At 39.8% G+C, this 288,358-nt stretch overlaps 5 protein-coding genes, 4 long non-coding RNA genes and 2 pseudogenes across 32 annotated transcripts in view; 8 read left to right on the top strand and 3 right to left on the bottom strand.

Annotated features, from left to right (window-relative positions):
* Positions 1-3,454: 3,454 nt before the first annotated feature.
* LOC113642682 lies at positions 3,455-6,484 on the bottom strand. The gene is made up of 3 exons (XR_003440636.2): positions 6,421-6,484; positions 5,156-5,456; positions 3,455-4,754 (listed from the first exon to the last, which is right to left on the bottom strand). It is a non-coding gene; the product is annotated as an uncharacterized LOC113642682 (long non-coding RNA).
* A 6,698-nt stretch (positions 6,485-13,182) lies between these two features.
* Positions 13,183-18,008, bottom strand: LOC113643181. Of its 3 annotated transcripts, XR_007138607.1 has the most exons (8): positions 17,871-18,008; positions 16,781-16,943; positions 16,004-16,171; positions 15,702-15,861; positions 15,355-15,544; positions 14,698-14,804; positions 14,017-14,088; positions 13,183-13,661 (listed from the first exon to the last, which is right to left on the bottom strand). It is a non-coding gene; the product is annotated as an uncharacterized LOC113643181 (long non-coding RNA). The 3 variants fall into 3 exon arrangements; XR_007138605.1 differs by lacking the exon at positions 13,183-13,661 and having other exon boundaries at positions 13,771-14,088; XR_003440722.2 differs by lacking the exon at positions 13,183-13,661 and having other exon boundaries at positions 13,771-14,088; positions 16,004-16,168.
* A 35,796-nt stretch (positions 18,009-53,804) lies between these two features.
* Positions 53,805-55,116, top strand: rabif (RAB interacting factor). The gene is made up of 3 exons (XM_027146332.2): positions 53,805-53,987; positions 54,218-54,392; positions 54,572-55,116. The coding sequence occupies exons 2-3, from the start codon at positions 54,240-54,242 to the stop codon at positions 54,812-54,814; spliced, it is 396 nt and encodes a 131-aa protein (XP_027002133.1). The 5' UTR covers positions 53,805-53,987; positions 54,218-54,239; the 3' UTR covers positions 54,815-55,116.
* Positions 55,117-55,315: 199 nt separating this feature from the next.
* Positions 55,316-86,182, top strand: kdm5ba (lysine (K)-specific demethylase 5Ba). 11 transcript variants are annotated; one of them, XM_027146391.2, is made up of 30 exons: positions 55,905-56,073; positions 56,201-56,362; positions 57,393-57,470; positions 58,148-58,270; positions 58,359-58,529; positions 64,569-64,709; positions 64,912-65,005; positions 65,099-65,160; positions 65,335-65,493; positions 66,448-66,600; positions 72,916-73,035; positions 73,121-73,279; positions 73,689-73,870; positions 74,064-74,226; positions 76,717-76,836; positions 76,967-77,161; positions 77,411-77,592; positions 77,742-77,866; positions 77,969-78,119; positions 78,728-78,842; positions 78,972-79,327; positions 80,997-81,135; positions 81,230-81,409; positions 81,575-81,727; positions 81,913-82,323; positions 82,414-82,501; positions 82,590-82,783; positions 82,889-83,149; positions 83,884-83,908; positions 85,415-85,578. In XM_027146391.2, exons 1-30 carry the CDS (start codon positions 56,029-56,031, stop codon positions 85,432-85,434), a joined length of 4,527 nt encoding a protein of 1,508 aa, XP_027002192.1. In that variant the 5' UTR covers positions 55,905-56,028; the 3' UTR covers positions 85,435-85,578. The 11 variants fall into 11 exon arrangements, with proteins under 11 accessions (XP_027002188.1, XP_027002191.1, XP_027002192.1 ...); XM_027146387.2 differs by lacking the exons at positions 55,905-56,073; positions 83,884-83,908 and adding an exon at positions 55,316-55,473 and having other exon boundaries at positions 56,174-56,362; positions 85,415-86,182; XM_027146390.2 differs by lacking the exons at positions 55,905-56,073; positions 83,884-83,908 and adding an exon at positions 55,324-55,473 and having other exon boundaries at positions 85,415-86,182.
* Positions 86,183-93,636: 7,454 nt separating this feature from the next.
* Positions 93,637-157,844, top strand: ipo9 (importin 9). 9 transcript variants are annotated; one of them, XR_007138910.1, is made up of 25 exons: positions 93,638-94,047; positions 94,135-94,451; positions 96,170-96,231; positions 96,330-96,416; positions 96,501-96,702; positions 100,414-100,502; positions 100,610-100,696; positions 100,796-100,915; positions 100,997-101,097; positions 101,263-101,321; positions 108,120-108,271; positions 108,365-108,463; positions 108,639-108,745; positions 117,604-117,743; positions 117,859-118,021; positions 124,515-124,741; positions 124,841-124,989; positions 125,073-125,201; positions 129,446-129,721; positions 130,059-130,225; positions 130,320-130,457; positions 130,534-130,653; positions 131,924-132,011; positions 135,971-136,075; positions 156,944-156,998. XR_007138910.1 is itself a non-coding variant. In XM_027146227.2 (25 exons), exons 2-25 carry the CDS (start codon positions 94,286-94,288, stop codon positions 157,206-157,208), a joined length of 3,129 nt encoding a protein of 1,042 aa, XP_027002028.1. In that variant the 5' UTR covers positions 93,652-94,040; positions 94,135-94,285; the 3' UTR covers positions 157,209-157,844. The 9 variants fall into 9 exon arrangements, 5 of the variants coding, with proteins under 5 accessions (XP_047661268.1, XP_027002028.1, XP_047661260.1 ...); XM_027146227.2 differs by lacking the exon at positions 131,924-132,011 and adding an exon at positions 157,098-157,844 and having other exon boundaries at positions 93,652-94,040; positions 130,320-130,453; positions 156,944-157,020; XR_007138907.1 differs by lacking the exon at positions 93,638-94,047 and having other exon boundaries at positions 130,320-130,453.
* Positions 157,845-198,710: 40,866 nt separating this feature from the next.
* LOC113643275 lies at positions 198,711-198,857 on the bottom strand (annotated as a pseudogene).
* A 1,919-nt stretch (positions 198,858-200,776) lies between these two features.
* On the top strand, positions 200,777-204,370 carry LOC125140786. Its single transcript, XR_007140052.1, has 3 exons — positions 200,777-200,836; positions 203,095-203,231; positions 204,228-204,370. It is a non-coding gene; the product is annotated as an uncharacterized LOC125140786 (long non-coding RNA).
* A 3,569-nt stretch (positions 204,371-207,939) lies between these two features.
* On the top strand, positions 207,940-212,540 carry lmod1b (leiomodin 1b (smooth muscle)). Of its 2 annotated transcripts, XM_027147307.2 has the most exons (4): positions 207,945-208,095; positions 208,232-208,490; positions 209,719-211,452; positions 211,667-212,540. In XM_027147307.2, the coding sequence occupies exons 2-4, from the start codon at positions 208,323-208,325 to the stop codon at positions 211,691-211,693; spliced, it is 1,929 nt and encodes a 642-aa protein (XP_027003108.1). In that variant the 5' UTR covers positions 207,945-208,095; positions 208,232-208,322; the 3' UTR covers positions 211,694-212,540. The 2 variants fall into 2 exon arrangements, with proteins under 2 accessions (XP_027003107.1, XP_027003108.1); XM_027147306.2 differs by having other exon boundaries at positions 207,940-208,490.
* Positions 212,541-267,567: 55,027 nt separating this feature from the next.
* Positions 267,568-269,775, top strand: LOC113641255 (annotated as a pseudogene).
* Positions 269,776-280,590: 10,815 nt separating this feature from the next.
* Positions 280,591-281,957, top strand: LOC113641234. The gene is made up of 3 exons (XR_003440255.2): positions 280,591-280,748; positions 280,820-280,977; positions 281,055-281,957. It is a non-coding gene; the product is annotated as an uncharacterized LOC113641234 (long non-coding RNA).
* A 4,677-nt stretch (positions 281,958-286,634) lies between these two features.
* Positions 286,635-288,358, top strand: part of cstf1 (cleavage stimulation factor, 3' pre-RNA, subunit 1) — a 7,222-nt gene continuing 5,498 nt past the window's right edge. For 2 of the 3 annotated variants that reach the window (XR_007139995.1, XM_027144023.2), the window contains exon 1: positions 286,635-286,792. The gene's annotated coding sequence lies outside the window, so the exon portion shown is untranslated. The other variant, XM_027144024.2, reaches the window with a different exon arrangement.

Genomic DNA, 288,358 nt, shown 5'->3' with positions numbered 1-288,358 from the left:
AACTCTCTTATCCATTCTCCGGAGTCTTGGGATTTGCGGATCAGTTTGGGAATGGTTCTCTTCCTACCTGGAAGGATGCTCATATCAGGTAACATGGAGGGGAGTGACATCTGCACCATGCAGACTCTCCACTGGTGTCCCACAGGGCTCAGTACTCAGGTCCTCTTCTTTTATCCCTGTATACTCACTCTCTTGGTGAAGTTATTTCCTCACATGCATTCTCTTACCACTGCTATGCTGATGATAAACAACTTATCTTCTCTTTCCCACCCTCAGATACCACAGCTTCTGATCGGATCTCAGCATGTCTGGCAGAAATTTCATCATGGATAACTGCTCATCAGTTAAGCCCTACTCGTATGTATCTCCTCCCCAATTATACTGATACTCTAAGATTCTTATTCTTGTAACCCTGTTGTAATGTGTTTCTTCTTTAAGGCTTGCCTGACTTAAAATTATTTGCTCCTTACTTTCCTGACAATGGTGTATTTTATTCATGTGTCAGAACACAACACTGTATTAACATCAGTTACACTTTGATTACTGATCTGTGTATGTAATGTACCGCTGCCTTTATACCCTCATTCCCTTTCATGTTTAGTATCCAAATGACCACAAAATTATCGGTTACTCATTTTTCAAACAATTGTATAATTTATTTGAGTGTGAAAGGTGCCATACCATCTTAATACACCTTGGATAAAACTTCAAAGTCATCTAAAAGTTTTATAGCTAAACCAAATGTTTAATTTCAGGGCGTAATATTGGCCATCTCCCCAAAGATGGGTGGAGTTTGGGACCTTTAAAATGTCACAAACACCACCAATCCATGGTCAGACTTTCGGAACAGCTTGGAGACGACTCCATCTTCCTTCAAGGAACTTCCAGCAAGCTTCACTTCCAAGAACGACAACTGCTCTGATCTTCAGGAGAACTTGGAAGAACGTCTGACCCCACCCTAAATGACTCTTCAGAGATTTCTCTGTTGCATCCGACTCTTGTGCAGCAAGCCAATGCAAGTAACTGTTTCCTTTACCAACCAATTTAGATGCGTATTTTAAGTATGAACCTTGTATTGAGTCTTAAGGTGAATTTAAGTTTCCCAGTTAGGGTGTGATTAATTTTGAAGTTTAAGCTTGCCATTCCTTTCCGTCCTTTCTCTAATTTCTTCTTTCCAGTCTCTTCCTCCCTTTCCCCAATTTTAATTTCTTTTGTGTATTTTTATTTTCATCTTTGTTTTCTCTACTTCTTTTGTTTGTTTGTGTAGTTAGCTTTATGTTGTGTTTGTCTCATTCATTAAATGCCATATTTTTGTCCCACAAGTGATTGTCTCTGAGTATCACTCACAAATGTAAGGTACCTGCAACATTTGGTCTGAACTACATGCTCTATTAAATTAATTAAATTTATATCACGGTATAAAGTAAAAGGGAAATGCATCTTTCTCGGCTGGGAAGATACCGCCTTCATAGAATTAATAGAGGTTACATGGCCTGTTCACCAGACAAACAGACCAATAAGTGTAACGTTAATTCCATTACCGTTAATTTCAACTTTTTAAAATATTTAGGAGTCACTATAACACGTTATAATTACTTATAAATATTTACCTTGCTTTGCGAGCCAGAATCGCTACAATTGTAAATGTGTATGTATCTTTTGTGGGAAATTGTCTGTTTCTTTGCTGACTATTTTTCGGTGGTCAACGGTGGTCAACAACCAGAAAATTGAACGACTCTGTTTTAGGATGTATTTTTGCATGTGCTCCAACACAGCATGTTCTACACTCTTGAGGACTCTCAGCTTCACATAGTTTTTCTTCCTGAGATTCAAAAAAGCCTTGAGTGTTTTAGGGAGGCCTTTACAACCATGATTTGCATACAGAAAACAATTGATCACCTACTCAAATCTTGACAAAAGGCTTGCCCTAAATACGGCAATGGTCAGTGCTGCACTCGACAATGTTTGGGGAAAATCCCTACAGACCACAAAATTTGGAGGCAGTTTGTGTATCGACACAATATGGAATTGACTCTTTACCCATTACTAATGATGATGGTGATCTCCATGCTTTAATTGAAAGGCAATCTCAAATCAATCTCAGTCAACACCAACAGGATTCAACCTCTCATTTTAGATTTGAAGATAAAGTATCTGACATGCTGTGTGGAAATTTCAAATGCTATCGAAACCTTAAACATAAAATCAAAACTTAATGCATCCACTATCAACAGAGCACAAGAGAGATTTTTTTCTTACTGTATTATAGGTTTATTCATTTGTTTACACTGCAATTAATGAATGTAATGTTCACTTGACAGAGTTTAATTGCGGTCTAAAACAAACCGTGTTTTTACTCTAAAAACTTCTGCCAACTATAGGTGGATTGTTACCTGTAGTAGGGATACATGCATCTGTCAACACGGCAAGTTCTTTACCAGTGTAAAAGTATGTGTGCATACATGTATGGTACAAGGCAATGAACTAAAGTTAGAACTACAATCTTGTCCCAGATGTCCTTTGACAGCTCTTTGGTTTTTCCCATGGTGCTGAGGTTTGAGAGATTATGTTGACAGATGTCTTTTATATACATAGAGTTGTTGTGAGGAGCACTTAAATTATTCTGCGTTCCACATGAGCAGATAACCAGTCTGTGGGATCCAGAATAATTGTTGGTTGATTGGGGATAAAATACTTATTTTACTCCATGAAATTTGTAACAATTTAACACATTTATGTAATTTTTTTTATTGATATTCTATCTCTATCCTATATTCTGTTTCCATCTAATAAATCAATGATTAAAAATGATAGAGGCCTTCATTTCTTTGAAATGGGCAAACTTACAAAAGCTACAGGGGATCAAATAATTATTTTCCACACTGTACACACACACTGCTGAACAGTGTGGAAGAAAGTTGGTCTGAAAAAAAAAAAAGACTGATCCTTAAATGCTTAGAAAAAATACATGGTAAAAATTCAGTTATGTTTAATTTCCACATACACATTGTGATGAGAAAATTTGGGATTAGGATTAAGAAACCCACTTGGTGAGAATCAGGAAAAAACACTTAAATCTGAAGTATAAAAATAGTACTTTGGAGCAATGGAAAAAGGTACGGTGGTGAGTAGAGATCGAGCCTATTCCAGAATTATGGGCACTTCATGTTAAGAAAAGAATGCACCCATTATTGCCACTGTACAATATATAGCCTCTGTATTTAACCCTAAAATCTTCCTTGTAGCAAAACAAAGAAAGAACATTTTTATAAATCGGGGAGTACCCAAAAACTATCAAGTACTATCAGGTAATACAGTCAGATGCATGTTGGCAAAGAAAAACATGACAGTCAAGCAGTGGACTCTTGAATTGAACAAACTTCCAAGTCAAGTCTAAAACAATCCATTTATTCGGTTCTACATAAAATGGTCACACTACAGAGGTGTACCTATTGCAGACATAGTAAAACTCATTCTTTGTGCAAACAATGCAAGTCAGTAAAACTGCAAACGAAATGTTTCTATATTTAGCAATGTGATGAGTTTATTAAAAGAGTAAAATATTTTGCAAAAATAAATAAAATACAAAAAATTAATTTGTTCATTTCTATGGTCACACTCCAGATGTACATAGCAAAATTCTGCAAACATTGTAAAAACTCTAGAAAACATTAATCCATTTAGAACATTTTTAATCACTTTATCTCGAACTTTTCAGGTGACAGTAAACAGTGTGGAACACAAACAACAACGAGTTACAAACAGTGGTGTGGGTAAACGATTACATTTACAGACTGTTCATGGAACTCCAAAACCAGGAGCCTGCATAATTCCCTCCATCATATATTTCTTGAAGGTGTCAAACATTATGTATGGGCAGGCAGAGGATTATGTGGCAGTTTTATGCCTCTGGAAAGATTTTATGTGCTTCAGAAGGAAGTGAATTTGTGGACCATGTGGAAATTACAGGGGAGGCACTACTGATGCTCCAGCTGTAAACTCAAAATACCTTTTCAAGGGTGAATGAGGATCATTCAATCTATCATTTTTAATGGAAAAAGTAAAAATTCTTTGATTTCAGCTTCTTAAATGTTAGTTTTCTGGTTTCTTTACTACTTTCCTTAACTGAATATCTGAGTAGTGGGCAAAATACAGAAGAATGAATATATTGGACTTTGAGAAAAACTGATCAAAAAACTACCACAAATCATTTTATTTATGAAGTAAGTAACATTACTAATGGAATAAATAGTATACCATTTATATCATTTATCATTTAACATTGATATATTTGTCAATTTATTTGACAAATAAAATGTGCTGTGCTAAAGATCAGATCACTTTGACAATGCAGAAACCATAAAATTCCAAACATTTTCAAAAAATACTTTTTCTTGACACTAATTAAAATATTGTAAAGGAGAGATGACAATTGGCTTTGAAAGATACCTTCTGTATATAGATGAACATCGAACAACGTTCTCCACCATGAATAGTACAGGTAAATTAGACAAATAAGTTTGAAAAATGCATCACAGGACATATTATACATTCAACGTGTAACATCTTTAATCTCTCACTTACTTTAACTTTCACTGAAGGTATGGTAAGCTACTTCATCTACCATGGTGGGGGGTTTTGGTAATCCACATATCTGCTGGAAAAGCCTTTCAGAGAAAAAGTATGGCCCAACTCCTCCATGAACGACACAGCGATAAATTTTGCCACAAATGTGTACAGTTTAGTCTGCAAAGCTAAAACAAATAATTCTTACAAAAATGTGTCTTAATGTAGTGATGAGTGTTAGTAGTACAATGACCAACTTTATTGGTATGGCACCTTTCAAAGTATAAGAGAGATCTGTACATTTAAAAACACAAAGCACTGAAGAATCAAAGTAAAACAATGGAGAATAAACAGTTCAAGAGAAAATGGTTAACAAAAGACCATATAAAACAGACAAAAACTAGACAATTACAAAGCAAAATAAAAACCTGCCCAAGAGATTAAAATCATAACAGACAATAAAACAATAAAATCAGACAGGAGAAATAGTTATGGTAAGGTTAGGTTTTTAAAACAAGTCTTCATAAACAAACTTACAAAGGAATGCTGCTAATTGAAAGAAAACAATCAAGAATGTGGGCTTACTTACCGAGTATCAAGACACAACTTCAGTTTTTCTCCTGTCCCTCAAAGATGTTTGACTCATGGATGGCCCTCATCAAAAGCCTTAGGTATACTCTTGTTGGGCCACCTTCATCAGCTGCCCCTTGAGCATTGTCATCTTCATCCACAAACATCCAACATTGCTTCAGGGTTGAAGTGCCTATGTTTGAATGCTTGCCAGCTACACAGGAAAACAATATTCCTGCATACATTTTTGGTTGCTTGTTGGACAGAAGCTTCCATCAACTTTGCTGACAAGTTTTTTCAATATGGTCTGTAGATCAGTCCTGTAACCAAAGACATTGTTTTATTACTGTTACTGTTAACATTTATTATTCAAATGTTCAATATTTCATAGCAATTTTAATCACCTGATTAAAAGTAACAGTATATGAGCATCACACTGTATATACTAACTAAGGTTAGTATATTTAAGTATTTAATGACACTACACAAACAATTTTAAACAAAAAAAAAAACAAAAAACAACTCATACTCGTCCACAGATCTACCATGGTGGGGAGTTTGAGTGAGTGGAAAAATTGTGAAACTGGCTCCCGTTTTCATTAAGAATAACGACTGCCTCCAGGAAATGAAGCAGTGAGTGGTTTTTCATCTTGAGAAATTGTGGTTTCTAGTGGGTGTGTGAGCTGGCTGGAGGGCACAGCCAGTTGTGGCTGAATTGAAGGCCTGATAAACCAGTTTCTTCAGCTCCTGCTGAAAAAAACGGATATAACAGATTTGCTTTTTGCAAGCGCAGGGAAAACACACAAAAAATCTTGGGTACATTACAAAGTAGAATTAAGACATCCAGGATAAATGACTGAGCTGAGCTCAATGAATCCAAAACAAGTGTGTCCAGGCTTAATTGGTTGCACAAAAACCAAGCCAGGATGAGCAGACAAGGATTCATCAAGCCAGATGAAACCAATCCTGGATATGTGCGCGCTCACGGCTCACTCAAACAGACCCGCCACCAATCACAGATTCACCATGGAGCGTCGTACTTTTCCCCTTCGGAGGCACAAATCCTCATGGAGGCATACGAGGAGGTAAAAGACATAATTAAAAAGAAAGGCAACACCGCCACAGTGATAAAGCAAAGAGAAAAAAGCGTGGCAAAGTATTGAAGTATTGCAGACCGCCTGAATGCATAAGTAGTGCACAATTACACACTCACCTCTCCGCTGAAACATCACAATTACAATTCAAATAGTTAAAGGTACCCTTCCACACAAAACCGTTACTTACTTGTATTTTTTGATTTGTGTTGTGTCGGTAATGTGAAAATGAACTGCTACCTCCCCTGTCAGCTCTAGCCACTGAAAAGAAATAAGCGGAGAAATCAGGTTAATTAGAAAAGCTGCTCAGTGTGACGTGGAATTAATCGAGCTCATTACTATTCATGAGCTCTCCCACTTGAGACCACGCCCACAGAATTCGTGTAGCTTAGTGAGTTTCCTATACAGCAAGGATGGCTGAACGTCAACGGGCTTGTGCTCTATGCAGGAATAGAAGTTCAACAATGCACATGCCCAAGAACCCAAAGTTGAGAGTGAAATGGCTTCAGTTCATTTTTGGAACAATGCCACAATAGGATCATTCGAATTTAGTTCTCTGTTCAAAGCATTTTGACCTTCAATGGAATTCTTTTGCAATAATTGAACGGATATCTCGCCGAATGATATGAGCAAAAATTCAAAAAAAGTTTCAGGGTCATATATATTATATATATATATATATATATATACACACACACACACACACACACACATATATATATACATATATACACATGTGTGTATATATATATATATATATATGTAAATATATACACATATATACATACATACATGTATGTATATATACACATGTATGTATATATACATACACGTATATATGTGTGTATATATATATGTAAATATATACACATACATGTATATATACATATATATACACATACATGTATGTATATACACACGTATATATACACATACATGTATGTATATACACACGTATATATACACATACATGTATGTATATACACATATATACATACATGTATGTATATACACATACATGTATGTATATACACATATGTATATACACATATGTATATACACATATACATATGTATATACACATATGTATATACACATACACGTATGTATATACACATACACGTATGTATATACACATACACGTATGTATATACACATACACGTATGTATATACACATATATACGTGTATATATACATACGTGTATATACACATACATGTATATATACATGTATACATATTTCACACACAAATACATATATACACACGCACATATATATATACACATACACACACGTGTGTATATATGTATGTGTGTGTATATATATATATATATATATATATACACATATACACACACACACACGTAATTAGAGCACTGTGGGGTCAGTAGTTCTGCCGGTGTGTTCTGGGGACACCACTTTCCTGAGGTTCTACTCATGTGAAAAAAATCTGGCATGTATAATTTAATTCTGGGAACATAAAGATCACTTGAAATTCTTGATTTAACTGAGTTTCTGTGCTTGTTTTTTTACCACACCTAATGGGGACCTAATTTGCATACACAGAAAATTAACCGATTTTCATGTTATAGTGGGGACATCACTAGATACCCAATTTGCATACACAGAAATTTGGCTGGTTTTTGTGTTGTAGTGGGGACATCACTAAACGTCTCTAATTTGCATACACACACATCAGGTCATTTATAACATCAAGGGGACATGGCTTAATAAAAACAAGTTGAGTATTTAACGCAACTACCTTATGAAAAATTACAAACCAAGGATGTGTAACACTACATGTAAAGAACAGATGACTTGTATTTTCTCTATTTGTCGATTTAAGGACCTCATGAGTTTGAAGAATTATTTACATCAAGGACTGTTAACCAAAACGTCACTAATTGCATACTCAAAATGGCAATTAATCTCTTTTACACAAATATGCATCAACACAATATAGATTACAGACTCTTTTTCTGGAGCTTCCCTTTTTCATTAAATGAAAACCTTTAGATACCAAGGAACCTTTTATGGAAGGAGGTACCATGGCTATTACAGATTTCAAAGCTATAATCTCAAGTCGTCACCCCTTTCCTTCACCAGATATTTTTGAGGAACAGAAAGGACACATGCATGAGGTACTGAACCTTACTGATTTGTCAAAGAATATAAAAATTTTTCCCAGTCATTTTGGCAAGTTACAACTGATAGATGCATCTTCTATTTCAGCTGCTTGAGCTATTTGCATATTGTTCTGTTACTCTTTAGTGAAGTAAAAACAGTCAGTCAAAAAAAAGCCCTGTTTATTTAACATAAGACAACTTGAGTCTTGAGCTTCTTTACTGCCAAAGTCAACAGAAAGTCTCATTAAATTTACTAAAAGCTCACATGTAATATGAATAAACTCTCATATTTAGTGTAATACAAAGCTGTTAAAAGCACAACTCTTATTTACACTTACAACAACATCCAAAAGTAAATGAGTATTCTCTATAACAAGCACTGAACATTCTATAACTGGCTAGGCCTGACTAGCATTTACTTCATAATTAACTAATTACAAATAAATTGCATTCAAGTATTTGGATCAAAAACTTTCAGCAACCAAAATAAAAATTGACCCTTACAATCACCTCAAACCTTGCATACTGCACATTACTTAGTATACACAAATGAAAGGATTTTTTCCAAAACATGAATATGGCCTTAATCTTTATTCATCTACCTAAACTGACTACTCTAAAAAGTGGCAGCTAACAATTTAACAACATTTGCCAAGCTAGCTAGGCTAAACAAATAAATGGGCAGCACATTGGAGCTTTTATTGCCCAAACAAAAGGCAGTGGCAGTAAAATGGAAGGAGGTGGCCAAAAAATTTGATTGGATGCAGTATCAATGTGTAGGTAAGGGTTCTTATAAATATTGAAATACTTGATCTGCTCCTGATTAGTTTATTATGAAATAAATGCTGACTGGCTCATTAAAGTGATAGCCTAGAGATGGAACATAACTTAAAAGAAGAACTAGAAAAAGTACCAAAGTGCCATTATCCATCTTATCTAATCATTCTTGTTTAGATCTCTCTTATAAGCTACAATGTGATTGTAGAAATAGAATTTGACACTTTGCCAGTCTCCATCTTTAAGAGCTAAAGGCTCAGCTGTAATGCAGTTGACAGGCCAACTTCCCTGGGACACGGCATGACATGATGAAAGTCTTCATGTCTCTCCACTGCGGTGACCTCGTTTACTTCCCAAACCTTCCTCTTTTTCAGAGTAGAAGTTTTACCTAAATGAAATAATTAAACATTAGTTACACAGCAAACACACAACCTTATATCTGACGTCAATTGTTGTCTAGCAACTGCTCTCTAATTAGATGGACAGGCGATTCAATACTGTGTTGCATTCTGATTTATTGGCCTTGCATCCTTACACAGTTAGGGCTCTGTTACCTTACTGATGGGTGGCCTTGTACTGGGAGTTTTATGTTGTTTTTTCCAGTTAACTAAAAGTTGACTATGAAATTTTGAGTCTTAAGAATGAAAAATCTTCAGTTCTCATGTTGGGAATTTCTACCAAAAGACAGGATCAATGCATTCATCAGGCGAGAGTCAGGCTACTGGTGGTGAATGTGTAGTGAATCACATTTTCTTGCTGATTTCTTATCACTGTTCCAATGGCCTATACTGTATATCAATCCATGAAGGTTATCAGCCCAACCACTATAATTTTAACTGAAAATAACATGGTTATTGTTTGATCAAATAACATGGTCATGGTCAATGTTATGGTCAAAACATGATATTTGCTGATTATAGCCACCAACCCAGCATCAGCTGTGTAAAATATACAAGATATATACAAAAGAAAAATACATCAGATATATTAAGATAAATCAGATTTATTACCACACTCACCTTTGAAGAGAATTCATCTCCACGGTGTGCACGATTTCAGTGTCCACTGGTGGCACCCTGACATCTGCTTGAGTGTCTGTGGAAAATTTGTGGCAACTCCATGTAAAATTTTAACCATATGTAATTACTTTTTTAAAGCATACTCTCTTTATATTCTATTACAATAAAAAAAAAAAATCAGTGTAACAATAATCATACTATTTATTATTTAAAAAATCCTTACCTTCATGTTCTTCGCATTTCTCACCTTCCTCACTCATTATTTCATCACTGTTTAACACCATTTCCTCTGCAAAAAGTAGAGTGGTACGTTTGTCAGACTTTACACCCCAGCCACTTTGTGTCATGTGTCTCATATTAACGAAATACAGTACTGTGCAAACATTTTAGGCAGGTGTGGGGAAAGTGCTTTCAAAAATAAAACTTAATTGTTTATTTATCAATTAACAAAATTCAAAGTAAATACACAGGAGAGAAATCCAAATCAAGTCAATATTGGGTGTGACTACAGTTTTTGAAGGAACTCAGCAGGTAGGTTGTTCCAAACAAATTGGAGAACTAAACACAGATCTGTGGATGTTGGCTGCCTCAAATCCTTCTGCTTTTTCATGTAATCCCTGACAGACTCGATCAGGGCTCTCTGGAGGCCAAAACCATCACTTCCAGGACTCCTTTTTCTTCACTATTTGGTAGATAGTTCTTAATGACGTTGGCTGTATGTGTGTGGGGTTGTCCTGCTGCAAAATGCATTTGGTCATAATGGTATTGCATGATGGATATCTGCCTGTATTTCTCAGCATTGAGGACACCATTAATCCTGTCCAAATCTCCATTTGCAAAAATGTCTTTTGCTGCTGGCACTGCTGGACGACATCTGATGTCAAACGGAAGTGAGCATGTCTTGTAGTATTTCATCTGCTGCATTAATTTTCCATGGCCAACCACTGCATCTACGGTCCTCAACATAGGCTGTTGGTGCTTCTTCAAAATATCTTGAAACCCCAGTCTGCTTTGGACTATTTGTCTGGGAGAGAACATGCTGATGCTGTAGAACTACCTTGTGTCTTGTTACTGTATGATGTGACATGAGACGGTCTTCCACAGCCTTACCTTAGTAGAAGAGTTTGTCTGTTCCTCACCCACATTTAATCTCCTACACAGCTTTTTTTGTTTCAACCTACATATGAAATTGATGATTAGCACCTGCTTGGTGTTACTGGTTAATCATACACCTGACTCTGATCCTACAAAATCCCTGAATTTGTCCAAGTGCGCTGGTTTGAAGCCAAAGGTTGGTCAAACCAGCTACTGATTTGATTTAGGTTTTTCTTGTTTGCTCACTTAGTACATTCATAAAAATAAATATAATTTTTGAAAGCATCCTTAATTTTAAAGCATTTCTTCACATCTGTCTAAGCCTTTTGTACAGTACTATACTTAAAAATAGAAACCCATGACTGTAGATGAGCAAAATAACAAAAAAAATGTTTATATACTGTACCATTTGGATCAATAGTGATCTCATCCAAATTCTTGCCCTTAAACTGCCCAACTCTTCCTTGTTCTAACACCATAAGCACTTTGCTGACTTTTGCAAGCTGTAGGGTCTTTTCAGGAAGGCGATAGTATTCCCGATGAATTCGGATATCATGTCCAAGAAAGTTTGCTAACTGATCCAAGTCCGTGTCCCTCAGATTTAGGACTGTAGAAAGAGTTGCTGCCTGTTTTCGTAATTTTGTGGATGTAAGTGCATATGGACTATCTGCACCACAATGCTTGGCAAAGTTACGGATGCAGTCCGAGCCTCTAATGCGACATTGCTGTTGGCCGAGCAAAAAGATAAACATTTTCCTTTAGCACACCACAAGTCTCCCTGTTCTTTACGAGCAACTCCAATGCACCCAGCATTTTTGGCGTCAGTAGAACAGGAACTGGACGTCCTCTTTTTCCCCTGATGACAATTCTTGAGAAATGTCTACACAGTTTCTTCTCAACTTCAGACAATGCCCAGTCTACATCAGCATGTGGATCAGGTGTCCCTGGTTAAAAATGCAGATAAAGGCATACTTGATGCCTCTCCCTCTCTGCGGCAGTTGAACAGGATGATTTGGATTAAAATGGTTTTGGCAAGTTCGGACCAGTATTTTGTAGAATACACCGATAACTGCTTGACGCATTCATCTTGTCTTTTGTCAAGGAAGGTGTGAAGCTTTTGCACGTCCTTTGTAAATGGCAACACAGTAGGTGCATTCCACTTTAATTCTATATTTCGTGCAGCTGTTGCAGAGATCAAATCACACCACCGTTCCTTATGCACGTCTTGAAATCCAGTGACTTTCTGTGCCAAGTCAACATCTTTGTTAATCAAAGCTTTAGCTTTTGTAAGCTTACTAAGCTTCATTAGGCTTATTCCAAGTTTTTTTGCAAGTGAAGGTGTTCTGTATGTGTTGGTTTGATAATCATATGCACATGCATGTCTAACAGCTTTAACTGTCTTCATATAGTTCTGTGGATCTAGGAAATCTTCCATTCTTTTCAAAGATGCAACTTTGCTGCCACTGACCAGTAACCTTCCCAGCTCTCGCAACTTCTGTCGGACATATGCCTCATTCTTAGCAGATATTCCACCTTTGTTCAGCAAGCGTCCTCCCACCTGAATGATGCAGCAGTCATTTTTGACAGCAGCTGTGATTTCATCTAGATTCATGTGGCTTACTGTCTTCCATAATGCTTTGCTTATGTTTGAAGATACAGGTTGTGCATATGAACAGAGAGCTTGGACACGATTTTTTCCAGGTCTTGAGATTTTATCTTTAGTGCTCAATTTACAGCTTTTCATATGCCTCCAGAGAACCTTCCGGGTAAACAGCCCTTGGCAATATGCACAATGCATAAATTCAGTGCCTTCTGTTTGATTTTGTGGTTGACTGTACGGAACCAGTTCTCCTTCGCCTGACTTCATTACAGCTGCATTGTGTGCATAGTTGCCTCTGTGTCGAAGATCATTAAAAAACATTTTTCTTTGCATAGAACTCTTTGGAAGCTGGCATCCTTCAGCTACTTCTTTTTCAGTGGAATGCACATATTCCAAATGTCTTGCCATCTTGTTATAAGGTTTGAAGCAAAACAGACAATAGTGTTTCTTATTGTATACCCTACCACCATCATGTTTTCTTTTGACTGAATTTACAACTACTCTTGCATTTTTCTGAACATTTGTTGGACTGATGCAAGCTACATCACTGTCCCTAACTTGAGAATGATCAACTACTTCCATGGTCTCATGACTGCTTTTGTCCATGACATTTGGGGTGGTGCCATCAGGGACAGAACTGCTGGGAAGAACAGGGTCTGTGTCTGACCGACACAAATTTAAAGGTTTAACGATCATGCTACTCTCTGAACTGCTCTCATCACTGTCATCTTTGGAGTTTGGGACATATTCCTCTCCACTGTCTGGAGTAGAATCAAAGAGCTCATCTGAAGTATCAGGAATTAAGTCTTTCATCTAAAAATTAACAACAATTTAGTTAATTATGAAGAATTAGTCCTACACTTTCAATGAGAACAAAGTCAATTCAGTTGAACCTGCACAGTGTTCTACTGCAAACATCTGCCCCTCTATTAATTCCTAAATATTTGCACCTTTCTCAGGTACTTATAATTTTGAAAAGTGTAGCTTTATAATGTCCTAGTCATTACTGACAAATCCTATGCTGTGGAATATTCTGAAACAAGATCTGTTATGAACTACAAAACATGACAACTATAATATATTTAACTATAATTAATATAAATTGATGCAAGTATAATCATTTACATTACAGTATATGATGTGTACCAATTCAACATGAAAACCTTACAAAGACACTTTTGGTCCTCCTTAACCTTGGTATGCACATATCTTATTCATCACCGTCTTCTGATGAAGAATGCTGAAACAAGATTAGAAAATTTAGTGCAACCCAAAAAAGAATTATGTAATATAAAACAAAGTCTGTCCATTGAAAGAAAAAAAATGTTCCATTAACTATAGGAATAAACTTTATTAATTTGGGGTTAGATATAGAACATATCGAAAAACTAATAATTAAGATGTATTTATACACAAATACAAATATACTAGTTGTTTTGTAGTTAATTCTTAAATATGGCAGTAAACAGCTTTAACACATCATGGCCAAATCATACTTTCAGGGGACCTTTAACACAGTTCAGGTTTAAGTGATTTGTGGGGACACTGTACAGACTACAAATATCACTTCCCCCATACCAAGACTATCACACACTAAACACACTAAAACCTGCTTCGTGGGGACTCCGTATGGACGTCACAAATCGACACAATTAAAAATAAGGGGCATGGTTTGGACACTTCAAATGTCACTCAAGTAATAGCTTTCTACACTACGTTTGTCGTCATGTACACCGAAGATGGATTTAAATCATGCTTAGTGTTCCTTGAGACAGTAAGCAGGTGGTAAAGTACAACAAAGAAAGAGAATGCTCTAGCAAACAGTACTACTATGACTGAGATGATGTACCGTTCAGTCACTGATGCACTAGTACCAGTATTATGATCCAGAAGAGATGTAGACTGTGATGGATGTTTTTCTTGGACATTGTTCTCATCAGGGTTGTCTTCCATAACCTGTAAATGTATTGGATATTTGGAAAATTTAGTGCACCCAAAAGAAGACTAGGTTACACAAAACAAAAATGCTGTCCCTTCCCAGAAAAAAAAAATATATATATTTGTTTTTATATAGAAAAATATTTTGGATTATAAATTTAGATAGAGTATTGGGGAAGAGTTACAATTACAATGCATTCAGCTACTCATACACATAGTTCTCTAGTTAATTCTTAAATATGGCAGTAAATTACTTTAACACATCATGGCCAAACCATACTTCCAGGGGACCTTTAACAGTTCAAGATTAAGTGACTTGAGGGGACACAGTTGAAAGGATATGTTTACTTGGAACAATCTCAAGACACTCACACACAACTAACTGAAACCTATTTTGTGGGGACTCTATATAAACTATGAACCAGCAAAATTAAAAATAAAGGACAATATTTGAACACTTCAAAATGTTCATTACAAGAAATGTTAATTATTTCACAATAGGAATTAAGTAATTATGACATCCAGGTTAATATATTGAATATTATGGCAAACTTTGAGAAATAGATACCTTGCTACGCCAAGGCCAGTCTGTTCCTCCATAATCATATGTAATTTCTTGTCCTTGTTTAATGTCTTTTAATGCAAAGAGACAAAGATGTGGCCTCCTATCCACTTCAATCTTCTTCATTCTGCAATTTGGCTGCTTGTGATCATTAACAAGCCTACCAAAAGATCCATCTTCTTTTGCAGCATCAATACTTAATACAGAAGGGTAAAAGAAAAGACAAAATGTTCAGTGCCTGAATTAAGTGGACAGTTGTTGCAGAGGTAATGCACAACTATCGTGTACAACAACAAACATGTAGAGGTAATGTCCAACTATCAACCATAGTACAAATTAAATTATCAGCTTACCACCAAGTTTTTCCCTTCCACTTGAAGTCGAACATAAACACACCACATGCATCATGGTAAATTCTTCTTCTTTGAGACTCGATGAAATCAATCATTTCTCCTCGGTACTCTGCCACAAAATCACCTTTGTCAAATGAAGTTAGAGTGAAGATACCACGCCCTGTTAAAGAAAATACAGCGAACTATTTACTCAGGCAATGTAACAATAGTGATTTTAATACTCATTGGACTGTTTTCATGATTTTGTAAAATCTGTGATTCAGATTTTTTTACACAAAAAAGCATGTTTGTACATATCTTACCTTTCTCTGAACTTATGTACTTCACCTCTAGCTTAGATGTCTTGTCACTCTTGGTAGTGACATAATAAATGGCATCTGTGAGAGGGCTGATCCTTCATGGCATTTTAACTCTACCAGAAAATGTTAGTGTGATTTTTATGAGTTTTTCTTTTCCCAGTGATGTTTCTGCTGATGAAAATATCAAAAACATGTTTGTAAGTGTAATAAAGCACGTTGTTCAGACAGATCAGATCACAGTTACAGCACTGAGTCGCACCACACCAAGATTATTAACAAAACAAATTCATATCTACTAATGAGCTGTGCTTGGCCAGGCTAATAATATATAACTTTTTTTAACAGACCCCATAATTATTTAAATATAGGCCTCTACCAAAGGGTTGCCCAATCAGCTTGTGTTAAATTTTTTAAAAATTGTTAAAGAAATATAATAAGCCAACATGTGGGCTACCAAACGGTTGCACAGAACATCAAAGAATTAAGCTACATTTCTTTGTAAACTTGAAAAATACAAATTAACTATCCGACTGCATGGTGAAGCTAGTTGGATTAAAGTATAAACACCACAAAACATTCCCATTTCAACTATCGGAGTTGTTTTATTATCAGACTTTCTAATGTGCTTGATAGAGAAGCCGTGTGCGAGCTCAGCTGGCAATTAAAGTCCGCTGGCATAACAATCCATTTAACCACTTTACCATTGCTATTAATTAAAAATAACGTGTTGAAACACGCAAATAAAAAGTTACAAACAAAGTACAAAACCAAACAACTTACCTTCGGTTATATTTGGTTTTGAAGAAGTTGGAAAATCTCTCATCAGCGCAATTGGAAACAGCCGTGTAATTAGTTAACCAGTGACCGCGGGGGCAGATGGGTATTGTAGTTCTTATCCTACTTCCGGTGAGGTGTTCACGAACCATTAGCGCAGTCAAAAAAACTACACTCCACCATAACGAGACAGAGATTTCATTTCACCCTTTTAGATTTTAGAAAGCGTAATTTGACACACAGTACGAAAATCGAAAGACTGAAATATGGATTAGTATTAATGACTCATAATGATTTGGAAAAAAATTGTTTTGATTTATAAATATATCTTAACAAGCTAGCTATCTACCAGTTTAATTAGGCTCTCAACATTTTCTGTTTATTTTAACTTACTCAAATAGCCAAATTAATGACAAATTGAACAAAACTTTAAACGTATAGTCTTACCTCTTTGTTTTACAGCTAATACAATGTTTAAGTGGCAGTAAAGCTACTGCGCATGTGCAGATTACGCACGTACCTCTACAAAGTAGGCGGTACCTTAATTTGCATAAATTAGACATGCAGATTGTGTGAAGGTCAGCTAAGCTACACCCCAAAAATCCCGTTTCCAGACTACAGGGGGCGACATAGAGCAAACCGTTCACACACACCTTGTCCAGACCATGACTTATGGGCCAGAACTAAAAAAAACGTGAGGCACCTATTTAAAGCCTCTCTAACATGTTTTAAAGCTTTACCCTTCCGGATACGTGGATGCATACAGCAATATACCTGAAGAAGCCATTCTGCAGCAATTCCAGTTTCCAGCAACTTTGATTGTAAACAAAGTTCCTCTAGCCTAGGCTACTTATTGCACTGGGTGACTGAATAGTCACGCTCTCATATCCTAGCGGTTAGCCAATCGGAGCCAAGCAGCATAGCTCATTGAATATTAATGAGAACTGGCACAAATCGAGCTGAGTCTTCCTGCAGGCTTTCTATACCACACTAGAATGGCTTGAAACAAGGTAACCAAGGCATTTTCCACAAAAAATGTTAGAGTCCATGGTAAACTTCAGACATTGTTAAATCAGTAATTGTGTGCACATCCCACCTTCCGCCAGGTGCAGGACAAAAGAAACTGTTAAAGTAAAAAATTTGTAATGTCTGCAACACTTAAACTCCCATTTTTATCAACTAATTAAAAAAAGCAACGTTTTGACCCTGTTGGGTCTTCTTCAGGCAAATGAAGCACATTTGTCAAAAAAAAAAGGGGGGGGGGGGGGTATATAGGCCTTGCAATGAACTGACCCACCCTGTGATATCAATTAACTTAATTGAGTCTAAACAAGCCTAATAACCACACCCTTTACTCAATTAAAAGAACACGTTCATATAAGAACAATACAATAAAAAACCACTGCAATGGAAGAAGCAGCTCCACACCAGCATACATGCTCAAAAACAACATGAAAACCACCCCACATTTACACAAAAGACCACAGAAAAATAGTCAATAAAAAAATAGACAATTTTTCACAAAAAATGTATACACATTTATATTACATTGTATACATGTGTACAATAGTATGCACATACACCCACCTACACATCTATGCATACATACATACATACACACACATATACACTATATATATATATATATATATATATATATATATATATATATATATATATATATATACACACACATATATATACACACACACATATACATATATATATATATATATATATATATATATATATATATATATATATACACACACATACATACATACATGCATACATATATACACAAACATACATATATACACACAAATACAGTATATACATCCATATCGCCACTCCTTATAAGAATGGCTTTATATCAAACTCTTCATTAAGACCATGGGGAGACATTGTATTTAAATAGTAAATCCAAAATGTTTCACGTTGGAGAAGCCTTTTGTCCTAATCTCCTCCTCTGGACGTTTTATTGACCCGCTCTACCCCAATATATCTAAAGGCGCTGACATTATGCCCTGCTCGTTTAAACTGAGCGGCAACAGGACTACGTTCATCCCCTGTCCTAATAGTATGGAATAAAAACACTGTCAATAATAATCGTACGTAATTCAAAGCATCTGTGTGTAAATTTTAATTTTGCGGAGTTGGATCCCAAAATTTACGGCCACGACAGTTTACAGATACGAGAATTTGTGTGTTTGTTCAAATACAACTCCAAAATGTACGACTATGACAGTTTACACACACAACGCTTGTTTTCAAAACACATCTTTTTCACACATGAAAACTATATATACTATACTATACTATAAACACTATATATAGTGTATATGTGTGTGTATGTATGTATGTATGCATATATGTGTAGGTGGGTGTATGTGCATACTATTGTACACATGTATACAATGTAATATAAATGTGTATACATTTTTTGTGAAAAATTGTCTATTTTTTTATTGACTATTTTTCTGTGGTCTTTTGTGTAAATGTGGGGTGGTTTTCATGTTGTTTTTGAGCATGTATGCTGGTGTGGAGCTGCTTCTTCCATTGCAGTGGTTTTTCATTGTATTGTTCTTATACGAACGTGTTCTTTTAATTGAGTAAAGGGTGGGGTTATTAGGCTTGTTTAGACCCAATTAAGTTAATTGATATCACAGGGTGGGTCAGTTGATTGCAAGGCCTATATATCCCCCCCTTTTGGACAAATGTGCTTCATTTGCCTGAAGAAGACCCAACAGGGTCGAAACGTTGCTTTTTTTTAACTTAATTAATAAAGATGGGAGTTTAAAAGTGTTGCGGACATTACAAATTTTTTAAACTTCAGACATTACCACAAAATATGTGTGGCAGTGCATCTTTAATTCGCATCTCCAAAAACTCAGTTGTACTCTGATTATGAAACAGTTGAATTTTTTAGTTGGTATGTGTGCTTTTAATTTTGGTTAAATATGTCCTGTGGTGGCAGAGGAATTGTGGGTTTTTTGTGTTCAACTTTTTTTTATTATTGATTTGGTCTCTTATGATGTTTGTGCTGTATATTGTGTGTAATTACAAGCAAGCATCAGTTGATGTGTATGGATTTGTCCTGCATTTATTTCAGTGTGCAGACATGTGGGGTGAGTTATATACAGAGCTTTGAATGTGTATTTATCCTTTTGTTGTATAATCTTTGATTCTGTGCTTTCCATCTTGTAGAGTCACTGTGTGACTTCAGTTTTGAAAGGAGCTGATGGTTTACCTGCATTGTTTTATCCTTGTTCAGTAAAGGAACATAATGTTACACTTTGTGTTTTTATATTTATATGGAATGTGTATTTTATACGACAGAGTATTAGGGAAACACTGAGGAAGAAGGAAAAAGTCATAAATATGAGGCTGGTTCTTTCTGCGGAAAAGATGCATATTCTTTTTTACAGTCCCGATACTTATGACGATGCTGATGTGCCAAAAGATTACTGTATGTCCTTGTTTGTGAAACCATACTGAAGAACAATTCCAAGAAATGCCCCACAGCTGTCATTTTAACAACTGTCCTTCTCGAAAACAACGGGTTACGGTATTATGACTTCATTCTCGAAGTCTGTCTTTTTTTTCCTCTGTGGCCCTAATATTCTATCATTTTATATATAGCCTTATAGCCTATGGGAAACTTTAAATTATCTAATGATAGCAACATCTAAAAATCATCATCTATCCAAATTGATTGAAATTAATGATCACAAACGTTTAAATAATGACAGTGGGTCTATTTATGTGATAACAATGTATGGTGGGCAGTGGAATAACTATTGGTTTCCGTTTGTGGTGACTGCTGACTGACATAAGGGATGAGATTAAATAGATGATGGAATTTAGCCTGGTCTGGAGCAGGCTAGCTCCACAGAATAAATCTCCATGGTCATTTATACCATAACATCCTACTGCCCACTATAATCCAGCTTTAGTGCAACCGGATCATGGACAAATTGAGCCAAGGATCACCAAGATATCCCGGCTTAATCCCTTATCCTAGTTTTGTGGAATAAGGCTGAGAAGCACTTGTTTACCAGATCTGAAACTGCATTTTCTTCAGTCACTTTTGAGATCTCATCTTATAAACATTTTTATAAGTCCTTTTATAAATACCAATAGGGGCATTAGCGATCTGCAGAATGCTCACCTTGAACGATTGTTTATTATTGCTGGAGATTTCAATCATGCGAATCTCAAATAAGTGCTACCTAAATACCATCAATATGTTTCAGGACATTGCTACAGGATGGGTGAACACAGTGGATATTGTTTACACAAACATCACCAGGGCATACTGTGTAGTGCCCCATCCCCACCTTGGCTACTCAGCCCACATCTCTGTTGTGCTAATTCCTGCTTACAGACCACACATCAGACACTTCTGATAAAGCAGCTGAAAACCTGGCCAGCAGGAGCCATCTCTGCTCTTCAGGACTATTAAATGCACTTACTGGAACATGTTCAGGGATGCTGCAACAAACTGTGATTTCATCAACTTGGAGGAGTACACAGAATCTGTGACCAGCTCCATCGGCTGGTCACTGATGTAGGACCAGACAACATTTGTGGAAGTGTGCACAGGGAATGTGCAGAACAGTTCTGACATCTTCAAAATCTTCCTGAGCTTCAGTCCAGCATTCAGCGCAATCCCTTTATTCTGATCACTCTAACGACTCACGACTGTGTAGCAATGCACAATGCACTTGAATCACATCAACAAGTTCGCTGATGACATGACTGTGGTGGTCTTATAGGCAAGTCAGCATACAGAGAGGAGGTGCAACAGCAAACTCCCTGGTGTAGAGCCAAAAACCTTTCTCTGAATGTGGATAAAACTGAAGAAATGGTTGTTGACTTCAGGAGAGCACAGAGTAACCATTATTCGCTTAATATCGTCATATTCTCCGTAAAGATTATCAAGTGCACCAAATTCCTTTATGTTTATCTGGAGGAGAACTTCACCGTCACTCAACACCATCCCAACATCCAGAGGTGTCAAGTAATGAAGTACAAATACTCTGTTACTTTACTTAAGTAGCAATTTTGAGTATCTATACTTTAATAGAGTAATTATTTTTTAGCATACTTTTTACTTCTACTCCTTACATTTTCACACAATTATCTGTACTTTCTACTCCTTACATTTAAAAATAGCCTTGTTACTAATATTTCATTTCGGTTTGTCATCATTCAAAAAACCTATCAACATAAATCGCGTCATCCGGATATAGTGAATGTGATTGTGGTTGGATGAGAAGTATAAACATATACCATTCCAACACCCTATTGATTTGTACGCGAACCATCGCACCTGCACATGACACAACTCACGTAACACTTCAGTTACCGTGACGCTGGATATAGCAGACGGAGGCAAGTACGAAGATGTCGTGGCAGAGGCTTAAAACTCAATGTCTCAACAACCAGCACCAGTGAGGAAGTTGGTAGCCAGGAAGACCAACCAACCCCAACCCTTATACATCCCTGGAAACAGAAAACACAGAGTTTCCCTCATTTCAGGGTTAACATCCTCAGAGTTTTCACTTAACCTGCTTTCTGAAACAGGCTCCTGGTAACGTACTAATAATGATAAATTTGCGATGTTTGCTATGGCTGACTTGGGTAGATGCCAATGGTTTGCTTGCTACCAGTAGGCTATGATTCAACATTGTAAACTATTTTGGTGTTAAGATTTGAAATGTTAAGGTGTTAAGACTTGATATGTAACCAAATGTTATCTGAGCTTATATTTTTACTATTTGCAATATTTGTAAGTTAATTGTGCAAAGATATAATCTACAGCTGGTTGATAAGGTATGTACTAAAGATAGTCATGATCCTGTCTCTGTATGAGAGTGCATGCACACACCTGTATGGGGCCCTTTGGGTCCTTGTAAAGAGGCAATAGGCCCAACTATTAGCCAAATGCTGTTTAAAATGATTTTATTGCTAATTGTCAATCATGCCAGCAGCTGCCTGTGGTCCTAAAACAGCTTTAAAGGGATAGTTCACCCAAAAAGAAAAATTCTGTCATCATTTTCTAATCATATTGTTTTAAATCTGTATGAATTTTTTTATTTTAATAAACTTCTTTTCATCTGGGAAGAAGACCAGCCTTCTTGAAACAACCCAGCAGTTGGATGCGTACCTGGGGTGCTCAGGAGACACAGTAGAGGTACTGAAATCCTTCCCAGCTGTGTACCAGCTATCACTTAAGCTTAATACGGCACTCCCTGCCTCAGCAGCCTGTGAAAGACTGTTTAGTGTTGCAGGGCTGATCTTCAGGCCAAGAAGAGTATGCATTGGCTCAAAGAACTTTGAGAACCAGCTGCTTTTGTGGATGAACAAAGCCTATTAGTAACTTTGTCGCATGTTGATTACCCTGTTGTTGGTTAAGTAAAATGCGTTTGTTTCAATAAAGGTTATTGATGACATGCCTCTGAAGTTTGACTTTTTGCACCATTACAATACTTACAATACTTAGAAATAGAAACTAGTCGTATCTTCTGAAACACAGCTCAGTAGTACACATATATGGTTCTTTAATGTATTTGCATTATATTAAAATGCGTTCTTTTTCAATGGGCGGCTGAAACAGGTAGCCTAGTGCAAATTTTTCAACATTATATTAATATAACATTATGGTCTTTAGAAATATGTTTTTGAGGAGGTGGGGTAGTGCACAATAGGCCCCTATGGCACAGCCCAAGCTTTTGTCCTTACTGGCATTTTTTCCTTGCATTACTTTTATACTTTTAAAATTTAAAGTTTTGAAACCAGTACTTTTACACTTTTACTTGAGTAAAAAGCTTGAGTTGATACTTCTACTTTTCCAAGATGGCACCGGTGTGTGTGGCAGGCCGTCTCTTCTCTCTAGCCGTAATCGTGTTTCTGTTGTTTTTACTAACTACTAACTAACTAACTACTAACTACAATGTAGAGACTCTACTTGTGTATGATCGCCAGACTCTTCTGAACATTAGAGTGAATATGGAAAATATGTTAATTTATAATTCTGGTGGCTCAAAAACCTCAACTCACCTGCACGATTTACCTGCATATCTCTGCCGAACACCACTTCAGGAGTATCAGGTAGACGACTGCATCTATATTTCCATGCACTCTTTGGATCCTGTTTACACCTGGCTGGTACCGGTGGTCGACGCCAACGAGGAGTCCGGTGTTCCCCGGTCAGTGTCTCCCCGCTTTCGGAGAGGTGGAGTAAACTCATCGTGCCTACGGGTGTTGGATCGTGAGCCCCGGATAGCAATTAAACCAGCCAGGATTGCTCTGGTAAATGCCAGATCTCTGATAAACAAAACGTTTATCTTAAACGACTTTTATACCTCAAATAACTTGGATCTACTGTGCGTGAATGAAACCTGGATGAATGAGTGTTAAGCCTGTTCTCAGAGGTTTTACTGTTAAACTGTGGCTTTCTCAACTGTCCATGACTTACAGGACGGGGTGGAAGAGTTGCTATTATTTTTAAGGAAAAATTAAACTGCCGGCACGTGATGTGCAACTCGTACTCAAGCTTTGAGCTGATTGCATTTGAACTGAATCAACCTGACCCAGTGCTATGCACTGTGATTTATGAGCAGAGATTTATTGTCCTACCAAATACCATATAGACTTTATAAACGACTTTTCCGATTTTCTGGCAGAAATCATGCCGAAGTATGACAGAGTTTTAATCGTTGGAGATTTTAACATCCATATTTGTTGTCCCTCCAAACCGTTGGTTAAATACTTCCTAAATCTAATTAAATCATTTAATTTAATGCAGTTTGTGGCCAGCGCTGCACATGAGCATGGACAAACACATTAGATCTGGTCTTATCATGTCTTCTACCTGTTAATAATATTAATGTTTGTGATGCTACTTCTTCTGACCACATGCCTGTGTTATTTGAGATTTCTTGTTTCTGTAGTCCTAAACCACGTGCCCCTGCTCATCGCTGTCGCTCATTTAACTCTTTAACTGCAAAACGGTTTACTGATATTTTTAAAAACACAAACATGGCCTTCTCAGTGTCCACTCACCATTATAATACTGATGAGTTAACATCATTATTTTATTCTTCTTGTGAGAATGCACTGGACATTGCTGCCCCTTTCAGGACTATGCGTGCTAAGCCAAAATCTGAACCATGGCTGAATGACACTACCCGTGCTGCAAGGCGTGAGTGCAGGAGAGCTGAATGCCAATGGAAAAAGGATAGGCTACAGGTTGCGTCTGATATCTTGAAAGACAGCTTGTTCAAATATCAAAAAACTGTAAAAACGGAAAAGTCAAGGTATTTCTCTAATGTCATAGCAAAAAATTCTCATAAACCTTGTGTTCTGTTCAACACTATTAATTCTGTTTTACATACATCTCAACAAATAAGTTTGGAATTTTCCAAAGAAAACTTTTTGCAGTTTTTTAACGACAAGATTGTGACTGTGAGCCAATATTGTTCACCCCTCTGCTGATATGTCTTCTTTCCCTGTGTGCTCCTCTGTTTTCAATCAGTTTGAGCCAGTGTCTCTTGCTTGTTTAAAAGACATCATTGATAAAATGAATCCATCTTGTTGTCCCTCAGACATTATTTCCCCAGATTTACTAAAGAAGGTTTTTGAAACCCTTGACCCTAACATACTGACGATTGTAAATAGTAGTCTCACTCATGGAGTTGTGCCCCTACATTTTAAACACGTTATAGTGGAACCACTGATAAAAAAAACTAACTTGGATTCATCCGTTCTTGCTAATTTTAGACCCATTTCAAAACTCCCGTTTCTTTCCAAAATATTGGAAAAAGTTGTTTTTAATCAATTATTAGCCTATCTAGACTTGCATGGCTTGCAAGAGTTGTACCAATCTGGTTTTAAATCACTTCACAGCAAGGAAACAGCCCTGTTAAAAGTTTAGAATGGTTTATTATTGACCACTGACACAGGTAACTATGCTGTTCTTATATTCTGTTAGATCTTACTGCTGCGTTCGACACCATAGGTCACAATATACTAATCTCTTGTCTTGAGCATTGTGTTGGTATAAAGGGTGCCGCGTTACAATGGTTTAAATCTTATCTGGTGAACTTTCTTTGTACGTCTTGGGGAATTTGTGTCTTCTACTGCATCTCTTGTATGTGGAGTCCCTCAGGGATCCATTCTTGGACCGATTTTATTTTCTTTATATATATTACCTTTAGGGTCCATTTTTAGGAAACATGGCATTTCATTTCACTGGCTCGGGAGGTTGAGAGATACCGACTAGAGATAGTTGGGCTCGCCTCCACGCACAGCTTGGGCTCTGGAACCCAACTCCTCGAGAGAGGCTGGACTCTCTACTACTCTGGAGTTGCCCGCGGTGAGAGGCGGCGGGCTGGTGTGGGCTTGCTCATAGCCCCCCAGCTCAGCAGCCATGTGTTGGAGTTCACCTCGGTGAACGAGAGGGTCGTTTCCCTGCGCCTTCGGGTCGGGGAGAGGTCTCTCACTGTTATTTGTGCTTATGGGCCAAATGGCAGTGTAGAGTACCCGACCTTCTTGGCGTCTCTGGAAGGGGTGCTAGAAAGTGCCCCGACTGGGGACTCCGTCGTTCTACTGGGGGACTTCAACGCTCACGTGGGCAGCGACAGTGACACCTGGAGGGGCGTGATTGGGAGGAACGGCCCCCCCGAACTGAACCCGAGTGGTGTTCTGTTATTGGACTTCTGTGCTAGTCACAGTTTATCCATAACAAACACCATGTTCAAGCATAAGGGTGTCCATCAGTACACATGGCACCAGGACACCCTAGGTCGGAAGTCGATGATCGACTTTGTGGTTGTTTCATCTGACCTCCGGCCGTATGTCTTGGACACTCGGGTAAAGAGAGGGGCGGAGCTGTCAACTGATCACCACCTGGTGGTGAGTTGGGTCCGATGGCAGGGGAGGAAGTTGGACAGACTTGGCAGACCCAAACGTACTGTGAGGGTCCGTTGGGAACGTTTGGCAGAGTCTCCTGTCAGAGAGATCTTCAACTCTCACCTCCGGCAGAGCTTCAACCAGATCCCGAGGGAGGTTGGAGACATTGAGTCCGAGTGGACCATGTTCTCCACCTCCATTGTTGATGCAGCCGCACGGAGCTGTGGCCGTAAGGCCTCCGGTGCCTGTCGTGGTGGCAATCCCCGAACCCGGTGGTGGACCCCGGAAGTAAGGGATGCCGTCAAGCTGAAGAAGGAGTCCTATCGAGCCTGGTTGGCTCGGGGGACTCCGGAGGCAGCTGATAGTTACCGGAGGGCCAAGCGAGCTTCAGCCCGGGTGGTTGCAGAGGCAAAAACTCGGGTCTGGGAGGAGTTCGGTGAGGCCATGGAGAAGGACTATCGGTTGGCCTCGAAGAAATTCTGGCAAACCGTCCGGCGTCTCAGGAGGGGGAAGCAGTGCTCTGCTCACACTGTTTACAGTGGGAGTGGGAATCTGCTGACTTCGACTGTTGACATCCTCGGACGGTGGAAGGAGTACTTCGAGGATCTCCTCAACCCCACCAACATGTCTTCCATTGAGGAAGCAGAGGTGGAGGGCTCGGTTGTGGACTCGTCGATCCCCCAAGCTGAGGTCACTGAGGTAGTTGAGAAGCTCCTCAGTGGCAAGGCACCGGGGGTGGATGAGATCCGCCCTGAGTACCTTAAGTCTCTGGATGTTGTGGGGCTGTCTTGGCTGACACGCCTCTGCAACATCGCGTGGCGGTTGGGGACAGTGCCTCTGGACTGGCAGACTGGGGTGGTGGTCCCTCTGTTTAAGAAGGGGGACCGGAGGGTGTGTTCCAACTATAGGGGGATCACACTCCTCAGCCTCCCCGGAAAAGTCTATGCCAGGGTACTGGAGAGGAGAATTCGGCCGATAGTCGAACCTCGGATTCAGGAGGAACAATGCGGGTTTCGTCCTGGTCGTGGAACACTGGACCATCTCTATACTCTCACCAGGTTGCTGGAGGGTTCATGGGAGTTTGCCCAACCAGTCCACATGTGTTTTGTGGATCTGGAGAAGGCATTTGACTGTGTCCCTCGTGATGGCCTGTGGGGGGTGCTCTGGGAGTATGGGGTCCGGGGCCCTCTGTTAAGGGCTGTCCGGTCCCTATATGACCGGAGCAGGAGTTTGGTTCGCATTGCCGGGTGTAAGTCAGACTTGTTCCCGGTGCATGTTGGACTCCGGCAGGGCTGCCCTTTGTCACCGGTCCTGTTCATTATTTATATGGACAGGATTTCTAGGCGCAGTCGGGGGCCGGAGGGAGTCAGGTTTGGGGACCACAGGATTTCGTCTCTGCTTTTTGCAGATGATGTTGTCCTGTTGGCTTCTTCAAATCAGGACCTTCAGCATGCACTGGGACGGTTTGCAGCCGAGTGTGAAGCGGCGGGGATGAGAATCAGCACCTCCAAGTCCGAGGCCATGGTTCTCAGCCGGAAAAGGGTGGCTTGCCCTCTTCAGGTTGGTGGAGAGTTCCTGCCTCAAGTGGAGGAGTTTAAGTATCTTGGGGTCCTGTTCACGAGTGAGGGAAGGATGGAGCGGGAGGTCGACAGGCGGATCGGTGTATCTTCCGCAGTGATGCGGTCGATATACCGATCTGTTGTGGTGAAGAAAGAGCTGAGCCGCAAGGCGAAGCTCTCTATTTACCAGTCGATCTACGTTCCTACCCTCACCTATGGCCATGAGCTTTGGGTCATGACCGAAAGGACAAGATCCCGGATACAGGCGGCCGAAATGAGTTTCCTCCGCAGAGTGGCTGGGCGCACCCTTAGAGATAGGGTGAGGAGCTCAGTCACTCGGGAGGAGCTCAGAGTAGAGCCGCTGCTCCTCCACATTGAGAGGGGTCAGCTGAGGTGGCTCGGGCATCTGTTTCGGATGCCTCCTGGACGCCTCCCTGGGGAGGTGTTCCGGGCATGTCCAACCGGGAGGAGGCCCCGGGGAAGACCTAGGACACGCTGGAGGGACTATGTCTCTCGGCTGGCCTGGGAACGCCTCGGTATTCCCCCGGAAGAGCTGGAGGAAGTGTCTGGGGAGAGGGAAGTCTGGGCATCCCTGCTTAGACTGCTGCCCCCGCGACCCGGCCCCGGATAAGCGGTAGAAAATGGATGGATGGATGGCATTTCATTTCACTGTTATGCAGATGAGTTATTAAAGCCATAGGCTCCATCCAGAGCTCTTAGGTCTGCTGGGCAACTGCTTTTAGTATCCCCCAATGAAAGATTAAAGAGCAGAGGTGAGCGTGACCGTTAGGTGACGGCCCCCAAAGTCTGGAATAATTTGCCTTTGTACATTAGGCAGGCTCCTTCACTTGCTGTTTTTAAATCACATTTAAAAACATATTTGTATGGTGCAGCATACAATGCAGTATGAGAGTTACCTGTTAGGAGTTCTTTTTAGTGTGTGTTACTAATTATTATTGTATTTAATGCATTTTTATTAGTCTTTTATTTTTTATTATTATTATTATTATTATTATTATTATTATTATTATTATTATTATTATATGCTTTTTAGTTCTATTGTTTATTTTATATTGTTTGTACAGCATTTTGGTGAACACTTGCTGTTTTAAAAAGGTGCTCTATAAATAAACTTTGATTTGATTTTGATTTGATTCTACAGACGTATTTTTAAACCCTAGTATCTATAATTCTACCTGAGTAATGAATGTGAATACTTTTGACACCACTGCCAACATCAGTAAGAAAGCCTATGAAGGCTGAGGAAAGCACATCTTCCTCCACCCATCCTGACCATGTTCCACCAAGGGATCATGGAGAGCATGCTGAAGAGCTGCATCACTGTCTGGTTTTGGAACTGCACTGTTTCGGATTGCAAGACTCTGCAGCAGAGTCTGAGGACAGCTGAGATCATCCGAGTCTCTCTTCCCTCTATCCCGGACATTTACACCACACACTGCATCAGCAAAAAGCCAACAGCATTATGGATGACCCCACACACCCCTCACACTTTTCACACTCCTGCCGCCTGGAAAAAGGTACTGAACCAGACTGTGCAACAGTTTCTTTCTGCAAGACAACAGACTCCTCAACAACCATAACTAAACTGGTCTGAGCACACACACACACACACACACACACACATGCAAACACTCACACTAAACTGTGTGAAATGCACAGAGCTGTAAAAAATCAAATCATTCAATCAGTTGCAGTTTTTTACACCATATTGCTGTTTTTTACTTCATCAAACTGCTGATATTATATAAATCTATACAGTGGTGTGAAAAAGTGTTTGTCACACTATAATGTTTCAGATCATCAAACAAATTGAAGTATTAGTCAAAGATAACACAAGTAAACACAACATGCAGTTTTAAAATGAAGGTTTTTATTCTTAATGCAAATCCAAACCTGCATGGCCCTGTGTGAAAAAGTGTTCCCCCCATCATACCAACAGTAAAATATGATGGGAGTAGTGTGATGGCCTGGGGCTGATTTGCTGCTTCAGGACCTGGAAGGCTGTGATAAATGGAACGATGAATTCTGTTGTCTACCAAAAAATCCTGAAGGACAATGTGCGGCCATCTGTTCGTGACCTCAAGCGGAAGTGAACTTGGGTTCTGCAAAAGGACAATGATCCAAAACATACCAGCAAGTCCACCTCTGAATGGCTGAAGAAAAACAAAATGAAGACTGGAGTGGCATAAGCCTCCACAGGGCTGTAACAGACTCATTGCAAGTTATCGCAAATGCTTGATTGCAGTTCTTACTGCTAAGGGTGGCCTAACCAGTTATTAGGTTTAGGGGGCAAGCACACAGGGCCATGTAGGTTTAGATTTTGTTTTCCCTTAATAATAAAATCCTTCATTTAAAAACAGCATGTTGTGTTACCTATGATTAATATTTACATTTGTTTGATGATCTGAAACATTAAAGTGTGAGAAACGTGCCAAAAAATAAAAAATCACACCACTGTGATGCTGACTCTTTGTTTTACCTCTCTGTTAGAATCCTATATTTTTGCACAATGTACTGTATAATATTCACACTGATCAGCCCTTTCTGTATTGTCCTGTAGTGTTTTGTATTGTTTGTTTATTTGTCTGTCTTTTGTCTCACACTGTTTGCACAGATGCACTTTATGTGGCTAGGACAACTTCATTTAAGTCCTTAGCTCTGTGTTGTTTTATGTAGCTTCATGTGTTCACCATGGTCCTGGAGAAATGTCTGGATTAGAACTCAGGTCTCTTGTTGAAGTGCTGAGAGAAGATGGTCCCCACTCCACTCCATCCACTGAGTTCTACTTCCACTCTGTGTTTGGGGCCACTTTACATGAGAAATCTGAAAAGGAGAAAGCCTCAAAGAAAGTGCAGATAGAAGTGAGCAAAGCCTATGAAGTGTATGAACTACTTTACATTGTTGGGAGTGGACCACTGAGCCACCAGCACTACCTTGTCTTGATTCACTGACACTCTATTGGGACTGATCAAATAACCAAGAAAGGAGAAGTGTGCTGGTGAAACTCACTTCCACCCCTTAATATACAGCTAAAGTATGCTGTGATGTTAAGTGAAGGTAGTCACCACCAGCTTGTATGTGCTCATGAGAGAAGACCTGGGGCCTGTTTCAGAAAGTTGGTTAAGTGAGTCTGAGTATGTTAACCCTGAAATCAGGGAAACTCTGGGTTTTCTGTTTCAGAAAGAGAGGTATGTTAAACCAGAGAAAGCAGGTTAAGCCAATTTCTGAAAGAGAGGTAACTTATACTCAGAGTCAGTTACCATAGTAACTTACTCTGTGAACCTAACCTGGTCGGGAGCAGGTTTTCTTCGGTAAACCCAGTTTCTTTTGGTCTCCTCCCCTTTTTAAAGGGGAAGCGATGTTTAAACACCTCATCCATTGCACACATTTCAGTTACGCAGAGAGTATCAAAGGTAATGGTATTAATTCTTAGGGAGTAACATTTACATCGGGACAGGATTTTGAGGCCCAGAGTGGATTTTTTGTCATATCCCTATGCGTTTTTATTTGAGTGGTACCGTTTTTCTTTACAGTCAGTAAGATACATAATCTCATCAGAGGCGCCCCAAGGTGGCCACCCCTAGTATGAATTTGAATTTAAATGCATAATGGAAAGTCACAATAGTTCATGAAGTGAAAAATAAACAAACAAACAAACAAATAAATAAAATGAAGCACACGCTGCAGCCACCAAAAAAGATTGTAGATTGATTGGCTTATTAACCAGAAACAAAACTAAACAAGTGTCCCACACACTACACTGATTTTTATTTTATTTTTTTGGTGCCACCCCAAGATTTGCTGTGGCCTTCTCTGGCCACCCCATTAAAAGTTTCTGGGGACGCCACTGAATCTCATACATCCTTACATATTAGTAAAGCTACTGTTTGCAGAGCAGTCAGGAAAGTGTGCCTCACTCTTAAGCACTTTCTGACAATATTTGTGTTGTTTCCTGATAAAATAAAATACTGTTCTTCCGGTTTCACCTCTGATATTATATCAATTGGGCATTTACTATAAAATAGATCTTAATTACTAACTACAAATTACATCTTCAACAAGTCTAATTAGATTAATGTAATAATTACACTTTTTAAATCCCAAATCAACCTCAACCACTCGAACAAGAAACAAGAGAGACAAGAAACTGCACTTCAAATGCTTTCAAATAAACAATATACAATTGACCAAAGTGTGTAACTAAAGGGAGAAGTTTACATTAAAAATATACCTTTTAAAGGTATATATATATATATATATATATATATATATATATATATATATATATATATATATATATATATATATATATATATAATGTGTGTGTGTGTGTGTGTGTGTGTGTGTGTGTGTGTGTGTGTAATGAAAACAAACAAAAGCAATATATGTACAACAGCTCTCATCGATTTGGAATGTAGGATTTTCTGTAAACAAAGGCACATAAAATATTATTTTTAATGTAGCTGTATATTCTAGTTTAGTTAGCTTCAAGTAAGGTCCTTATGAATAGGTCTTATGACCTAAAGACCTTATGAATAGGTCTTTCTTAACTAACTGGACAGGGGTCTCATTTATAAAGCGTGCGTACGCACAAAACGGGGCTGGAAACGTGCGTACGTCAGTTTTCGCGCAAAGGTTGTGATCTATAAAAAACAAACTTGACGGGAAAATGTGCGCACCTTTAAGCAAACTTTGAGACGTGCGTACGCACATTCTGGAGACAAAGGGAATTGGCGACACAGATGGTGAGGTCGTGAGCTGAAGTTAGATTGTAGAAAATTCATGTGAGAAGAACGATTATAAGAATTAATGACATTAAATTTTCAATCCATTTCATACGTTATATCCACATTATCATGAAGATTAAATCCAACAGTGTGTTATTTGTTCCGATTGTTCTAGTAAAATCCAAACGTAATTCAAAATGTATTAAAAATAAAGTAGTAGTAGTAGTAGTAATAATAATAATAATAATAATAATAATAATAATAATAATAATAATAATAATCAGCGCTACTCTGTCCAGGGTGCATCCTGCCTTGATGCCCAATGACGCCTGATGAAAGGCACAGGCTCCCCGTGACCCGAGTAGTTCGGATAAGCGGTAGAAAATGAATGAATGAATGAATAATCAGCGCTGCCTTACAGTCACATTGTCCACAACGGGAGCGCAGGAGGAGGTGGCGCGACTACATGTGATACAGAATAGCATGAAATACCCTTTTATTAGAGAACTGCAGAACACAGTGTAAAAACAAAATATTTTCCTTAATGTACTTATATCGTAAAATGTCAAAGTCTGCAAATACGGTCATGAAGCACAATCGCTACTCATCATCGGTCATAATCGGTTACAAAACCGTCATGAAGAAGTATGTGTTCACTATAACATTTTCGTCTTAAATTTTTGCCCACAAATTAATTCTGTGATTTTGTCAAGGTGTTAACGATCAGTCTAATTGCTAGAAACATATAAATCCTCCGGTGACCAGGGTATGTAATGCTTCATGATGGCACTGCTGGCACTGTTGGAGGATTATGCAAATGGAAGAATAAGGAGAGAACAAGTTTTCAGGGACCATGATGATTTCCTGGCCCATTATGATGACTGGCTAATAAGCCGATTTAGATTCCCTAGAGCTGTGATCTTAGATATATGTGTTGAATTGGGTCCAGTATTAGAGAGGGCAACACACCGGAACCATGCCATCCCAGTCTAAATAAGTTCTCACTAGGAGGGGTTCTTGGCAACCGGCTGTTTCCAGCGGGAATTGGCAGACAGGTAAATTATTTATATAAAAAAAACTATAAGTAATCCTCAACTTTGTGTCTAAAACCTTTTTGTACATGAAATAATTCTATTGGAATCTATCATCTCACCCTATAGGTCTGGTATATCACAGCCGTCCCTGAGTGCCATAATATCTGTCGTTTTGAATGGTATAATTAATATGGGTAGTCGGTACATCAGGTTCACCTACACTGTGCGAGAACAGGCCGAAATTAAAATGAAATTTTGCAGCAATGTCTGGTTTTCCAAAGGTAATCGGGACAATTGACTGCGCTCATGTCAAGGGCACCATCTGCAAATGAATTTGCTTATGTTAACAGAAAGCATGTGCATTCTATTAATGTGCAAATCATATGTGACTCCAACATGACCCTCACAAACATTGTGGCACGCTGGCCTGGTTCAACACATGATTCCTTTATCTTGACACATAACAGTGTAGGGAACAGACTAAATGCAGGCGCAGCAGCTACGTGATGGCTGGCTTCTTGGTGAGTTTAACAATATTAAAAAGTTGAAAATGTAACAATTTTGTTTTTAATATAATTATAACAATGTTGCTTTTAATATAATTATAACCTGCAGGCGACAGTGGCTACCCCTGAGACGCTGGCTCCTCACCCCATTTTTAAACACAGAGCGCAGAGGAAACTCATTATAACGAGGTCCACTCTCGTGCCCGCGCAGTGATTTGCATTGACTATTTATGGTTAAAAATGGGCGTGTACAGGGCGGGATTTGAGGCTGGTTCACGTACGCACATCTGCGGGTGATCTGTGATTTATAAAGGGAACATTGCTTACAGGTGTGCGTACGCACGGTTTTATAAATCGGAATTTTTTTTTTTTGCGTACGCCATTTTTGGCTTTTGGGCGTAAGTAAACTTTTAGTAGGGATCCTACGCACAGTTTTATAAATGAGACCCCTGGTGTGTGGTTTTCCCTTAACAAATGCGGAGTCAGTGACAAGTAGTCACACAATGCAGTCTGAACTAGGGCAAGCTTCCATTCATTTCTGTGAGTGCCATCATCTTGTAGTATTCACACTGAGTTTTGTTTTTGTTATTTCTGTAATGAGTCTGTCTGTGTTTTCCTTTGTTTCTGTCTGCTGCCTTGCCCTGTTGTTAACCAACCACTTCTTGGTTACCATGGACACTAATTGTACTCAATCTTTCCTCCAGGTGTGTTGTCTTTGTCTCTGATTGTCTCTGCTTTGTTATTGGTTCTTGTTCACTATATCTATTCTGTTTGTTCACTTCCCTGGTGTTAGTCATTGTTTGGTGTAGTATGTTGTCTGTTCCTGTTCCTTGTTCTGCTCAGTGTTCTATCCTGTTTTGCCTGCTTATCTGTTGTTTGTTTCTTGTTTTTGTTATTAAATTTCAAACTGCATTTGGATCCTCATTCGCCTCTGTGACTCATCGTGACAATTTCTGACATTGTTGGAGGTTCAGCAGGTATTTACATTTCCACATTTGCCAGAATTCATTGGCTAGGAAGTGCACTCTCTCCACCTTTTACAATTATAGAGCTCTTCCTAAAAAAGACTTAGGATTTCCTGGTTAGTATGTAATTAGGGGGTTATGGAGGTTCAGCCCCAAATAGCAAAACTCCTGAGGCCCAGATCAGGCTCACACCTGACACTTTCATCTGGCCCACATTACTGCCCAAATGTCAGTCATAAATAAGCCAACTAAACCAGAACTGGCCCAAATCTGGGCTACATTTATTTTAATCCTGGCCTAGATCCGGCTCAGATCCAACACTTTGCTCCGGCCCACATACTGCATGGAATGATGGCATTTGGGTGGTCCGCACCTGTTTGCCAGATTTGGGCCTCAAGTAAGCCTTAGCCTTGTAAGACAACCAAATAAACCAGAACTGGCCCTAGTGTGGGCCACATTTGATCATTATTCTAAACCTGGTTTTACCCACATTCCGCTTGGAAATAAACTATAAATTAACATTATCTGAGCCACACTAAGGCTTAAGTGAGCTATGCATCAACAATATTCAACATATTGTAAAAAGGAATTTAAAAATGGCTTAGTAAATGTTCAAATAAGTTGATCCAGAAACATTTTGAATATGTATTGTAATTTATTATTATTTAGAAAGAAAATTCCAGAACATTCTAACATTTAAAATTTGCAGTTTATGTGAAATTTATGATTACAACCAGGTTGCTCAGAAATTCATCTATCGTTTCCCTCTAATTTTTGGGATAACTTTATTACTTTGTATTTGGACAAGAATTATTTTAATCCAGGAATATGTCCTAAAATTATGCCGATAGAAGTTATATACAAGCTTATTATCTCAGATAAATATTCACAGATACATTCCAAGACCATAAAAATAGTTCTTTCCAAGTTTGCCTTGTTATTAAAGGTTTGTCAGCCAGACATTCTACCTACAGATATAACTGCAATTAAAAGAATGTTTCAGAAAATAAATTGCTGTGTATGTAGCCTTCGTAAGTCCCATATACACAAGTCTGTATCACTTAACTGTGTTTACCAAAAGAAGCCAAATTAATTGAAAGTGGCCCTTATCTGCTTTATGATATATGTCAAATTTGTTTGATGGGCCGATATCAAACCTCCCCATTATTTCCAAGATCCTAGAAAAGGTTGTAGCACAGCAGTTATGCTCTTACCTACATAGGAATAATATTTATGAAATGTATCAGTCAGGATTTAGGCCTCATCATAGCACAGAGGCAGTACTGTGTAGCGTCTGGTTCCGGTCATTTTAGATTTCATGTCCCAGGCACCCTAAATTTCAACATCTACTCCTCAATTAACCGATGACCACTCAGTTTTACGATTTTATTGAGGGCTACACCCACAACTGGCTCCAGAGTGTCTGGAGCCTACACAAAGACCAGATAACCCCATACGGCTCCTCTGATTGAACTCATAGGGGGGCTTCAACACACACACACATGCACAACACAACGAGACATTCCTTTTACTAATAAAACCCGAAGATAAGGTTCTCATTCTTATGACCCTTTTTGTAATGTGTTCTTCTTTTAAGGCTTGCCTGACTTAAAATTATTTGCTCCTTAATTTCCTGACAAGGGTGTACTTTATTCATGTGTCAGAAACAACATTGTATTTAACATCAGTTATACTCTAATTACTGATCATGGCATGTTAACGTATACCTGTTCTAATGCTGTATGCCCCTTTAAGGTCTGAGGTCAGAATGTAAACGAAGCTATCATTTTCTTTTTACTTCCCTAATGAAAGTGCACCTTGTAGCTAAACCACGCCCACAGACACCTGAAACAAAGGGAGTTTTTCCCTCCAAAATCTTGACCGAAGTATTGGTCATCTCCCCAAAGATGGGTGGAGTTCACGACCTTTAAATTGTCACAAACACCACTAATCCGTGGTCAGACTTTCGGAACAGCTTCAAGACGACTCCATCTTCCTTCAAAGAACTTCCAGCAAGCTTCACTTCCAAGAACGACAACTGCTCTGATCTTCAGGAGAACTTGGAAGAACGTCTGACCCCACCCTAACTGACTCTTCAGAGATTTCTCTGTTGCATCCGGACTCTTGTGCAGTAAGCCAATGCAAGTAATCGTTTCCTTTACCAACCAATTTAGAGGTGTAATTTTAAGTAGTAATCTTTCATTGAATCTTAAGGTGAATTTAAGTTTCCGGTGACGATTTCCCAGTTAGGGCGTGATTAATTTTTGAGTCTAAGCTTGCCATTCCTTTCCTTCCTTTCTCTAGTTTCTTCTTTCCAGTCTCTTCCTCCCTTTCCCCAATTTTAATTTCTTTTGTTTTATTTTATTTTCATTTTTGTTTTCCCTATTTCTTTTGTTTGTTTGTGTAGTTAGTTTTATGTTGCGTTTGTCTCATTCATTAAATGTCATAATTTTGAGCCATAGGTGATTTGTCTCTGAGTATTGCTCACAAATTAAGGTACCTGCAACATCGGGTCTGAACTACATGCTCTATTAAGTTAATTAAATTTAAATTACAGTATAAAGTAAAAGGGAAGCAAATCTTTCTTGGCCGGGAAGATACTGCCTTCATAGAATTAATAAAGGTTACACGGCCTGTTCGCCGGACGAACAGACCAAATAAGTGTAACGTTAATTCCATTACCGTTAATTTCAACTTTGGTTAAAATATTTAGAAGTCACTATAACACATTATAGTTACTTATAAATGTTTACCTTGCTTCGCGAGCCAAAATCGCTACAACTGTTTAAAGTTATAAATGACCTGTTACTGGAATCTGATCATGTTTGTCTCTTTTCTGGTGTTGCTTGATCTTAGTGCAGCTTTTAATACCATGCTATTTTAATTGATAGGCTAGAACATTATGTTGGTGTTAAAGGGACAGCCCTCTTCTGGCTCCGGTATTATTTGACGGTTTGTTATCAGTTTGAAGATCTAAATGGTGACTACTCTAAACAAACTAAGGTAATGTTTGGTGTTCCACAAGGTTCTGTTTTAGCCCCATTGCTATTCTACCTATATATGTTACCCCTTGGTGCAAATATTCGTAAACATGCTTCCATTGTTCTGCTGATGACATGCAGCTAAGTCAGATGCGAGTCGGCTTAATAAGATTGTGTGGACATCAGACAGTGGATGCTTATTAACTTCCTCTTGCTTAACTGAACAGAAGTGATTTTACTATGACCACAGGCAGCCAGAAGTAAGGTTTCTAATTACAAAGAAACTCTGGATGGTTTTTCTATTACATCATGTGTGGCAGTAAAAGACCTTTATGTTATTATTGATACCAGTATCAATAATATCACAAAGTTAGCCTTCTTTCTTTTCAGAAATATTGCTAAGATAAGAAATATGATGTCATTATATCATGCAGAAACACTACTTCATGCATTTGTTACCTAGAGTTTGGGTTTTTGTAATGCTTTACTGTCTGGATGTCCAGAACACAGCAGCTAGGGTCCTAACTAGAAGCAGAAGATATGAACACATCACCCCTATCTTACTGAATTGGCCCCCAGTCAAATTTCACATTGATTATGAAATACTAATCCTAAACTATAAAGCACTTAATGGTCTCGCACCACCGTACCTTAATGATCTATTGTTTGATCTGTCACGCCTACTTCAATCAAAAGGTGCAGGCTATTTGGTAGTACCTCAAGTACAAAAGGCTGCTGCAGGGGATCAGAGCTTTTTCTTACAGAGCCCCACAGTTATAGAACAGGCTTCCCATTAATTCGGGACTCAGACACAGTCTCGGTGTTTAAGCCTATGCCAAAAAATAGGAAAATAAAATAAGGGAAAACACAATCCAAACCTACATGGCTCTGTTTGAAAAAGTGCTTACAGCACTGTGGTGGAATTTTGGTCCACTCATCTTTGCAGAATTGTTGTAATTCAATACTTTTTCTCCAGTACCATGGTGCTACAAAAAATACATAAAGCTACATAAAACGAAACATTTAACTGTTAACATGTTATTCCTCCCCTACTCTGTTCATTACAGCATAAGCTGCTTCTATTCTGTTAAATACGGTATGGTGTGCTGGAGGTTTTAGCGCGTGGGCAGCGCGGGTTGTTCAGTGTGTGAAGGACGGTGATGCCTGACACTGGAATAAAGTTGTGTAGACAATAAACGTTGTGTTTATTTCAAGTAACATGGTAGCAGAGGATGGTTAAAGGATGGCAGCAAGTTATAAAGTTCCGCCGAAGTTTGATGAAGCCAGGCCATACGAGTGTTGGAAAAATGAGCCCTTGCTGTCGCTTTGGGGTTTGAAGGAACGGCATGTGAGACGGCAATGGAAATACCTGCGGAAGATTTGGACCGCGATAACGGCATGGCAACGTTGATGGCATGCTGGATGGCGTGTTCCTTAAAGAGGAAAAAGATCGCGCGTATGAAGCCTATTCATACTTTGATGGCATAACAAAGAATAATTCCGTTTCCATGGAGGTCTACATAATTGACTTTGAACAGCAATACAACCGGATGAAAAAGTATAATATGATGCTTCCTGATGCTGTACTGGCTTTTAATCTTTTAGACACGTCCTGTCTCGATGATAAAAGCAGACAGCTGGCACTGATGGCCAGCATCGAGCTGATGTTCTCCTCTATGAAATCGGCTCTAAAAAGGATTTTCGGAAGGAAAATGACAGGCTCATCAAACGGAATACAAGTGAACCAGGACGTGGTGTTTTTCACAGAACAAAGACGACAAGGCAGAAGAAAACGGATCACAACATTTCAAAGTGGACAACTAAAGCAGCCATTGGTGGGGACTAATCCACTGGATAAGTTCGGTAAGAGATCCAAATGTGCTATTTCCCAGTATACATTTCATTGGGCTAAAGACTGTCCCCACAAGAAAACTGAACAAGCAAGATTAACTGCAGAGGTAGAGGAATGTAACGTCACATTGTTTACAAAGGCCACCATCTCAGATGCAGAGATATTTATGACTGAATCATTGGGATCAGCAATTATTGACACTGCTTGTACTCGTACTGTATGTGGGGAGAAATGGCTGAAAAGCTATATTGATTACCTTACCCAAGATCAAGTAAACCAGTTGATGCAAACAGACCATTTCAATTCGCAGATGGGAATTTGTTATATTCCACAAAAAAATTTAAACTACCAGCTAAAATAGGACTGACAAAATGCCAAATTGAAACTGAAGTTGTCAAGGCTGACATTCCACTTCTGCTTAGTAAAACATCACTGAAGAAAGCAGGGACCATTTTGCACATAGAAAATGATAGTGCAGTGATATTCAAACAATGCATTCCTCTTGAATTTACTAGTCTTGGACATTACTGTGTCAATATCAGAGACAAAGAAACTAAAAAAGTTCAAATTGAAGAAAAAGTCCTAACAGTGACAGAAAATATGTCTCCAGATGAGAAACGCAAAGTCCTTCTGAAGCTCCACAAACATTTTGGTCACACTGTCCACAGTTTGGACAGGCTACAGAGACTCATTCACAGTTCAGGAAACAATGATAAAGAATGCTTTACTATTTTACAACAAATAGTATCTGACTGTGAAATCTGCCAGAAGTACAAAAAGACAAAGCCAAGGCCTGCTGTGGGGCTGCCCTTAGCTTCGGAATATAACGAGACTGTGGCAGTGGATCTACACAAGCTGGAGCCAGGTGTGTGGTATCTTCATATTATCAACCACTTTACACGTTTCAGCACTGGAAACATTGTTAAAACTAAGAAGTCATCTGAAATTGTAAACTCCTTCATTCACACTTGGATAAGTGTCCAGTGCAGTGTCCAGTACAGTGACAATGGTGGAGAATTCAACAATGAAGGAGATCAGAGACATGGCTGAAAACTTTAACATTGAGACAAAAACAACGTGTTTCATCCTATGACACAAAACTGAAACAGATCACAATGTTAGTGATAACCCTGTCTCTTCTGCTGGTGTGAAGTTAAGAGCAGGACAGACTGTGACATTTATGAAACAGGATGGTGATGGGCTACAGAGAGCTAAGGTTTTAGGCAGAGCAGGTAAAGCCTCTGGAAAATACAAACACTGGCTTAATTTGCAACATATTGAACCTGACGGCAGTGATGGACAAAAGGAGCCAGTGGATATATCATGTGTTGATAATCTTAACATTGAATCAACTGAAAGGGAGAATGATGTACTCATTACAAAAGACATTTCATTTGATGCAGCCAAGCAGGATGAAATTATGAATTGGAACAAAAACAATGTTTTTGAGGATGCAGGTCAAAAGTGTGTTTCTACCCGATGGGTCTGTAGCCTCAAAGAAACTCCCAGTGGCACTATCCCCAAAGCATGACTTGTAGACAGAGGTTTTGAAGAGCTTAACATTCACAAGCTGCAGAAAGACTCCCCAACATGTGCTTCCGACTCTCTGAGGCTATTAATAGCAGTAATCTGTCAAAATATGTGGCAAGTTCATTCTATGCACATCAAATCTGCTTTCTTACAGGGCATGCAGTTGTCCAGAGAAATCTATGTCCGGCCCCCTCCTGAAGCAGAAAAGAAAGACATTCTATGGAAACTAAAAAAATGTGTTTATGGCTTTGCAGATGCATCACTGTATTGGTACAACAAGGTGAAAGACATCATGCTGAGTACAGGTGGGAGAATGTCTCAAGTAGATCCGGCAGTGTTCTATTGGTTGGATGAACAGTCTAAGGTTACTGGAGTACTCGCATGTCATGTTGATGATTTTTTTTTTGGGCAGGCTCAGACAACTTGTTGTGATAAAAAAAGATGTGATACCCATACTAAAGTCTGTATTCCATGTTGGACGTGAAGAACATGACAATTTCTGCTATGTCGGAATGGACTTTGTCACTATTAATGGTGTAGTTCATGTACATCAACATACTTGCATTGAAAACCTACAGCCTATTCACCTGCAAGCAGCACGTGCAGTGCAGAGAGATGCCTCTCTTAATGAGACTGAAAAAGAGCAGCTTAGGTCAAAAATAGGACAAAAGATGCCACAGTCCAGTCTATCCATGAGACGAATAAGATAAGAAAGATTAAATCGGAAGAGGTGACTCTCAAGTTTCAGCATTTGGGAAACAATGATGCTCTGAATTTATTGTTTTCAGTGATGCTTCCCTTGGAAATCTCCCTGATGGGGGCACACAAGGGGGGACATTGATTGGTCTCATGGGAGAAGGAGGGAAGTTTTCTCCTCTAAGCTGGCAATCTAAGAGAATTCGATGTGTGGTGAGGAACACTCTGGCAGGGGAAACTTTGGCCCTGTCAGATGGAATAGATAATGCTGTGTTTCTGGCTACCCTATTTTCTGAGCTAACCACTGGAAATGCTGAGATGAATGCTCCTCCCTTGATCTGTGTTACGGACAGTCACTCTCTGTTTGATGTGCTTAAGTCAACGAAACAGGTCTCTGAGAAAATACCTCGACTGGACATCAGCAGAATAAAGGAGCTCATACAGAGCAAAAGGATAAAGAAAATACTCTGGTCCGATACAAAAACTCAACTCGCTGACTGTCTTTCAAAAAACGGAGCATCTGCTCTGGTGTTATTGAAAGCACTCAGTGAAGGACTATTGTGCTATGGAAAGCACTCAGCTTAAGACTGTAGATATTAAGCTTAAAAAGGGTAAATTTGAAAAGATTGAACACTTCCAATTGTGTGTGTAACAACTGTTCTGTTTACGGTAATTTTCGACTTTGTTATACAAGTTTATTTTATTTATAACTTGAAAAAAAAAAGTTTTTATTTATTTAAGTAAAGGGAGATTGTTAACATGTTATTCCTCCCCTACTCTGTTCATTACAGCATAAGGTGCTTCTATTCTGTGAAATACGGTTCGGTGTGCCGAAGGTTTTAGCGCATGGGCAGCGCAGGTTGTTCAGTGTGTGAAGGACGGTGATGCCTGACACAGGAATAAAGTTGTGTTGACAAACGTTGTGTTTATTAGAAGTAACATTAACAACACAGAGTTAAGGACAAGTCCTAGCCATATAAAGTGCAACATGTGCAACAGTGTAAGATAGGCAGTGCAAATAAAATACAAAACACACCAAGACAAAATACACAAAGTACACAAAACTAGCACTGACCAGTGTGCATACTGTATTATAAAGTACATTGTGCAACATTTGTAAACAATACAAACTTATGTAGTAGCAGCATGAGGTATTGAAATGTGGTGTGCAAAACAGCAATAGGGTAAGTGATTGATTTGTGTAATCCAGTGTAGTTCACACAGTTGGATGTGAGTATTTTTGATTGGTATATTTCAGTTCTGTTTCTTGAGAAGCCTTGAGAAACTATTGCATAGTCTGGTTGTGAGCTTTGTGTTGGCTTTGCAGATGCAGCATGTGTTATGAATGTCCATGATGGAGGGAAGAGAGATTCCAATGGTATACTTAGCTGTCCTCACTATACGCTGCAGGGTCTTGCGATCTGAGATGGTGCACTTCCCAAACCAGAGAGTGATGCAGTAGAGTAGAGTCACTACTGGTCTTTCTTACTGTTGGAGCTGGTGTTGAGTGACTAGGTGAGTTTCTCAGCCCTATGAACACCAAGAAATTTAGTGCAGGTGGGTGATGGCCAGATTAAGAGTCGTGGCAATGTAATCGTCCATTGAGCAGTTTGGATGATAAGCAAACTGCAGGAGGTCCATTGAGGGTGGTAGCTGAGTCTTAATGTGCCTCTTGACGAGCCTCTGGTTTTCACATTCTTCAAAACCGGTTTAGAGCATCTGATAAGTGGGCTGTATGCTGGAATTACCATAAAAAAGATGTGCAAAAAAGACTGAGCAGCCATTTTGGGGGCTGGGCTCCTCATGATACAGGCTGGGAATGTTTGTGTATACAAGATCCAGCGTGTTTTCCCCTCTCGTTGCAAAGTCCACATGCTGATGGAATTTAGGGACCACTTATGAGAGATCCCAGCAACGTTAGCGCAGCAGCGGCAAACAGAAACACAACATCAACAGTGGAGGATGTTTTCTTTACTGTTAATGCTCATGGCTTTGCAAACCTACATTGGCATCCAAACGTGGCGAATCCAACGTGTACGTGCAGCTCCATGTAATTTGTAGAGTAATCAAAAGTACATAAAAATTTTTTTATCATTAACAGAGAAAAAATGTAGCCATAGCATGTAGCTACCTACTATCATGTGTGTCGATAATTGATCATATTGCGGTAAAGTAAAAGTGTATTAGACCAGCAACATTTTGGTACTACTTAAGAACCACTTTTCCTGGTTCAGAGCTTTGGGTGCCAAAAAAGAGAGAACTGGTTCTAAATTAGGCTCTGGCTCCAAACTAGCATTCAAACTGCCTTGGTGGAAAAGGGACAATAGTGCCTCCTTAGCATTAGCTCCCAGTGTTCCTAGCTTGATCGTCTCTTCTTATGGAGCAACTTCGTCAATCCTGATTGGAGTCACCCTGTCAGGGATTGATTTGCATGTTCAGCCAGTGTTTCATGGGATTGTTGTGGATGGAGCCACCCGGAGACTTCTTTGACGTGCCTTCTTTGAACCTATAATTTGTCAGTCAGCTGTATGGTCTGGTCAGATCAGCAATCAGGTCTGTGCAGAACTCAGGAGTTTGCGATGACCCATCGGTTACACAGAGAGCTCCTGTTGTAACTGTTGTAGAAAGGGGAGTGGTAGCTAAGTGGTTAAGGTGTTGGGCTACTGATCGGAAGGTCATGGGTTCAAACCCCAGGTCCACCAAACTGCCACTGCTGGGCCCCTGAGCAAGGCCCTTAACCCTCAGTAAGTCACTCTGGATAAGGGTGTCTGGTAAATGTAGAAAGGACATTATTTACTGTAAAGGGTACAAATGAGGATGGGTTCCCTTCTGAGTCTGGTTTCTCTCATGGGTTCTTCCTCATATCATCTCAGAGTTTTTCTTACCGCCATTGCTGGCATTTCATATGTGTATATATATATATATATATATATATAAAATTGTATATATTGTTACGTTCAATTACGTAATGTATAGGTTTTGGGATGTTGTGTTGTGTAACTATAGTAAGTAAGATTAGCTCTCATAGTAAGGTTACATTAGGTGCTTAAAGAATACAGCTGTTTAGGAGGTCATCACTGCAGTCTGTAGCGTGATGAGATAGGCCTACATAAAAGACACACACACACACACACACACACACACACACACACACACCTCACACCTAGCCATTTCCTGCTGCACTGACTGCCCATTTGACTTGGACCTTCTTTCTTGTGATGACTGTTCACTGATATTGGACTGGTTCCCCATTTTCTGATGTCCAACACTTAAGGTGTTGGTCAACATCGACACCAGATTCTGGGCTGAGTGCAAGATGTCACCTAATGGAACCTGATAAACAATAAAATTTGACTTTAAAACTTAAACAGTGAACACATATTGCATGATCTGTGTATTCCAGTGCATGTACACAGCTGTTAGTAAGTTAACACTTAAAATTGGTAATTCTTTTATGTAGGCCTATCTCATCACGCTACAGACTGCAGTGATGACCTCCTAAACAGCTGTATTCTTTAAGCACCTAATGTAACCTTACTCTTGAGAGCTAATCTTACTTACTATAGTTAACCTATATCTGTAATATTACTCCTCTCTGTTATTAGTGATAACTAACCCTTAAACATGTCCGAATTTGGAAGGAAAAACCAACTTACGTGAGACGATGAGCAGTGTTGTAATGTAACGGAGTAAAAATTCTTTGTTACTGTACTTAAGTAGAAATGTCACGTATCTACTTTACTTCGCTATTTAAATTTATGTCAACTTTCACTTTTACTCCACTACATTTCCTAGGTAAAATGTATACTTTTACTCCGTTATATTTCCACTAAGCATCTTCGTTACTACAAAATAAAATCAGAAGAAATGTGTGTGACTGTAATAAGGGAGGTTTGGTGAATCACTGCTCCTAGATTGCATTACCCTCCGCACGCTGTACGGAGAAGCACAGGTACGCGCAGCGTGCACGCGCAGTCAGCGCTGGAGACGTTAATCGGAAAGCTGCAAATACAGCAACCAAAAGCAGTGAAATTTCACTATTCTTATTACCAGAGTTGTAGCACAAACAAAATATTAATGCAAACAATCCATACAATACTAAATAAAAATAATATTTATTGATTTTTTCTTTGTGAATATTAGTTTATTAATGACTGCATTGGACACACTGTTTGCAGAGAATGCACACACACATGAACTGATCTGATTCAAGACTGGCATCATTACATCATGCATAAAGTTTTGGTGTCCACTTTTGCCATTTAATAATACCATAACTTTTGGCTTACTATGTAGTCATATAATATATAATATAAAACTCTTCTTGTTTTAAATTCTCACTGAGGGCTAAAACCTCTAAAGATGAAACTCTATAACTGCCCCTGCTCTTATGCCTACCGAAAATCACTGAAATTTTACTTTACTTCAAATACTTAAGTACATTAAATATCAGAAAATGAATTTTGATACTTAAGTACAGTAAATATCAGATACTTTAAGACTTTTACTTGAGTAGTATTCTAAAAGATGACTTTCACTTCTACCAAAGTCTTTTTCTAGTATGATACTTGTACTTTTACTCAAGTAATGCTTTCTACTACTTTATACAACACTGAGACGATGAGTGAGCGCTTGGCTGCTGTTCCATAATTTCGGCGCCAGTGGTTTAAAAGAGGGCGGGGCGCATGCGCACTTTGTGGAATCGATTCATCTTCCCTCGGATAGTAATGCCTGTGAACGTGATGACGTATTTTTGACAGTTGTTTCGCAGACCGTTTTCGTGTGTAAAAAAAGAGGTGTTGTGAAAACAAGCGTTGTGTGTGTAAACTGTCATAGTCGTACATTTTGGAGTTGTATTTGAACAAACACACAAAATCTCGTATCTGTAAACTGTCGTGGCCGAAAATTTTGGGATCCAACTCCGCAAAATGAAAATTTACACACAAATGCTTTGAACTACGTACGATTATTATTAGTGTTTTTATTCCATACAGCGTGGCTTACCGGCTATACGGCGTGCTGGGGGAGAGAGAGGAGAGAGACTTTCCTTATCCGCTATCCCAGCACCGTGGCTGTTGTGTCTGCTATTAAGCAATTGGTCATATGTAAACAAAGTGTTGATGTGTGAGTCCGCCTTTGTCAACCTGTGTAGGGAGTTGGGCGCCGATTTATTTGGGTTTACATACCCCTTCTATATTTTTCACCTGTTTTTCGTTAGTCAGGGAGAGAGGTAAGAATATTGTCTTTAATTTTATTTTATTTTGGGCAGGGAAGTTAGTTGGTTAACATGTAAGTTTCTCTTTTGTTTGTTGTTTTCGGCACTTGCTCTCTCCTGACATTTTGGGTTGTTTAGGCTTATTTATAGTTTGTATTCATTGGCTTTTGTTAAGCCCTGGACAATAAGCAAAAAATATAATATTTTTGGTGCGGTGTTCTTTCCAAGTATGGTGTTAAATAGAGCGAACCTCTGAGTAGTATGAATTCAAAGAGTGAGACGGGCTGGGATAAAGGAAAAGGAAAGTTCTCATTTAATTATTTTACTTGTTTACGTTCTCAATAACCCCTAGACAATGAGTTCATAACAATATTCATTTATAAATTTTATCCTTTTTTTCTTATGTATTTCTTTTCTCTCTCTCTTTCTCTCTCTGTTTCCATACTTCTATAAAGCTGCTTTGAGACAATGGGAATTGTTTAAAGTGATGCAGCGATTTTGGCTCGCGAAGAAAGGTAAATATTTATAAGTAATTATAACGTGTTATAGTGACTCAAATATTTTAACCTAAGTTGAAATTAATGGTAATGGAATTAACGTTACACTTATTTGGTCTGTTTGTCCGGTGAACAGGCCATGTAACCTCTATTAATTCTATGAAGGCGGTATCTTCCTAGCCGAGAAAGACGCATTTCCCTTTTACTTTATACCGTAATATGAATTAAATTAACTTAATAGTGCATGTAGTTCAGACCAGATGTTGCAGGTACCTTACGCTTGTGAGCAATACTCAGAGGCAATCACTTGTGGAACAAAAATATGGCGTTTAATGAATGAGACAAACACAACATAAAGCTAACTACACAATCAAACAAAAGAAGTAGAGAAAACAAAGATGAAAATAAAAATACACAAAAGAAATTAAAATTGGGGAAAGGGAGGAAGAGACTGGAAAGAAGAAATTAAAGAAAGGAAGGAAAGGAATTGCAAGCTTAAACTTCAAAATTAATCACACCCTAACTGGGAAATCGTCACTGGAAACTTAAATTCACCTTAAAACTCAATACAAGGTTCATACTTAAAATACGCATCTAAATTTGTTGGTAAAGGAAACAGTTACTTGCATTGGCTTGCTGCACAAGAGTCCGGATGCAACAGAGAAATCTCTGAAGAGTCATTTAGGGTGGGGTCAGACGTTCTTCCAAGTTCTCCTGAAGATCAGAGCAGTTGTCGTTCTTGGAAGTGAAGCTTGCTGGAAGTTCCTTGAAGGAAGATTGAGTCGTCTCTAAGCTGTTCCGAAAGTCTGACCACGGATTGGTGGTGTTTGTGACATTTTAAAGGTCCCGAACTCCACCCATCTTTGGGGAGATGGCGAATACTAAGGCCTGAGATTTCGGCGGGAAAACCTCCCTTTGTTTCAGGTGTCTATGGGTGTGGTTTAGCTATAAAACTTTTAGATGACTTTGAAGTTTTATCCAAGGTGTATTAAGACGGTATGGCGCCTTTCGTGCTCAAATAAAATACACCATTGTTTGAAAAATGAGTAACTGATAATTTTGTGGTCATTTGGATACTAAACATGAAGGGTAATAACGGTATAAAGGCAGCGGTACATTACATAGCTCAAGGAAAAAATTCATTCAAAAAGTCAAAAGCAATCAAATGAAAAAAACCCAAGCAAGCATCCCCCTGCAACCCAAAAAGTTTGAATAGAAAAAAGCAAGCCCTCTCCAAAGGAAATCTCCTCAATATATACCCTGGCACCTCTAGGTGCCTTCTATACCTTCAGGTAATTCCTCCCTTCTAAATTCCCCTTGCTTTGCAAAATATACAATATATATATATATAATATTAATTTTATCCTTATTTTGTTTTCTTATTATTATATATTTATTTCTTTTCTTCTCTCTCTCTCTCTCTCTCTCTCTCTCTCTCTCTCTCCTGTTTCCATACTTCTGTAAGGCTGCTTTGAGACAATGGGAATTATTATTTGTGCTATACAAATAAATTCAATTTGAATTTAGATAAAATGGCTTGCAACTTTTAACAAGAAACAAGCACACACCAAAACTACACACAGAGCTGTTAGAAATAATCAATTATGGTATTTTATGTTCAATATTTTCAGACATCCCAATGGCAAAAACAGCAGCAGAAAGGCAGAGACAGTACAGAGCAAGAAGAGATGCAGACGCAGAGAGAAGGGAAACACATCTCAGGAGTGAGCGTGAAAGGTGGAAAAGAGACACAGGCAGGGAAAAAGAAAAAAATAAGCGATCTGGGTGACATAAGCGAAAGATGTGGAGGGATGCTAAAAAAAAGACAGAAGAAGAGGGAAGCTTTGAGGAATAGCGACACCCCTCCACAGAGTCCGGATAATCAAAATCCAGGGCAACCTAGATCTGGGTCCATACAAATACAATTTTACTGAATGTGATGTCATTAATTTTACAGGTAAGAAATCCATGCTATATTGAAATAATGATCATCACTTCAACCCTGTTAAAATTTTCAACCCTGTTATGCTGAGTTCAACCCTGTTATTTGATAGTTTTTTATTAATATTTTTCTGATAAGAAGACAAATTAGTTAAATGTTTGTTTTGCTGTGTGCAAAATTTACAGGACAGTCTGATTAAATTCTAATGTTAATGCATATTTTGTGATAAAATATGAAGACTAATGTTAAAGTTTTCATGACTTGATTTGGTATTCAAATGGTGAGTATTTAAAAATAAAATTATACATGCAATAAATGATATCAAACAAGGGACATCTCATCGAAAAGTTTCTACAAGAATTTACTTGAAAATCTTTTTAAATCATATTTAAACAGGGTCCAAGTGGTCTGTGACGGGGTTGAACTCCAAAACAACTTTTAGTAAGAAAAAATATCGATTAGAATTTCATGCCTGAGGTGGGAAAATGCATTTTCTTAAAAGTTTGACTAATCCACTATCACATGAAATGACCAGAAATATAACTATTTAAGGTACTATTAAAAAATAGTAAAACTATTTTAAAAAAAAAGGTATGACTCAAAAGGCACCCATCTCAGAGAATGACTCGCCTCTCATAAGCATATGGCTTAAAAATCTTAATTTCAATTTGTAATAAAGGCCAGTAGGAAGTATGCAAGGAAATTATAGCTTGACAATCAGGATGACTCCCTCTACAACAACACAGATGGTATATAATAATTTGTAATTATATATATATTTATATATATATACACACACACACATATATACAATGGAATGAAAGTGTTTGCCTACTTCCTGATTTTTTTGCACTTCAAACTTCAAAGATCATCACTCTCACTAATTTTTTTTACCACTTATCCGAACTACCTTGGGTCATGGGGAGCCTGTGCCTATCTCAGGTGTCATCAGGCATCAAGGCTGGACACACTCTGGAAGGAGTGCCAACCCATCGCAGGGCACACACACACTCATTCACACACTATGGATAATTATCCAGATATGCCAAGCAACCTACTACGCATGTCTTTGGACCTGGGAAGGAAACCGGAGTACCCGGAGGAAACCCCCGAGGCACGGGGAGAACATGCAAACTCCACACACACAGGCGGAGGCGGGAAGCGAACCCCAACCCTGGAGGTGTGAGGCGAACGTGCTAACCACTAAGCCACCGTGCCCCCCTCAAAGATCATCAAACAAATTTAAATATTAGTTAAAGATAACAAGTAAGCATGCAGTTTTTAAATGAAGGTTATTATTATTAATGGAAAACAAAATCCAAACCCACATGGCCCTGTGTGAAAAAGTGTTAGCCCACCTGTTAAAACATGACTTAACTGTCATTTATCACACGAGTTCAATTCCTCTAGTCACACCCAGGCCTGATTACTGCCAACACCTGTTTACAATCAAGAAATCACATGAATAAGACCTGACTGAAAGTGAAGTAGACCAAAAGATCTTCAAAAGCTACACATCATGCCGAGATCCAAAGAAATTTAGGAACAAATGAGAAAGAAAGTAATTGAGATCTATTGGTCTGGAAAAGGTTATAAAGCCATTTCTGAAGTTTTGGGACCCCAGTGAACCACAGTGAGAGCTATTATCCACAAGTGGCAAACAGTGGTGAACTTTCCCAGGAGAGGCTGGCCAACCAAAATTACCCCAAGAGCTCACCGACAACTCATCCAAGATGTCACGAAAGACCCCAAAACAACATCCAAAGAACTGAAGGCCTCACTGTTCATGACTCCACCATAAGAAAGAGACTGGGCAAAAATGGCCTGCATGGCAGAGTTCCAAGACAAAAACTGCTGCTGAGCAAAAAGAACATAAAGGCTCGTCTCAGATTTGCCAGATACTGTAACATCTTGATGATCCACAAGACTTTTGGGAAAATTCTCTGTGGACTGATGAGACAAAAGTTGAACTTTTTGGAAGGTGTGTCCCCCATTACATCTAGCATACAGGTAAAGCAGCATTTCATAACAAAATCATATCAGCAGTACAATATGGTGGTGGTCCTGTGATGGTCTGGGGCTGTTTTGCTGCTTCAGGACCTGGAGGACTTGCTGTGATAAATGGAACCACAAACTTGGGTTCTGCAGCAGGACAATGATACCAAACACAGCAGCAAGTCCACCTCTGAATGGCTGAAGAAAAACAAAATGAAGACATTGGAGCGGCCGTGTCAAAGACCTGACCTGAATTCTATTGAGATGCTGTGGCATGACCTTAAAAATCATGCTAGAAAACCCTCCAATGTGGCTGAATTACAACAATTCTGCAAAGATGAGTGGACCAAAACTCATCCATGGTGCTGTAACAGACTCATTGCATGTCCTCACAAACAGTTGATTGCTGTTCTTGCTGCTAAGGGTGGCCCAACCAGATATTAGGTTCACACAAAGTTATTACTTTTTCACACAAAGGGCCATGTAGGTTTGGATTTTGTTTTCCCTAAACAATAAAAAAAACTTCATTTAAAAACTGCATGTGTGTTATCTTTGACTAATATTTGAATTTGTTTGATTAACTTAAACATTAAAGTGTGACAAGCATGCGTGTGTTTGTGTGTGTATGTATGTATGTATGTATAAATAAATTGGAAAAAACTGTATAAAATACATTAAAGGCAAAATGGCACTTAGTTCTGTTATTACATTTCAGTTTACATTTACCTCATTGTCCGCTTGTTTATAAAATGAGTTCTTGGAACATTTGAAAATCTCTAGTTAGTGCATTTTAATGTCCTATACCTTTGCTTTTGTGTTTTGTTTTCCAGATGATATTATGGAGGTGACTGCTTGTGAGCAGTGACTTACATTGAAAATCATTGTGCAAACAGTCCAGTGTCAGGAAAAACAAAGAAGATATCATGGCAAACATGGCTATACAAAGATCAAACACCAGAGATTAATAATCATAAATAAAGGCTTGATAATGATATTGATAGAAAATGATAATGATAGAAAACTAAGAAATTACTTACAGGAAGAGGTTTATATAGATACACAGTGAGTGTGAGAACAGGTAAGTGTAGAAGCCTGTAAAGGTGGAAATGTACGTGTGCTATGTGAAGTGCAGTCTAGGGTGGCCATGTTTCTTTGTAGACCACTGTGTGCTGGGAAAAAGGGGTTCTGGGTTGTTCTGACCTGACATAAGATATAAAATTTAAACTTAGATTTATCTATTTAAATTAATAAAAATATACTAAAATGGTATAATGCTATGTATAATGTAATACAATGTACTTAAATACTTAAAATCGTAAGATTATTTTTTCATTTCTTTTTTAGTTATTTATTTTAGAAGCTTTAGTGACTACATCTTTTAGTCGCCATATTAATATGTGGAAGCGCTTATTTTTCTTGTTGTCTCGCCTACTGGTATCTGTTTTTTATGTATTAACAAGCTGTGCAAAAGCATTATTTTTATTAATAAGGGACATTAAACCCGGAGCATAGTGAGCAGTCAAGAATAATTTTCTTGCTGCTGCAAACTCCAGCACAGTTAGTGGCGGTATTGCACAATCACGACGGACGTCTAACCTTTGTTAAGTTGCAGAAGAAGCAGTAGGACCTTTGCTTTTGTGTTTTGTTTTCCAGCCGATATTATTTACTGACGGACAGGCAGTTACTTTATCAAAGAAAATAAAATCCAAAGCAAACAAAAAAATGAAATTTTTATGCTGGTTTTAGGAATTTGCCATATTTAAGTCTTGTGTACGGTACGTATGACGGGATAAACAATGTATTCCTTTTACAAATACTTATATTTTTTTATTGCATGAAAAAGCCGGAAATTGCACTTTCAAGCTAAGTGTTATATATGGTTTGATAGATGTACCCACTATAAACGATAGCTTAGTTATAATATCGCTCTATACTGAGATCAGTTTACTGAGTGGTCGAATATGTTGTGGTATTTCTATATTAATTAAATTTTCTTATCTTGTAGCCTAGTTCGGGCTTTTTTAATAATGGAGAAGATTCATCAGAACTTTTGCAGTAAGGGATGCAGTGAACCATCCAACCTTGTTTCAGAAGATGGCAAAAATACGAAATCAGTCGTGTGCCAGCTTTGTGGATCAAAAGTGCTCTGCCCGGGCATGGCTGTGTTTGCCGAAAAGCGGGTAAGAGTTTAATTCACCATATCAAAGGATACTCAAATTAAAACTTGGACAGAATGTAATATTAATGTGTGTGACTTACATTTTTGTTGTTTTTTCTAGTTGTGCCTTTCATTTCAGTCTTTCTAATATAATGCTTCTGTGCTCTCTTTTTGCTTAATACACATCCCCACGACGATCAGGTATTTCTGCCTTCATTGAAAAAGAACATTAATCAGTCCGATGGAACACTCGACGGAGATACTTTAACAGCTCACTGGCTGGTGGATGATATGTATACCTTCGAGAATGTTGGCTTCACCAAAGATGTAGGCAAAATAAAATATCTTATTTGTGCGGATTGTGAGATTGGACCCATTGGATGGCATAACCTTGATGACAAGAAATGTTTCTACATAGCACTGGATCGAGTTAAACATGTGTAATATGCTTAAGCATGTTTTGTACCAGATCATATTATACAACTTGCTTTCTTTTGGAACACTTTTTTGGCGTGGTTTTAAACATGCCCCTTAATTAGTACACTGGGAGTAGTGTTTGATACTGTCAAATGTTTTGTTTTGCAATATTTAGATGCATTTAGTTTTCATATTTAATAGTGTTTATTCACTTAAGTTTGCCTGATTAACACCCTGTTTTTAAGTCATTAAGGACTCGTATTTCTAATGCTGATGTACATAAATTCAGTATTTTTAACAGCCATGTTATTAAAGGCTTTCGAACAGTGTTTCAGATTAAAGGTGTTTTTTTCACTTTCATATTAATTTCTACACAATTATATGCACACACACACATATAATCGTAATTAATTATATTCCATTTTAATTTCTACATAATTACATGCACACACACACACACATACATATATATATATATATAAATTTCATTTTAGTATCTTGGTAAGTTTTTGCTCTGGTCAGTACTATCTGCGGTTTGGGCGGCTCTGCTTCCGTGTTGACTGACGCGTGAGCTACGTGCAAACGGATGCGGTGTAAATGGAAAGAAGTGTGATGGCCGTTTCATCGCTAGAAAGGCATTTAAGCGAAGTACTTCTTGTTTAGAGCCGAACTGGTGCGATACATCGGTAAGCTATCACTGATATCCCTCATTAATTTTCGTCTTATATGTTTTCAAAATCCCATGCGATTGACGTTGCAAATACTAGCTTTATTCGGACCAGGCCTATAAATCTAATTATTCTTAAAAAAAAATCACACAGTGTTCTCCTTAAACGCTCTGTCACCACGGTGTATATTTGTCAAATGTGTAATATGTAGGTTAAGTGAAATAGATTAAATTGATACAGGGGATGGCGGTAAACAACAGCTTCGGAAGGTCTAACTTCAAAGAATCCATTTAAAGAAGTAGATCCGGTCGGCATGCGGTTCTCAGCTGTTGTGCTTTTATTCGCGCAAGTTGCCTGTTAATTCTGTACAGTACTAATCTTCATGTTTATTAAAACAGTTCATTTTAACATTTTAATTTTAAACAAATTAAGTAAACACTTAATACTTTTGTTGGACATTAAAGCAACAAAGGTTTCAAAAATTAGGGTAATGCATGTTATTTACCATGAGAAACCTTGGCGTCAATGTAACAGCTTACAACAATTTCCAAAGACTACTTTTTCAAGCGGAACATGATACGATACTCAAAGGTTCACAGTTCGTTTGCACGTTCCAAAGTGGGTGAGATTGTTAATTCTCGAACTTTGTGTAGTGGTTATTTTCTGCAGTAGTTACGACAATGCGTGATAAAATATTACTTTAAACTGTGTATTACAGTTTCTACATGTCTTCACTTGGATGTAGTTGCCCAGGATGACCCAATCTCGACCCAACGAGTTTATTCCACCGCCTGAATGTCCTGTGTTTGAGCCTAGTTGGGAAGAATTCGACGACCCGTTTGCTTTTATCAGCAAAATACGTCCCATTGCAGAAAGGACTGGTGTTTGTAAGATCAGACCGCCGCAGGTAAGTTTTCCGTCAGTGAAATAAGAAATCGAGATATCGTTGAGTTGCCCTTTTATCATTGATTGTTCTTACTGTTAAGCCCAAAACACTTTTGAAAGCAGGTTTTCAACATGGCGGATTGCGGCTCTGGTGTAACGAAACAGTGAAAATGACTTAACTAATAGTTCATTGTGGCTTAAAAAAAGAAAATCAAAGCACGTTTGTTTCAAATTGGGTCGTCTTTTGCTTATCACTTGGACATGTTGGTCTGCGGGTAGTGTTGGTTTTTGTATAAGAGCACCACTGCTTATACCGGGCTTCCACCCATACAGGAAAACGAAAAGCACTGAAACATTTAAAACTGAAGGCAATTTATTATATATTGCTATGCAAAATGTATTTGGACACATTTTAATAATTATAATTTCTTATATCGCTGTCCTTATCCTGCTTATTTATTAATACACCCTTTTTTGCTTTTGTGGCTAGAATTCTTGCCATGGCGTATCTTTTAATAACATTTTGTACGCATGTAGGTTTCCCGTTGCATTGTTGGTAAATGAAAATCGTCTATTATATCTATTTCTCTTAGCAGAAAAGGGGGCCATTTTAGGCCCGACCGTTGGCAGTGTATAAAAGGTGTTCACCCTGTTATAGTTTTGTTTGAGGTCATTTCGCTACCAGAAATTGAAACCGGAAAATAGGAAATGTGAAATTCGCATTTTATGGTACAGCACTATTAATTTCTACAAATTAATTTCTATTGGCATCGCCAATATGGTAATGCATTTTACTTTCAGAGTTCGTTATCATTAGGGTTTCTTGCTTTATGCCGTTGGTGTCTAAGTGTGTAGTATTTTATAATATACAATTTGTAGTATAATAATGCATTTTGAATGTAAATCAATTGTTTCATTTTTAACTGTAGGCTTATAGAATGTGGCAAAATGTAAATTTAATAATGGTTGAATAAATTGTGAAAGCCAGAAGTGTTGATATTCTGGCTGCTTATGGCAAATTAGGCTGACCATGGCTTGGTATAATTCTCTAGGGGTGGCAGCCACCATTTGCCTGTGATGTGGACCAATTACATTTCACCCCACGCATACAGAGGCTCAATGAATTGGAGGTAAGCATCAGTCCAATGTTTGTATTTTGGTTTAAATAAAATGTTTGTCTTGATAGCATAAATGGACTTTACAATGAGCCTTCTAGATTCTGGTGAGTCTTGTTATAAAGAAAAGTTGGTTATCCATTTATGTTTGGGTTTCTCAAATATTCCCCAGTATTAAACAAAGAAATCACACCTGGCTTATTCAGAGTTTTACAGAGATATCTGAAGTGCATAAAATTATACTTAATACCAGTGGAGCATCATTTGAATTTTGCAGCCTGTCTGAGTGTATTAATGTCCACAATTGTGCATAAATCCAACATGATAAAGAAGCACAAAGTATCCCAAATTTGTTGCATAAATATGGCATTATACAGTGCTTGCCATGGTCAACTGATGTGAATGCAGTAGAACACTACTGGAAGTGTGGTAGAACAGGAAATTAATGAATGTGCAGCTAACAAATTTACACTCATTATGCAAGCCATATATGCCAACATGGATGACAATCTCTCAAGAACCACTAACTAACTGTTTAACAACTATTTAGGTAGGCTAGAGCAGAGGGAAAATTTTTAAAAGAAATATTACATGCTAGTACAAGGAAATGTAACTGTAATTGTTTTAAGTAGTAGTTTTAAGTTAATTATTATTACTTTGATGTTTGGTTTTTATCCATCATGTTTTTTCAGGCTCAAACAAGAGTTAAGCTCAACTTTCTGGACCAGATAGCCAAGTTTTGGGAACTACAGGGCTGCTCGTTGAAAATCCCTCATGTGGAGCGTAAATCACTTGACCTGTACCAGCTCTATACGGTATAGTGTTACAACATATTGGGTTCTGCTTTTGTATGGCCATGGCAATTCTGTCCTATAGTTTGAACTGGTTCTGTGCCCTCTGCAGTTGGTGGTGGAGGAGGGAAGCTTTGATGTGGTATGCAGGGAACGGAAATGGACTCAGATAGCTCTGAAGATGGGTTTTGCTCCTGGCAAGGCTGTTGGATCTCACTTACGTGCCCACTATGAGAGGATTCTCTACCCTTATTACCTCTTCAAGATAGGGGCCAACCTTCTGGTGAAGCATTTAAGCCCTCTTTCTTACATACTGTTTGGTTTCTCTTTTCTAATCTACACTGTTCCTGCTATATTTACTGTAACATAATTTGCATATACACAGTGCTTTCTGGGAATTTTTTTATCCGTAGAGTATATAATCTTATGCACCACATTCTTCGGAACTCATGTGCAAAGGGTCATTCCTGAAATGATCTGAATCCTGTGGCAGCAGTACGATGAACATAATCAATCACAAGAAGCCTTGTTGTTCTTTTAATGTTCATATCAAACATCCGAATGGGCAAAACCATGATCTCATTGGACTTGTTAGGGTCAGTTGGGCTGAGAAGCAGCTAATATCTTTCATGCAAAATAGTCCATATGGACAACTGTGCAAAAAGCATACAGTATGTTTTGCAGGTGGAAACACTGTTATTGATGTTTATCAGAGGAAAATGGCCAGATGGGTTTGAGCTGATTGTGGGTTTGAGGGTCGCAGTTACCCAAATAACAACTCTTGGCAACCACAGTGTTGAGAAAAGAATCACAGAATGCCCAATATCAGAATCAGAAGGAGCTTTATTGCCAAGTATGCTTGCACGTGCAAGGAATTTGTGCCACAGTGGTTGTGCTGGTTTCCTCACTCAGGATATATACAGTTCTTGAAGGGTGGGCAGGGGAACACCAATAATCCTTTCAAACAGTCCGAGCCATTCTCTGTATTCTTCTGATGTCTGATTTTGTAGCTAAGTCAACCAGATTTGTTAAAACTGTTCCATTCACATTAGGCCACATAAACGCGTCTTGGCGAATCGGATATATATCCGATCTTTCTACCCCCAACCAAAATGCAAACATATTTTACGTCATTTCCGGGGAATTGAAATGGAACACGCTTTGGTGTATGCGGTTTTCAGAATGCAATCAATAAGAAGACGATAAAATCCAAAAGCGTGTCGTCCATGTTATTTGTTTCTGGCGCGATGCACGACTCGCGAGTCACTTGCGACTGACATACTTCCATTTGGGAGGAGTATAGCGCTGACGTATGTGGCTTGAACAACCACATTCATTTACACTTGTCCAGTTTCATCTGAAATGCGTCCCAGACCACCTCCTGAAGTGGTTTGAGTGATCGGATTTATATCCGTCTCGAAAACGTTTCGGAGGGCATTTACAGCTGGGGTCTCATTTATAAAACTGTGCGTAGAATCCCTACTAAAAGTTTACATACTCCATTTTAATATTCCGATTTATAAAGCCGTGCGTACACACACCTGTAAGTATTGTTCCCGCAGATGTGCATACGTGAACCAGCCTCATACACATCCCTGTACACGCCTATTTTTACACGCCCATTACACGCTCCACAACTGCGGGGGCACGATAGTGGACCTTGTTATAACAAGTTTCCTCTGTGTTCTGCGGGTTTAAAAATGGGGTGAGGAGCCAGCGTCTCAGGGGGTAGCCATTGTCGCCTGCAGGTTATAATCATATTAAAAGCAACATTGTTATTATATAATATTAAAAACAAAATTGTTACAGTTTCTACTTTTTAATATTGTTAAACTCACCAAGAAGCCAGCCATCATGTACTGCGACTGCATTTAGTCTGTTCCCTACACTGCTATGTGTCAAGATAAAGGAATCATGTGTTGAACCAGGCCAGCATGCCACAATGTTTGTGAGGGTCATTTTGGAGTCACATATGATTTGCACATTAATAGAATGCACATGCTTTCTATTAACATAAGCAAATTCATTTTCAGATGGTGCCCTTATAGCAACATGAGTGCAGTCAATTGCACCGATTACATTTGGGGAAACCAGACATTGCTGCAAATTGCATTTTAATTTCGGCTTGTTCTTGCACAGTGTAGGGGAACCTGATGTATCAGGTTCCCCTACCCATATTAAGTATACCATTCAAAACGACAGATATTATGGCACTCAGGGACGGCTGTGATATACCAGACATATACGGTGAGATGATAGATCCCAATAGAATTATTTCATGTACAAAAAGGCCTTAGAGACAAAGTTGAGGATTACTTAGTTTTTTTATATAAATAATTTAACTGTCTGCCAGTTCCCGCTGGAAACAGCCGGTTGGCAAGAACTCCAGAGTGGTGAGGACTTGTATTTGGACTGGGATGGCATGGTTCAGGCGTGTTGCCCTCTCTAATACTGGACCCAATTCAGCACATAGATCCAAGAGCACAGCTCTAGGGAATCTAAATCAGCTTATTAGCCAGTCATCATCATGGTCCCTGAAAACACGTTCTCTCCTTATTCTGCCATTGGCGTAATCCTCAAGCAGTGCCATCATGAAGCATTACATACCTGGGTCAGGATTTATGTTTCTAGCAATTAGATTGATCGTTAAAACCATGACAAAATCACAGAATTAATTTATGGGTGAAAATTTAAGACGAAAATGGTATAGTGAACACATGCTTCTTCATGACGGTTTTGTAATGAACATGGTAATAGTTAGGACCGATGATGAGTAGCGATTGTGCTTCATGACTGTTTTTGAATACATTGTGAATTACGTTTGGATTTCACTAGATGTATTTAGCCTAAAACAATTGGCACATTTAACACTGTTGGATTTAATCTTCATGATAATGTGGATATAACGTATGAAATGGAGTGAAAATTAAATGTCATTAATTCTTATCTGCGATGGGTGTATCCTGCCTTGATGCCCGATGACGCCTGAGATAGGCACAGGCTCCCCGTGACCCAAGAAGTTCGGACAAGCGGTAGAAAATGAATGAATGAATTAATAATTCTTATAATCGTTCTTCTCACACATATTTTCTACTATCTAACTGCGGTTCACGACATCACCATCTGTGTCACCAATTCCCTTTGTCTCCAGAATGTGTATACGCACAGCTCAAAGTTTGCTTATAGGTGCGCACATTCTCCCGTGAAGCTTGTTTTTTATAGATCACAACCTTTGCGTGGAAACTGGCATACGTACGTTTCCAGCCCCGTTTTGTGCGTATGCACGCTTTGTAAATGAGACCCCTGGTCTTTTTAAGATCGGATAGCTATCTGATTACAGAAAATTCATGAATTGACCAGGTGTAAAAAAAAAAAAAAAAAAAAAAACCCTAAAAGATTGTGTTTATGACTATGTATCTGGCTGGTGTTTTTTACACACCTTCTCCTTCAGTGTTTTTTCTTTATTATTCTTAACATGGCACGACGTTCTCTTTTGTCTTGTTGGTCATAGTAACCCCACCCCCAGCCACTGACGTTTTGGTGCTACTTAAGCAAATCTCTCATCAAAGCAAAAAGTAGATTTTGAAGAAGCAATAAATAAAGCATAGACTAGGTTATTCAACAAGTTTTTGTTGATTGATTGATTCCATATTTGTTTTGACAGTTTCAGTATCTTAAATGTTAAAATGTGTTAAATATTAAAAACTATAAAAAAGAAAAACAATTAGTTTTCAAAATTTTGACTGGTAGTGTATATTCTTTTAACATGGAACACAGTGAATGCCCCAGGTTTCCCCTCTGTTCATTTTGCAAAATCTGCCCTTTATGCCAGAACTGAGGTTACCAGAGCATGTGTAAAACAAGTGCAAAATGTGTGCATTTTTGTATTGTTCATGCACAGCTGTATACAATACTTGATAAATTTCATGTTTTTACTGATACACAGTAGTGACCACAACTGGCTGGTCCTTACTCTGCTTGCTTCTTTATAAGGTCTTAGGTCCAATGTGTTGTGGGCCCTGAAATGGTCTCTCAATGGGTGAGCATGGGCCATGCTGGTTCTCTCATTGCTCTCACCTGCCGATCTGCAGGGTAGCCAATGCTCACATTAGAGCCACCATTATATCTCTGGCTGTGCTGGAGCCTCTCAGCCCAAGGGCCTTGTGATGAACCTGTCAATAAACAGAGTGCACTTCTGGTGAGGTGAGGTGCTGTGCCAAACAGAAGCATTTCTTAAAAAAAAAAAAAAAGCTAATGAAACTGGCCTGGACAAAAAAGTACCACTACAAAGTTTGAAAGTTATTTGAACACAGGGACATGTTAATTTAAAGTGTGTCCTGTAATTAGCATCACAGGTGTATTATAATCCATTACTTTGCCTATTTCTAACACCTGGGCATCTCTGGGCTGCTTCATCTATAGATATATTGTCTTCATCTAATATTGTTCAAGAGAATGATGGATTATGACTGAGTTAAGAGGCCCTTCCATAAACAACCCTTCTTTTCCATATGCTTCAATATGTGGTTTGTCATGACTGGTTCATGTTAGTAGAAATGCAGTTTGACTTATACAGTCCCTTCCAAATGTCTCAACAGCATGGTCAATTCTTGTTTTTTGCTATGCCAGTTGTTAAACAACTTGGAATATTGTGCCATTTGTTTAAGCCAACCAATTTTTCAAGCAATCAAAAATATTAGAAAACGTGAATTGCAGGACTTTATTGTTGGCAGCTGTGCCCTGTTAAACTGAATGTGTAAACAGTTAATAACTTTTAACCGATATTCTTTGTTTGAGCAGTTTGTCTTCAGTGTATAGTACAATAATCTTCCAATACTTTCAGAGGAGTACTTTACATTAGGTATGTACCAATACCACTTTTTCTTTTCCAATCCCGATACCGATATCTGTGTTTTCTACCTTTTAAAACTAAAGAATGTATATTACTCGCTTAGTTAAGATTTATTTGTTTCTGGCAAAGAAATACAAAAATGCCCATTACTGAATGAAAAATGAAAACACAAGAAACTTAAAGTATACTTTTACCATACTTTTAAAAGTTAGTGGTATAACAATCTAAACCATATATACTGCAATTATTAAATTAAATTAGGCAATATTTTAAAGTGAATTTTATATTAGAACTCTTGAAACAATGCAAAACAGTAAACCTTGCACCCAAATGAGCGATATGTTTAACGCGCTGAGGTAAATGTAAAGGGTGCCTGCTAAACCTGCCTGTCTGTTGCAGGTGGTTGTGCACCATATTTCCTATAAAATTTATTATACTTATTTACATTAATGTAATTTAATATATAAGTGTATTTTTCTTAAATTCAAGCAGTAGTCTATGATGTTTGCTGTTCATTAATCAACCACCACGGACATAGGCGTCGGAAGTAAATAAAAAGTGGGTGTTTCCTGTCCCCCACACACACAATGGTTCTGACGCCCATGGATTTCAGGAAGCAGGAGCGTGGTCAATGCTGTAGGTAAAATGCGGTATTCTACCTTACCTTAAATTTAATTTATTAGGGCATTCCTCAAGCAGAATGGATTCGACTGGTGGCGCTAAATAATAAAAATAATAGTAATAAAAAAGACTCATGCGCTGAATTGAGACGGTAAAAGTGTGTGGGACCAATATTATTGGTCTTAAAAAGTGGGTGGGTCCTGTCCCACCCACTTATAATGGTTCTGACGCCCATGACCACGGGTATTGGATTTGGATCGGTCACGCACCACCGATCCACTCAAAATGCTTGGATCGGTGCCGATACGGATCCAAAATATCAGATTGGTACATCCCTACTTTACATACTGACATTATCAGTTATTTTGCCCTTATTAAGTTGGTGGATGAATGGAATTTGTTGGTGGAATGACAAAAGACCACTAGTAAATAAATTCTGGAAGTAACTGAGCTTTTATTTGTTGGTCCCACCATCTCTCAGGGTAAGAGGGTAGGTATACCGCAAGACTGTTCTGGCACCGCGGTGGTGGAAAGGAACTTCACCATGATGTCCGAACTATATATACTTGCACTAGCACTTTTTTCCCTTGATTGTGTATGTTTAAAAAAAAAAAAAAGGTTTTAGGTTGATGGTATCCTAAGTCTGTAACCTAGTGAACCAGTGTAAAACTGTTCATCGATTAGAGACTTAAGCACTTTTGTCACTCTGGATAAGGGTGTGTGCAAATTTTTGAGGATTAATTGGTTAAGAAGTGAATCACAAACAATAAAAATGTCCATTCACAACATGGCAAGTCCAAAGTATGTTTAATGTTTGCTTACTTGTCTTTTTTGTATGTGCTTTGTCAGAGCTCACAGAAACCCACTCTTACAAATGATACCAAAGATAAGGTCTATAAATCTCATGACTTGCCCCAACGACAGTCTGTAAAGCCTTCAGAAATCTCCTCCATTGCTCGTAGAGCCAAACGTTCTAAAATCACTTTAAAGGTAAAAATTTTTTATTTTATTTATTTTTTGGGGGTATAAACCTCTTTAAGTACATGTTGTATTTCTTCACCTATCTTCCTTGTTTTTAGTACAAAAAATTTTAATTTCTTTTGGATATTTGTGCTGGGTAATAAAATATTACAACAGTGGTTGAATTCTTAGGCTTATCATTTTCTAAAGAAAGTCTTCCCCCTTAAAACAGGGTCGTTGTTTTAAACACGAACAGGAGGAAGAGTTAAATATCAGACCCAACCTGAGAAGGAGAATGGGCTCTTATGTGGTAAAACTAGAAGCAGGTGATTTACCTATAGAATTTTTAAAACTTTTACATTGCTGTATAATTAAAAAGTTATCATAAACTTGATTTGTTTTGGCAAATTGCTTTTCAGTCAATGTGAAACAGGAGCCTATGGAACAAGCTGAATCACTCCCCAGTGGAGAAAAAACGAAGGTGAAGTTCACATCCAAAGTTGCTGATTAGTCCAAGTGTTGTAGATTAGTTTGAATTGAATAGTTGTTTTTGTTTGTCCAAACTTTACCTTACTCTTCATAATGCATTTTTTTGTATAGCAGTTGTTCTAGTCAGTTTTCATAAGTTCCTTGTATTTTGTGTGCTTTTTTCAAGGTGGAACAGTACATGTGTTTGGTGTGTGGGGGAGGAGGTGATGAGGACAAACTGTTGTTGTGTGATGGCTGTGATGACAGCTACCACATATTCTGTCTTATCCCACCACTCCATGATGTTCCCAAAGGGGACTGGAGGTGTCCCAAGTGTCTGGCACAGGTGGGCAAAGATCTCCCTGCATTTCTTGAAAGAAATTAAAAACAATTCAATTCATTTGTATAGCACTTTTAACGATTCACATTGTCTTTACAGAAGAGAAACAGAAGAGAGAAAATAATAAAATATATATTATAATAAGAATAAAAAGTTAATTTAATGTAAAGGTAAATAATGTAAATGTAAATAATGTCTTCTCCACGTTTTATAATGGTGCAACCGAGAGCTCATGAGGAACTAATGGGTCAGCACAAACTGAGTTCGCCACAGACGCAACAACAATTCCTTCCTGTCAGTCTTCAAAATTTTGCTGATAAAGACCAGTACATACAGATGACTTACAACATTGGTTCAAAGAAGGCATGATCGTCTCCGGGTGGGCCCCATCCAAAACAATCCCATGAGTCACTGGCAGGGTGACCAGGGGTGAAGAGACTCCAACCAGGGTAGAACTTCAAGACTTATAAAGTAGCTCCATAAGAATAGACAATCAGACTAGGAACTATATAAATAATATACAAACACACAGTTGTGTGAAAAAGTGGCCCTCCTTTTTTTGCATGTTTGTCACACTTTAATGTTTCATACAAATATAGTCAAAGATAAAATATTAGTCAAAGATAACACAAGTAAACATGTGGTTTAAAATGAAGATTTTATTATTAAGCGAAAACAAAATCCAAAAAAAAAAAAAACTGCTTGCCTCTAAACCTAATAACTGGTTGGGCCACCTATAGTAGCAAGAATTGCAACCGAGCATTTGTGATAACTTGCAATGAGTCTGTTACAGCGCTGTGGAGGAATCGGTCCACTCATCTTTGCGGAATTGTTGTAAATCAGCCATATTGGAGGGTTTTAGACCATTAACTGCCTTTTTAAGGTCATGCCACAGCATTTCAATAGGATTCAGGTCAAAAAATTGGACTAGGCCGCTCACTTCATTTTGTTTGTCTTCAGCCATTCAGAGTTGGACTTGCTGGTGTGTTTGGGATCATTGTCCTGCTGCAGAACCCAAGTTTGTGGTTTCATTTATCAGAGCAAGTCCTAAAGGTCCTGAAGCAGCAAAACATCCCCAGACCATCACACTGCCACAACCATATTTTACTGTTGGTATGACGTTCTTTTTCTGAAATACAGTGTTACATTTATGCCAGATGTAATGGGACACACATTTCATAATGTTCAACTTTTATCTGGTCAGTCCACAGAGTATTTTCCCAAAAGTCTTGGGGATCCTCAAGATGTTTTTTGGCAAATCTGAGACGAGCCTTTTGTTTTTTTTTGTTTTTTTTCGTCTTGGAACTCTACCATGCAGGCCATTTTTCAAGCCTGTGCGATTATATGACGCAAAATGCTGCGATTTTATGAAATAAATGGGTTGTCGTGTGTGGACATGACAACCCATTCTCTCTGAAAGCTGTTTGCCTATTTCATCCACTACACCGCTATCCGCTACACCGCTATCCGCTAAACTAGTGAGTTTCAGTTTAGGCAGTGGCACGTGTATGGTCATGTGACTTTTTCCGGTGTGCAGTGCGGAACGGGTGAAGCTGGATGGCGAGCAGACGGTCACTGAACTGGTGGGCAGAAAAAATGCTACCTCTGTTATATGTAGTGTTAATTTCGTCAGAAGAGACGAAATATGTTTAACAACCTTTTTTTCATAAGACGAGACGATGACAAGACTGCATCACTGTCCAAAATGCTGACTAAGACTAAATTAACATGGATTATTGTTGACGAAAAAAGACGAGACGAAAATGTTTTTTATAAAATAAAAACTAAGATAAAATCTCTCATTTTTTTTCGTCTACAATTGTCTCTGCTTTTTCATCAGCTGTTACGCCTTTAAAATATTCAGAACGAGTTCACGGCTTCTCGCTGTTGCTCGTTACAGGTCTCATACGCCTGTTTGTATACACCTAATTGTATTGCTTCCGCTAAAGAACATAGTGCACTCCGTCTCTACGGTTAGAACCCTGTGTGTCCATGGCAACGCTCTGTTTTACATTTCAACGGTGTGTTATAGTTAGCAGTGGTCTGTTATCAAGAAATAAAATAGTGTATGCATAGAAAAGATTTGTCCACACGCCGCTCAAAAAAAAAATAAAATCCTGAGCGCAAGTCCACCGTCTAGGCGGCTTTTTGTGTTAAATGATATTTCCTGTCGCTTTTATTGAACATGACAGAAAAAACTCCCCTATCACATCATAATCAAAATTAATAATTGGACTTAAAAGCAAATGTATATGTAAGGGAATCAAGTTTAATAATTACATGTAATATTGCTCCAAATATTATCAATAATGGTGTGTGCAATACCATGTATAACTTGCATTTAAGTTGGTAATTTACTTTGTGTGTGTGTGATATTTTAATTTCTAAACGTTTTGCATTTGTTTGTTGTTGTTGCTAGTTTGAGTTTAGAAATATAAATTTCAGCATTATCAGTAATCTGTGTGTGCATTTTCCTTGAGAACCAAGCAAGTTGACTCATGATACCATTTGTTTATTATAATCGCAATCGCATATCGCAATCGCAATATTGACCTCAATAATCGCAATATGACATTTTCCCCAAATCGTGCAGCCCTAGCCTCAGTTCTTTGTTTGCTGTTGTGGGGTCTTTTTGTGACATGTTGGATGTGTCGTCGGTGTGCTCTTGGGGTAATTTTGGTTGGCCGGCCACTCCTGGGAAGGTTCACCACTGTTCCATGTTTTCGCCATTTGTTGATGACTCTCACTGTGGTTTGCTGGAGTCCCAAAGCTTTAGAAATGGCTTTATTACCTTTTCTAGACTGATTGAGCTCAATTACTTTCTCAATTGTTCCTGAATTTCTTTGGATCTCGGCATGTTGTGTGTGGCTTTTGAGGATCTTCTGGTCAACTTCACTATGTCAGTCAGGTCTTATTTAAGTGATTTCTTGATTGTGAACAGGTGTGGCATTAATCTGGCTTGGGCGTGGCTTGAGAAATTGAACTTGGGTTTGATAAACCACAGCTAAGTTATGGTTTATCAGGGGGGCAAACACTTTCACACAGGGCCATGTGAGTTTAATAAATAACAAAAACCTTAATTTATAAAACTGCATCTTGTGTTTATTTGTTACATTTCACTAATATTTAAATTTGTTTGATCTGAAACATTAAAGTGCGACAAACATGCAAAAAAAAATTCTAAATCAGGATGGGGCCAACACTTTTTCCACACGTGTGTGTGTTTTTATTTTTTTATATATATATATATATATATATATATATATATATATATATATATATATATATATATATATATATATATTCTGACTTAGTTACTGACTTAGTAACCAGCAAGTTTTTTTCTTGATTAGAAATGACACAGGCATCTCCCAGAAGATAAGATGATGTTCAAGAGGCATCATTGTGGAAAAGTGGCATGTCCAAAATTATTCATACCCTTTGCAAACTGTCACAGTCTATGGGAAAATCCAAAGATCTATACCATTACAAACAGTCCAATCTGTTCTAAAGCATCCTAATTACCCTGATTATTTGGGAATAGCTGTTTTAATCAACTCAACAGGTGAAAAACAGAAGCTCTCTGCTGTTGGTTTGTGGACAGTCATGGCTAAGACAAAGGAACTCACTGAGGACCTGCGGCTGTGCATTGTGTCAGGAAAGGGCTATAAGACCTTATCTAAATGTTTTGAAGTTCCAGTGGCTACAGTGCAAAGTATTATTTGAAAAATCTCAGAGGACGTGGTCAGAAGCCAAAAGAGACACCTGTGCTGGCCAGGAGGATAGTGAGGGAGGTGAAAAATCGAAGGATCACCACCAAGGCTGAATCTGGGCTCTGCTGTTGGCAACATCTCAAGGCAGACAGTCCAAAGGACACTGCACACCACTGGGTTCAACGGATGCAAAACAGGGAGGACACCACTTCTCCAGATAAGTCACAAAAAAGCCCGCTGGTCTTCTGTTTTATTCTCAGATGAAACAAAAATTTAATTGTTTGGCCACAATGATGTAGCTTTCATTTTGCATAAAAAAGGAGAAGCCTTCAACCCAAAGAACACCATCCCCACTGTCAAACATGGTGGTGGAAACCTAATGTTTTGGGGGTGTTTTTCAGCTGGTGGGCCAGGGAACCACAGTATCACAATAAACGGCACCATGAAAGAGAAGAAATACATCAAAATTCTCAAGAACATCAGGCAGTCTGCAGAGAAACTTGGCCTTGGGCACCAGTGGACGTTTCAGCACGACAACGACCCAAAACACACAGCAAAAAGTGGTGAAGAATTGGTTAGCAGATAAAAATATTAACGTTTTTCAGTGGCCCAGCCAGAGTCCTGACTTTAATCTGATTGAGAATCTGCGGAGGGAGCTAAAGATCAGGGCGGTGTCAAGGAGACCCTCCAACCTGAAAGATGAATGGGCAAAAATACCCATGGAGTCCATACCAAAAGCTGGTCAGCAATTATAGCAAGCGTTTGATTGCTGTTATAGCCAATAAAGGCTTTTCTATTGAGAAGGGTATGAATAATTTTGGACATGCAACTTTTTGTTCAAATGTGAATGAGTAATATTTTTTCCACAATGATGCCTCTTGTACATCGTCTTAGCTTCTGGGAGACGCCTGTGTCATTTCTAATCAAGAAAAAACTTGCTGGTTGAATAAAAGTAACTTTAAGTCAGAATTTGCCAGGGGTATGAATAATTTCGGGCTGGTCTGTATATAATATATACGAGAGAGAGAGAAAACTTGGGTATGATTGCAAACAGGGACTCCCGCCAGACTAGCTATGAAAGGCTAGAAAGCCAACAGCATCCAGACATCTCAGTTCACCAAGCAATCTATGCCAATGAACTCTCCAGATCTGCTCTTTTACCAAAGAAAATCTATTCATAAAAAGCTAGACTAAACAAATGTGTTTTTAGCCTGGACTTAAACACTGAGACTGTGTCTGAGTCCTGAACATTAATTGGAAGGCTGTTATATAACTGTGGGGTTCTATAAGAAAAATCTCTGCCCCCTGCAGTAGACTTTTTTACTTGAGGTACTACCAAATAGCCTGTGCCTTTTGATCTTAGTAGGCATGACGGAGCCAATTCATAGATCAAAAGATAGGGGTGATGTGTTCATATTTTCTGGTTCTAGTTAGGAGACTAGCTGCTGTGTTTGTGACTAACTGGAACTTCCAGACCGTAAACTATCACAATAATCCAACCTAGAGGAAACAAATGCATGTACTAGTGTTTCTGCATCATGTAATGACCTCATATTTTATATCTTAGCAATATTTCTGAGAAGAAGGAAGGCTGACGTTGTGATATTATTTATGTGAGCTTCCAATGAAAGACACATGATGTAATAGAACAAGGGTTTTAGTAGAAACATGGATTTTTTTTCATACATAATTCCCACTTAGTCAGGGTAATATTTTTCCCAAAAACTAAATCATCATTCAGAGATTGGAAAAGGGTAGGTTTTCCTTTTAAGCTCTAGCATACTGTTTGGGATGCCATTGTTAAGCCACATTTCTGAGAAGACCATAATATTACAGTCAGTTATCAGTCTCTGAGTATGTGTCCTGTTTGTTTACCATTGACCGCACACTGGCCAGAAAATTACTCGGAAGTGCTGTTTGGTTTGGATTTATCACCAGGTTAGCCCATAGCCTGCTGCATTTCCCCTGTCTTTGTTTACGGTCTTTGCATATGCATCGGAACAAAAAGCTCTGGCTGAAGTAATAAAATTAGTTCTGTATATGATAACTTATATAAAGTAGTGAGTGTCCCCATGTTAAATTTTCTATATGCATGACTGAAACAAGCAAGGTGATAAGTAGGTAAATAGTGAATCTGGAGAGATACTGAGCCTTGTGATGTATAGGCACTGCCATTTTAATCAAATTGGTATCACTAATAGAATTACTAATGAAATGATCATTTCATTAAAAGTGTGATTGCTCTTCAAACAATTCACTATCAATTTACCATTCTACAAAAAGAAGGATTATTTACAAATGGATATCCTACCAGGCAATTGCTAAACTTCCCAGGAGTGGTAATCCCACCAATTTCAAGGTATATTTAATGAATAGATATAAAAAAAAACAAACAGTTTGTGACCTACAGGCCTCTGTAAGCACCTTCAATGTTTTGTTGAGAGGGGAAAAAGGCCTTCTCTGCAAAATGAATATGAAAGCATGAATTTGGCCTAAACAGACCACAAATGTTCTTTAGCAATATTCTTTGGCCTGATGAGATTAACCCTAACTATATTTAACGAAGATCCTCAGTTATCATGCACATTGCCATGTTTTTTGATATCCAAAAACAGTACATCACCAAAGAAACTTTTGCATTATATACCAAAATATTCTTGAAACAAAAGGGGGGCCATCTGTCCAGCAACTTAAGATGGGCCAAAATCAGTGCATGCACCAGGACATTGGTCCCAAGCACACCAGCAAATCAACATCACAATGGCTAAAGAAGCTAACAATTTTTCTCTCTCTCTGTCAATCTATATATGCCACTCCCAAGCTCCCTATTTTCCGGGTTCCTAGCCTGATCGTCTCTGCTTACTGAGCTACTTCGTAAATCATGATCTTCTACTCCTAGTTGGAGTCTTGTCGCCCGGTGGCCAGCCTGCCATGGATTGACCTGCATGGTCAGCCAGTGTCTCATGGCATTGTTGTGGATGGAGCCTCTCCGAGACTGTCTTGCCTTCTATGAACCAATGTGTCAGTTAGCTGTATGGTCTGGTCTTTATCAGCAATTAGGTGTGCACTGAACTCAGAGTTTATGATGCCCCATTAGTTCCTCAGGAGCTCTCAGTTCTAGTATATTAATCTTTTGTAGAAAGGACATTATTTAAATTTACATTATTTGCTGTAGAATATCACCCAAATGAGTATGGGTTCCCTTCTGAGCCTGGTTCCTCTCAAGGTTTCTTCATGTCATCTCTGAGCGTTTCCTTACCGCCGTCGCCTATCGTTTGCTCATTAGGGATAGGGATGGATATATAGTATTTTACATTGTAAGTTAATATTATATTATATTTTTAATTAATTCTTATTTATCTATTTCTTTTTTCTCTCTCTTCTGTTTGGACACTTCTGTAAAGTTGCTTTGAGACAATGGGAATTGTTAAATGCGCTATACAAATAAATTGAATTGACTTCAAGAAAAAAATAGTTTGCTCCCATTGTGCACAGCTTTGTCATCTTGCTGAAAAGCATCTTAATAAAATGCCCTCAAACATCAAGCTGAAAAAAATTTACTTATTTATTAGTAGTTATTGTTGTTGTATGTAGTTCTATGTTATTAATTATGACTAAATTAGGGTGAACTATTTTGAATGTTTTTCAGCAAAACTCCAGAATTGTGTGTATACAATACCTAAATTGTCATCTAATTTTCATCTATTTTCTGAAGGAGTGCGGCAAGCCTCAGGTTGCGTTCGGCTTTGAACAGGCTCCCAAAGACTACACACTCCGCTCCTTTGGAGATATGGCAGACTCCTTCAAGTCAGACTATTTCAACATGCCTGTTCATGTATGCTTTATTTAAAGATTCCAATTCAGATATTAGATGTTAAAGTGATCTGCATGGTCAAGAGCCTTACTTTTTTTTTCTGCAGATGGTCCCTACCGAACTGGTTGAGAAGGAATTTTGGCGTTTAGTTAGCACCATTGAGGAAGATGTTACAGTAGAGTATGGGGCAGACATTGCCTCAAAGGACTTTGGCAGTGGCTTCCCTGTCAGAAATGGCACTTATAAAGTCCTGTCAGATGATGAGGTATATTGTATTAAGTCCTAAAATTTCATGTCACCTTTTTTCCCCTTGTGATCTTTCCCTTTTATGATCACTTGTTGTTTCTTGTGACATCAAGATAAAGCCTCGTGTTCTTGAGATCATAACTTATTTTTCCTCTTTTGACATTTATCCTTACATGCTATACAACATGGTGTGCATTAACAGGCAGTTACAGCCTTCAATCTGCAGTCTCTTTATCCATCCATCCATCCATATTTTGGTCAAATTTCAAATTAGTGTCTTACTTGAGGGGAAAACAAAATAATGCATTTTATTATGCCTTTAAACAACATTGCAGGGTCAAGATATAGTACATGATACTAAAAAATTATAAAAAATAATCTAATTTGTAAATAGTGTTTTTCATACCTGCACTCTCTTGTCCCTGCAGCATTACCTCAGCTGTGGCTGGAACCTGAATAACATGCCAGTGCTTGATGCATCTGTGCTGACTCACATCACAGCTGACATATGTGGGATGAAACTGCCTTGGCTCTATGTGGGCATGTGCTTCTCCTCTTTCTGTTGGCATATTGAGGATCATTGGAGTTATTCTATAAACTATTTACATTGGTATGAGTTTTTGTATAAGAACGATATCAAAATGGCATTAAGTGATGATTTTATGTTGTTATTATTATATATTGTATTATTATATCAGGTGTGTTTGAGTGGTGATATTATGCTAAATGTAAATAGCCTGAACTTAATCACCTTCAAATCTTATTGCTTTTGATCGATGGTTGCCTCTGTGTGTTTTTTAAAGGGGAGAGCCAAAGACATGGTATGGGGTTCCTGGCTTTGCAGCAGAGCAGTTGGAAGCAGTGATGAGAAAACTTGCCCCTGAGCTCTTTGAGTCTCAACCAGATTTGCTTCATCAATTGGTCACAATCATGAACCCCAATGTGCTAATGGAGCATGGAGTGCCTGTAAGTAATGTGATAAATAAACACAGTAAGTTGCTAAGTAATGTAGCTTGAAATTAAATAAATGTGTCTGAGTACTTGACTCTATACATGGTGGAAAACAATATTCGACTGATTGATTTGCTATGTGCAAACTCGTGCTTGTACAGTGGATGAAATTATAGTTCGGGTCTGTCCATATTTTATTAATATTTAAATTTTAAGTTGGCCCCAAAGTTAATTAAAAAACAATGAATGAACATATATTTACAATCAAGCAAACTCTGTATCACTGGCTTCCTTTGCTTAGCTGTTGGTTGATAATATTTGGCTTGTATTGGTTTGAGTTTTAAAAATGGGAGGTATACTGGTGGAGTAATATGGGCTTTAAGTAATTACTTGCTAATAGACATGAGACAAAACACTAACAACATATGAGACTAGACGAAATTGGCACAATAGTAATAAAAAGGAAAATGTACATTGTAAGACATTTTAGAAAATAATTGTACATATCAGCAGAACAGTCATTTTGTATGTTCCATTTTGTGCTTCATCTTATGCATATGTTCTAACTCATTTTTAGACATGAATGTAATAAATGTGGCACACAAGCACTGATTTTAACCCTCATTTGAGAGTGCAATCATGTCAGCTGCACTAGGAAAAGGTTTGCATGTATATATGGCAGATTAAGCTATGGATTTTGCAAGATGGCGGCACATGCACAACACGAATCTCACTGTATCTCACATATTTAAATCACCGGTCAAGAGTTATTAGACATTGGTCACAGCTGCGGAGAAGGTAATTTATCCAACTTTCAACTCCTTTGGGAAATCGCCAAAACATTGTGGACCATTACTCCACCATTGGCGTGACCATTAACAATGGTGAGGAAGCGAGGCGGCAGTAGAGCTAGGCTAAAGCTAAACCCTCATCAACCATCGTTCCCAATCATCTATCTTGCTTATGTACTTTGGAGATTAAATTGGATGGACTGTGACTTCAGATTGGGACACAAAAGCAGAACAAGGAATATAACGTCATGCTTTTTTATGGAAACATGGCTTAACAGCAGCATTCCTATCAGTGCCATTGAGCTAGAGGTCCACATTACTTTCCGGGCAGATAGAATGGCAGTGGACAGTGCATGGATGGCGGTCTTTGCATTTTTGCATTTATGTTAAATCATGGTACTCAGACTCTACTGTAATGGAAAGTCATTGCCCAGCTCATCCGTAGTATGTTATGATTAAATGCAGACCCTTTCATCTACCAAGTGAATTCTCAATCAGTATTGTGAATGCAGAATACATCTCTCCAGACACTAATGGAAGAACCGCATTCCCCAGTGGAGAATATTTTGTTGCTGGGGACTTCAACCACTGCAACATAGGAACTGTACCCCCCTAAATTCCATCAAATTGTCTCAGTCACTACCAGAGGGCTATAACACACTGAGCAATGTACATACAAACATTGCTGAGGCATACAAGGCCATTCCCCTACCTGAGTCAGTCTGATCACCTCTCTTTTGTTTATGCTACCCATATACACACCACTCATCAAATGTGTGAAACCTTCAGTGAAGACTGAAAATTTTGTATTTCCACACTACAGCAACAGTCTCATGACACTGACTGGAGCATATTTGCCTCACAGGACAAACCGTCAAACTACAGATGTCACTACAGTCAAACACGTGAAAAACTTTCCTAATCAGAGGTCGGGGATGAACTCTAAAGTACACCTCCTACTGAAATGAGAGATGCTGCTTTTAAATCTGATGATGTAGAGGACTAGAAAAGAGCCATGGAAAACCTGAAAAGGGGCATTAGGAAAGTCACGCATGCACAGATGCATGTGGAGAGGCATCCAGACTATCACTGGTCACAAACCTATGAGCTCAAACAAGTCACACCATGAATGTTGACTATTCCATCGTCCTATATCATTCACCACAACCGAGGTGTGATCGGCACGAAGCAGAGTAGATGCATGCAAGTCAGCTGGACTTGATGGCATGTGCTCAGGCCTTGTGCCTGGCACAAGACTTAACTGACATTTTCATCCCGTCACTGGCCCAGGCCACTATTCCCACATGTCTAAAGACTACAACCATCATACTATTTGCATTTTTCTGGTAGATGCTAAACGGCATTTTGTTGCTATGCAATGTACTATGCAATGACGATAAGGATCTAGCTAGCCTATGGGCTGTTTTTAGTATTTTTTTTTTTCCCCCTAAGTTCACAAGGGCCAAATGAAGCAAAGGTGTGGACATTGAGATTCCACACATTCACACAATGCTTCCTTTTTGGACTATTAAATAAGTATACTTCAAGTCAGTTTGGTTCCCACTCAAAACATTGTGCTCTGTATGTTACTCTCTTTGTTGATGTCACCTACTGTAGTGTGTAAGTAGAGTTAGAGTTCACAGAGTGTTCAAAGCCTGCCATGCTGTGTACTATATGCAGTGGTTTATTATGTTATTTTTTTTTTTTTTAATAGATTTACCGCACAAACCAGTGTGCTGGTGAGTTTGTCATCACCTTCCCCAGAGCATATCACAGCGGGTTCAATCAGGGCTTTAACTTCGCAGAGGCTGTTAACTTCTGCACAGTAGACTGGGTAACAAACTACTTTATGAATAACAATTTTTTAAGCAACACTGCTGCATTTTCAGTATATTTGGTTTATTATGATAATCACATGGTTTTTATATATCCGGATAGTGATTAAAATGTTTGTTTTGTTGCAGATACCACTTGGTCGACAATGTGTAGAGCATTATCGCTCATTAAACAGATACTGTGTTTTCTCCCATGATGAGATGGTCTGTAATGTTGCAGCCAAGGCAGACAGCTTGGAGCTGGAGATGGCCTCTGCCATACAAAGGGATATGAGCGTTATGATTGAGGAGGAGAAAAAGCTGCGAGAAAAAGCTTACAAGCTGGTGAGACAAAGCAATTGTTCATTTTTGGTGGCACAGTTCATTTATTTAACTATTTTGTGACATCTTTGTGTCATTGTTTGTTTCTGTTTGTACATTTTAGAACTTAGATCGCCACCATTGTTAATCCAGTATAGTGCACAATAACATTGGTTATTTATCCATCATAAATCTGTTATGGTTTGCTTACCAATTATACAACTTTATTAGTTTCTTAATAATTGATTCTTTTGCTGTTCATCATTTCCTTAGGGTGTTTGGCACTCCCAGCAGGTGGACTATGAAGAACAGCCAGATGAGGAGAGACAGTGTTCTAAATGCAGAACTACCTGCTACCTATCTGCCATCACCTGTCCCTGCAGCCCTGGCCAGCTGGTGTGTCTACACCACCTCCAGGACCTCTGCTCCTGTAACCCTAACCGTTATACATTGAAGTGGGTCTCTATATGTTTAAATATAATACTGTAATCCATTGCCATGTTAACATGATTATTTGATTTAATTAAGGGTATTTTTTAGTTTATTTAAGAATTGCACTTTTTAATTGTAATTTATACATTAATCTGTTTTAATGGGCTTGCAGTTATAAATACACAGTGGGCATGTTGAACCAAATGTTCAAGACTTTGGCAGCACGTGCTGAGACATACAGTGACTGGGCTTCTAAAGTTAACATGATTTTATATGCTGACCAAGACAATAAAAGTGGTAAGAGTCCTATTTATACATTACAGCAAACAGACTTTACAGTCTTTCCCCTTTGTGTGATAGAGAATATTGTTGAGTTTTAGTCACTTGTTATTCTACCAGACTTGGAGGAACTTCGTACACTGATTGTTGAGGCAGAAAAAATGATGTATCCTGAGATGGATTTGCTACTTCATTTAAGACAGACTGTTCAAGGTGCAGAAAAGAGTGCCTTAATGGCCCAACGGCTACTTAATGGGAAAAGACAGACCAGGTAAAAATGCTGTTAACATTTAAGAAAAGCTGTTTAATATTACCAGTGGTTTAATATTGTGTAGATATTTTGCTAGTTTTCTCATGCCTAAGGTCACTATTCATCCAGAAAAGAACCCCCCCCCACACACACACACACACACACACACACGCGCGCGCAATATCAGCATGTTCAGTATTCAGTATAACAACACTCTTGTTCAAACAGTACTGCTTAAATAGCACGAAATGTAAAAAACTAAAGTGGTCTGAAACCTTAATAATTATGGGTTATTAATTCTTATTCTCACTTCTTATTCTAGGATAATGTGTAATACTTGATGAATGCAGAATAAAAAAGCACTTAAGTTTGCATTCATATCATGTTTTGTGTTTTAAAAAAACATTTGAACTGAGGTGCAATTTGAAAATGCTTCTTACCTGCAGTTTGAGTGATAAGATTGTGACCCTATCAAAAGCATTTTTAAAATATAAGACTATTGCAGTAGTTCTTAATCACCCCATTATATTATTATTTACTTAACCTAGACTATCACACACTATCATTTAGATTTTATTATTATTAATTATTATTGTCAGATTTTGTTTCATTAAAACTTTTTAATGTAGGTATCGCGCAGGTGGCGGGAAATCTCAGAAACATCTCACTGTAGAAGAGTTGAGGTTATTTGTACAGCAGCTATATGACCTGCCCTGTACCATTAGACAGGCTCCCTTTCTCAAGGTACCGAACATGTAACCCTATTTTTTTGATACTCCATATTTATTGAAAAGATTTTGAAAAGAATACTGATACAGAATGAATACTGATAACTTATACCTGATCATTAATTTTTTTTCCTGCGTTCCACAGGCTCTGCTCTGCCGTGTCAGGCAGTTCCAGGATCAGAGCTCACATATCCTGGCCATAGAGATGCCTAGCTCTTCAGCCCTGCAAGCTTTGCTGGATGAGGGCTCTGGGCTGGAGGTAGAGTTGCCAGAGCTTGATGTTCTCAGGCAGCGGCTAGAGCAGGCACACTGGGTTGAAGCAGTACAACAGGCCAGCAAGGAGCCTACCAGCCTCAGCCTAGAACGAATGAGGAAACTGATTGACCAAGGAGTGGGTCTGGAGCCACATACCTGCGTAGAGAAGACTATGGCCAACCTGCAAGAGCTGCTAACTGTGTGTGAACACTGCGAGGAGAAGGCACAAAGCATGCTAATGGCCAGGTTAGGTTCTATATATGCCTGATTTTACAGCCATGGCCAAATTTGACCAGACAAATGGAAGGCAACAAATTGTGATCAATTCCAAACACTGACAATTCTTGAAATCAGTTCTTGCTTTATTGCAAGAGCGAATTTTTTTACTTTGCTTTTACACGCGTGCATCATAGTCTTTCAAAAGTGCGTCAAGAGCTGTCTGATGTATTTGAACGGAGAAGCTCAGGCACATGCAGTCAGAGCTGGAGGCATTTATCTATAACGTTAATCAGCGGAAAGCGCAAAGACGGCAAACAAAAGCAGCGAAATTTCACTATTCTTATTACCATAGTTGTAGCACAAACAAAAAATTTATGCAAACAATCCATTCAATACTGAATAAAAATAACATTTATTGATTTGGTTTTTGTCTTGTGAATATTTTTTTATCCATTGGACACACTGTCCGAAGAGAATGCACACATACATAAACTGATTGATTTGATTCAAGATTGGCATCATTACATTACTATGTACTCTTCTTGTTTTAAATTCTCACTGAGGGCTAAGCCCCCCTAAAGATGAAATCCTAGAACCGCTCCTGGTTTAATGACTATATTGGTAAATACAAATTGTATGCGTAAAACTGTATGCGTAAAAATGCCTATAGTTGTTACAAACTATTCAAAAACAGGCTACCTTTGTTTCAGTTGCTGTAATATGAGGTTTTTTTTTTTTGCTCAGTTAGAATAACCTATTTGGTGAAGGTCAGAGAAGGTTTATTGTCATTCCAGAAATACTGAGCGATAGCAGTCAAAAAAGATAACAGCAACAAAAAAGCATCTTTATTTCCATTGATTGAGCAAGGTTGGATACTCGTCTCCCACACAGGTAGTTTTTTTAGTACGTCATGCACTAACAACAGTATGCAGACAGCCAGAAACCTAGAGCTGAAATGTTTGTTCATATTATTTACTCCCTCCGGTGCATCTGGCCCAATCTTTGCATATATTAATAGCACAATTTGAATTACAAATCAAATGAATTTCTTGGCCACAAGATAAATAGTGCTGGGCATGTATTTGGAATTTAAATTTGTTTCCTGTTAGATTAACAAAAGCAACATATTTTGCTCTCTGGCTATGTGAAATAAACCTTGCAGATCACCTCAGTATAGATATAGTTCATCAAGTCAATTTTACAATTCATATATTACATTATTTAAATGTGTATGATAATATTTTGGCTAGGTTTTGGAATTATTACAATTTATTTACAATTTATATAATTCTATTTTAAAACCTAAAAAGAATATATGATTCTATAATATGAGATGTTGCAACAGTATATAGAAGTTTGATTAGATAAAAGTATAACGCATCTTATTGTTTATTAAAGTTCATCTACTAAGGCTCACATGATGAGATTTATGGGTCTTTTTTCACTAAGGATTCAACCTATTCAATTCCTCTAACCATTCAAACAGGCTAAAATAAAGCTAAAATATTAGGATTCAGTAATAAATTAAATAGCTTTCCACCATTATAGACACTTGTATAAAGACAGTAGTGTAATTTGTGAAATAAGTAACCTTGATACACTTATACATACTTATACCCCATTTACAAGAATAGATATGTTTTCTTTATTTTCTATCTTTTCAACATATTTGTTTTTTCCAATTTGTCCCCACTAGACCTCACCAAAATTTAGAGATGCTGGAGGCACTGCTGCTGGAAGTAAGTAGCATCCAGGCTTACCTGCCCAACTGTCTTCAACTGCAAGACTCAGTAATCAGGGCTAGAGAGTGGATACAGGAGGCAGAAGACCTACAGGTTAATTGCATGTCAACTGATGCAGCATTGAAGTGTCATTAAGCTAGAAAAATTTTGATCATATCCATTTTAATTTGTCTTAATGTGTTTGTAGCTCAGTGGGCGTATCCCTGTTCTCTCCTCTTTGAATGATCTGATCTTGAGAGCTAAAGGCATCCCAGTCCTTCTGTCACCTCTGGCACGGCTGGAAAGCCTTGTGTCAGAGGTGCAGGCCTGGAAGGAGAGTGCCATGAAGGTTTTTTTGTTGAAGTACTCCTCTGTCTCCCTCCTGGAGGTAAGCAAAACATTTTGCAAACTTATGAAATGTTTTCACTTAATATTTTTATATAAAAAAAATTTTACTATAAAAAGGGTTAACAAATATTAAACAATACCTTTGAAAATGCATAGGAGCATGAAAAGTATGTAAAAGGTAATTGCAGTGTTTGTCTCTTTTAAGGTACTCTGCCCTAGGTGTGAGACAAGGTGTCAGAAATCAAAATCAAAAAGAGTGAGAGATGTTCCTCCAGCTAATAAACAAAATGGAATAAAACTGAGCTGTCTTGGTGATGTGGAAAGAGCACTGTCTGAAAGCAAAGAGATGGCTTTAGCAGTAGGTTTTTTGGGTTTTTTTTGCAAAAATTGTTTTCTCCTATCTAAACTATAGATGGTGTGGTCCTAAATATTGAAATGTGCCATATGTAGCAACGGTTCTAACAAGGTCGATTTTTAAAAATGCTTCTTGTTTATTATGATCCGTCTACACAGTCTTGTATAATAACTTGTTTTATCCAACAGATGGCCACTCTGTGTGAGGTGCGTTTGAAGGAGCTGGAATACCTGAATATCCTAAGGACCACAAACAATGCAAAGTTTCTGCCATCTAACAGATTGGCTCCTACAGTGTGCCTATGCCATACAGTGCCAGCAGGGCCCATGCTCCAGTGTGAACTCTGCCATGATGCTTACCACATTGGTTGTGTGCCAGGGTACCAGGATACACAGGCAGGGCAGCCTTGGCTGTGCCCGCTCTGCAGCCGATCTGAGAAACCTCCTCTGGACAAAGTGCTGCCGCTGCTTGCCTCTCTCCAGCGTATTCGAGTACGGCTCCCAGAGGGTGACGCGCTGCGGTTTATGGTTGAGAGGACAGTGCATTGGCAACACAGAGTGCAGCAGATCTCACCTTTGACTCAGCAGTGTAATGAAAAAGTAAGCTTTGTCTGGCTCTTATTGTTTTCATGCATTTTGGTTGCTTTCAGTATATTTTATAATTAATTTATACTATTCCTGTACCTAAAGATGGGAACTTTTTCTGAAAAAACGTCTCCATTCTTGGATGGTAGTACTGGGTGCTTCTACATGCACCATTCATGCATTCCTCTCAGTCGTATGTAGATTTTTTTATTTATTTTATTTATAGACATTGTGAACTATTTTAGAATATTTTAGTTTGATTTGTGTGTCGTGTGTTTCAGTTCTTAGTCCTGAATTAGAGGAGCTGCTTGTGGAAGGACTCCTTCTACAAGTGACTTTGCCTGAGCTGCAGCATCTCTATCAGGGGTTCTTTCCCTCTCAGCATGCCCTTCAGAGCAGCGAGCATGACCACCAATACCACATTGCACAGGACAGTAGAATGATTTACAAAACCCAACCCCAAGGGAAAATCCAGGTTAGACCCCCTCGTGTATTTTCATGCATGCTAACAAAGTTTTATGAAGGATAGACACAAACCATTATGCAGAAATTGAATATATTCTTAATTTATATTTTCTAGGATTTAGAGTTGCAAAATGTCAGTGAGACAATAGAGAAGAACCCCAAGAGGCACTTGGAAAAGGAGAATGCTGATGAGCACTACAGAGGTGCTGTTAAGAAGCCCAAGAATAAAAAGTCTAGGATAAACAGGGAGAGGACACGTGAGAAAATAACCATCTCCTCATCTGGTTTGAGCTTAGACCCATCATTTTCAGAGGAATCTGAAGAGGACTGGTCTATGTGCTCGGCAAAGCAATGTCAACAGCCACAGGGATACGAGGTCAGTTTATGATTTATGCTGTCATATAGCGTAACTTTCCTATGAGTGTACGTTGGTTTGTTTGTCTGCTGCTGTTCCCCATTTTCACCTCCCACTGCTGTGGATATTGTTCCTTAAGTAATTTATTGCATAATTTATACAGTGGTAATTGTTTAACACTGGATTGCCTTGTTTGGGACTTAGTTTTACTTCTGATTCGTATATTTGTACATTTACTGGTTTAACATTAGCCCTCACTCGTATTATCTAGTGAACCACCCTAATGCCTGATGCTACATTTGACTTACCTTGGAGGCTGAAAATCAGAGCTCATTATGCCATTTTTTTGAAAATCACTTTATGAGCACTTCTACTTGGTAGGTCCAAGTTAGTAGATAACTTTCCACTCTCCCCTGGGGTTCCATTGATATTAAGCAAATGCAAATCCTCTCCTGCTTTGTGCTGAAGTCTGTTATCAACTCCTTTGTCTTTTTGACTTTGAGGAGGAGGTAGTTCTCATGGCACTAGTTCTCAAGGCTTTATATCTTATTCAGCTAGGCTTTCTTGCCCTTGTGAGAGACCATGCCTACCACAACAGTGTCAACTTAACAGTAGTGGTAGAGTTCAAATTGGCCACATTGTTTCATTGGTGTACAGTGAGCATGGCAGAGGACTCAGGACACTGTCCTAGGGGGTGCCAATGCTGAGGTTGAGGAGATGTCTAATTAACATACTGCTTGTGGTCTGTCTGTCAGGAAATTGGAGATCTACTGACAATGGGTGAGTACTTAGTGGTGAGTATGGAGAGAATTAGTTACCCTGCAGAGAATTAATTATCTTCAGTGTTGTGGTTGGGATGTTATGCAAATTATAATGGGTCCAGCATGTCAGGAAATGACAAAAAAGGTAATGAAGTCTCTGATCAGCCTATCAAAGCACTTCATCACAACTGTGGTTAGGGCTATTGCACGATTCATTTAGGCAGGTGGACTGATTTTTTGGTGACAGGAACTATAGTGGACCGTTTGAAGAGTGTGGTGATTACAGACTACCAGGAAGAGTTTGCATATCATGGTGAACACCAGTGCTAGCTGGTTTACACAGGCTCTGTGGACCTTACCTGAGATGCTGTCTGGTCCTGTTGAATTCCTGGTGTTCATTAACAAATACGAAAAAGAGAAAAAAAAACATTTCCTCTGACTCTCTGAATGCATGCTGCTTATAGCACATCTTAGTGTTGATAGTGTTGTTAGCTGCAGCTTCAAAGTGACCATAAAGGTGTTTGGATGGTTTGACAAAGAAGTGTCGGCATTCATCATTTTGGAGGATGGTGTTCCACAATCATTTTCAGTCTCTTCCACAGGCTCATAGAGCCACTTTTTTACTGTGATTTTAGTTTCTCCCCAAACAAAGACTTTGTATTGGTGGAAGAGGGAGTGTGGTATCAAGTAAACATAAAGCAGACTTTTTGGGTTTCACTAACCTGCTTCCAGTTTCTTCGTCCTGGGTTTTCAAGACGTGCACAAGAATCCACAAATAGGTGACTCTGCCCACCGTCTACTCCAGCCAATCACGTTCTGATTTACTCGCTCTTCACACTACCCCTGAACCCATTGATGATGCTGAAATCGTTTCCAAAGAAAGCAGAATTGAACTAAACCTTAGTGCTGGCTACAATCCATACAGGGTTACCAGATTGGGCTCGAATCTGCGACAAATGTTTTTTTTTTTGTTTTTTATCGTATTTTGCAGTACATATTACACTGTGATAGTGCGAGTAAATCAGAACGTGATTGGTTTGAGGTAGACCGTGCCACGATTGGTCAGCGCCACGAGACTGTTGTCCGATTGGCTGGAGTAGACGGTGGGCGGAGTCCACCTATTTGTGGATTCTTGTGCACGTCTTGACGTTAGAAATGTTTCAAATCCACAAATGCACAGAACGCGATTCACAAATGAGCAGGAAGCAATTCGCAAATAAATACAATTTATAAATTTTTTTTTATTTGCAAATCCCATTTTATTTATTTGTGAATTTCATTTCTTTTTGTCAAATTTGTAAAAATATTTGTGAAACTCTTTATATTTATTTGTGGATCATAGTCTATTTATTCAGAATAACGAAACAATTCTGACCCCATATTGCAAGGGTGGAGTTCAATGAAAAATGCATGGTATTAACAGTAAAGCATGTGGTGGCAGTGTTCTTATGTGGGTTTGCATGAGTGCTGCAGGTGTCGGGGCATTATAATATTGATTCAGTGCTTTCCATCTGTTTCCTTACAGGTAAACTGGGTTCAGTGTGATGGCAATTGCAACCAGTGGTTCCACCAAATTTGTGCGGGTGTGTCTGCTGAGCAGGCTGAGAACGAAGACTACATTTGCACCAACTGCTCAGTAAAATGATTTGACACCATAAGGACCAAAACTCTTTGGATAAAGAAAAGTTGGATCACCAGATATTTCTCGTAGCCCTCCGATGTCCCAGTCAATCCTCCTTGTCATGTTGGAACTGTAGGATTAAAACAGAGCCCTTAGAAAGTTTTGGCATTTTTCATCAGGACCGGGCACAAAGATGTACCTCAGGTGTTTATATTCCATAAATACATGGTAGAGGGACATTGTTTTCCCCAATGTAAAATTGGATTCGCTTTCCACATTTCCTAAAATACTAATTAATCTGATCACATAGCTCAAGGGCTGATCAAGATGTTATCACCAAATTAGATGAATTGAGCTAAATGGAAAGCTATGAATTTATTTTAAAAAAAAAAAACATATTTAGTACACGTCTCTAGTATGCTTATTTATTTATCCCAGCAATGACTAAGCTGGCTACTTGATTTTCTTCAGCTTCATTTTCTTTGATTGCTTTATTCCATTAACATTGGTTGTAAAGAATCCTGATTTAGGGTGCCCAAGTGATGTAGCAGACAGGAAAAGTGTGAAATATACTTTGTGACCTTTCTTTTCTTTTCTTTTTTTAAAACAAACTATCAGATGTTCGTTGTGAAATAAAATGGTTTGTTCTTGTTTGCAGTTTCAATACCACAACTGATTTTTCAAGTTCATTCTTTCTATTTTCCCCTATTATGGTAAATATGATCACTGATCTAGCCACTGCACACCCGAAAGTAGGACATCACAACCATAATCAACTGCATCACACCAAAATTAATGGTGCTTGCAAAGCAACATTATTGTTATTCTGCATATTTATTATTATTATTAATGGTGCTTGCAAAGCACATTCTTATTCTCTTGCATACTTATTAATGTCCTTGCTAAAGCACATTCTTATTCTCTTGCATACTTATTATTATTATTATTATTATTAATGTGCTTGCAAAGCACATTCTCATTCTCTTGCATACTTATTATTCTTCTGATTATTATTATTCTGCTTCTTCTTCCGGACACTTTTTCGGCGCGTAACTTGTCCCGCAGCTTTTGTCCTAGACCCATAAATGAGGTGTCAAATCGACCGGCTCATCGAGGAGAGGTGTGCTATGGATTTTATAAGCGAACAGAATTCCAGAATTCCCAGTATGGAAGCTCAAAGGGGTGTTTTTTCCCCATAGACTTGAATGGGGAATCTCTCTGTAGATGTGCTAACATCCAAAAGAGGGGGGCAGACACCAGTGAATCTGTGTAAAGGTCTTTAAAGCTTGTTGCTATATTTCACAGTGAGCCTCAGTTTCATTTCATATATATACATATTGTGGGATCGACTCCTATTTTCATGGTTTTCGTTTGAGTCGTTGACAAATCTGACGGCTCAGTGTATTTTTTTAAGCCTCCTAGGACAAGTGAGAGCCGAAAACAAAGGACGGAAGTGCTGTGTGTTTCGGTCAGAAACGCATTTGGGATTAACGCATTTTGGATTAAAAGGCTTAATATTCCTGTTCCTTAGACTCTTGGGGATTTTTTTTTTACAAGCATTTGTTTTGGAAAATATTACCCCAGTGAAGAAAGGTAAGAGCCGGTGACTATCAACTTGGATTAAATTAGTATGATGGCTATAAATCATATTATGCTTTGTGTGTGGGCTTAATAAAATCCCGAGAGTCTAAGCTTTCAAACAATATAACATTCAACCGTGTATTTAGAGGTTTAATGCTTAAAACTAGTGGTGGCGTGCCTTGGACAGCACGGCGGTCACATATGTTGTTGTTTCTGCCATTTGTATCACTTTTTGTTTTCAACTATCAGTGTAGTTTTTATAATTTTTTATTTCACTTTAAACTAATGTCCTTTTAAGAACAGCAACGGCTCTTTTAAGAACCACCCATTAATTAAAATTAAGCGCATTTTTTCTTTGTCTCCTCACGTTACATAATTATTTTTTGACATGATATGACACGTATATCACAAAGAATGATAAGAATGACTAATATAATAAAGCTTGGGTATTGTTAGACGCACCATTCTTCACATTAGTGAATTAATACATAAAACCGCAAAGGCTTCCTCGTGTTCCTGGATGGCTTAGTGGATAGTGAATCCGTTTAGTATGCAGACATTCGGGGTTCGAATCCACCCTTGGACAGGTTTTTTTTTTCTAAAACTTTATAATAAAGGTTCATTAGTTGACATTAGTTACCACATTACTTAACATGAACTAATAATGAACTGCACTTCTACAGCATTTATTCATTTTGTTCATGTTAATTTCAACATTTACTAATACATTATTAACACAGTGTTAACATTTCCCGCAGCTTTTGTCCTAGACCCATAAATGAGGTGTCAAATCAACCGGCTCATTGAGGAGAGGTGTGCTATGGATTTTATAAGCGATCAGAATTCCCAGTATGGAAGCTCAAAGGGGTGTTTTTTCCCCATAGACTTGAATGGGGAATTCTTAAAATCTCTCTGTAGATGTGCTGACATCCAAAAGAGGGCAGCAGACACCAGTGAATCTGTGTAAAGGTCTTTAAAGCTTGTTGCTATATTTCACAGTTCGGACAGAAATGAACTTCTGTTTACATTTGTGAGGCGAGCGTTTTGGATTAAAAGGCTTACATATTCCAAGGGAAGCGCTTGTCCTTTTTAAGAGCAGCAACGGCTCTTTTAAGAGCCACCCATAATATTTGTGAGGCAAGCGTTTTGGATTAAAGCGTTTTGGATTAAAATGCTTACATATTCCAGTTCCTTAGACTCTTGGGGATTTTTTTTTACAAGCATTTGTTTTGGAAAATATTACCCCAGTGAAGAAAGGTAAGCGCTGCCTATTTCCGGGGACTATCAACTTGGATTAAATTAGTATGATGGCTATAAATCATATTATGCTTTGTGTGTGGGCTTAATAAAATCCCGAGAGTCTAAGCTTTCGAACAATATAACATTTTACCGTGTATTTAGAGGATTTAATGATTAGTGGTGGCGTGCCTTGGACAGCACAGCGGTCACCTATGTTGTTTCTGCCATTTGTATAACTTTTTGTTGTTTAAATTAAACATATGACATGTATATCACAAAGAATGATAAGAATGACTTTAATATAATAAAGCTTGGCTATTGTTAGACGCGCCATTCTTCACATTAGTGAATTAATACATAAAACCGCAAAGGCTTTCTCGTGTTCCTGGATGGCCTAGTGGACAGGTTTTTTTTTTCTAAAACTTTATAATAAAGGTTCATTAGTTGACATTAGTTACCACATTACTTAACATGAACTAATAATGAACTGCACTTCTACAGCATTTATTCATTTTGTTCATGTTAATTTCAACATTTACTAATACATTATTAACACCGTGTTAACATTACTTAATATGCTGTGAACTAACATGAACAAAGAATAAACTTTATTTTAACAATGATTACTAAATACAATAATTTATTGCTCATGGTTAGTAAATGTTAGTTAATACATTACATTTGAACTAATGATCCTTATTGTAATGTGATTATATTTTTTCCCAGTAGTTAATATACTGTGAACTAACATGAACAAAGAATAAACTTTATTTGAACAATGATTACTAAATACAATAATTTATTGCTCATGGTTAGTAAATGTTAGTTAATACATTAAATTTGAACTAATGATCCTTATTGTAATGTGATTACATTTTTTTCCCCAGTAAAATCTCTGTGAGAAACTAGTCTGTAAATATAACCTCAAGGATAACCATAGTAACTGTGCAGCCATACCCTAGCAACCATGTAGTGCACCTTACGAACCATATTGCAATATAAAGAAGCCATATCTCAGTTACACAACATAAAACACTCAGCACGATGAGGGGAACTGACGTCACGTGTAGCCCCGCCCCCAAAATTAGCGAAATCAAAAATTTAGCACAACATGGACATGGGACATATCAAAACACTCAGCACGATGAGGGGAACTTGCCACGTGCAAGCACATTCACATTTTCTTTAGGAAATGTACCGTTCTAGTATTATTATTCTTCTTTTTCCGGACAATCATAAATTTTGCACAACATGGATGTGTCATATATCAAAACACTCAGCCCAATGAGGGGAACTGCCTTACGTGTGTTTTGGACACGTCACGTGACGTCACATGTAGCCCCGCCCCCAAAGTAAGCAAAATCAAAAATTTAGCACAACTTAGACATGTCATATATCAAAACACTCAGCCCGATGAGGGGAACTGCCTCACGCATGTTTTGGTCACGTCAGGTGATGTCAGGTGTAGCCCCTCCCCCAAAGTGAGCGAAATCAAAAATTTAGCACAACATAGACATGTCAGATATCAAAACACTCAGCCCGATGAGGGGAACTGCCTCACGCGTGTTTTGGTCACGTCAGGTGACGTCACGTGTAGCCCCGCCCCCAAAATAAGCGAAATCATAGATTTTGCACAACATGGACATGTCATATATCAAAACACTCAGCCAAATGAGGGGAAGTGCCCCACGGGTATTCTGGTCACGTCACGTGTAGCCCCGCCCCCAAAACAAGCGAAATCAAAAATTTGCACAAGATGGACATGTGACATATCAAAACACTCAGCACAATGAGGGGAACTGCCCCACGGGTATTTTGGTGATGTGATGTCACGTGAAAATTTAAAATTTGCACAACATGAACATGTGACGTATCAAAACACTCAGCACAATGAGGGGAACTGCCCCACGGGTAATGTGGTCACGTCATGTGAAAATGAAAAATTTGCACAACATGGACATGTAACATATCAAAACACTCAACACAATGAGGGGAACTACCTCACGGGTATTCGGATCACGTCACATGCTCATGTCCGCTCACCTCCAAAAGTATTGGCACCCTAGCGGTCCAGTAGCTTTCACAATCTTTCTGTCCACTCACCTCCAAAATGCACCGGCCTTTGCGAATACTTGCACCATCAAAGCCAACATCAAAGTTTGTTGCGACGAATTTTACAAATCTAGTTACTATTACAGTACTGTACATGTGAAAGAGTTGACAATAAAGAAAAACTTGAACTATATAAACATTCATTTCCTTTTCTATTTATGTTAGCTTGTTAAAACTTTTCAGTCTCAAAGTTTCCCTTAAATGAACCAAAATAGATGAAATACACCATGCGAGTTGCTCTTAACATGGGAAAAGTAACATATTCTCCAAATTACATCCAAGAAGATTGGAACTGGCCAGTGTACTAAATCCATAAGTGTCAAGACAAATACAGAAACAAGCAAAGAGGCATTGACAGAGAGTCAAGAAATGATGATGAAAATAATAATTATTAATACTTCAGTAAAGTTTATTAAATCTATTCTGTTGTTAATGTGGTCTTTAAACTTATGTACTGGTTGTGGACTAAAGAGATGGTTGTGGACTTCAGGAGAGCACAGAGCAACCACTCTCTGCTGAACATTGACAGATCATCCGTAGAGACCGTCAAGAGCACCAAATTTCTTGGTGTTAATCTAGCGGAGAACCTCATCTGGTCACTCAACACAAGCGCCCATCTCCAAGAAGGCCCAGAAGCGTCTCTACTTCTTACGAAGGCTGAGAAAGGCACATCTCCCTCCCCTCATCCTGACCATGTTCTACAGAGGGACCACTGAGAGCATTCTGAGCAGCTGCATCACTGTCTGGTTTGGGAACTGTACGATCTCGGATTGCAAGACCCTGCAGCGGATAGTGAGGACAGCGGAGAAGATCATTGGGGTCTCTCTTCCCTCTATCATGGACACTTACACCACACACTGCATCCCCAAAGCCAACAGCATTGTAGATGACCCCACACACCCCTCACACACATTCTTCATCCCTCCTGCCGTCTGGAAAAAGGTACCGAAGCATTCTGGCCCTCACGACCAGACTGTGTAATAGATTCTTCCCACAAGCCATCAGACTTCTCAATAACTGAACTGAACTGTACTGAGCACAACATACACACACATCATCTGTATGGACTGCACAGACCCTCATTTGCTGTTTTTTGCACAATTCTATATATTATCCCAATGACCTGCTGCTAAGAAACTGTGTTCATTCTAATGTTGCTGCAAAAAATATTGTTTGAACATTCAGTATTCACATACAGTATTTACACTGGTCAGTCGGCACTGTTTCTGTTTACTGTTTATTGTCTTTTGTGTATTGTATTTTTTGTACTTTTTGTATTGTAACGTTTTGTCTACACTGTCTTTTGTCCTGCACTGTCTTGTTTGTCTTGTCCTGCACTGTTTGCACCAGATTGCACAGTTGCACTTTATGTGGCTAAGACTACTTACAAGTCTTTAGCCTTGTCTTTATTTTATGTAGCACCATGATCCTGGAGAAACGTTGTCTCATTTTGCTATGTACTGCAACAGCTATATACGGCTGAAATGACAATAAAAGCTTCTTGATTTGACTTGACTTGACTTGTATGGACTGACAAAGGTGGTACATGAGGAAGTAACAATGCAGTAAATAATTTATATACATAATAATAATAATAACCTTTATTTTCTATAGCGCCTTTAAAAGAACATCTCAAAGCGCTTTACAAAAGCAAAATAAAAACAAGAAAAATACTGTACAGACATAATATAAAGATTAAAATTATAACAACAAAATAGACTATAAAATAAGCACTATGTAAAATTACAAATTAGTCAAATTAAAAGCTACCCTAAAAAATTAGTTTTAAGTTGAGATTTAAAAGTACCAAGAGATGTTGCTTGCCTTATCTCAGTTGGTAAAGAATTCCAAAGTTTTGGAGCTAGTGAAGAGAAGGCCCTATCTCCCATCGATTTTAAACGAGTTAAAGGTACAGTTAAAAGACCAGTTTCAGAAGAACGAAGGTCGCGAGATGGAATATATGGAATTAAAAGCTCAGTCAGATATTGAGGAACCAACCCATGTAAGGCCTTGTAGGTGAGCATCAGAATCTCAAAATCAACCCTAAACCTAACGGGGAGCCAATGCAAGGACTCCAGAACGGGAATAATGTGATCTTTTAGCTTAGTTCTAGTGAGTATTCTAGCCGCTGAATTTTGCACTACCTGTAATTTGTTTAGGGTAGCTTTAGACATACCAGCCAACATGGCATTGCAATAATCAATACAGGAAAACACGAAAGAGTTGATCAGTCTCTCAGCAACAGAAAATGACAGCATTGGACACCATCTGGCAATATTTCTGAGATGGAAGAATGCAGTTTTAACACACCAGCAGTTTTAAGACACCAGCAGACAAGCTAATCCAACACAAATTAGTGCATAAAAGGTGACCAAAATGAAGTATTTGAACCTCATAATTAAATACAAAAGGAGGAGAAAAACTGCAAAAAGGTCCACTTTTTGAAAAACGAACACCCCTTTTCAATAGGCTTATGCTGTTATATAGTTTATATAGAATTAAGTTAGCTTTAGCAGAGTTGTTTGTTTTGCAGCACTGAGCAGTTATTTTACATTACTTTATCATAAAAAAAAACTGTACAAAAGCATTTCCAGATGACAAATATCTGAAAATGGCTAGTAGTTAATGTTAATTATTGTTTTCTAAGAACAGAATGTCAAGTCAACGACATCCCATATTAAAATGATTTTATTTATATCAATCACAACTCATCAGTCATGTCCAGATATTTGACTGGTGGTGGTGTCAGTATGGATAAATTTAAATAATAAATAAATAAATTTTCTGTTATAGGATGTTATCTAAAGTGTCAGGGTTCAAGTGGGAGCCATCCAAATCAATGATTAAGGCTGCAAAATCAGCCACCAGCACTTACAATAGAGCAAATGTTAATCTGTGAACATGTCAATCACATGTTAATCCTATTTCTGTAAAATGTTTGTGAAAATTAAATGTAATGCAAATCTCCCAAGAAATTCTGTACAGATACCAAATACTTTGACAATCAATATATACTTAATACACTTCTGCTAATGAAGGATTTTGTGTTTGTATTTTCTTTCCACACCAAACCACGCCCCTCCCCCATAACCAAAGCCCCGCCCCCAGAATATCACGCTAAGCTGAACTCAAAAGTTGGCAGTCCTGATTAACAGTTATTTTTTTGCTTCTGGGAAGTCAAGGATATAAAGTTACATTTTACAAAAAGAAAACGTTTCAGCAGAGAAAGGATGGTCCAATAGCTTATCTTTTGCAGAACTTTGTATATACTGAAATTCATGGTAAAATAGCTGTTAATGTGCTGTCTTTTAATAAAGCTGTTTTCCAGTGTGCACGTGAGGGTTCTTTCTGCTGCTTCCTGCTCGGGGTCGCCACAGTGGCTCACCTGCTCCGCATGATTTGATTTGGCACTGGACGTTTCTCCCACTATCCGGGCTTGGGACCGTCACTGAGGGTTAGCTTCAGTGGCTGGCTTAGCTTCAGTGACTGTGTTAAATCCCTACCCGGGAAGGAGATCCTACCTATGTACAGAGGGAGTGATGACAGTATAACAACTGGCTTTATATCAAATACTGTCTTACGTTTACTTTGTGACTTGGTAAAAAGTGCGCCCAATATTATATATACATGATTGTTGAAAGGAATAGAGTGACATTGCCATGATATCTAAGATGATGTATAATATATTCCAGGAGGGGGCGATAACGTCCCTCAGAAGCGAACTACCAGGAACAAGAAGAAGCAGGCGAACAGCGGTATTAACAATCCCCGCCACTAACGTGCATTGGCGCGCGTTGCTCGTGGACGTTTCTCTTCTACGACGTCGGCGAGGCTGCTGGAAATATGGCGGGTATGGGTGCTACAGCTCCCAGCACTAGTTCAGTCGCAAGTCCGGTACAGCAGGGACTTAAGGAGGCATTAATTGAAACGCTGACGGCAATCCTATCACCAGTTCAAGAAGTGCGCGCCTCAGCAGAGGAACAAATTAAAGTTTTGGAGGTGACCGAAGGTAAGCACGTAAAAATATTCATTAATGTAGCCAAGATAGTTTTAGCTAAGTTTCCTGTACTTCACGTTAGCAGGCTTCTGTGCGGCTGCATTAGTGTGGAGAGCAGACGGCCTGCGCAGTGACACCAGGATACCTGCACCGTCTGTTACTTGTACTGACTTCGTCAGTAGATGTGTGTATGAGGACAAGATTTAATGTCGGTTCGGTTAAGCTGCTAACAAGAGCTAGAAATCTCACAGCATTTTAGGTTAGCTCTTGGCTAGCTCTGAGTTAGTCATAGTTTTTTTGGGGGGGGACAAATATGAACAAAAATGTAATATTAACATTAACGAGGTGCTTGTCTCGACTATAACAGTTAGTTAACAGAAATGAGGTGTAATTGATTATGGTCTGTTACATACGGTGTCATCCTCACAATACGGATAAGAATTTGGTATGTTTTTAGGCTAGGAGTCCACGCTAGCGCTGGTGACTTCAAAAGATCACGGGTGTTCATCGGTTGTGATAAAACTACTCGTTTCTCTCCGTTGTTGCATCCCACATTTCTACATTTTTTTATTTATTTTAAGTTTACTACTTGGGAATCTCAAGTAGCTTTGGTGATAAAGTCCAATGTTGAATCCTAAAACATTCCCTCCAAAAATATATATACGTATTTTAAAGTTAGCATTATGTAATACCCACAAAAAGCACTGACAAAACATGCCATATTCTTAAACATAGAATTTATCTTATGCATTTATTATGGCTACATTATATTTTTTGTCACATTTCATTCTAACATATGAAAACTTAGTGTTTATATAAATATTAAAGTATGCCTTATGCATCTAAATTGCAGCGTTTGTCCCAGTTAGTGCAGCTCGTCAAGGCTTAGCAAGATATGCAACCCAGGTCTATTTGTATAACTCTACCTCTTCAGTTTCTCTGGGGGTTATAGAGTAGTGACTTGACAGGATTAAAATAGTTTTCTAGTTTTCTCTAAGTTTTTAATATTATATTATATTATATATCCTGTTTGATGTTACTTTTTGTGCTTCTGCTGCTGTTCTCTCTGAGTGAATTTACGTGCAAGACAAGGTGAGTTTGTTTTAATGGTGGCATGTAACAACAAACTCAAATGTGCCAGTACTTAAAGACAGGTTCTCCGATTTTTGAGAAATGCTTCAGAAAACTGAGTCAGGCTGAATAATAAACAAAAATCAAAACAAAAATCAAAACAAACGTGTAGCCAAAGAGCAGAAAGGGGCGGGTCAACAGTGTTCAGTGCGCATGTGTAACATTAGCAGAAATCGGTTTTAGCATTGACATGGCGGATAAAAAGAAAGAGAGAAAGCGAAGAAAGGCTTACGATAAGGCAAGAAGTTGGACCTGTGTTAATAAAGGATCAGCTTTCCAGCGCTGGAGAAAACTGAAGGAGCAGGAAGTTGGCTGCATATTCACAGATTGGAGGTTCCCGAGTCAATAACTCCTAATCTAAACGCTGTTACTACACAAATAACACCTCTTTTCTATCGTAATAATGTAGAGAGGCAGCTACAACTTTTATTGTAATAGGATTAATACATGCTAATATTTTTTTACATTTTGATACATAATACATCTTAATATTTTTAACAAATTTTCTGTAGGCATTTTTGCAGCATGGTACATGCATGGTGCCTTTTTTTTTTTTTTTTTTTTTTTTTTTTTTGAAAAACTGTTTTTCTTGAATGCAGAGTTTGGAGTTCACCTTGCAGAGCTCACTGTTGATCCGCAAGGGGCACTTGCGATTCGCCAGGTGAGAGAGTTTTTATATTTCAGAGAATCATCTCCATTATATTCTGTTATGCATGGGATTGATGTGATTATTTTAGCATTCCCTTTTGTTCTTTACAGCTTGCCTCTGTAATTCTGAAGCAATATGTTGAAACACATTGGTGTGCCCAGTCAGAGAAGTTCAGGGTGCCAGAAACAACAGAAAGGGTGAAGTGTTGTAATTAGTTGTGGGATATCCTTATTGTAGTTTTTGTTGTTTAATTGTTTTGTTTTTTGTTTTTTGCTGTCCAGGCTAAAGCAGTAATCCGTGAGTTGCTGCCAGGCGGATTGCGGGAGTCAATCAGTAAGGTGCGCTCCAGTGTGGCGTATGCTGTATCAGCCATTGCTCACTGGGACTGGCCAGAGGCCTGGCCACAGCTCTTCGCCTTGCTTATGGAAATGTTAGTCAGTGGTGATGTCAATGCTGTGCATGGTGCCATGAGAGTTCTCACAGGTATAATATCCTCCAAGTTAACTTTTTTAAACCAATACTTGGCAACAGGTACTGTATGTTTCAAAAAGTTAGAATATTTGTTTTGTTACCATGGGACATCTAGTACTTGGATAAAATGGCATTGCTGACTATAACTAAAATATAAATGTTTTTGTCCAGCAAGAGCCACATTTCTTGCAGCCACTCTGTCTATCTTCTCAAAAAATACTGTTTTCAGAAAGGACAATAATTTTTCCAAACAAGTTTCCAAAAATCTAAAATGAAATTTACCCCCAATAACAAACATTTAAACAATGTTATAAAGGCATGCAAGAGCTCATTTAAAATTTTTATTTTTTTTTTAATCACAGCCTAACTGTTTGGAAACTGATTTGTTTGTGTGCATGTTGTAGCAACCAGAAGCTGTGATGAGCCAATACAAACTGAAGAATGGTAATGGGGAAACAAGTGCTCGTTTTTTTTTTTTTTTTTTTTTTTTTTTAAATCTTAAAAAGATCTGTCAAGTTACCCTTGCGTTGGTCTTTTTCACCCTGGCAATTTAAATCTTTGTTTGTGTGATGAGGATGTAGTGGCAGCCTGACCAGGGAGCAGTTCCTTGATCACCCACTTTATGGTCAGGGCTTTTCTGTACACAACAGCATACTACTTCCTGTTTATATACAGAACCGGGTGCTCTTCTTCCTTGAGCATCTTTGAGAACCTGTGAGTGTTCTCATCAGTCTCTGAAGCATTTGCATGGACGGTGAAACACAGGTTGAAGTTTGGATTCCTGACCACTGGGTTGTTGATGAATGCCCTCTTTCAGGCCTGGGATGCCTGCTGTGCTTCAACAGTCTGGTAAGCCTTTCTTGGTGAGATCTGAAAGGAGGAGGCTAAATAGGATATGAGCAATACTAATCTAGCTCAAAAAAGCACAAAACAGGTAATCTCCCTGATAATCTCCCTTCTGAATTAAAGTATGCTCTGCAGGATCTCAAGAGTTACCGGCAAATGATGAGAGCGTTTGGGTAGGCTTGACCTGTTTCTTTTTAAAGAGACTAATTTGTAATATTTGTGTACTCTGCACACATACTGGGGTGTTGTAGATAGTAGTTTACCAGGCATATTACAGTATTTTCCGCACTATAAGGCGCACCTAAAAGCCTTAAATTTTCTCAAAAATTGGCCGTGCGCATAATAATCCGGTGTGCCTTATGTGTGCACCGAGTTCCAAAAATCTGTAAAAATTTTGTGCGACTTTGGTAAGTGCTCCGCTTGATTGACTGTCTGACCATTTCCCGCTGACGCAGGGACGTAATACGTACACTACGTACGCTGGCACCGATAAACCAATCAGAGAACATTACGTAATACGTACAGTATGTACGCTTACCTTCGCCACGCCTCCGGTAGGTATACTACCGGTATGTTGCAAAACATTTGTTTATAACCATTATGCACTCCACACTCCAGTCTAGTAGGTGGCGGTAAATTCACCTTAAGTTGGTTTGCCATCCGCCAATATAAATTGGATGCTTACGAGGCACAGTTCAAACTACAGGCTATCAGTTACGTGGTTGTAAATGGGAATAGAGCAGCTGTGAAAGAATTCAACATCAATGAATCTATGGTTCGGAAGTGGAGGAAGCAAGAAAATGAACTGTGCCAAGTTAAGAAAACACAGTAGATAAGGACTTTGATGGATTTGTGGGAGAAGATTGATAAAAAAATAATGTGTGTGTATTGTTAAATAGTAGTTCAACTAAACTCACTGTTTTGCTTCTGTTACCTTTTTTGTAGACCGCATGTTTTAGCATGTGCCTTATAATACAGTGCACCTTATGTATGGGTTAAGTACAGAAATAGACCCCGTAATTGAGACTGCGCCTTCTATTCCGGTGCGCCTTATGGTGCGGAAAATACTGTATATCAGTAATGTTGATTGAAACCTGGGAAGACTTCAGAAGTGGCACTGGTAGAAGCCGACTCTTTTGAAAAGAATGCTAATGATGAATTTGCAGAGCATTGAAATTGAACCTTGATGTCCATGCTTGGCCAGAGAATAACCCACTTCAGTTTAGCGGCTAATCATAACGTTCCTTAGTGGATGGTGGGCATTAAATCAGCCCTTCCCTGAATATGGTAGCATAGGTTCAAAGCAATTTGAACCCTTAGTGTGCTTTCACACCTGCCTTGTTTAGTTCGGTTGAATCGTACCCGAGTTCGATTGCTTATTTGGTGCGTTCGTTTGGGCAGGTGAGAATGCAGCAATCGAATTCTGGTGCGCACCAAAACCGGACTAAACAAGCGTACCGAGACCTCCTTGAAGAGGTGGTCTCGGAACGCTTTCAAACGAACTCTGGTACTATTCTGGTACTCTGGCATCCGCTCGTCATGAAAATTAAGACTTTGCATAGAATGCTGTATACAAGCGATGTAGTAGATTACAACCACGAACATAATTGCAGCGCGCAGTCGTCTCTCCATGGTGTATGCTGTATTTTCCTCTTTTTGTTTACTTCCGGAGTTTCGTTGGAATTTCCCGCACGTTTATTCTGACCAATCGAGAAGCAGTTTAGGAAATACGCTCAAAGACATGTGGCCAATGAGTGATGTGGATGTTATCACATGACTGCATTTTGGTTCATTTCACTGGTGTGGAACGGAACGATCATTGTGGTGTGAAAAGGAACCAAAACTGCTAAAAGGCTTCAATGTATAATTTTTTTGCTTTTGGTCCGGACCAAATGAACTGAACTATAGATGTGAAAGCACTCTTAGTTCTTATAGTATGCCATCCCTGTGTCCCTGGTGCATATCTGCAGGGGTTCCCTGTTTGGGCTCAGAGGAGGGTGTGAAGCAAGGATGATGAAACTAAATAAAATAAATATTACAAATAAACAAACTTCCAAAACACAATTATTAGAACTGAGATCAGCTGATATAGATGGTGGACGTACTACATCAACTGAAATGTCACAACGACAATCTTCATGAAAGTATGCCGGCTGTTGTCCACAGGGAAAGCCACTTTTCATCCTTACATAGACAATAGGAAAGAGATAATTGACTAGAGAATTACAGGGTATGGATTCCCCGGGTGTTGTACATGTGAAAAGGATTTACAATCAAAAAGGGAGCTCAAATAAAATGACTGGCATGTATATTGTAACTTTCAACAATTCCCGACCACCAGTAATGGATCTTATTTGCATGTCTAACAATCCCTGTGACACAAGATCTAATTAAGCTCTTACATGATTTTTTATGGCAAACTTACTATTTTCCACCCACAGAAATGTCACCCAGCCACTTTTGTTTGTTTGTTTGTTTTTTTATTCCCCCCAGCATTTCCTGAAATACTTAAACCAGCTCAGCTGGTACCAATATCAATGGCATGATCAGAGTCCCGGAGCTCATACCTTTTACTTCTGTCTGATTTCTATTCTTGACCTGCATTTGCATGATTCTTTTTTTTGCACTTTTGTTATGTGATTGGCTGATTAGCAATAACTGCAAAAATGTATAGGTAATTATAAAGGGGACAGTGATTGTACAGGCTTAATTTGTGATTTAAGTAATTAATGATAACATGAAATGTGTGAAGTTGTGAAAAATCTATGTAAACATTTTGGCCTCAACTATAGTTTTATTTTTATTTTATTTACTTGCAAGAGAATGTATCACACATACCCATGTCATGGAAGTTTTAACAATGAATTCTTTCTGTAGAGTTCACCAGAGAAGTCACAGACACACAGATGCCACTGGTAGCACCTGTCATTTTGCCAGAGATGTATAAAATCTTCACCATGGCAGAGGTATTTAATTAACAGTATAGTGATCTCTGTAACTGACAAAATATAATTAAAAATGAAAGACTTGTGTTCTAAAGACACAATCTGTTTTATGTATTTGTTTAATGCAGGTCTATGGCATTCGCACACGTTCCAGGGCAGTTGAAATATTTACAACTTGTGCCAACTTAATCTCTGCTATTGAAGTATTTGAAAAAGTGAGATGATTTTCTTGAGAAAGGATTAAATTATTGGTTTTAATTCCGTTTATTTGTGTATTTATTTATTTTTTAAATTATGTTGATTCTTTCTTTCAGGGTTCTGCCAAAGCCTTATTTTTTCCTGTGGTCGAACAGTTCACTGAGGCACTTGTGCAAGCTGTGCAGATGCCAGATGGACCCACTTCAGACAGTGGTCTTAAGATGGAGGTCTTAAAGGCAAGAGATCTGAAAAAATTTAGACTGCTATTTGTTGCTGGGATAATTCAATGCTTTATTTTACTTTTTTTTTCCCCACAGGCAGTAACTGCTCTTGTGAAGAACTTTCCTAAACGTATGGTGTCTTCCATGCAGCAGATTCTTCCCATTGTGTGGAATACACTGACAGAAAGTGCTTCTTTATATCCTTTCCTTCTTTATATCCATCATTTTAACTTCAGTTTGTAGCATTTCTGTTTTTGGAGCAGTTGTATATGCTCTACTTTAATGCCAAATTTAAAGATATCCACTTTTTAGTTCAACATTGGACATTGATGAAAACATTGATTTCTTAACCAAGTGTTTACTTATGTGAGAACAGAGGTAAATTACACAGAAGAAGTGGATGATCCTGTTGACTCTGATGGTATGTTGCTTGTGTGCAAAAGGATATTATTAATTATTATTATTATTATTATTATTATTATTATTATGTTGGCTTTGTAGAAGCCAACATTCTGATTTCTGTTCTAAGCTTATTATTATTATTATTATTATTGTTATTATTATTATGTTGGCTTTGTAGAAGCCAACATTCTGATTTCCATTATAAGCTTATTATTATTATTATTATTATTATTATTATTATTATTATTATTATTATTATTATTATTATGTTGGCTTTGTAGAAGCCAACATTCTGATTTCCGTTATAAGCTTATTATTATTAGGGGTCAAGCCCCGAAGGGGCGTAGACACCTATTGTTATTGTCCGTTTTCTTCTTCTTCTTATTCTTCCTCTTCTTCCATTGAAGTCAATGGCAGCCCATAGAACCGTACGTAGGAAAGTTATGTAATTTGGCACACATGTAGAGGTCAGTCTTAGAAGTTACTCTAGCAACTTTGGTGTGTCTAGCTTAAGCCCTCTAGCGCCACCAACAGTCCAAACATCCAATTATGTTCATGTTCATAACTGCTGACTCGTAAGGCCTGGAGACACAGTTCTTGCATATTTTGGATCGTTTGCTCATGCCGAATCGAATGCACCACATGACATCGTTTCTTTCATGAATACCTTTCCGCCATTTTGAATTTTCCGTAATACCTACTTTTTCAAACTACTGCAAACGTGAGTCTAAAATCATGAAGGAGGTGTTGTTAGACTACTTGAGGCATGCTGACTCAAATGATACCAAACGGTTTTTGGACGGCCATTTTGTGTGGTGGCAAGCACGCCAAAACAGACGTGAGGATGCATCTTTGCAAAACTTATGCGTGTCGACACGAAACTTGGTATATGTCATTTATAGTCAGGACCTGAGGGTGCATGCAACGTTTCGTGACAGCGCCACCTAGTGGTCATGAGATTTTTAAAACAGCTTTTTTCGCTTATAACTACTGCAAACTTTAGTCTAAAATCATGAAGAAGGTGTTCTTAGACTCCTTGAGGCATGCTGTGTCAAACGATACCAAACCTTCGCAACATACATGGTGGCGAGCACGCCAAAACAGACGTGAGGCTGTATGTTCGCAAAACTTATGCGTGTCGACATGAAACTTGGTAAATGTCATTACAGTCATGACCTGAGGGTGCATGCAACGTTTTGTGACAGCGCCACCTAGTGGCAACGAGATTTTGAAAACAATACCATATCGCTACGAAACTTGGTATGGTTCATCAGCGACATGTTCTTAGTGCCTGTGATCGGCTTGACCCCGGAATGGCTGCTTGCAGCTATATTTAGGGGTCAAGCCCCGAAGGGGCGTAGACACCTATTGTTATTGTCGGTTTTCTTATTATTATTATTATTATTATTATTATTATTATTATTATTCCTCTTCTTCCATTGAAGTCAATGGCAGCCCATAGAACCATATGTAGGAAAGTTATATAATTTGACACACATGTATAGGCCAGTCTTAGAAGTTATTATAGCAACTTTGGTGTGTCTAGCTCAAACCCTTTGCTCATGCCGAATCGAATGTACCACATGACATCATTTCTGTCATGGATACCTTTCCGCCATTTTGAATTTTCCGTAATACCTACTTTGTCGAACTCCTCCTAGACCGTTTGTCCGATTTGCATGTCCTTTGGTATCTAGCATCTAGAGACACCCTAGACAAAAAGTTATCAAAAGTTTTTTGATAGACCAATGCCTTCTTGTATACTGTGGCAACATACATGGTAGCAAGCACGCCAAAACAGACGTGAGGCTGTATCTTCGCAAAACGTTTCGTGTCGACACAAAACTTGGTATATGTCATTATAGTCATGACCTGAGGGTGTATGCAACGTTTCGTGACAGCGCCACCTAGTGGCCACGAGATTTTAAAAACATGTATTTTTGATTATAACTACTGCAAACGTGAGTCTAAAATCATGAAGGATGTGTTGTTAGACTTCTTGAGGCATGTCGTGTCAAACGATACCAAATGGTTTTCGGACGGCCATTTTGTGTGGTGGCGAGCAGGCGAAAACAGACGTGAGGCTGTATCTTCGCAAAACTTATGCGTGTCGACACGAAACTTGGTATATGTCATTATAGTCATGACCTGAGGGTGCATGCAACGTTTAGTGACAGCGCCACCTAGTGGTGACGAGATTTTATAAACAATGCCATATCGCTACGAAACTTGGTATGGTTCATCAGCGACATGTTCTGAGCGCATCTGATCGGCTTGACCCCGGAATGGCTGCTTGCAGCTATATTTATTATTATTATTCTTAGACAAAAATTTATTTAAAAAAATGCAGCCTAGGGCGTTCGAGCCACATGCACCAAATTTGGATATGTCGTAGACCCTGGTCTGAAGTTTGTTGCTTCTATTTTTCTAAGCGATCGGAATTCCGGCATTCCCGGTACGGAAGCTCAAACAGGCCTTTTTTCCCCATAGACTTCCATTATAAACTCTTGAGGTTTATAACTCGGCAAGTTTTCGAGCGATTTACACCGAACTCGGACGGGTTCTTTAGGACCTTACTCCAGACGAAGTTATTATTCCGGAGTTCCGACAGAATTTTCGGTTTTCCCGTAGTCGACGGTCGAACATCCCATAGACTTGAATGGGGAATTCCGAAAAGTCCTCTAAGCTCTCACACACACAATACATCCAACATTAAGAATTGCATGTACTGTTCTATGCAGTAAAATCCCATAATGACTGCAGTAGTGACATGAAATGTCCAAACCCTCAGTAGCCACTTTTTGCCAAAAGTATTGGCACCCCACCGGGTATTCTGGTGACGTCACTCGACACCACATGACTTCACGTGTAGCCCCGCCCCCAAAACAAGTGAAATCAAAAATTTGCACAACATGGACATGTGACATATCAAAACGCTAAGCACATTGAGGGGAACAGCCCCACGGGTATTCTGGTCACGTCATGTGACGTCACATGAAGCCTCACCCCCAAAACAAGCAAAATCAAAAATTTGCACAACATGGACATGTGACATCAAAACACTCAGCACAATGAGGGGAACTGCCCCATGGGTATTTTGGTCACGTCACGTGTAGCCCCGCCCCCAAAACAAGCGAAATCAAAAATTTGCACAACATGGACATGTGACGTATCAAAACACTCAGCACATTGAGGGGTACTGCCCCACGGGTATTATGGTCACGTCACATGCTCATGTCCGCTCACCTCCAAAAGTATTGGCACCCTAGTGGTCCAGCAGCTTTCACAATATTTCTGTCCACTCGCCTCCAAAATGCACCGGCCTTTGCGAATACTTGCACCGTCAAAGCCAACATCAAAGTTTGTCGCGACGAACTTTACAAATCTAGTTATTATGTTGGCTTTGTAGAAGCCAACATTCTGTTTTCCTATTTCAGCGTAGACAAAAATTTATAAAATTTAATGCGGCCTAGAGCTTTCGAGCCACATGCACCAAATTCGGATATGTTGTAGACCCTGGTCTGAAGTTTGTTGCTATTACTTTTCTAAGCGATCGGAGTACCAGTACTTCCGGTACTGGGTCTCAAATTGGCCTTTTTTCCCCATAGACTCCCATTATAAACTTTGGAGGTTTATAGCTCGGCAAGCTTTTGAACTATCTACACCAAACTTGGCCAGCTCCTTTAGGGTGATACTCTGAACAAAGGTTTAAATTGTTGTACCAACTGGCCTTCCGGTTTTGCCGCAGCCCCGCCCTCAAAATATACAAAATCAAAAAACTTTTTACAACATGGACATGTGACATATCAAAACACTCAGAACAATGAGGGAGCTTCCTCAGGAGTATTCGAATGACATCACATTCTCGTCTCCACTTGCCTCCAAATGTTTTGGCACCCTAGCTTTCTGTCTACTTGCCTCCAAAAGTAACACTGACCCTTATGTCCACTCGCCTCCAAAAAGCACCGACCTTTGTGAATACTTGCATCCTCAAAGCCAACATCAAAGTTTGTCACGACGAACTTTACAAATCTAGTTATTATTATGTTGGCTTTGTAGAAGCCAACGTTCTGATTTCCGTTATAAGCTTTATTATTATTATTATTATTATTAGACAAAAATTTATTAAAAAAAATGCGGCCCAGGGCGTTCGAGCCACATGCACCAAATTCCGATATGTCGTAGACCCTGGTCTGAAGTTTGTTGCTTCTATTTTTTGTAAGCGATTGGAATTCCGGCATTCCCGGTACGTAAGCTCAAAGTGGCCTTTTTTCCCCATAGACTTCCATTATAAACTTTTGAGGTTTGTAACTCGGCAAGTTTTCGAGCGATTTAGTTTTTATTTCGGAGTTCCGACGGAATTTTCGGTTTTCCCGTAGTCGACGATCGAACATCCCACAGACTTGAATAGGGAATTCCGAAAAGTCCTCTAAGCTCTCACACACACAATACATCCAACATTAAGAATTGCATGTACTGTTCTATGCAGTATAATAAGTAGAATCCCATAATGACTGCAGTAGTGACATGAAATGTCGAAACTCTCAGTAGCCACTTTTTGCCAAAAGTAATGGCACCCCACCCGGTATTCTGGTGACGTCACTCGACACCACGTGACGTCACGTGTAGCCCCGCCAACAAAACAAGCAAAATCAAAAATTTACACAACATGGACATGTGACCTATCAAAACACTCAGCACATTGAGGGGAACTGCCCCACGGGTATTCTGGTCACATCACATGACATCACGTGATGTCACGCGTAGCACCGCCCCAAAACAAGCGAAATCAAACATTTGCATAACATGGACATTCGACATATCAAAACACTCAGCACATTGAGAAGAACTGCCCCACAGGTATTTTGTACATGTCACATGCTCATGTCCACTCACCTCCAAAAGTATTGGCACCCTAGCAGTCCAGTAGCTTTCACAATCTTTCTGTCCACTCGCCTCCAAAATGCACCGGCCTTTGCGAATACTTGCACCGTCAAAGCCAACATCAAAGTTTGTCGCGACGAACTTTACAAATCTAGTTGTTATTATTATTATTCTTAGACAAAAATTTATTTAAAAGAATGCAGCCTAGGGCGTTCGAGCCACATGCACCAAATTCGGAGATGTCGTAGACCCTGGTCTGAAGTTTGTTGCTCCTATTTTTCTAAGTGATCGGAATTCAGGCATTCCTGGTACGGAAGCTCAAAATGGCTTTTTTCCCCCATAGACTTCCATTATAAATTTTGGAGGTTTATAACTTGGCAATTTTCGAGCGATTTACACCGAACTCTGATAGCTTCTTTAGAACATTCCTCCAGACAATTTTTATTTCCGGGTTCCGACAGAATTTTTGGTTTTCCCGTAGTCGTCGATCGAACATCCCATAGACTTGAATGAGGAATTCCGAAAATTCCTCTAAGCTCTCACACACGCAGCATGCGCAGAGCTCAGACACGGCTTATGTTCTGTGTTCTATACAGTGTAATAATAAGTAGAATCTCATAATGACTGCAATATTCACATGAAATGTCCAAACCCTCAGTAACCCCTTTTCGCCAAAAGTATTGGCACCCCAACGGGTATTCTGGTGACGTCACATGTAGCCCCGCCCCCAAAATAAGAGAAATCAAAAATTAGCAAAACATGGTCATGTCATATATCAAAACACTCAGCCCAATGAGGGGATGTGCCTCACGAGAAAATTAAAAAATTGCACAACATGGACATGTGACATATCAAAACACTCAGCACAATGAGGGGAACTGCCTCACGTGCATTCAGATCATGTCACATGCTCATGTCCGCTCACCTCCAAAAGTATTGGCACCCTAGCGGTCCAGTAGCTTTCAAAATCTTTTTGTCCACTCGCTTCCAAAAAGCACTGGCCTTTGCAAATACCTGCACCATCAATGCCAACATCAAAGTTTGTCACGATGAACTTTACAAATCTAGTTATTATTTTCTTAGCTGGCTTTTTTCCAAAAAAAAAAATGCAGCCTAGGGCTTTCGAGCCACATGCACCAAATTCGGATATGTCGTTGACCCTGGTCTGAAGTTTTTGCTTCTACTTTTCCCAGTATGGAAGCTCAAAGTGGCCTTTTTTCCCCATAGATTTCCATTATAAACTTTGGAGGTTTATAACTCGGCAAGTTTTCGAGCGATTTACACCAAACTCAGACAGGTTCTTTAGGACCTTACTCTGGACAAAAAAAATTATTTCGGGGTTCCGACGGAATTTTCGGTTTTCCCGTAGTCGACGATCGAACATCCCATAGACTTGAATGGGAATTCTGAAAATTCCTCTAAGCTCTCACACATGCAGAGCTCAGGCACGGCTTCTCTCTCTGTGTTCCATGCAGTATAATAATAAGTAGAATCCCATAATGACTGCAGTATTGACATGAAATGTCCAAACCCTCAGTAGCCACTTTTCGCCAAAAGTGTAGCCCCGCCCCCAAAATAAGTGAAATCAAAAATTTACACAACATGGACATGTCATATATCAAAACACTCAACACAATGATGGGAACTGCCCCACGGGTATTTGGATCATGTCACATGCTCATGTTCAATCGCCTCCAAAAGTATTGCCACCCTAGCGGTCCAGTAGCTTTCACAATCTTTGTCTGCTTGCCTCCAAAAGTAACACTGACCTTTATGTCCACTCGCCTGCAAAAAGCACCGGCCTTTGGGAATACTTGCATCGTCAAAGCCAACATCAAAGTTTGTTGCGACAAACTTTACAAATCTAGTTATATTATATAGTATTGTTATAAAATATAGCTTGTTATGGAAGATCTCTGAACCTTCTGTGCAGGAGAAGTCCTCGGCTTTGAGAACCTGGTCTTCAGTATCTTTGAGTTTGTACACACATTGCTGGATAACAATAAGTTTAAGAGTACAGTAAGAAAAGCTCTCCCTGAACTCATCTATTACATTATCCTCTATATGCAGATCACTGAGGATCAGGTATGCTTGGTTTTTTGTCTATGTGCTCCTTCACCGAAATTTGCTACTTGATTGTGTACTATTTATTAGTAACCATGTGGGCTCAAAATACAGATTAAAGTGTGGACAGTCAATCCGCAGCAGTTTGTTGAGGATGAAGATGATGACACCTTCTCATATTCTGTTCGAATATCTGCTCAAGATTTATTGCTGGTAAGAAAAGTGGAGGGGGTTTGCTTAAAAAGGTTAATTAAATGAAAGCTAACAGCTTTGTCTGCAATTTCATTATAGAACACTGATCAATGTTTTGGTTAAGCTATTCATTAAGCCCATGCTTTATCCTGCCACCTCATTTAAATTTTGCTGGGGGCTGGGTCCTATGTTCCAGGTCGTAGCAACAGAGTTCCAGAATGAGAGTGCTGCAGCTTTAGCTGCAGCTGCAACAAGACACCTTCAGGAAGCCGAGCAGGCCAAGAATGCTGGCAGTGAGCACTGGTAGGTTACAAAACATAGACTACTGAAGTTAGTTATTTATCTAAAGCAGGGGTTTTTAATCTGATCCTCAAAGATCTGATCTGACTACAGGCTTTCATTACAGAAATGTATGCATCACATACAGTACTAAAGTTTTAGGCAGTTGTGAAGAAATACTGTAAATTAAGTGATGCTTTAAAAAAATATATTTTTAATTGTTTATCAATTTACAAAATGAGCCTTTTTTTAAAAAATCAAATCAGTAATTGGTGTGACTACCCTTTAACTGCAAACCAGCATCACTTTATTCACAAATTCAGGAATTTTGTATGATTAGCGTCAAGTGCATGATTAACCAATTATGCCAAGCAGGTGCTAATGATCATCAGTTTCATATGTAGGTTGAAACACAGTCACTAAATAAAACAAATGGCAGGTTGTGGAAGACAATTTCATGTCACAGGTCATACATACAAGACTGAGCACTGCAACAAAACACAGGGTTGTTGTACTTTATCAGCAGGGTCTCTCTTAGGCAAATATTTCAAAGCAGACTGTGGTTTCAAGATAGCTGTTTAAACTATTTTGAAGAAGCACAAAGAAATAGCCAATACTGCGGACTGTAGATGCAGTGGTTGGGCAAAGAAACTTAATGCAGGTAATGAAAGTCAGATCATGCTTATTCTGTTTAACATCGGAAGGCATTGGTTCACAGGCTCACACATCTACTGTCTAGAGAAGTCTGGCAAGAAGTCTTTATAGAATAACCGTGGCCAAAAAGCCATACCTCTCATCTGGAAACCAGGCTAAGCGACTCAGCTATGCACAAAAACATGATATGGGGTGCAGAAAAATGGCAGCAGGTGACTGAGACAAAATTTTAAATGCTTGTTTGTGGCAGGAGGCAGTTTGCTTGCCAAAGGACAGGAGTGGTACAATGAGAACATTGAAGCATGGTGGAGGTCATGGCAATTTTGAGGCTGCATTTCTGCATATGGATTTAGAAATTTGGCCAGGATTAATGGTGTCTTCAATGCTGAGAAATACATTCAGATACAGCCATCATGCGATACCACCAGGGAGGCATCTGCTTAACCTGAAATGTATCGTGTAGTAGGACAGTGAGGTCAATTGAACAATTGAAGATATAAGAGAGATCACACCAAATATTGCTTTTATTTGAATTTCTCTTCTGTTCATTTACATTCCATATAGTTAATTGTTAAAATAAATGATTAAATGTGCTCTTATTTGTTATTTTTTCTATTTTTATAATATGTTTACCACACCTGCCTAAAATGTTTGCAAAGTACTGTATATCACCACTGAAACAGATCATAATGCAGCTTATAATTTTTCTAATTATGCATGATGCTGAATGATTATATGCTATGTAATTAACCCTAGAATTTACATCTAGAACTTTCTGGATTTTAAGTTATAGCCCTGGAAATTGACTGTATATAACATTTCTATTGGAATACATAAAACAGGCCATAATAGGTAGATTTTTAGCCTACTAATGATTAATTAAACATCAATATTAGTTTTTGCTCTTTACATACATTAAGTGGGCTGGATTAGAAAATTTAGAACATAGATAGTTTTATGGACCTCTATAAGTATTACACCCCTGTAGTAGCTTGTGTAATACTTTATTGAACCTGTTTGCAGGAGCACAGATTCTTTTTTTATGTCATGCTGTAACCCTGTGCTCAAGACTGTTTTCAAAACTGTAAATTCTGACAATACACTCTTCAGCATAACTACTAATACACTGTATGACAAAGTATTTTGATGCATGACTGTCACATTGTGGGCCTTCCCCAGTATGTTAATACAAAGTTGGAATATACAATTGTCTGCAAGAGATTCTCTAAATATAAGGGCTTGAGTCCAAATCTATTCTAGCATAATATTTCATCCATGCACAAAGTGAGATACTTAAAGACATGGTTTGCCAAGGTTGTTGTGGAAAAATTCTAGTGACTTTAACAAATCAGTATGAACTCCTTTTGGTATAGTTTTAGATTAGGGCTGTACACCAGACCTTTTTGTCTGAGATCAGTTCCCCAGTCATAGTCAAAAATTTATGTTTGAACATCAACTTAAACTCTTGACCAGCATCTACATGATTGTTTGATTGGATAGCTGCATAAATGAGCAGGTGTACAGGTGTTACTATTAAAGTGGTAAGTAATTGTGTTTAAAATTTGTATATACTATATTATGTTATTGATTTTCCTTGATTTTGATGAACCTAAAATCACAATTATCACCAATATATTGTTCTTCCTAATTACTTTATCTTGAAAGTAACTGTTCTTAACTTAATCTACTTCTTCTCAAACCACATTACCTCTGTTTTCGTGTCAGAAATTTTGATGTAGAGACATGAAATTTGGCAGTCATAAAGACATCATTCCTTGTATTCATATTTAATTTAATCGGGAACAGTTGGAGTGGATAAGGTCATTACCAGCTGAGAGATTTTAATGGATTAAATGAACCCCTTAGGCAACTCTCGTACAAAACACAACACAGCTACCAACCATGGAGGGTGCACAGTAGACAAGTCAGCAAAATTTTGATTTGGCGTTCTAATGGCTTTAGAAGGCTCAAAAAAGTATCTTATTCTTGTTCATGTATGAAAAAATAGTAGTAGTAATGCATTTTACTAAAGTAAATTAAGGACATCCAAGCCTTTACATCTGAGAGACAGGAGAGATAGGAGAGACTCTAATCCAGGGGTATTCAATTAAAATTCAAAGAGGTCCAGTTACTAAAATTTCCTCCCAGCAAAGGTCCAAATCTTGTATTGTCACTTAAAATAGTGTACCCTCATGTTAATAAAATCAATAACGCACATACATTTCTATATAATTTATTGTTAAATTTCAAGTGTTTTCAAAGTCTGAACTTGTATAGCACTTGAATGGAAAACAATACTGTAGTTGTCTTTACTACATGTCAAGTAACAAACAGACACTGAATTTCTTCTGAATAAAGTAAATAAAAAGTGCAAACACAGCTTTGAGCAGCCTGAACTTAGGGCCTATATTTCAAGTAATGTAAAACATTCAGAATCTTTTGAGTGAAATAAAAGTGCTTTTAATCTTTAAGAAAAAAAATTAAACAAAAGACTTTTGAGCTGCCCCTTTTTTTAAACTTTAACTACATTAATAACACACAAACCTTAGGCAAAACATTTCGAGTAAAATAGAACAGAGCAGAATTTACTGAATAAAAGAAAAGTGCAGAGCTTTGAGCAGCTCCCTTTTTCCTCTCTCCTTTCCACCTCTCCTTACTCCCTTTCCATCTTCCGTTCCTAGTGAGAGAAATGGGCATGTAACTGTCCTGCCAGCAGTTTGAATCTTAATTGTCCTGCTAGTGTAATTAGGTGCATTACTGCCACCTTCTGCTCTGGAGTATGGAACAGATGACGCGTAATAACTAGATTAACTGCGCATGAATGAAAGATCTTTTTATTAATATCAAAGAGCTTATATAATCTTATAATATTAGATTATAATAAGGAGATGCTTAATATGGATCCGGACCACGGTCCACCATTTGGTGATGCCCGCTCTAATCCATTAAAAATATAATTAACTATTAGGTGGGAAAGTCAGTGGTTAAAAAGTATGACGAGTGAATAAAAGTGCATATGTGCCAATGTGTGCAATTATTTAGTGCAAAAATATCTGCGGTATATGTAGTGCAAATTATGTGTTGTTAAATAACAGTCAGGTGACAGTGTGTGTTGAGTATGCAAGTCCAGAAAAAATCTAGGTTTTAGGTATTGTTCTGGTTGTGGCTTGAACAGCCTGTGGGAAGAAGCTCCTCATTCTTTGTGTGTTTGATTGGAGGCCCTTTCCAGACTGCATCAGAGAAGAGTGCATTATTAGGATGGCTGTGGTTTATCTGGCCTGTCCAGCGCTACTTGCTGTAGCTTGTTAACCGGTCAGGGAGCTCAGTGCGGATGGTATGCTCTGCTAATTGTAGCTCCCTCTGGAGATCTTGCATTGTGCTGATCCCAAGACCGGCTATGATGCATCCCTTGAAGTTGCTCTCAGTGGTGCATGTGTAAAAGCACCTTTTGAGGGTATTCCCTTAACCCTCTGGAGTCGATATATACGCGTTTTGTGGCATAATCTCCTGTTAAGGCCGAAATTAACTTAAATTACACTTTCCGTTTCGATCATACAGATAAGAGCAATACATCAATCGAATCTGTAAAGCGTCTACTTTTCTTTGAATACACACAATAACAAAACACTGTGCTTTTGTAGAATAAAGAAAATAGACTGCGTTCTTTGCCGTCTCGGTCACCACTCTTCACAGACACATAAATAAAACAACCCGAATCTCGGCGAATACTTGCCTCAAATACAAGATAAATATATGCATAGAAAGCTTGAAATGTCTACTTTTAAATAAACAAATTCAAGTCAAACACAAATAATCTATTTTTATGTAATCCATAAGACAGTAAGGAGTGGTCCGATATCTCCTCTTTCGCCTAATTATAGCTAATGTGTTCCCGCCTCCCTCTGAGGGTGCTGTTCATATGCAAATGAACTGAGGTGATTCATTCACGTAATCATGTACATGAAATCCGGAACTGTGTGCTTGGAAATGCCTTGGAAATGCCTGGCATGTGATGTTCAGTTGTGTGTTCAACTGAAAAGGAACTGTTTCCTAGAGAGGCACAAAGATGTATAACTGTTCAATTCTGGGTACTATGTGACAGAGTAGGTTAGTGGGCTTCTACAATCCTTACACCCTTTTTTTATCTTGCTCTCTTCCTGTTGACACTATTTTTTTGTTGCACAGTTTTGCCCTGGTTGTGTCTTTCTTCTGTGTTATTACTAACTTCTAAAGTGATTTGTGTGATAGTTAAATATTCTAAGTAAACTACAAACAAAAAATATACACATTTATTTTGTCCTCACATTCTTTCTTGTAACTCCTCTCTGTCACACACTTACCTGTAAGGCTCATTCTGCAGCTCATTATGCAGGCCTTTGTCTTCTCAGGTGTGAATCACACTAATATTCATGATGGTTGACGCCTACTCGCATATGCCCTCTACAAACAAAAAGTGTCTTAGAAATTTTAAATCAATATATTGTTTTATGTGAGTGAGTAAACAAGATGATTTTCACATATTTTTGAAGCAAAAACTCTAGGCTACAAGATCCAGTTCTCAAAAGTCCTGTGAACCAATGTTCTGTATGTGTTTTATGGCCTTATTCAAGTGATTTAAAAATTTTCACTAACCACGCATAAACATTGTTTTCTCAAAAACACAATTATGTACATACATGCTGCTCACATATTGTAGTCCAGTTTGTGCTGATTACAGTGACATTAGACTTTAGCCATTTATATATTTATAAGCAACTGAAAAAGCACAAATGTCAGTCTGAAGCTGTCCACTATCTCAACTGGGGCCCTGTTGATTTTACGTGGCTGGTAGTTACTCTCGTGCTTTGTGCTGAAGTCCACTATTGGCTCCTTTGTCTTGCTGACATTCTGAAAGTGGTGGTTCTCTTGGAAACAGTTTTTCTGGCTTTTTTTAGAAGGTGTCTATATTTTTGTCATATTTACATTATAGCACAATGAAATTCTTTTTTTCACATATATGTCTGGCAAGAAGAGCCACTTAAACAGAGACAGTGCGGTGAATATGGGAATTAAGGTGTTAAGTACTGAACTGCACAGCATTGGACTGTTTTTAGCATATAGCAAAAAACATTCGGACCAAATTTAGGGCAGTACAGGAGGTTTCTGATGGTGTCCTCAGTACAATGGTTGAAATGGTCTTTTAGAGCACTTTAGAATAGCTGTGGTACGATTAATTTTTGTATTTATATAGCACTTTTAACAATGGACATTGTATCAAAGAGGAATTTGAGAGGAATTAGACTCAAAAAGGGAACCCATCTTCATTTGGGTGATACTAGAAAGTTTAAATATTAATTATTAGTAACGAGTCAGGGCTGCTGGATGATTTTTGGTAAGGCAGGCATGTTGGGGTGTTTTTGGGAAAAGAAATAATGGACTGTTGGAAGCATGTGGAATTTACAGACCGTTTCAGAGGCTGAATATATCTGTGGAAACTGGCACTGTTGTTCAGTGTAGTCGAAGCACTCGATCTGAGCTGCTATCTGGTCCTGCTGCCTTTCTGGTGTTCACTCTCCTGAAAGCCTTCCTCGTTTTATGCTCTGATGATGAACAAATGTTCTTCTTTGCCACTCTCTACATGCATGTTGCTTATAGCACTGTTGGCATTGCTAGTGAAGCATCTGCATTAAACACATTGTCATCAGAACTGTGACTGAGCATGTCCCGGTCTGCACCGGAGTGTCCAGTATGCCTCTTTTCCACCAGAAAGAACTGGGTGCTGGTTCAAAGCTAGCGCTAGTGCTGGTTCAAAGTTGGTTCCACTGGCGAACCTTCTAAGAACCGGTTTGCCTTTCCACCAGCTAGAGAGCCATCACAGCGCCGAGTGTGACGTCACTGTATACGTGTCACGTGTCCCAGCAACGTTAGCGCAGCAGCGGCAAGCACAACAACAATGGAGGATGTTGCTTTACTGTTAATGCTCATGGCTTTGCGAACCTACATTGGCATCCGAACACGGCGAATAAAACGTGTACGTGCAGCTCCATGTAATCTGTATAAACGGAGGGTGTAATCGCTAAAGTACATAACGTTATTTTATCGTTAACACAAAGAAATTTAGCCTTAGCATGTAGCCAGCTACTATCATGTGTGCTGATAATATATCATATCGCGGTAAAGTAAAAGTGTATTAAACATTAGTATACTTAAGGTACATTATCAAATGCGCTAACAGTAGCCCCGCCCCCAGTGCACAAACTTGATCTGAACCAGACATTCCAGTTTCAGCTGTTGTACATGGGCAAGCGGAAGATGCGACAGTTCTTTTTCCAAATACTGGATCAGGTTGTGCCATGGAACTCAACCACTCCACTTTCAGCAAAACTGAGCAACTTGCACGGGTGGTAAGGTGACCGCATCCAAACATCTCAGCTCACTAAAGAACCTTGTGGAAACCCAAAGATAGATGTGGTATGTATTTAGAGGTCACCATTTAAATCTATGAACTTCTAACGATCAGTTAAATGTGTCCTGACCGAAGAGAGGGCTGTCCCCATAACAATAACGACATTGTCTAGCCCATCAAGTAGCATGGGCAGTGGTGACTAAGTAACACCAGCAAGGAGACATAATCCTGATCACAGTCCAGTAACAGGTAAATTACCACTTTAGCCTATGCTGTCTCTGTGCTATGATGAGGAAACATACTGAAACATTTCATTAATGTTATTGCTATGTAGGTAAGAGCATAACTGCTGTGCTATGACATTTTGAAGATAAAGGGCAGCTGGCACGTGTTAAGGCCACTTTTTTAATCGCGGCTTTGATGACCACTAGTTTAAAAGGGAAGAATTTATTTTTTGAAGGGGATTGAGAGCTGCTGGCATTGTCTCCCAAAGGGGAGTGAAACAGTGCTGATCAGAGTCATTTTATCTACCTCATGATCGATCAAATCCTTTGGTTTTAAATTAGTAATTACAATTTTTTTTTTGCCTGATTTTCTCAATTTTTCTATTGAAATAATTCATGGAGTCATCGTTCTGCATATTGATGGTGTGCATTTTTCTGTAGTGGTTTTACTCCTGGGTAATTTTACGTTACGACCCAGTCTAGGGTTAAGCCACACAGAGAAGTGCTGGTATATTGTGAATAAGTATGTGTGGATATTACAACCAGTTTACTACAATACTCCAAGCACACGATTTCTTCCACCGTCCACCTTGTTTCCCTTTTTCTTTAATTAGGAGCACCAGGGATAATGTAATTGATGTGGAGGTGGAATCAAGGAAGGCCAGAAACTCTGGCAGGGAATCATATTTGCACACACACATGAATAAAGGACACCATAGAAAATGTCACCAGAATCACAGGTTGTAACATTTACTACAGTATTCAATACAAATTTTGGATTATTTTTGTTTTTTACATGGTTTAAAATAATGGGAGTTCCTAAACATTTTGAGACATCCAAAAATGGTCGTTTTGAATTCTTTCGACCCCATGCCTTAACCACCTTTTTTTTTTCTTCCCATTACACTTCCATTTTTTCCATTTCCACATCTTATCTTACCTATAATACATTTCTTACTTAAAACCAGAGGAATATTCCATGCACTGACTTACCAGTCCAGTCGGAAAAGTTAAGCTTACATTGCATTTTTTAACAGTAAGTGTAATAGAAATTAAATACACAGTAGCCATCACAAATTGCATGCTTTTGTACAATTCTAACAAAAGGCAAGTTTGTTTAGGGGAAGTAGATTAAGAGAGAAATCTGTTTGTGTTTATACCTGAACAACTCCAGTGCAGTGTATCAGAATGGTGAAAAAACTCTATGCCTATTACATTCCAAAATATAAGAAAACTGAAGCCTTCATAAAACAATTTCTCTTGCATTAAATTGTAAAATAAATGAATACAACAAAAGAGGAAATTTCTCCCATACCACCGTTTGTAAATCAAGCATCCCAATGCTGGGTGACATACCAATAATTTGGGAACCCCCTGCAGTGTTAAATGGGCTGCTTTTCCTAGTCAACTGCTTTAAAACTGCTTTATGGTCTACATAAGCACAGAATTATGTTAAATAATACATGGTGAAACCCTGTTTTGGTTTTAAAGCAGAATTAGCCACCTTAACAAGCATTTTGTGACACACCAGTTATTGCATTTATCATGGTAAATAGTCATTGCAGTTATTTTTAATAGGTGTAACTGCAAGTTTCCTATGTTTTTATTTTGTTGTGCAGGTGGAAAATCCATGAAGCCTGCATGCTGGCTTTGGGCTCGGTCAAAACCATCATCACAGAGAATTTTAAGAGTGGTCGAATACAGTTTGACATGCATGGCTTTCTTGCCAATGTGATACTTTCTGATCTCAATCTAGCAAGTAAATCGCAATCATTTTGCCTGTTTACAAATAGACTACATCCATATCCTTGCTGTTAAAGTTTCATTAACTCATAAAAATGTGTCTTGTTATTTGAAAATGTATCTTGCCTCAGCAGCCTCTCCATTTCTGCTGGGCCGGGCTCTATGGGCAGCCAGTCGCTTTACCTCTGCCATGTCCCCAGAGCTCATTCAGCAGTTCCTGCAGGCGACAGTAAGTGGCCTGCATGAGACCCAACCGCCATCAGTTCGCATCTCTGCTGTTCGTGCCATTTGGGGGTGAGTATTTATTTGTTTTTATATGTATTTATATACAGTGGGGCTTGAAAGTTTGGGCACCCCAGGTAAAAAATTGTATTAATTTGCATAAAGAAGCCTAGAAAAGATGGAAAAATCTCCAAAAGGCATCAAACATTCTTATAATTTTTCAAAAAAAAAGAGTCAGATTTTATTTCCATCATTTACACTTTCAAAATAACAGAAAACAAAAAAAAATGGCATCTGCAAAAGTTTGGGCACCCTGCAGACTTTTTAGCATGCACCGCCCCCTTTGGAAAGCTGAGACCTTACAGTGTCATGGATTGTTCTCAATCATCTTCTGGAAAGACCAGGTGATGTCAATCTCAAAGGTTTTAAATGCCCAGACTCATCTGACCTTGCCCCAACAATCAGCAGCATGGGTTCTTCTAAGCAGTTGTCTAGAAAACTGAAACTGAAAATAGTTGACGCCCTTCGTATTCTCTGTTTGGAATGTAATTAAGTAATGGCAGTCATCAGGAACATTGGAAGTTAAAGCAAGATCTGGAAGACCAAGAAAAATATCAGACAGAACAGCTCACAGAATTGTGAGAAAAGCAGGTCAAAACCCACGTTTGACTGCACGATCTCTCCAGAAAGATCTGGCAGACACTGGAGTTGTGGTTGTGGTAAAGAGATACTTGCACAAATATGGTCTTCATGGAAGAGTCATGAGAAGAAAAACTCTTCTACGTCCTCACCACAAAAATCAGCGTTTGAAGTTTGCAAATGAACATATAGACAAGCCTGATGCATTTTGGAAACAAGTTCTGTGGACCGATGAGTTTAAAATATAACTTTTTGCCTGGAATGAGCAAAGGTACGTTTGGAGAAGAGAGTGCACAGAATTTTATGAAAACACAAAGAGAAGGACCTTATTCTCCACCCTAAACCGCACTGGAAGCCAGTGAAGCGAGTGGAGGACAGGGGTGATGTGTGAGCGTTTAGAGGTGTTGGAGAGAAGACATGCTGCCGCGTTTTGTACCATTTGAAGCCGATTGAGAAGTGATTGATTAAGTCCAGTGTAGAGAGCATTAAAGTAGTCAATCCTTGAGCTGATGAAGGCATGTATAGCTTTTTCAAGGTCAGCTTGGGACAAAAATGATTTTACCTTGATGAGTAGTCTTAGCTGGTAAAAGCTCACCTTCACTACTGCACTGATCTGCTTATCAAAGTGCATACTCTTGTCAAAGATAACATCCAGGTTACGCACGGTAGGGGCAGAGATGTTAGAGGACCAAAACTAAGAGAACTGCTGGATGAATCTGGGCTAAACAGGATGTTCTCAGCCCGACTCTCAAGGCTGCGGTTCTCTCAGTTGGTTGTGCATATTTTTCTTCCACACTTTTTTCTTCCACTCAACTTTCTGTTAACATGCTTGGATACAGCACTCTGTGAACATCCAGCTTCTTTGGCAATAAATGTTTGTGGCTTACCCTCCTTGTGAAGGGTGTCAGTGATGTCTTCTGGACAACTGTTAGATCAGTCTTCCCCATGGTTGTGTAGCATAGTGAACCAAATTGCGAGACCATTTTGATGACTCGGGAAACATTTGTAGGTGTTTTGAGTTGATTAGCTGATTGGCATGTCACCATATTTTAATTTTTTGAGATGCTGAATTGGTGGGTTTTTAAGTGAGCCAAAATCATCACAATTAAAAGTACCAAAGACTTAAACTACTTCAGTCTGTGTGTTTTGTATTATATAATACACAAGTTTCGATTTTTGAATTACTGAGATAAATGAACTTTTCCACGACATTGTAATTTGCATGAAAGTTTGTGTTTGTAAAAAAATACATACATGTGAAAAAATTAGGACACCCCATTAAATATTGAGTTCATTATGATGACATGTAAACATGTCAATTTCTGATTTTGTTTAGATAATAATTACATGTAATTACATGTAAACAAAAAAATTGAGCATTTTACCTTGATTTCTTCTTTTGAATTCAAAAGAAATTAGTATTTCAACTGAAGGAAAAGTTAGGACACACAGTTCCCCCCACTCCTCAATGCAGAATTCTCTCAGATGTGATGTTTGAGGGGTTTCTTGCATACACAGTCCATTATAAATTACCTCACAGTATCTGAATTGAATTTATTAATATGGGCTTTGACTTAGCCATTACAGTATTCTCCATTTATTTATTTATTTATTTTTATTTATTTTTTTTTTACTGTTTAGCCAGTCCTTGGTGGATTTACTGCCGTGTTGCAAGGTCCAGTTCCACTTCGGCTTAACTTTTTTAACCGATGGCTTGTACGGTCCTCAAGCAGCTTCTAATACAATGTAGAATTCATAGTGGATTTTATGATGGTGAGCTGGCCAGGTCCTGCTACAGCAAAATGTCCCCAATCCATAACACTTTCTCCTCCATGTTTCACAGTTGGTATGAGGCTCTTTTTCTGAAATGCTGTGTGTTGGTAGTTTTGATCTACATGAAAAAAAACCCCAAAAAACTCAGAGGTAGTGGTAAAAGCAACAAAATCATTTTATTTTGCTGCAGAAATAGGCATTTTCCATGCAGTGTAGAGTGCCAAGTCTATACAGTGAAGAGCAAAGTCGAGTGTTTCAGCCCTCATTTTTGTACCCTAGTGCCCCTTTTCCACCAGAAGTGCTTGTGCTGGTTCAAAGCCTTCTTAAGAACTGGTTTGCCTTTCCATGGTCTAGAGTGCCATCAGAGTTTCAAGTCTTACGTCACTGTATACGTGTCATCTTTCCCAGCAACGTTAGCGCCGCAGCAGCAAACACAACATCAACAATGGCGGATGTTGCTTTACTGTTAATGCTCATGCTCATGACTTTGGCATCCAAACGTGGCGAATCCAACGTGTACGTGCAGCTCGATGTAATTTGTATAAACAGAGGTTGCAATTGAGAATAATGGCAAGTAAATAGCATTATTTTAACACAGGAAAAAAAGGTAGCCTTAGCATATAGCTACCTACTATCATGTGTGCTGATAATTGATCATATTGCGGTAAAGTAAAAGTGGATTAAACATGGGTATACTTAAAGTACATTATCAAAGGCACTAACAGTATCCCAGCCCCGCCCCCAGGCCCTGACGCAAGCAGTTCTTGAGTCTAGACCAGCAAAGTTTTGGTGCTACATAAGAACCACTTTTCCTGGTTCAGAGCCGGTGCTTTGGGTGTCGAAAAAGAATTTTAAATTAGGCTCTGGCTCCGAATCAGCACTCAAACTGCCTTGATGGAAAAGGGGCATAGGTGTGTACTTGTGTGGCTTGGTATGTTTGTGTGTGTTTGTGACCTCCCAGTCACCTCAGCAAGGTCAGATCTTATCAAGCACATGCACACACACACTCCCCTAAAGTTCCCATCCTTTTAGCACATGGAATGTTTATGGCAGGAACATGATCCTCCTGTTCTCTCTCCCTAGTCTAACACACAGAATTTTCTATGAATGCACATATAAGCACTCATGATATGTAAAATTTCCACTACAGTTGCAGGGTTTCTTGCACAAAATTTGTTAGTTAAGGCGTTAGGGTTCGGCGAGTGGGCGGGGCTAGCGGCAGGGGGGCACTTCTTTGTGAGATAGACTACAGACTCTGTACTACATTTAACAATTATTTATTTAACACTAAATATAAAATTTAAATAACATAATAATAAATAAGAGTGCAAAACAACATTCAAAATTTTGCAGACATGCGTTTTATCAACTGGCTAGTTATCCTCTAGACAGTGACAGACCACGTCTTTCTCTCATTTCGGCTGTATGGCACGTGTGCGCGCTCGCGGTGTGAAGCCCGTCTGCGCTATTCTTCGATATGCACTTGACGGCCGTTTGTGCAGAAAATAAATTTTTTTGGACGACCTAGTTAAGGCGGTAGGGCTTCTGAGCTTAGGCGGGCCGCCTTAACTGAAAAACGCTGTGGGGAAACCCGCAGCTGTTTTTGGTTTACTTTATACATACCCTCCGTTATGGTGTCCAAATAATTTAAACTTTGACTCACCTGTCCAAATTATTCTAGATGTCTTGCCCTTTGCTGTCTAAGAAAAACATGAGGGAAGGAATGACGTCTTCCAAATAATACAGAGACCAAAGTTTCCTCCTTGCTTACAGTGCCTTGCGAAAGTATTCGGCCCCCTTGAACTTTGCGACCTTTTGCCACATTTCAGGCTTCAAACATAATGATATGAAACTGTAATTTTTTGTGAAGAATCAACAACAAGTGGGACACAATCATGAAGTGGAACGAAATTTGTTGGATATTTCAAACTTTTTTAACAAATCAAAAACTGAAAAATTGGGCGTGCAAAATTATTCGGCCCCCTTAAGTTAATACTTTGTAGCGCCAGCTTTTGCTGCGATTACAGCTGTAAGTCGCTTGGGGTATGTCTATCAGTTTTGCACATCGAGAGACTGAAATTTTTGCCAATTCCTCCTTGCAGAACAGCTCGAGCTCAGTGAGGTTGTATGGAGAGCGTTTGTGAACAGCAGTTTTCAGATCTTTCCACAGATTCTCAATTGAGTTTAGGTCTGGACTTTGACTTGGCCATTCTAACACCTGGATATGTTTATTTTTGAACCATTCCATTGTAGATTTTGCTTTATATTTTGGATCATTGTCTTGTTGGAAGACAAATCTCTGTCCTAATCTCAGGTCTTTTGCAGACTCCATCAGGTTTTCTTCCAGAATGGTCCTATATTTGGCTCCATCCATCTTCCCATCAATTTTAACCATCTTCCCTGTCCCTGCTGAAGAAAAGCAGGCCCAAACCATGATGCTGCCACCACCATGTTTGACAGTGGGGATTGTGTGTTCAGGGTGATGAGCTGTGTTGCTTTTATGCCAAACATAACGTTTTGCATTGTTGCCAAAAAAGTTCAATTTTGGTTACATCTGACCAGAGCACCTTCTTCCACATGTTTGGTGTGTCTCCCAGGTGGCTTGTGGCAAACTTTAAACGAAATGGCTTTCTTCAGAGTGATCATGGGTCTCTTGGCTGCATCTCTGATCAGTCTTCTCCTTGTATGAGCTGAAAGTTTAGAGGGACGGCCAGGTCTTGGTAGATTTGCAGTGGTCTGATGCTCCTTCCATTTCAATATTATCCCTTGCACAGTGCTCCTTGGGATGTTTAAAGCTTGGGAAATCTTTTTGTATCCAAATCCGGCTTTAAACCTCTCCACAACAGTATCTCGGACCTGCCTGGTGTGTTCCTTGTTCTTCATGATGCTCTCTGCGCATTAAACGGACCTCTGAGACTATCACAGTGCAGGTGCATTTATACGGAGACTTGATTACACACAGGTGGATTCTATTTATCATCATTAGTCATTTAGGTCAACATTGGATCATTCAGAGATCCTCACTCAACTTCTGGAGAGATTTTGCTGCACTGAAAGTAAAGGGGCCCAATAATTTTGCATGCCCAATTTTTCAGTTTTTGATTTGTTAAAGTTAGAAATATCCTATAAATTTCATTCCACTTCATGATTGTGTCCCACTTGTTGTTGATTATTCACAAAAAATTACAGTTTTGTATCTTTATTTTTGAAGCCTGAAATGTGGCAAAAGGTCGCAAAGTTCAAGGGGGCCGAATACTTTCGCAAGGCACTGTATCTCCATGATAATTGTTATATTTTCTGGTTTTGGAGGCTTGTTTAAGTATCTTGTGGTCTGCTCTTATTGTAAAATTGCTTGGATTAACTGACCTGGCCATTTTTGGCAGTTTTTTTTTTTTTTTTAAATGTTCTCCACTTGTAAATGGTTTTACGGACAGTAGAATGGCTGATAAATTCTTTTGAGATTTTATCATACCAGATTCAGAAGCATCAACCATTTTCTTTTTGAGATCTCTTTGGATCTCTTCATAGGATACCTCTCAATTCAACAATTGAGAGTAAACCTAACTAAATGCTTGAGGTTTATATAAGGCAAGCCTTCTTAAAAATGCTCTGTAACAATGTTATAATAATTTGCACCTGATGTGATACACCTTTAGGTAATTTTATCTATTTTACATGCAAATAAATGTTTAAACATTTAAAAAATGGCTGATATATTACTTGAATATTTTAGTACTGTTAAAAAATCTAATTCCCATATGTTTAAATATTTAAAAATTAATAATAAATAAATACATAAATAAATAAGGCTTCCACGGAGTGTCCTAATTTTTTCACATGATTGTATGAGTGTGTGTGTGTGTATACATATTATATACATGTGCATATATATATATATATATATAATATATATATATATATATATATATATATATATATATATATATATATATATATATAATATATATATTTTACACGTATATACACACGCACGTATATGTATATATATGTGTGCGTGTGTGTGTATGCATACATACATACACACACGTACATATACATACATATATAGATGGGATAGATACTATAGATAGATAGTCTACCAATAGTCAATAATGTATAGACGGATATTTTTTTTTCCCCCCCTCTACTACAGGTATTGTGACCAGCTGAAATTGTCAGACAGCACGCATGTTTTGCAGCCATACCTGCCTAGTATTTTGGAAGGTCTAGTGCAACTGGCTACTCAGTTCAGTTCAGAGGTCCTTACATTGGTCATGGAAACACTTTGTATTGTATGCACCGTGGACCCAGATTTTACCACTAGTGCTGAGAGCAAGATCTGCCCTCTCACTATTGCCATCTTTCTCAAATACAGCAATGGTACATCTTTTTTTCTTCATTTCCTTTGTTTTTCCACAAGCACTTGTCTGTATGGAATATATATTACAATGAGCATTTTTTTTGTCATTATTGTGTTAGATCCTGTCGTGGCATCCTTGGCTCAGGATATTTTTAAGGAGCTGGCTCAGATCGAACTCTGCCAGGGTCCTATGCAACTGCGCCTCATCCCCACACTTGTCAGCATCATGCAGGCACCACCTGATAAGATTCCCTCAGGCCTTTGTGCTGTATGGAACCTTTTTTCCTATTGTTTATTTTGCTTAATTTTCACAATGTTGTTAAATTTAATCACTTATTACTGCTTGAACAGACAGCAATTGATATCCTCACCACAGTCGTTCGGAACACTAAGCCACCTCTGTCTGAGATGCTTGTGTGCCAGGCTTTTCCTGCTGTGGCCCAGTGTACCCTTAGTGCTGATGACAATGCAACAATGCAGGTAACCAGCTGTATTAACAAGACATTCTTGAAAGGATATCCAATATATTTGATAGACGTAATAATAATTCATTATATGAATTACAATATTATCAAATGGCTCCACCAGCCTGTATCCTTACAAATGTGATATTACATTTGGACTGAAAAAAACTATACCTATTCCGTTCTATATTTATGAAGGATGTCCTTTCTTTTTCCCCATAACAACATTTAACATAGGTTTTATTTGGGTTTACACAGCATATCCAATAGTAGACAGAATATAAACAAAGAAAATGTATTGTTGAACCCATGACCAATATTAGGGAATATATTAATTGCCTTCATAGCCCATATTATACATTCACTGATGTACTTAATTAGGAACACCTATTTATCTGTGCATCTTTTTCAATCAGCCAATTGTTTGTCAGCAACACAATGTATGATGCATACAATTTAAGAGCTTTAAGTGTGATCTTGGTGACTTTGGCTATGGCATAGTTGACACACAACAGTTTCTACACAAACGTGCAAAAATCGGGCTGGCAGTCTTAAACAGGAAGCGCGTTTACTTTAAATCTGGGAAGTGCTCTGAAAGATGGTCACCCCTACCCCATTAAAGTTGGTGCTGTCTCTGACATGGCACAACAAATGGCACTAAGTGCTCAGCAGCATGGTATTTGTATTATAGTCCCACTATAAGGATAGCTACCTTAATTGTTTGTAGATAACATTTCTTTTCGTATGTGTATTTATCCAATTAAATAGCTAGATGATTAGGCTGAAGCTGCCTTTTTATTCACAAGCTGCTACTTTTTATTTTTGTCAGAATTTTTGGGACATTTTGGGAATGAGAAGACAATACTGTAGGAAACTATATGCGACTTTAGTGTGTTTCATGGTGCTGTATGAAGGTGAGAGATCGTAAGTCCTGGATCTTTTAAGGAAAATCTGGATAAGAAGCTCTTTAGCTAACATTATTTGCTTAAACTGATAGTCAACTGGATGGAGTGAAAATGTCACGATAAAGAAATATGCTCAAATGCATCTAAACAAATTGAGTAGCTACTCATTATTTTTGTCAATTTTTTTAATACAACTGCAATTCATTTTCCCTAGTTCTGAGATATCTGCCCTTTTTGGCCACTCCGTGTACAAGATTTATGGTGAATGCTATCTGTTAAGACCACAGTCAAAAATAATGCCAATTCAGAAGCAAAACACGTTTGCAGAAGGGTGATGCAAGAATAAACATGATTAAATAGAGAACAATTGGATCATAATAAGTGTGAATCAGAAATATTTTTTTTATTCTATTTTAAAAATGACCATAGATATACAAATGTGCAAGATTATTATTATTATTTGATATTATTGGACAGATGCTATGAATCAGTCCTCAGAAGAGAGGTGCAGTAGGCCCCAGCTATTAGGCAAGGGATAACTGTTTACACTTTAGAACAATTCAGTAGAATAAGCCATTATAACATAAAGTTTGGTTTGTGTCAACTGTGAGAGACAGAATCTAAAAAACATCCAGAAAATCACATTGTATGATTTTTAAATAATTAATTTCCATTTTATTGCATGAAATAAATACAGTATTTTCCGCACTATAAGGCGCACCTAAAAGCCTTAAATTTTCTCAAAAATCGGCCGTGCGCCTAATAATCCGGTGCGCCTTATGTGTCCACTGAGTTCCAAAAATCTGTAAAAATGTTGTTACTTTGGTAAGCGCTCCGCTTGATTGACTGTCGGACCGTTTCCCGCTGACACAGGGATGTAATACATACACTACGTACACTGGCAGCGATAAACCAATCAGAGAACATTACACAATACGTACAGTACTTGCGCTTACCTCCGCCACGCCTCCGGTAGGTATACTACCGGTATGTTGCAAAACATTTGTTTCTTCCCAACCATTTTGCGCTCCACGCTCCAGTCCAGTAGGTGGCGGTAAATGCACTTTAAGTTGGTTTGCCATCCACCAATAAAAATCAGATGCTTACGAGGCACAGTTCAAACTACAGACTATCAGTTACACGGTTGTAAATGGGAATAGAGCAGCTGAAAGAATTCAACATCAAGAAAATGTACTGCGCCAAGTTAAGAAAACACAGTAGATGAGGACTTTGATGGATTTGTGGGAGAAGATTGTTTAAAAAATAATGTGTGTGTATTGTTAAACAGTAGAATAAAGTTCAACTAAACTCGCTGTTTTGCTTCTGTTACCTTTTTTGTAGACCGTATGTTTTAGCATGCGCCTTATAATACGGTGCGCTTATAATACAGTGCGCCTTATGTATGGGTTAAGTACAGAAATAGACCCGTAATTGAGACTGTGCCTTATAATCCGGTGCGCCTTATAGTGCGGAAAATACTGTATTTGATGCAATAGAAAAATAGAAGTTAATATTTGGTACAGAAACCTTTGTTTACAATTACAGAGATCAGACATTTCCTGTAGTTCCTGAACAGGTTTCACACACTGCAGCAGGGATTGTTTTCCCACTCCTCCATACAAGTCTTCTCCAGATCTTTCAGGTTTTGGGGCTGTCGCTGGGCAACACAGAGTTTCAGCTCCCTCCATAGATTTTCTATTTGGTTCAGGTCTGGAGACTGGTTAGGCCACTCCAACCTTGAAATGCTTCTTACGGCACCACTCCTTAGTTGCTCTGGTTGTGTGTTTGGGGTCATTTTCATGCCGGAAGACCCAGCCACAACCCATCTTCAATGCAGTTCAATGAAGGAGGTTGTTGCACAAAATCTCATGATACATACTCCATACTCCCCTCAATACGGTGCAGTCGTCCTGTCCCCATTCCAGAAAAGCACTCCCAAAGCATAATGTTTCCACCCCCATGTTTCACAGTTGGGTTAAAGTTCTATTTTGGTCTCATCTGACCACATGACCTTCTTCCATGCCTTCTCTTGATCATCCAGATGGTCTTTGGCAAACTTCAGACGGACCTGGACATGTGCTGGCTTGAGCAAAGGAACATTGCGCACGCTACAGGATTTTAATCCATGATGGTGTAGTGTGTTACTAATGGTAACCATTGAGACTGTGGTCCCAGCTCTCTTCAGGCTATTGATCAGGTCCTCCCTGTAAACATCAGAATGGGGGAAAATGTGATTGCACCGAATTTGTGGTTGTCAGTGCTTTATGCTACACACATGGGCATATTTTTGGTACTCTTCCATTAAAGAAAGAAAAACCTACAATGGTCACTGAAATAATTTGAAACTCACTCATTTTCTACCACTTATCCGAACTTCTCGGGTGTCATCGGGCATCGAGGCAGGATACACCCTGGACGGAGTGCCAACCCATCACAGGGCACACACGCTACGGACAATTTTCCAGAGATGCCAATCAGCCAAAATGCATGTCTTTGGACCGGGGGAAAGAAACCGGAGGAACCCCCCGCGGCATGGAAGAACATGCAAACTCCGCCCCCGGAGGTGTGAGGCGAACGTGCTAACCACTAAGCCATTTAATAATGAAAATCAGACATTGCTTTTGAATTGTGGTTCAACAGAAAAAAAAAACAATGAAACTGGCCAAAAATATGGTACCTTTTAACTTAATATTTTGTTGCACAACATTTTGAGGCAATCACTTCAATTTCTATAACTCTCAATGAGAGCTCACGCTGTCTCAAGTTTGAAGAGTGACTTCTCCAGACGGCATGTTTCAAAGGTTTTAGATCAGGGCTCATAGAAGGCCACATCAGAATAGTCAAATACTTTGTTTTTGGCCATTCTTGGGTGTTTTTAGCTGTGTTTCGGGTGATTATTCTGTTAGAGGACCCATGACCTGTGACTGGGAGAAGGCTTTCTGACACTGGGCAGCATATTTCACTCCAGAATGCCTGAATATTCTTGAGATTTCATTGTAGCCTGCACAGATTCAAGACACCCTGATCCAGATGCAGTGTTTTTTTGATGGGATGATGTGATGTGATGTGACATACGGCTAAGTATGTTGACCCATGCTCAGAATTTGTTCTCTGCATTTAACCCATCCAAAGTGCACACACACAGTAGTGAACACACACCCGGAGCATTTTCTTTGCTTTTATTGTCATTATTAATCATGGTAAACATTCATATTGCTCTTCTTTTGTGATGTCTTTTAATTACACTTTTTACACTTGTATCATGTAGTACATTTTTTTATGAAAGGTCTGAAACTATGAGCAAAGTTTTATATTATCCAAAGCCTACTTTTGACATTGCCATTTACTCTTCTAGAATGGTGGGGAGTGTTTGCGGGCTTATGTCTCAGTGGCTTTGGAGCAGGTGGGCCAGTGGCAGGATGAGCAGGGACACAGTGGCTTGTGGTACGTCATGCAGGTAGTCAGTCAGCTCCTGGATCCACGAATGTCTGAGTTCACTGCCACCTTTGTTGGTCGCTTGGTTTCTACCTTGATTGCTTGTGCTGGTACACAGCTGGGGGACCAACTGGACCAAATGTTGCGTGCCATACTTAGTAAAATGCAGCAAGCTGAGACTCTCAGCGTCATGCAGGTAAGTTCAAATAAAATTGTTAAAAAATTAAAGACAAAACTGCATTAGGACTGGAATAATAATTTTTACAAGTTGTTTAATTAGGAACAAAACAACCTATATAATAAATATATCTATATAAATGGATTTGTCATTTAGAACTGATGGGGTACTTAATCAATACATGTAGGACAGTTTGACAGCTCACTACAAAAATCACTAACCAACATTTGACTAAAAGAAAATATTCAAACCTTTTTACTTCGCAGATAAAAGCCTTATTTATTTATTTTATTTATTTATTTTTAATGATAAACTCAACACTCTGTTGGTCTGATTCATCATCTTCTGTCTGTAGTCTCTGATCATGGTGTTTGCCCACCTGGTCCATTCACAACTAGAACCTCTGTTGGAGTTTCTTTCCAGTCTGCCAGGGCCAACAGGAAAGCCAGCTCTAGAGTTTGTCATGATTGAATGGATGAGCCGCCAGCATCTTTTCTATGGGCAGTATGAAGGCAAAGTCAGGTTTGGGTTTGCTATTTTCCCGATCATCTGTTTATCATATGCATAAATTGGAAAGTTAATCAATGCTCTGAAACCATATTTTCTCTACTTGTAGTGCTATAGCTTTGTGCAAACTCCTTCAGCATGGCATTAACTCCAATGACAAGTGCCTGCAAGATATAGTAGTCAAAGGGGAGGAAATCTTTAATCCTGATGAAGCCATTCGCACACGATCTAAATCTGCAAAAAGTAAGTACAGACATTACTGTTAAAAAATGTGGTTTTAATATGAATTTGAAATTCTGAATACCCTGCACATCACATTTCAGACCCAGAGCGGTGGACTAACATTCCCTTGCTAGTGAAGATTTTTAAACTTATTGTCAACGAGCTCTCCTCTGTCGTGGAGGCAAACACACATCGAGCAAACCCCGTAGACTGGAGTCAAGGTATTTTTTTCTTACTTTTTCAAAATCTGAATCAAACTTTATTTTTACTATACTCTAGTAAAATGAAACTATGTATGGCTACATTCCTAGACAGAATAAACATATAAAATAGGTATATAAACATAGAATAAGAATATAAAAATGTTATGAAAAATTAAATTAAGAATATTAAGAAGTAATGATAAGTAATGTGCAATTGTGTCCTTGTGCATTTGTACATTCCCACACTGTAGCCTTGCATGTGTGTGTTCACAGTTCTGGGGATTATGATGGAGGGGGACAGGAGGGTATTTGTCTACCTGAGCAGAGATGGGGGTGGAGAGGGCAGGAATAAGTGGCATAATGGAGACCACAGCTCTAGGAAAGAAACTGTCTTCACCTTTGGAGTTGGGCCTTATTGCCCTGTAACCTTTTCCACATAGAAGCTTTTCAATCAGTGAATTGGCTGGATGAGTCTTATCCTTGCTAAAGCTGCTGGCCTTCTTCCTCAGTCTGTTGGCCTATATCTAGTCTAGCTTTGGTAGTTCTAGCCCAATGATACACTGGGTAGATTTTACCTGCTGCTGGTCCCTGCACTTCATAACTGTGCAGCTGGCAAACCATACAGTAAGAGAGTTAGTGAGGATCCTATCAGTTCCTGTGGGAGCTGTGCCTTCTTCAACTTCCTGAGGAAGAAGGGTCTCGTTGTTGTTGTTTTTTTTCTGTGCTTTGTAGCCTAAGCCCGTGTGCAGTTTGTTGCCCAGCTTACATGGGGTGACTGTATTTAAGACAGTCCTGATATCCAAAAAGAGCATCCCCACATAGCTGTTGGGCTTCTCCAGGCATATCAAGGCTGTGTAGAGTGGTTCACTCTGTATGCAAACTGATGTTTGTCCATGACTGCCGGGATGACTGTTTTGATATTCCCAGGCACCAGCTTCAAAACCCTTCATGGCGATAGGTGCCATTGTAAGGAAGTAATTTAGACACTTTACAGATAACTTTTTAGGCACTGGAGTGATGGTATTTAAGGCATGTGGGAATAGTAGCACATTTCATTGAGAGGTTAAAAATGCTGGTGAACACTCTTGCAAGCTGCTTTGCACATGTCTTTACAACCCGAAGTTGGGATGTTTATTTTTAATTTGAATAAAATGAAAATGAAAAGACTTTCAAATCACATGAGCCAAACTTTTATTCCCAACAGAACATATAACACAAATGTTTACACTTTACAGTTTTATACTTTTATCCACTAAATCAGCTAATTTCAAATTTGTGCCTGTTATAGGTCTCAAAACATTGGTAAGGGGGCGATAAATAGATGAATAAGCAAGACATTTTGAAAAGGTTCATCTGGGACAACATCTAGTTAACAGGTCTGTAACATTATTAGCTATAAAAGGAATGTCTTAGAGAGGAAGGGTCTTTTAGAAGTAAAGATGGGCAATGGCTCTCCATTCTGTGAAAGAGTACATAAAAAGATGGTATAATATAATATAATGTTCCTCAATGTCAGATTGCAAATGCTTTGCAAATCTTATCATCTACAGTGCATAATATAAAAAGATTCATAGAAACTGGAAAAATCTCTGTCCGTAAGGGACAAGCCTGAAGACCTTTATTGGTCTTTATTGGTCTTAGGGCCCTCAGGCGACACTGAATAGGCGACATCACTCATCAGAATAATCGTGTCAATGACCTTACTAAATTGTCCCAGGAATACTTCCAGAAACTTTGTATACACAATCCGCCATGCCATCTGCAGATGACAACTAAAGCTTTGTCATGCTAAAAGGTAGCCATATGTGAACATGGTCCAGAAGTGCCTTTGTCTCCTGTGGCCCAAGGCTCATTTAAAATGGACTGTTTCAAAGTGGAAAAGTGTTCTATGGTCAGATGAGTAAAATTGTAAAGTTCTTGTTGGAAATCACAGATGCCATGTGCTAAAGAGGAGGGACTTTTCAGTGTGTTATCAGTGTTCAGTTCAAAAGCCAGCATCATTGGTGGTACAGGGGTGCAAATCTGCATACAGTATGGGCAGCTTGCATGTTTTGGAAGGCACTATGAATGCTGAAAGGTATATAAAGGTTTTAGATCAACATATGCTCCCCTCCAGATGACGTTTTATTCATGGAAGGCTTTGTGTATTTCAGCAGAACAATGTGAAACTGTTTCTCTGTTGTAATCTAACCCTGTTCTGAATGCATTTTTGGTCCACTCCCTTTATTTTTTTATTTTATTATGTATACATACATACATACACACACACACACACACACACACACTGGAGATCAAAATTAGAGAACAATTTATAAACAATTGAACAATTCTGAAATAATGTCATCTTCACTGCTCAACAGTTGGAGTTTTTGTCCTGTTTATACCATGCTACCAGAACACCTTTTCCACAAAATAACTAAGGCATTTCAACAAAAACCATTATTTTGCAGAAAACACACTGATCAAAATAGAGAACAGCAATGACTGTAGCATGGAAAAAGATTACAACAAAATTTTCTGAAGGTTACAACAGTCAGCAATTAGTAGGAAGTGTACAGGCCACTGCTCTGAATGACTTCAGCACATTTGCAGCCAGAGGATTTTCTGCTCTGGTGTGATTTTGGTCCACTCTTCTTCCAGTCTCCTCCACAGTTCGGTGACTGTAGTGGGTTTCTTGGCGATAACTTTGTCACCAAGGATTTTCCAGAGGTTCTCTATTGGGTTGAGATCAGGACTCTGGGCAGGCCCTGTATCAATGTTTTCAGTTTCAAGGAACTGCTTTACCTGTTTTGCTGTGTGACATGGAGCGTTGTCCTGCATGAACACTGCGGGCTGATTGGGTGATGAACGCAGGGAAGGAACCATATGTTATTGAAAAAGGTTCTGATAAACATTTGCATTCACTCTGCCATGTAGCTATATAAGAGGCCCAACTCCTGCTGCAGAAAACATGCCCCAAACCATGACACATCCTCCTCCACTTTTCACTGACTTCTTTACACACTTTGGGTTCAGTCTTTCTCCAGTTTTTCACCGAACATAATGTTTACCATCGGACCCAAATAAATGAAACTTGCTTTCATCACTGAAGTGAACTTCGGACCAGTTCTCCTCTGTCCACACAACATGCAAAGCTTAGTCTAGACTTTTGATTCTTTCTGCTAATGAGAGGTTTGGTCACTGCAGAGTGGGCTTTCAGTCCAAATGCTCTTAAACGTCGAGACACTGTATGACGAGACAGATCCTTACCCTGTTCGGCACTGAACTGGTGAGCAATTCCAGCTGCAGTGTGGAAACGATTGCCCACTGAGATCCGCCACAGTATCCTGTCCTCTCTTGTATTTGTCTTCCTTGGACGACCAGCCTTCTTGGGGGACTTGAATGAGTTTGAGATGTCGTAAAGATTCAATATTCTTTGGAACGACCAACTTGTCTTGCTATGGCTGATAGGGTCATCCTTTTGGCCTTCATCTGGACAACCTGCTGCCAGAGGCTTTCAGTCACTTTAGAACGGCCCACCATTTTGCAGAGTCAGTGAAACTGGAAGTTAGGCTGCCAGTTAAATAGGGGTTGACAGATAATCAAGGAAATTAGCACCAGGTGCCAGATTAACACCAATAACTGGAAGGTATCTGAAGGTGTTCTCTGATTTTGATCAGTGTGTTTTCTGCAAAATAAAGTTTTTTTTTGAAATGCCTTAGTTATTTTGTGAAAAAGGTGTTCTGGTAGCAATGTGAAGATGACATTATTTCAGAATTGTTCAGTTGTCTATAAATTGTTCTCTAATTTTGATCTCCTGTGTGTGTGTGTGTGTGTGTGTATGTGTGTATATATATATGTATGTATATGTATATTACAATTACAATTTATTTATTAGGGCTGGGCGATAAAATGATAACGATATGTATCGCGATAGACACATGATCGATAGCGATATAAAATGTGCTCGATAAGATGTTCGATATTTTTTATTCTTTGTCGGAAGAAAACAGAAGTTGCGAAGCAAGTTTGTTTGCATTAACGAAGGCGCTCACTCTCTGGTAACCTAGTAACTCGATTACAGAAATTGTCCGAGGCAAATTCTTCTGCCTCGAAGCCTCTTTTAAGTCAATTTAAAGCTCACGTCACGTTATTGTGCAATTATTTTGTGTGTGCGCGCACGCGCGTGTGTGTGTGTGACAACGCACTTATGTAAAAGCGGAAGGAGACGCGAGGAGTTAGCAGTCTTTTGATTTGAGTGCGCGTGCGGTCTGCAAAATGGAAGGGCGTGATAACAATGTCAATGAGCAAAGAGAAGAAACAAACAGGAGAAAGTGACAGAAAATGTCCAAGTTTTGGGACACTATTAGAGCGCCTGCTTTCAGCAGCAGGAAAAAGCTCAGGGCAGGGCAAGCCTCAATTCTGAGCATGTTAATACCTTTTTTCGTTGCAATCACATGCTCCTTTAAAGACTTTTAAAGCACACATGTTGAGAGAGAGCGAGAGAGAGAGAGACTTTTATATTCTGATTAAAATTATATATGTGTTATATTTTATATATAAAATATTTATATAAAAATATATATATATATATATATATATATATGCTTAAAGCACATGCATGGCCTCTAGGTCCAAGTTCCTGTCCGTTTTTTGCCTCTTAGATACCGCAAAGCATTCCAAATTAGACAGTAAAGGTTTGTTATGGCTAAGCTGTAGATTTTGAATCTTTTAGTTCTGAAAGTTAAGTTGCATGACTTAAAGGCAGTATTTTTGTATTATTATTATTTATTTTAATGTATGCCTTAGTTTTGATACATTTAAATAGTAATTTGTAATTTATAATGCACTTTAAATGTTAAGAGATAATTAAGTGTTCATTGTGAGTTTAGACTTATGTTTACATTTTATTTGAGTTTTCCTGCTTGTTGACATTTCTGTCTAAATAACTGAAGGGATTATGATGTGAGGAAGGTTAACATAAAAAACATATATATAATATATATATAAATAAATGTGTGTGTGTGTGTGTATATATAAATATTGAAATCTATGTCCTTGCACCTTGCACAAACATTGAAAGATACAGATCAACTGAACAAAGGGCTTTACAAAAATATGAAAAAATGCAGCTACTCCTATTAGTCACTGCCAGTTCACATGAGTTAACTTGAACATTTATGTATATGAATTGAATAATTACTATGTACTAGCTGCCTATCAGATTAAAGAACAAATAAATGCCTTAAACCACATTACCCCGATGATTTTTTTTTTTTATTATTCCTGATTTATAATCTTTCTTTAAAAAGAAACCCATTTTTATTTTGCTCAAGAGCAGTAATGTCTATTTTAGATTCAGGAGGAATGTGGGAAGATCAGGAGGAAGATGAGGAAGATAATGAAGATGATGAATTAGAAGGGCAACTTCTTTCTGACCTAATATCCTCCAACAAATATGGTAAGCTTGTATAATTTTTTTTAAATTAATGTGGTATTTTCTAAATGCTTTTTTGAATTGCATTCCAAAGGAATCTTTGAATTATTCTGTCATGCTTATTTTAAGCAAAAAATGGGGATTCAATTTAAAGACGAAGTGACGTGACATAAAATAACTATAATGATATGCAAATATAAAAAAATAATTATATGGAAATATTTCAATGTTTATTATATTACTACTTTACTATATTACTATTAAAATCTGCATGCCAGTGTCAGAATCAGATTTATTGGCCAAGTGTGTTGACACACACAATGAATTTGGTTCCAGCAGTTTGTGACTCAAACGTACAGACATGAATAACACAATACTATACAAACTATACAAGAAAACAATGCAGACGATGGGATACAATATAGACAGAATGAGTATAAAATATGAATATAGAATGAATAAAATATGAATATAGAATATGATTGATCAGTTATGTACATAAAGTGCAAATAACAATATTGTGCAAAATTATGCTTTTGTACAATATACAGCAGCAGTAGTGCGTAATATACAGATGATGTGATGACTGACAGTCCTGATAATGCAGTACTTATGATAAGAAGAAGTAAATACTGTATAATTATGGTGAGTTGTTGATCAGGGTTATTGCCTGGGGAAAGAAACTGTTCCTGTGTTTGGCAGTTTTAGTAAGCAGAGTTCTGTAGCGCCTGAAAGAAGGGAGGTGCTGAAAGGGGTTGTGTCCAGTGTGCAAATGGTCAGTGGTGATTTTTCCTGCCCGGTTTCTGGTTCTTGTGTCGTACAAGTCCTGGAGAGTGGGCAGGGGGGAGCCAATTATTTTTTCTGTGTTTTTACTGTGTGTTGCAGTCTGTTTCTGTCCTGTTTAGTTGCTGCACCAAACCAGATGGTGATGTATGTGCACAGGACCGATGCAATGACTGCAGTGTAGAACAGCATCAACAGCTCCTGTGGCAGACCATACTTCCTTAATTGGTGTAGAAAGTACATCCTCGGCTGGGCCTTTTTGATGATGGCATTTATGTTGCACTCCCATTTCAGGTCTTGGGAAATGGTAGTGCCCCGAAACTTGAAGGCCTCCACAGATGACACCAGGCTGTTAGATATTGTGAGGGGGAGTAGTGTCGAGGGGTCTTTCCTAAAGTCCACTATCATCTCCACAGTTTTGAGGGTGTTTAGCTCCAGACTGTTCTGACTGCACAATAGCACCAGCCACTTCACCTCCTGCCAGTATGCAGACTCATCGCCATCTTGGTTGAGACCGATGAGCGTAGTATCATCTGCAAATTTCAGGAGTTTAACAGTTTGGTCACTTGAAGTGCAGTCATTAGTGTATAGGGAGAATAACAGTTGGGAGAGGACACATCCCTGTGGAGTGACAGTGCTGATTGTCCAAATGCTGGAGGTGACACCTCCCAGTCTCACCTGTTGTTAACATATCTGCTGTTCATAAAAAATGTGCCAGTCTAATGTAATAGTGCATAATATTATGGGATGTATTATGTGCATGCCTGACTAAAGAGGTGAGTTTTTAATCTGCATTTGAACACTATCAGGAAGACTATTCCAGAGTTTGGGAGCTAAATACGAAAACGCTCTACCACCTTTAGTGGACTTGGATATTCTGGGAACTACCAGAAGTCCTGAGTTTTGTGATCTGAGAGCAGGAATGACTGTAACGTGTTAGAAGACTAGTTAGATACATGGGAGCTAAACCATTAAGAGCCTTATATGAAAGTAGCAGCAGTTTGTAGTCAATTCTAAACTTAACAGGTAGCCAGTGTAGAGATGATAAAATTGGGGTTATATGAGCATGCTTTCTTGTCCTAGTGAAAACTCTGGCAGCTGCATTTTGGACTAACTGAAGATGCAGGACGACCACCTAGTAACACATTACAATAGTCCAGTCTAGAGGTCATGAAAGCATGAAGTGACTTCAACAGCACCAGAGACAGACAGGATGTTTCTCAGCTTGGCAATATTTCTAACTTGGAAGAAGGCTGTTTTTGAGGGACCCCATAATTAACTGGTAATAAACTGGAGGGTTCACCATTTAGTTCTACAAAATGGTATCAATCAGATAGGTAGGATCTAAACAAACTTAAAGCCTGTCCATAAATACCTGTGTAATTTTGTAAGTGATCTATATCGGAGAATGTTGTGATCTATAGTGTCGAATGCAGCACTAAGTAGAACTAATAGTGACATATAGTCGTAAGAACAAGTCGTTTGTGACTTTCACAAGTGCAGTTTCTGTGCTATGATGGGGCCTGAAACCTGATTGAAACTCTTCAAGGCTATTGTTCTCCTGCAAGAAGGAGCTCAGTTGAACAGACACAACCTTTTCAAGTATTTTAGACATAAACGGAAGGTGTTAAATAGGTCTGTAATTTCAGGTCATTAAGGTCATAAGGTCATTTGGATCTAAATTAGGTTTTTGATGAGTGGCCTAATAACTGCCAACTTGAAGGATTCAGGGACGTAACCTAAAGATAACGAGGAGTTAATAATATATAGAAGAGGCTCACCAGCTTTATGTAACACTTCTTTCAGTAATTTAGTTAAAATCGGGTCTAGTGAACAAGTTGTTGATTTAGCTGTTGTAATAAGTTTATCTAACTCTTCCTGTCCTATACTTGTAAGCACTGTAGTTGTGTGGCTAGATCACTAGTTGCTCTCGTATGTTGAGCGACACCTATTTTATTCCTGATACTTTTGATTTTGTCAGTGAAGAATCTCATAAAATCCTCACTACTGAACTGTGATGGAATAGTTAGTTCAGATTTCTGTTTTTTTGTTAATCTTGCCACTGTGTTAAATAAAACCTAGGATTGTTCTGGTTATTTCCTAAGAGTTTGCTCAGTTGCTCAGCCCTAGCAGCTTTTAGAGCCTGTCTATAGCTGGACATACTGTCCTTATACGCAATTCTAAAATCCTCTAATTTAGTTTTTCTCCACTTTCGCTCGAGGTTACGGGTTTCTCTCTTGAGTGTGTGAGTATGACTATTAAACCATGGTGCAAGCGTTTTATCTCAAACCTTCTGTAATCGGATTGGGGCAACAGTGTCTAATGTGCTAGTGAATATAGCGCCTACTGTATGCTGTTTGTCATTACATCTAGATCGTTTGTGTTTAAGGGTGCAGCAAGAAGTCCAGACGGGTCAGGCAGGTTATTTGTGAATCTGTCATTAGTGGTCGGAATAATAGTTCTACCGAGTCGATAACGTGGTGAGACACAGTTAGCCTGTTCTACAGGTAGTGTGTACATTATGAGGTAATGGTCTGTGATGTCATCACTGAGGTATGATATCTATATCAGTGACATCTATTCAGTGTGATATTATTAAATCTAGTGTATGACTATGACAATGAGTTGCTCTAGTGATGTTTTGTTTAACCCCAAATGAATGAATTTAAGTCCACAAGTGCAAGTCCTAACGCATCGTTTGTGTCATCAACATGAATGTTAAAATTTCCCACAAGTAATGCTTTATGAAAGTTAACCAATAGGTCTGAAAGAAAATCTGTGAATTCTCTAAGAAAATCAGTGTAGGGCCCTGGGGGTCTGAGTTTTGTCCTCCCCTCTGTAGGCATCTTCCTTGGCTTGTCGAAGTTTCTTCAGTTTAGCTGTGAACCATGGCTTGTTGTTACTGTATTTGCAGAAGGTATTGGTTGGCACACAAGTCTTCAAAAAAACTGATGTACGATGTCACAGTGTCTGTCAGTTCAGCCAGGCTGTCAGTTCCAGCCTCAAAGATAGTCCAATCAGTGCAGTCAAAACAGTCTTTTGTAGTTCCTGCTTTGCCTCACTAGTAGATTTAAGTTTCTGCCTGTATGTTAGAATAAGATGAACCAAGCAGGGATCAGAGTTCCCCAAGGCTGCCCTGGGTACAGAGCGATATGCATCCTTTAGAATTGTGTAGCAATGATCCAGTGTATTTTTGTCCCTTGTGGGACAATTTGTATGCTGTCTGTATTTGGGAAGTTCGAGTGTTAGTTTTGCCCTGATAAAGTCTCCAAGAATAATAAAAAGAGAATCCAGATTATTTTGCTCCAAGCCAGATATTTGGTTTGCCATCTTTTGCAGTGCATCACTCACGTTGGCCTGTGGTGGGATGTAAACTCTGGTCAGAATGAATGAGGAGAATTCCCGCAGTGAATAAAACAGTTAATGAACATTGATTCCAGGTTTGGGCTGCAGTATTTATTCAGCGCTGTGACATCTGTACACCAACGTTCATTAATGTAGAAACAGATTCCGCTGCCTTTCACTTTACGCCTTTCACTGTCTGGGATTGAGTGACTGAGCCAAGTTTCAGTAAAACACAGAGCGTGAAAAGTCCTTGTTTCATCCGTTGAGAAGAATCAGTTCATCCATTTTGTTCGGTAGTGAGCGGAGGTTCGCCAGGTGAATTCGATGGAAGCGCAGTTCTAAATCCCCTTTGTCGCCAGCGTTTCCTCCATGTAGCATAGAGCGCAGCTGCTCCTCCAACAAAGATTTCCAAAAAACTATTCGGGTTTGTGAAAAGTTGTCTGGAGTGAACTGCCCGATGTTAAGCAGTTCTTCTCTAGTGCAAGTTATCACGGTAGGGTAACTGAACACACAGAAAGAAAAACAAAAAGAAAGAAAGTACTAGAGAGAGTCGTGCTGAGGCAGCCATCTGCGGCACCATCTTGATAACGATCAAGTATGTGTCTGTATTCAAAAGTTTTAGGCAGGAATGAAAAGCCATTAAGGTAAGAATGCATTCAGAAATATACATTTTAATTGTTTATTAAACGCAAAATGAACAAACAGAAGAAAATCTAAATCAAATCATTATTTGGTGTGTCTGACTTTGGCTTCAATCCAGCATACTGCAGACTCCTTACACTTCCCTAAAGTCAGAGATTTTTCATGTCACAGGTCATAAACCATGGCAAGACTGAGCACAGCAACAAGACCCAAGGTAGTTATACTGCTCAAGGCAAAGATATCAAAGCAAACTGTTGTTTTAAGCTGTTTTGAAGAAGCACAGGCAATGTTGAGGACTGTAGGTGCAGTGGTCGGCTAAGGAAATTGATGCAGCAGATGTACATCATACTTACTTAACCTTCATCATCAGATGATGTCCAGCAATGCCATTTAGCAAAGAACTGGTGGAAACCAGTGGGACCCTGATACACCCATCTACTGTCCAGTGAAGTCTATAAGTGGTCTTAAAGACACACAGGCAGATACTTAAACATCACACAATACCATCAGGGAGGTGTCTGATTTTATTCCCAAATTTATTTAGCAGCAGTACAATGAGCCTAAATATACAGCCCTCTCAGAGCCTCTGGGATTACATGAAGAGACAGAAGGATTTGAGGCATCCACAGAAGATCTGTGGTTAGTTCCCCAAGATGTTTGGAACAACCTACCTGCTAAGTTCCCTCAAAAACTGTTGCAAAATATTTATGCTGTTTTGCAGGCAAAGGGTGGTCAGACCAAATATTGATTTGATTTAGATTTCTCTTCTGTTCATTTGCTTTCCTTTTTGTAAATTGATAAAATAACATCTATATTGAAAGTGCTTATTGTGGAAGTTTTTGAGAAAATAATCATACTTGTCCATCGGATTGCCAAAAAGAGAATTGTGATTTGTCATTCCAGAGAACACGTTCTCTAGAGTCCAGTCGTGGCATGCTTTACACCACTGCATCTGATGATTTCATTAGACTTGGTGATATAAGGTTTGAATGCAGCTGCTCAGCCATGAAAACCCATTCCATGAAGCTCTCGACACACTGTTCATGAGCTAATCTTAAGGCCACACAAAGTTTGAAGGTCTGTGGACATTGGCTCTGCAGAAAGTTGGTGACTTCTGTGCACCTTAGCAATTTAAGATGCTATTTTAGTATAGATATAAATTAGGGTGCTTTCACACCTATATTTCGGTTCATTTAGTCCGGACCAAAAGCAAATAAATGATACATTGTATATTTTCAGTAGTTTTGGTTCCTTTTCACACCACACTGATCGTTCTGTTCCGCACCAGTTGAAACGAACCAAAATGCAGTCATGTGATAACATCCACATCACTCATTGGCCACATGTATTTCCTAAAATGCTTCTCGATTGGTCAGAATAAACGTGCGGGAAATTTCAACGAAACTCTGGAAGTAAACAAAAAGAGGAAAATACAGCATACAGTACACCATGGAGAGACGACCGTGCGCTGCAATTATGTGCGTGGTTGTAATCTACTACATCGCTTATATACAGCATTCTATGCAAAGTCTTAATTTTCAGAATGAAGCGCGGATGCGGCTTTAAAATATAATCTTAATGCACTGCAAACGGCAAAGACGCTTCAGGAGGCAGCAAGCATTACTTTTGCGAAACTGTGACATGCTTATCTTCCGAAAATATTGCCAATGACCCTCTACGGCAGCTGGTTTAGTCCAAAATGCGCAATACTTTTTGCAGTTAGATCTATTCGATCTCGGACCGTGTTCTCACCACAAACGAACCGTACCAGAGTTTGTTTGAAAGCATACCTCTGAAAGCTCCTCTTCAAGGAGGTCTCGGTACGCTTGTTTAGTCCGCTTTTGGTGCGCACCAGAGTTCGATTGCTGCATTCTCACCTGCCCAAACGAACCGCACCAAACGAGTGTAGCGATTTTGGCTCGCGAAGCAAGGTAAATATTTATAAGCAACTATAACGTGTTATAGCGACTTCCAAATATTTTAACCAAATATTTTCCAAATATTTTAAATATTTTTACCGTTTTAAATTAACGGTACTGGAATTAACGTTACGCTTATTTGGTCTGTTCGTCCGCCGAACAGGCCGTGTAACCTTTATTAATTCTATGAAGGCGGTATCTTCCCGGCCAAGAAAGATTCGCTCTCCTTTTACTGTATACCGTAATTTAAATTAAATTAACTTAATAGAGCATGTAGTTCAGACAGATATTGCAGGTACCTTAATTTGTGAGCGATACTCGGAGACAAATCACCTGTGGCTCAAAATTATGACATTTAATGAATGAGACAAACACAACATAAAACTAACTACACAAACAAACAGAAGAAATAGGGAAAATAAAATAAAACAAAAGAAATTAAAATTGGGGAAAGGGAGGAAGAGACTGGAAAGAAGAAACTAGAGAAAGGAAGGAAAGGAATGGCAAGCTTAGACTCAAAAATTAATCACACCCTAACTGGGAAATCGTCACAGAAACTTAAATTCACCTTAAGATTCAATGAAAGATTCCTACTTAAAATTACGCATCTAAATTGGTTGGTAAAGGAAACGGTTACTTGCATTGGCTTACTGAACAAGAGTCCGGATGCATCAGAGAAATCTCTGAAGAGTCAGTTAGGGTGGGGTCAGACGTTCTTCCAAGTTCTCCTGAAGATCAGGATATTTGTCGTTCTTGGAAGTGAAGCTTGCTGGAAGTTCTTTGAAGGAAGATGGAGTCGTCTTGAAGCTGTTCCGAAAGTCTGACCACGGATTAGTGGTGTTTATGACAATTTAAAGGTCGCAAACTCCACCCATCTTTGGGGAGATGACCAATACTTCGGTCAGGATTTTGGAGGGAAAAACTCCCTTTGTTTCAGGTGTCTGTGGGCGTGGTTTAGCTATCAAACTTTTAGATGACTTTAAAGTTTGATCCAGGGTGTATTAAGATGGTATGGCGCCTTTCGTGCTCAAATAAAATACACCAGTGCTTGAAAAATGAGTAACCGATAATTTTGTGGTCATTTGGATACTAAACATGAAGGGTAATGACGGTATGAAGGCAGCGGTACATTACATACATAGTTCATTAATCAAAGGGTAACTGAGGTTAATATGATATTGTGTTCTTATAAAGGCAAGGAAACAAAAATGAAACATAAAACAAGATGCACTTTCATTAGGGAAGTAAAAAGAAAACGATAGCTTCGTATACATTCTGACATCAGACCTTAAAGGGTCATACGGCATTAGAACAGGTATACATTAACATGCCATGATCAGTAAGATATGATGATAGAGTATAACGGATTTTAAAATACAATGTTGTTTTCTGACACATGAATAAAATACACCCTTGTCAGGAAATTAAGGAGCAAATAATTTTAAGTCAGGCAAGCCTTAAAAGAAGGCTGCATGTACGATGTCACAGTGAAACATTACAAAAAGGGTTATAAGAATGAGAACCTTAGAGTACCTTATCTTTGTCTTTTATTAGTAAAAGGAATGTCTCATTGTGTTGTGTGTGTGTGTTCTGATTGAGGGCCCAGAGAAGCCGCATGGGGTTATCTGGTCTTTGTGTAGGCTCCAGACATTCTGGAGCCAAGTGTGTGTGTAAAACTGGGTTGCTCATCGGTTAATTGAGGAGTAGATGTTGAAATTTAGGGTGCCTGGGACATGAAATCTAAAAAGACTGGTACCAGACGCTACACGAGCAATTGAACTCTGGTACGATTCAACCGAACTAAACAAGGCAGGTGTGAAAGCACCCTTAAAGTTCAGTCTGTGAAGTGTCTGAATCGGTGAAGTGGTGGTGTAAGCATGTGTATTGCAGATAGATCCTAGCATTGAGTGACAATGTGAGGACACCCACCAAAACTGATCAAAAGTTACCACAAACTTTCAAGCAACACTAAACAGTCATGTGAAAAAATTAAGACACCCAATTAAATATTGTTTTATTAATACTTTATTAAGAAATGTCACCATGTCAGATCTTTGTACCTGTCGATGAACATTATGTAATTTTTTGTAAACAACAAAAATTCCTTTTTCACTTAAACAAAATAAACATGAGTAAACAAAAGTAAATATGAGCATCTGAGGAAAAGGTCCAGTTCCGCTCTTCAGCTTCCACTTTTTGACAGATGGTCTTAGGCACCTTCTGATTTAGAATTCATGGTGGATTCTATGATGGTGAGTCAGCCAGGTCCTGTCCATAACAGTTCCACCTCCACGTTTCACACTTGGCATGAGGTTCTTTTGCTAAAATGCTGTATTTGGTTTACACCACACATGCCCCTTTGTTATGGTCTCCAAATAACTCAATTTTAGACAATGTCCAAAGCACATTATTCCAGAGATCTTGGCCTTTCTCTCTGTGTTCTTTGAGAAACTTCATTCTTGCCCTCATGTTTTTCTAAGTCAGCAAAGGTTTCATCCTTGCACACCTTCCAAGATAATTAACAAAGAAAAGAGAACAAAAAAGATCATTAAGAAAAGGAAAAGGGCCTGCACAGTTAGTACCTAGTAGCACCCCCTTTGGCAGGTATCACAGCTTGTAAACACTTTTTGTAGCTAGTTAAAGTCTTTCAGTTCTTGTTTGAGGGATTTTCTCCCATTCTTTCTTACAAAAGTCCTCCAGTTTTATGCAATTCCTGGGCTGTCTTGCACACACTGCTCTAAGGTCTGTCCATAGATTTTCAATGATGTTTAGGTCAGGAGACTGTGAGGGCCATGGCAAAAACTTCAGCTTGCACCTCTTGAGGTAGTCCATGGATTTTGAGGTATGCACTTTTCAACTTCAGGTTTTTTGAGGAGTTTGCTACAAAAATTTTATGGAATTTAATTAAATCCATTCCCAAGAGTCCTATTTTAACCTCATCAGTCCACAAGACTTTTTTTCAAAATGCATCAGGCTTGTGTAAATGTTCTTTTGCATAATTCAGATGCTGAAATTTGGTGAGGACACAGGTCAGGTTTTTATCTGATGACTCATATTTGTGCAGGTGTCGCTGAACAGTGTACCACAATTCCAACCAAATATCCTAGAGGTCTTTTGCAGTCAAACTATGGTTCTGACTTGCTTTTCTAGCAATCATACGCACACATCTCTCTGATCTTTTTCTTGGTCTTCCAGGCCTTTCTTGACCTCCACTGTTTCTGTTAACTGACACTTTTTAATTATAATCTGAACTGAGGAAATCGGTACCCGAAAAAAATTTTTTTGCTATTTTCTTATACCCTTTCCTTACATTTACATTTACATTTACAGCATTTGGCAGACGCCCTTATCCAGAGCGACGTACATACATTTCCTTGCTTTGTGGGCACCAGTCATTTTCATTTACTAGGCTAGGACAAGTTTAGAGGAGTGTGGGTATTTATAAAAGTTTCCTAAAGAAAATGACCGTGTACAATCATGACCCTAAAAGGCTAATTAAGGTCTGATATCTTGGTCATAGTTATTTGGGAGTTACCCAAGTCTCCTGGGGTTCCCATTGCAGGGTGCTGCTTTTCTTTTTTTACTCTAAAACTGTAGATAAAAGTATGACTTTAATGTTTGTGAACCCTTTAGAAAATCCTATATTTCTGTATTATATGACCCAAAACATCAGATTTCCTAAAGTCCTAAAAGTAAACAAATTGAAAACAATTAAACAAATGATCTAACATTACATGTGTTAGTGGCAAAAGTATGTGAACCTTTCAGTATCTGAACCTTCTTTTCGTATCTGTCGTGAGCACTTGTGCAGCAATAACTGCAAGTAAAGTTTCCAGGAACTGTTGATCAGTCCTGCACAATGGCTTGGAAGAGTTTTTATCGCATTCCTCAGTACAGAATAGCTTTAATTTAGGAATTTGATGGGTATCCTCATGTGAACTGCTTTCTTCAGGTCATTTATTTTGAATTAAGCTCAGGGGTCTCATTTATAAAGCCAGTACGCCAGTTCCCACGCAAAGGTTGTGATCTATAAAAAAAAAAAAAGAGAGAGGAGAATGTGCGCACCTTTTAAGCAAACTTTGAGCTGTGCATACACACATTTTGGGGACAAAGGGAATTGGCGGCACAGATGGTGAGGTCGTGAACTGAAGTTAGATTGTAGAAAATATATGTGGGAAGAACGATTAGAGGAATTAATGACATTTAATTTTCACTCCATTTCATAAGTTAAATCCACATTATCATGAAGATTAAATCCAACAGTGTTATTTGTGCCGATTGCTTTAGGCCATAGACATCTAGTAAAATCCAAACGTAATTCAAAATGTATTAAAAAAATAATAATAATACTCAGCGCTGCCTTAGTCACATTGTCTACAACGGGAGCGCAGGAGGAGATGGCACGACTACATGTGATACAGAATAGCATGAAATACCCTTTTAGCGAACTGCAGAACACAGTGTAAAAATGAAATATTTTCCTTAATGTACATATATATCATAAAATGTCAAAGTCTGCAAATACAGTCATGAAGCACAATCGCTACTCATCATCGGTCCTAACTATTACAGTGTTCATTACAAAACCGTCATGAAGCATGTGTTCGCTATAACATTTTCGTCTTAAATATTCGCCCACAAATTAATTCTGTGATTTTGTCAAGGTGTTAACGATGTCTAATTGCTAGAAACATATAAATCCTCCGGTGACCAGGGTATGTAATGCTTCATGATGGCACTGCTGGCACTGTTGGAGCATTACGCCAATGGCAGAATATGGAGAGAACAAGTTTTCAGGGACCATGATGATGACTGGCTAATAAGCCGTTTTAGATTCCCTAGAGCTGTGCTCTTAGATCTATGTACTGAATTGGGGATCTATGTGCGCAGTTGTGGAGCGTGTAATGGACGTGTAAAAATGGGCGTAAAAAATGGTTCACGTACACACATCTGCAGGAACATTGCTTACAGGTGTGCATACTCACGGTTTTATAAATAAAAATATTTTTGGCTTTTGGGTGCACGAAAATTTTAGTAGGGATCCTATGCACAGTTTTCTAAATGAGACCCCAGGACTTGACGATTCCAAAACCATTATCTTTGTTCCTCTTTATTCATTCTTTGGCAGACTTGGGTGCTTGTGGTCATTGTTTTGGTGTATGACCTATTTTTTTCTTGAGATTCTGTTCATGGACATATGTCCTGTCATTTTTATGTCTGAATCCATTGTTCCATTAATGATGGCAAACTGTCCTGGCCCAGATGCTGCAAAACCAGCCCAAAGCATGATCACCATTTCACAGATGACCAGTAACAGTCTATAAACAAAGTATAGACATGATTTTGGCATTGCATTTGAGTTTGGCACTGAAAAGTCCCCTCCACAATGAGCACAGCTTACTGGTGAAAAGTCTGGGTTAGAGTGAGTGCCTCATGTAGTTCACATAAGGCACAGTGTCCATGTTTGCCTGAGGTGTAATATAAACAGCACTAGCTATGACCGTAGGTGTCACTTTGTGACAGTGCACTTTCATAAGCACAAATTAAATTTGTAATTTTACAATTTTTGATCTAATATATGGTGCAGTTCATTAATATAAGGATGCAAAGTAGGTCCCTATGTTGGTCCGCACCGAATGCACGATGACGTAAGCACTAGAGGCGCTTAAAAGAGCCATGGCAGAGATAACTGGGAGAGAGCAGTTCACCGGAAGTCTCACCTCGACAAAAGCCGAGATATTGTGTGTCGCGGCGGAAAGTCTGTTACGTCGGCGAACGGATACTAATTCTATTTAGTGAATTCACGGGTGTATGGAGTATGTCGCTGTTCCTGTCTACAACGGGGTGTTCGCATCTTGAATGGGGTTAAATTAAAGAAGATTAACATGGACAGAGGTTTGGGAGCTGCTCTTTAATTCTTGAAAGCTGGTGGAGTTGTGAGTACTGGTAATCCTTAACAAGCGCTACTAAACTGTCTTTGACTTTGCTTAACACTGGAAGCAATGGATTGAGTGACATTAGTGATGAACTGGAGACTGTGACTTTCCCCTATTCCTAAATGTACAATCCTTCAAATTCCAGACTATTTAAACTGTGCTGAAGGGCTGTGAGATGAATACTTTTGCTGTTGATGATGTTTATGCTGGTGTTTATTGCTAAAGAATTGTGTTATGTGTTGTGATGGAACTGGTGCACTGTTATTATTGAATACACTGAAAATTTGCATTATGGTGAAAAGTTTTTCTTCATTATTTGCTTTACTCTTCCAAGATTTGGGATATATGTGATGATCATGCATTAAGATACATGTGTCCTTTGTTCACTCTCCTTCTGACTGGACTGACAATCCTTACCATAATTGACAGAGTATTTATCTCTGTCTGGCACCCCAGCATAACGTTACGAGGAAAGTGTTACATAAAAATGGCACCCCAGATGGGACCCAATGAAGAGTAAACATGTGCTTTGGAGAAATACCATTTACTTCACCTTAGAGGAACCAACAACAAATAAAATGGAAGTCGCTTCAACGGAATCTGTTATGGCTGTTAATGAAGATAAAATTCCTCCTGTTCCAAACACAGGGGCAACAAGTTCCACCGCACCCACACGTTATTCTTTATTGGATATGGAGTTGACAGAAGATGCAAATTTAATACCTCCACTGCCACCTTCTTCAACAATGTTCTTTGACAACGTGTCTGGAACACAGCAACATAATCTGGTGGAGTTGATTAAGAATCAAACAGAAGATTGAAACAGGCTTTAACCCAAAATGTGGATCAGGTATCCGCTCAACAAGGAACAGAATTCAAACAATTCACAGAGCAACAGTGCCATACCATTCGCCATGAATTTCATCAGCTTTTGAACTGGCGATTAAAACATCACACTGAGGTTCTGAAGGATTTTCATAGTGTTTTGACTCCTATAGGAGCATCACTGGATCTTATTCAAACAAATGTACAACAGTGCCTACAGCAAGTGGCAACCTTAATCCAGGAAACAGGCTCTAAAGGCCCCTTACAGACTGAGCATTCATCAGTGCACTCAGCGTGTAGGCTTTAGATATGCAGAAAGTTAAGCTTTTATCGAGTACCGCCATGGCCAGCGTCTCAGTTCAGACTATTACATCTCCTTTCAATGGAACAGAATCTCCAGCCGTGTCCTCCCGGCTGCAATCATATTCATCCTGTCTACAAAATATTTAGACTCCCAATGACTCCTTGAAAAGTAAAAATCTGGGTTCAAATCCAATTAAATTTCCTTGTTTTGGACGTTTTGTTTTCTTCCTGGAAAAATGTCAATTTTTTGGCGGTATATCCGCTTTCTGAAGATGAGTTGCTTGCTACTTTGAGAAATGTACTGCATGGTACAGCTAGAGATAGGTGGGATGTGGCTCGTTTCGAGACTTTCACTTGGGTGGACTTTGAGCACAAATTTTTAGATGCCTTTTTATCGGAGGATTATGAGGATGAGCTTGCAGAAAGGGTGCGAACACGTGTTCAGATAGAAGGTGAAAGTATACGTGATTTCACTTATATGTACCGAGCCCTCTAAGCTTTGGAAGACGGAAATTGAAGAAAATTAGATGATTAAAATGATTTTAAAGAACACTAATCCTCAGTTGGCTAGCCAGCTTCGGAGCAATGGAGTGACAACTGTAGATGGCTTAGTATGTTTGGGACAACAGTTGGAAAAGGACAGAGAAAATCAACTATATGAACAAAGAAACCAACTATATCAAAGCTTCAGAGGGGGAACAAGTGCTTCCATTCCTTTAAAAAAAAAAATCCTGTTTCTTTCCAGGTAACACAAACTCAACCTAAAGTTCCATCTTACTTTTGCTAGCGTTGTAAGGGTTCCCATCCGCCTTCTCTGTGTCCTCAAGAAGGTAGTGGAAAACAGAAGAACAAAAAGTATACTCTACCTTCCTCATTACAACATTCGACCTTAAATTCTACTCCAAAAGGACATATGGTTAGTACTGTTACTCGTACTGAGTCTACCTGTTTTTCTGCTAAACTCTTTCTTACAACAATTCTCCAACAGTTAAGTGTACCAGTTACTATTGTGGGTTGGAATGGGAATGCACTAGTAGATACTGGCTTTTCTTACACCTTGATTAATGAGAATTTGTGGGTGAGTCTGTGTAATCACAATCAAGAATTAAAGCCATGGTCTGCAGGGCCTATTTATTTGGCAGATGGAGGAGCTCGTAAACCGCTTGGGTGGAGTGAAATAAAGATAACCTTGCATACTTCTACTATCACCTTACCCGTATTAGCACCTGAAATGCTTGCTTTCTCTGCTGTGTTAGAATTGGCTTATCAGTTTTTCAGTGGTCTTCAACTGGATGTTCAGAATAAGGCTTATTGGGTCCACTCTGATGAAAAATATTATTTCCAGAAGTAAAGTGTTCATTTTTTGGAGGGGAATGCTCCATCAGCTGTGGTTCTATTTTCTGCTTTTGCCCTATGTGCTATGAGTGATGAACCGGATTTTCTGCAGGCTGCTTGTTAAAACATCTGTTTAGATGAGGAAGGTAGGAGATGTCTTCTAAATCAACTTAAACAGAATGCTGATGTCTGTACTACTGATTTGGGACAAACCAATGTTCTAACGCATAAGATTTATAACAAGAATTGCCCATCAAACAAAAACCCTACAGGGTTTCTCCTGCTAAATTGCAAATACAAAAGGAACTCATTGAGGAAATGCTGGCTGCAGACATTATAGAGCCTTCTTCTGCCTGTGCTTCGCCGGTGGTCTTAATTCCTAAGAAGACAGGTGGTTTTCGGTTTTGTGTGGACTACCGCAAGCTTAATGCTGTAACTCACTCTGATGCATATCCTATCCCTACAGTTCATGAGATCCTGAAATCTTTAAATGGAGCCACAGTGTTTTCCACTTTGGACCTAAATAGTGGGTATTGGCAGGTCCAGATGGACAAAGAAAGCCAAGAGAAGACTGCTTTCATTTGTAAACAAGGGCTTTTCCATTTTAAGGTAATGGCGTTTGGCCTTAAAAATGCTCCATCCACCTTCCAACGACTCACTGAGAGAGTCTTGGGAGAATTGAATGGGAAAAGCTGCTTTGTTTACTTAGATGATGTAATCATATATTCATCATGGCAACAGCATTTCCAGGATATTCAAGCAGTTCTGAATAAATTGCGAGAAGCCAATCTCACTGTAAATATGAAAACTTCTTTGAAGTTTCTTGGCCATGTGGTGTCAGCCGAGGGAATTGGAGTAGATCCCGAAAAAACATGAGCTTGGACTTTCCAGTGCCAAGAAATATTAAGGAAGTTCAGAGATTTTTAGGTATGGCTGGGTGGTACCACCGACTTGTGCCCCATTTCTCCCAATTGGCTGAGCCTCTGAATGCCTTGAAAAGAAAAGGTGCCAAATTCAAATAGACTTTTCAGTGTCAGTCTTCATTTGAAGAGTTGAAACAACTTCTAACAACGCCCCCTGTACTCGGACACCCCAATTTCAACCTGCCTTTTGTGGTATATACAGATGCAAGTGAGGTTTGGGAGTTGTCCTGGTACAACAAAAAGGTTTGGGAATGGAAGAAGTTTTGGCTTTCGCTAGCCACACTCTTAATCCAGCTGAGAGAAATTACTCTACTACTGAGCAAGAATGCTTAGCAGTAGTGTGGGCCTTGGAAAAATATAGCGTTCAGCGTCAGTTCAGGCAGGCCACATAGTCAAGCTCGGCTATCAGCTGATGTCAATTTTGTAACCCCGCCCATCAGCTGATCTGATTCCTAAGCGCACTATTGGTCCATTTCAAACAGGGCGCCCTATTTAAATGCTTTTTTCAGTCTGTCTGCTTGGCTGTTTCCTCTGCATTGCTGCAACTGTGATTTAAACTCGGTGGCTATTTGGAGTTTAAACCGCAAGCTATGTTCTTTTGTGGGGCTGCTGCCTCTGTTTTGCTGCTGCAATTCAAACTTGATGGCTAATTAGAGTTTAAACCAAATCTCCTTTTGGTTTCGGGAAATGGTACTATAAGAGGTTTGGATTACTATTAGTAGACTTGAGCCGAAAAGGAGGTTTGATGACGCTTTGACCTTACGGTAAATCGATACGGCCCCCATGTTCGTGTACAGTATAATAGTGCGTTTGTTGAGCCGGAAGGGCTGGCGTGTTGTACAGTCTGTTAGGATATGCTATGCATGTTATGCTATGCTAGGTTATATTATTGTATGTTATGCTATGTTATTAGATGAGGTTATGCTATGCTTTTGCTATGCACGTCACGATGGGTCATGCCATGGTTGCTTTGCTAGGCTAGATTACCTCATGCTAGGTTATGCTATGCCTCGATATGCTTTGCTATGCCAGCTCGTTATGTTATGGGGCTGTTTCCTCTGCATTGCTGCTGCTGCGAGTTAAATTCGGCGGCTATTAGAGATGAAACCGCAAGTTATCTACTTTTGTGTTCGCGATATGGCACTATAAGAGGTCGTGATTACTATTAGTATACTCGAGCCGAAGGGGACGTTTTGAAAACGCTTTGAACTTGCGGTAAATCGATATGGCACGCATGTTCGTGTCTAATGGTGCGTTTGTTGAGCCAGAGGCGACCGGCTGGCGTGTTGTACAGTCTGTTATGCTAGTTAGGCTACGCCTTGCTAGGCTATGTTAGGTGAAAGTGAAAGTGACGTGACATACGGCAAAGTATGGTGAACCATACTCAGAATTCGTTCTCTGCATTTGACCCTTCCAAAGTGCACACACACACACAGCAGTGAACACACACACCGTGAACACGCACCCGCAGCAGTGGGCAGCCATTAATGCTGCGGCGCCCGCGGAGCATTTGGGGGGTTCGGTGCCTTGCTCAAGCGCACCTCAATCGTGGCTGGACCGAGACTCAAACCCACAACCTTAGGATTACATGTCAGACTCTCTAACCATTAGGCCACGACTTGTTATGCTATGCCTCACTAGGCTATGTTAGGTTACATTATGCTATGCCCTGTTAAGCTATGTTAGGTTATGCTATGCCTCGCTAGGCTATGTGGGTTACGTTATGCTATCCCCTGCTAGGCTGTGTTACATTATGCTATACCTCGCTAGGCCAGGTTAGGTTACGTTGCCCTATGTTATGCCTCGCTAGGCTGTTATGATGCGTTATGCTATGCCTCACTAGGCTATGTTAGGTTACGTTATGCCATGCCTTGCTAGGCTATGTTACGTTATGTTATGCTATGTCTCACTGGGCTATGTTAGGTTACGTTATGTTATCCCTTGCTAGGCTTTGCTATGTTATGTTATGCTATGCCTTGCTAGGCTATGTTAGGTTACTTTATGCTTTGCCCTGCTAGGCTATGTTACATTATGCTATGCCTCACCAGGCTATGTTAGGTTCCGTTATGCTATGCCCTGCTAAGCTATGTTAGGTTACGTTTTGCTATGCCCTGCTATGTTAGGTTCCGTTGTGCTATGCCCTGTCAAGCTATGTTAGGTTCCGTTATGCTATGCCCTGCCGAGCTATGTTAGGTTCTGTTATGCTATGCCCTGCGAAGCTATGTTAGGTTACGTTTTGCTATGCCCTGCTATGTTAGGTTCCGTTATGCTATGCCCTGCGAAGCTATGTTAGGTTACGTTTTGCTATGCCCTGCTATGTTAGGTTCCGTTATGCTATGCCCTGCCAAGCTATGTTAGGTTACGTTATGCTATGCCCTGCCAAGCTATGTTAGGTTACGTTATGCTATGCCCTGCCAAGCTATGTTAGGTTACGTTTTGCTATGCCCTGCTATGTTAGGTCACGTTATGCTATGCCCTGCCAAGCTATGTTAGGTTCCGTTATGCTATACCCTGCCAAGCTACGTTAGGTTCCGTTATGCTATACCCTGCTAAGATGTGTTAGGTTCCGTTATGCTATGCCCTGCTAAGCTACGATAGGTTACGTTATGCTATGCTCTGCTAAGCTATGTTATGTTACGCTATGTTAGGCCCCGTTGGCTGTTATGATACATTATGCTATGCCTCGCTAGGCTGTGTTATGGTGCTTGGTGCTGTGCCTTGCTGGGCTTGTTTTGTTGCGTTGTGCTGTGCCTTGCTAGGCTGTGTTAGGTTACGTTACTCTATGTTGTGCCTCGCTAGACTGTTGTGATACGTCAGGCTGTGTCTCGATAGGCTGTGGTGATACATTGTGCTGTGCCTTGCTAGGCGATGTTAGGTTACGTTGTGCTATGTTATGCCTCGCTAGGCTGTGTTATGGTGTGTTGTGCTGTGCCTTGCTGGGCTATGTTGTGTTGCATTGCTAGGCCGTGTTAGGTAACGTTACCATATGTTGTGCCTTGCTAGACTGTTGTGATGCGTTATGCTGTACCTCGCTAGGCTGTGTTATGGTGTGGTGTTCTGTGCCTTGCTGGGCTATGTTGTGTTGCATTGCGGTTGGCTGTGCATTGCTAGGCCGTGTTGGGTAACGTTACCATATGTTGTGCCTTGCTAGACTGTTGTGATGCGTTATGCTGTGCCTCAATAGCCTGTGTTGTGATACTGTACGTTGTGCTATGCTCTGCTGTGCTGTGCCTCACTAGGCTGTTGTGATGCGTTGTGATGCCGTGCTTTGCTAGCCGTTTTGTTACGTTATGCTGTGCCTCGCTTGGCTATTATATGTTGTGCCATGCCTTGCTGGGCTGTGTTTGTTAAATTGTGCTGTGCCAATGCATGGCATAAGGCATTACAACAGCCCAGCGAAGCACAGCCCAGCAAGGCTGTTGGAATTTTACTGATAAGTTTGGCTAGTAAAAGCTCGCTTTATTCCTCTGCTGGCTCTTCAGTTAGCATGAAGAGCCAGGGAGGAGGATTGCCTGGTATGGTCTGTTTGGGGAGGATTTTGTCTGGCTGCTTTCCCAGTTAATGGGAGATTGTCCCCCCACGAAGCTGCTGCTGTTCCCTGACTAGCTTTCATGGAGCTCATGAAAAGGAAGGGGAATTCAGAACAGAGCCATACCGCCAAATGTAAATTTCATAAGCTTGCAAATAAAAAATGTAAATATTTCAAAGAATTGTCTTTATTTTGACTCAAGTTGTCCTGACTGAAATATAGCGCTCAGCGTCAGTTCAGGCAGGCCACATAGTCAAGCTCGGCTATCAGCTGATGTCAATTTTCTAACCCCGCCCATCAGCTGATCTGATTCCTAAGCGCGCTATTGGTCCATTTCAAACAGGGCGCCCTATTTAAATGCTTTTTTCAGTCTGTCTGCTTGGTTGTTTCCTCTGCATTGCTGCAACCCACCTCCTCCCCTAGCTCCTCCTTGGAACTGTGTTTAACTTAATCAGTGTCATTCTGTTGTCACTGATGCAGGCTCTGTTCTAAATGGGGTGGGGGGGGGTTGTCTGGCTGCTTTCCCAGTTAATGGGAGATTGTCCCCCCACGAAGCTGCTGCTGTTCCCTGACTAGCTTTCATGGAGCTCATGAAAAGGAAGGGGAATTCAGAACAGAGCCATACCGCCAAATGTAAATTTCATAAGCTTGCAAATAAAAATGTAAATATTTCAAAGAATTGTCTTTATTTTGACTCAAGTGGTCCTGACTGAAATGGAGGTATTATCTGGAAGGTAGATTCTTTATGGTGGTTACCGACCATTCCTCCTTGGTTTGGGTTTTTAAGACAACAAAACTTAATACCCGACTTATACCATGGGCCAACTTAATGTTCAAGGGCTGCAGGTTGTGTGTACAGGTGCACTGTGGGAGGAAATAATGCTTACGCACCAGCAAAACCCATCAAACACACTCCACCTTGTCATACATATTTCTGTCCACATGGTGAACTGGGAAGAACTTCCTGAAGTGCTTGGCTGGATGGCATGGTCTAGTATCCATTCTATAGTCATATGAACATAGATAGCAGGAAGTGTGGGACACTTTGGGAAGGGTCCTTTAGTCCTTCCCAGTCAAATGTACAGCAAAAGTGGTTAAGGTTATATATAATGCTGTTTGGATAGTTAAGAAAGTACTATGGTTATTTTACATTGCATACATTTTAGTGTCATTCATTCATATTGTGTCCAAGAAATGACTGATAGGAGGCCCATCCAAACACTTGTGGTCCAGAATACAGTTTTCAAAATGTCTTTTCTCGAATAACTTAAACTGGTTGTTCTTATGTTATCACAAATGAAAAATTTACTTCTTTTCTGTGCATCTATGTAATGTAATTTTTGTTTATTTAGATGAAGATTTTTATGAGGAGGATGATGAAGATGATCCAGATGCTTTAAAAGATCCTATATATCAAATTGACCTTCAGGTAACCTCATCACTATACCTCTGTACTGCAAGAAGCTGTCTCGTATCATTTATAAAATGTTTTTTTTCCCTCCCCAGGCCTATCTAACTGATTTCCTGTCTCAGTTTGCCCAGCAGCCATGCTACAGCATGTTTTTTGGCCATCTAAATGACTCTGAGAGGAGGGTTTTGGAGTCCATTGGTATTTAAACTGCATCATGAACTTTAAAAACTGCCCTTGTTTACCACTCAGTGGTAAAGTCAACTTGACTCTGGTGTCATTGGAAAGCTTTTTAGGAAAGCCCGCACTTCTGAACCTGAACATAATTGAGAGCTTTGGAATTTTCCTTCTCAAAGACAATGCACATATTGACATGTTCTATCTCCTTGTATACCTAAAGAGATGCAGAATACATCAAGGATCACCAAGGATGCAGTACATGCTAAAGAACATAATGCTATTAAGGCACAAAATGTAAGTGTACTAATTGGGTTCTCAGGCATTACAAAAGTATTTGGAGGGGATCAGTTAATGTGTTCTGATATCACAAATGATTAAAAAGTATACTGTCATTTGTTTTTTTTTCTCGTATTATGAATTCAAGTAGATTTCAAATCTTTCTCTAATGGAATGTATAGATTTTGATGAACAAATTATGAATTTGTTGTGGGAAATATTGGGAGAAATTTGTTTTGACATGCAAAGATAGTGTTCCTCATTTTTATGGCCTTGGAATGTGGTTGATGTAAACGATTTTGTGTCTTAGTATAAATAGCCTCTCCTTGTACCAACTGAAATCCCTGAAATATGTTTAAAAATAAACCTATAAATTTTCCATTTTTCAACTTGCAGCTTTATCTGTATGTGTACAATATCCAAACATTCCAGTTCAGCAATTTTTAAAGCAAATCTAAGATTTATTAAACTTGATTTTTGACATTGACTATTTCAGTTGGTTTCTTCTGTACATCAGAAGGATTCTGCTATTTGTATCCACACTCAGGTGCTTGTTTAGTCTCCTGTCATTTTGAGAATTGACTACTGCAACTCTCTGCTGGCAGGTGTACCTCTGAACACAATTAATCCTCTGCAAATGATTTGAAAGACAAAATTTCTTTTCAACCTGGAAAGTTCTCGCACCACACAACTGCTGCGCTTTCCCTACTTGATTCTTGTAGCTTCCTGCATCAGATTTGATACACTGATACTTGTCTACAAAGCAAACGTGAACCAGCACCCTCTTAACGCAAAGCTCTTATCACTCTTCCCACTGCACCACGCCCTCCAATCTACTAGTACTGCTTGACTGGTCCACCATCTCTCGGGTTAAGATGTAGGTATTAGAGATGCGCAGGTCGTCTCATAACCCGCGGGTCGGGTTGAGGCGATTAAAGATATTGTCACTTTACTGCAGGGCATGCCAGTAATTTCATAAAAGCGGGACCCGCGGATTGGAAAAAAACCCGACCCGCACATCACTAGTAGGCATGCATCAAGACTTTCTGTTCTGGCACCAAAGTGGAACTTCACCTAGAGGTCAAAACAGCTGGGTCACCTGCTGTCTTCAAACAACAGATGAATACCTACTAACTCTTATTTCTCTGTTTTATGTATTAAAAAAATTGTGCTGTAATTCCTCCCAATAGAGTTTTTAGTCTGATGGTACAAGTCTGTTACCTTGTGAACGATTGTTTTTATTTTTTGGATAGAGACTTCAAAACACTTTTGTATGTCATTCTGTATAAGATAATTGCAGTAAATGTTTATTTATAATTTACACAAATTTAATTTACATTTAATTTGTTTTTCCCCTTTTTTGCTAGATTAGTTTGCTATTTTTACCATTTTATTTATTATAAAAATCTAAATTATCTTATAGGTATCTTCTAGGTTTAAATGCACACTCTGCTGCATTTTGGACCAGTTGGAGCTTATTTATAGACATAATAGAACATCGAACAGTAAGGCATTACAGTAATCTAACCTACAAGAAATAAAAGCATGAACTAATTTTTCTATATTGTGTAGCGTTATCATATGGATATCCTAGTAAATTGATGTACATAAATTGTTAAATTTATTGACTCCAGTCTGTCTGACAACAATCCATCAAGAGGGAAACAGTTGGTGTCAACTAATGGTGTCACAAGCTATTTGAGGTTTAATAATGGCCTAAAGTTTATTTAGGAACATAGCCATCGATGAGAAAAGATTTGATTATTCTTAGACAAGTTTTGCTTGCCATGGTATTATCTGTTTGAAAAGACGTATACAGTAGGTAAGGAATCTAGTACACAAGTTATTTTGTTGGGGGAAATTAGTTTGCTCTTGAAAGGGATAATTTTTGTCTGGTATTTTAATTTTTTCATAATTTATGGAGTCATTGCTGCTAGAAATTAAGTGTGCATGCTTCTGAGGTGGTCTCCCTAGTTCTCCCTTGGTCTTCATAGTATACTTTTGTATATTCTACAGAAAATCAGAAGTGCATCCATATATACACAAAAAACTTCTACAACCTTCTCAGATTAAGACACAATATTCCCATGAATGTGTATCTGCACAGGCTCCGTCTCACTGTCCATGGAAGCATTATTTGTCTGAATGTACAGCTTTCCACAATGAGCCAGAAACACTTTCATATGTAAGGTCATATAGGTAAAATTTTGGGCCTGTGTCCAACAGACACAGTTCAAGTCCACAAGCCATTTACTGAGGTACAGGGATAAATTTTCTACTATTGAGGTTCTTTGCATCTAACATTAAACATGCCACTGAGGGTTAAAAATGATCAAATATGGGTACACATTTTGTGGTTAACATTATATATTTACTCTTGCTGAGACTTATATCTCACATTCAGTTCCTTCTTAAAGAGAAGAATCACACAATTCAGTACTTTGTTACCTCTATCCAGTGACCTAGCTAGATCACCCAATATTTTTATCGGTGAATAAATTCTAAAATCTCCCCTTGTGGAGAATTTTACCAGGGAACAAAATATCTCCTGCATTTTACTTGTCACCTTATTATTCACAATGATCAATTATCATCATTACAAAAACATACATTGTATACAGTCTGTTTTATAGTTTGTTGAGTAGAAGCTGCTTGGCATTGTGAGAGGTCTTTAACTCAAGCACTTTGTGTTATGGATTTATTGGTTGGAGAGTTTTGGTTAGCATACACCCAGGGCATGACTCATCGTTCATCATCTTCATTGGGATCTTTTTGTTTCTTGTTTTTTTTGTTTGTTTGTTTGGTTTTTGTTTTGTTTTTTTATTAATCAAACAAAATGTTCAGACCATTCTTTTTTTTTTTGATACTCTTTGCATCACCATTATCTGTTTGGCTGCAGCCTTTCCAACCATTCTAGTTCTGAAAGTACTAGAAAACAACAACTACCATAATTATTTCCAAATTTAATTAACTAAACTCCCCATTTTTGAAGTTTATTTCAAACTAGTCCCATGGATTGGCAAATATGCCTGTGTTTTCATTCACTTCAATCAGTCTCCGATTTTTTCAGTTTGTTGAAGGCTTCAGTAAAAGTTCCTTTTGGTGCAGTATTATTAGTGACGTAACTTATAATTAAATGTTGGCTCCACTCTCGAAGTGTTGATTAAAATCAGTACACTGTCTGTAGATATGCTAAATTGGTACAACTAATTTAGATAACTACATTTTCTAAATTGTGATTGTGTGCATAACAGAGGTGTCAAGTAATGAAGTACAAATACTTTGTTACCTTACTTAAGTAGAAATTTTGAGTATCTACACTTAATTACTACACTTGGAGTAATTTTTTTTAGCAGACTTTTTACTTCTACTCCTTACATTTTCACGCATTTATCTGTACTTTCTACTCGTTACATTTTAAAAATCCCCTCGTTACTCCTATTTCATTTCGGGTTGTTTTCATTCCGGCTTGTCATCATTCAAAAAACCTATCAAGATAAACGGCGCCATCCGGATAGAGTGAATTTGATTGATTGTGGTTGGATGAGATATACTTCTCGTATACCATTCCGACACCCTATTGGTTTGTATTCGATCCAACACACCTGCACATGACACAATTCATGTCACACTTCAGTTACCCCAACGCTGGACATAGCAGATGGAGCCAAGTACGAAGATGTCCGTGGCAAAGGCTCAAACTCAAACAAAATGTCTCAACAACCAAGCACCAGCAAGGAAGTGTGTAGCCAGGAAGACCAACCAACCCCAACCCTTATACATCCCTGGCCGTACCTGGAAGAATTGTTTGAAATGGTTGGATGGAAAAATAACTCATAGAGACCTAGTTGCATACTAATAATGATAAATTTGCGATGTTTGATATGGCAAACATGGGTACATGCCAATGGTTTGCTTGCTACCAGTAGGCTATAGTCAACATTGCAAACTAGTTTGGTGGCTCGGTGTGAGATTTGAAATTCAACTTTAACCAAATGTTATCTGAGCTTATATTGTTACTATATGCAATATTTGGAAGTTAATTGTGCAAAGCTATAATCTACAGCTGGTTGATATGTTATGTACTAAGGATATTCATGATCCTGTCTGTGTATGAGAGTGCACGTGCCTGCCTGTATGGTACCTATGGGTCCTTGTAAAAAGGTAATAGGCATAACTATTAGCCAAATGCTGTTTAAAATGATTTTACTGCTATTTTCAGTCATGACAGCAGCTGCTTGCGGTCCTAAAACAGCTTTAAGGGATAGTTCACCCAAAAAGAAAAATTCTGTCATCATTTTCTCATCCTCATGTTGTTTTAAATATGTATGAATTTCTTTATTCTGATGAACACAAAAGAAGATATTTTGATAAATGATGTTAAGCACAAAGTTGATGGTAAAATTGAATTCCATCATATTTGTTTTTCCTACTATGAAAGTCAATGTTTACAATCAACTGTATGCTTATCATCATTTATTAAAATATCTTCTGTTCATCAGAAAAAAAAATACAACATCAGGATGAGAAAATGATGACAGAACAGGGCCGGCCCTGCGCATAGGCAGAATAGACAAATGCTAAGGGCGCCACCCACCACTAGGGGCGCCCGTGTGCCCAAATTATTATTTTTACTAATATATATATATTTTTTTTTATTTTTTTTTATTTTTTTTATTACCAATACAACTTAAATATTATGGATTAAAAAAGCGACCGTCCCACAAAGACAAAACTACAACATTGCTTCCCGAATCCCGAACCACCCCGACTGAGTGTGTGACGCATCAATCTTCCCCGCCCTGCTGAAAAAAGACATCGGTTACCTGTGTGTGAATGTGAGTGATGGATGGCCGAATTCACTGACACTGATAACTAAGTTATAATTATGTCAAAAAGACCAAAGCCATATGGTGCCCAGGGAAGAAAAAAGAAGAGAAGAGGAAGAAAAATGCAAAAAAGACAGAGGTAGGCAATGACATCATGATGTATGATCAGTTTATCTATGTTGCATTAAGTTAGTTCGACGATGCTAGTAACGTTCGCTCATTTAAATTAGCTTATGACATAATTAGTTCAACTTGTCTTTTATGGTATTTTTATTTGAATTGGCTACATTAGTAATGTTTTATATAAAACATATAAAACATATATATATATATATATATATATATATAAATCTTTATTTAAAATGAGTTCTACTGTACATAAAATGTTGCTATATAAATGTAAATCTTTATTTAAAATGAGTTCTACATAAAATGTTGTCAGGAGCTCAATGTTTGTCATATTTTTTGATGGCAGATGTCAAAAAATATGACAAACATTGAGCTCCTGACTCTCCTGCACGAGAAGAAGCTGATGGAAATTTACCCCAATATGTGGGTCGCTCTGAGAATCTCTGCCACTCTGCCTGTGACAGTCGCTGCTGCTGAAAGGAGCTTCTCTAAGCTCAAACTGAATAAAAACTACCTGAGATCTACAATGGCTCAAGAACATCTCAGTGGACTTTCAGTCATTAGCATAAATAATGTGGTATCACAACAGCTGTCTTATGATGATATCATAGATGACTTTGCTGCTAGAAAGGCAAGGCGAGTAAGGCTGTAGAACTTTTGCTATAGCTTTTGCATATAGTGCATTCAAGTTTGTGTATAGTTATTTATTTTTTGTGCAATGCTCTTATTTATAATTTTTTGAATGTTACAAATGCTGTAAGAAAGCAAGGTCTCTGTAATATAGTTTTTTTTTTTATATAGTTTGTGTGTGTTTCCAAAATATTTTCAAAATAGAGAAAAACAGGACAAAGCTGTGCAGTTTGTTTCTGTGTAAGTTTATGAACAAAATGATCGGAACACAATTGTCTGTGATTCCAGGGGCACCAGGTGAAATCTTGCCTAGGGCAGCAAATTGGCCAGGGCCAGCCCTGTGACAGAATTTTAATTTGTGGGTGAACTATCCCTTTAATGTGTGTAATCTGTATGGATACAGTGAAATGAGTTTTTATTCCACAGACCTTGACTACATCAGAAACCACTTGGACTGTCAGGCTGAGAATCACATCAGTGAGGCTACCAATCATCTGAGGAAGAGGACTTCTTTTCCTCCTTGAAGACCAAGCCTCTTGAAACGACCCACCAGTTGGATGCATACCTGGGGTGCCCAGGAGTCACAGTAGAGGTACTGAAGTCCTTTCCAGCTGTGTGCCAGCTATCACTTAAGCTTAATACGGTACTCCCTGCCTCAGCAGCCTGTGAAAGACTGTTTAGTGTTGCAGGGCTGATCTTCAGGCCAAGAAAAGCATGCATTGGCTCAAAGAACTTTGAAAACCAGCTGCTTTTGCAGCTGAACAAAGCCTATTGGTATAACTCTTTGTCGCATGTTCTGTGCTTAACTGATGATTACCCTGTTGTTGTTGAAGTCCAATGAGTTTGTTACAATAAAGGTTATTGATGATATGCCTCTGAAGTTTGACTTTTTCCAACATTACAATACTTAAAGGCAACTAGTCATATCTTCCGCTCCATGAAACACAGCTCAGTAGTACACACATGGGCGTAAATCCCGGGGGGGACGGGGGGGACATGTCCCCCCCATCCGAGGATTATCCCCCCCAAAAACAATTATTAAAAAAAATATCGCACTCTCTAGTATGAAAAATATATGTATGTATACCTAAATAATTGTCTAAGTAGAAAAATCCCGCAAAAATGCATTTAGAAACAGTTGAGTCCCCCCTCCCCTTCCTCACAGTGGTTTTACCCACTGCCTGCTTTCCCAGTACATCTCATCTACTCTGCACACACGAGTCAGGTGTGTGGCTGCGGCTCAGTTAACATTAAACTCCGTTACGTAGGGGATTTTATTCACCTTAAATAAAGCGATTCTCTTTAATGTAGTTGATGCAGATTCATTCATAATTTAGTTGCGGCAAAAATGCTGATTACTGATGTTTTTTCCATGAATCTGCTATATTAGCGATTAAAATATTACTTATCTAGTTAAAATTAGCTTGTTTACTTGCTTGTTCCATAGTGCACTGTAACTAACACGCCAAATGTTTCCCATGCATTGTTTTATTTGGGACGACTTGGCATAATGTTAACTTAACATTAACGGCCACAATTAGCATATTGTTTAGCTGTGCATTTACAAATGAGCACTGTGCTACGTCCTAACTGACCTCACTGTATTTTTTGTATAATCAATTTCTTTTTAAGTGTTTTTAAATAAAATTTTAAACCTTTTTTAATTACTTGTTTTTATTGTTGTGATTTTTTTATGATAGTTTTACTTTCTTTATGTAAAGCACTTTGAATTACCATTGTGTATGAAATGTGCTACAGTATAAATAAACTTGCCTTGCAGTGTCATAGACTAGATAAAATGACTACAATAATAATGATAAAAGCAAAGTTTTTCACTGTGGGGACATATCTTTATAAGTACAATTAACTATTATTTGTGTCCCCCCCTTCAAAAATTGCTCATGAGAAATTTTATATTTGTTCCTCCTCCCCCCCCCCCCCCCACTCTTAAATGAAATTTACGCCCATGAGTACACATATACGGTTCTTTAATGTATTTGCATTGTACTAAAATGCATTCTTTTTCAATGGGCATATACAGTATGCAGCTGAAACAGGTAGCCTAATGCATCCCAAATTTTTCAGTGTAGTGTAGTGCAAAATAGGCCCCTGTGGCACAGCCTAAGCTTTTGTCTTTAATGGAATTTTTTCCTTGCATTACTTTTACTTTTATATGTTAAGTAGTTTTGAAACCAGTACTTGTACACTTTTACTTGAGTAAAAAGCTTGAGTTGATACTTCAACTTCTACAGAAGTCTTTTTAAACCCTAGTATCTATACGTCTACCTGACGGAATGAATGTGAATACTTTTGACACCACTGTATATACTAGAGATCTGCCTAGTCTTCATTTGTGTTAATACTTTTAACAACAGTGTCCAACAAAGGCAGAAGGAGGGCGCAATTCATTTGTAGACATTCACAGAGGTTTTTTTTTTTTTTTTTTTTGGGGGGGGGGGGTTAAAAAAAAAGGCAAACAGCCAGAGCAAAAAGAAATAGTCAAATGCTCAAATATTTTTGATCAACTGAAAAATGGGTGTGTTTAAACAAAAATGTGTTAGTGTTATTGATTTCTAACCAAATTTTTAGTGTTATTTATATATTTCACAATAATCTAATAATATATTTATATTTATATTTGCTGACATTGGTCTGCTACCAAAGTTTACAGTGCTTTGTGTGTGTCTGTGTATGTGTGTCAGATAGAGAGAGAGAGAGAGAGAGAGAGAGAGAGAGAGAGAGAGAGAGAGAGAGAGAGAGAGAGAGAGTCTGTGAGGGAGTTGTCTGGAAAGGTTGTTTATTGATAGTTTTAATTTACTGCTTTATGTTAGACATTAGTCTATTCTCTTCACCCAATGGATAGCCATTTGCTCTTGCTTAAAAATTAATTATGGTCTGACCAGCTTTGAGCTGCCAAAATATGGGCACAGCTAATCAAACTGGTAAGTTTGGGCAGATTCGAAACATTGTCTAACACTAATTACAATTACAATGAGTCACAGATCTGGAAACTTCCCTTTAATAGTCTTTTAAACTTCTGCGTGTTTATAATGTGGCTAAACATTCAAGGATATGTAAACTTTTGATCAGGTTGTTTAGGTGATTTCAGTTATCATTAGGTTTTAAAAGGAGTCAAACAACTATGTGATGAATAATGACTACCTGACAACTATCCTCAAATAAGAAAAAAAAATATTTTGCATTATCAGTCATATTTTCCAAATAAATGCCAATGTTTAACTGTTTTTTTTTCAGGGTATGCAACTTTTGAGCACAACTGTATGTGTGCAGTTTTTTAGATTTAGGCATTGTTGCTGTTAAGAAATATCTCTCAGGTCAAAATTGCCTTAAAGTTTGAAATATACAATATTATATGAGTTATCTTAAAAATGAGCTACATTAGCATTGTCTAAATATGTTATTAGCATTCTTAAGAACAAAATATTCATCTTATAACAGTTTGATATTACAATCTTTAAAGATGTAAAATAATCACGCAATCAGTAAAAGTTCCTTTTGGTGCAGTATTATTAGTGACGTAACTTATAATTAAATGTTGGCTCCACTCTCGAAGTGTTGATTAAAATCAGTACACTGTCTGTAGATATGCTAAATTGGTACAACTAATTTAGATAACTACATTTTCTAAATTGTGATTGTGTGCATAACAGAGGTGTCAAGTAATGAAGTACAAATACTTTGTTACCTTACTTAAGTAGAAATTTTGAGTATCTACACTTAATTACTACACTTGGAGTAATTTTTTTTAGCAGACTTTTTACTTCTACTCCTTACATTTTCACGCATTTATCTGTACTTTCTACTCGTTACATTTTAAAAATCCCCTCGTTACTCCTATTTCATTTCGGGTTGTTTTCATTCCGGCTTGTCATCATTCAAAAAACCTATCAAGATAAACGGCGCCATCCGGATAGAGTGAATTTGATTGATTGTGGTTGGATGAGATATACTTCTCGTATACCATTCCGACACCCTATTGGTTTGTATTCGATCCAACACACCTGCACATGACACAATTCATGTCACACTTCAGTTACCCCAACGCTGGACATAGCAGATGGAGCCAAGTACGAAGATGTCCGTGGCAAAGGCTCAAACTCAAACAAAATGTCTCAACAACCAAGCACCAGCAAGGAAGTGTGTAGCCAGGAAGACCAACCAACCCCAACCCTTATACATCCCTGGCCGTACCTGGAAGAATTGTTTGAAATGGTTGGATGGAAAAATAACTCATAGAGACCTAGTTGCATACTAATAATGATAAATTTGCGATGTTTGATATGGCAAACATGGGTACATGCCAATGGTTTGCTTGCTACCAGTAGGCTATAGTCAACATTGCAAACTAGTTTGGTGGCTCGGTGTGAGATTTGAAATTCAACTTTAACCAAATGTTATCTGAGCTTATATTGTTACTATATGCAATATTTGGAAGTTAATTGTGCAAAGCTATAATCTACAGCTGGTTGATATGTTATGTACTAAGGATATTCATGATCCTGTCTGTGTATGAGAGTGCACGTGCCTGCCTGTATGGTACCTATGGGTCCTTGTAAAAAGGTAATAGGCATAACTATTAGCCAAATGCTGTTTAAAATGATTTTACTGCTATTTTCAGTCATGACAGCAGCTGCTTGCGGTCCTAAAACAGCTTTAAGGGATAGTTCACCCAAAAAGAAAAATTCTGTCATCATTTTCTCATCCTCATGTTGTTTTAAATATGTATGAATTTCTTTATTCTGATGAACACAAAAGAAGATATTTTGATAAATGATGTTAAGCACAAAGTTGATGGTAAAATTGAATTCCATCATATTTGTTTTTCCTACTATGAAAGTCAATGTTTACAATCAACTGTATGCTTATCATCATTTATTAAAATATCTTCTGTTCATCAGAAAAAAAAATACAACATCAGGATGAGAAAATGATGACAGAACAGGGCCGGCCCTGCGCATAGGCAGAATAGACAAATGCTAAGGGCGCCACCCACCACTAGGGGCGCCCGTGTGCCCAAATTATTATTTTTACTAATATATATATATATATATATATATATATATATTTTTTTTTTATTACCAATACAACTTAAATATTATGGATTAAAAAAGCGACCGTCCCACAAAGACAAAACTACAACATTGCTTCCCGAATCCCGAACCACCCCGACTGAGTGTGTGACGCATCAATCTTCCCCGCCCTGCTGAAAAAAGACATCGGTTACCTGTGTGTGAATGTGAGTGATGGATGGCCGAATTCACTGACACTGATAACTAAGTTATAATTATGTCAAAAAGACCAAAGCCATATGGTGCCCAGGGAAGAAAAAAGAAGAGAAGAGGAAGAAAAATGCAAAAAAGACAGAGGTAGGCAATGACATCATGATGTATGATCAGTTTATCTATGTTGCATTAAGTTAGTTCGACGATGCTAGTAACGTTCGCTCATTTAAATTAGCTTATGACATAATTAGTTCAACTTGTCTTTTATGGTATTTTTATTTGAATTGGCTACATTAGTAATGTTTTATATAAAACATATAAAACATATATATATATATATATATATATATATAAATCTTTATTTAAAATGAGTTCTACTGTACATAAAATGTTGCTATATAAATGTAAATCTTTATTTAAAATGAGTTCTACATAAAATGTTGTCAGGAGCTCAATGTTTGTCATATTTTTTGATGGCAGATGTCAAAAAATATGACAAACATTGAGCTCCTGACTCTCCTGCACGAGAAGAAGCTGATGGAAATTTACCCCAATATGTGGGTCGCTCTGAGAATCTCTGCCACTCTGCCTGTGACAGTCGCTGCTGCTGAAAGGAGCTTCTCTAAGCTCAAACTGAATAAAAACTACCTGAGATCTACAATGGCTCAAGAACATCTCAGTGGACTTTCAGTCATTAGCATAAATAATGTGGTATCACAACAGCTGTCTTATGATGATATCATAGATGACTTTGCTGCTAGAAAGGCAAGGCGAGTAAGGCTGTAGAACTTTTGCTATAGCTTTTGCATATAGTGCATTCAAGTTTGTGTATAGTTATTTATTTTTTGTGCAATGCTCTTATTTATAATTTTTTGAATGTTACAAATGCTGTAAGAAAGCAAGGTCTCTGTAATATAGTTTTTTTTTTATATAGTTTGTGTGTGTTTCCAAAATATTTTCAAAATAGAGAAAAACAGGACAAAGCTGTGCAGTTTGTTTCTGTGTAAGTTTATGAACAAAATGATCGGAACACAATTGTCTGTGATTCCAGGGGCACCAGGTGAAATCTTGCCTAGGGCAGCAAATTGGCCAGGGCCAGCCCTGTGACAGAATTTTAATTTGTGGGTGAACTATCCCTTTAATGTGTGTAATCTGTATGGATACAGTGAAATGAGTTTTTATTCCACAGACCTTGACTACATCAGAAACCACTTGGACTGTCAGGCTGAGAATCACATCAGTGAGGCTACCAATCATCTGAGGAAGAGGACTTCTTTTCCTCCTTGAAGACCAAGCCTCTTGAAACGACCCACCAGTTGGATGCATACCTGGGGTGCCCAGGAGTCACAGTAGAGGTACTGAAGTCCTTTCCAGCTGTGTGCCAGCTATCACTTAAGCTTAATACGGTACTCCCTGCCTCAGCAGCCTGTGAAAGACTGTTTAGTGTTGCAGGGCTGATCTTCAGGCCAAGAAAAGCATGCATTGGCTCAAAGAACTTTGAAAACCAGCTGCTTTTGCAGCTGAACAAAGCCTATTGGTATAACTCTTTGTCGCATGTTCTGTGCTTAACTGATGATTACCCTGTTGTTGTTGAAGTCCAATGAGTTTGTTACAATAAAGGTTATTGATGATATGCCTCTGAAGTTTGACTTTTTCCAACATTACAATACTTAAAGGCAACTAGTCATATCTTCCGCTCCATGAAACACAGCTCAGTAGTACACACATGGGCGTAAATCCCGGGGGGGACGGGGGGGACATGTCCCCCCCATCCGAGGATTATCCCCCCCAAAAACAATTATTAAAAAAAATATCGCACTCTCTAGTATGAAAAATATATGTATGTATACCTAAATAATTGTCTAAGTAGAAAAATCCCGCAAAAATGCATTTAGAAACAGTTGAGTCCCCCCTCCCCTTCCTCACAGTGGTTTTACCCACTGCCTGCTTTCCCAGTACATCTCATCTACTCTGCACACACGAGTCAGGTGTGTGGCTGCGGCTCAGTTAACATTAAACTCCGTTACGTAGGGGATTTTATTCACCTTAAATAAAGCGATTCTCTTTAATGTAGTTGATGCAGATTCATTCATAATTTAGTTGCGGCAAAAATGCTGATTACTGATGTTTTTTCCATGAATCTGCTATATTAGCGATTAAAATATTACTTATCTAGTTAAAATTAGCTTGTTTACTTGCTTGTTCCATAGTGCACTGTAACTAACACGCCAAATGTTTCCCATGCATTGTTTTATTTGGGACGACTTGGCATAATGTTAACTTAACATTAACGGCCACAATTAGCATATTGTTTAGCTGTGCATTTACAAATGAGCACTGTGCTACGTCCTAACTGACCTCACTGTATTTTTTGTATAATCAATTTCTTTTTAAGTGTTTTTAAATAAAATTTTAAACCTTTTTTAATTACTTGTTTTTATTGTTGTGATTTTTTTATGATAGTTTTACTTTCTTTATGTAAAGCACTTTGAATTACCATTGTGTATGAAATGTGCTACAGTATAAATAAACTTGCCTTGCAGTGTCATAGACTAGATAAAATGACTACAATAATAATGATAAAAGCAAAGTTTTTCACTGTGGGGACATATCTTTATAAGTACAATTAACTATTATTTGTGTCCCCCCCTTCAAAAATTGCTCATGAGAAATTTTATATTTGTTCCTCCTCCCCCCCCCCCCCACTCTTAAATGAAATTTACGCCCATGAGTACACATATACGGTTCTTTAATGTATTTGCATTGTACTAAAATGCATTCTTTTTCAATGGGCATATACAGTATGCAGCTGAAACAGGTAGCCTAATGCATCCCAAATTTTTCAGTGTAGTGTAGTGCAAAATAGGCCCCTGTGGCACAGCCTAAGCTTTTGTCTTTAATGGAATTTTTTCCTTGCATTACTTTTACTTTTATATGTTAAGTAGTTTTGAAACCAGTACTTGTACACTTTTACTTGAGTAAAAAGCTTGAGTTGATACTTCAACTTCTACAGAAGTCTTTTTAAACCCTAGTATCTATACGTCTACCTGACGGAATGAATGTGAATACTTTTGACACCACTGTATATACTAGAGATCTGCCTAGTCTTCATTTGTGTTAATACTTTTAACAACAGTGTCCAACAAAGGCAGAAGGAGGGCGCAATTCATTTGTAGACATTCACAGAGGTTTTTTTTTTTTTTTTTTTTGGGGGGGGGGGGGGGGGGTTAAACAACAAGGCTAACAGCCTGAGCAAAAAGAAATAGTCAAATGCTCAAATATTTTTGATCAACTGAAAAATGGGTGTGTTTAAACAAAAATGTGTTAGTGTTATTGATTTCTAACCAAATTTTTAGTGTTATTTATATATTTCACAATAATCTAATAATATATTTATATTTATATTTGCTGACATTGGTCTGCTACCAAAGTTTACAGTGCTTTGTGTGTGTCTGTGTATGTGTGTCAGATAGAGAGAGAGAGAGAGAGAGAGAGAGAGAGAGAGAGAGAGAGAGAGAGAGAGAGAGAGAGAGAGAGAGAGTCTGTGAGGGAGTTGTCTGGAAAGGTTGTTTATTGATAGTTTTAATTTACTGCTTTATGTTAGACATTAGTCTATTCTCTTCACCCAATGGATAGCCATTTGCTCTTGCTTAAAAATTAATTATGGTCTGACCAGCTTTGAGCTGCCAAAATATGGGCACAGCTAATCAAACTGGTAAGTTTGGGCAGATTCGAAACATTGTCTAACACTAATTACAATTACAATGAGTCACAGATCTGGAAACTTCCCTTTAATAGTCTTTTAAACTTCTGCGTGTTTATAATGTGGCTAAACATTCAAGGATATGTAAACTTTTGATCAGGTTGTTTAGGTGATTTCAGTTATCATTAGGTTTTAAAAGGAGTCAAACAACTATGTGATGAATAATGACTACCTGACAACTATCCTCAAATAAGAAAAAAAAATATTTTGCATTATCAGTCATATTTTCCAAATAAATGCCAATGTTTAACTGTTTTTTTTTCAGGGTATGCAACTTTTGAGCACAACTGTATGTGTGCAGTTTTTTAGATTTAGGCATTGTTGCTGTTAAGAAATATCTCTCAGGTCAAAATTGCCTTAAAGTTTGAAATATACAATATTATATGAGTTATCTTAAAAATGAGCTACATTAGCATTGTCTAAATATGTTATTAGCATTCTTAAGAACAAAATATTCATCTTATAACAGTTTGATATTACAATCTTTAAAGATGTAAAATAATCACGCTAGACCTAAATGGTGACCACTCTAAACAAACTAAGGTAATGTTTGGTGTTCCGCAAGGTTCTGGTTTAGGCCCATTGCTTTTCTCCCTACATATGCTACCCCTTGGTGCAATTATTCATAATCATGATATTGGTTTCCACTGTTATGCTGATGACAGCTATATGTTTCAGCTAAGTCAGATGTGAGTTACCAGCTTAATAAGATTGAAGATAGTGTGAAGGACATTAGACAGTGGATGCTTACTAACTTCCTCCTGCTTAACTCGGATAAGACAGAAGTGCTTTTACTAGGTCCACAGGCAACCAGAAGTAAGCTTTCTGATTACAGAGTAACTCTGGATGGTCATTCTGTTGCATCATGTGCAGCAGTAAAAGACCTCTGTGTGATTATTGATACCGGCCTCTAATTTGAAGCTCACATAAATAATACTAAGAAGGTTAGCCTTCTTTCATCTCAGAAATATTGCTAAGATAAGAATTATGATGTCATTACATGATGCAGAAACACATTGTTCATGCATTTGTTACCTTATATTGTTGGATATTACTGTCTGGATGTTCCAGTGGGAGCACAAACAAGCTCCAGTTAGTCCAGAATGCAGCAGCTAGAGTCCTAACTAGAAGCAGAAGATATGAACACATCAAGCCTATCTTAACCTCATTGCATTGGCTTCCAGTGAAATTTCACATTGATTTTAAAATATTATTATAAACCTATAAAGCACATAATGGTCTCGCACCACAGTACCTGAGACATCTTTTGGTTTTTTAATATCCATCACACCTACTTCAATCAAACAGTGCAGGCTATTTGGTAGTACCTCAAGTGCAAATGGCTACAGCAGGGGGCAGAGCTTTTTCTCACAGAGCCCCACAGTTATGGAACAGACTTCCAATTAGTGTTCGGGACTCAGACGCAGAATCAGTATTTAAGTCCAGGCTAAAAACACATTTGTTTAGTCTAGCTTGTTATCAATAGATTTCCCAGGTAAAGGAGTAGATCTGGAGTGTTCGTGGGCATAGAGTTTGGTGAACTGGGATGTCTGGATGCTGTCGGCTTACCACCCTCGCAAGTCGCTCAGGTTTGCAGACTGTGGAGTGGTGGAATGCTTTACATCCCAGGAAGCCCTCCTGTCTGTTCCGCCTTCTGCCTCTAGCCTTTTAGTTATGCTGTCATAGCTAGTCTTGCCAGAGTCCCTGTCTGCACTCTGCACATAATTTACATTGTCGCTAACCTGATCACAGTCATGCCTAATTTTTCTCTCTCTGTTTCAGGCTACATATGCCACGCCGGAGCTCCCAGTGTTCCGAGTTCTTGGCCCAATCGTCTCTTCTTATGGAGCGACTTTCTTTAATCCTGATGTTCTACCGCTGAGTCTCTTCGCCCGATGGTCACCTTGCCAGGCATTGATCTGCATGGTCAGCCAGTGTCTCATGGGATTGTTGTGTACGAAGCCGTCGGATACTGTCATGCCTTCTTTGGAACCAATGTTGTGTCAGGCAGATATATGGTCTGGTCTTTATCAGCAATCAGGTCTGTGCTGAGCTCGGAGATTGAGATGACCCATTAGTTCCTCAGGAGCTTTCGGTTGCACTATTGTAAACTGTTGTAGGAAGGACATTATTTACATTTTTGTCAAATAATAATACAGAATTCCATTTTGGTTTTAATTTAAAAAGGAGTAAAGTAAAAAAAATCACAATAATAACAATAATAATAATAATAATGGAAAGAAAGTATAAAGTAAAAGAAGAAAACAAACAACCTGAAACTGGAAAAGTGCAATACCGGCACGAGACATTACCAAAGCCATTTACAACACTATCTGACCACCTGTCTTCCTGGGGATTTTAGACCATGTACGTGTGTATGAGGTGAGTGCATCAGGCTGTGGGTATTTTACTCGAGCTCAATGGAATTTGTTGGCTGATTAACTGCAATAACAAAGTGTGCTCTTTGTTTTATTCTTAGTCTGTTTTAGTAAGTTCACAAATGTGTTAGACAGTTAAGCGAATATTTGGCAGAAGAGAAAATGGGGGTTGATGACCCCACAGACTGGGGCTGCATGGGCAAGTGTAAAGACATAAGAGTGTCCATAGATACCGCTGTCGAGTGAGACAGGTCTGCTTGGTAGGGATTTGGGCCAATGATTTTAATTGAAAATAAGTGAAAAATAATTTGTGGATTGTTGTGAATAAAATAAGTATGTAGTAAGGAAATCAAATGATGGATGAAGTATTTGTTGCAGTAGAAATACTTGTCACGGTTGGAATAATCACCTTGGGAGTTTTACTAGGAAAAATACAGTGAAACTGTGTTTAACAGTAAGGTGAACAAAGATAAGGGTGCATCATGGAAAAAGTAAAAAGTTTAATTATGCAAGCTGCCATTCTAATTCTAATAAGGAAGCTGAGAAGGAAATAAAAAGTACATGAAGAAAAAGGTTGAGATTCGAGAAAGCTAGAGTAGAGCATAATGAAGAACAGGAAAGAGAATGTGTGGAGCAGCACAAACCCCCACCCTACAATGAGAGTTACAGGCCAAGGTACCATGGAATTGACAAACCTGCCTGGCCAGGAAGGAGAAGATGGGACAAGAGAACAGGTTTTCCAGAAACCCCGAAATTTTAAGTGGCTTGATAAGAAAAAATCATAGTGAGGGGGCGAGCACAAAGGAGAAACAAGGAAAGTTCAGCTCCCCTCCTCCAGAGAGCCATGGTGAAGAAAAAGAAGGTGAATATTTGAGACTGGAGGATGAAGAATCAATGGGTCATAAATGCTCTAAAAGCACAGGTGACTGGTCATATTTGGAAGACCCTATACAACTCAGAACTGAGGAATATAACAGACAATGGTTTGGCAAAGGCCCTTCTACATCCTGTGAACAATCACACAGCACTCCCCGAATATCGAAACATCTGACCATGTGGCAGATGTTGTCATTCCTGGGCATTGCAGGGTTTAGTTGACCGTGGATATGAAATTTCGCATTTAAAGTACAACCACTCAGAGACATGATAAAAGCTGCAGATCAGGCTAAGCCTAACACACAGCTGACATGGACACCAGAGGCACAGGTATCATTTGAAATGCTGAAAAGGACCCAAGCTTCAGCCCCAGCACTAGCTATTCCTGATTGTAGCAAACTATTTCACCTATATATGTCAGAAAGAGATTTTGCATATGCTGTATTGATGCAACAGCAATAAGGCATGGAGAAGAACCAATTGCCTATTTTAGCACAGCCCTAGATAATGTTGAAAGCGGCATGCAATTTCAGCAGCTGCATTTGCATATCAAAAGGCTTCCACAATTACAATGGGGCACCCAGTGACCCTATACACATTACATGCATTGCATGCTTTACTGACAAGTCAAGTGTTTGTAATAACTAATGTGTGGGTATGATGTAAAACTCTCAGTAGCAGAACTGACCATTGAAAGATGCAGCACAGTAAACCCAGTGGTAAGAAGGGTATGAAGGTACCAAACGAAGGTTCTTCCTTACAATTGAAGAATTTGAAAAAATCATGAACGCACAGCCAGATTTGGAGTCACAGACCCTGTTATGAACACAGCATATTTTCTTTGTGGATAGGTCATGTTGCCGCACCCATGAAGGAAATAAGGACGGCTATGCAGTACATAGAGTACGATACCAGTAAAATATATACCATTTAGTCAGTGAGGTAACAGTTCCACAACCGTTCTCAGCACAATTAGCAGTGATAAAAGCACTGTCAGCAACTTGCAAATTGGCGGCAGGTAAAGCATGCACAATAAGCAATAGTAAAGTGCAGGGCACACAAAAAGGATGGAACAACAATAACAAAAGGAAATGCTGCAGCAGATGAGGCAGCAAAAAGGGACAGGTGACAGTCACATAATTGCCCTCATGCATTGAGAAGAGCCTGAGTCAGGTCCAGGAAAAATGTTTATTAATGATGTTAGGGAATCCCAAGATGCAGCTAGCCCAGTGGAAGTGGAAAAAACAAGTAGCTTTTAGGAATCCAGATACGCAAGTACAGTATGGAGGGGGTGAGAGGGCCTGTCAGTAGCCCCTATAGCCCTACTCCCAATGCTGATAAAAGAAGCACATGGAGTAGATCACTGTAATAGAATAGTAATAATCGAAACTATCAGGAAACATTGGTGGTCTCCACACTTAGCCAACTCAGTAGACACGGCATTGAGGGTGTGTGCAACATGTGCGCACAGGAATGTCAGGAAACACTTCACTGCTCCAATAGGGCACATTCCAGGACCTCGAGGCCCATTTCAACACTTAATGATGGACTTTGTGAATATGGCAGAAAAGGAAGAATGGAAACGGTACATTCTGGTGGTGATTAACATGTTCAGTAAATCGAGGTCGAGGCAGTTGGTCGAGGCAGTGGAATCAGCAAGAAATGATGCAAAAACAGTGGCTAAGTTCCTGTATAGGGATGTGATCCCCAGGTTTAGCATCCCAGATCAGTTCAGATAACGGACCTCTATTGCTCTCAGGCCCTGTGCATCAAACACAAAATGGGAAGTTATAATATTGGATAATATTGGATAATATTGCAAAAAGCACAAAAAACTAGCACAAACCTGAATTGGGTCCAAGCACTACCTGGACCCAATTCAGGAAATTTCATCGCACTGAAGAAAATGTGATCACAAACACTACACACCACAACATGAAATGTTGACAGGCTGGCCCATGCTTGTGTCCTTGTAATAATAGACACACTGATGACCGAGGCAAGTAAAACAGAATGGATATTTATTGAAGCAGATGAACATATAGCTAAATCAGTGATGAAACAAAAGGACTAAATCGTTGCAACACACTCACACACACAGGGAAAGTCACAGGAATCCGAGTAATAGCAAATCCTTATCTCGAAGTAGTAGATCCTGGAGCAAATACAGAAGATCAGGAGATGATGATGATGAGAAGGAAGTAGATCGATGGAGAACTGGAATGGAATGTCTGCAGAGAAACCTAGTTAGTACATATGAGACCAGACAATGAGTGAGTGAATGAGAGTGCCTTATATAGTTCCATTCAATTCAAGTTTCAAAGCAGCTTTTTTTTCATAAACATAGAATAATACATAGATAATATAAAGAACTAGAATGTACATTTCCTGAAGAAAATTTGAATGGTGCTTGCACGTGGCAAGTTCCCCTGATTGTGCTGAGTGTTTTGAACGCTTATAAAAGTCATAGCACACCTCTCCTCAATGAGCCGGTCAATTTGACACCTCATTTATGGGTCTAGGACAAAAGCTGCAGGACAAGTTACGTGCCGAATTTTGTCCGGCACAATAACAAGAATGTTGCTTTGCAAGCACCAGTAATAATAATAAGTATGCAGAATAATAAGAATGTTGCTCTGCAAGCACCTTTAATAAGAATGCAGAATAATAAAAATGTTGCTCTGCAAGCACCATTAACTAGAACGTACATTTCCTGAAGAAAATGTGAATGGTGCTTGCACGTGGCAAATTCCCCTCATCGTGTTTTGATATGTCACATGTCCATGTTGTGCTAAATTTTGATTGGGGGCGGGGCTGCGGAACAACCGGAAGACCATTCGGTACACCAATTTAAAAGAGTATCACCCTAAAGGAGCTGGCCGAGTTTGGTGTAGATAGTTCAAAAGCTTGCCGAGTTATAAACCTCCAAAGTTTATAATGGGAGTCTATGGGAATAAACGCCAATTTGTGACCCAGTACCGGAAGTACCGGTACTCGGATCGCTTAGAAGTCATGGCACACCTCTCCTCAATGATCCGATCAATTTGACACCTCATTCATGGGTCTAGGACAAGTTACGTGCCGAAGTTTTGTCCAGAAGAGTATGCACAATAGTAAGAATGTTGCTTTGAAAGCACCATAAATAATAATAAGTATGCGGAATAATAAGAATGTTGCTTTGCAAGCACCATTAATAATATAAAGATTAATAGAATGAAAAGTTCAAGGTTAATATTAGATGGATTTAGTTCACAATGTATGTATATATATCCCCAATGAGCAAGTCTGAGGTGACTCAGGCAGCAGTGGCAAGGAAAAACTCCCGTAGATGGTAAGGAAGAAACCTTGAGAGGAACCAGACTCAAAGGGGAACGCATCCTCATATGGGTGAGGGTGTGCTTATAAAAAATACAGTCAAACAGATGTATAGATGCAAAAGATCACATGGAGTTCACATCTTTTTAGTATAGCAGAGTCTAACTGTAGCTGATAGATCTCTACAAGCCTTAGGTTTCGCTAAGTCAGCCTCATCTCAGTGGAGGTCCAAAATCTTCATCGCACGGAAGACGATCGGAGCTGGTACAGTTTCTAGATGCCTCGTTATGGGTAGAAAGAGAGAAGCAGTGGAGAGGGATTAACATATCTGCTGTTCATAATATTTGCAAGTCTGATATAATAGTGCACTGTATTATGGGATGTATTATGTGTACGCCTGACTAAAGAGATGAGATTTTAATGTACATTTAAACTGGGAAAGTGTGTCTGAGCCCCAAACACTATCAGGAAGACTATTCCAAAGTTTGGAAGCTAAATATGAAAACACTCTACTGCCTTTAGTAGACTTTGATATTCTTGGAACTACCAGAAGTCCTGATTTTTGTGATTTTCTTGTCCTGGTAAGAACTCTGGCAGCTGCATTTTGGACTAACTGTAGCCTATTTATTAAAGATGCAGGACAACCACCTAGTAATGCATTACAATAGTCCAGTCTAGAGGTCATGAATGCATGAACTAGCTTCTCAGCATCCGATACAGACAGGATGCTTCTCAGCTTGGCAATATTTCTAAGGTGGAAGAAAGCTGTTTTTGTAGTATGGGCGATATGATTTTCAAAAGACAAGTGTCTAATACAACACCCAGGTCTTTCACTGTCGAGCTACTAGTAACAGTACATCCCTCTAAATGGAAGTTGAATTATGAGAGTTTCTGTGTATTGGTTTTTGGACCGATAAGTAGTATTTCTGTCTTGTCGGTGTTTAATAACAGAAAATTACAGCTCATCCAATCTTTTGTCTCTCTAAGGCCCTGAGTTAATTTAGACAATTCAGCAATTTCATCTGGTTTTGATGAGATATATAACTGTGTATCGTCAGCATAACAGTGGAAATTAATCCCATGTCTTCTAATAATGTTCCGTATCGGAAGCATGTATATCGAGAAAAGCAGGGGTCCAAGGACTGATCCTTGAGGGACCCCATAATTAACTGGCAATAACCTGCAGGATTCACCAATGTAATTCTACAAAATGGTATCAATCAGACAGGTACGATTTAAACCAACTTAAAGCCTGTCTATGAATATCTGTGTAATTTTGTAAGCGATCTATAAGAATGTTGTGATCTATAGTGTCGAATGCAGCACGAAGGTCAAGTAGAACTAATAGTGATATACAGTCTTGGTCCAAAGCTAAGAACAATTCATAACAAGGCAGTTTCTGTTCTATAATGGGGCCTGAAACCTGACTGAAACTCTTCAAAGATAGGGATGTGGTTATTGGTGAATGAGGAACAGGTGGTGCTGATTATTACTCTGGTGAGTGTGATTGCTGATGAGTGAGGGAAGGACCTGGTGACTCCGTGACAGTCCTTTAGGTGGGGACCCTATAAATGTCCCTTGCTGGATCAGCTGGAGGGCGAAATGTCAAGCCATGTTAAGCACTAAACCCAAATACACAGAATTCTGTATTCACAGGTTTGAGAAGCTACATATGGTACCAGGGTAGAAAAGACGCTTAACCAAGTAGAATCAGGAGACTATATGTATATCAGAGTGTTTAAAAGCTACACCCACTAGCTATACCCACTGCAGTCAAGGTCGAAGGTAAGGACTACTGGTAACACCTTAATCACTGTTGTCATGCAACAGCAGCAGGCAACTTTGAAGAACAGCCCTCTACCTCTAGCGTTGGTCAAGTATTCGCAGACTGTAACGACGATGATGACAACGACCCCTATGGTCCTGAACAAACAACAGGTCCAGCCAGTCGTACCCGATTTAAGGTTAAGCATCACAGCCATCGCCAGGGACCACAGGCACAGATTCATCTTTAGATATAAGCACGCCTATTACAGCTCACATAGACAGAGAGACAGAAGTGGCTCTGTAGTGTACACAGGCCCAGCAGACATGCTAAGCATCTCTCCACCGTCACTCCCTAGCCACACGTCACCGTTGCCGATCCTATTAGGGGATGTTTTTTAAAGCTCTATTGCTGGCTCTCCTACAGCCCACCAGTGAAGGCATAGCCTACAACCTTGATGTCCCATGCACCCTATGCACTGCCTGCACTAAACTGGACATTGAGATAGACCTGTCTGACAACCTCTGGCACTCCCACAATCTCAGCGTCTCACCGTCCCGGCACTGGAAGTCCTAAAAATGTCCACTGTCACTCATTTTTGTGCATGCTAATATTGTTCTTTATGATGGAATATGGCTTCATGCATCTTTTGATACTGAATACCCTCTGGACAAAGAACTACTGTATCTCTCAGAATACACACATATGTGTTGCAATGCTAAATTTTGGTGCTCAAACATATGGTTCTCCTGTGAGTCACAGACATTTGATCATGATACATATCCAATAACAAGCCCAGCACCAGTACTGTACAGTTTTCTTCTGTGGGTACCCACTGTGGTCCTCCGTGACAAAGGGCTCTATGAAATGGTTTATGGGCCTTTCAAAGCCACCATTATTTCTGCGCTTGTGGTAAGACACTGATTCAGAAGCCGTGGACGGCATTTGCCTGCCCTTGCCTCACTGAATTTACTGTATACATCGCACGCATTATTGTTGGTGGACAGTCTGTCTTTGCCCTCTATTGCAGGACATTACTGTTGAATGTTTATCTTTTTTTTGTTAAATGCACTTTGGTGACCCTGGTGAAATCGACTTCACTCTCACGCTATACTCGGGCCGAGTGGGAATTTTCCCTCAGATTTGGCTATTGAGGGTTTTTCGCCCACTCCTGGTTCACCTTTTTGAGAATTAGCAACATGTGCGGGAGGGGGGAGTAATGATATTTTGGTATGAATTGATTTCCTTCATGATTTCAATGTTACTTTTCTTAAATTGATTTCCTTAAATATTTTAATGTCACTTTTTCAATGTTGATTTTAATGTTACTTTAATCTTTCAAAATCTAGCATTATTGATGATCAAAAAGTAGATATGTGCTGTTACTGTATTATTAACAAGGGGCCATAGAATGCTGTAGAAGAACCCAAGGTATGTGCAAGAAGTTATCAGTGAGAAATGAGGCTTACAGCATCAAAAAGGGAAAGTAATGTTGAGAAATATCGGAAATAGGAAATCATGTAGGCAGGAAAATCCATAAATGAGCATATGAGTAATGGGCAGGTGTCAAGCTGCAAATGCTGGGCCTTCAAGCAAGGCCCTTAACCCTCAATTGCTGAGTTGTTATGGACTAGAGCATCTGACAAATACCATAAATGTAATAGAGATGAAGCTATTTTGGTGAATTCATTTAGGATTAGTATGTCATGTAGGGATTCTTTTTATATTCATTCGAATTAGTTAAACTAATATTTATTAGCTAATATTAATAGTAGTCATATTTCTGTCTGATCTGTGTTCTGTTTCTTAGTCCCTCCACCATAGCAGGAATTGCCTCATCCATTCTACTCTTTGTGGCTGCTTTGTATTGCCAGTATGGTCTGTTGCTTTATATGCTCTTGCTGCTACCTGTATCAGAATATCAGTAAAATGATCATGCACAATGTCATCTCAGCAGATTCCTCTTACCAGCTACCCTATGGGGCCCATGTATGATGCCTATGAAAAACCTATTAGGAATTTTGAGTAATCTGGCTATGCAATGGCACATCATTATTCTATGTCTCAGCAGTATCCCAGCTTTCCTTGGATGCTTTACACACCACGTTGTCCTTCTAATGCAGGGCCTAGTTAAGAAGGTAATAGACAAACAGTAATATGAATACATTATTTGAAATGAACAAATAATTTGTGCTAAAGATACAAATAAACATACAAATATAAAGCAAACTATAGTTTTCTTTCCCCACAGTAGCCTTACTGTTGAATTGATGCTGTGTAAACATGAACAGACTTTGCCTTACTTGTTTTTTTTGTATTTGTATATTTCAGTGCCTCCATGATATTCTGCTTTTTAACAACTCCTAATCCTTAGAATAATGTGCAACACTTTACACAAACTCTTAAATTCTCTTAAATTCTTAAATTCACCTTACACAAACTTGTAAAAACTCTTAAATTCTTAAATTAGTTGAATGTTTTAGGGGAAACTGTTTCACCAGTCAGTAACTGGAAACATCTCTACACTGAAGACAAACAAAAACAGGCAAATCCAGGCCATTTGTTCTTAAGCTTATTTAACGATAGTATTTTGTATAAAGTTTAGTATAGCCTGTTATTGTTTGTCTTCAGTGTAGAGATGTTTCCAGTTACTGACTGGTGAAACAGTTTCCCCTAAAACATTCAACTAATTTAAGAATTTACCTATCCTCAGTTAACTGTCTAGATAGTATTATGTTGGAATACCGTTCAAATAATGTCTGCGAGTTTGCAAAAAAAAAAAAAATTAACAGATAAGGTTCCTGGTTTTAATAACTTGTCTTAATAACTGTTATTTTATGTGTATCACTTAAGAAATGTTTTCTTATAATTTGATGATTATTGGGTTGAAGATTATTGTTAATAAATTATTGTTAATAATCCTAATCTACCCATTTTTCTCTTGGAGTTAAAATTCTTTTTAAAGAGTTTTTTCCAGAAAATTTACATTTGTGAATGTGAAATTTTGCTAACAAAAGGATCAGATTTATTATGTAAATACTATTGGTAGTATGGTAGTCTCCTTCAATCTTCAAAACACCAAAAAGCACATTTTTCCAAGGGGGACAGATGAAGGCGGGGCAGACACGTGACGAGGAATGTAAACAAAGGCACATGGCCAACAGTCCAGGCTGAGTCCTGACAAGATCTAAGAGAATTGTGTGACAAGCCTATTGCACTCAGTGAGTTAATGGATTCAGTTACTCACCTTAAAAATTCAAAGTCACCAGGCACCAACAGACTGACATCAGAGTTTTGTAAGCAGTTTGCAGAAGATTTAGCACCATTTCTTTTAGAGGTTTTTGTTGAAAGTATTAAGAAACAATGTCTTCCACCCACTTTAACACGGGTGTTAATTACACTGATTCCCAAACCGAAAAAAATATAGATATTTTATTAACAATTGGCATCCTATTTGTTTATTAAACAATGTTTATAAATTGCTGGCTTTAATTTTAGCCAGAGGATTAAAATCAGTATTGAATTCTAATTGACGAATCACAATCGGGTTTTATGAAAAATCGGCACATTTCAAATAATATTAGATTAGTTTTAGATATTTTAGATTATCCAGAGATTAATGACAATGCTTTTATTTTATTTTTAGATTTTTATAAAGCCTTTGACTCTGTTTGACTTCATTTTTGACACCCTTGAAATATTTGGTTTTGGGATTTTTTTTTTATTGCGATTAAAACCCTGCATGAAGGGGTTGAATTCTGATTACCAAGGCGGAGGCTATTTCTCGATTAACTTATGCAGCATTGGCTTTACATCTTGATAAAAAAAAACAATGCAAGGAGATCGACAAAATGTTATATAACTTAGTTTGGAAAAACAAAACGCATTATATAAAGAAAACTGTTATTATGAATGCTTATGAAAAGGGTGGCCTAAATTGTTTGGATTTTGCATCATTAAATAGTACATTTAAAATTAATTGGCTTAGACAGATAATCAGAAATCCCAACTCCATTTGGAATTTTATTCCCTCACATATTTTTTCCAACTTGGGTGGCATTCAGTTTTTCCTTAGTTGCAATTATGATATTAACAAAATACCAGTAAAAGTAGCTGAGTTTCATCGCCAGGCTTTTCTTTCATGGTCATTGATCTACAAGTACAATTTCTCACCGCATAGGTATTATATCTGGAATAATAAGGACATTGTGTATAAGAGTAAATCTCTTTTTCTTGAGTATTGGTTTAAGAATGGCATAATCCTAGTAGATCAGTTGTTTAATTCAAATGGTTTTCTTTTCACTTTTGGTGAGTTTTTGGCTTTTTACAAAATCCCTGTAAAAGGATTATGCTAAAGTTTTTGATGCCATATCTCCTAAAATTTGTACTTTATTTAAATATTCAACAAGAGTAAATACTCAACTTTGGTCCCTACCTAATATTGTTAATACCTATGAAGGCAGGATATGTTTGTCCTTTAACTCCCACAATAGATGTACTGTATAAGAACTTTATTTCAAAGAGATATTGTATCTTTGCCTTATGTTCATTCTTTCTGGAACCGGTTTACAGATTATATTGTTTGGAAAAAAGGTTTGGCTACTTCCAAATCAGTATTTAATTACAAATAAAATAAAGGAAGTCTCATTTAAACTTATTCATAGGATCTACCCAACAAAACATTTTCTTGTGAAATTTAAAAGCGATATTGTTATGAGAGCCATGAGGGCTCCCTTTGCTGGGCTGCACTTTATCATCAGGACTCCATTTCCCACAATTCATTGCACCACCAACTCAGCACACCTGTTTCCTGTTTGTAATCACCTGGTCTATTTAAGCTCACTCAGAACTCTCTGATGGCGTGAAGTATTGTGAGCCCTGTCTGCATTCTGAGCGTATTATTTCTGTTCCGTCTATTGCCTTGTTTTGATCCTGCCTGTTTATCGTGTTTATGAATGTTTGCTACCTGCCCTGACCTACGCCTGGATTATTGACTACTGTTTTTGGATTTCCTTTGATGTTGTTGTTTGCCTAATGTTTGACCCTTGTCTGTTTTGGATATTGCCTAATAAACCAGCATTTGGATCTGACCTGTTCCACGTGCGTGACAGAATACTTCACCTGACAAGATCCAGCGGTTTATTTCATCCACCCTGGTTTCATCTCTACATCAGCCATAAACCCAACAACTATATCCGGCATTCCCAGTAAGTCTTCTGACACCTTTTTATTACTCATCTAAGGATTCAGCAGTGATTTATTTTCCCGTTCCGATTGGTGTGTTCCCGTACCCCGACATGTAACGATACAGTGGCACACAAGTTCACGTGTTGCTCCACTCCACTGAGGAAGAATGGTGGGACAGGTTTGCCGACTTGATGTCTCTCCGCCAACAAGGACGAGCGGTGAATTGTTTTGCCCAATTATTTTGGACATGTGCGGCGGGTTTGAACCTCAGCGACTTGGAATTAAGGTTGTACTTGAATGACTGTTTGGATGAACCTTTGTCTCAGGCAGAAATGCAAAGCTTACCAATTTTGGACTTTTTGGGGTTTTGTCAGTAATTTAGAAAGCCGAACCCGATGGAACTTATGGGAAACCCTGTATGGAAAATCCGTTCACAAAAAGAACACCACTATGCCGGTCTCTACTCCCAAAATAGCCGCCAACATGCCTTTCTCAGATCATAAAATGGCCGCTACTATGCCTGAACCCTTGTCTAGGAGGGCAATCAGAAGAAAACGCTTCGTAAGCAAGACTGAGGTGTCTGCACCTACCCCTACAATGGCTACCGTTTTACCTGCACCCGTTTTCAAGATGGCTACTCCCGTATCTGCACCAGCTGTTAAAGGAGCCTGACAACACCTGTCCCTCAGAGGGCCATTACCATCCTGGCACCTGTTGTCAAGATGGCTGCCATTCCTGCCTCCCAACCACTTCACAAAATGGCTGCCACATCCGAGCCACTCCACAAAATGGCTGCCTCACCTACCTCTCCTGTTCTTGCAAAGCCACAACTTCTAGTGTCTAGTCTACTGGACCCTCAGATGACATCTGTATGGGTGTCTAAGGGTCGAAATTCAGTTATGTCAAATTTATTGATCCCCAGGGCAACAGAGGTATGTTCTGTTTCCTGCTTCCTGCATTTCTTATGGCACCGCGGTATGCTTGCTGCCCTTCTGTTTCGCCCGGCAGTTCCCAAATCCATGACTCTGAATCATCTGACTCTCCTGAGCCATCTGAACCATCTGACTCTTCTGAACCAATTGGGTCACCGGAGTCATTCGAGTCATCTGAACCAAGGGAACCATCGGAATCCTCTGACTCCACCAGACCCATTGACCCAACCGAATCAACTGAATCTGCTGAATCAGCTAGTATGGTCACTCCTAAGCTCCAAGGAGACTCTACCCCTGCCACAATAGCTGTGAACAACCCCCCAGAGACAATCTGTCCCGTCTAAGATGGCCAATTATGAACTCTCTACCTGGCCCAAGATGGTCGTTTCTGGGTTCCCTGAACTCTCTGCCTGGCCTGAAGCAACCAATTCTCGTGTTATCTGTCTTATGGTTTTTCACTGGCTTTGCCTGCCCTTCTACCTCCTGTCCCTGTTTACAGGCCCAGAATACCTCCAGCACCGCCTCTGTTATGAGAGCCATGAGGGCTCCCTCTGCTGGCCTGCAGAGGATTTGCTGCACTTTATCAGGACTCCATTTCCCACAATTCATTGCACCACCAACTCGGCACACCTGTTTCCTGTTTGTAATCACCTGGTCTATTTAAGCTCTCTCAGAACTCTCTGATGGCGTGAAGTATTGCTAGCCTTGTCTGCATTCTGAGCGTATTATTTCTGTTCTGTCTATTGCCTTGTTTTGACCCTGCCTGTTTTATCGTGTTTACGAATGTTTGCTACCTGCCCTGACCTACGCCTGGATTATTGACTACTGTTTTTGGATTTCCTTTGATGTTGTTTTGCCTGATGTTTGACCCTTGCCTGTTTTGGATATTGCCTAATAAACCAGCATTTGGATCTGACCTGTTCCACGTGCGTGACAGATCTTCATCAATAGACTTAATTTGCAATGAGTTCGGAAAGGCTTCAGCTGTCACCTGTGAGTAATTATAAGTGTGTGTGGATGGATATATATATATATATTTTTTTTTTTATAAAAGTCACTACAATACTTGGATCATTATATGATCTGTAATAATCCCTTTAATTTTTAATTTAGATATGGTGTTATTCACAATTTCTCCTCTCTAAATTGAAAGTAATGGGAGTTTTGTTCCCCTTCTTTGATCCATTTTCTTCTTGAACGTATAAAGGCACCTTTTCACTTTTCTTTTATACAATTCATCTAATTCAGTCATCAGTCATTTCTACTTTCTCCTCCTCTAAAATCAGATTTGGAGGTTTCTGAGAACTGTTATTCTTGTTGTTCTTTTTTTTTTTTTTTTTTGTGGCCATCAAAGAACCAAACTTTCTTACATATTTCATATTTTAAAATTTCCCAATTTGTACTAAATTGCATTCTCCGCTTTAGCTTTAGGAAGATGTAATGTTATTGTTTTTCACGTGGAGTTTAACATTAATAAAAATGACTTTGATCTGACAAAGCAGTCGGTAAAATATCTACCTTTTACCCCATCTCTTTGAAAGCTTTTAGAGATTAACCAATAATCTATTCTAGACTGACTAGTTCCAGACTTATTACTCCAGGTAAATACTATATCATTAGGAAATTTCTCTCTCCAGATATCATTAAGGTCAAACTGGTGCCTAAAGTTTTTAAGGTATTGTCTGACTTTGATCGACCTGGTGGCCATTTATCTACTGCACAATCCTGAATAATATTAAAATCTGTAATATTATATAATATTAAAATTATATAAAATCTTTGGATTTTTTTCCAACCAACTTTTAAGTATGTTTTCTATAGCTATCAGAAGATTATAATTTTCTGGTTTCCTATTATACCCATACAAATTCACAGCAATAATAAAAAAAATGTTATAATTAAGTAATAGACAAAGAAAATGTCCATCTGGATGATTGACTGATTGCAAAACTTCACCATGAAACCTATTTTTAAGTGTTATTAACCCAGCTGAACTTTCCGATCCAGGGGAGAACCATAAGGAATTCCCCCACTGGGTAGTCCAAAATTTAGCATCCTCTTTAACAGAATGAGCTTCTTGTATATAACAAATCAACCCTGAATTGTCTAGCAAAAAGAAACAGTGCTTTTCTTTTATTGCTACAACGTAACCCTAGGGGGCGTTGAATGAAAGAAAAGTTAAATTAAACAGATTAACACAAGTGAACAATAACAACTATGGAAAACTTTAACTAAGGAAGAATTGAAGCAGTTTAAGTTGAGATCAGCATCCATAATAACAGATTAGGATAACTGAATAACACCTTCACTTTGAATGTGTTCGTGTCTTTTACCTCGTATTCAGAAGCATATAAAAAAAACATGCACACGATGCAGCATATTTTCAAGGCTTGTGCGACTGAACCAGAAGTCTTTATGTAATTTCTGAGCCTTCAACGAACGCTTGGCCACCAAAAAAGTAAGCCGACTTGCCTTCTTCTCGTGCCTTTTTAATCAGTGGCCACAATTTTTCCTCGATCCTCTTTCGACAAATCTTCAGTGAAGCGCAAGTGATGGCTTTGAAGGAATGGATTGTTTTTTTGCAGCCTTCCACATTGCTTCCCTGTATCTCCAAACAACAAATCGGATGATAACCGCTCGTGGTCTTGACTCATTCGGGTGTTTAGTGCCCAGCCGATCAATGTGCTACATCAATTACATCAGTCAACCTCTCTCTCTGTCTCTCTGTGCGTGCGTGTATGGCCTGCCAGTGAGCAATGGCCTGCCAGGTGACCCTAGAATCACCCCTGAATACAAGTATTACAATAAAGTATTTTACCTATCCATTTTATCATTATTAAATCATTCTCTGTGTATAATTTATTATAGAATAGAGTATATTTTTATGAATTAGAATAACTTGCATCTTAACATGTATATATTACACTGAATAAAATGTTATGTTGAATGTACTTAATTTTATTATGTCAAGGGTTGCACGAAATAAATATATCTAAATCCAGATATATTTTTTAAGTTGGTTGTAATTTTAGCTAAACTATTTTAAGTAGAATTGACTAATTTTATGTTCAGGACACTAAAATTAATTATGTGCAATCATCAATTTAATGGATTAATTTCTACATAGTAAATTAATTTTAATCCAATAGTTTTTAATCTCTTATTGTTCTTAACTTTCATTAGTATTCTGAAAAATAAAGCAAACCCAATATTTTCAACTAATAACTTTATTTTTCTGATCCAAGAGATCAAGAGTGCCAGTAATATAACTCGGTAGTCACCATTTCTCAAATTGCTTTATTATAAAAAAATGCCCTAAAATACATTGTACTTTCATAACAAAAACAAAACAAATGAACCAGAATAGCTGGAAGACAGCAAACACTGAGGAACTTTTGTGAGGTTACATTAAACTGCAAACACTTACATTGAGTCAATACCCATTTTTTCACAATACAAGCACATATTTCCAGGACTCAAGGCATTCATTGAGTAAATATTCCAAAACATCCCTAGTACAGTTTTAAATTTTTACAACAGTGGCTGTATACATATATACAGGAGAGCTTTGGAGGAAAGCCTTTTACCACCCATGTGCAACATATACAAATAACAAAATACACCAGTACTATACAGAATAAAAAATACTATAGTACCGGAACTGTCCACAGTGCACACTGAGCACCTGATGCTGAAATTACAAAAAACTGCAAACAGTTACATTAAAAAAATACTGTAATAGAAAAAAGTCCGTAATAAAACAATAAACAATAAATGTTGAGGTGAAAAAGTAATATGTACATATAACTGAATAAGGGTATATATAGTGTGGTTTTTATATAAGTATGATACAGTATGAAGTGGTATGACGGATAGCTGTACAAAAGGAATGTCATTATGAATATATACATCTATACAGAATAAATATATATCTAGACAGAATAAATATGGATGGACATATAATAGCAAAACTTTTCTGCAAATGGAGCAGAGACACAGAAGTCAAAATGGATTGATAGATGGACTAACATTGTTGGTTTTTAATTGAACAATAAGAAAAATATTGAATAAAGCCTGCCTTATCAGTTCAAGAACCAAACTGATGGTTTAAAATGTTTTAACCAATTAATGAAAATCTGTCAGAGTCTATTAATAATTATTGGATGTCAGAGTTCTTGAATGCACCAGGTGTGTTTAGAAAAATGGTACCTGCTTTGAAAACTGTGCAGCAAATTGTTGATTTTTATACAAATATTCTCAACCTTATGGCTACTTATATGGTTAAAATTAATTAATGAATTAATTTTCTAAAATTGATGCTTTGGAAAATGGTCAGCGGTAATGTCAATGCATTTGTCATCAATGGGCTAAAACATAAAAAGACCAGTATGATCCTTGCGATCATCTGTAGTGACATGTTTTAGTGGCTAGAGCATTTTTCAAGTTTTGCATTAGGCTTCCACACTATAATAAATCTAGGCCCCAAAACACGACAGCGTGTAGACAGCGATAGGACTACAGCTGCCATAGTTTTGGTGTCAACACACTGATTTTGTTATGCATCGGGTTTGTTTTTGGTGAGTGCCCCTTTAAATCATATTGTGAAAGCCATTTTCTTATAACTAGTGGGTTAGTGACATTAGGATCTTAATACATTTTCTATAATACAAGACAGTACATCTGACTGACAAATGCAATTACAATGACTTGCCTTATACTCCCGAATGAGATGTCCATCATCCTCACCAAGGTAGATGCTAAGTGCCTTGAGGACTGAGGCCCTTTTAAGATTGATGTCACTTTTAGCCTGTGTAAAAAGATTACATTAGTGATGGTGTCTTAATAGTCCCATCAGGGGCATGGTGATTCGCATCAACTTCGATTACATAAAGCTATGTTCTATATAGCTGTTAAGATGTATGTTAAATGCACTGTGTCTAAGATGTTAAATGCACTTACCAAAACAATATGATCTCCCCAAAGAATTAGGTTTGGGTCCACATCACACCAAGACAATCAGATATGAGAATAACCTGCAACAGAAATAAAAATGAGCAAGAATTAAAAAGATAAATTGTAAGCATGTTGAGGAAAAAAGTAATTGTCCAATAATCACAAAAATACACCTTTCAGGTATGTAGCCAGCCTATTGAAAAGTTTGGGTTCTTTTTTCAAAAAGTGGACCTTTTTGCAGTTTTTCTCCTCTTTTTGTATTTAATTATGAGGTTCAACTACTTCATTTTGGTGACCTTTTATTTGTGCTGGATTAGCTTGTCTGCTGGTATCTTAACGAGCACGCTTTTTGATGCACCTAAATTATTTACTGCATTGTTGTCAAATTGCTTCCTCATGTACCACCTTTGTCAGTCCATACACAGTTCATAAGTTTAACAACCACACTAACAACAGAATAGATTTAATAAACTTTACTGAAGTATTAATAATGATTATTTTCATCATCATTTCTTGATCGCTTGTTTTGACACTTATGGATTTAGTACACTGGTCAGTTCCAATCTTCTTGGATGCAATTTGGAGAATATGTTACATGTTTCCCATGTAAGGAGCAACTTGCATGGTGTATTTAATGTATTTTGACTTATTTAAGGGAAATTTTGAGACTGAAAAGTTTTAACAAGCCTAAATAGAAAAGAAAATGAATGTTTATATAATTGCAATAGTAACTAGATTTGTAAAATTCGTCGCGACAAACTTTGATGTTGTCTTTGACGGTGCAAGTATTCCAAAAGGCCGGGTGCATTTTGGAGGCGAGTGGACAGAAAGATTGTGAAAGCAACTGGACCGCTAGGGTGCCAATACTTTTGGAGGTGAGCGGACATGAGCATGTGACGTGACCATAATACCCGTGGGGCAGTTCCCCTCATTGTGCTGAGTGTTTTGATATGTCACATGTCCATGTTGTGCAAATTTTTAATTTTCACGTGACGTGACCAGAATACCTGTGGGGCAGTTCCCCTCAATGTACTGAGTGTTTTGATATGTCACATGTCCATGTTGTGCAAATTTTTAATTTTCACGTGACATGACGAATACCCGTGGGGCAGTTCCTCTCAATGTGCTGAGTGTTTTGATATGTCACATGTCCATGTTGTGCAAATTTTTTATTTCACTTGTTTTGGGGGCGGGGCTACACGTGACATCATGTGGTGTCGAGTGACGTCACCAGAATACCCGGTGGGGTGCCAATACTTTTGGCAAAAAGTGGCTACTGAGGGTTTGGACATTTCATGTCAATACTGCAGTCATTATGGGATTCTACTTATTATACTGCATAGAACAGTACATGCAATTCTTAATGTTGGATGTATTGTGTGTGTGTGAGAGAGCTTAGAGAACTTTTTGGAATTCCCTATTCAAGTCTATGGGATGTTCGACCGTCGACTATGGGAAAACCGAAAATTCTGTCGGAACTCCGAAATAAAAACTTCGTCCGGAGTAAGGTCATAAAGAACCTGTCCGAGTTCAGTGTAAATCGCTCGAAAACTTGCCGAGTTATAAACCTCAAAATTTTATAATGGAAGTCTATGGGAAAAAAGGCCAATTTGAGCTTCCGTACCGGGAATGCCGGAATTCCGATCGCTTAGAAAAATAGAAGCAACAAACTTCAGACCAGGGTCTACGACATATCCGAATTTGGTGCATGTGACTCAAACGCCCTAGGCCGCATTTTTTAAATAAATTTTTGTCTAAGAAGAATAATAATAACTAGATTTGTAAAGTTTGTCGCGACAAACTTTGATGTTGGCTTTGACGGTGCAAGTATTCGCAAAGGCCGCTGCATTTTGGAGGCGAGTGGACAGAAAGATTGTGAAAGCTACTGGACCACTAGGGTGCCAATACTTTTGGAGGTGAGCGGACATGAGCATGTGACGTGATCCGAATACCCGTGACGTAGTTCCCCTCATTGTGCTGAGTGTTTTGATATTTCACATGTCCATGTTGTGCAAATTTTTGATTTTGTTTGTTTTTGGGGCAGGGCTACACGTGACGTCACGTGACGTGACCAGAATACCTGTGGGGCAGTTCCCCTCAATGTGCTGAGTGTTTTGATATGTCACATGTCCATGTTGTGCAAATTTTTAATTTTCACGTGACGTCACGTGACGTGACCAGAATACCTGTGGGGCAGTTCCCCTCAATGTGCTGAGTGTTTTAATATGTCACATGTCCATGTTGTCTAAATTTTTGATTTCGTTGGTTTTGGGGGCGAGGCTACACGTGACGTCACCTGACGTGACCAGAAAACCCGTGGGGCATTGTACGGAGTGTTTTGATATGTCACATGTCCATGTTGTGCAAATTTTTGATTTTGCTCTTTTTGGGGGCGGGGTTACACGTGACATCACGTGACGTGACCAGAATGCCCGTGGGGCAGTTCCCCTCAATGGGCTGAGTGTTTTGATATGTCACATGTCCATGTTGTGCAAATTTTTGATTTCGCTTGTTTTGGGGGCGGGGCTACACGTGACGTAACATGACGTGACCAGAATACCCATGGGGCAGTTCCCCTCATTGTGCTGAGTGTTTTGATATGTCACATGTCCATGTTGTGCAAATTTTTGATTTCGCTTGTTATGGGGGCGGGGCTACACGTGACGTAACATGACGTGACCAGAATACCCATGGGGCAGTTCCCCTCATTGTGCTGAGTGTTTTGATATGTCACATGTCCATGTTGTGCAAATTTTTAATTTTCATGTGACGTCACGTGACCTCACGTGACGTCACGTGACCTCACGTGACGTCACGTGACGTCACGTGGCGTGACCATGATACCCGTGGGGCAGTTCCCCTCATTGTGCTGAGTGTTTTGATATGTCACATGTCCATGTTGTGCAAATTTTTAATTTTCATGTGACGTCACGTGACCTCACGTGACGTCACGTGATGTGACCATAATACCCGTGGGGCAGTTCCCCTCATTGTGCTGAGTGTTTTGATATGTCACATGTATTCACATGAACTCTCTCTGAACTGCATGTGCGGCACACAAACATCCAGCTACAATAATGTATGATATTCATTTGAAACAGCAACCCAGAATATTTGTCACAAGCATTGATGAAAACAATGATAACAATAATCACATGAAAAAAAAAAGACTTAAATTCTGGACCTTGGGAGCTAGCGAACGAATTGAGATACTCAACAAGCAGCACCCGCAGGCGGCTAGGCAGGCACTTAGGGATTTCAGTACAACGTAACAGATATTACGTCATCATATAGGCGTGGCCTATTTGATAATAACCCTTGGGGGCACAGGGGTGGCCAGGGACATGTCTTCAAAAGTATGGGCCTCCCTAGGCCTCCGTGTAGAACCACTACTGGCTGGGGTGGACAGACCACTTCACACTTCACATTATTTGTTTTATGTCACATTTGTTTGGGTTTTTTATTTAACGGTTATAATAGCCGTTTATAATATTTATAAAGGCAAACTTAAGTGGACTCAAAAAAAGTCTGTTCTTATTATTATTTTGGTGGTATTAGGAACATTTTGGGGTAAGTTAGCTTCAGCCGACCAAAATAGGCCTAACGAAGTCCCTGCGTTAATGTAACGTTAGGCTTGGCCAGTCTAACGTGCAAGCCTCTAGACAGCAAGGAAGGTGACGCTACAATTAACGTTAACATTTGTAAAACTGTTTTGCTTTTATTCGGCTTCCACAAACAGAACCCTGTTTAAGTAACAAACGTAAAACACCAATGATTATAAATTGCTTTTTTACAGAAAATGCAGAGCTGGATGCAGCATTCAAAAGAGTGCATCAGGTACAATCCCCCCGCCTTGGCGCCTTCAGAACAAAATGTGTCTGCACATTCGCAGACCAGACAGTATATGGAAATTAAATTCAACATATTTTTTCTAGGTACTTTTAATTGAATGAAATTAGCTTGTTTTAAACAAGGGCAGTGAGTTTGAAAATTACTAATAAAAAATAAGTTTGATTAAATAACACATTAAAATCAGTGAAATTCACCAGATAAAAACATGGAACATTTACAAGGGGTCAGAATAATTTTTTTCAGTGTACAAATAGTATTTCTTGTTAGTCGGGAGTGTAAATATACTGCTACACAAAAGACAAAGAAATTTCCAAACAGATTTTATTTATCTGCACAATTCTCTGATGGATATAAAACACATAAGCATTGAAACTATCATTAAACACATTATGACTATAATAGAAATAATGCAGTTGAAGAGCAATTTCTTAGAAATAAGACACATAAGCCACCCAACGCAAAACTTCAGCAAAATAGTCTCGTTCGTTTGTGCTCCGTTTGTGCTGCAAAAATGTTTTGTTTGTGTTGCTATGGTTATTTAGATATTAAAAGAATAATTATAGTAAAATCTAGGTCACTCACTTTTATTTACTTTTATTTTACTTTTAAGTTTACAATTAACTTGCCTGTGCTCATGAAAAAAAATAAGTATGCAATGCAATATTGTGCATATGCATAACTGTGCATATGCAAATCAAGTTAATAAACAATGGCCACCTTTACTATACTTAAGTAATGTTTATTTTATAGTGTTCTGGATTGGTGGTTTTCAATAATTCTTTTTCATTAATTCATGCTTATTATGTTGGCTTGAAAAAGCTAACATTCTGTTTATTATTTGTTTGTTTGTTTTAAATAATTCTGCAATATACACAAGTGACCTTTCTGAATGCTCAATTTAGTCACATATCAAAACATTCAGCATAATAAAGAGAACTGCATTATGTGTAATCTGGTGTCATCACTTGGACATATCCACATTTGTACATTATGTCCAAAAGCATTGCCACCTTATCTATCCACTCTCATCCAAATGTTTTTGGCATCCATTGTGTCCAAATGCCTCCAAAATATTTGGCCCCTTGTCTGTCTCACTTGTTAATGAGTTTTGCCACAGCAATCATCACTCAAATTTTTGTCAGAAAATGTACATTACCTAGCTACATAATTATTCTAAATTGCAAATTTTGTCCTGAGGCTATCCCACACAATTTTTCATAGACCAGGGGTCAGCAACCCGTGGCTCCGGAGCCACAAGTGGCTCTTTCATCCCTCTGCTGCGACTCCCTGTAGATTTGGAAAATAAATATTTAATTAAAATTTATTTTATTTTAGTTTTTTTTTTTTTTTTAAATGTAATTCTAAATTCTAAGATTATGATGGTCTTGTAACATTAAAATAAACCGTGTTTAATTTTTTTGTCGCTCAAATTTTGCGTCATAACTGCCGACTTGCGAAATCCGACACACAGAAGTAGACGCATTTTTGGTTTGCTGCAGCCGGCAAGTTAAAACTTTGATGTCATTCAGGGCTGTCAAGTGTCACACATTGAGAGTGACAGTCACGCATTTTGGTCTTTTCTCACCCTCTCCTGCCACACATCGTATTTCTCACGCAGAAATTTTTTTTAACTATTTATCATATATTTAATAAGCCGCAGCACCCAAAATGTATCAGTCCGCTCCGCTGTCTCAAGTCAAGTCAAGAAGTCAAGAAGCTTTTTATTGTCATTTCAACCATATATAGCTGTTGCAGTACACAGTGAAATGAGACAACGTTTCTCCAGGATCAAGGTGCTACATAAAACAAAGACAGGGCTAAGGACATGTAAGTAGTCTTAGCCACATAAAGTGCAACTGTGCAACCTGGTGCAAACAGTGCAGGACAAGACAAGCAAGACAGTGCAGGACAAAAGACAGTGCAGGACAAAAAACAGTGCAGACATTAAGTTACAAGACAATACAAAAAGTACAAAAAATGCAATACACAAAAGACAATAAACAGTAACAGAAACAGCGCCGACCGACCGGTGTAAATACTGAATGTTCAAACAATATTTTGTGCAGTAAAAGAATGAACAGCAGCAGGTTCTTAGCAGCAGGTCCTTTGGATTATATATAGAGTTGTGCAAAAAACAGCAGATGACTGAGATATTGTCCAATATGTGCAAAAACAGCAGAAAAGTGTGCAAAACAGTGTGTGTGTTTTGTGAGGGTCTATGCAGTCCATACAGATGATGTGTGTGTATGTTGTGCTCAGTATAGTACAGTTCAGTTATTGAGAAGTCTGATGGCTTGTGGGAAGAAACTGTTACGCAGTCTGGTCGTGAGGGCCCGAATGCTTCGGTACCTTTTTCCAGACGGCAGGAGGGTGAAGAGTGTGTGTGAGGGGTGTGTGGGGTCATCGACAATGCTGTTGCCTTTGCGGACGCAGCGTGTGGTGTAAGTGTCCATGATAGAGGGAAGAGAGACCCCAATGATCTTCTCCGCTGTCCTCACTATCCGCTGCAGGGTTTTGCGATCCGAGATCGTACAGTTCCCAAACCAGACAGTGATGCAGCTGCTCAGGATGCTCTCAATGGTCCCTCTGTAGAACATGGTCAGGATGGGGGGAGGGAGATGTGCCTTTCTCAGCCTTCGGAGGAAGTAGAGACGCTGCTGGGCTTTCTTGGTGATGGCGCTGGTGTTGAGTGACCAGGTGAGGTTCTCCGCTAGATGAACACCCAGAAATTTGGTGCTCTTGACGATCTCTACAGATGATCCGTCGATGTTCAGCGGAGAGTGGTCGCTCCGTGCTCTCCTGAAGTCCACAACCATCTCTTTAGTTTTGTCCACATTCAGAGAAAGGTTGTTGGCTCTACACCAGGCAGTTAGTTGTTGCACCTCCTCCCTGTATGCTGACTCGTCGTTCTTGTTGATGAGACCCACCACGGTCATGTCATCGGCGAACTTAATAATATGATTCGATCTGTGCATTGCTGCACAGTCGTGAGTCAGCAGAGTGAACAGCAGTGGACTGAGCACGCAGCCTTGAGGAGCTCCAGTGTTCAGTGTGGTGGTGCTGGAGATGCTGTTCCCGATCCGGACTGACTGAGGTCTCCCAGTCAGGAAGTCCAGGATCCAGTTGCAGAGGGAGGTGTTTAGTCCCAGCAGGCTCAGCTTCCCAATCAGGTGCTGAGGGATGATTGTATTGAATGCTGAACTAAAGTCTATGAACAGCATTCGTACATAAGTGTCCTTATTGTCCAGATGGGTGAGGGCTAAGTGGAGGGCTGTGGTAATGGCATCGTCTGTGGAGCGGTTTGGACGATATGCGAACTGTAGGGGGTCAAGTGAGGGTGGTAGCTGGGTCTTGATGTGCCTCATGACGAGCTTCTCGAAGCACTTCATAACTATGGGTGTGAGTGCAACGAAATAATCAGAAATTATGCAGTCGAGATTCCCGCATTTGGGGAATTCGCAAAGGTCAGCACAGCCCGAGTGCAATGGCCGAGCCTCGCTTTGGGCAAACCACCTCCTTGATCATAGTATTGCCCCTGCCAGGTAAGTATATGGAACCGGGCAGGAATCAAGCACGTCTGGAGTTCATAGTCGAGCCTGACACTTATCAGCCAATCAAAAAAGAGGCTACACAATAGTTAATCAGAAAATAGCACTATCTGGGAAAGATTTAACGCAACAACCAATGAATAAAATTGGGGTTGCGGGGGGTTGGAGATGTCACGCTTGCCTGTCTTCAAAACCTGAGAGCCCTGGTCATGAATACGAATTCAATTAGACATTGAACATTCTATTTGAAAGTAACCTTCAACCCAGCATCTTTTTTGTTAAGGTTAGTTCAAACTGTTCAAAATATTTTTGTTTGCCTGCAGAAATAAAATTTTGTTTACTGGGTAGCAGTTCATGGATTTCATAAATGCAACACACTACAGTTTTTTCTATACTTTCCATAAAGGTAAAAAACGATATATGCAGTGTTATCTTCATTTTAGATGTCAAAAAGGTTTTGTGGCTCCCTGTGGGGGTTTTTTTTCTGTGGGAAACGGATCCAAATGGCTCTTTGAGTGTTTAAGGTTGCCGACCCCTGTCATAGACCTCTGAGTGAGGTGTCAAATAATGCAGCTTATTTGGAAAAGATGCAATATTTTCTTGTCCCTTCAGGCCACCAGAGGAAACCATTGCTAGAGCACTAAACACTAGGCTAAGCTAGACCACTTCCAGACCACTTGCACTTTTGTCTAACGCGAAGTATTGTCAGTGTTTTTCCTGCATTATCAAGCCTTGCTTTTCCATTGTTTGCCTTTCAGTATTTAAACCCAATTCTTTTCTTCTGTTTTGGACTGTTTGCCTTCTCAATAAAACTCTGCATATGGATTCAGCATCTGCCTGTCCCAGCCCATCATTACAGAATAGTTCACCTTCAGAGAATCAGAGTTCAGAGTTGTTTCCGCTCCAGGCCCTCATCACGAACCAGTGTTAAATACTTGCGGCATTCTACAAAAAGCGGACATTGTTTGCACAGAGTGATTGGAATGACATGGCACTATGATCTTCCGATAGGGACTAACTATATTGAACTTGTCCCAATACATCACTATGGCACTTAGACAATTTTCTGTGTAACTAAGACCTTTGGGAATAAAAAAATTTTAAAATGTAAAACTTGTAAAAAACACAAATATAGGTTAATAAGGTTGTTGCAATTTGCAAAGTCAGACTCAGATGCAGAATCCTCACTTGAACTACTGTAATATTATTGGAATGTGAGACGGCAGGAAAAGGTGGGTATGGGACATCTCAGCCAAGAGATATCTCAGAATCACAATCAGGTTTATTGCTGTTAGGGTCTAATGTTGTAAAAAATCTTAGTAGAAATAATTAAAATATTATTCCTTACAATACTATAACCAAAGTAAAGTATTAGGCCTTGCAAAATATTGCTATTGCTGTCATAAGACATATGTAGGCGATGTTGTAGGCCAAAGATGTTTATTGTAATCATAAACTTAGTAAAAGTAACCAGATTCGGGGCTGTCAGGCCTAGTCAGTCTGAGCACATTTGTAATAACAAATACAAACTTGTTATGTAGAATGGAAAAGACCTTGGTTCCCAGACCTTAGCTCATAGCGATAACTTGTTATGTAGAATGAAAAAGACATTGGTTCACAGACCTAGGCCCTGAGAACTAAGGGGAGGAAAATCCATAAATGGGCATGTGGTGCTGATAAACTTGTTGTGCAGACTGAAGCAGGCCCAGGTGTTTAGTCTGAGGTCATGAAAAATAAGGGGAGGAAAATCCATAAATGGGCATATGGGTGAAAGGTAATGGGAAATAAGGGGAAATTGGGTCAGTGTGTTTAGAAAACATAGGAGGTGATTCCGGTAAATAAGGTGATATGGCACCTGGGCTCCTAGGAGTGCCAGGGTATATATTGAGAAGATATCTGAGGCTCCAGTCTCTCTTCGGGGGCGAAGGTGTGTGTGCGCGTGGGGGCGTGGGCGCGTGTGCGTGCGTGTCCGCGGGTCAAGGTGGGTGTTTTTATTTTTGCAATATTCTTGATTGATTTTGCATGACATGCTCTTTTTGGGGGTTTTCATTTGTTACTTTTAATTTGGCAACTTTGTTACTTTTAATTTGGCAACTTTGTTACTTTTAATTTGGCAATTTCTCTTATAATTTGTTGGCTGATTGACCACAATAAAGAAGTCATTCTCATCCAGGCCTGAGGAGTTTTCTCAGTATTTTTGTAGGAATTATAGAGTTAACAGTTAAGTCTAACTAAAACTAAGTCTTTAGTAACTAAAAAGTCTAAGTGTGGAGATCACCCTGCAGTGTGTCGACTTGTGTCGACCGGCTCTGAGTTCCGACACTACATGTACAGGAATTTGTCTTGGTGTGTTGGTACATATTAATAGTCGAAGAAGCATAAATATAAGAAACAAAGTTTATAAAAAACTAATGTGTATAAGCGTAAAGATTTACAAAAAAACAAGCAATGGATGTAAACAAAAATAGAAACATGAATTGTACAATAATGCAGGATGTGCAAAGTGGCCAGTGCAAATATACAATTGTAAAAAATGTTACATATATTACAGTTAAAAGAAAAAAATAACTGTATATTAGTGCAGGATAGTGTGAGGAAGGAAGGTGCATTATAACAGACAGATTTGTGCAAATTAATGTAATGAACACTGGTGGGGTAGTTTACTAATGTCCAAGGCGGTGAATAACAGACCATTCTGGGTCCTGGATGTAGTTGATGAGTTTTTCTTAAAAATCTACCACCATCTCCAATGTTTTCACTGTATTAAGCTCCAGGTTGTTCCTGCTGCACCAGGTAACCAGGTGGTTAATCTAACCTCCTGTAAGCAGACTTATCCCCCTCCATCTGCAAACTTTAATGTTTGACTGGCGATTAGAGGTGTAGCTGTTGGTATATAGGGAGAGAAGTAGAAGAGAAAGAACACAGCCTTGGGGCGAGTCAGTATTTTTAGGCCGGGAGTCAGTCCACCTGCAGTTGGAGTCAGGCACACTCACAAAGTCTCCACATTCCTGACCTGGATGGACCAACTCCTCAACCATATTCGGAGGTGGACTAAGGTTTTTGAGGGCAAAAATTCACAGCACCCTTAAGATGCATGGCAGATAATCATCGATCAGAATGATCGATGATTAGACGCTGTCTGAATGTTGCCCAGTTAATCTGATGGCAATTTAATTTGGCAATTGAAAATAAGCCTAATTAGCACACCAAAGGATTGAAAGTGTATACAAATCAACAAATTGAATTTTACGGCATTAACTGACCCCAGACCACTTCTGTATGTGTATGAGTGGAAACTCAGCATCTCTGCAGTGGATTAATTAAATTATGCTGTCATTGATAAGGCCTACTAAGGTTACTAATCCCACATGCCCACAATATCTGGACATGCATTATCTGCACTGCACAGCTCACAAAAATTTGGGACCAGATGCACATTGTGAACAAGAGTGGTTTGAGAAATGTAAGGAAATATTTGTTGAAGAATTTGATATAGGGACCACTTTGAAAAACACATGACTGCTCTGTCATCTAGCAAAGGAAGGACACAAAGCAAGCTTGTCAAAATTGCAATTTGTACAACAACTAGTGAAACACTTGGGACATCTGATATCAGAGCATGGTAAAAACATTGAACAAAATAGAGTTTGGCTCTGCAGAACATTCCAAAGCCTAAACTAAAGAAACAATTTATCTAATTTTAAAGCATGTGTTCTTACTGAAAGCTCCCTTGAGTGCAATAGCTCATGGGAAGGTTCTACAGGCCCACAGTGTACTTGGTTGGACACTTGAGGCAGAAAAGACCTTTGTAGATTTTAAATTATTCCTACAAACCAACCAAACACTGGGGATTGTTATCCTAACAAACCATTTGTACAAACAGTTGATAAAAAAACAAATACATGACATCTGTATTTTTGCGAGACCATGCTGGAAAATTAAGACCAGCAGCCTATGTTTCAGCTAAAATGGATCCAGTGGCAATGGGGGGTGCCTATGGGTTTAAGAGCTGTAGCAGTAGCTGAAAAAGCAATCAGTGCTTCTATAGAAACTGTGGGATAAAGTGAACTTTCCCTTTTGATTCTACACACAGTGTCACTTCTTATCCTTGAACAGAAAACAGCATACATGTCAGCAACATGATGATTGAGAAACAATGCTATCTTAATTAAAATGCCAAATATCAAAATAAAAAGCTGTGCTGTATTAAACCCTGCAACTCTTCTTTCCTCTACATAGCAGATGGAAAACCACACAGTTGTCTAGCAGTTGTAAAACAAAATTGCATCTCCTTTTAAAATGGGAGGAGACACCATTGCAGAATCCACACCGTGAACTGTTTGTAGATGGATCAGCCTTCACAGACCGCAGTAGGGGTATGTAGTAGTCACACAACATGAAATACCGAAAGCTGAACAACACGCAGAACACCTCTCTGCCCAAGCAGCAGAGGTACTGTAATTGCTCTAACAGAAGCATGCAAATTAGCAAAAAAGTGACACAAAAGTGTCACCATTTATACTCATAGCAAATATGCTTTTGGGATAGTACATGATTTTGGCATGCTGTGGAAACATAAAGATTTCCTTTATATTTAGGTAAATCACATGCAATCATGCACAATGCCTGGATTTCTCAGCTCCTGGAGGCAATCCTATTACCAAAGTCTATTGATATATGCAAATGTGGAGCACATACACAGAAAAAATATTCCATTTCACAGGGTAAAGCCAAAGTGGAAGCAGCAGCAAAGGTAGCTGCACAAAAATCCTTTGTGAAACCTTGCGTATGTTGAAAATATGTACTCCCACAGCTGACCTTAAAGGTCTACAGGTGCCATGTACAGCAGACAAAAGAGCAGCATAAAAATAAATAAATAGGGTTTGGTATGGAACCAGTGACAAACCCTGGTTGCCAAAGAAATTGTTTCCTTACTATCCTAAGTTGACACAAGGGCAAAACCATGTGTTAAAAGCAGGGATGTCAACTCCAGATACTGGTACACCAAGGGCTTTACAAGATTCGTTTACATGGTTTTTGGGAGTTATTCATTACTCCAAAAAACATTGTAAAGATGCATAGTGTGTGCAATAAACAACAATGGCCAAGGTGGTAAAGGCAAACAAAGTGCTCATCCTTCACAACAGCCACCCTTCGAACATGTACAGATGGATTTCATTGAATTGTCACCCAGTGAAGGGCAAAAATAGTGCAATCAGTGTAACAAGAACAAGCAAAACTAAGCCCGTTTGAGATGTAGATGCAGACTGCCAATACAGGCATTAGACCTGATCACACACCCGCCAATAATGACCAGCCGATGTGAACATGAAATACTGTGTAATTGTGCAAACTTTTCCTCTATTCTTCAGAAGAAAGAAATGGAAACCAGGCAGTGGCTGGGACTGTTCCAGTTACTTCTGACCATGCAGACTGCGGTGAAAATTGCTGATTGAGCAATGTGGATTCATGTTAGCCACTGTAATCTGTTAAATAAGTAATTGTGTGCACATCCCACCTTCTGGCAGGTGCATGACAAATGAAACTGCTAAAGTTAAAAATGTGTAATGTCCGCAACACTGTTTTAACTCCCATATTTATTAATTTGTTAAAAAGCAAAGCAATGTTTCAACCCTGCTGGGTCTTCTTCAGGCAAATGGAACACATTTGTTAAAAAGGGGATATATAGGCCTTGCAATCAACTGACCCACCCTGTGATTTCAATTAGAATGATTGGGTCTAAACAAGCCTAGTAACCCCTCCCTTTACTCAATTAAAAGAACATATGTTCATAGAAAAACAATACAATGAAAAAACACTGCAATGGAAGAAACAGCTCCACACATACATACAAGCTCAAAAACAACATGAAAACACCACTCCACATATGCACAAAAGACCACCGAAAAAACAGTCAGCAAAGAAACAGAATTTCCCACAAAAAATACATACACATATAGATTTACATGTGTTCCATTTGCCTGAAGAAGACCCAGCAGGGTTGAAACGTTGCTTTGCTTTTTAACAAATTAATAAATTTGGGAGTTAAAACGGTGTTGCAAACATTACACTTTTTTTTAGTTTAGCAGTTTCTTTTGTCCTGCACCTGCCAGAAGGTGGGATGTGCACACAATTACTTATTTAACAGATTTTGTATTTTCATTTGTGTAGCACTCCCTTTGTCTCCCTTGATAAATCATTTGATCCTTTGACAATTAAGCCATGTCCAAGGAAGAAACCTATGCCAGCCCAAGTGGTACTTTTGAATTTAGCCAAGATGATTATGACCGTATTATGCTGAAGGAGTCTATCTTTGATGAGGACACAACAGATCCAAAGGAGGGTGATTCACTGACTCGAAAAATGTTTAATCTACAGGAACGAGAGATCAGACAGCACCTACACGCTGTAACATTAAGTGACTATCTAAAAAAAAAGATCAACCCTCGTGGTCTGAGATTACACAAAGCGCCTGCTTTAGCCCGGGACAATCCGAATTTTTGCTCACGCTGGTGCGAAATATTAAATAAATGCTCCTTTGACCTGATGGCCCTCATTATAAGTGAAATTACTGCTCAACTGGAATCGACAAGAGAAGATTTCAAGCAAACAGAAATCAAATTGAAAGCATTGTCTGACAAGAAAAGACTGGGTGAAATCAAGAAGGAGCTAGAACACCATCGCATTGACTGCACTAGTGAGGTCAGGAGTGTCAAGAAGGCCAAGTTTGCACGGGACGCTGAGGATTACAAGCAGAACAAAGTCTATTTTTGTATGGATGAAAAACCAGAATCTCTAGCCAAATCACAGCACAATCAGGGCCAACGAATACGACCTGGACATCAACGGCAATAAGGAAACCGAAAACCATGGTTGTTTTCCTCATCATATGATTCAGGCTCGGATGTGAGTGGCCAGTCGGGGCGAGGGGCGTCTTTTTTAGGATATGCCCAGAAAAAATATCAACATCGCATCGATGTCAAAGAAGTCAGCGAAAAAGGTCGCAGACAGCCTCGTATTCAGACCAGCAGGAAAGTACGGTAATTAATCTTTCTGAAAAAACTTTATCTAAGGCTTGTAGGTCCACCTTAAGTAAAGGACTGAGTTTTGTCCCAACCACCCACACCAATGACTTTGAGACTGTTATTGACTTCCAGAAGTTTTTTCGGAATCTCAGATTGAGGGAGTTTTTCCATTCTGATATAAAAGACAGTTCAACAAGGAGTGTTTCCCCTTTGGACCAAGTCAATTCGTCTGCTACCTCTGCTCCTAGTGACTTGTCCCAAAGCTGTTTTAAGAAAAGATCGACATTTATTCCTCCTAAGCACCGCAATGCCTCTCTTGATACATACTGCCGTTTCGTTGAGAATGATGTAAAGGGTCTACTAAAAAAGAAAAAAGAATATAAAGTGTACAATAATTTGTCTAAAGCGGAAAGAGAAGCTGTAATGCATTTGAGTAAGGATATAAAAAACCAGGTACCAAAGCATTCGGGTCATCACGACCAGACTGTGTAACAGTTTCTTTCCACAAGCCATCAGACTACTCAATAACTGAACTGAACTTTCACTCACACAATAACTAAATACACACTCTTCCAGTTTACATCCATGAACACAGCACCACCATATCAAACTGTTTACATGCTGTTTTGCACACTGTTTTTGCTCTTTGCACATGCAGTCTGCTCTTTGCACAGTCTTTCACATTTCAGTCGATTGCTCTTTTGGACAATACATTACAATTCCAGTATTTCTGCACATGCAATCTAGAACACACAGTATTTACATGATTTACATTATTTACATGGTCGGTGCTGCTTTTGTGTATTGTCTTTTGTGCATTGTCTTGTATTTTTAGTTTGCACTGTCTTTTTTCCTGTACTGTCTCTTTGTCGCTTGCTCTGTTTGCACCAGGGGTACTTAACTTAAGTCCTTAGCTCTGTTTTAGTTGTATGTAGCACCGTGGTTCTGAAGAAATGTTGTCTCATAGTGAAATAAGACAATGTTTCTCCAGGACCATGGTGTACTGCAACAGCTACAGTATATATGGTTGAAATGACAATAAAAGGTTGACTTGACCTGACTTGACGACATTGACAAATCTTCCGTGGAGATCATCAAGAGCATCAGGCAATGATCAGGTGTTATAATGTACCCAGTGATTGAAAACGTTTTTCCTTTCTTCATTTGGTGTTTAATCATAATTATAAATAATCAAAGTAATGAATGACAGAGGCCCGTCCTCTCACATTTTTTGCAAGGCGTGTTGGGTCCTGTTGCATAGTAGTACAGTAAATTGTGAAACCTTTTACTCTTGCCCTTGCCTATCAGTCTGATATTTTCTAAAATTGTAAAAATTGTGCAGCTTATTCCAGAAAGGTGTGATTGAGTTTTTTTAAGTGACATATCAGAACACTGAGCAGAATAAAGATAACTGTTTTTTATAAATGCTGATGACATCCCTGCCTGTCATACACCCAAAATAAGTGTAATCACAAAATTACTGCAACATGGATATATAACATGTATCAAAACCCCTCAGCACAATGAATTCTGATGAATCACAAAATTAACACAACAGAACGCTTAGTTACAGAAGTGAAATTTTATAATCAATATATTTTGTGTAATCTAGATGAGGATAGGTTTACTTCTGAGTCTGGTTCCTCTCAAAGATTAATCCTAAGAGCATTTTAGGAGTATTTCCTTTTTACTGTAACTTCTGGCTTGCTCGTTAGGATATTGAATTTGACGAGCGCTGTCCACACGCAGAATTGTGCCTAGGGTCTCTCTACTGGACGTTGTTCTTGTATTTTCTGCAGGATCACAGGGCTGTTAGTAGTATATATTATAATGACGAAAATCGGTTTCTTGGACTAATTGAGAAATAATTTTATGTTAAAGATAAAAACAAAACAAGAATCTAGGCTACAGTTTTCCCATACGTTTAATCTCAATTAATTCGTGCTATTTCATGAAGGATGCCAATAATTGAATAATTTGAGGTTTGTATTTACGTATCTTTGCATATGCTGTCGCACTTCAACACAAGCAGGAAGGAGTACGTTTGTATCTAGGATGCCTTGGAGTTTTAGTAAACCACAAACTCCCCGTCGCCTTTAAAGGAGTGTGTACTGGCAGCTAAATATGGGCATGGGATCGGAATGGATTTCGTGGAATTTCCAAGCAGTCCACAGCAGTGATGATAGCAGTGCCGAAGCGGAGTCCATTTCACTCAGTAGCTTTATCTTAAATGTTTGGTCTGGTTTATGGAAATATTTAAACAGAGACTAACAACTACGGCTATTCAGTGAAGTGTCAAATAACCTTATTGTCTCTATCCTTCATCTTTTCAACTTCGTGATCATGTCTAGGAGAAAAGTAAGGGGACTCACTCGAACCGGGCGCCAGGTAAGCGAGGACCCGGATCTCGACAACTTGCTGTCAAACCTGTCGCCTGAAGAGATGGAGGAGCTACAAAAGGAGGTGTCGACAGTGCCCGACCCAGACCCGAGTGAGATTATAATATTAGAACAAACCGATTCAAAGCAAACCATTCCTTATAAAAGAGATTCCATCTTGACCAATAACGGCGAGTTAAAGACGGGTTTCCAAAGAAACCTCTTCACTGAGGTATGAAAATATATTCGTTTTAATGCTAACTGGTTCTTGCATCATCTACCGTCTATACGTTTGCTGTTAAAAGATAGACAGGCAGGCAGACTTTTGCTGTTAAATATCTAAAATATTTGGCTGTACTTTATCTATCTGTCTAAGCAGGTAGACAATCAAGATAAATAAAATATCTATCTATCTATCTATCTATCTATCTATCTATCTATCTATCTATCTATCTATCTATCTATCTATCTACATAAATGATTATAGTGTTTCAATTGCAACAATTGTTAAATTGGCATTTGTACATTATGATTGTTGTTGGTTCTGAAGCTAAGCTTGATTTATTGGTACTTTATACACTGCCATTTAAGGTTATATCTAGCAAAGCGTTGTACAGCAAACAAGACTGTAGCTTACAAATTAAGCCATTGAATGATTACCAGTTGTTGCCACTATAAAATGCTTGTCTATCTAAATAAAATATCAGATGCTAAATGAACAGTTATCATCTCACGTAATTAACTGTACAACAAACTGTATAATATCTATCTATAGAGTGCCTGCACAATTGTAAAACTGCACGATTGAAATGTACTTGTTTTCTGTAAATGCTCTTATGCAACTGCAACTTCATCCCTGTTTGAAAAGAACAAAGAATTTTTGCCAGAAAACTAATTTTTACATTGAGGCAGAGATACAACAGAAAAGAACTCACACATCTTTGAGAGGTGACTAGTGGTATTCGTTCCAAATGTGCATGTTGCATGTTTGTGAGAACCATACTGTAGGTGCAGAATTCATTATTATCATGGTTACTATAACAAAAATGTGGAAAACAAAGAATAAAAAATATCTTCACCACAATTCAGTTACAGTAACTGTTTAAATTGGTAATTATTCTGCTTGAGCTTCTCCACATTTGCATAATGACTATCCTCAAAGAAATAGTAGTGAAAAAGAGTAGTGAAAGCATACATTACAATTGACTCACATGATGTCATAATTGTGCTGCTTTGCAGGCCTATTCATAATACTTTTAGGTTCTCTGAAAATGTAGCAGGCAATATTGAAAAAATGGATGTTTTGTTAGGAGCATGAAGTATTTAATTTAAATGTTAACTAGAATGTTCTAATGTATCTACTCTGCCTTGCTGTTATTTATAATGAGCATAATACTTATGCATGAAAATTCACTAAATGCATGAAGCCATAAGATTTCATGGCTATGTTTTCTTATTAGGGTGAGCCTAGAAGGGAAAGCCGGAAACAGGAATATCTCAGAAAAATGGGTCTGAGTCAGGAGACAAATGTTTCCAGTAATGACAGCAGAGAAGGAGACATATTCGTGACCAATGCTCCTGTTAAACAAGTGAATAATGTAGAGAACAGGAACAAAAGAGCCACAGATGATCCTAAAGATGTGAGAGAAAGGCAATTCAAGAGGAATGAGGAAGGTGAAATTGGATTTGAGGTCAGGGTGAAAGAACAGATTCATGATGGCAAACACAAAGATAAACGGAACAAAAAAGAAGGCAGCAGCAAGACAAAAGAGTTGATATACAAGCTTCAAGAACAAAAAGAGGTGTGTAGAGAGAAGGAGAAAAGAGGTGAAAGCTGGAAGAGAGAATCAGGAGACAACAAGGCAAAAGAGATGATTTCAAGGTTACAAGGGACACAGGTGAAAGAAGAAAGAATGGAACATGAAATGAAAGCAGAAATCAGCAAAAGACAGGAGAGTAGGACAAAAGGCCTTTTTTTAGAGGAAAACCAAAATTTGGTTGTTGAGACCAAAAAACAGGAAAGCAGCTTAGATAAAGAAAAGACAGAAGAACAAGTAGAAATAGTTAAGTTAGTTGGCAAGGAAAAAGAAATTATTCTGATGGATTCTAGTAAAAATATTGAAAGTATAGATAAAGAGAGTGAGAAAGAGAAGAGAGAAAATAGAGTGAAAGAAGTATTAAAAATGAGTTCTACTGACATTGGAAAAAAGAAACCAAAAGCACAAAATGAGATTCAAAATGATTCACATGAATCCACCAAACAAGAAAAGGTTGGAAATTTTATGGAAGAAAATAACACAAAAACCATGTCTAAAGAAGAACATGAGGAAGAGTCGGCTGGCATGTTTGCTGAAGATCTAGAGAAACTACTAAGCAATGATCCAAGCATGACCGAAGTCAATGTCAACAATTCAGAAGTCATCAATGTCAAAACCCTTATTCAGTTTGCTGAAGCACTAAAAAACAACACACATGTCAAGACATTCGCCCTTGCTAATTGCCGTGCTGATGACCATGTGGCCTATGCTATTGCAAGCATGTTATGCAGCAACAAAATCATCACTAGTATCAACATGGATTCTAATCTTCTTACCAGCAAGGGCATCATGGCACTGGTCCAAGCCATCCAGTACAACACTTCCCTAACTGAGCTACGTTTCCATAATCAGCGGCATATCTGTGGAGGCAAGACAGAAATGGAGATGACAAAGATTTTGAAGGATAACAAAACTCTACTCAAACTTGGTTACCATTTTGAATTGGCTGGCCCACGCATGACCATGACCAACATACTCAGTCGTAACATGGACCGGCAGAGGCAGAAGAGGTTGCAGGAGCATAAACAGACTACAGCCCATGGAAATGGAGATAAGAAAGATTTACTACAGGTCCCAAATTCTGGCTTCAAAAAAGGTTCCCCAAAAAACTCACCAAAGCCATCTCCTACTCCATCTCCTGTACCATCCCCTACATTAACCCCAAAGGCTTTTAAAGGACCTGGTGGTCCTCTACTCCCACCACCTGGAGGAATACCACCACCGCCAATTCTAGATGGCGAATTCCTGAAGAACTCTCTGACCCCTATGTCACAGAGAAAGCTTGAGGACAAGACTGGAGGCCGAGGTGGAGGTCTAAATTCAAGGGATCAACTTCTAGCCTCTATAAGGGGTGCCAATACTAAACAGTTAAAAAAGGCAAGAAATATTTTATCATTATTTTAAACCACTTTAAACATTATCATCCATTTAATGTGTTAAAATATTTTTGCATGCAAGATAACTAACAAACAACACTGGATATATGTTTATACATTAATGGCCTTGTAACATTTAATACTAAGAATATATACTCCAATACTCCATATAATTACTAAACCTTCATTGAACCTTTGTTTTTCTTTTCACATAGGTTGCATTACCAAAACTACTTCAATAATCAGACAGGGGAAAGTTAAACACAAAGTGACGAGCATGTTGCAGTCATCTCACCTTGTGAAGATCAGGCCTTGGCATCTTCTACATTAAGTGCACTATGGCCTATAAAACAGGCAAGGATGTGTTTGATGAATGCAGTATAATTCTGTAGGATACAGCTTCAGCCCAGTATTCTCCATAAGCTATGGAAAGGAAGGGAAGCCTAGTACAGATGTTGTGCCCCAGACTGTGTTGATATTTGCACTAAGTGAAGTAATTCATATAGTAAACTGATGAATGTGTGTGATACAGTACAGGATATGTGTCTATATGTGTATGGAGAACTCTGCATGCAGGAAAATGGATTGTGATAAAATTGCAAGTTATTTATAAATTATTATAAATTATATGCTAATGATAACTCTAATAACCAAATAGTTTTGCTAAGTTAGCTGACATTTAAACAATATGGAATGTTTAATGATTTTTTCCAAAAAATGTAAAGTTTTCCAGTTTTACTATATTGTAAACAGTTCATCAGTGCACATTGATATAATATTATGTATTACTGCTTATGCTTAATTAATGTTTAAAAAATTTATTTCTAAAGATAATTTTTGTCATTTCCTAAAAAGTAGTATATGGCTTTTAGTTACTGTATATGTTACCTTTGACATAGTAAGTACTGCTGAATAATCTGTTGTACATTGGATTTTATTTAGGTGCTAATCCTCTTCAAAATTAGTATCACCACTGCCACATATTTGAGTGTCACTCTTCTCACACTCTTCTCACAGCTGGGCATGTGAAAATTTTTATTTTATAGTAAAAACGATTTATACTATTTTAATAAAGCTACCTGTTCTGAATGGTTTCATTAAGATTATTCCAAGAATGCAATAATATGCTTACATAAGAATAAACTTTTAAAATGTTATTTTATTTACTCAGCATAATTAGTAGACAATAACTTATTTGTTTAAATGGGCGTAAAAAAATATTTATGCTACATCCCAATTTAAGGTTGAACAATAACAGATAACTGTGATGGAAATATGTGGATGAATAAAGAAGATACTAGCAAATAAAAAATATTCAGAATGACTATAGGAATATATAGAATGCCTTGCCTAGACAAGTAAAGAAAATAAACAAATGACAAAAGCTTCCTTCCCTTTTTAGCAAAAACACCCACACCCAGCAGCAAATGGCAGAACTTCACCCAGTGATTTGGACACTACACAAGGATTTGTACCAAAATTTATGGTCAAGAACAATGAGTCACAATTTACAAGCAAATGAGCAGACAAGATGCTGTAATTCACTCTGGCAGTGCTATAAATTCTTCTGCAACAATATAATGACATGTCAGGACTCCGGAGGTAAGCCAGTAGACAAACAGAACAACTGGAAACAACATAGGAAAAACAGAATCACTCAAAGCACACAACCATAATGTGCAGAGCAACACATAATGCATAATGCAATAATATAGACATTATAAATATAATTTTAATATATAATTATAAATATAAAATTAAATTGCCATTGTTTTGATGAAGAGAACTGAATAAATTTCTTGGCAAATTAATTTTAAAATAAAGTGGCTAAAATGTTTGTCTAAAAGGGCACAGCTGAAACATAAGAAAGATGGTGTCACACTGAACATGCTATTAAAGGTTAAATGAGCACATTTGTATTTTCTGATTAATTTGAGTAGCATCAGTTTAATTCAAATGACTTCAATACAAATGCTCCTTTTTTATTCTTCTCTGGCCTAAATAAACACTGCTCTAGAAAATGTGTTGTTTCTTTGGAAATTTACTTTTACTTTGGTATAAAGTAATAATATAAACCTGCAATTATGGACAATAATATTTAAGTTGTTACAGATGATAAATGTTACAGGTGAAATGCCCCTTCTGTTTCAGATTACCATTTCAGAACATTTACATGCTGCTGTATCAGATCCCCCTCACCAATATTAGAGAGGTAGTGTTAAAATGTTGTAGCATTTGTCCAGGAGTGATCCCCTCTTGAAATGTGAAACTGGGGATGGACAGCAGCGCAGTTTATATTCAGCTTTCTGGTGCTTACCCTCAGCACCCATGAAATGCCTATATTTGGCCATTTTCAATGGCTGCATTTCATTCCTTTCCCCTTTCTAATAAGGGGAATGACACAGCCAGCAATGTTTGAATGTCCACAGCCAGAGAGAGAGAGAGAGAGAGAGAGAGAGAGAGAGAGAGAGAGAGAGAGAGAGAGAGAGAGAGAGAGAGAGAGAGAGAGAGAGAGAGAGAGAGAGAGAGAGAGAGAGAGAGAGAGAGAGAGAGAGAGAGAGAGAGATTGTAGTTCATATTTTTGTTTTAAAATACCAAGGTGACTGAATATGCCTTGACATTTTCTTTCTTAGAGAATTTCTGTAAACATGTAAATTGGGATTACTTGTTCATCAGCAAAACTTTTTCGAGTTTGTCTGTTTCATTTAGGAAAATATGTGATAGGCATCCTGAATAGTCAATTCGATTTTCATAATCACCTGAAAGCTTACCAACATGGTAATGATAATGGCAAATGGCATTTGTGAATGTTTAATAGTTCTGCTCTGGAATATGTTTTATTAATTCAATTCAATTGAATTCAATTTGTTTGTATAGTGCTTTTGAAAATTCACATTGTCTCAAAGTAGATTTACAGAGCTATAGAAACTTAAAAAAGTAAACACTCTAACAACTCTCTCTAATGAGCAAGCTGGAGTCAACAAGTGACAAGGTAAAACTACCTGAGATGACTTAGAAGGGAACCCACCCTGATTTGGGTGACATTGGACAGTAAATAATGTAAATGTATCATGTCCTTCCTATAACAGTTTAAGTGACAATGTACATTATCTGCAAAATGCAGACAGGGACTGTCAGTCCACAGTCAGCAAACCTAAGCGACTTGTGAGGGCGGTAAGGCGACAGCATCTAGAGATCTCAGTTTACCAAACACTCTATGCCCATGAACCTTCCAGATTCGCTCCTTTAACTGCTGGGCTCTGTAAGAAAAAGGTCTGCCCCCTGCTGTAGACTTTAGTACATGTAATACTACCAAATAGCCTGCAAAGTTTGATCGAATTAGGCATGACGGATTATAGCAAAACAAAATGTACTGTCGCTTGAAACCATTTAATGCTTTATAGGTTATTTTATAATTAGTTTAATGTTATTTTATGTACTAAAACACTTATTTGGGGGAAATGTCTTTTTGTTTAATTTTTATTATTTTTCATAATATAAAAAAATCAATAAATTATTATGGAATAATAATTCCATAATATGGAATTATTATGGAAATTATATTCAATAACTTTACTGGAATACACTGTACTGTCACCAAACTCAGATCACACATCACTGATGTCCTAATACATGTACTAAAACACTTATTTTGGGGAAATGTCTTTTTCTTTATTTTTTATGATTTTTCAAAATGTACATGTATTAGGACATCAGTGATGTGTGTTCTGAGTTTGATGACAGTACAGTGTATTACAGTAAAGCTATTGATTTTTTAAAATTATGAAAAATCATAAAAAATCAACAAAAAGACATTTCTCCCAAATAAGTTTTTTTGTACATGTATTAGGACATCAGTGATGTGTGATCTGAGTTTGATGACAGTACAGTGTATTACCATAAAGCTATTGACTGTTTTTTGTATTCGCTTTTCGGGGTTTGCACTTTGCAGACGGTCCCTTGGAATCTGTCTCTTCGGTGTTCGCACATTATGTATTTTGTCCAACGCGGCGGAAAGCTGATATTGAGGAAAATTAGGTTGTAGCTGCATTGTAGCTGCCTCTCTACATTACTAAGATAAAAATGAGGTGTTATTTGTGTAGTAACACCCTTTAGTTCAGGAGCTATTGACTCGGGAAAAGCGAATCTGGGAATATGAGGCCAACTTTACTTAAGTATATTAATGTTGATGGCACACCCCCTATTAAGCAACATTTATATTGGGTTAACGCTGTTAAGAGATCTATTGAGTTAGCTAAACACAGTAGTAGCCCTTGGAGTTTTTTAGTAGCCCTTCTTGCCTTTCAGTGCACAAGCCAGACAGTTCGTTTTGTTTCTGCACCGACTACCGTCATGTAAATGCAGTTACAGTATCGGACTGTTATGCATTATCCAGAATGGAACACTGCATCAACAACTTGGGCTCTGCCAAAATTGTCAGCAAGCTGGACTTACTGAAAGGGTATTGGCAGGTCATGCATGTTAACATAGTAACTTGTATAATTTTGACAAGGGATATTTTGATGGAGAGCAAAGTCTTTTAAGTTATATAAAGTTTAAGTTTATTTATTCTGGAATAATATGCCTGTCTGTTTTTATTCATATTTATGTTAAAAAAGCATTTAGTTTTACCGTGTTCAATAAATGTTTATCCTGTTCGGCCCACGACCTAGAGTGTGCTTTGAGTTTTTGCTGTGCAGTGAGTTTGACACCTTTGCTCTAGACGTTTTTAAAAAGCCTTATATGACACAAACATGGGCGTAAATTTCATTTAACAGTAGGGGGGACAATAAATATAAAATTTCTCATGAGCAATTTTTGAAGGGGAGACACAAATAATAGTCAAATTGTAAATAAAGATATGTCCCCACAGTGAAAAACTTTGCTTTTATCATTATTATTGTAGCATTGTGGTTATTTTCAAAGTTTTTATCAGGTTCAAATTTTCCATTTTTCTGTCATCATATCTAATCTATTACACTGCTAGGCAAGGCAAGTTTATTTATACTGTAGCACATTTCATACTCAATAGTAATTCAAAGTGCTTTACATAAAGAAAGTAAAACTATCATAAAAAATAATCACAACAATAAAAAAAAGTAATTTTATTTCAACTTAATTAAGAGACTTAAGAACAGAATAGAAATTGATTATACAAAAAAATACAGTGAGGTCAGTTCGGACGTAGCACAGTGCTCATTTAGTAAATGCACAGCTAAACAATATGCTAATTGTGGCCCTTAATGTTAAGTTAACATTATGCCAAGTCGTCGTCGTCCACCCCCCCACGCCCCCCCCCCCCCCCGGGATTTAAGCCCATGGACACAAACACACACTCTCAGGAAATAAATGGAGATAGAAATATTAAGCCCCCTGACACACAGATACACATAGTTATTTACAATCACACCCTTAGACAGAGGACCCTGTGCAGAGCGTCATACAAAATTTTGTATGTGTATTTTAGGCACCGCCTAAGTGGCAGCCTGTTGCAGCAGCTAGCTCCCGTTAAGTTTGTACTCTTTTTATTTATTTTAGTGTTCAGGCACTTTCTGATTTTTCTTTTTTTTTAGTATATATGTGTGCAACTGTAAACTGCACAATGGACATCAACAAAGTCAACGAGTTTGCGTTACTTTTCCTGCTTTTTTGGACTTTTGTTTACAGTAGCGTCTGGAAACTCTGCATACGGCTACGGTCCTATTGTTTACACCAGGGATCATCTGTTAGCATTATGTAACCCACACAAGGTTACTGGAGTGCAACTCTCTACTCTACCTGCGGGTGGCGCATACACCCCGGGAGTTCACTTAACAACACGTTTTTTCCGGTAAAGACGTTGCTAGACGCAAACAAGGACTGGATAAAAGCTGTGAGAGAGAGTTAAGCCGCATGGCAGCGAGCTTTTCAAGATACCTTCGATTGGTTTTTTAGAAAGGGATAGACCATCTGAATCTGACCCTAGCAGTCAGTGGCGAGCCAACCGCAGAAGTGAACGGATCAAGAGCCCGGTGTGGCCAGCCGTGGCATCTTTGGAACCAGCATCATCCTGTACCTTCAATTGTGATATAGGTAAGAACACACGTAAACCTACCCGGGTAGTGAAAAGAACATACTCTAAGAAACACACACACACACACACACACACACACATCAAGGACTTCCATGGACTTGGTTTCATTCATTTGGTATAATACAATGTTTAAATTTATCTGTTTTGTGTTGTCTGTTCTCTGATGACCATTCACTATTTCAGGCTCGATGGTCGTGTCTAGAGCTTCTGATACTAGCCCAGCTTTAATTTTTTAATACTTAAATTAGGTATTAGTTACGTTAACCTAAGAACAAGGGTTACAATTACGCAACACGGCGATGCTACTATGGGAAAAAACGTACATTCCCTGTGAGCTAAGAAGGAGACGACAGGGGGAACCGTGCTGGGGCTCTGTGTCAGACTAAAAGGAGACGTTACAGACCAACTCTCCCGTCCATCGTTATGGGAAATGTGAGATCTTTACCTAACAAGGTGGACGAGCTAGCGGCTCTTACCCGGCATCAGAAGGAATTCCGGGAGTGTAGCATCATGCTGTTCACAGAGTCATGGCTAACTAAGCTAACACCAGATACGACCGTGGCTCTGGATGGATTTCAACTACTGTGTGCGGACAGAATGATTGAGAGCGGTAAGAGAAAGGGAGGAGGACTGGCAGTTTTTGTGAATAATAGGTGGTGTAAATCTGGTCACATCACTATTAAAGAACAGAACTGCTGTAAGGACATTGAGCTGTTAGCCGTTAGCATGAGGCCGTACTATCAGCCCAGGGCATGTTATCGTGATAGCTGCAAAACACTCAGCCCAATGAGGGGAAGTGCCTCACGTGTATTCTGATCACGTCACGTCACGTGAGGTTACGTGAAAATAAAAAATGTGAACAACATGGACATGTGACATATCAAAACATTCAGCACAATGAGGGGAACTGCCTCACGTGTATTTTGGCCACATCACGTGAAAATCAAAAATTTACACAACATGGACATGTGACATCAAAACACTCAGCACAATGAGGGGAACTGCCTCAGGGTATTCGGATCACGTCACATGCTCATGTCCACTACGGCAGTTGTTTCAACTAGCGAAATTAAGGACTTTAACTATGACTTGTTTGACCAAACTCAGGTTTATTGGGTAGTTATGATGGAAGCAAGACTTCTTTGGGGCACAAATAATAATGCTTAAAGGTATGTAACTTATGCAGTAGCTGTTTTATCTTGGCATTCTCTTGATGAGCTTCAAGAGGTCGTCACCTGAAATGGTCTTCCGACAGTCTTGAAGGAGTTCCCAAAGATGCTTAGCACTTGTTGGCCCTTTTGCCTTCACTCTGCGGTCCAGCTCACCCCAAACCATCTCGATCAGGTTCAGGTCCGGTGACTGTGGAGGCCGGGTCATCTGGCGCAGCACCCCATCACTCTCCTTCATGGTCAAATAGCCCTTACACAGCCTGGAGGTGTGTTTGTGGTATTTTTTTTTCATACTTTTTTGTTATGTACGTATATAATTCCACACGTGTTAATTCATAGTTTTGATGCCTTCAGTGTGAATCTACAATTTTCATAGTCATGAAAATAAAGAAAACTCTTTGAATGAGAAGGTGTCCCCAAACTTTTGGTCTGTACTATATATATATATATATATATATATATATATATATATATATATATATATATATATATATATATATATATATATATAAAGAAAGCTATGTAAATGATAGAAATATCCAGAATGTGTTTTGTTGTGGTCTTGCTGGGATTATACTAGTATCCAAAAGACAACTTATGTTGACCAGCACACCAGCATCCCAGGCTGCTCGGCCAGCACACCAGCATCCCAGGCTGCTCGGCCGGCACACCAGCATCCCAGGCTGGTCGGCCAGCACACCAGCAACAAGCACCTAATGCTGGACCAGCATACCACCATCCCAAACTGGTTGGCCAGCACACCAACATCCCAGACTGGTCGGCCAGCACACCAGCAACCAGCACCTAATGCTGGACCAGCATACCACCATCCCAAGCTGGTCCCAGCATGCAAAACATACCTTATGCTGGACCAGCAATGCTGTTTTTTTAGCAGGGTTTGTCGGCATCAACTACAGCGTCTCATGCACACACACACACACACACACACACACACACACACACACACACACACTCAATTCACACACCATACAGTGTAAAGAAAATAGCAAAGATAGAGTTTTCACTCACACCTGCACCACAAGCTTGCCCATCACCCATCAGTCTTCCTGTAAAAAAGCATTACTTCTTGTCAAACTTTATGTATGCAACATGAAACGACATCAAAGACATATACAACAAAATCAGCTAATACAAAAATATTTTTACAAAAATGAATCTTTATATTTTTATGTTAACATTAATATAAACACTAACATATTTCACTCAGTAACACATTTGAACGTGCTTGTGGCTGCAGCAGGACTTTCACACCTTCATTGTGTTTTAACATAAACAGCTCCATCATGCAGTGTAAAGACTGAGAAACTAAACTAACACGTTCACCAGCACACACTTCCTTTATTTCAGGGACTACAGCAGTCTGATGGTCATTACACAATAATTCTGTCATTTTTACACATTATTCTTTCTATGCTGTAGTCAGAGAGTCTAGTTTAATGACCTGTGTATGTTTTAGTGCTCCAAACTCAGGAAGTGTGTGTTTCTGACTAAAACTGGTCCATGTGACCATCAGAATACATGTTACAGCTAATAGACCAATCAAATCAGTCCACAGCTTCAAAACATCCAATCAGGTGTGAGTCTGGACCTGGTTTTCTACTGAACACACAAGTTCATTAGATCACTTGGTGTGAACAGGAACGATGATCAGACTCTTTGTCGCTCTTTGTGCTCTTTTTTCTCTCTTCACAGCTGGTGAGTAACTTTCTGAAACTTTAATGTAAAACAATAATATTTTATATTTAACTCATTTACTAACATTAAATATTAAACTTTTTTACAGAGAAAACTTCTGACATCAAGGAGATTGACGTGATAACAATAAAGCGAGGAGAAGATGTAACTATGAAGTGTAGCATTAGCAGTGCCGCAAAGAGAGATGTAGTTTGGTACAGACAGATTTCAGGAAAATTACCTCAGTTTATTGCAAAACCATACACGGACAATTTGGGCTACAAATTTATTGATGGATTTAATGATACTCGCTTCTGTATTATTGTAAATGACAGTAAATTTGATCTCAAAATTAAAAAAACAGAAGACAGCGATGAAGGAGAATATTTCTGTGGAGAAATGGAAGGAAGTGTAGTGAAGTTCACATCTGGAACACATCTGCAATTTGCAGGTAAACCGTGTTATTTGGGTAAACTGCTAATTCCACATAATCACTAAGATTTATACCCAGAATTATGTTTACATACTGTATGCATTAAATGTTGAATATTTCACTTTAATTATATTTAGTATCATTTATAATTATTTGTTGCTTTTCTGATTTGTTTGTAAAGATAAAGAGACGATACACTGTGACACATCTGGATTTACATTCAGAGATTCAGTCAGCAGCAATGAAACAAGTAAGAGCTTTAAGAAATAAATTTACTGACAGTCTGAAGTTGATGCTTTTCTTTTGCAGGTCACGATTTATTCCTTGTTCCAAAGCAATTTGCCAAAACAACACGGCTAAACCAATGTGCAATGAAAAAAAAAGTAAATACCAAAAGCAAAAAATAAATAAATAAATAAATAAATAAATAAAATGAAACTTTTTTTTATATTAGTTCTGACCAATCAGAATCCAGAACTGAACGATTCCTAACAATAATTGTGTTTCTCCCTGTAGGTGAGAGCTGTACTGCTAACATGCGTGTATTCTTCTGGCTCTCCATTTCAAGGATCGGAGTTCTCAGTGTTACAGTTATTATAATTACAATATGGTACAAGGTTTTAAAGTCAAGGACTTAAACTTCAATAATTGGCATTTAACTGTTGTCTGTGTCGCTCTAACTGTATTTTCAAGTACATGACTTATTTTTTTGTGCTTTTAGCTCATTCTTAATCTGCATTTCCATTTGAACATCTTGTGCAGCAACGCGTGTGTTATATACAGTATATATATCTATATATGTGTGTGTGTGTGTGTGTGTGTATGTGTGTTTTATTCACATTTAGGCAGGACGAAAACTAGTTTAAAAACAGTAAAAAATGTCTGAGCTGATATTCTCAAGGTTTGCTTTTTAGTGTTTCATGTATTTTGGCATTGCTTCACTAAATAATAAAATTTGCCTTCAGTGAGATCTTCAGTGTCAACATCATTTATTTTACACTCAGTTCTTTGCGGAACGATATAAAGTTAAATACAGCAAATCAACATTTTCATAGAGGATTAGGAATGTTACAGGGAACAAAAATTTCTATTGACTGTAAACAGTAAAGAAAATGATTTTAATTTGTTGCAGAATGAAAATATTTTAATTGAAAAGTGCTGAACCCTTTAAAACTTTTCTGTTCAAAACAAACCAAAATGAATAATTATCAGTTTGCCTGACATCATTGTCAACATCCACAACCTGCTTTGTGACTCTGAAGAGCCCTTGCCACTAAGCATGTAATTTAGAGGTCCATGTGTATAACAAAAGCAGCACTTTATCTCCTGCTGTAAATTCCCATAGTCAAGCATTCATTTTACATAGGCAGGATTGACATTCTTGTGGAGATTTCCACTTAGCTCGATTAGAAATTAAAATCGGCCATGAAACGGAGGAAGAAGAAGCAGGCTTAGTAACCTGTATGTATCATGAACTTCAAACCGAATATATTTAATTGTAATTGCAACTTGACACTGTGTCATGGCTGAGTCTATGTGAACATTAATACCAACGTCACTATACGTCAAACGATGTCTGTCCTGGAGAGAACAACTAGTCCTGCGGGACCTTATACCCAGGAGTGTGGTCCTGTCAAAAAGTGTCACACCTGGCTAGAACACTGAAAGAGGCAATAGCCCTGATGGAGTGTGCCCTAACACCCAGAGGCAACAACGCATGCCTCATTTGCCTGGGCGATAACCTCCACTACTTATGTTGCGGCCACCAAAGTAAACAAAATGAGCCTATTTTAAGGCTTTTGCCGGCATCAGCTACAGTGTCTCATGCACACAACCACACACACACTTACACACACTCACACTCACAGATACACACACTCAATTCACACACCATACAGTGTAAAGAAAAGAGCAAAGATATAGTTTTCACTCACACCTGCACCACAAGCTCACCCATCACCCATCAGTCTTCCTGTAAGAAAGCATTACTTCTTGACAAACTATATGTATGCAACATGAAACATCAGTCTTAAACAACAAAATCAGCTGTTTTTTTTTTATAAAAATTAGACTTTATTTTATGATGGTCACATTAATATAAACACTAACATATTTCACTCAGTAACACATTTGAACGTGCTCGTGTGTCACGGTTGAAGCGCCTGACTCGCCTCCCGATAGTGTTAATTTCGTCAGACGAGACGAGACGAAATATGGTCGTCAACAACCTTTTTTTTTCATGACTAAGACAAGACAATGACGAGACTGCACCACTGCCCGAAAACGCTGACTAAGACTAAATTAACATGCATTATTGTTGACGAAAAAAGACGAGATGAAAATGTTTTGTATAAAATAAAAACTAAGATAAAATCTCTCTTCATTTTTGTCTACAATTGTCTCTGCTTTTTCATCAGCTGTTATGCCTTTAAAATATTCAGAACAAGTTTGTGGCTTCGCGCTGTTTAGCGTGTGCGTAGAAAGAATTCGTCCACACACCGCTCGATAAAATAAATAAACAAGATTTGTAAAGTTCGTCGCAACAAATTTTGATGTTGGCTTTGACGGTGCAAGTATTCGCAAAGGCCGGTGCATTTTGGAAGCGAGTGGACAGAAATATTGTAAAATCTGCTGGACCACTAGGGTGCCAATACTTTTGGAGGTGAGCGGACATGAGCATGTGACGTGACCATAATACCCGTGGGGCAGTACCCCTCAATGTGCTGAGTGTTTTGATATGTCACATGTCCATGTTGTGCAAATTTTTGATTTCGCTTGTTTTGGGGGCGGGGCTACACGTGACGTTACGTGACGTGACCAAAATACCCGTGGGGCAGTTCCCCTCATTGTGCTGAGTGTTTTGATATGTCACATGTCCATGTTGTGCAAATTTTTGAGTTCGCTTGTTTTGGGGAGGGGCTACACGTGACGTCACGTTACGTGACCAGAATACCCGTGGGGCAGTTCCCCTCATTGTGCTGAGTGTTTTGATATGTCACATGTCCATGATGTGCAAATTTTTGATTTCGCTTGTTTTGGGGGCGTGGCTACACGTGACGTCACGTGACGTGACCAGAATACCCGTGGGGCAGTTCCCCTCATTGTGCTGAGTGTTTTGATGTCACATGTCCATGTTGTGCAAATTTTTGAGTTCGCTTGTTTTGGGGGCGGGGCTATACGTGACGTCACGTGACGTGACCAGAATACCCGTGGGGCAGTTCCCCTCATTGTGCTGTGTGTTTGATATGTCACATGTCCATGTTGTGTGAATTTTAAATTTTCACATGACCTCACGTGACGTCACATGATGTGACCAGAATACCCATGGGGCAGTCCCCCTCATTGTGCTGAGTGTTTTGATATGTCACATGTCCATGTTGTGCAAATTTTTGATTTTGCTTGTTTTGGGGGCGGGGCTACACGTGACGTCATGTGGTGTCGGGGTGCCAATACTTTTGGCAAAAGTGGCTACTAAGGGTTTGGACATTTCATGTCACTACTGCAGTCATTATGGGATTCCACTTATTATACTGCATAGAACAGTACATGCAATTCTTAATGTTGGATGTATTGTGTGTGTGAGAGCTTAGAGGACTTTTCGGAATTCCCTATTCAAGTCTATGGGATGTTCGATCATCGACTACGGGAAAACCGAAAATTCCGTCGGAACTCCGGAATAAAAATTTCGTCCGGAGTAAGGTCCTAAAGAACCTGTCCGAGTTCGGTGTAAAACGCTCGAAAATTTGCCGAGTTATAAACCTCAAAAGTTTATAATGGAAGCCTATGGGAAAAAAGGCCACTTTGAGCTTCCGTACCGGGAATGCCGGAATTCCAATCGCTTAGAAAAATAGAAGCAACAAACTTCAGACCAGGGTCTACGACATATCTGAATTTGGTGCATGTGGCTCGAACGCCCTAGGCCGCATTTTTTTAAATAAATTTTTGTCTAATAATAATAATAATAATAATAATAATAATAATAATAATAATAATAATAATAACTAGATTTGTAAAGTTCGTCACAACAAACTTTGATGTTGGCTTTGACAGTGCAAGTATTCGCAAAGGTCGGTGCATTTTGGAGGCGAGTGGACAGAAAGATTGTGAAAGGTACTGGACCGCTAGGGTGCCAATACTTTTGGAGGTGAGCAGACATGAGCATGTGACGTGATCCGAATACCCGTGGGGCAGTTCCCCTCATTGTGCTGAGTGTTTTGATATGTCACATGTCCATGTTGTGCAAATGTTTTATTTCGCTTCTTTTGTGGGCAGGGCTACACGTGACAGCACGTGAGGTGACGTGACCAGAATACCCGTGGGGCAGTTCCCCTCATTGTGCTGAGTGTTTTGATATGTCACATGTCCATGTAGTGCAAATTTTTAATTTAGCTTGTTTTGGGGGCGGGGCGGTTTTGAGTAAATCCCTGCATGTGTGTACAAAAGTGCTTCTCAGGAGCTGACAAGCCGTTTCCCGCAGTCTCAGCGCTCTAGCGCCTTTCTTTACTGCTTTATCGGGCAACCTTACATAAGCACACATCTGACAAGCTTGAAATGGGCTGTTCACCGATACGATAGGAATCAGTGTCTATATGTCAGAAATCTCGGAAAAAAGCTTTTTTTCATTATGTATATATGCTAAATAACATAAAATATTATAGTTCATATTACAGGCCAATATTGTTTATAAAAATATGATTTACACGCGAAAATCTGATGATTTGCGTGTGCTATGAGAATTTTCATTCAATCTTAGGTATCAGCATGTGTTTTAAATAAATCCCTGCATGCGTGTACAAAAATGCTTCTCAGGAGCTGAGAAGCCGTTCGCCGCAGTCTCAGCGCTCTAGCGCCTTTCCTTACTGCTTTTTCGTGAAACCTTACTTATGTACACATCTGACAAGCTTTAAATGGGCTGTTTCAACATGATAGGACTATATAGGTCTATATGTCAGAAATCTCGGAAAAAAGCTTTTGTTTATTATTTTATGCTAAATAACATAAAATATAATAGTTCATATTAAAAGCCAATATGTTGATCAAAATATGATTTTTTTTTCTGGTAAACTGGGTTGTGCTGGATTCCTTCTAGTATAATTCTCAAGAAAGACAAGGCAGATATCAAGATCACAGTATAAGCCGAATAAGTATAACGTCGATTAAAATGAAAATTACAATAAAATTGATTAAATCAATACACTGCACATTCAAAAAATTATATACTCAACCAAATATTGATCCATTCAATTATCAATTCACTAATAAATCAAATAAAATCAAATGAATCAAATGTCACGTCCATGTTGTGCAAATTTTTTATTTTGCTTGTTTTTGGGGCGGGGCTACACGTGACGTCACGTCACGTCACGTGACGTGACCAGAATACCCGTGGGGCAGTTACCCTCAATGTGCTAAGTGTTTTGATATGTCCATGTTGTGCAAATTTTAATTTCTCTTGTTTTGTGGGCGGGGCTACACGTGACGTCACGTGACGTCACCAGAATATCCGGTGGGGTGCCAATTCTTTTGGCAAAAAGTGGCTACTGAGGGTTTGGACATTTCTTGTCAATACTGCAGACATTATGGGATTCTACTATTATCATACTGCGTGGATCACAGAGAGAGAAGCCGTGCCTGAGCTCTGAACACGCTGTGTGTGTGAGAGCTTAGAGGAATTTTCGGAATTCCCCATCCCCACTATGGGATGTTCGATCGTCGACTACCAGAAAACCGAAAATTCCGTCGGAAGTCCGAAATAAAAACTTCCTCCGGAGTAAGGTCCTAAAGAAACTGTCCGAGCTCGGTGTAAATCGCTCGAAAACTTGCCGAGTTATAAACCTCAAAAGTTTATAATGGAAGTCTATGGGAAAAAAGGCCACTTTGAGCTTCCGAACCGGGAATGCCGGAATTCCGATTGCTTAGAAAAATAAAAGCAACAAACTTCAGACCAGGGTCTACAACATATCCGAATTTGGTGCATGTGGCTCGAACGCCCTAGGCCGCATTTTTTTTAATAAATTTTTGTCTAAGAATAGAAATAATAACTAGATTTGTAAAGTTCGTCGCGACAAACTTTGATGTTGGCTTTGACAGTGCAAGTATTCGCAAAGGCCGGTGCATTTTGGAGGCGAGTGGACAGAAAGATTGTGAAAGCTACTGGACCACTAGAGTGCCAATACTTTTGGAGGTGAGCGGACATGAGCATGTGACGTGATCCGAATACCCGTGAGGTAGTTCCCCTCATTGTGCTGAGTGTTTTGATATGTCACATGTCCATGTTGTGAGAATTTTTAATTTTACTTGTTTTTGGGGCAGGGCTACACGTGACCTCACGTGACGAGACCAGAATTCCCGTGGGGCAGTTCCCCTCATTGTGCTGAGTGTTTTGATATGTCACATGTCCATTTTGTGCAAATTTTTAATTTTGCTTGTTTTTGGGACGGGGCTACATGTGACTTGACGTGACGTCACGTGACGTGACCAGAATACCCGTGGGGTAGTTACCCTCATTGTGCTGAGTGTTTTGATATGTCACATGTCTATGTTTTTCAAATTTTTGATTTTGATTGTTTTGGGGGCGGGGCTACACGTGACGTCATGTGACGTGACACGGATACCCCTGGGGCAGTTCCCCGCATTGTGCTGAGTGTTTTGATATGTCACATGTCCATGTTGTGCAAATTTTTAATTTCGCTTATTTTGGGGGCGGGGCTACACGTGACCTCACGTGACGAGACCAGAATTCCCGTGGGGCAGTTCCCCTCATTGTGCTGAGTGTTTTGATATGTCACATGTCCATGTTGTGCAAATTTTTGATTTGCTTTGTTTTGGGGGCGGGGCTACACGTGAAGTCACGTGACGTCACCAGAATTCCCGTGGGGCAGTTCCCCTCAATGTGCTGAGTGTTTTGATATGTCACATGTCCATGTTGTGCAAATTTTTAATTTTGCTTGTTTTTGGGGCAGGGCTGCACGTGATATCCCGTGACGTCACGTGACGTGAGCATAATACCCGTGGGGCAGTTCCCCTCATTGTGCTGAGTGTTTTGATATGTCACATGTCCCTATTGTGCAAATTTTTGATTTCGCTTGTTTTGGGGGCGGGGCTACACGTGACGTCACGTGACGTGACTAGAATACGCGTGGGGCAGTTCCCCTCATTGTGCTGAGTGTTTTGATATGTCACAAGACCATTTTGTGCAAATTTTTAATTTTGCTTGTTGTTGGGGCGGGGCTACATGTGACGTGACGTGACGTCTTGTGACGTGACCAGAATACCCGTGGGGTAGTTACCCTCATTGTGCTGAGTGTTTTGATATGTTACATGTCCATGTTATTCAAATTTTTGATTTTGCTTGTTTTGGGGGCGGGGCTACACGTGACGTCATGTGACGTGACACGGATACCCCTGGGGCAGTTCCCCGCATTGTGCTGAGTGTTTTGATATGTCACATGTCCATGTTGTGCAAATTTTTAATTTCGCTTATTTTGGGGGCGGGGCTACACGTGACCTCACGTGACGAGACCAGAATTCCCGTGGGGCAGTTCCCCTCATTGTGCTGAGTGTTTTGATATGTCACATGTCCATGTTGTGCAAATTTTTGATTTGCTTTGTTTTGGGGGCGGGGCTACACGTGAAGTCACGTGACGTCACCAGAATTCCCGTGGGGCAGTTCCCCTCATTGTGCTGAGTGTTTTGATATGTCACATGTCCATATTGTGCAAATTTTTGATTTCGCTTGTTTTGGGGGCGGGGCTACACGTGACGTCACGTGACGTGACTAGAATACGCGTGGGGCAGTTCCCCTCATTGTGCTGAGTGTTTTGATATGTCACAAGACCATTTTGTGCAAATTTTTAATTTTGCTTGTTTTTGGGGCGGGGCTACATATGACGTGACGTGACGTCACGTGACGTGACCAGAATACCCGTGGGGTAGTTACCCTCATTGTGCTGAGTGTTTTGATATGTCCATGTTGTTCAAATTTTTGATTTTGCTTGTTTTGGGGGCGGGGCTACACGTGACGTCACGTGACGCTACCAGAATATGCGTGGGGCAGTTCCCATCGTTGTGCTAAGTGTTTTGATATGTCACATGTCCATGTTGTACAAATTTAAAACTTTGCTTGTTTTTGGGGTGGGGCTACATGTGACATCACGTGACGTTACGTTACGAGACCATAATACCCGTGGGGCAGTTCCCCTCATTGTGCTGAGTATTTTGATATGTCACATGTCCATGTTGTGCAAATTTTTGATTTCGCTTGTTTTGGGGGCGGGGCTACACGTGGCGTCACGTGACGTCACGTGACGTGACCAGAATACCCGTGGGGCAGTTCCCCTCATTGTGCTGAGTGTTTTGATATGTCACATGTCCCTGTTGTGCAAATTTTTAATTTTGAATTGACGCGACGTGACCAGAATACCCGTGGGGCAATTCCCCTCTTTGTGCTGAGTGTTTTGATATGTCACATGTCCATGTTCTGCAAATTTTTGATTTTGCTTGTTTTGGGGGCGGGGCTACACGTGACGTCACGTGTCGTGACCAGAATATGCGTGGGGCAGTTCCCCTCGTTGTGCTAAGTGTTTTGATATGTCACATTGGACATTGTTGTGCAAATTTAAAACTTTGCTTGTTTTTGGGGTGGGGCTACATGTGACATCACGTGACGTCACGTGACGTGACCATAATACCCGTGGGGCAGTTACCCTCATTGTGCTGAGTTATTTGATATATCACATGTCCATGTTGTGCAAATTTTTTATTTCGCTTGTTTTGGGGGCGGGGCTACACGTGACGTCATGTGCTGTCAAGTGACGTCACCAGAATACCCAGTGGGGTGCCAATACTTTTGGCAAAAAGTGGCTACTGAGGGTTTGGACATTTCATGTCAATACTGCAGTCATTATGGGATTCTACTTATTATTATACTGCGTGGATCACAGAGAGAGAAGCCGTGCCTGAGCTCTGAACACGCTGTGTGTGTGAGAGCTTAGAGGAATTTTCGGAATTCCCCATTCAAGTCTATGGGATGTTCGATCGTCGACTACCAGAAAACCGAAATTTCCGTCGGAAGTCCGAAATAAAAACTTCCTCCGGAGTAAGGTCCTAAAGAAACTGTCCGAGCTCGGTGTAAATCGCTCGAAAACTTGCCGAGTTATAAACCTCAAAAGTTTATAATGGAAGTCTAAGGGGAAAAAGGCCACTTTGAGCTTCCGAACCGGGAATGCCGGAATTCCGATCGCTTAGAAAAATAGAAGCAACAAACTTCAGACCAGGGTCTACAACATATCCGAATTTGGTGCATGTGGCTCGAACGCCCTAGGCCGCATTTTTTTTAATAAATTTTTGTCTAAGAATAGAAATAATAACTAGATTTGTAAAGTTCGTCGCGACAAACTTTGATGTTGGCTTTGACGGTGCAAGTATTCGCAAAGGCCGGTGCATTTTGGAGGCGAGTGGACAGAAAGATTGTGAAAGCTACTGGACCACTAGAGTGCCAATACTTTTGGAGGTGAGCGGACATGAGCATGTGACGTGATCCGAATACCCGTGAGGTAGTTCCCCTCATTGTGCTGAGTGTTTTGATATGTCACATGTCCATGTTGTGCAAATTTTTAATTTTACTTGTTTTTGGGGCAGGGCTACACGTGACCTCACGTGACGTCACGTGACGTGACCAGAATACCCGTGGGGCAGTTCCCCTCATTGTGCTGGGTGTTTTGATATGTCACATGTCCATTTTGTGCAAATTTTTAATTTTGCTTGTTTTGGGGGCGGGGCTACACGTGACGTCACGTGACGTGACCAGAATACCCGTGGGGTAGTTACCCTCATTGTGCTGAGTGTTTTGATATGTCACATGTCTATGTTGTTCAAATTTTTGATTTTGCTTGTTTTGGGGGCGGGGCTACACGTGACGTCATGTGACGTGACACGGATACCCCTGGGGCAGTTCCCCGCATTGTGCTGAGTGTTTTGATATGTCACATGTCCATGTTGTGCAAATTTTTAATTTCGCTTATTTTGGGGGCGGGGCTACACGTGACCTCACGTGACGAGACCAGAATTCCCGTGGGGCAGTTCCCCTCATTGTGCTGAGTGTTTTGATATGTCACATGTCCATTTTGTGCAAATTTTTGATTTGCTTTGTTTTGGGGGCGGGGCTACACGTGAAGTCACGTGACGTCACCAGAATTCCCGTGGGGCAGTTCCCCTCAATGTGCTGAGTGTTTTGATATGTACATGTCCATGTTGTGCAAATTTTTAATTTTGCTTGTTTTTGGGGCAGGGCTGCACGTGATATCCCGTGACGTCACGTGACGTGAGCATAATACCCGTGGGGCAGTTCCCCTCATTGTGCTGAGTGTTTTGATATGTCACATGTCCATATTGTGCAAATTTTTGATTTCGCTTGTTTTGGGGGCGGGGCTACACTTGACGTCACGTGACGTGACTAGAATACGCGTGGGGCAGTTCCCCTCATTGTGCTGAGTGTTTTGATATGTCACAAGACCATTTTGTGCAAATTTTTAATTTTGCTTGTTTTGTGGGCGGGGCTACATGTGACGTGACATGACGTGACGTGACGTGACCAGAATACCCGTGGGGTAGTTACCCTCATTGTGCTGAGTGTTTTGATATGTCACATGTCCATGTTGTTCAAATTTTTGATTTTGCTTGTTTTGGGGGCGGGGCTACACGTGACGTCACGTGACGCTACCAGAATTTGCGTGGGGCAGTTCCCCTCGTTGTGCTAAGTGTTTTGATATGTCACATGTCCATGTTGTACAAATTTAAAACTTTGCTTGTTTTTGGGGTGGGGCTACATGTGACATCACGTGACGTTACGTTACGAGACCATAATACCCGTGGGGCAGTTCCCCTCATTGTGCTGAGTATTTTGATATGTCACATGTCCATGTTGTGCAAATTTTTGATTTCGCTTGTTTTGGGGGCGGGGCTACACGTGGCGTCACGTGACGTCATGTGACGTGACCAGAATACCCGTGGGGCAGTTCCCCTCATTGTGCCGAGTGTTTTGATATGTCACATGTCCCTGTTGTGCAAATTTTTAATTTTGAATTGACGCGACGTGACCAGAATACCCGTGGGGCAATTCCCCTCATTGTGCTGAGTGTTTTGATATGTCACATGTCCATGTTCTGCAAATTTTTGATTTTGCTTGTTTTGGGGGCGGGGCTACACGTGACGTCACGTGTCGTGACCAGAATATGCGTGGGGCAGTTTCCCCTCGTTGTGCTAAGTGTTTTGATATGTCACATGTCCATTGTTGTGCAAATTTAAAACTTTGCTTGTTTTTGGGGTGGGGCTACATGTGACATCACGTGACATCACGTGACGAGACCATATTACCCGTGGGGCAGTTCCCCTCATTGTGCTGAGTGATTTGATATATCACATGTCCATGTTGTGCAAATTTTTTATTTCGCTTGTTTTGGGGGCGGGGCTACACGTGACGTCATGTGCTGTCAAGTGACGTCACCAGAATACCCAGTGGGGTGCCAATACTTTTGGCAAAAAGTGGCTACTGAGGGTTTGGACATTTCATGTCAATACTGCAGTCATTATGGGATTCTACTTATTATTATACTGCGTGGATCACAGAGAGAGAAGCCGTGCCTGAGCTCTGAACACGCTGTGTGTGTGAGAGCTTAGAGGAATTTTCGGAATTCCCCATTCAAGTCTATGGGATGTTCGATCGTCGACTACCAGAAAACCGAAATTTCCGTCGGAAGTCCGAAATAAAAACTTCATCCGGAGTAAGGTCCTAAAGAAACTGTCCGAGTTCGGTGTAAATCGCTCGAAAACTTGCCGAGTTATAAACCTCAAAAGTTTATAATGGAAGTCTATGGGGAAAAAGGCCACTTTGAGCTTCCGAACCGGGAATGCCGGAATTCCGATCGCTTAGAAAAATAGAAGCAACAAACTTCAGACCAGGGTCTACAACATATTTGAATTTGGTGCATGTGGCTCGAACGCCCTAGGCCGCATTTTTTTAAATAAATTTTTGTCTAAGAATAGAAATAATAACTAGATTTGTAAAGTTCGTCGCGACAAACTTTGATGTTGGCTTTGACGGTGCAAGTATTCGCAAAGGCCGGTGCATTTTGGAGGCGAGTGGACAGAAAGATTGTGAAAGCTACTGGACCACTAGAGTGCAAATACTTTTGGAGGTGAGCGGACATGAGCATGTGACGTGATCCGAATACCCGTGAGGTAGTTCCCCTCATTGTGCTGAGTGTTTTGATATGTCACATGTCCATGTTGTGCAAATTTTTAATTTTACTTGTTTTTGGGGCAGGGCTACACGTGACCTCACGTGACGTCACGTGACGTGACCAGAATACCCGTGGGGCAGTTCCCCTCATTGTGCTGAGTGTTTTGATATGTCACATGTCCATTTTGTGCAAATTTTTAATTTTGCTTGTTTTTGGGGCAGGGCTACACGTGACCTCACGTGACGTCACGTGACGTGACCAGAATACCCGTGGGGCAGTTCCCCTCATTGTGCTGAGTGTTTTGATATGTCACATGTCCATTTTGTGCAAATTTTTAATTTTGCTTGTTTTTGGGGCGGGGCTACATGTGACGTCATGTGACGTGACACGGATACCCCTGGGGCAGTTCCCCGCATTGTGCTGAGTGTTTTGATATGTCACATGTCCATGTTGTGCAAATTTTTAATTTCGCTTGTTTTGGGGGCGGGGCTACACGTGACCTCACGTGACGAGACCAGAATTCCCGTGGGGCAGTTCCCCTCATTGTGCTGACTGTTTTTATATGTCACATGTCCATGTTGTGCAAATTTTTGATTTCCTTTGTTTTGAGGGTGGGGATACACGTGAAGTCACGTGACGTCACCAGAATTCCCGTGGGGCAGTTCCCCTCAATGTGCTGAGTATTTTGATATGTCACATGTCCATGTTGTGAAAATTTTTAATTTTGCTTGTTTTTGGGGCAGGGCTGCACGTGATATCCCGTGACGTCACGTGACGTGACCAGAATACCCTTGGGGCAGTTCCCCTCAATGTGCTGAGTGTTTTGATATGTCACATGTCCATGTTGTGCAAATTTTTAATTTTGCTTGTTTTTGGGGCAGGGCTGCACGTGATATCCCGTGACGTCACGTGACGTGAGCATAATACCCGTGGGGCAGTTCCCCTCATTGTGCTGAGTGTTTTGATATGTCACATGTCCATGTTGTGCAAATTTTTAATTTTGCTTGTTTTGGGGGCGGGGCTACATGTGACATCACGTGACGTCACGTGACGAGACCATAATACCCGTGGGGCAGTTCCCCTCATTGTGCTGTGTGTTTTGATATGTCACATGTCCATATTGTGCAAATTTTTTATTTCGCTTGTTTTGGGGGCGGGGCTACACGTGACGTCATGTGCTGTCAAGTGACGTCACCAGAATACCCAGTGGGGTGCCAATACTTTTGGCAAAAAGTGGCTACTGAGGGTTTGGACATTTCATGTCAATACTGCAGTCATTATGGGATTCTACTTATTATTATACTGCGTGGATCACAGAGAGAGAAGCCGTGCCTGAGCTCTGAACACGCTGTGTGTGTGAGAGCTTAGAGGAATTTTCGGAATTCCCCATTCAAGTCTATGGGATGTTCGATCGTCGACTACCAGAAAACCGAAATTTCCGTCGGAAGTCCGAAATAAAAACTTCCTCCGCAGTAAGGTCCTAAAGAAACTGTCCGAGCTCGGTGTAAATCGCTCGAAAACTTGCCGAGTTATAAACCTCAAAAGTTTATAATGGAAGTCTATGGGAAAAAAGGCCACTTTGAGCTTCCGAACCGGGAATGCCGGAATTCCGAGCGCTTAGAAAAATAGAAGCAACAAACTTCAGACCAGGGTCTACAACATATCCGAATTTGATGCATGTGGCTCGAACGCCCTAGGCCGCATTTTTTTTAATAAATTTTTGTCTAAGAATAGAAATAATAACTAGATTTGTAAAGTTTGTCGCGACAAACTTTGATGTTGGCTTTGACGGTGCAAGTATTCGCAAAGGCCGGTGCATTTTGGAGGCAAGTGGACAGAAAGATTGTGAAAGCTACTGGACCACTAGAGTGCCAATACTTTTGGAGGTGAGCAGACATGAGCATGTGACGTGATCCGAATACCCGTGAGGTAGTTCCCCTCATTGTGCTGAGTGTTTTGATATGTCACATGTCCATTTTGTGCAAATTTTTAATTTTGCTTGTTTTGGGGGCGGGGCTACATGTGACGTCATGTGACGTGACACGGATACCCCTGGGGCAGTTCCCCGCATTGTGCTGAGTGTTTTGATATGTCACATGTCCATGTTGTGCAAATTTTTAATTTCGCTTATTTTGGGGGCGGGGCTACACGTGACCTCACGTGACGAGACCAGAATTCCCGTGGGGCAGTTCCCCTCATTGTGCTGAGTGTTTTGATATGTCACATGTCCATGTTGTGCAAATTTTTGATTTGCTTTGTTTTGGGGGCGGGGCTACACGTGAAGTCACGTGACGTCACCAGAATTCCCGTGGGGCAGTTCCCCTCAATGTGCTGAGTGTTTTGATATGTCACATGTCCATGTTGTGCAAATTTTTAATTTTGCTTGTTTTTGGGGCAGGGCTGCACGTGATATCCCGTGACGTCACGTGACGTGAGCATAATACCCGTGGGGCAGTTCCCCTCATTGTGCTGAGTGTTTTGATATGTCACATGTCCATATTGTGCAAATTTTTGATTTCGCTTGTTTTGGGGGCGGGGCTACACGTGACGTCACGTGACGTGACTAGAATACGCGTGGGGCAGTTCCCCTCATTGTGCTGAGTGTTTTGATATGTCACAAGACCATTTTGTGCAAATTTTTAATTTTGCTTGTTGTTGGGGCGGGGCTACATGTGACGTGACGTGACGTCTTGTGACGTGACCAGAATACCCGTGGGGTAGTTACCCTCATTGTGCTGAGTGTTTTGATATGTCCATGTTGTTCAAATTTTTGATTTTGCTTGTTTTGGGGGCGGGGCTACACGTGACGTCACGTGACGCTACCAGAATATGCGTGGGGCAGTTCCCCTCGTTGTGCTAAGTGTTTTGATATGTCACATGTCCATGTTGTGCAAATTTTTAATTTTACTTGTTTTTGGGGCAGGGCTACACGTGACCTCACGTGACGTCACGTGACGTGACCAGAATACCCGTGGGGCAGTTCCCCTCATTGTGCTGGGTGTTTTGATATGTCACATGTCCATTTTGTGCAAATTTTTAATTTTGCTTGTTTTTGGGACGGGGCTACATGTGACTTGACGTGACGTCACGTGACGTGACCAGAATACCCGTGGGGTAGTTACCCTCATTGTGCTGAGTGTTTTGATATGTCACATGTCTATGTTGTTCAAATTTTTGATTTTGCTTGTTTTGGGGGCGGGGCTACACGTGACGTCATGTGACGTGACACGGATACCCCTGGGGCAGTTCCCCGCATTGTGCTGAGTGTTTTGATATGTCACATGTCCATGTTGTGCAAATTTTTAATTTCGCTTAATTTGGGGGCGGGGCTACACGTGACCTCACGTGACGAGACCAGAATTCCCGTGGGGCAGTTCCCCTCATTGTGCTGAGTGTTTTGATATGTCACATGTCCATTTTGTGCAAATTTTTGATTTGCTTTGTTTTGGGGGCGGGGCTACACGTGAAGTCACGTGACGTCACCAGAATTCCCGTGGGGCAGTTCCCCTCAATGTGCTGAGTGTTTTGATATGTCACATGTCCATGTTGTGCAAATTTTTAATTTTGCTTGTTTTTGGGGCAGGGCTGCACGTGATATCCCGTGACGTCACGTGACGTGAGCATAATACCCGTGGGGCAGTTCCCCTCATTGTGCTGAGTGTTTTGATATGTCACATGTCCATATTGTGCAAATTTTTGATTTCGCTTGTTTTGGGGGCGGGGCTACACTTGACGTCACGTGACGTGACTAGAATACGCGTGGGGCAGTTCCCCTCATTGTGCTGAGTGTTTTGATATGTCACAAGACCATTTTGTGCAAATTTTTAATTTTGCTTGTTTTTGGGGCGGGGCTACATGTGACGTGACATGACGTGACGTGACGTGACCAGAATACCCGTGGGGTAGTTACCCTCATTGTGCTGAGTGTTTTGATATGTCACATGTCCATGTTGTTCAAATTTTTGATTTTGCTTGTTTTGGGGGCGGGGCTACACGTGACGTCACGTGACGCTACCAGAATTTGCGTGGGGCAGTTCCCCTCGTTGTGCTAAGTGTTTTGATATGTCACATGTCCATGTTGTACAAATTTAAAACTTTGCTTGTTTTTGGGGTGGGGCTACATGTGACATCACGTGACGTTACGTTACGAGACCATAATACCCGTGGGGCAGTTCCCCTCATTGTGCTGAGTATTTTGATATGTCACATGTCCATGTTGTGCAAATTTTTGATTTCGCTTGTTTTGGGGGCGGGGCTACACGTGGCGTCACGTGACGTCACGTGACGTGACCAGAATACCCGTGGGGCAGTTCCCCTCATTGTGCTGAGTGTTTTGATATGTCACATGTCCCTGTTGTGCAAATTTTTAATTTTGAATTGACGCGACGTGACCAGAATACCCGTGGGGCAATTCCCCTCTTTGTGCTGAGTGTTTTGATATGTCACATGTCCATGTTCTGCTAATTTTTGATTTTGCTTGTTTTGGGGGCGGGGCTACACGTGACGTCACGTGTCGTGACCAGAATATGCGTGGGGCAGTTCCCCTCGTTGTGCTAAGTGTTTTGATATGTCACATGTCCATGTTGTGCAAATTTAAAACTTTGCTTGTTTTTGGGGTGGGGCTACATGTGACATCACGTGACATCACGTGACGAGACCATATTACCCGTGGGGCAGTTCCCCTCATTGTGCTGAGTGATTTGATATATCACATGTCCATGTTGTGCAAATTTTTTATTTCGCTTGTTTTGGGGGCGGGGCTACACGTGACGTCATGTGCTGTCAAGTGACGTCACCAGAATACCCAGTGGGGTGCCAATACTTTTGGCAAAAAGTGGCTACTGAGGGTTTGGACATTTCATGTCAATACTGCAGTCATTATGGGATTCTACTTATTATTATACTGCGTGGATCACAGAGAGAGAAGCCGTGCCTGAGCTCTGAACACGCTGTGTGTGTGAGAGCTTAGAGGAATTTTCGGAATTCCCCATTCAAGTCTATGGGATGTTCGATCGTCGACTACCAGAAAACCGAAATTTCCGTCGGAAGTCCGAAATAAAAACTTCATCCGGAGTAAGGTCCTAAAGAAACTGTCCGAGTTCGGTGTAAATCGCTCGAAAACTTGCCGAGTTATAAACCTCAAAAGTTTATAATGGAAGTCTATGGGGAAAAAGGCCACTTTGAGCTTCCGAACCGGGAATGCCGGAATTCCGATCGCTTAGAAAAATAGAAGCAACAAACTTCAGACCAGGGTCTACAACATATCCGAATTTGGTGCATGTGGCTCGAACGCCCTAGGCCGCATTTTTTTTAATAAATTTTTGTCTAAGAATAGAAATAATAACTAGATTTGTAAAGTTCGTCGCGACAAACTTTGATGTTGGCTTTGACGGTGCAAGTATTCGCAAAGGCCGGTGCATTTTGGAGGCGAGTGGACAGAAAGATTGTGAAAGCTACTGGACCACTAGAGTGCCAATACTTTTGGAGGTGAGCGGACATGAGCATGTGACGTGATCCGAATACCCGTGAGGTAGTTCCCCTCATTGTGCTGAGTGTTTTGATATGTCACATGTCCATGTTGTGCAAATTTTTAATTTTACTTGTTTTTGGGGCAGGGCTACACGTGACCTCACGTGACGTCACGTGACGTGACCAGAATACCCGTGGGGCAGTTCCCCTCATTGTGCTGGGTGTTTTGATATGTCACATGTCCATTTTGTGCAAATTTTTAATTTTGCTTGTTTTTGGGACGGGGCTACACGTGACTTGACGTGACGTCACGTGACGTGACCAGAATACCCGTGGGGTAGTTACCCTCATTGTGCTGAGTGTTTTGATATGTCACATGTCTATGTTGTTCAAATTTTTGATTTTGCTTGTTTTGGGGGCGGGGCTACACGTGACGTCATGTGACGTGACACGGATACCCCTGGGGCAGTTCCCCGCATTGTGCTGAGTGTTTTGATATGTCACATGTCCATGTTGTGCAAATTTTTAATTTCGCTTATTTTGGGGGCGGGGCTACACGTGACCTCACGTGACGAGACCAGAATTCCCGTGGGGCAGTTCCCCTCATTGTGCTGAGTGTTTTGATATGTCACATGTCCATGTTGTGCAAATTTTTGATTTCCTTTGTTTTGGGGGCGGGGCTACACGTGAAGTCACGTGACGTCACCAGAATTCCCGTGGGGCAGTTCCCCTCAATGTGCTGAGTGTTTTGATATGTCACATGTCCATGTTGTGCAAATTTTTAATTTTGCTTGTTTTTGGGGCAGGGCTGCACGTGATATCCCGTGACGTCACGTGACGTGAGCATAATACCCGTGGGGCAGTTCCCCTCATTGTGCTGAGTGTTTTGATATGTCACATGTCCATATTGTGCAAATTTTTGATTTCGCTTGTTTTGGGGGCGGGGCTACACTTGACGTCACGTGACGTGACTAGAATACGCGTGGGGCAGTTCCCCTCATTGTGCTGAGTGTTTTGATATGTCACAAGACCATTTTGTGCAAATTTTTAATTTTGCTTGTTTTGTGGGCGGGGCTACATGTGACGTGACATGACGTGACGTGACGTGACCAGAATACCCGTGGGGTAGTTACCCTCATTGTGCTGAGTGTTTTGATATGTCACATGTCCATGTTGTTCAAATTTTTGATTTTGCTTGTTTTGGGGGCGGGGCTACACGTGACGTCACGTGACGCTACCAGAATTTGCGTGGGGCAGTTCCCCTCGTTGTGCTAAGTGTTTTGATATGTCACATGTCCATGTTGTACAAATTTAAAACTTTGCTTGTTTTGGGGGCGGGGCTACATGTGACATCACGTGACGTCACGTGACGTGACTAGAATACCCGTAGGGCAGTTCCCCTCAATGTGCTGAGTGTTTTGATGTGTCACATGTCCATGTTGTGCAAATTTTTGATTTCGCTTGTTTTGGGGGCGGGGCTACACGTGGCGTCACGTGACGTCATGTGACGTGACCAGAATACCCGTGGGGCAGTTCCCCTCATTGTGCCGAGTGTTTTGATATGTCACATGTCCCTGTTGTGCAAATTTTTAATTTTGAATTGACGCGACGTGACCAGAATACCCGTGGGGCAATTCCCCTCATTGTGCTGAGTGTTTTGATATGTCACATGTCCATGTTCTGCAAATTTTTGATTTTGCTTGTTTTGGGGGCGGGGCTACACGTGACGTCACGTGTCGTGACCAGAATATGCGTGGGGCAGTTCCCCTCGTTGTGCTAAGTGTTTTGATATGTCACATGTCCATGTTGTGCAAATTTAAAACTTTGCTTGTTTTTGGGGTGGGGCTACATGTGACATCACGTGACATCACGTGACGAGACCATATTACCCGTGGGGCAGTTCCCCTCATTGTGCTGAGTGATTTGATATATCACATGTCCATGTTGTGCAAATTTTTTATTTCGCTTGTTTTGGGGGCGGGGCTACACGTGACGTCATGTGCTGTCAAGTGACGTCACCAGAATACCCAGTGGGGTGCCAATACTTTTGGCAAAAAGTGGCTACTGAGGGTTTGGACATTTCATGTCAATACTGCAGTCATTATGGGATTCTACTTATTATTATACTGCGTGGATCACAGAGAGAGAAGCCGTGCCTGAGCTCTGAACACGCTGTGTGTGTGAGAGCTTAGAGGAATTTTCGGAATTCCCCATTCAAGTCTATGGGATGTTCGATCGTCGACTACCAGAAAACCGAAATTTCCGTCGGAAGTCCGAAATAAAAACTTCATCCGGAGTAAGGTCCTAAAGAAACTGTCCGAGTTCGGTGTAAATCGCTCGAAAACTTGCCGAGTTATAAACCTCAAAAGTTTATAATAGGAAGTCTATGGGAAAAAGGCCACTTTGAGCTTCCGAACCGGGAATGCCGGAATTCCGATCGCTTAGAAAAATAGAAGCAACAAACTTCAGACCAGGGTCTACAACATATCCGAATTTGGTGCATGTGGCTCGAACGCCCTAGGCCGCATTTTTTTTAATAAATTTTTGTCTAAGAATAGAAATAATAACTAGATTTGTAAAGTTCGTCGCGACAAACTTTGATGTTGGCTTTGACGGTGCAAGTATTCGCAAAGGCCGGTGCATTTTGGAGGCGAGTGGACAGAAAGATTGTGAAAGCTACTGGACCACTAGAGTGCCAATACTTTTGGAGGTGAGCGGACATGAGCATGTGACGTGATCCGAATACCCGTGAGGTAGTTCCCCTCATTGTGCTGAGTGTTTTGATATGTCACATGTCCATGTTGTGCAAATTTTTAATTTTACTTGTTTTTGGGGCAGGGCTACACGTGACCTCACGTGACGTCACGTGACGTGACCAGAATACCCGTGGGGCAGTTCCCCTCATTGTGCTGAGTGTTTTGATATGTCACATGTCCATTTTGTGCAAATTTTTAATTTTGCTTGTTTTTGGGGCAGGGCTACACGTGACCTCATGTGACGTCACGTGACGTGACCAGAATACCCGTGGGGTAGTTACCCTCATTGTGCTGAGTGTTTTGATATGTCACATGTCCATTTTGTGCAAATTTTTAATTTTGCTTGTTTTTGGGGCGGGGCTACATGTGACGTCATGTGACGTGACACGGATACCCCTGGGGCAGTTCCCCGCATTGTGCTGAGTGTTTTGATATGTCACATGTCCATGTTGTGCAAATTTTTGATTTCCTTTGTTTTGAGGGCGGGGATACACGTGAAGTCACGTGACGTCACCAGAATTCCCGTGGGGCAGTTCCCCTCAATGTGCTGAGTGTTTTGATATGTCACATGTCCATGTTGTGCAAATTTTTAATTTTGCTTGTTTTTGGGGCAGGGCTGCACGTGATATCCCGTGACGTCATGTGACGTGAGCATAATACCCGTGGGGCAGTTCCCCTCATTGTGCTGAGTGTTTTGATATGTCACATGTCCATGTTGTGCAAATTTTTAATTTTGCTTGTTTTGGGGGCGGGGCTACATGTGACATCACGTGACGTCACGTGACGAGACCATAATACCCGTGGGGCAGTTCCCCTCATTGTGCTGTGTGTTTTGATATGTCACATGTCCATATTGTGCAAATTTTTTATTTCGCTTGTTTTGGGGGCGGGGCTACACGTGACGTCATGTGCTGTCAAGTGACGTCACCAGAATACCCAGTGGGGTGCCAATACTTTTGGCAAAAAGTGGCTACTGAGGGTTTGGACATTTCATGTCAATACTGCAGTCATTATGGGATTCTACTTATTATTATACTGCGTGGATCACAGAGAGAGAAGCCGTGCCTGAGCTCTGAACACGCTGTGTGTGTGAGAGCTTAGAGGAATTTTCGGAATTCCCCATTCAAGTCTATGGGATGTTCGATCGTCGACTACCAGAAAACCGAAATTTCCGTCGGAAGTCCGAAATAAAAACTTCCTCCGGAGTAAGGTCCTAAAGAAACTGTCCGAGCTCGGTGTAAATCGCTCGAAAACTTGCCGAGTTATAAACCTCAAAAGTTTATAATGGAAGTCTATGGGAAAAAAGGCCACTTTGAGCTTCCGAACCGGGAATGCCGGAATTCCGAGCGCTTAGAAAAATAGAAGCAACAAACTTCAGACCAGGGTCTACAACATATCCGAATTTGATGCATGTGGCTCGAACGCCCTAGGCCGCATTTTTTTTAATAAATTTTTGTCTAAGAATAGAAATAATAACTAGATTTGTAAAGTTTGTCGCGACAAACTTTGATGTTGGCTTTGACGGTGCAAGTATTCGCAAAGGCCGGTGCATTTTGGAGGCAAGTGGACAGAAAGATTGTGAAAGCTACTGGACCACTAGAGTGCCAATACTTTTGGAGGTGAGCAGACATGAGCATGTGACGTGATCCGAATACCCGTGAGGTAGTTCCCCTCATTGTGCTGAGTGTTTTGATATGTCACATGTCCATTTTGTGCAAATTTTTAATTTTGCTTGTTTTTGGGGCGGGGCTACATGTGACGTCATGTGACGTGACACGGATACCCCTGGGGCAGTTCCCCGCATTGTGCTGAGTGTTTTGATATGTCACATGTCCATGTTGTGCAAATTTTTTATTTCGCTTGTTTTGGGGGCGGGGCTACACGTGACGTCATGTGCTGTCAAGTGACGTCACCAGAATACCCAGTGGGGTGCCAATACTTTTGGCAAAAAGTGGCTACTGAGGGTTTGGACATTTCATGTCAATACTGCAGTCATTATGGGATTCTACTTATTATTATACTGCGTGGATCACAGAGAGAGAAGCCGTGCCTGAGCTCTGAACACGCTGTGTGTGTGAGAGCTTAGAGGAATTTTCGGAATTCCCCATTCAAGTCTATGGGATGTTCGATCGTCGACTACCAGAAAACCGAAATTTCGTCGGAAGTCCGAAATAAAAACTTCATCCGGAGTAAGGTCCTAAAGAAACTGTCCGAGTTCGGTGTAAATCGCTCGAAAACTTGCCGAGTTATAAACCTCAAAAGTTTATAATAGAAGTCTATGGGGAAAAAGGCCACTTTGAGCTTCCGAACCGGGAATGCCGGAATTCCGATCGCTTAGAAAAATAGAAGCAACAAACTTCAGACCAGGGTCTACAACATATCCGAATTTGGTGCATGTGGCTCGAACGCCCTAGGCCGCATTTTTTTTAATAAATTTTTGTCTAAGAATAGAAATAATAACTAGATTTGTAAAGTTCGTCGCGACAAACTTTGATGTTGGCTTTGACGGTGCAAGTATTCGCAAAGGCCGGTGCATTTTGGAGGCGAGTGGACAGAAAGATTGTGAAAGCTACTGGACCACTAGAGTGCCAATACTTTTGGAGGTGAGCGGACATGAGCATGTGACGTGATCCGAATACCCGTGAGGTAGTTCCCCTCATTGTGCTGAGTGTTTTGATATGTCACATGTCCATGTTGTGCAAATTTTTAATTTTACTTGTTTTTGGGGCAGGGCTACACGTGACCTCACGTGACGTCACGTGACGTGACCAGAATACCCGTGGGGCAGTTCCCCTCATTGTGCTGAGTGTTTTGATATGTCACATGTCCATTTTGTGCAAATTTTTAATTTTGCTTGTTTTTGGGGCAGGGCTACACGTGACCTCATGTGACGTCACGTGACGTGACCAGAATACCCGTGGGGTAGTTACCCTCATTGTGCTGAGTGTTTTGATATGTCACATGTCCATTTTGTGCAAATTTTTAATTTTGCTTGTTTTTGGGGCGGGGCTACATGTGACGTCATGTGACGTGACACGGATACCCCTGGGGCAGTTCCCCGCATTGTGCTGAGTGTTTTGATATGTCACATGTCCATGTTGTGCAAATTTTTGATTTCCTTTGTTTTGAGGGCGGGGATACACGTGAAGTCACGTGACGTCACCAGAATTCCCGTGGGGCAGTTCCCCTCAATGTGCTGAGTGTTTTGATATGTCACATGTCCATGTTGTGCAAATTTTTAATTTTGCTTGTTTTTGGGGCAGGGCTGCACGTGATATCCCGTGACGTCATGTGACGTGAGCATAATACCCGTGGGGCAGTTCCCCTCATTGTGCTGAGTGTTTTGATATGTCACATGTCCATGTTGTGCAAATTTTTAATTTTGCTTGTTTTGGGGGCGGGGCTACATGTGACATCACGTGACGTCACGTGACGAGACCATAATACCCGTGGGGCAGTTCCCCTCATTGTGCTGTGTGTTTTGATATGTCACATGTCCATATTGTGCAAATTTTTTATTTCGCTTGTTTTGGGGGCGGGGCTACACGTGACGTCATGTGCTGTCAAGTGACGTCACCAGAATACCCAGTGGGGTGCCAATACTTTTGGCAAAAAGTGGCTACTGAGGGTTTGGACATTTCATGTCAATACTGCAGTCATTATGGGATTCTACTTATTATTATACTGCGTGGATCACAGAGAGAGAAGCCGTGCCTGAGCTCTGAACACGCTGTGTGTGTGAGAGCTTAGAGGAATTTTCGGAATTCCCCATTCAAGTCTATGGGATGTTCGATCGTCGACTACCAGAAAACCGAAATTTCCGTCGGAAGTCCGAAATAAAAACTTCCTCCGGAGTAAGGTCCTAAAGAAACTGTCCGAGCTCGGTGTAAATCGCTCGAAAACTTGCCGAGTTATAAACCTCAAAAGTTTATAATGGAAGTCTATGGGAAAAAAGGCCACTTTGAGCTTCCGAACCGGGAATGCCGGAATTCCGAGCGCTTAGAAAAATAGAAGCAACAAACTTCAGACCAGGGTCTACAACATATCCGAATTTGATGCATGTGGCTCGAACGCCCTAGGCCGCATTTTTTTTAATAAATTTTTGTCTAAGAATAGAAATAATAACTAGATTTGTAAAGTTTGTCGCGACAAACTTTGATGTTGGCTTTGACGGTGCAAGTATTCGCAAAGGCCGGTGCATTTTGGAGGCAAGTGGACAGAAAGATTGTGAAAGCTACTGGACCACTAGAGTGCCAATACTTTTGGAGGTGAGCAGACATGAGCATGTGACGTGATCCGAATACCCGTGAGGTAGTTCCCCTCATTGTGCTGAGTGTTTTGATATGTCACATGTCCATTTTGTGCAAATTTTTAATTTTGCTTGTTTTGGGGGCGGGGCTACATGTGACGTCATGTGACGTGACACGGATACCCCTGGGGCAGTTCCCCGCATTGTGCTGAGTGTTTTGATATGTCACATGTCCATGTTGTGCAAATTTTTAATTTCGCTTATTTTGGGGGCGGGGCTACACGTGACCTCACGTGACGAGACCAGAATTCCCGTGGGGCAGTTCCCCTCATTGTGCTGAGTGTTTTGATATGTCACATGTCCATGTTGTGCAAATTTTTGATTTGCTTTGTTTTGGGGGCGGGGCTACACGTGAAGTCACGTGACGTCACCAGAATTCCCGTGGGGCAGTTCCCCTCAATGTGCTGAGTGTTTTGATATGTCACATGTCCATGTTGTGCAAATTTTTAATTTTGCTTGTTTTTGGGGCAGGGCTGCACGTGATATCCCGTGACGTCACGTGACGTGAGCATAATACCCATGGGGCAGTTCCCCTCATTGTGCTGAGTGTTTTGATATGTCACATGTCCATATTGTGCAAATTTTTGATTTCGCTTGTTTTGGGGGCGGGGCTACACGTGACGTCACGTGACGTGACTAGAATACGCGTGGGGCAGTTCCCCTCATTGTGCTGAGTGTTTTGATATGTCACAAGACCATTTTGTGCAAATTTTTAATTTTGCTTGTTTTTGGGGCGGGGCTACATATGACGTGACGTGACGTCACGTGACGTGACCAGAATACCCGTGGGGTAGTTACCCTCATTGTGCTGAGTGTTTTGATATGTCCATGTTGTTCAAATTTTTGATTTTGCTTGTTTTGGGGGCGGGGCTACACGTGACGTCACGTGACGCTACCAGAATATGCGTGGGGCAGTTCCCCTCGTTGTGCTAAGTGTTTTGATATGTCACATGTCCATGTTGTGCAAATTTTTAATTTTACTTGTTTTTGGGGCAGGGCTACACGTGACCTCACGTGACGTCACGTGACGTGACCAGAATACCCGTGGGGCAGTTCCCCTCATTGTGCTGGGTGTTTTTATATGTCACATGTCCATTTTGTGCAAATTTTTAATTTTGCTTGTTTTTGGGACGGGGCTACATGTGACTTGACGTGACGTCACGTGACGTGACCAGAATACCCGTGGGGTAGTTACCCTCATTGTGCTGAGTGTTTTGATATGTCACATGTCTATGTTGTTCAAATTTTTGATTTTGCTTGTTTTGGGGGCGGGGCTACACGTGACGTCATGTGACGTGACACGGATACCCCTGGGGCAGTTCCCCGCATTGTGCTGAGTGTTTTGATATGTCACATGTCCATGTTGTGCAAATTTTTAATTTCGCTTATTTTGGGGGCGGGGCTACACGTGACCTCACGTGACGAGACCAGAATTCCCGTGGGGCAGTTCCCCTCATTGTGCTGAGTGTTTTGATATGTCACATGTCCATTTTGTGCAAATTTTTGATTTGCTTTGTTTTGGGGGCGGGGCTACACGTGAAGTCACGTGACGTCACCAGAATTCCCGTGGGGCAGTTCCCCTCAATGTGCTGAGTGTTTTGATATGTCACATGTCCATGTTGTGCAAATTTTTAATTTTGCTTGTTTTTGGGGCAGGGCTGCACGTGATATCCCGTGACGTCACGTGACGTGAGCATAATACCCGTGGGGCAGTTCCCCTCATTGTGCTGAGTGTTTTGATATGTCACATGTCCATATTGTGCAAATTTTTGATTTCGCTTGTTTTGGGGGCGGGGCTACACTTGACGTCACGTGACGTGACTAGAATATGCGTGGGGCAGTTCCCCTCATTGTGCTGAGTGTTTTGATATGTCACAAGACCATTTTGTGCAAATTTTTAATTTTGCTTGTTTTTGGGGCGGGGCTACATGTGACGTGACATGACGTGACGTGACGTGACCAGAATACCCGTGGGGTAGTTACCCTCATTGTGCTGAGTGTTTTGATATGTCACATGTCCATGTTGTTCAAATTTTTGATTTTGCTTGTTTTGGGGGCGGGGCTACACGTGACGTCACGTGACGCTACCAGAATTTGCGTGGGGCAGTTCCCCTCGTTGTGCTAAGTGTTTTGATATGTCACATGTCCATGTTGTACAAATTTAAAACTTTGCTTGTTTTTGGGGTGGGGCTACATGTGACATCACGTGACGTTACGTTACGAGACCATAATACCCGTGGGGCAGTTCCCCTCATTGTGCTGAGTATTTTGATATGTCACATGTCCATGTTGTGCAAATTTTTGATTTCGCTTGTTTTGGGGGCGGGGCTACACGTGGCGTCACGTGACGTCACGTGACGTGACCAGAATACCCGTGGGGCAGTTCCCCTCATTGTGCTGAGTGTTTTGATATGTCACATGTCCATGTTGTGCAAATTTTTAATTTTGCTTGTTTTTGGGGCAGGGCTGCACGTGATATCCCGTGACGTCACGTGACGTGAGCATAATACCCGTGGGGCAGTTCCCCTCATTGTGCTGAGTGTTTTGATATGTCACATGTCCATGTTGTGCAAATTTTTAATTTTGCTTGTTTTGGGGGCGGGGCTACATGTGACATCACGTGACGTCACGTGACGAGACCATAATACCCGTGGGGCAGTTCCCCTCATTGTGCTGTGTGTTTTGATATGTCACATGTCCATATTGTGCAAATTTTTTATTTCGCTTGTTTTGGGGGCGGGGCTACACGTGACGTCATGTGCTGTCAAGTGACGTCACCAGAATACCCAGTGGGGTGCCAATACTTTTGGCAAAAAGTGGCTACTGAGGGTTTGGACATTTCATGTCAATACTGCAGTCATTATGGGATTCTACTTATTATTATACTGCGTGGATCACAGAGAGAGAAGCCGTGCCTGAGCTCTGAACACGCTGTGTGTGTGAGAGCTTAGAGGAATTTTCGGAATTCCCCATTCAAGTCTATGGGATGTTCGATCGTCGACTACCAGAAAACCGAAATTTCCGTCGGAAGTCCGAAATAAAAACTTCCTCCGGAGTAAGGTCCTAAAGAAACTGTCCGAGCTCGGTGTAAATCGCTCGAAAACTTGCCGAGTTATAAACCTCAAAAGTTTATAATGGAAGTCTATGGGAAAAAAGGCCACTTTGAGCTTCCGAACCGGGAATGCCGGAATTCCGAGCGCTTAGAAAAATAGAAGCAACAAACTTCAGACCAGGGTCTACAACATATCCGAATTTGATGCATGTGGCTCGAACGCCCTAGGCCGCATTTTTTTTAATAAATTTTTGTCTAAGAATAGAAATAATAACTAGATTTGTAAAGTTTGTCGCGACAAACTTTGATGTTGGCTTTGACGGTGCAAGTATTCGCAAAGGCCGGTGCATTTTGGAGGCGAGTGGACAGAAAGATTGTGAAAGCTACTGGACCACTAGAGTGCCAATACTTTTGGAGGTGAGCAGACATGAGCATGTGACGTGATCCGAATACCCGTGAGGTAGTTCCCCTCATTGTGCTGAGTGTTTTGATATGTCACATGTCCATTTTGTGCAAATTTTTAATTTTGCTTGTTTTTGGGGCGGGGCTACATGTGACGTCATGTGACGTGACACGGATACCCCTGGGGCAGTTCCCCGCATTGTGCTGAGTGTTTTGATATGTCACATGTCCATGTTGTGCAAATTTTTAATTTCGCTTATTTTGGGGGCGGGGCTACACGTGACCTCACGTGACGAGACCAGAATTCCCGTGGGGCAGTTCCCCTCATTGTGCTGAGTGTTTTGATATGTCACATGTCCATGTTGTGCAAATTTTTGATTTGCTTTGTTTTGGGGGCGGGGCTACACGTGAAGTCACGTGACGTCACCAGAATTCCCGTGGGGCAGTTCCCCTCAATGTGCTGAGTGTTTTGATATGTCACATGTCCATGTTGTGCAAATTTTTAATTTTGCTTGTTTTTGGGGCAGGGCTGCACGTGATATCCCGTGACGTCACGTGACGTGAGCATAATACCCGTGGGGCAGTTCCCCTCATTGTGCTGAGTGTTTTGATATGTCACATGTCCATATTGTGCAAATTTTTGATTTCGCTTGTTTTGGGGGCGGGGCTACACGTGACGTCACGTGACGTGACTAGAATACGCGTGGGGCAGTTCCCCTCATTGTGCTGAGTGTTTTGATATGTCACAAGACCATTTTGTGCAAATTTTTAATTTTGCTTGTTTTTGGGGCGGGGCTACATATGACGTGACGTGACGTCACGTGACGTGACCAGAATACCCGTGGGGTAGTTACCCTCATTGTGCTGAGTGTTTTGATATGTCCATGTTGTTCAAATTTTTGATTTTGCTTGTTTTGGGGGCGGGGCTACACGTGACGTCACGTGACACTACCAGAATATGCGTGGGGCAGTTCCCCTCGTTGTGCTAAGTGTTTTGATATGTCACATGTCCATGTTGTGCAAATTTTTAATTTTACTTGTTTTTGGGGCAGGGCTACACGTGACCTCACGTGACGTCACGTGACGTGACCAGAATACCCGTGGGGCAGTTCCCCTCATTGTGCTGGGTGTTTTTATATGTCACATGTCCATTTTGTGCAAATTTTTAATTTTGCTTGTTTTTGGGACGGGGCTACATGTGACTTGACGTGACGTCACGTGACGTGACCAGAATACCCGTGGGGTAGTTACCCTCATTGTGCTGAGTGTTTTGATATGTCACATGTCTATGTTGTTCAAATTTTTGATTTTGCTTGTTTTGGGGGCGGGGCTACACGTGACGTCATGTGACGTGACACGGATACCCCTGGGGCAGTTCCCCGCATTGTGCTGAGTGTTTTGATATGTCACATGTCCATGTTGTGCAAATTTTTAATTTCGCTTATTTTGGGGGCGGGGCTACACGTGACCTCACGTGACGAGACCAGAATTCCCGTGGGGCAGTTCCCCTCATTGTGCTGAGTGTTTTGATATGTCACATGTCCATGTTGTGCAAATTTTTGATTTGCTTTGTTTTGGGGGCGGGGCTACACGTGAAGTCACGTGACGTCACCAGAATTCCCGTGGGGCAGTTCCCCTCAATGTGCTGAGTGTTTTGATATGTCACATGTCCATGTTGTGCAAATTTTTAATTTTGCTTGTTTTTGGGGCAGGGCTGCACGTGATATCCCGTGACGTCACGTGACGTGAGCATAATACCCGTGGGGCAGTTCCCCTCATTGTGCTGAGTGTTTTGATATGTCACATGTCCATATTGTGCAAATTTTTGATTTCGCTTGTTTTGGGGGCGGGGCTACACGTGACGTCACGTGACGTGACTAGAATACGCGTGGGGCAGTTCCCCTCATTGTGCTGAGTGTTTTGATATGTCACAAGACCATTTTGTGCAAATTTTTAATTTTGCTTGTTTTTGGGGCGGGGCTACATATGACGTGACGTGACGTCACGTGACGTGACCAGAATACCCGTGGGGTAGTTACCCTCATTGTGCTGAGTGTTTTGATATGTCCATGTTGTTCAAATTTTTGATTTTGCTTGTTTTGGGGGCGGGGCTACACGTGACGTCACGTGACGCTACCAGAATATGCGTGGGGCAGTTCCCCTCGTTGTGCTAAGTGTTTTGATATGTCACATGTCCATGTTGTACAAATTTAAAACTTTGCTTGTTTTTGGGGTGGGGCTACATGTGACATCACGTGACGTTACGTTACGAGACCATAATACCCGTGGGGCAGTTCCCCTCATTGTGCTGAGTATTTTGATATGTCACATGTCCATGTTGTGCAAATTTTTGATTTCGCTTGTTTTGGGGGCGGGGCTACACGTGGCGTCACGTGACGTCACGTGACGTGACCAGAATACCCGTGGGGCAGTTCCCCTCATTGTGCTGAGTGTTTTGATATGTCACATGTCCCTGTTGTGCAAATTTTTAATTTTGAATTGACGCGACGTGACCAGAATACCCGTGGGGCAATTCCCCTCTTTGTGCTGAGTGTTTTGATATGTCACATGTCCATGTTCTGCAAATTTTTGATTTTGCTTGTTTTGGGGGCGGGGCTACACGTGACGTCACGTGTCGTGACCAGAATATGCGTGGGGCAGTTCCCCTCGTTGTGCTAAGTGTTTTGATATGTCACATTGGACATTGTTGTGCAAATTTAAAACTTTGCTTGTTTTTGGGGTGGGGCTACATGTGACATCACGTGACGTCACGTGACGTGACCATAATACCCGTGGGGCAGTTACCCTCATTGTGCTGAGTTATTTGATATATCACATGTCCATGTTGTGCAAATTTTTTATTTCGCTTGTTTTGGGGGCGGGGCTACACGTGACGTCATGTGCTGTCAAGTGACGTCACCAGAATACCCAGTGGGGTGCCAATACTTTTGGCAAAAAGTGGCTACTGAGGGTTTGGACATTTCATGTCAATACTGCAGTCATTATGGGATTCTACTTATTATTATACTGCGTGGATCACAGAGAGAGAAGCCGTGCCTGAGCTCTGAACACGCTGTGTGTGTGAGAGCTTAGAGGAATTTTCGGAATTCCCCATTCAAGTCTATGGGATGTTCGATCGTCGACTACCAGAAAACCGAAATTTCCGTCGGAAGTCCGAAATAAAAACTTCCTCCGGAGTAAGGTCCTAAAGAAACTGTCCGAGCTCGGTGTAAATCGCTCGAAAACTTGCCGAGTTATAAACCTCAAAAGTTTATAATGGAAGTCTAAGGGGAAAAAGGCCACTTTGAGCTTCCGAACCGGGAATGCCGGAATTCCGATCGCTTAGAAAAATAGAAGCAACAAACTTCAGACCAGGGTCTACAACATATCCGAATTTGGTGCATGTGGCTCGAACGCCCTAGGCCGCATTTTTTTTAATAAATTTTTGTCTAAGAATAGAAATAATAACTAGATTTGTAAAGTTCGTCGCGACAAACTTTGATGTTGGCTTTGACAGTGCAAGTATTTTCAAAGGCCGGTGCATTTTGGAGGCGAGTGGACAGAAAGATTGTGAAAGCTACTGGACCACTAGAGTGCCAATACTTTTGGAGGTGAGCGGACATGAGCATGTGACGTGATCCGAATACCCGTGAGGTAGATCCCCTCATTGTGCTGAGTGTTTTGATATGTCACATGTCCATGTTGTGCAAATTTTTAATTTTACTTGTTTTTGGGGCAGGGCTACACGTGACCTCACGTGACGTCACGTGACGTGACCAGAATACCCGTGGGGCAGTTCCCCTCATTGTGCTGGGTGTTTTGATATGTCACATGTCCATTTTGTGCAAATTTTTAATTTTGCTTGTTTTTGGGACGGGGCTACACGTGACTTGACGTGACGTCACGTGACGTGACCAGAATACCCGTGGGGTAGTTACCCTCATTGTGCTGAGTGTTTTGATATGTCACATGTCTATGTTGTTCAAATTTTTGATTTTGCTTGTTTTGGGGGCGGGGCTACACGTGACGTCATGTGACGTGACACGGATACCCCTGGGGCAGTTCCCCGCATTGTGCTGAGTGTTTTGATATGTCACATGTCCATGTTGTGCAAATTTTTAATTTCGCTTATTTTGGGGGCGGGGCTACACGTGACCTCACGTGACGAGACCAGAATTCCCGTGGGGCAGTTCCCCTCATTGTGCTGAGTGTTTTGATATGTCACATGTCCATTTTGTGCAAATTTTTGATTTGCTTTGTTTTGGGGGCGGGGCTACACGTGAAGTCACGTGACGTCACCAGAATTCCCGTGGGGCAGTTCCCCTCAATGTGCTGAGTGTTTTGATATGTCACATGTCCATGTTGTGCAAATTTTTAATTTTGCTTGTTTTTGGGGCAGGGCTGCACGTGATATCCCGTGACGTCACGTGACGTGAGCATAATACCCGTGGGGCAGTTCCCCTCATTGTGCTGAGTGTTTTGATATGTCACATGTCCATATTGTGCAAATTTTTGATTTCGCTTGTTTTGGGGGCGGGGCTACACGTGACGTCACGTGACGTGACTAGAATACGCGTGGGGCAGTTCCCCTCATTGTGCTGAGTGTTTTGATATGTCACAAGACCATTTTGTGCAAATTTTTAATTTTGCTTGTTTTTGGGGCGGGGCTACATGTGACGTGACGTGACGTCACGTGACGTGACCAGAATACCCGTGGGGTAGTTACCCTCATTGTGCTGAGTGTTTTGATATGTCACATGTCCATGTTGTTCAAATTTTTGATTTTGCTTGTTTTGGGGGCGGGGCTACACGTGACGTCACGTGACGCTACCAGAATTTGCGTGGGGCAGTTCCCCTCGTTGTGCTAAGTGTTTTGATATGTCACATGTCCATGTTGTACAAATTTAAAACTTTGCTTGTTTTGGGGGCGGGGCTACATGTGACATCACGTGACGTTACGTTACGAGACCATAATACCCGTGGGGCAGTTCCCCTCATTGTGCTGAGTATTTTGATATGTCACATGTCCATGTTGTGCAAATTTTTGATTTCGCTTGTTTTGGGGGCGGGGCTACACGTGGCGTCACGTGACGTCACGTGACGTGACCAGAATACCCGTGGGGCAGTTCCCCTCATTGTGCTGAGTGTTTTGATATGTCACATGTCCCTGTTGTGCAAATTTTTAATTTTGAATTGACGCGACGTGACCAGAATACCCGTGGGGCAATTCCCCTCTTTGTGCTGAGTGTTTTGATATGTCACATGTCCATGTTCTGCAAATTTTTGATTTTGCTTGTTTTGCGGGCGGGGCTACACGTGACGTCACGTGTCGTGACCAGAATATGCGTGGGGCAGTTCCCCTCGTTGTGCTAAGTGTTTTGATATGTCACATTGGACATTGTTGTGCAAATTTAAAACTTTGCTTGTTTTTGGGGTGGGGCTACATGTGACGTCACGTGACGTGACCAGAATACCCGTGGGGCAGTTCCCCTCATTGTGCTGAGTGATTTGATATATCACATGTCCATGTTGTGCAAATTTTTTATTTCGCTTGTTTTGGGGGCGGGGCTACACGTGACGTCATGTGCTGTCAAGTGACGTCACCAGAATACCCAGTGGGGTGCCAATACTTTTGGCAAAAAGTGGCTACTGAGGGTTTGGACATTTCATGTCAATACTGCAGTCATTATGGGATTCTACTTATTATTATACTGCGTGGATCACAGAGAGAGAAGCCGTGCCTGAGCTCTGAACACGCTGTGTGTGTGAGAGCTTAGAGGAATTTTCGGAATTCCCCATTCAAGTCTATGGGATGTTCGATCGTCGACTACCAGAAAACCGAAATTTCCGTCGGAAGTCCGAAATAAAAACTTCCTCCGGAGTAAGGTCCTAAAGAAACTGTCCGAGCTCGGTGTAAATCGCTCGAAAACTTGCCGAGTTATAAACCTCAAAAGTTTATAATGGAAGTCTAAGGGGAAAAAGGCCACTTTGAGCTTCCGAACCGGGAATGCCGGAATTCCGATCGCTTAGAAAAATAGAAGCAACAAACTTCAGACCAGGGTCTACAACATATCCGAATTTGGTGCATGTGGCTCGAACGCCCTAGGCCGCATTTTTTTTAATAAATTTTTGTCTAAGAATAGAAATAATAACTAGATTTGTAAAGTTCGTCGCGACAAACTTTGATGTTGGCTTTGACGGTGCAAGTATTCGCAAAGGCCGGTGCATTTTGGAGGCGAGTGGACAGAAAGATTGTGAAAGCTACTGGACCACTAGAGTGCCAATACTTTTGGAGGTGAGCGGACATGAGCATGTGACGTGATCCGAATACCCGTGAGGTAGTTCCCCTCATTGTGCTGAGTGTTTTGATATGTCACATGTCCATGTTGTGCAAATTTTTAATTTTACTTGTTTTTGGGGCAGGGCTACACGTGACCTCACGTGACGTCACGTGACGTGACCAGAATACCCGTGGGGCAGTTCCCCTCATTGTGCTGAGTGTTTTGATATGTCACATGTCCATTTTGTGCAAATTTTTAATTTTGCTTGTTTTTGGGGCGGGGCTACATGTGACGTGACGTGACGTCACGTGACGTGACCAGAATACCCGTGGGGTAGTTACCCTCATTGTGCTGAGTGTTTTGATATGTCACATGTCCATGTTGTTCAAATTTTTGATTTTGCTTGTTTTGGGGGCGGGGCTACACGTGACGTCATGTGACGTGACACGGATACCCCTGGGGCAGTTCCCCGCATTGTGCTGAGTGTTTTGATATGTCACATGTCCATGTTGTGCAAATTTTTAATTTCGCTTGTTTTGGGGGCGGGGCTACACGTGACCTCACGTGACGAGACCAGAATTCCCGTGGGGCAGTTCCCCTCATTGTGCTGACTGTTTTGATATGTCACATGTCCATGTTGTGCAAATTTTTGATTTCCTTTGTTTTGGGGGCGGGGATACACGTGAAGTCACATGACGTCACCAGAATTCCCGTGGGGCAGTTCCCCTCAATGTGCTGAGTGTTTTGATATGTCACATGTCCATGTTGTGAAAACTTTTTAATTTTGCTTGTTTTTGGGGCAGGGCTGCACGTGATATCCCGTGACGTCACGTGACTTGACCAGAATACCCTTGGGGCAGTTCCCCTCAATGTGCTGAGTGTTTTGATATGTCACATGTCCATGTTGTGCAAATTTTTAATTTTGCTTGTTTTTGGGGCAGGGCTGCACGTGATATCCCGTGACGTCACGTGACGTGAGCATAATACCCGTGGGGCAGTTCCCCTCATTGTGCTGAGTGTTTTGATATGTCACATGTCCATGTTGTGCAAATTTTTAATTTTGCTTGTTTTGGGGGCGGGGCTACATGTGACATCACGTGACGTCACGTGACGTGACTAGAATACCCGTGGGGCAGTTCCCCTCATTGTGCTGAGTGTTTTGATATGTCACATGTCCATGTTGTGCAAATTTTTGATCTCGCTTGTTTTGGGGCGGGGCTACACGTGACGTCACGTGACGTGACCAGAATACCCGGTGCATTTTGGAGGCGTGTGGACAGAAAGATTGTGAAAGCTACTGACCCGCTAGAGTGCCAATACTTTTGTAGGTGAGCGGACATGAGCATGTGACGTGATCCGAATACCCGTGAGGTAGTTCCCTTCATTGTGCTGAGTGTTTTGATATGTCACATATCCATGTTGTGCTAATTTTTAATTTTGCTTGTTTTTGGGGCAGGGCTGCACGTGATATCCCGTGATGTCACGTGACGTGACCAGAATACCCGTGGGGCAGTTCCCCTCAATGTGCTGAGTGTTTTGATATGTCACATGTCCTTGTTGTGCAAATTTTTAATTTTGCTTGTTTTTGGGGCAGGGCTGCACGTGATATCCCGTGACGTCACGTGACGTGAGCATAATACCCGTGGGGCAATTCCCCTCATTGTGCTGAGTGTTTTGATATGTCACATGTCCATGTTCTGTAAATTTTTGATTTTGCTTGTTTTGGGGGCGGGGCTACACGTGACGTCACGTGACGTGACCAGAATATGCGTGGGGCAGTTCTCCTCGTTGTGCTAAGTGTTTTGATATGTCACATGTCCATGTTGTACAAATTTAAAACTTTGCTTGTTTTTGGGGTGGGGCTACATGTGACATCACGTGACATCACGTGACGAGACCAGAATACCCGTGGGGCAGTTCCCCTTATTGTGCTGAGTATTTTGATATGTCACATGTCCATGTTGTGCAAATTTTTAATTTTGCTTGTTTTGGGGGCGGGGCTACATGTGACGTCACGTGACGTGACTAGAATACCCGTGGGGCAGTTCCCCTCATTGTGCTGAGTGATTTGATATATCACATGTCCATGTTGTGCAAATTTTTTATTTCGCTTGTTTTGGGGGCGGGGCTACACGTGACGTCATGTGCTGTCAAGTGACGTCACCAGAATACCCATTGGGGTGCCAATATTTTTGGCAAAAAGTGGCTACTGAGGGTTTGGACATTTCATGTCAATACTGCAGTCATTATGGGATTCTACTTATTATTATACTGCGTGGATCACAGAGAGAGAAGCCGTGCCTGAGCTCTGAACACGCTGTGTGTGTGAGAGCTTAGAGGAATTTTCGGAATTCCCCATTCAAGTCTATGGGATGTTCGATCGTCGACTACCAGAAAACCGAAATTTCCGTCGGAAGTCCGAAATAAAAACTTCCTCCGGAGTAAGGTCCTAAAGAAACTGTCCGAGCTCGGTGTAAATCGCTCGAAAACTTGCCGAGTTATAAACCTCAAAAGTTTATAATGGAAGTCTATGGGAAAAAAGGCCACTTTGAGCTTCCGAACCGGGAATGCCGGAATTCCGAGCGCTTAGAAAAATAGAAGCAACAAACTTCAGACCAGGGTCTACAACATATCCGAATTTGGTGCATGTGGCTCGAACGCCCTAGGCCGCATTTTTTTAAATAAATTTTTGTCTAAGAATAGAAATAATAACTAGATTTGTAAAGTTCGTCGCGACAAACTTTGATGTTGGCTTTGACGGTGCAAGTATTCGCAAAGGCCGGTGCATTTTGGAGGCGAGTGGACAGAAAGATTGTGAAAGCTACTGGACCACTAGAGTGCCATACTTTTGGAGGTGAGCGGACATGAGCATGTGACATGATCCGAATACCCGTGAGGTAGTTCCCCTCATTGTGCTGAGTGTTTTGATATGTCACATGTCCATGTTGTGCAAATTTTTAATTTTGCTTGTTTTTGTGGCAGGGCTACACGTGACCTCACGTGACGTGACCAGAATACCCGTGGGGCAGTTCCCCTCATTGTGCTGAGTGTTTTGATATGTCACATGTCCATGTTGTGCAAATTTTTGATTTCGCTTGTTTTGGGGCGGGGCTACACGTGAAGTCACGTGACGTGACCAGAATACCCGGTGCATTTTGGAGGCGAGTGGACAGACAGATTGTGAAAGCTACTGACCCGCTAGAGTGCCAATACTTTTGGAGGTGAGCGGACATGAGCATGTGACATGATCCGAATACCCGTGAGGTAGTTCCCCTCATTGTGCTGAGTGTTTTGATATGTCACATATCCATGTTGTGCTAATTTTTAATTTTGCTTGTTTTTGGGGCAGGGCTGCACGTGATATTGCTTGTTTTTGGGGCAGGGCTGCACGTGATATCCCGTGACGTCACGTGACGTGAGCATAATACCCGTGGGGCAATTCCGCTCATTGTGCTGAGTGTTTTGATATGTCACATGTCCATGTTCTGTAAATTTTTGATTTTGCTTGTTTTGGGGGCGGGGCTACACGTGACGTCACGTGACGTGACCAGAATATGCGTGGGGCAGTTCTCCTCGTTGTGCTAAGTGTTTTGATATGTCACATGTCCATGTTGTACAAATTTAAAACTTTGCTTGTTTTTGGGGTGGGGCTACATGTGACATCACGTGACGTCACGTGACGAGACCATAATACCCGTGGGGCAATTCCCCTTATTGTGCTGAGTATTTTGATATGTCACATGTCCATGTTGTGCAAATTTTTAATTTTGCTTGTTTTGGGGGCGGGGCTACATGTGACATATTGTGCAAATTTTTGATTTCGCTTGTTTTGGGGGCGGGGCTACACGTGACGTCACGTGACGTGACTAGAATACCCGTGGGGCAGTTCCCCTCATTGTGCTGAGTGTTTTGACATGTCACATGTCCCTGTTGTGCAAATTTTTAATTTTTAATTGACGTGACGTGACCAGAATACCCGTGGGGCAATTCCCCTCATTGTGCTGAGTGTTTTGATATGTCACATGTCCATGTTCTGCAAATTTTTGATTTTGCTTGTTTTGGGGGCGGGGCTACACGTGACGTCTCGTGACGTGACCAGAATATGCGTGGGGCAGTTCTCCTTGTTGTGCTAAGTGTTTTGATATGTCACATGTCCATGTTGTACAAATTTAAAACTTTGATTGTTTTTGGGGTGGGGCTACATGTGACATCACGTGACGTCACGTGACGAGACCAGAATACCCGTGGGGCAGTTCCCCTTATTGTGCTGAGTATTTTGATATGTCACATGTCCATGTTGTGCAAATTTTTAATTTTGCTTGTTTTGGGGGCGGGGCTACATGTGACATCACGTGACGTCACGTGACGTGACTAGAATACCCGTGGGGCAGTTCCCCTCATTGTGCTGAGTGATTTGATATATCACATGTCCATGTTGTGCAAATTTTTTCTTCGCTTGTTTTGGGGGCGGGGCTACACGTGACGTCATGTGCTGTCAAGTGACGTCACCAGAATACCCAGTGGGGTGCCAATACTTTTGGCAAAAAGTGGCTACTGAGGGTTTGGACTCTTCATGTCAATACTGCAGTCATTATGGGATTCTACTTATTATTATACTGCGTGGATCACAGAGAGAGAAGCCGTGCCTGAGCTCTGAACACGCTGTGTGTGTGAGAGCTTAGAGGAATTTTCGGAATTCCCCATTCAAGTCTATGGGATGTTCGATCGTCGACTACCAGAAAACCGAAAATTCCGTCGGAAGTCCGAAATAAAAACTTCCTCCGGAGTAAGGTCCTAAAGAAACTGTCCGAGCTCGGTGTAAATCGCTCGAAAACTTGCCGAGTTATAAACCTCAAAAGTTTTTAATGGAAGTCTATGGGAAAAAAGGCCACTTTGAGCTTCCGAACCGGGAATGCCGGAATTCCGATCGCTTAGAAAAATAGAAGCAACAAACTTCAGACCAGGGTCTACAACATATCCGAATTTGGTGCATGTGGCTCGAACGCCCTAGGCCGCATTTTTTTAAATAAATTTTTGTCTAAGAATAGAAATAATAACTAGATTTGTAAAGTTCGTCGCGACAAACTTTGATGTTGGCTTTGACGGTGCAAGTATTCGCAAATGCCGGTGCATTTTGGAGGCGAGTGGACAGAAAGATTGTGAAAGCTACTGGACCACTAGAGTGCCAATACTTTTGGAGGTGAGCGGACATGAGCATGTGACGTGATCCGAATACCCGTGAGGTAGTTCCCCTCATTGTGCTGAGTGTTTTGATATGTCACATGTCCATGTTGTGCAAATTTTTAATTTTGCTTGTTTTTGTGGCAGGGCTACACATGACCTCACGTGACGTCACGTGACGTGACCAGAATACCCGTGGGGCAGTTCCCCTCATTGTGCTGAGTGTTTTGATATGTCACATGTCCATTTTGTGCAAATTTTTAATTTTGCTTGTTTTTGGGGCGGGGCTACATGTGACGTAACGTGACGTCACGTGACGTGACCAAAATACCCGTGGGGTAGTTACCCTCATTGTGCTGAGTGTTTTGATATGTCACAAGTCCATGTTGTGCAAATTTTTGATTTCCTTTGTTTTGGGGGCGGGGCTACATGTGAAGTCACGTGACGTGACCAGAATACCCGTGGGGCAGTTCCCCTCATTGTGCTGAGTGTTTTGATATGTCACATGTCCATGTTGTGCAAATTTTTGATTTCGCTTATTTTGGGGCGGGGCTACACGTGACGTCACGTGACGTGACCAGAATACCCGGTGCATTTTGGAGGCGAGTTGACAGACAGATTGTGAAAGCTACTGACCCGCTAGAGTGCCAATACTTTTGGAGGTGAGCGGACATGAGCATGTGACATGATCCGAATACCCGTGAGGTAGTTCCCCTCATTGTGCTGAGTGTTTTGATATGTCACATATCCATGTTGTGCAAATTTTTAATTTTGCTTGTTTTTGGGGCAGGGCTGCACGTGATATCCCGTGATGTCACGTGACGTGACCAGAATACCCGTGGGGCAGTTCCCCTCAATGTGCTGAGTGTTTTGATATGTCACATGTCCATGTTGTGCAAATTTTTAATTTTGCTTGTTTTTGGGGCAGGGCTACATGTGACATCACGTGACGTCACGTGACGTGACTAGAATACCCGTGGGGCAGTTCCCCTCATTGTGCTGAGTGTTTTGATATGTCACATGTCTATATTGTGCAAATTTTTGATTTCGCTTGTTTTGGGAGCGGGGCTACACGTGACGTCAAGTGACGTGACTAGAATACCCGTGGGGCAGTTCCCCTCAATGTGCTGAGTGTTTTGATGTGTCACATGTCCATGTTGTGCAAATTTTTGATTTCGCTTGTTTTGGGGGCGGGGCTACACGTGACGTCACGTGACGTGACCAGAATACCCGTGGGGCAGTTGCCCTCATTGTGCTGAGTGTTTTGATATGTCACATGTCCCTGTTGTGCAAATTTTTAATTTTTAATTGACGTGACGTGACCAGAATACCCGTGGGGCAATTCCCCTCATTGTGCTGAGTGTTTTGATATGTCACATGTCCATGTTCTGCAAATTTTTGATTTTGCTTGTTTTGGGGGCGGGGCTACACGTGACGTCACGTGACGTGACCAGAATATGCGTGGGGCAGTTCTCCTCGTTGTGCTAAGTGTTTTGATATGTCACATGTCCATGTTGTGCAAATTTTTGATTTCGCTTGTTTTGGGGGCAGGGCTACACGTGGCGTCACGTGACGTCACGTGACATGACCAGAATACCCGTGGGGCAATTCCCCTCATTGTGCTGAGTGTTTTGATATGTAACATGTCCATGTTCTGCAAATTTTTTATTTTGTTGTTTTGGGGGCGGGGCTACACGTGACGTCACGTGATGTGACCAGAATATGCGTGGGGCAGTTCCCCTCGTTGTGCTAAGTGTTTTGATATGTCACACGTCCATGTTGTACAAATTTAAAACTTTACTTGTTTTTGGGGTGGGGCTACATGTGAAATCACGTGACGTCACGTGACGAGACCATAATACCCGTGGGGCAGTTCCCCTCATTGTGCTGAGTATTTTGATATGTCACATGTCCATGTTGTGCAAATTTTTAATTTTACTTGTTTTTGGGGCAGGGCTACACGTGACCTCACGTGACGTCACGTGACGTGACTAGAATACCCGTGGGGCAGTTCCCCTTATTGTGCTGAGTGATTTGATATATCACATGTCCATGTTGTGCAAATTTTTTATTTTGCTTGTTTTGGGGGCGGGGCTACATGTGACATCACGTGACGTCACGTGACGTGACTAGAATACCCGTGGGGCAGTTCCCCTCATTGTGCTGAGTGATTTGATATATCACATGTCCATGTTGTGCAAATTTTTTATTTTGCTTGTTTTGGGGGCGGGGCTGCACGTGATATCCCGTGACGTCACGTGACGTGAGCATAATACCCGTGGGGCAGTTCCCCTCATTGTGCTGAGTGTTTTGATATGTCACATGTCCATGTTGTGCAAATTTTTAATTTTGATTGTTTTGGGGGCGGGGCTACATGTGACATCACGTGACGTCACGTGACGTGACTAGAATACCCGTGGGGCAGTTCCCCTCATTGTGCTGAGTGTTTTGATATGTCACATGTCTATATTGTGCAAATTTTTGATTTCGCTTGTTTTGGGAGCGGGGCTACACGTGACGTCAAGTGACGTGACTAGAATACCCGTGGGGCAGTTCCTCTCAATGTGCTGAGTGTTTTGATGTGTCACATGTCCATGTTGTGCAAATTTTTGATTTCGCTTGTTTTGGGGGCGGGGCTACACGTGGCGTCACGTGACGTCACGTGACATGACCAGAATACCCGTGGTGCAGTTCCCCTCATTGTGCTGAGTGTTTTGATATGTCACATGTCCCTGTTGTGCAAATTTTTAATTTTTAATTGACGCGACGTGACCAGAATACCCGTTGGGCAATTCCCCTCATTGTGCTGAGTGTTTTGATATGTAACATGTCCATGTTCTGCAAATTTTTGATTTTGCTTGTTTTGGGGGCGGGGCTACACGTGACGTCACGTGACGTGACCAGAATATGCGTGGGGCAGTTCCCCTCGTTGTGCTAAGTGTTTTGATATGTCACATGTCCATGTTGTACAAATTTAAAACTTTGCTTGTTTTTGGGGTGGGGCTACATGTGACATCACGTGACGTCACGTGACGAGACCATAATACCCATGGGGCAGTTCCCCTTATTGTGCTGAGTATTTTGATATGTCACATGTCCATGTTGTGCAAATTTTTAACTTTGCTTGTTTTGGGGGCGGGGCTACATGTGACATCACGTGACGTCACGTGACGTGACTAGAATACCCGTGGGGCAGTTCCCCTCATTGTGCTGAGTGATTTGATATATCACATGTCCATGTTGTGCAAATTTTTTATTTTGCTTGTTTTGGGGGCGAGGCTGCACGTGATATCCCGTGACGTCACGTGACGTGAGCATAATACCCGTGGGGCAGTTCCCCTCATTGTGCTGAGTGTTTTGATATGTCACATGTCCATGTTGTGCAAATTTTTAATTTTGCTTGTTTTGGGGGCGAGGCTACATGTGACATCACGTGACGTCACGTGACGTGACTAGAATACCCGTGGGGCAGTTCCCCTCATTGTGCTGAGTGTTTTGATATGTCACATGTCTATATTGTGCAAATTTTTGATTTCGCTTGTTTTGGGAGCGGGGCTACACGTGACGTCAAGTGACGTGACTAGAATACCCGTGGGGCAGTTCCCCTCAATGTGCTGAGTGTTTTGATGTGTCACATGTCCATGTTGTGCAAATTTTTGATTTCGCTTGTTTTGGGGGCGGGGCTACACGTGACGTCACGTGACGTGACCAGAATACCCGTGGGGCAGTTGCCCTCATTGTGCTGAGTGTTTTGATATGTCACATGTCCCTGTTGTGCAAATTTTTAATTTTTAATTGACGTGACGTGACCAGAATACCCGTGGGGCAATTCCCCTCATTGTGCTGAGTGTTTTGATATGTCACATGTCCATGTTCTGCAAATTTTTGATTTTGCTTGTTTTGGGGGCGGGGCTACACGTGACGTCACGTGACGTGACCAGAATATGCGTGGGGCAGTTCTCCTCGTTGTGCTAAGTGTTTTGATATGTCACATGTCCATGTTGTGCAAATTTTTGATTTCGCTTGTTTTGGGGGCGGGGCTACACGTGGCGTCACGTGACGTCACGTGACGTGACCAGAATACCCGTGGGGCAGTTCCCCTCATTGTGCTAAGTGTTTTGATATGTCACATGTCCCTGTTGTGTAAATTTTTTATTTTGTTGTTTTGGGGGCGGGGCTACACGTGACGTCACGTGATGTGACCAGAATATGCGTGGGGCAGTTCCCCTCGTTGTGCTAAGTGTTTTGATATGTCACACGTCCATGTTGTACAAATTTAAAACTTTACTTGTTTTTGGGGTGGGGCTACATGTGAAATCACGTGACGTCACGTGACGAGACCATAATACCCGTGGGGCAGTTCCCCTCATTGTGCTGAGTATTTTGATATGTCACATGTCCATGTTGTGCAAATTTTTAATTTTACTTGTTTTTGGGGCAGGGCTACACGTGACCTCACGTGACGTCACGTGACGTGACCAGAATACCCGTGGGGCAGTTCCCCTCATTGTGCTGGGTGTTTTGATATGTCACATGTCCATGTTGTGCAAATTTTTTATTTTGCTTGTTTTGGGGGCGGGGCTGCACGTGATATCCCGTGACGTCACGTGACGTGAGCATAATACCCGTGGGGCAGTTCCCCTCATTGTGCTGAGTGTTTTGATATGTCACATGTCCATGTTGTGCAAATTTTTAATTTTGATTGTTTTGGGGGCGGGGCTACATGTGACATCACGTGACGTCACGTGACGTGACTAGAATACCCGTGGGGCAGTTCCCCTCATTGTGCTGAGTGTTTTGATATGTCACATGTCTATATTGTGCAAATTTTTGATTTCGCTTGTTTTGGGAGCGGGGCTACACGTGACGTCAAGTGACGTGACTAGAATACCCGTGGGGCAGTTCCTCTCAATGTGCTGAGTGTTTTGATGTGTCACATGTCCATGTTGTGCAAATTTTTGATTTCGCTTGTTTTGGGGGCGGGGCTACACGTGGCGTCACGTGACGTCACGTGACATGACCAGAATACCCGTGGTGCAGTTCCCCTCATTGTGCTAAGTGTTTTGATATGTCACATGTCCCTGTTGTGCAAATTTTTAATTTTTAATTGACGCGACGTGACCAGAATACCCGTTGGGCAATTCCCCTCATTGTGCTGAGTGTTTTGATATGTAACATGTCCATGTTCTGCAAATTTTTGATTTTGCTTGTTTTGGGGGCGGGGCTACACGTGACGTCACGTGACGTGACCAGAATATGCGTGGGGCAGTTCCCCTCGTTGTGCTAAGTGTTTTGATATGTCACATGTCCATGTTGTACAAATTTAAAACTTTGCTTGTTTTTGGGGTGGGGCTACATGTGACATCACGTGACGTCACGTGACGAGACCATAATACCCATGGGGCAGTTCCCCTTATTGTGCTGAGTATTTTGATATGTCACATGTCCATGTTGTGCAAATTTTTAACTTTGCTTGTTTTGGGGGCGGGGCTACATGTGACATCACGTGACGTCACGTGACGTGACTAGAATACCCGTGGGGCAGTTCCCCTCATTGTGCTGAGTGATTTGATATATCACATGTCCATGTTGTGCAAATTTTTTATTTTGCTTGTTTTGGGGGCGAGGCTGCACGTGATATCCCGTGACGTCACGTGACGTGAGCATAATACCCGTGGGGCAGTTCCCCTCATTGTGCTGAGTGTTTTGATATGTCACATGTCCATGTTGTGCAAATTTTTAATTTTGCTTGTTTTGGGGGCGGGGCTACATGTGACATCACGTGACGTCACGTGACGTGACTAGAATACCCGTGGGGAAGTTCCCCTCATTGTGCTGAGTGTTTTGATATGTCACATGTCCATATTGTGCAAATTTTTGATTTCGCTTGTTTTGGGGGCGGGGCTACACGTGACGTCACGTGACGTGACTAGAATACGCGTGGGGCAGTTCCCCTCAATGTGCTGAGTGTTTTGATGTGCCACATGTCCATGTTGTGCAAATTTTTGATTTCGCTTGTTTTGGGGGCGGGGCTACACGTGGCGTCACGTGACGTCACGTGACGTGACCAGAATACCCGTGGGGCAGTTCCCCTCATTGTGCTGAGTGTTTTGATATGTCACATGTCCCTGTTGTGCAAATTTTTAATTTTGAATTGACGCGACGTGACCAGAATACCCGTGGGGCAATTCCCCTCATTGTGCTGAGTGTTTTGATATGTCACATGTCCATGTTGTGCAAATTTTTGATTTTGCTTGTTTTGGGGGCGGGGCTACACGTGACGTCACGTGACGTGACCAGAATATGCGTGGGGCAGTTCCCCTCGTTGTGCTAAGTGTTTTGATATGTCACATGTCCATGTTGTGTAAATTTAAAACTTTGCTTGTTTTTGGGGTGGGGCTACATGTGACATCATGTGACGTCATGTGACGAGACTATAATACCCGTGGGGCAGTTCCCCTTATTGTGCTGAGTATTTTGATATGTCACATGTCTATGTTGTGCAAATTTTTAATTTTGCTTGTTTTGGGGGCGGGGCTACATGTGACGTCACGTGACGTGACTAGAATACCCGTGGGGCAGTTCCCCTCATTGTGCTGAGTGATTTGATATATCACATGTCCATGTTGTGCAATTTTTTTATTTCGCTTGTTTTGGGGGCGGGGCTACACGTGACGTCATGTGCTGTCAAGTGACGTCACCAGGATACCCAGTGGGGTGCCAATACTTTTGGCAAAAAGTGGCTACTGAGGGTTTGGACATTTCATGTCAATACTGCAGTCATTATGGGATTCTACTTATTATTATACTGCGTGGATCACAGAGAGAGAAGCCGTGCCTGAGCTCTGAACACGCTGTGTGTGTGAGAGCTTAGAGGAATTTTCGGAATTCCCCATTCAAGTCTATGGGATGTTCGATCGTCGACTACCAGAAAACCGAAAATTCCGTCGGAAGTCCGAAATAAAAACTTCCTCCGGAGTAAGGTCCTAAAGAACCTGTCAGAGTTCGGTGTAAATCGCTCGAAAACTTGCCGAATTACAAACCTCAGAAGTTTATAATGGAAGTCTATGGGAAAAAAGGCCACTTTGAGCTTCCGAACCGGGAATGCCGGAATTCCAATCGCTAAGAAAAATAGAAGCAACAAACTTCAGGCCAGGGTCTACGACATATCCGAATTTGGTGCATGTGGCTCGAACGCCCTAGGCCGCATTTTTTTAAATAGTTTTTTGTCTAATAATAATAATAATAATAATAATAAGCTTATAACGGAAATCAGAATGTTGGCTTCTACAAAGCCAACATAATAAATGCTGTAGAAGTGCAGTTCATTATTAGTTCATGTTAAGTAATGTGGTAACTAATGTCAACTAATGAACCTTTATTATAAAGTTTTAGAAAAAAGAAAAAAGTGCCCAAGGGTGGATTCGAACCCCGAATGTCTGCATGCTAAACAGATTCGCTATCCCCTAAGCCAACTTGGTAGCTATCCGTGTTTCGGCAGGAAAGCCCCCGCTCACCCCGCCTCCCCGTGTCTCTCTCCCAGACTATATACCGTGACCTTATACTACCTGTCTTGTCTTGTTTCTGGAGCCAAACGTGTCTGTAACTAAGGAGTACAACATTAGACAACACTATGAAACGAAACACCAGAACTAGTATAAGAACCTGACATGACTCAAAGGAGCCAGAAAGCAGAGGAGATGAAAAGAAGTTTGGTTTCACAACACAATGTGTTCAAAAAAGCCACATCACAATGTGAGGCTGCTGTAAAGGCTAGTTATATTGTGACAGAAGAAATCGCAAAATCAGCCCGGCCTTTTAATGAGGGAGAGCTTGTAAAAAAAAGTGCATGATGAAAGTTTGTGACTGTGTGCCCAGAGAAATAACAAGCCTTTTCAAACGTAAGCCTGTGCAGGAACAAAGTAGCTGAGCGCACATGTGAACTTGCCACCAATCTCTATGACCAGCTGATGGAAAAGGTTTCGTTTGTTTCTCCCTTGCAGTGGACGAGAGCACCAAGACATTTGTGACTGTGCAGCTGTCAGTGTTCATCCGTAAAGTGGACTCAAATCTGTGTGTTACGAAGGAGCTTTTGGGATTTAAATCCATGCATGGCACAAACACAGGGAAGGAAATCTTTGAGGAGGTTTGCAAATGTGTAACTGAAATGAAGCTGCCGTGGGATAAACTTGTGGGATTAACCACAGATGGTGCGCCAGCGATGAGAGGTAAAAAGAATGGACTAGTGGGCAGGATTCGGGAAAAGATGCGGGAAGAGAATTGTGCAGGTGAGCTATCTGTTTATCAATTTTTTTTTTCTATGTAAGTATTGTATAACTATATTTTTTGTTGTTTTTCTTCTTCTTTTGTACGGTGACCTTGAGTGTTAGAAAGGCGCCTTTAAATAAAATGTATTATTATTATTATTATTATTATTATTATTACTGCATCATACATAAAGAATCACTGCATCATACATAAAGAATCACTGTGTGGTAAAGCCCTTAAGATGGAACACGTTATGACCACAGTAACACAAGTTGTTAATTTTTTAAGAGTCAAAGGTCTGAATCACCGCCAGTTTAAGTCTTTTCTAAACGAGTGTGGTTCTGAATATGCAGACGTGCCATATCACACAGAGGTGAGATGGTTAAGCCGCATCATCACATACATGTACGCAGCAGTGAGAGCTTTTAAATCTAAATTGTGCCTGTGGGAGAAACAGATGCTGCAAGGAAACCTTAACCATTTTCTCTGCTGCCAAACCATAAAAACACAGATCTCTACTGCCGTGTGCGCACAGTTTGCTGAAAAACTCAGTGTACTCGGCCCTGAGTTTAGCCAGCGATTTGCCGACTTTGATGTCCAGAAATGTAGATTTCAACTGCTTAGTAATCCCTTCGCAGTTGATGTGGAAAACGCACCAAACCACCTCCAAATGGAGCTGATTGAACTCCAGTGTAATGACACGTTGAAGTCAAAGTATGATGCTGTTGGCACCACACAGTTTCCACAGTTCATCCTTGACACAGTGCCTCAGCTCCGCACCCAAGCTGCTCAATTGCTCTCCCTGTACGGCAGCACTTATCTGTGTGAGCAACTTTTCTCCTTGATGAAGATGACAAAAACATCTCACAGGAGTCGTCTGACTGATGAACACCTTCGTTCGATACTGAGGGTTTCCTCAGCTCAGAGCCTGAGCCCAGACATTGATGAACTAACATCCAAGAGAAGATGCCAGGTGTCACGACATGAAACAGGTTAGATCCAAATGCTGATTTATTAGGCAAAATCCAAGACGGGCGAGGGTCACACATCAGGCAAATAACAACATCACAGGAAATCCAAGAGCAGAAGTCAATAATCCAGGCGTAGGTCAGGGCAGGCAGCAAACGTTCACAAACACGAAAAACAAGCAAGGTCAAAAACAGGGAAACAAACAGAACAGAATAAACGCTCAGTATGAAGACAGTGCTAACAGTACCTCGCAACACGAAAGAGTTCTGAGTGAGCTTAAATAGACCGGGTGATTACCAACAGGAAACAGGTGTGCTGTGCAGTGAATAGTGGGAAATGGGGTCCTGATGCTCGAGTACAGCAAATCCTCTGCAGGCCAGCAGAGGGAGCCCTCATGGCTCTCATAACTGAGTCTCCCCCTACGAGCGGCTTCCAGACGCTCCCAAGTCCACAAAACCCAGTCCAGGAGGGTGGAGCGAAGACGCAACCAGGGTGGGAGGGCGGGTCGAGTTCGTGTAGTGGTGGCGCCAGCCGAGCAGGAGGCCAGGGCGGCGCCGGCCGAGCAGGAGGCCAGGGCGGCGCCGGCGGAGCCGGAGACCAGAGCAGGACCAGAGACCAGGGTGGTGCTGGAGGTTGAGCCAGAGACCAGAGCAGGACCAGAGACCAGGGTGGTGCTGGAGGTTGAGCCAGGGACCAGAGACCAGGGTGATGCTGGAGGCGGAGCCAGAGACCAGAATGGAGTTGGCAGCCAGGGTGGTGCTCTGGCCTGTAAACAGGGACAGGAGGTAGAGGGGCTGGCAAAGCCAGTGAAATAAACCAAAAGACAGATAACACAGGAGACTTGGTTGGTTCAGGCCAGGCAGAGAGTTCATAGTTGGCCATCTTCACAGGTAAAGACATGTCTACTTTAAAATCGGGATCTCCATAGTGTCCATTAGAGTAGGACGTCTCGTCCTCGTTCGTGGATTCACTCGCCGTAGGAAGCACCTGCTCAGACATTGATAGAGACTCCTCAACCTCAGAGGACGGTGGCGAGCTGACTTCAGCAGGCATGGAGTGGATGTCGGTGGTCACTGTGGGGGATATATCAGGAATAATGTCCTTGAAACAGCTCAAAGACGGGAAACTTGAGTGTTTCTCCTTAGAAGAACTGGAGTTGCTCTCTTGTATATTCTTTGGACATCCAGACTCTGATGCTCCTTGCTGACTGTCTGATCCCAAGCACATCTTAGCCGTTAAGCTGCTGCTGTCACTGGGGGCCCAAGTCTCCTCAGGGGATATGTGGTATGGCTTATGACCAGCAATGTTTTGACCAGATTTTGGAGAGCTCAACTCCAAAGTCTTTTCATCAATACAAGACATGTTTGCATTCCTCACCATGGCCTCCTTGAAAGAAGTCACTGGCACGGACTTGTTAGAACCGTGATTGCTATCAAACCACCACAGATCGGACCGGTGACCTTTAACCTCCACTACTTCAATCTCCAAAGGATCCTCAGTGATCTCCATGACCTCTGAGCCCAGGTCTGACGTGGAGAACAGCGCTTGGGAGGCGTCACCGCTGTCCTTGCTGTTGATCCGAAGCAATCCCGTGGGTGAATGGTTGACAGTTCCAGAGAGTTAATTGTCAGTGTGTCAACAAGCTCCACATCATCCTCAGTGAAGAAGCTCAGCTCATGCCCACCAACCGGAAAACACAAACTATCGCTGCTGATTCCCGAACCGTGATAAGGCCTTGGTAGTGCCTCCGCAACGGGACCACCAACACTGACCTTGCCAGAATCTTCCTCTTCCTCAACAGATAGATCCAGCCCTGCTTCCTCTCCAAGCTGGAGTACATCTGGTTTGCCAAATTGACGCGAGGGCTTAGCTTCTACAACAAAAGCCACACCCGCTGCTGCAAGTTCTTGCTCCTGCAATAAAAACCCTCTCGTTTCTTCAAGCAACACAATTGATTCAGTAGGTTCAGATGCTTCAGTAGATTCAGCCGATTCGGCAGTTTCAGCAGATTCAGATGGTTCAGATGGTCCTGATGGTTCAGATGGGGCAGGTGAGGCAGGGGGTCTGGGTGAATCAGCTGATTCCGATGATTCCATTGGTTCAGAGGACTCAACAGCAGATTCGGATGGCTCAGGAGAGTCAGATGGCTCCGAGTCATGGATTTGGGAACTGCCTGGTGGAGCAGAAGAGCAGCAAGCATACCGCGGTGCCATAGCCAATACAGAAGGCATGGAACTGAGAGAACGTACCTCTGTAGCCCTGGGGATCATTAAACTTGACATAACTGGATTTTGACTCTTAGTCACCCGTACAGACGTCATCTGGGGGTCCAGTAGACTAGACACTAGTAGCTGTGGCTTTGCAGGAACAGGAGAGGTAGGTGAGGTAGCCATTTTGTGTAGTGGTTGGGATGTGGCAGCCATTTTGTGAAGTGGTTGGGATGCAGGAATGGCAGCCACCCTGACAACAGGTGCCGGGATGGTAACGGCCCTCTGAGGGACAGGTGTTGTCAGGACAGTGGCTTTTTTTACCGCTGGTGCAGATACGGTAGTAACCCTCTTGAAAACAGGGGCAGGTACAATGGTAGCCATTTTAGGGGTAGGTGCAGACCCGGCAGCCTGGCTCACGAAGCGTTCTCTTCTGATTGCCCTCCTAGACAAGGGTTCAGGCATAGTAGCGGCCATTTTATGATCTGAGCCAGGCGTGTTGGTGGCCATTTTGTCACCCGATTTTCCATCTGGGGTTTCCCACAAGTTCCATCGGGTTCGGCTTTCTAAATTGCTGACAAAACCCCAAAAGTCCAAAATTTGTAAGCTTTGCATTTCTGCTTGCGACAAAGGTTCATCCAAACAGTCATTTAAGTACAACTTTAATTCCACGTTGCTGAGGTTCAAACCAGTCGCACATGTCCAGAACAATAAAGTCAGACAGGCAAAACCACTCACCGCTCGTCCTTCTTGGCGGAGAGACATCAAGTCGTCCAACCTGTCCCACCATTCTTCTTCAGTGGACGGGGGTAACACTTAGACTTGTATGCCGCTGTATCGGTACATGTCGGGGTACGGGAACACAACAATCGGAACGAGGAAAGATCACTGCTGAATCCTTAGATGAGTGGTTGGAGAAGGTGCCGGAAGACTTGGGAATGCTGGATTTGTTTGTTGGGTTTATGGCTGATGCAGTGATGAAACCAGGGTGGATGCAATAAACCGCTGGATCTTGTAAGGCGAGGTATTCTGTCACGACATGAAACAGGTTAGATCCAAATGCTGATTTATTAGGCAAAATCCAAGACGGGCGAGGGTCACACATCAGGCAAATAACAACATCACAGGAAATCCAAGAGCAGAAGTCAATAATCCAGGCGTAGGTCAGGGCAGGCAGCAAACGTTCACAAACACGAAAAACAAGCAAGGTCAAAAACAGGGAAACAGACAGAACAGAATAAACGCTCAGTATTAAGACAGTGCTAACAATACCTCGCAACACGGAAGCATTCTGAGTGAGTTTAAATAGACTGGGTGATTACCAACAGGAAACAGGTGTGCTGTGCAGTGAATAGTGGGAAATGGAGTCCTGATGCTCGAGTGCAGCAAATCCTCTGCAGGCCAGCAGAGGGAGCCCTCATGGCTCTCATAACACCAGGTATCTGGCTTAGGCACATCAGATTAGATCAGTGTGTTGCAAATTGGGCAATAATTAACATTTTCTTCTGCAAATAGAAAAGAGGCATACAATTTTTATTTAAATTTAATTTAATATGCCATTGATATGTTTTTTTTAGATTTTGAGGTTCGATTTTGCATGTCTGCACTATTAAGTTATATAAGCGTTGCTTGTTCCATATTCAATATGAAGAAAAACTTGTTTGGTTCCATATTTAAAGGTTCATTTGTTCAACGTTGGCCCGCCTTTGGAACCTTTAAATATGGAACCAAACAAGTTATTTTGCTTTGTTTAAATTTTAAATTTTGGCCCACTGTGTATTTGAGTTTCACACCCCTGCTTTATTTGAACGGAGAAGCTCGAGCACGCAGAGCTGGAGGAGTTTATCTATAACGTTAATCGTAGTGATCGGAAGTTCGGTTCTTTTCTGCGAACCGGTTCTTTCGGACAGTTCGATTTAATGAACCAGTTTCAAAAATCCAGTTCACCAGTTCTTTTACCTCCTGAAGTAATGATGTTATTCAAATGATCAAATTCCAATTTAACACATTCGAAAAGTTCTTTGTAATCATAATTTTAGTTGAATACGTTTCTTACATTTAAGTTTTGCAACTAAAACACCCAGTACAGGCATTTATGTGCAAACGTGGATGTTTTACGTGTTTTAAAGATATAAAGTTAATAAACAAATCTTCATAAACTTACAAAACTGCGGCATATAAAAACACAGACTAACCTGCACTACAGTCAATAGTAAAATTAACTGACATATTGAGTGACATATATTGATTTTTATTTTAATAAAAATGTTTATAGCCTATGACTAGTTACTATGCATATCCCAATATGTATAATTTGCGCTGAAGGTTCACGCATGCGCAGCATCAACAGTATGTCGGACGCATCCGAAACAGTTCTCAGTTCAGTGTACTGATGATTCGCTGTATCGGTTCATCGGTTCTCGGACGCGTCCGAAAGAAACAGTTCTCAGTTCAGTGTACTGATAATTCGCTGTATCGGTTCAGTAATTCACGCATGCGCAGTATCAACAGCTCGTGCTCACAGTTCTCTCAGCACAACATGTCTCAGTTCAGTGTACAGGAGTTACATATAACTCCGGCATATTAGTTTATTTAGAGTCGGAGGGGCTGTCAGGCATGACTGAAAGTGAGTAACTTTAGTAACTTGTGGAACAGCGCTGACTCAAGACGCAAACTGTTTAGAACGAATCAGTCCGATTTGGTGAACCGGTTCATCCATTTCGCTAAAAAGAACCGGTTCAAAAGAACGATTCGCTCACGAACCGGCCATCAATAGTTAATCGGCGGAAAGCCACAAAGCCGCCAACCAAAAGCAGTGAAATGTCACTATTCTTATTACCAGAGTTGTAGCACAAACAAAATATTAATGCAAACAATCCATTTAATACTGAATAAAAATAACATTTATTGATTTGGTCTTTGTCTTGTGAATATTAGTTTATTAATGACGTCATTCATTGGACTGTTTGTAGAGAATACACACATACATGAACTGATCTGATTCAAGACCGGCATCATTACATCATGCATAAAATTTTGGTGTCCACTTTTGCCATTTTAAATAATACCATAACTTTTGGCTTACTATGTAGTCATATAATATATAATATAAAACTCTTCTTGTTTTAAATTCTCACTGAGAGATAAAACCCCTAAAGATGAAACCCTAGAACTGCCCCTGATGTAAGGCAATACAAATTTTAAAAATTATGTCTTGACTGATTTAATTGTAAGTAGAACTTTAATTGATTCTTTCATTGAGTAACACAAAAGCATAATAAACATTATTATGCTTGTAATAAACTTAATAATTGTAATAAACATTATTTCCCTATGATTGCTGTAAAATGAAAGCCCTTGTAAAAAAGTCCCAATCAAAATGTAAAATGAAATAATAATAATAATAATAATAATAATAATAATAATAATGATAATAAGTTTATTTTATAAAGCACCTTTCAACAATCTCAAGGACGCTTTACATGATGTGATATACAATGAAACAGAATTAAGGAGGTTTAGTAAACATCACTATACGTATACACAACATACACATACACCATAGAAAAGGAAACACAACATCAAAACATCCCAATCAACAAACATGTACATTAGAGCAACAAACGGTAGACAATACAGAAGAGAAAAATAGAGACACAATAGAGACTTGAGAATTTGAATAACAGGAAGTGAAAAGATAAGTTTTCAGATTAGTTTTGAAATCCTGTAAAGACTCCAGGTCTCGATTGTTCTGGGGAGAGAAGTCCAGAGGCTGGGAGCCGCAATACAGAAGGATCTACCAACAAAAGACTTCAGCCTATATTGAGGAACCTCTAATAAATTAGAGTCAGAGGACCTAAGTGCACAGGCAGGGGTATATGTGTGAAGGAGATCTGTGATATATTGTGGACAGGAGCGATGGAGAGCTTTAAATGTAGTGAGGAGAACTTTATATTGAATACAGAAACTAATTGTGAGCCAATGTAAACTGTATAAGATGGGGGTTATGTGGGAGGGTTTATTTGTGTGTGTTAACAATCTCACTCACTCACTCACTCACTCATTTTCTACCGCTTATCCGAACTACCACGGGTCACGGGGAGCCTGTGCCTATCCCAGGCGTCATCGGGTATCAAGGCGGGATACACCCTGGACGGAGTGCCAACCCATCGCAGGGCACGTGTTAACACTATTACTGCTGAATTCGGGATATATTGGACTTTCTTTAAAGAAGTTGATGGTAAACCATAAAAAGGTGCATTACAGTAATCTAGACAGGAGGTAATGAAAGCATGGACAAGGGTCTTGGCATCATTGATATTTAAACATGGACGTAATCGGGCAATATTTCGTAGATGAAAGAAGGCAGATTTGGTGAGAGATGAGATGTGAGAGGAGAAAGACAGAAGAATCAAACACTTTGCCCAGGTTTTTGATAGTGGTTGGGGGTTTTACATGACAGCCAGTGATATTAATTTTATCAATATTAAGAGATGAAGTACATTTAGGAGGGCCGACTAAGAGCAGATCTGTTTTATCTGTATTTAGTTTGAGGAAGTTCTTGGTCATTAATATGTTTATTTCATTGATACAAGGAGTTATAACATCTATGGGAAAGGGATCATTGTGTTTAAAGCTCATGATAGACACGTGATAAAGACACACATGTTTGCTTAGAAAAAAAAGGTTGCAGTTAGTTAGAAAAAAAAACACTGAGAGAAAAAGCCGTGTTGTTGTCATTTTAAAACCTTGTTAGAACTTATATAACATTTCCAGTTCGAAACAATAATTTAAAGCTATATATTCACAGCGTGGAGAGTTATTAGTGTTGTTATTAGTGAATTGATAGTTTCTGTGATGTTGTTATGTAGATCACTGTTTGTAATTAGCGGCTAAAATGTATTTCTGTTAAAATGTAATTCTGAATTGTTTGCTTTTTACAGATTGACCACACACACACACACACACACACACACACACACACACACACACACACACACACACACACTGCACGAGAGGAATAAAATACAAAAATCAATATCCAGGTTAATTTTATCATTTCATGTGTCACTGTAAGTAAAATAAAGAGTTTATATAAATGACTAAAGGACTGTGTATAATGTTGTACAGTGAACCCAAGAGAAAGAGATCAGAATCCCCAACACACAGCTGTATCTCCATGACGGGTGATCGGACTATGGAGGTTCCTCTGAGGTTTAAAGATGGAGACTCATCACGTCTACACAGGTAACATCTCCTCACTGTTAATGTCACTGCTAAAGTCACACTTAAAGGGAAATATACTGTAAATAAAATAAAGAGTTTATATAAATGACTAAAGGACTGTGTTTAATGTTGTACAGTAAACCCAAGAGAAAGAGATCAGAATCACCAACACACAGCTGTATCTCCATGAAGAGTGACTGTTCTATGGTTCTACCTTTTAACTTTAAAGATGGAGACTCATCACTTCTACACAGGTAACATCTCCTCACTGTTAATGACCCAAACGGGTCCCACCCCTATATCGATAGCTCCGCCCACACATACATACGTAACCCAGGCGACTAACAGAAAGAAACGTGTCTTTATCATAGCTGAAGGGAAGAACAATACGATTGCGGATAAAAAAACAAGCAAAAATGACACACAAGCATAATCATGTAAACTACAAAGGCATATATTAGTTCTGTGTAGCAAAGCAAAACCAACGTTACTCACCTATCGAGAAGGAAAAAAGCGCCTCGGCGTCTTAAGTAAAGTCGGCCACATATTCATAGGCCGGAGTTTCCGAGTCAATAACTTCCTGCTCCTTCAGTTCTCTCCAGCGCTGGAAAGCTGATCCTATATTAACACGTCCTACTTCTTGCCTTATCGTAAGTCTTTCTTCTTTCTTTCTTTGTTTTTATCCTCCATGTCAACGTTAAAACCGCTTTATGCTAATGTCACACATGCGCACTGAACACTCTCTCCGCCCATATTGACAAGACACGCCCCTTTCTGCTCATTGGCTACACGTTTGTTTTGATTTTTGTTTATTATTTGGCCCGACTAAGTTTTCTGAAGCATTTCTCAAAAATCGGAGACCTCACCTTTAACGTTTAATATACTGTAAGTAAAATAAAGTGTGTATATAAATGACTAAAGGACTGTGTATAATGTTGTACAGTAAACTCCAGAGAAAGAGATCAGAATCACCAACACACAGCTGTATCTCCATGAAGAGTGATGGGTCTATGGATCTTCCTCTGAAGTTTAAAGATGGAGACTCATACTGCTCATTGGCTACACGTTTGTTTTGTTTGTCGGCCCGACTCAGTTTTCTGAAGCATTTCTCTCTGGCTAATAGTTTTCAAACAGAAACGAGCAAAGCAACTGATCTCAATTAGATGATCATATTTCATAAGGAATTATTTCATTTAAAAAGTTTAATCAGTAGCATAATCTGTAGTTGGCCCCAGTCTAGCGCTCTTAGACAGGAGAGGAAGGCTTGTGTTGCTTACCGGGCACCCTATCATAAGGAAAGGTGTCCGGTCAGCAAGCCAAGGCCAGCCCCATCAGTCTAGACAGGACCTAAGAGGTCGTCTATGGCACTCTGGGGTTCGCCTGGCCTATGCTACCTTCCAAGTGTCTCTCAATGGGGTCTAGATACTATAGTGAAAGGGTACAGAATCCAGTTTGCAGGTCCTTTGTGCACAGGGGCAGTGTTCTATTGGAATGGGTTTGGACTCTTAGTTTCTGTGCTACAGTGTGTTTAGTGTGTAAATATAAAATTAACTTAAATTAATGCTCCACTCGTGAAAAAAGCTACCACAGTCACCATTGAGCATAAAAAAGTCATTCTGTTTATTGTATGTAAAAATCCACATTCAGTTATCAAGTGAGTTAAAAACTGTAAAGATTGTAAATAAATAATTAAAGAAGTATCCATAATGTTGTACAGTAAACTCCAGGGAAAGAGATCAGAATCACCAACACCCAGTTGTAGCTCCATGAAGAGTCATGAGCCTATGGATCATCATCTGGAGGATAAAGCTGTAGACTCCTCACTTCTACACAGGTAACATCTCTTAACTTTTAATGTCAATGTTAAAGTTACACTTAAAGGGTAATTTAACGAGATGTTTAGGGGGGCAAACTAAACACTACAACACTAGAACTCTGACTTTAATAAAGCCACTATTTAAATATGTGTTTAAAAATCGCTCAGTCTGTTTATTGGGAAATGTTGTGATTGGAATGTTTGCTTGTGGTTTCTTTCTTCAAATGACATGTTGTTTTGTAATGCAGTGAAATTCATACGATGGTATTCAAATATGGCTTAAGTGTCCAAATAATAGTCTGTATGCTACAGAGTCATTAGATTACTGAAAACAGATGATTAATTCTAATATATGAACGCAGTGTCTTCCTGCTTCTCCATATCACAGGTACGACCCAGAATCTGCTGGTGGAAATGAATTTTTTGGAGGCGGGGCTACATGTGACGTCAGTTCCCCTCATCGTGCTGAGTGTTTTATGTTGTGTAACTGAGATATGGCTTCTTTATATTGCAATATGGTTCGTAAGGTGCACCACATGGTTGCTAGGGTATGGCTGCACAGTTACTATGGTTATATTTGCAAACTAGTTTCTCACCTGCAACAAAAGAGCACACCTGAAAATCCATTTATCTTTTCCTGAAACAAGCACCATGAAGATCTTGAACTAAAGCATCAATCAGTGATTTTACTGGGAAAAAATATAATCATGTTACAATAAGGATCATTAGTTCAAATGTAATGTATTAACTAACATTTACTAACCATGAGCAATAAATTATTGTATTTAGTAATCTTTGTTAAAATATAGTTTATTCTTTGTTCATGTTAGTTCACAGTATATTAAGTAATGTTAACACGGTGTTAATAATGTATTAGTAAATGTTGAAATTAACATGAACAAAATGAATAAATGCTGTAGAAGTGCAGTTCATTATTAGTTGATGTTAAGTAATGTGGTAACTAATGTCAACTAATGAACCTTTATTATAAAGTTTTAGAAAATAAGAACTGTCCAAGGTGGATTCGAACCCAGAATCTCTGCATGCTAAACGGATTCGCTATCCACTAAGCCATCCAGGAACCTAAGCCATTATATTACAGTCATTCTTATCATTCTTTGTGATATACGTGTCATATCAAGTCAAAAAATAATTATGTAATGTGAGGAGACAAAGAAAAAATGCGCTTAATTTTAATTAATGGGTGGCTCTTAAAAGAGCCGTTGCTGTTCTTAAAAGGACATTAGTTTAAACTGAAATAAAAAATTATAAAAACTACACTGATAGTTGAAAACAACAAAAAGTTATACAAATGGCAGAAACAACATATGTGACCGCCGTGCTGTCCAAGACACGCGACCACTAGGTTTAAGCATTAAATACACGGTTAAATGTTATATTGTTTGAAAGCTTAGACTCTCGGGATTTTATTAAGCCCACACACAAAGCATAATATGATTTATAGCCATCATACTAATTTAATCCAAGTTGATAGTCACCGGAAATAGGCGGCACTTACCTTTCTTCACTGGGGTAATATTTTCCAAAACAAATGCTTGTAAAAAAAATCCCCAAGAGTCTAAGTGTACTAGGGCAGTCGAGGTACCGCCCTATTAAACGCGGTTTTCACCTGAATGACAGGTGCGACAGCCTATTGGCTGCTGCTCCGGGTGTATTTAAGGCGTAGTTTGTCACCTGGGTACGCATGATCATACAATCATTGTGTGGGCGCGCGCGTGCAGCTAGCGGGAGGTATGTATCCAGCTGTATGGCTAACGTTGCTGCTAGCGTCTGTGCACTATTTAAGGTGTATTTCTTTATAGCCAGGTTATGGTCCCGATTGGTACGACGTTGCTGTTGGATACAGGCTGTCTTTCACTCCAGGTTGTGTGTGCTCTGGATTACCTGCATATTTGAAGTTCGTTGATTACAGATAAAGCTGTGAGTAACTGAACCCGTGTGCTTCACGCTCTACTTCCGGGTATGTACATTTAGTCCTTTTGAGCATTATCGGGGTGGTGTTTTTGACGATTGATTTTATTAACTTATTTATTTTAGTGCATCTGCTCGTAAGCACATCGTTGCTGTGGACTGCATGGCGAATGCTCCTTAGACCACGTGAAGACTGCACTGTTTTGTTTTGGTGCTATTTTTATGACCGTGACTGTTTATATTTGATTACTTTCTGTTTTTGTTTGTCACGCTCCATGCTGGTGGCTTAGGTGAAGTGTGGCTAGTTCGAGCCGTCTTGAGCGAGAGGTTCCGTTAACGGTGCCTGCTCAACTTCACCGGTTGTTATATCGCCACCAACAGCGTGTTTGTTTAATGTTGATTGAGTTTTCTGTGTTGAAGACTCCTTTCAGCTTTAGGTTTTTGTCCTTTTGTTAACTTGTTTTTTTTTGTATTTAGTGTGCTTTAATTTGAAGACTGTTGTCTTCATGTGCATTGTTTGCTTTATTTTTTTTTTCTCTTGGTTGTGCTCTTCTTGTTTAATCCCTTGCTGCTCCATGGCATGTCTAGGTTTGAGCTTTTTGACACGAACCTAGTGTTTACATTCTTCTGCCTGATCCTGGTGGCCAGTAAATTGTCCATTGTGTTCCCCTTTACGGGTGCACTTATTCTAATGCAAGTTGTTGGGTTGATTTGTGAGTTGAACTAATTTTGTTATTCTCTTGTTTATTTCAGGAGCTGGAGGCCCCAGTGAGGGAAGCTAGCTGTCTTGGCCCTGTGGTGGTGGTGTTTCTCAGTGTTTGTTTGCCATTGATCTCTGCGTTTCCCTCACTTAGAATGGGTGTGGTGTGAGTGTTTGGGAGCGGTGTGTCTTAGGATACTCACTGTTCAGCTAGCTACCCTACTGGTAAGCCTCCGCCAGAAAGTTTCTTGTCTGTCTTTTTATTTTTGTCTCTGTTTGGTCAGTTTTTATTATTAATTATTGTGTAATAAAAGTATTTGATATTTGTATCCACGTCTCCTGCGTTCAGTGGTAACGAACCTGTATGCTCTATTTCGGGTATAAATTTCCCCGCCACATAAGGAACTGGAATATGTAAGCCTTTTAATCCAAAACGCGTTTCTGACCGAAAAATGTACTTCCGTCCTTGATCTTTTTCTTCCAACGTTGTGTGATCTGACAGATTTACTGGTGTCTGCTGCCCTCTTTTGGGTGTTAGCACATCTACAGAGAGATTCTCGATTCAAGTCTATGGGGAAAAAACACCCCTTTGAACTTCCATACTGGGAATTCTGGAATTCTGATCGCTTACAAAATAAATAGCACACCTCTTCTCAATGAGCCGGTCGATTTGACACCTCATTTATGGGTCTAGGACAAAAGCTGCGGGACAAGTTAGGTGCTGAAAAAGTGTCCGGAAGAAGATGCAGAATAATAAGTATGCAAGAGAATAAGAATGTGCTTTGCAAGCACATTAAATAGAATAGGACCCCCCCCCCCCCAACAGAACCATTGATCATGCATGGTGGTTTTTTTTTTTTTTTGCAAAGAATAAATGGATAATTAAAGAATTAGAGACAGCGAGAAAATATGTGGAGATTTAAGACATAAACTGGTACAACGAACACGGTTTCCGGCATGGTATAGTTTAAGTCGCAGCAGCGGCAACGAGCTAGAAAGCGGCTCAATGAATGGGAATTTAAATAGTCGGGTAATATGGATGACGTAACCGGATTGGTGCGCGCCGTGGACTGTTGATTAACAGCTTATGCACGCATGACGTGGCCTGCCAGAACTAATGCGAAGCTTAATCAACCTATCAGGATCTACTACCCATGTTAAAACTATAGGATCTATATTCTAAAGAAGTAATAACAAACTATGAGAATCTGCTACCCATGTTAAAACTATAGGACCTACATTCTGATGCAACCAGTCAGAATCTGCTACCCACACTCTTTAAAAAAAAAGTAGATGTTTTGTCTCAAGACAGGACTTGGAGAAACTTGTTCATGCTTTCATCACCAGCAGGGTGGATTATTGCAATGGACTCCTTACTGGGATCCCCAAAAAGACGATTAGACAGCTGCAGCTCATACAGAACGCTGCTGCCAGAATTCTGACCAGAACCAAAAAATCTGAGCACATCACTCCAGTCAGGTACTTACACTGGCTTCCAGTTACATTTAGAATAGATTTTAAAGTATTGTTACTGGTTTATAAATCACTTCATGGCTTAGGACCGAAATACATTACAGATATGCTAATTGAATATAAACCAAGCCAACTACTCAGATCATTAGGATCAGGTCAGTTAGAGATACCAAGGGTTCACTCAAAACAAGGTGCGTCAGCATTTAGTTATTATGCCACCTATAGCTGGAATCAGTTTCCAGAAGAGATCAGATGTGCTTCAACAGTAGAAACTTTTAAATCAAGATTAAAAACACATCTGTTTAACTCTGCATTTACTGAATGAGCGCTGTGCTGCTTCACACTGACTGTACTTTTTATCCAAATCACTTTTACTCCTGTTTTATTCTTTTTAACATATTTTAAACTATTTTTAAAATCATTTATTTTCTTTAATTGTTATTTGTTTTTGTTATGATTTTATCGTGTTTCTTATTTTTCATATATTTCTTTTTCTCTTTTATAAACTGTTTTCTAATTTCTATGTAAAGCACTTTGAATGACCTCTGTGTATGAAATGTGCTATACAAATAAACTTGCCTTGCCTAAAAAACGATTCGTTGGCTGAATAACCATTACTTATAAAAATAAATAAACTAAACACAAATAAAGTAATTTTAACTTTTCAACCTCTACTTAGCATATATAGTGTCTGTAACATGAATACAAGTTACAAGGTGAACCTAAGTGTATGCCTAAATATAGTGAAAAAACATAAGTCACGTCAACTAGTATTAAAATTGCATCAAAACTAAGTAATTATAACATAAAATTTTAAGTATATGACTGAGCCACGTGATCTGCAAATCTGGAAAAAACTGGATCAATCTGGTGCACATGTGAAGACGGTGGAAAGAGGTAAGCTTAACTTTCTATAAACTAAGCAAAATATTTGATTTTGAGGTTTTGACATTAGTAAACACTTGTTTGTAGTGTTAGGTGAAGATATTTTCTGAAACGCAAAGAGGCGAAGACGCTGAAAAGAGGTAAGATTTGTCGTTTTAAGGTACATTTATGTGTTAATGCGTTTGTGGTCAAGAAAGAAACTTTTTAAAATTGAATTTCTGAATTGCTACAAATTTAGCTTCAGCAATTAGAAATGTGTTACTTAAATACTTATGAAAGTCTAGTTTGTACAAGCAAGTTATTGTATGAAAGGAGGAACGAGTGTGCACGCGATTGTGCGACTGCTAAAGCAGGCTCCATCGAATGAATGTTCTAGTGGTTAATGTGTTTATTTCAGAGGAATATGACCATGTATCGCGTTGGCACGTTTGCATTAAGATAATTCTGTTCCCGCCCTGGTCCGTGTAATATTAGGTCATTTTAGTATATACAATCTTTTACTGAAAAGGTCTATGTTAGTAAGACACTGCAGTTTTTCTCCTTCTAGTTCAGAGCAAGAAAGTGTTGCAAAGGGGGCAGCATGAAGGAAGTATCCTGTTGGAAGTGAACTTTCATTTGTTAATGTGACACATTTGGTGTACATTCATGATGTGTGGTTTTAGGTACCATTGCAGCCTGTTTCAAAAAATAAAGTGAAATGCTTTATTTTGTGTGATTTGCCTGTGTAATTTATTTTAGTGAAGTAACATATGGTGACCCATACTAGGAATTTGTGCTCTGTGTTTAACCCATTAAAGCAGCAGTGCAGTATGCAGACCAATAGCTGAAAATCTACAAAAAGTTAAAATTTTACATTGGTTCAACTCAATTAATTGTCTTTTTTAAACATAAATGAGCTTAAATTTTAAGTTAACTTAACTTGCACTTACTTAGTAGATTCTATCATGTTACATATATTTTGAAATAAGCAATGTTGTGTGTACCCAAAAATTTAAGTATAACATAACAATGGTTTTCTGGTTAATTTTAAGTAATTTTTTTCCATGTTGGGTTTACTTAAAAAGTGTGATGCAAAAATGGTGCATATTTTAAGTATATCCAACACATCATTTTTACCAGTGCATGTTAAAACTATAGGAACTATTCTGATGAAGTAAGTAATGTGTCAGAATCTGCTACCCATGTTAAAACTATAGGAACTACATTGTGATGAAGTGATAACCTATCAGAATCTACTACCCATGTTAAAACTATAGGAACTACATTCTGATGAAGTAATAACATCCTATCAGAATCTGCTACCCATGTTAAAACTATATAAGAAGTACATTCTGACAAAGTAATAACAACGTTTCAGACTCAGCTACCCATGTTAAATGCTATTACTTCTGACAAAGTAATTAACATATCAAAATCTGCTACGTTAATTACTTCTGATGTTAAAAACTATAGGAACTACATTCTGATGAAATAATAATGTGTCAGAATCTGCTACCCATGTTAAAACTGAGTATTGCATCTTTTGCAGTATGTCCAATTTAATGTATAGGTAGGAAATTTGGATGAAGTAGGACAGACCTACAGATATAACTTTACATTTTTGCTACAGGTAGGAAATTCTGACATGCAGGAAAGTGTTGTAAGACATGTCTTATCAGTGCAGGTGGTGTTTCACAGTAAAGTACTGTTTAATATTTCACTTGCACTTGCATATGAATGGCATAAAAATACTAATATTTAATCACATAAAGTCAATGCAATTTCAGGTCTCAGGTTTTAAAATGAATATTACCTTTTTTTTGGTTTATGGCAAAAAGCTATGTAAATAAATGTTAGTAATAATCTAACATGAGTAGCTGTTGGCCAGGTTGTAGATCCTGTCCCTGGTTGAACTGCCATAAGTTTTGACAGCGGAGATGTGAACTGTGGAAATGAGGACGGGCTCAATGAGTGATATATAATGCATCTTTAAAGGAACTTGACAGAGAAGTGACATTACCAGACTTTTCCGTAAGAAAAGTTCCTTGCACAGGTACTATTTTCACTTTAGCCTACATACATATTTAGTTCAAACATGAATAGCCACAAGAGCTTATAATGAAATTCAAACAGCCAGCAGAACCATTAGAAATAATGGTGTAAAATTATACCACTATGTATGCCAAAATCATGATAATAGAGTTTAAATCTATGAGTTATTTTTTGGCCATAAACGGGCACCCTTCTACATAAACGTATAAAAAGATGCAAAGTCTTCATTGTCTCCTGTAATTATAATCAGTGGTTTACATCACAAGAATTTTGCTTTGACCCAAATTGCCCAAATGGCAACGTGTGCACTTACAAAGGGAATGAAATAATGACTTAGACTTCATATGTAGCGCACTAGGCTTTCAATAGGAGGTCATTTGGGATGTAAACCACTGATTATAATTTTTTTTTACCAATGATTATAATTACAGCGGGATGCACTTATTTCCATGGATTTCAGAACAGCGTAACAGATATTGCGTCATCGGGTAGGCGTGGCCTATTAGATAATCTAACCCTAACCATAACCGTAGTTTTTGGTTGTTTGTTTGTTTTCTAAAATAAATCTACCTGTATGACTGTTTTGTCCTTCGTAGTATGCTCTTTATTTGAAAGAGGATGTTTTTCCAAGACCTCCGGAAACACGCCCAATTTACGTCGTGGTAACGAAACCCCTAGAATTTAGTGAATGCCCAAAAGTCTTTAGCATGTAATTTCCCATAGTTCTGTGCGTGCGTGGCTCTTGTAGGAGGCGTGTGTTGTGTTGCTAGTTCTGGTAAGCCATTCAATCTGTTAGAGAAAATCATGATTACTTGTGCACTAAGTATATCACTAGGCATGGGAAATAGCATTGAATTTTGTTAATTCGTGGTATGTTACGAAACTGAGAGATGCTCAAGTTTCTCTAGCTACCAAGCTACGCGTTATCAGCTAACTGCTAGCTCACGGTATGTAGCACAGTATGTGCTAGCCTGCTAGCTAGTTCATGTTAATGTTGCACAAATAACTCGAAGTATAGTCTGTGTGCGCGTGTGATTAGATTTTATCTGTAATCTGATGCAGTAATTGCAAGAACCTAAAGACTACTGCAAAGTACTTCCTAAGTTTTATAATAACTTGTGTGAAACAGTCTTGGTAAATTTTGGCCTTTTCGCTTGGAACTTAAAGGTAGGCGTTGCAGTTAGGGGCTAATTCTTGGTACACAGTAAGATGGATGTTAATTAATGATGCCCTGTAGTCCTTTTGGTCAATTGGTGGAGAATATATCTATAAATAAATCAGCGATGTGGTGGTGTGATCGAGGTGTATAACATCAGACTTAACTGCTGTCAGTTTGAAACAGAAATGAGGCCTGTAATTATAGGACCAAAACACCAGAGATAATTCATTATTATGTAGCACACATGGAAAAGTTTGCATACCTTTTTGGAATTTGCAAGGAATTTTATTTTAAAGAAAACGATTGAGAAGGCAAAACAAATATATTTTATTTCTTATAGCACTCAAGTTAATATGTAAGGCATAACAGAATGGCACAATCAACAAACAAAAGTTTGCATACCTTTTAGTTCTTAATATTGTGTATTGCTTCCTTTAGCATGCAGTCTTTTTTTTTTAATAATTGCGCATGAGGTCTTTCATTCTCTCAGGTGATCTAGCTGCCCATTCTTCTTGGGAAAATGCATCCAGTTCCTAAAATTTTTTAGTTGCCTTGAACAAACTGCACATCTGAGATCTCCCCATAGTGGCTCAATGATATTGAGATTGCGATGGCCACTCCAGAACCTTCACCTTTTTCTTCACCGTAGAATGCAAAATGTCTGCCAGTATTTTCTGATAACATGCTGCTTTCATTTTGCCATTAATTTTTACTTTCACAGCCCCAAAACATTCACCACCATGCTTTACAGTGGGGCTGGTGTACTTTTCACCATAGGCCTTGTTGACTCTTCTCCAAACATACTGTTTATTGTTGTGACTATAAAGTTAAATTTTGGTCTCATCACTCTAAATGACTGTCCAGAAGCTGTGAGGCTTGTCTAGGTGCTGTCTGGCAAAGTGAAGGCGGACCTTTTTGTGCATGGGCGCAGTAATGTCTTTCCCCTTTCAACTCGACCAGGCCATCCTTAAAAATATTCTTGTTTGCCGTAACCCGACCGACCCTGTCAATTTAGGACCGACTCAATTATTTTATTTTAATTTTTTTGCTTTAAGTCCGACTGACTTTTTAAATTAATTAAGACAGCTCAACACCACTTTAACTTGGCACGAAGTTCTGGAAAAACTGCCCAGCATCAAAATAAGGTTTGCAATGATGCGCCCGATGGCACAGGTTAAAGAC

This window comes from Tachysurus fulvidraco, chromosome 2 (assembly GCF_022655615.1).
Source record: "Tachysurus fulvidraco isolate hzauxx_2018 chromosome 2, HZAU_PFXX_2.0, whole genome shotgun sequence".
Lineage (NCBI taxonomy): Eukaryota > Metazoa > Chordata > Actinopteri > Siluriformes > Bagridae > Tachysurus > Tachysurus fulvidraco.
The sequence above is the reverse complement of the archived record's forward strand: the minus strand, read 5'-3'. Positions and strand labels throughout refer to the sequence as shown.

Excerpts from the sequence above, each read along its gene's own strand:
- rabif (XM_027146332.2), top strand. The coding sequence starts at position 54,240 with ATGGAGAAGATTCATCAGAACTTTTGCAGTAAGGGATGCAGTGAACCA. Across the intron at positions 54,393-54,571 it reads CTGTGTTTGCCGAAAAGCGG|GTATTTCTGCCTTCATTGAA; the intron begins GTAAGAGTTTAA and ends CACGACGATCAG.
- kdm5ba (XM_027146387.2), top strand. The coding sequence starts at position 56,210 with ATGACCCAATCTCGACCCAACGAGTTTATTCCACCGCCTGAATGTCCT. Across the intron at positions 58,271-58,358 it reads ACCTGTACCAGCTCTATACG|TTGGTGGTGGAGGAGGGAAG; the intron begins GTATAGTGTTAC and ends TGCCCTCTGCAG. Across the intron at positions 58,530-64,568 it reads AGATAGGGGCCAACCTTCTG|AGCTCACAGAAACCCACTCT; the intron begins GTGAAGCATTTA and ends GTGCTTTGTCAG.
- ipo9 (XM_027146227.2), top strand. The coding sequence starts at position 94,286 with ATGGCGGGTATGGGTGCTACAGCTCCCAGCACTAGTTCAGTCGCAAGT. Across the intron at positions 96,232-96,329 it reads GGGCACTTGCGATTCGCCAG|CTTGCCTCTGTAATTCTGAA; the intron begins GTGAGAGAGTTT and ends TGTTCTTTACAG. Across the intron at positions 125,202-129,445 it reads ATGACAATGCAACAATGCAG|AATGGTGGGGAGTGTTTGCG; the intron begins GTAACCAGCTGT and ends TTACTCTTCTAG.
- lmod1b (XM_027147306.2), top strand. The coding sequence starts at position 208,224 with ATGTCTAGGAGAAAAGTAAGGGGACTCACTCGAACCGGGCGCCAGGTA. Across the intron at positions 208,491-209,718 it reads AAAGAAACCTCTTCACTGAG|GGTGAGCCTAGAAGGGAAAG; the intron begins GTATGAAAATAT and ends TTTTCTTATTAG. Across the intron at positions 211,453-211,666 it reads ATACTAAACAGTTAAAAAAG|GTTGCATTACCAAAACTACT; the intron begins GCAAGAAATATT and ends CTTTTCACATAG.